Source organism: Ursus arctos, unplaced genomic scaffold, assembly GCF_023065955.2.
Source record: "Ursus arctos isolate Adak ecotype North America unplaced genomic scaffold, UrsArc2.0 scaffold_8, whole genome shotgun sequence".
NCBI lineage: Eukaryota > Metazoa > Chordata > Mammalia > Carnivora > Ursidae > Ursus > Ursus arctos.
Genome location: NW_026623100.1, coordinates 79197089 through 79455885, shown reverse-complemented (window position 1 = coordinate 79455885; position 258797 = coordinate 79197089). Strand labels below are relative to the sequence as shown.

General features: G+C 40.4%; 2 protein-coding genes across 20 annotated transcripts; both read right to left on the bottom strand.

Annotated features, from left to right (window-relative positions):
- Positions 1–20871: 20871 nt before the first annotated feature.
- KIDINS220 (kinase D interacting substrate 220) lies at positions 20872–116372 on the bottom strand. Of its 12 annotated transcripts, none has more exons than XM_044390152.3 (32): positions 116193–116372; positions 109267–109410; positions 101816–101914; positions 100953–101051; positions 96497–96595; positions 95463–95564; positions 92518–92616; positions 90212–90409; positions 88135–88233; positions 86141–86239; positions 84738–84836; positions 81764–81941; positions 78761–78925; positions 77327–77506; positions 76345–76510; positions 73427–73578; positions 72955–73244; positions 72055–72195; positions 71128–71371; positions 70876–70964; positions 69313–69457; positions 65019–65181; positions 44695–44873; positions 43455–43681; positions 40937–41050; positions 40104–40160; positions 35803–35838; positions 34205–34237; positions 29872–30003; positions 27932–28030; positions 26703–26939; positions 20872–23895 (listed from the first exon to the last, which is right to left on the bottom strand). In XM_044390152.3, the coding sequence occupies exons 2-32, from the start codon at positions 109372–109374 to the stop codon at positions 22633–22635; spliced, it is 5391 nt and encodes a 1796-aa protein (XP_044246087.2). In that variant the 5' UTR covers positions 109375–109410; positions 116193–116372; the 3' UTR covers positions 20872–22632. The 12 variants fall into 12 exon arrangements, with proteins under 12 accessions (XP_044246087.2, XP_044246088.2, XP_057165399.1 ...); XM_044390153.3 differs by having other exon boundaries at positions 95463–95561; XM_057309416.1 differs by lacking the exon at positions 35803–35838 and having other exon boundaries at positions 116193–116358.
- An 11773-nt stretch (positions 116373–128145) lies between these two features.
- On the bottom strand, positions 128146–250027 carry MBOAT2 (membrane bound O-acyltransferase domain containing 2). Of its 8 annotated transcripts, none has more exons than XM_044390193.3 (14): positions 217385–217509; positions 201941–202086; positions 198374–198456; positions 196328–196405; positions 164939–165034; positions 154030–154085; positions 152751–152805; positions 147430–147613; positions 143257–143449; positions 142792–142895; positions 139109–139173; positions 137447–137579; positions 135233–135384; positions 128146–133278 (listed from the first exon to the last, which is right to left on the bottom strand). In XM_044390193.3, exons 2-14 carry the CDS (start codon positions 201941–201943, stop codon positions 133053–133055), a joined length of 1428 nt encoding a protein of 475 aa, XP_044246128.1. In that variant the 5' UTR covers positions 201944–202086; positions 217385–217509; the 3' UTR covers positions 128146–133052. The 8 variants fall into 8 exon arrangements, with proteins under 8 accessions (XP_044246128.1, XP_057165252.1, XP_026374318.1 ...); XM_057309269.1 differs by lacking the exon at positions 217385–217509 and adding an exon at positions 206883–206921; XM_026518533.4 differs by lacking the exons at positions 198374–198456; positions 217385–217509 and adding an exon at positions 249877–250026.
- Between the last annotated feature and the right edge of the window lie 8770 nt (positions 250028–258797).

Below are 258797 nucleotides of genomic sequence, written 5' to 3'. Positions count from 1 at the left end.
TGGCAACAGAGGGGAGTGCGTGACAGCAAGGAGGTGACTTGACCTTGAACGTTAGACATGTCTAAATGTCAGACAAGCCCTTAATCAAGCTAATGTGCCACACATACATATGTCCTAAAAACTGAAAAGAACAAGTCCAACAACACGAGAGAAAGAGTTCACTGGTGAAGTAATACAGAGGCCTTTACACACACAAATAGGTCTGTTTCGTTCAGAGTAAGTCAGTACCCGGATACCAGTTCTCACCGAGCAGATTGACGATAGGTCGGAAGTGTCCATACTTTCTGTTGAAAAGACTGCGGGGGGAACAATCTTGTCCATCGTTCATGATAAAATGGTACGACCCCTATGCAGAGGACTCGGACACCAGCTCGCAGAATTATGCATCCATTTACACTCTCACCCAGCTGTCCCAGCCCAGGGATCTATCGCAGTTACACTTGCAAAATACTAAATAATCTACGCTCCCAGTTAATAGATTTGGCATTATTTGTAATAGCAAATGACTGGAAACAACTTAAATGTCCAGCAGTTGGGGCTGGTTGGACAATCTCCAGTATACCCGTGATGCTGCATCGTGATGAGGAAGGGCTCTCCCCGTACACTGGCAGGGGCTTTCCAGGGCATGATGTCGAGTGCAGAGAGCAGAGTGCAGAGCCGTGTATGCAGCAGGCTAACTTCTGTGTCAGGGAAGGTAGGGGGGCGCCTGGGTGGTTCAGCCAGTTAAGCATCCAACTCTTGATTGTGGCTCAGATCATGATCTCAGGGTCGTGAGATCAAGCCCTGTGTCAGGCTCTGTGCTGAGCGTAGAGCCTGCTTAAGACTCCCCCCCCCCCCGCCCCCGTCTCCCTCTCTAAAAATTAAAAGATAAATAAAATTCAATTTAAAAAGCGTTTGTCCTGCCTTCCCAGTATAAGCTGGATGTCAGAAAACCATAAGAGAAAGACAAAATTAGCAAACCACCATTCGCAGCCCCTCACGTCACAATGAACAGAGAACTACATGTGTGATAGCTCGTGTAGCTGCTGCTTCAGGCCGCGGTCCTCGGTGTTTCACGAAATCATTAGGTGGAAGATTGACAGGGGACTTCATAATGACATGGTCAGGCTGTTTATCAGGAAACCTCTGAGTCGGTCGCTACAAATCCAGACGATGGATCGCGAGATGCGTCCCATCATAAGTACACAGCGTCCCTCATGAAATATTTTTAGGAAAACAGTTTTTCTAATAACCCAATTTGAAATAACATAAAGCCTTTGGATCTAACTTCTTGTCTGTGGGACACAGGGCAGAGCCAGGGAAATGGGAAGCGGGCAGAAGTCCAGAATGAGGCTTCGTCCGGACGACGGGCCCGGCTTGGCCGACACATCGGTGGCATTACAGCAGGGAGCGCGGGGAGGACGGGGGAGGAGCACGGGGAGGACGGGGGAGGAGCGCGGGGAGGACGGGGGAAGAGCCGTCCTCAATTAAGACAACATAAGAAACGTAAGAGCCAAATGCGAGGAACGGGTCTTGTTCAGCTTCCTCAACTCTGAACCGGCAGTCTGGGCAACGCAGTTGGAGACGTTTGAAGGAACGCCGGGCATTAGCCGGTGTTACAGAGCCAGCTCTGTGATGTGAAGCTGGGGTGTTGCGTTACAAAGCAGAAGGACCCTGCCTTTTAAGACGCACACTCAAGTATTCACACGTAAGGTGACGTGACATCGAAGATTTGCTCTAAAATACTCCGGAAGAAGGAAAGGGGAGGAAGGCAGCAAAATGCTTCTAGTGCCGCGGCCGAGGGACGGGCACAGGGCTGGCCTCCGTATTTGGAAAGGCTCACGATTGGTAAGTTAGAGAGACAGTCCTTTCTCCAAAGGCTCTGGCTGGCTTGGCATCCTCGTTCCTCCCTCGAGGTTGACCTTGACCTATAGTGCAGATGAACTCTCCTTCCTCACCTGGCTCAGCTGCCTCGGCCCCCACTGAGAAGAGACCCCGCTCTGTGCGCCCAGGGACACCCGAGTCTCACCAACAGGCAGCAAAGAAAATCTCTGCGAGGCCCAGAACTGTCTTCCCGTCCTCTCTCTCCTCCCCATGAGCAGAGAACAGTGTGTGTATTTCCACACTCAGGATTATGCCTTCCTTTTAGAACATGGTCTTCGTTTTAAGTAAGCTTCCGCCTAGAGACAATGCTGTGAGATGTATTTTACACATACCGTCTTCTAAATAAGCTCCATCAGTTCTGGAAGAAAGTTCTCAAAAACTCACACATTCCCTCAAACTTTTATGTCTCAAGAAATCCCACAGAAGCACTGCAAGCAAAGAAAAAAGAAAGGCCATTCTTAATGTTCTAATTTTACCAGAATTTGCCAAAGCCTACCGGGGGGGGGGAAATATTCCAGAAATGCTAACTGAAACTTTAATCCCCTAAAGTAAAATATTTAAAGGAGCAAAAAAAATCTCAAATTTAAATTTAATCTGTACCAGTTGAGTCAATCCAATTTAAAAATGTCTTCACTAGGAAAGAAATTTCTGAACAAGTTTGTCAAGCCCTGGTTTTGCGGCTGACAATGACTGCTGAGAATCATCCCGAAACACGAAGGTAGCCTGGAGTATGATCTCTGCAAAAGCCATTCAATGAAGAAGCAATTGCATATCATCCAGGGACAAGGGATGTGTCCTACTAGTTCTCACCCCGTGTTCCACCGTCTGTGAGAACAAACACTCCCATCTTCGCAAGCTGCTCCTGCTAAATCATGAGACACTTCTTTCCACGGATCGACCTCTGATGAGTCAAAGGGGTTACATTTAGTAAGTCATTTATTCCACAAACATTGATCGGATGCCGCCTGTGTGCCACACATTGGTCTAGGCGCTGCAGACGCAGCAAGCCCGACAGACAAGGGTCCCTGCCCTGGGGAGCCCGCGTTCCAGCAGTGAGACAGAGATCATATACAAGGAAATTCTAGCAAATACCAGGGGGGTAAGTGACATGAAGAAAAATAAAGTAAGGAAAGGCCAGAGGGGCTGCAAGGCGAGCCAGGGATTGTTACTGTCTCTGGGCTCCAAGCCCACCCCACCATCCTCGACTCTGTGGCTTGGAGGCTCTGTGGAAGGGTGGCCTCTGGGTTAGGATGGCCAGTAGCGGGCGAGGGAGGGCAATGGCAGGTGTGGGGCGGCAGGACTGGAGCTGCTCCGGGGACTCCGGGAAGCCACACCCAACACGTCTGCGCCCAGCGTTCCTGCAGCAGATCCTGTTTGCGGCTTCCAACTCCCAGGGACACCGCGGACTCACTCCCCCCCCCCCCACTCCAGCACCAGCGAGCAGCACCTGCTCCTCGTGGGATCTGGGGCCCAGGCCCAGGGCCCCCCTCTGGCTCAGAGACCCCCACACCAGTGAGTGCACCCCTCCTCAGAGCTTCTGAGAGTTCATCATTCCAGCCTCCCAGTTCGTGTCCTCAGCCCAAGGGTGGAAATCCTCCCTACAGTCCCCACCTCTGTGATACCTGAGAGTTCTTTTTTCGCTTTTTCTGTTACCTTATTAGTACTTGATACCTAGGTTAATCGTTTTATTCTCTCTGCTAAAGTTTGGGACCGGACCTTGACAGCTACACTGAACTCCTGTGTCCTCTCCTGCATGACGTGAAATCCACACTTCTCAGAGGAGAGTCGCCACAGGCTCACCAAGTCTCGGATTTAAAATAGAATTTTAGGGCCGCCTGGGTGGCACAGCAGTTAAGCGTCTGCCTTCGGCTCAGGGCGTGATCCCGGCGTTATGGGATCGAGCCCCACATCAGGCTCTTCCGCTATGAGCCTGCTTCTTCCTCTCCCACTCCCCCTGCTTGTGTTCCCTCTCTCGCTGGCTGTCTCTATCTCTGTCGAATAAATAAATAAAATCTTTAAAAATAAAATAAAATAGAATAGAATTTTAGTTACATGTTAGTTCTATATTGCTGCGTAACAAAGTACCCAAAATTTAGTATCTTAACAACAAATATTTATTACCTGCATGGCTTCTGAGGGTCAGGAATCGGGAGTGGCTTACTTGGGTGCTTCTGGCTCAAGGCTTAACCATGCTGGGGGTCAGCTTCAGACTCACTCACATGGTTGCAGCAAGTCTCTGCTCCTCACTGGCTGTTGCCCAAAGGTCTTAAGTTCCTTGACACATGGGCTTCTCCATGAGGCTGTTCGTAACATGGCAGCCGACTTCCCCCATAGTGAGACAGAGAGAGAATGTCAGAAGTGACACACCACCATGGTGGGTCACAGACCAACTCTGGTACACTGGGAGGGACCACAAGGGTGTGGGATGTGGGGGGGGGGGGCACCGGAACTGGGCGATTCCTGACGCCATCTTGGAAGTTGGCTACACAGGCTCTTTTTCCTAGAAATTTTGGGCTTTGGGGTGGGGTGGGATCAGAGCCAGCCTGAGTGTCCCAATTCCTGTGCTGCTGGTGATGATCAAGAGACTTCTGGACCTGGGCAGGAGCTATAATCCATAGGTCCTACAAGTGGGAAATGGCTAACTCCTTATTGCAGGCACCATTTTAGAAGCTCTTTGGAAACATTTGGTGGAAATGGCAGGGATAATTTTGGCTGTGTGACTCCTCCAGGCATATCTTGCTTTGTCACTAAAACTCTCAATTTAGGAATTATGCTGGCATTTTCTCCAGCTGCTGAGATGTCTAGATGTCTAGATGTCAATGGTTTATATGTGTCTTCTTTCTTTATAGCCAATATATTGCAAACTTATTAACCAGACTACAATTAACTTGGCTTTTTAAACCCAAGGAAAAAAGCATATTAGGTAACCACACATCACAGAACATCATAACTCATTAGATCATTCCCCTTTTCCCAAATATTACTCCCAGTTGATTAAACACCCGAACATAAATAGAACCTTGAGCTGAGGCAAATAATACTTCTACTTCCACAATGGCGGGGATAATCTTGGCAAATCTGAAAGATTAGACACATAGATGTAAAACCATACCTTTAGATGTTTTGGACTTGAAATGGTTATTATACTCATACATGGAATGGCAAGATAATAGCCCAGGACAAAATCCAGGAAGTCCTTCCCTCTGCCTGCCCTGCCCGGCTAGTATATGTATGCAGTCTATCTTGGAGGAAATATTTTAATTACTGGAAAGATTACACACAATCGATAGTGTTCCTCAGCCCCACCATAGAAAGTGACATCCTTCAAGTAGTTAAGGAGATAAAAAGATCGAAGTTCTGGAAATGTTGAAAGCGGCTCTTGGGCCATTTCCACACATTTATACATAGGACGGTGGTAGCTCTGGGGTAGCATCTACGAAGATAAAGATAGGCGACTTGAATCCTAAATGTTATGTTGATATGCAATCTGAAAATAGTATATATTGAAGATTTTTTATACACTTCCACATTTTCTGTGTAAGGCCTTTACATTCTTAGTTATAGGCAAAGGCCCAAGTTCTCTGAGATTCCATAGCCAAATCATCAGTGAAATAGAACGAAAGGAAAAAAAAAAAAAACCACACAAACCTCTTGCTGGAAGCCATATGCAAGAGAGAAATGGTGACAGTGTCTGAAAAGAAAGCCATTTCTATTTTTTACATCTTTTTTCACTATAGTAAGGGTGTAAATTTTAACTGACATTTTCCAACTAAGTGGAAATCATTCTGGAGGGACAAGTGGACGTGATGGCACACCAAAAGTACGTTGAAGTCTCCAATGGTGAGGGAACAGCTCTACTTGATTTCAAAGATCTTCAACCAAGACTGTTTCCTGCCGCAGGCTAACCTCGCAGGAGCCTCGTGGAACTCAGAGCTGAGGTCGAGCCCACGGGAGAGCAGCAGGCGGCAGGTGCTTCCCCTGGTGCCACCAGGTGAGCCCCTGCCCTAGCCAGCTGTCAGGACCACCAGAAGCAAGGTGACATGTCCTTTCAGCTCCAGCGTGCTATCTGGAATTCCCCTGCCCCGGAAGAAGAACAGTTCTCTAAAATCAGGCTAGGATGCATGCAGCATATAGCAGAGCTATTTTTCCATCCGTTTTCTGCCACGATGCTATCATAGGGGAGTATTTGCCTTCCTGATCCCCATAGTGATCTGTGGCAGTTTGTATTTTCCAAAAGGCTGCAAAAATATTTCTGGTCCCACATGCTCTGCTAGAGCCTTGCCACTCCAACAACAAAGGGTGGAGTCTGTCTCCCGCCCTAGAACCTGGGCTGGGCTTTGTGAATGCAACGGAAGAGATGCTCTGTGAATTCCAAGGCTAGTTCCTAAAAGGTCATACAACTTGGCCTGGTTCTCTCTCTCTCTCTCTCTCTTTTCCTCAGATTCAGGACATTCACCCTTGGTATGTAGCTGCCATTTTGTGAGGAAGCCCAAGCTGCAGAGAGAGCCCTCATGTAGGTGTTGCCATCAATACCTGCTATCCCAGCTGACATTTCATCTGTCACCCACCAGACATGTGAGTGAGAAAACCCTTGAGAGGCCTCCAGACCCTCCCACCATCTGACCACAATTGCATGCAAGACCCTGAGTGAGAACTGTAAGAGCCCGGTCAACCCCAGAACTGTAAGAAAAATATTACATATATATGATATAACATATAATTGTTGATGTTTATGCCATTCAGTTTGGGGTGATTTCCTGAACAGCTGTTGGAAACCAGCGCATGGGCTGGAAAGGTAGAACATTATGCTATTTAAGAAGGGTGAGCTTTGGGCCCCTGGGTGGTGCAGGTTAAGCGTCTGACTCTTGGTTTTAGCTCAGGTAATGATCTTGGGGTAGTGAGATCAAGCCCCATGTTGGGCACCAAGCTCAGTGAAGAGTTTGCTAAAGTTTCGCTCACCCTCTCCCTTAGGCTTCCCCAGGCTTGCACCCTCTCTCTCTCTTTCTCAAATAAGTAAATAAATCTTGAAAAAAAAAAAAAAGGATAAGCTTCAAATATTCTTGTTCATATAATCTCCTTAAAGAACTTTTAAAAACCATATATCTGCCCATATTTTTTTAAGTTGCTATCTAAAATTTTTGTTATATGTTTGAATGGCTGCAAGATAAAATTTCACACAAAATCATTACATCATTCTCTTAAGTGCATCCACTGGAATAGCCACACAATTTGATAGCCAAGATCATCCATGTTTAAAATACAAGAACCAGGGGCACCTGGATGGCTCTGCTGGTTAAGCATCTGCCTTCAGCTCAGGTCATGATCCCAGGGTCCTGGGATGGAGCCCAGCATCAGGCTCCCTGCTCAGCGAGGAGTCTGCTTCTCCCTCTCCCTCTACCCCTCCACCTGCTCCTCCTCTCCCTCTCCCTCTCTCAAATAAATAAACAAAATCTAAATAAAATAAAATAATAAAGTAAAATGCAAGAACCATTTCTTCTTTCGGAGTCAGAAATTTCAAATCGCTTCTTTTTCTCCCTGACCTAGTGTCTCTAGTCCAAGTCCCCCACAAAGTTTTATTCTAATATATGTTTGCATTTGAAAATTATTTCTCATCCTATTATGCCTTTCTGCAAAAAGAATGTGTATGCACTTACATATTGAAATTATAAGTGTTTTTGTTTCCAGTTACCACAAAACATTCCTCCACACTTAAAAATTTTTATAAACATTAAGATAATATTTTACAGAAAATAAGATGGGTAAAACTGTTTTTCAGTTATTTTAAGTATCCACGGATGAATATTACCATTGTATAGAATGAGCCGGAGTGCAACATGAATTTTAATCCCTGTTTGTATTTGTATAGATTTAAGTGCCAAGAAACCTCACTCACATAAAGAAGTAGATGAAGTTGGAAGCAGTTTTGATAGAGCGATGTCACTGATTCTTTCAACCTCGTCCAAGTCACATGCTAGATTGCATAGCAATTCAGTCTCAAACTTTATATTTAGTATTCTATACCATGACAACTCGGTTACATCTAGCTTCCATTTATTGGTAGCAAAGAACTGGAGATCACTTGGCTCGAACATTTCCTGGGCAAATGTTCTGGGGACTGACAGGAGAAGGAGACGGCTTCAGATGGTGGTGACAGGAAGACACTCAGACACCCTTTCTCATCCACTTTCACCTCTGCCTCTAGGGGGCGACCCTGGGCTTCCCGGGCCTCGAGGGCCTCTGAGGCCCCCTGCACACCAGCTCTCTTCTCTTCAGGGGCCTGCTGGCGATCATGGGATACAGCCTGTGTCTCAGCCTTCTAGACTTGAGTATGTGTTGGACCCGCCCCACTGCTGCCATCCCCCTTCCTGGACTCCTTGTACTTGCCAAGGCTGACAGGTCAGAAAGACCTTCATTTGATCCTTCTCCCATTCTTAACTGGTACTGAAGTCACTATGTAGCAGGAAGTGCAAGTTCTCGGACTGCCCCAAACGGATGTCTTACGCTCTAAAGACGAGCCTTGGCTGGAAATCATTTAGACCGAACAGCATAATTTTTTGAATATGCTCAGTGACACATTTTCTCTATTAGATTTCCAAAAGTCATTTGGAGGAAAGCCCTCAATTAAGCAAGGCTCTTTACAGGACGTTCTATGGAATACTGTCCTGCTCGATGCTCAAGGGAAACAGAGTTTGGGGTTGGATATGTTTGGAAGCGATTGCACACCATTCTCTCTCCTTGGAGTTTCCAAGTATACCTTGAACATTTTAATAAATTATGTAACAAAGAAACACATTTGACTGGATTTTCTAAACTCAACAAAACACAAATCCATTTTTTGGTATAATACTTACTAATATCCTCACATAACCAGCCTTCCACAAACGTTCAAGGGAAAGGCTAAAGTCCGTGACAAATTTGGTGACAGATTTTGGTCAGAAACTGTTCAGCTGGGTCCTGGATGCATGAAGCCAGCAGACCCTGTTCAACTCTCCGCTTTATAAGGCATCCTGTGGACCTTGAGCTTGTGTGCCTGACGGGATGGATGGATTTTTGACCTCCGCTTTGAACCATCCCACAGATGGCAGAGACACACAGCAATGTGCTCTTTATTTGTGATTTTGACATGTGTGCTTTGGGGGATATTGGGAATGTTGTAATTTTCCAGTGCAAACTTTGACATTTTGTTTCTGGGTCACAGAGAAAACACCACCTCTCATCACCAATTACTGTTTTCCTCAAATCTGTGCTATTTTTGTCCAGTTTCCTTTGAAAGACCAGAACAAATGTGAAGCCTTTGCTTTCTCTTCTTGTCATTCAAATTCATGGTACAGATTATTTTTAAAGTCTTACCTTGCGTTCAAGTCGTCCTTCAGGACTCGTGAGTTGCTCTACAAAGTCAACTCTTCTCCCAGCACTTGTCCCATTGGTAGAATCACAGCTCTTAGCTCTTTCATGACCGTGTCACTGACTGTTTACTTGGATGGTCATTGATGTCATCTGTACCCTGTTTAATCTTCAGTGTCACACTCCCGCTTTTGATGTCATTTATGTCCAATCAAATCTCTTTTTATGTATTTACAATTTACATGAAAAATTCACTTCACATGTTCGTTGATGTTCTTCACTCCAACTAATGGTCAATTCTTTTTAGTCCAGTGCGTAGCAATGCATTCCTCTGTCTGTTAAGGCTGCTAGAACAAGATTAGTTTAGACAATGTTGAGTTAGTGCTGCTGCAAGTCGGAACAAGTTGCAACATGCTGGAAAACACTCCGACTCTGATTTTTTAATTTACAAATTAAGGGCGTTAGACTTAAATCTTTTCAGGTCTCTTTGGAGAACTTTATGCTTCTGTATGTTGCTAAGCTCAGGACTCTTCTATTTCCATAAGTAATATGATAGCATTCTTTTTTTTTTTTTAAGATTTTATTTATTTATTAGTCAGAGAGAGAGAGAGAGCATGCGCACAAGCAGGGGGAGGGGCAGGCAGAGGGAGAAGCAGACTCCCCGCTGAGCAAGGAGCCTGATGAGGGACTAGAGCCCAGGACCCTGAGAGAGTGCCCTGAGCTGAAGGCAGACGCTTAACCAACTGAGCCACCCAGGCGCCCCAATATGACAGCATTCTTAATCACCTATCATTCATTAAATTTATGTAAAATTTTGAGATTCAATTATTTTTCAGTTTACTGCAGCTCTTTCCGTAATCAATTCTGTTCACTTGCTGCACACTGATCCAGTTTGACTCTTGTCCCAGTGCCTTGCCTATCTGGTGGTGGCTGCATGCCTGAGGCACAAATGAGCATGCCCTCGGCCTGTGGAAAGTGTCTACGCTTTAAGGGAAACCCCAGACAATTGCATTTCAATAGAGGATATTGTGTCAAGAAGGTACAGCACTCAGCATGTGAGGAAGGGGAGAGCGTGCACCTGAGCACGGACGAAGTGAGGACAAACCCACAAAAATAAGGATCACCTGTGAATTTAGTTTTCTGAAGATCTTTGTAATACTCAGGAAAATCTAGGTAAGTGGATGACTTTAGCTTAGCAATCGACTTGAACAGGAGTAAATTGGGGCCCTAACTTGAAGGGATTTGAGCATCTGTGGAAGGTCACTAGATTGGATACTCGGAGTGGCCGGAGACGCATCACCACTGTTGAGCAGGAAATGATGAACTGTGTGATTTTGGAGGCTTCAGTGGTATATGTGTGCAGATAATGAAGAAGGGAAGAGGTGGGAGGCAGATGGTGGTGGGGGCTAGATGCAAGGTGAAGGGACCCTTAAGGGACAGTCTGGAGAGACACTACAGAGAATAGCTAAGAGCTTGGTGATGGATGGGCTGAGAGGAAGGGAGAGACAGGAGGCAAAGATAACTGATTCTTTTTTTTTTTTTTGAAGACTTTATTTATTCATTCTACAGAGATAGAGACAGCCAGCGAGAGAGGGAACACAAGCAGGGGGAGTGGGAGAGGAAGAAGCAGGCTCCCAGCGGAGGAGCCTGATGTGGGGCTCGATCCCATAACGCCGGGATCACGCCCTGAGCCGAAGGCAGACGCTCAACCGCTGTGCCACCCAGGCGCCCCAAGATAACTGATTCTGAGCCTGAGTAAGGAGATCATTATGGCACCGATGACAAGGAGGAAAACACGGCAGGGAGAGTTGGTTTGGGGGACAGTTCTGTGTTAGACCAGCATGGGAAATAACTGCCCACATCTGGGTGGAGAGTTCCACCAGTGCTGGAGGAAGGGAAGGTCTGGAATTCTAGGGATTGCTGCGCACACACGTGATCTCCGGCCACACCCATCACAAGGCCAATGCCTTGGATCACAGCTATTTTCTCCTTGCATCATTCCGAAATGAAAGGTCCTGGTTTGGGTCTGTTTCCAAACAGCAGTTTCTTGTGCTGTCAGTCCCTGTTGACACTTGCTCCCAGCTCCTGATACGTTTGTTAAGATTTCATGATCGTCACAGCAGTCTAGACATAGACATACCCTGGGGAGGTTTAGAGATTTAATAAACCTAGGAGAGTCTTTGCTGTTTGCACTATTCTTCTGATTACAAAAATATATGTTTTTCCAAATAATTCAAACCCAGAAATTTGTACATAAAAAGTCCAAACTCTTGCACCTGTATACCAGGAGACATATAAAATTCGTTCATACAAACACTGCAATAAAAATTGGAAACAACCCAATATCCAATAAGGTAAATAGGGAAGTTATGAATATTTATGTAATAGAATACTATTCTTCAATGACAATGAATTATAACTATGTACAGCAGTATGGATAAATTCACAGTGTTCAATGAAAAAAGCAAGTCAGGGGTAAATATTAAGCATGATTTTATTTATGTGAGATTAAAATAGCCATATATAAGCAAATAACATACATAAATGCTATGCATGATTTTATTTCTATGAGATCAAAAGCCAGTAAAATTGTTCTAGGAGACATACGTAAGTGGTAAAGTCATAAAGGTAAGCAAGGAGAGGATGCTTCAAGCAAGGGAATGATACTTTGGGCGTACTTCCAGAAGAGACAGAGAAAAGACTTCTAAGATATTGATAGTTTTATTTCTTAAACCTTACTGTGGTTACATTGATATTATTGATATTTGCTTTATTATTGTGGCATATAATAAGAAATATATATACTTGATCTTTGACCCAGGTTCCTGACAGAGCTTCTAAATCCCCTGGAATTTCCTGGGGTAGAGACGCATCTTGTTCTAATGAGACGACTCTCGGTGGGCTCCTGGATGGCTTCAGGATGGGGCTGGTCACCAGAAAGACCAAGCCATGATTAGAAGTGTGGAACTTTCAGCCCCATCCCCCATCCTCCACAGTTGCATGAGGGGCTGGAGATCTACTTCCGGAAGATACAAGTGGCTGCTTTGAAGTTTGAAGAGTGTCTACAGGTCCTAGAGGAAAGATCACCTTGTTTCCAGCGATGCGGGACCACTTGCAAGAGGGGTCCTGGTTGGTGAGCAGGTCAAGGATGAGCCATTTTCTTGACCTAATGCCAAAGCGGAGTCTGGCTGGAAGCCACACCCTATGACCACATCTTCCCTATACTCTGCCAGGCCTCCAGGGGGTGGCAGATAAATCCATTAGCCTGGGCAGAAAGGCTGACCTTCAGTCTCAGGGGCAGAGGCGTGGCCCAGGAGCCCCTCACAGCAGAGTGATGGCGCCAGCGTTGCCGGCAGACGGCAAGTCAGTGGGACCTGAAGAGCAGGCAGCTGGGAGGCGGTTTCTACTCGTTCTGAACACTAGCACTTATGAGGTCTGATAACAAAAAGCTGGTTTCTGCTAGCCAGAAAATGATCCAGAGGAGGAAGATTGTTATGAACTGAATGTTCGTGTTGTCTCAAAATTCACTGGCTGGAATTAGTGCCCTTTTACAAGTCACAGGAGAGCTTGTGAGGACACAAGCCACAGTCGGTGTCTGCAGGCTGGCTCCCTGATCCTGGACTTCCAGCCCCAGAACTGAGACATAAATCCTGTTGTTCCTAAGCCACCAGTCTGTGGTATCTGGTTATAGCAGCCCAAGCTAAGACAAAGATGAAGGAGCTAAAAGTAAGCAGAAGCCAACCATCCTGGGTAGCCCAGAAACACTAGTAATGATACGACCACTTTATAATTTCCCCGTGGGTGAACCCGAGGGGGCTGGGCTGGATGACCACAGCGTTTTCACTCTGAATGCTGAGCGTCTGCAACCTGAGTTCACGTACACCTTAGAGAGGCACATGGATAGCTGGGGATACATTCACTGGCTTTGGTGTCAGACCTGAGTTCAAATTTCTGCTCTAACACATAACAAGAAGACACTGGGCAAGGTTTTTAACTTCTCTCAGCTTTAGTTCCCCTGTTTGTAAGATAGGAGAAATATCCGCCCCTCGACATTATTGCAAAGATCAGAGAACTAATGTGTACAAGGGGCCAACGCATAATAAACTCTGGGGAAGTAGCACCAGTTACCAAGGGAGGAAATCCTCTTTCCTCTATCATTTCTATGTTCACCAGATGAAGAAACTAAGGCAGACAAGTAAATGGCAATCTGATAAATAAGTAGCCGAGCCAGGCCCATCACTCAGGCCTTGCGACTCAGCTCTGTGTTCCTTCACCACTGACGGATTGACCAACTGACCCCCTAATTCAGTGATGGGCTCAATCAAAGCAGCTGTCTGGCAAGGTAAAATTTTACTACATGCACACACATGTGCACGTGCGTGTGTGTGCATCTACACACACAGAAAACTAGTTTAAATATTTCACCTTGGTCGTTTATACCAAATGAACAGAGTTCAGTTCAGGAGCTCCCGTAGGTGGGGACGGTGTAGCCAGACAGGGGACTCATTCTGCGATTCACAAGCATTTGGAGGTCCGGGGTGACCTGCAGGTCGGGGCCGCTCTACACCCAGCATCAAGGCGGCTGTAATTCGGGGGAACAGCGCAGAGGAAGGACATGAGAGCTTCTCTGGGAAACTTGAGATTCATTCAGCTGAGCGTGAAGACTCAGATATGTTTACTATTCCCCATTAATGTTTTCTCTGACGAGGGCATGGAAAACAGAAGCATCACCGACCCATGCAGCGTCCGATGAGGGGTACTGGGGGAAGGGAGGTAGGCAGTGTGGTGCTGATGGGCAAATCAAGAAATTTGGAGGCAGAAAACCAGGCGTGGTGTTTTTGTTCTGTTTACTTGCTGGGCGACTCTGGGGGTAGGGTCGAGGGTGGGATGGGACTCAAAGACCCAAAACTTCAGTTTTCTCAAAAACAAAGATGATAATACTAATAATGCCAATGCTTTAGGGAATAGTTATAAAAATATAATACATGTAAATTTATGTAAAAGTTACAACTTCCTGCATTGCAGTCTCCGCATCTGTAAAGTAGGGATGATAACATGATCTACTTTATCGGCTGGTTAGAATGTAATGAGTTAGCCCATGGGAAGTACGTAAAACAGTATCTATAAGCACTCACATTATTAGGCAGATAATTATACAAAACTAGACTGTCACCCAACCACCATCTCAATGCACTGTCTATCCACTATTATTGATGTGTCTGTTGGCTTCTTGCCATTAGTGACTAGTTGTCATTATGAAATACAAAGAGTCCAGCTTTGCCTATTTTTCCTTCCTTTTCTTAGGAGGCAGTGACCAGAATCATTAAAAAAAAAAAAAACAAAAAACCTCTACTGCAGTAATGATTTTTAAGTAGACATATATTACTTATCTATTTACATTTATTTAGCATTAATTCAGATCAATAATAGGATATAAAGAAAAATACATATAGTGGTATTTAGGATTATAATCTAACACAGCATGTTGATAATAGGTACATAGAAGAGCAAGTGTTCGAAAGCCATATAACAGTAAGAGTGCAAATAAAGTGAATATTTTCAACATAATGTGCAAACTTTAATGTACTGGTCTAATTCATGAATAATAATAAGAAAAAAGACCTTTTTAAAGAAGTCAATAAATTTTTAACCAAAAATCCAACATTGTTCCAAAATAATTAGTAGGAACAAAATATTTGATGCTAAACAATTTTTTCTCTATAAATGTAATTTACATGGCTATAGATTTTTTTTAGATCTTTATCTAAAACAAAACATAAAGCTGTTTGAAAGACCCCAAATCCTATTTTAAAACAATTAGACAATGATGATACAGCAAAGAAAGCTAAAATTAAAATCTATCTTGGAAAATGTAAGAACTGACTCACCCCTAATTAGCTAAAGAACAATAAAGATAAACGTAACGTGAAGAGTGGATGTTCTGGAGCCACACTGCCTGGGCTTGGATCGTGGCTTCACCACTTAGCAGCCGTGTGACCTTGGGAAGTCACTTAATCTCTCTGTCAGTTTCTCATTTGTAAATTGAGAACAATAGTAATTACTTCATGAAGTTATTGTGAAGATTAAATTAGTTAATATGTGTAGAGGTCTTAGAACATTGTCAGGTGCATGTGTGTTCAACAAATGTAAACTATTTTTATTATAATAAATACATAACAATATTTTAAATATCCAAAATGAATACAGGAGGAGTAATAACTGATAACACAAATATTCAGCATAAAATGTTGACTTTCGGAAGTCAGTGCAATATACATCATCACTAGCTCATTGCTATTGTTAAAGGTGTAATCCAGCATGACCATGCAATATATTAAAGTAATATCGTGCTCTATCAATCCAAACAGGACTCCATCAACTGTAGGATGTGTCCTTACTTTAGGAAATGTTAAGGAAAAATGCTGTCGGTTGTCAAGACATTTCAGAAAAGTCAAAACGTGAAAAAATGTGCACCTTGGAACCGAGGAAATACTGGTAGGAAAAAACTGCGAAGTGGACATTAGAGCTAGACTGTAGAAGAGTTCATTTAAAGACAAAATTGTGGACAGGAAGTCCAATTTCCCACTGACTTCTAAGGGCAGGGGCGCTATTTCTCGGACAGGAGTGGTTGCTAACGGGATTTCACGTCTTTGTGAACCAACAGCCCCCGCCCTGGGGCCAGGAGCCTCCCAGCACCAGGCTCTGTCACGTCTCACTACAAGGAAAAGCAACTGAGAGTCACTGTTGCCCCTGTTTCAGGAGGAAGAGATTTCAAAGAATCAATAGCAACAGAGGGAGATTCTGGATGGTCTGAGAGTCTGGATAGAAAAGCATTCTAGGGGAGTTGTGAAACTTCATTTTCCCATTCTTACCTTTCTTAATTCTTCCTGCAGCCTGTTCCACGTCAGAAGTCTGTTAAGATTCTCGGGTGCACAAAAAGAGCCAGTTAATTGGAAACCACCCTGCCCTAAAATCCTTCTTCTAGGTTAGGTGTTCTGATTTTAACAGACTTCCTGACCAGAAGGAAAACTGCATACAAAAGTAAAATTTAAAAGACATGTCAACAAAAAGAAGGAACTGCTGTTAAAGTGGAAAACGAGATGAGTCACGGTGTTTAATCCGCCTTGGGTAATCCACGTCAAGTATCTAAGTAGGAAAGGCTCCTGCATGCTCCCCAGAATGTTTGCTCTTCCTGCAGGGAATGCAGTTCACCTAACACCCCAGGCTCCTCGGCAGCTCAGTGCCCCCACAGGACTCAGGAAGGGCAGTGGGAGGGACATACAGCACCTCCCGGTGTGGCCATGCGCACAGCCGGTGCCCGGTCCTCCACCCTCTCTGCTCTCCTCTGCGTTCACGGAGTGATGGGCCAGAGGACTCTGAAGGCTTGGAGCCTGGTGAAGCCACAGATGAAGGAGCACAGGTCCCCGAGTCTTTATGTCAACTTAGATGACCGTGAACTGTCCCAGGAATAAGAAATAAACTTCAACTGCATTAAGGCAATGAGACTGGGGGGTTGTTAGAGTGGTTAGCCTACCTCACTAAAGAAATTTTCAAGCAACACACAATGGCCCACTCATATATAAAATATTCAGTATAGAATCCCAGAATAACATGCTCATTCTTGGTCAAACTTAGAGTGATCAACCTGAGATAGAGACATGACAGAGAGCAATGAGGGGTGGTCAGTGAAAATAATAACTACTACTACTAGACAAAAGATTGGAAGGCTGAGCTGTAGATAGGGTGAACTTACATACCAGGTTCTCTGAGATGGCCCTGATATCAAAGGTTCTCCTAATAATGATGTATTCCCATGGGGCTCGGAGAAAACATGCTCATGCTAAGTCATACCTGAGAATATTTTCAACGTCCTAAAGTAAAACGTAGAGTGAAGCATTTTAATCTGACTCCACAATTACATTAATTTTGAAGATGGGCATCTCCACAAAGATGGGCATCCCAAACAAAGGGCTTCAAGTGCAGAAGGGGATTACAAACACATCCTGAGGAACACAGGGCCTAGCACTTTAAAAGTGAGAGCGCTTGTCAGAATGGGCTGTGGATATCCTTCCCCGGGAGTTTTTAACAAAGCCTGGTATAAATGTCCTGACAGACTCCCTGAGTCCCAGACAGAAAAGCTTACAGGGGCCAGACAGATAGGAGGGCAGGGATAAAGTGATAGGGAACCGTGGGGGCCTGTAGGGAGTGAGAGCACGAAGCCCCAGTGTTAAGGCATTCCAAGTCGGCATTTTTAAGACAGTGTAGGATCTGTGTGCAGACTCTCCAAGCTTACGGTAGACTTATTCACTCACTTGACAAGTACTGACTCGGGTCCACTGGCTATCTGAAATCCAAGATTTGGTCTAAAAGCTGTCTTGAGGTTCTGTCCCATTCTGCTAAGGAATGCTTTACGGTAAAACAGGATAAATATATGACAACATATTAAAAAAAAAAAAAACCTCGACAAAAAAGAGCGAAAAGAAGTTAAAGGTAGAGGAAGAAAAACACAAAGAACTCAAAAAGAAAATGACTTTTTTAAGAATACAAAGAGTTTAATGTGCATTAACTATAACAATATACAGTCTATGAGTACTCAGAAACATGCTAGCTAAAAACGTGCTAGTGTCGGGAGCTAGAATTTTAAAAATAACAATCTAACTTTTTATCAGATATTTGACCAAGAAGATGCTAGAAGATACGAAATGTCTGGTTATGTGGAGTTCATTGACATGCTTTTTGGTATACATTTGGGCTTTTATCTAGAACTTCATAAACAGAAAACTTCATTAAAACTAATTCAAATTTTACAACTACTAGGAAAGAAAACTGGTAGAGGTGAACAAATCTCTCTTCTCCAGCGACTGGGTAGCAGGATTACTGAGTGGTAGGTAGTATCTTCTTGACCCCCTTAGGTTTGGTGAGGAAGCCGACCGTGAGAAGCTAACCAAATTGTCACGAGAAATGGTCTACGGGCAGGGTACTAAGATCTAGAGCCCTTGTTGCCTTGAAAGAAAACAAGGTAAATATAAGTATAAAATGTATGTTAAAATTAGAAAATGATAATGGGTAATCAAGACGATCTTAGTTATTTCAAACAGCTTCTTAATTTGAATACTACGGAACATGTAATTCTGTATGTCTTAAGAGCAAAAGGTCATTTATTCAAGTTTCAATAATTTGGTTTAATATTTCACATTTTGTTACATCTTGGCAAAACTAAGAAAGGGCTCCTGATGTCAATCACTGGTGTAAATAGCACTACAAAAACCATTGTCAGCCTCAGAAAATTCAGGACTCGGTCAACAAAGGACTGCTGATTACACTCCACAGGCACATTCAGAATACTGTGTGCTCGACAACAATCACACCGCCTTTATCACACAGTATTGTGTAATTCACGTTTCTGCCAACTTTGGTCTGAACTCCAGTGAGATCAAATCATTGACATTTTCATGGACTTTTTAGAGTCATACTACGAAGAGTCTGGAAATAATTGCTCTTCCTTCTCCAGGACCCTTTTATATTCTTATAAATTATTTTCTTAATGCCTCACTGCAACAGGAAATTCAGGGGGGAGCTAATCATACAATCCACCCAAGCCCCATTCAAGAAGTTCTCTGCTCCAAGTTCGAGTCAGGCCAAGTTCAGGAAACCTTTCAGCCACCACAGGGACCTGGGCACAGCCGACTCGGGATGGTGTAAACCAAGACCGCGCTTTACTAGTAATTTTACTTACAAAGCTTTGGTTGTGGAGGTGAGAGTGGTTCATTTCCAGCGACGGTTTTAGATGTTTCTTACTTTGTTTCTTAAAGCAGTAAGAATATAAATTCTCTAACTGGTGAAAATTGTGTCCAACAACCGGCTTAAAACTAGTTGAGTTTGAAAACTAATTTTTTACATACCTTAGTTTAAATTGGATCCTCTGAAGATGTATCTATCTCAAGGGCCACATTTTCTTCCTAGACATGAAAGGGTTTAAAATTATGTAAGATTTTAACTTCTCTTTCTAGTTAATCAGTCTCAACCAAGGATTCTCAACCTTTCTGAAGTGCTGAACCATTAAAAGACCATCCAGTGCAGGCTCACTGTTTTATATAAATTTGTTTTTCAATTAATTTTCGTAATTATGGTCTATGCTTGCAATTATGGGATAGGGAAGGGTAGGAGGCACCACCACCTGGAAATTAAAAATACAATCATTTCAAATAGCCCACCCCCGGCTAGTCACCCCTCACCGGTACCCCCAAGCAAGAAAGTTTCCCCGCCTGCTTCTTCCCTCTGCCAAGTGTCAGCACAGGTCTAGAAGGGCAGGTAGGGAGTAAGGGAGCCTAGATGTTCAGTCTCAAGTGTTTGCCAAAGTTAATTTTATTGCACCTTCCCTTTTACCTGCTTTTCCCTCAATGTCACTCATCCACAGAGTGAAGGGGACGGTGACCTCTAGTTCCCTCTTTTCCAGGTACTTGTGTTGATTTACTCAAGAGTGAGCCAGGAATTCAGGGATTTTTAAACTCTGGGATACTTCTAAATAGGCTGAGAATTCCTGGTATAACCAAAAATTATGTAGTCTTAAAACCTTTTTAGTATTTTAGCCAGAAAAAAGAATTTAATTCCATTCAAACAATATTTTCTAATGGTTAGTATTTGTAAGAAAAAAAAATCATGATTACAAATGTATTTTACTGCAGCACTACAACATGCAAATGATCTTAAGAGTTCTCAAGTTGAGAATTGTAGCAAATAAAATTCTAAAATTACTTGGCTAGGCAATTAGAATTATTGACTGCTATCTAAAACTCACATAAATAAAATATTGCACAAAAACAGATTTTCCCGTCAATTTTGGAAATGTTGGTTCAGTTACGAATGCTTAAATTTCCCAGAACTTGAGAGCTGACCTTACACGTTCAGCACTGTGAAAATTATATCAATTGAGAGATGTCAATAGCTTCCTTCCATTTCCAGTCTCCCCTGAAGGAGGGCTATACTCCTACACACCACTCCACATGTCCAAGGTCAATGACTGGGCTTAATGTTCTGCTACGTAAACAGAACTATCTGTGGCTTCTGATGAAGGCGGAACGGTTCATAAAATATGGTAAAACTCTAAGTGACACAGAATCGAAGCAACTAGCAAGATTAAAGCACCAATTTTCTTTTGAAAGGAAAAAGCAGAGTTTTGTACGTGTGAGGATCAGACTGAGCTATACAGTATAAATAGATAGACACACACGCACACATAGACACACAGATTCAAAGGAATGACGGTATGACTCAATAAGCCATCTGGTCTGTCAATTTCTGTAACAGTATGAGAAGGAAAACTTTTCCATAATGCTCATATAATAACTAAGTCGATATCCTCCCAGGATCTGGACAAGATACTCCTTGCAGCTACAGAAATGCACAGTGGAGAGTTGTGCTGTTGGGCACTAAAGCCGCAGCACAGCACCATTCAGGCATGGGGACCTAGGAGCCATGCTCTCACCAAAGGACTAGTGGGGCAGCTCGGCACACGTCTGCCAGTCGTGTGACTGCTCCATGAACCTGAACATCTTTCACAAACTGTACACACACACAACAAAACAAACACACAAATTACTCTTTTATTTGTAATCAAAATGTGAATCATCATCACTGTAGCGAATAAAAATTCATGAGTCAGAATAACATGCAATTTTTTTTATTGTTTTCTAAATCTATTTGTACACTTAATACTCTAGTATTAACTTCACAAACAGCATAAAGAATGTACGACAATGATAATAAGCTGCATCTACTCACCGGAAAAACAACAAAATATTGCCTCTGAAATAATTACTGATTATACAATATTGTGAACTAAAGCACTATAAATACTAAAATGTTAACATTTCAATATATAATGTCAATAGCATCCTGCCTTTTTTTAATTGGTTAAAAACATTTGTTAAAGTCATGCGAAATAAACACTTTAAGGAAATGTTAGATTATACTCAAAACATCAAGGCAATGAAACCCCAAACAGCAACTATTTAGTGCAATGACTGGTCAACTAAATAATTTATTCAGCGAATTAATAAAAATCTAGTAAGTGAAAACCATCACAAGTGTAACACTAAATTTGGGTAACTGCACATTCTACGATCTCACCATCTACGATCTTATCTGTGACTGAGGATATACTGCCAAAATTAATCCTATATAAATAGGCTATGCTAAAACAATAACAAAAAAATTCAATGCATGATGACAGGGTCCACTTCTAGTCCACTCGATACTTAAATGTGATCATTCTCTTAACCCTACTAACAATAAATGGAGAATCCCACCAGTTTTATCTGCTTTTTACCCTTGCTTTTACATTTTAAAACTTTTTAAAGTATATCCTTTCTTACGGTACCCACCCCCCCCAACCCCAGGGTTAGCATGCTAGCTTTGGAATAGATGAAGTAGACAGATATACTCCACCCTGGTATAGAAGGCAATAATTTAGTTTACCTAATTAAATATTTCCTTGTCATTTGTCAAGTGACACTGACCTTTCTGATGTAATTATTTCCTCATTCTTTTGGTCCATTAATATTTATTAGAGCCTATTATTACCCATGTCTCCCTGATTCTCCCGAGAAAGAATTCATGTTTTTCCCTCTCATTGCTAGGCTAAGAAAAGTTGGGCACACCATTTAAAAGAGTCATAGAAAAGACCAGCGTGGGTTCTCAAGCTGGTGGATGATGCTTACAGCCAGGCCTGGGATTTGGAGGTGAGCTTCCAGGTCCTAGGGAGTTTCTTGGCCCCTCCCCACAGGCCACTCTCCTAGCAGCTCAAAAAGGCCTCTTCACTGGGGCTCTATTTTGAGCACTGTTCATTCATCTTCTTATCAATTTTTAAAGCCCTTATTAAACAATGTGTCTATTATATACAACACTGGGTCTCAATTTATACAGCATTTAGTCTCTGGGCTACTCCATAACCTATAAATTCTTATCTTTTACTCTCTAAGAGCAAAATTTGCTTCTGGCTCATCTAACACCATGTCTTCCTTTGAATATTTGATGAGTGAATGTTGTACAAAAGGGGTCTCTAGCTTTCCATTTTCTTTGGCAAATCACGCCCTTTCTATCTAGTAAGATATTTCTGACCTATCTTTATACTTGGATCTTGTCTCAAAAATTTTTAGGGGGTTGTGTCCCAATGAAAGTTCCAATAACAATAATGAGTTTTTAAGCTTCTAATTACAAAGACAGTGGAGGCTGATTGATCAACCACCCTTTCTTACACTTTCCTCTGTTGTATAGTGAATGTTTCTTTTACCAAAGACCTCCCCATTCATTAATTACTTGTGATTGAAATGTACAAAGATGACATGCATGGATAGATTCACTAAAAAGTCAGGTCAATTCTGTCATAGGGCTATAGTAATACTATTCTGCTTTTGCTTATTTCTCTTAAAGAATGCTTTCTCTTTCCTCTCCAAAGCCTGTACTATCAGAAGAGGCCACTGCGTGGAGCTCTGAAGAATCCTTGGAGAGCCTTGTGTAACTTGAACGTTGGCTTCGCTTATGCGTCATGCTTTTTAGATTTTCATTCTGAATGGCAGTTGGGTTGGAACTGGAACCAGGCCTCAGCATGACTTGGGAAGTCTCCCTCATTCCTTCCATTTCATCAAAATTCTGATTGGATCTGTTAGCTGGTGCACTGTTGTTGTTCAGAGTCACAGTGCTGGGTGTTCGATTCAGGTTGTAGGCTTTCTGACATGCCGGCCAGTTTTCTTCAGGACTACTGGCTATCAGGCTACATTCGGAAGGGCTTTTCTTGTCTTCGGAACAAATGGACATCCGAGCTATAATTGGATCTTGCAGGCCACTCAAGCTATGTGGTATTCCCCGTTTTCCACTGTGGCTATCATCTTCAAGCTCAATGAGATTTGCCTTTTCAAGCTGGGAGTCATCAGCCCCCTCATTGTGAAGAGAGTGATTGGGAGAACTTTCGCTGGATCTCACTCCTGAATCAGATGAGTCCTTTTTGTCAAGGAGGGCATCTGACAAATATTCTTTTGCTTTAATGAAGGTTCTAATTGGCTCAGCACTGTGTTCTGGAGACTTTGATATTCTCTCTACTTTCCCTTCAACTTTCTTATCTTTATCATCTTTGAGCAGAGGAGTATTATCCGATTCTTCTGTCCCAGATTCATCCTCATCACTTGGAAGTTTTTGATAGCGCAGTCCACCTCCCTTAAGCTTCAAATCTGTCTGGAAGAGGCTCGACCTTTCTGAGGACTTCTTGCCTGGGAGAAGCTTACTGCCTGACTGATCAGATTTCTCATCTTCTTCAGTAATAGGATCCAGGGGTGAGGCATCATTAGTGGAAACCCCTGATGAAGAATAATCTATAACATCTCCCCTCTTCATTAAAAATGACTTCCTTCCATCATCTTGCTTTGGTTCACTATCCTTCCCTTTCTCTGGTTCTAGATTAGAATGAATGGAGCCCCCTGATGAACTCTGACCCATATAGTATGTGCTGTGTGGAGAAGATCTGCCACTAATTGTTGTGGAACCTGTGCCCCCTTCTAACTGGGACATCTGAGCAATATATTCTCTATAGGCATCTCTATACTCGGCCTGCACCTTATCAGTAAGCTTTGAAATTTCAATACTGGAATCCTGGGAATTGAGACTCGAAAGACTTGGGGTTCTGCGAGTTTGTGACTGTGAAGACAGAAAAAAATAAATTTAAGAATTCGAATAAGCAAAAAAAAAAAAAGGCATAATAAATATCAACTTAGGAAATATATATGTACACTCAGAATTTTTAAAGTCCTCAAAATACCAAATTCTTTTAAAAGAATTCTACATAACACAGTTTAATAAAAGCTGTGAACTTATGGATAATTTTACTGTTATTAGAAAGCTTTATATCAATTTTAATAAAGTTAGTTTATTATTAATATTTAAAAGTATAATTAAAGATTGTATTAACAAATAATCTTAGCACCTATTTTTACAACTTCGAACTTTTAGCTTTTATTTAAGGCAAAAGTCATCTTTGTTGATAAAATATAAAAATTCCTCTTAGCAAAGACAAAGAAGATTAGAGTTAAGATATATCTCAAAAACAAAATACTCAAGTCTTCAATGTATGTTAAAAAGAACTTTCTCTGATGAGCACTGGTTATTATATGAAAGTGCTGAGTCACTATGTTGTACACCTGAAACTAATATAACACTGTATGCTAACTGGCATTTAAAAAAAAAAAAATTAGGGGCGCCTGGGTGGCACAGCGGTTAAGCTTCTGCCTTCGGCTCAGGGCGTGATCCCGGCGTTATGGGATCGAGCCCCACGTCAGGCTCTTCCGCTATGAGCCTGCTTCTTCCTCTCCCACTCCCCCTGCTTGTGTTCCCTCTCTCGCTGGCTGTCTCTATCTCTGTCAAATAAATAAATAAAATCTTTAAAAAAATAAAAATAAAAAAAAAATAAAAATAAAAAAAAATTAAATAGAAAAAAAATAATTATTCACTAAATATCCTTGAAATTGAAAAAAAGGGGAACCTTTCTCAACTTGTACAACATAAGTTTCTGTCAAATTTCAATTAAGTAAGAAAATGTATTCTAAATACTAATAATAATCATTTAAAAGGAATGAAGTATAGAATGCAATAGAAAAGACAAATGGAAGCCATGAGGCCAACAGTCAGGTCCTAGTAAACAGAGAAATGAAGTGTTTTTAAAAGTTTGATTTTCAATGTGAAGTTTTAGGATTAGAATTGCTTTAGATCTCAGAAAAGCTGATAAAGGAGGAAAGAATACAGATAAGGAAAAAGAGGAGGGAAATGGAAGAAAAAGAACCAAGGAAGGCTAAGAATGGATAAGAGTAAAGGCTGAAGCAAAGAAGCAGAAAATAAGGCCAAGAGTCTTCCTCCCACAGGGAGAAAACAATTCATCTCCTTGAGAAGGTCCCCTGCAAGTGGAGTCAGACTGTACAGAGAGCGCCATCTCCGCTCTCAGATGCAGCGTGTACACACCACTTCGGGGACCCAGGAGGTCTAAACGATTCTCATCAGGGCGTCACAGGACAAATACCAGTGCCTCTCACTCTTGTTCCCACCAGCACGTCCAGTGGGGCTGCCAGAGGCTCCACGATGTGTGAGGTCCCAAGAGATTTAATGGAGAAGCAGATATGGGGTAGGGGGGGGGCCTGGTTGGCTTCTATTGAGCCAGGCATCAAAGAGATTTGCAAAGCAATGCCATTTTCACTAAAGTTTGTCTTGTTTTGGAAGATACTGCCATTTCACATAAAAATGTTACTTACGTTAACACATAAGTGGTTTATTTTTAAATAAATTAATAAGTATTTCTAAAGTTTCTCAGTTTTTATTTCTAATGTAATATACAGATGTAACTTACATAAACAAAAGCTCTGTGGGGTCTTCAATCATTTTTAAAAGTGCAAGGGGACTCTGAGATTACAAGACCGTTGGAGAGCTACTGCATGAACGGGAAGGCTAGGCGTTCCCAGGTCACGGGAGGAAATACCGAGTGTGGAAAAGCAGAGAAGGAGGATTTCTTATGGAATGCTAAAAGGAATCCCAGGGGAAAGAAAGGAAGCATTGCTGCAGAAACACAGGGACAAAAGGGTCAAGTGTGAACTTATCTTCTCATAAAAGAAGGGAATTTTTATCTCAGTCAGTACCCAATTATAAAATAGTCTCCCAACATAAAGAAAAAAGTACCTGGCAATATAAAAAGATAATGACAACAAAAAATGTTTTTAGTACCAAGCCAAACCAAACTGCCTTAAAAATGGTAGACCTACCAGGTGCTGCTTTTCCTCAATACTGCTCTCTGTCAGCACAGTTTCTCCGTAGCTACTTACTGCGTTTCCTCCCTGGCTTGTCTCCTCTCTTTTCTGCATCCTACTCTGTTTGTCCCTAGTTTATTTTTCTTATGCTCTCCTTACTCCTTCTCATGTGTCTCTCACTTTCCACTTTATTCCTGATCCTCCCCCGGCTCCTATCTGCTAAGAACATCCAAAGAAGAAACTCACCCATACCTGATATCAGAAAACAGAAAGAAAAAGAATAACCAAGAATACTGGCTATAGGTACTGAAAACCAGATTATGCTGCTCAAAGGGATAATATATGACAAGTTTCTAATATAGATGTATCTTAGCCACTGATGAATGAACTTAACAAGAAAATAGCAAGTGAAGCCTGAACTCTGCTAACCAGCCTAACCAAAGCAGCCCCGTTCCCATCTCCTCTCTGTACCATTACCCTAGTTTATTGTTTTGACAGTTCTTGCCAATTTCCAAAATGATCTTTTTTTCTTTGTTTTACTCACTGTCCTCTTCAGAAAAATACAGTTCCTTAAGAATAGGGAGCCCTCTGCCTTGTTCACTGAAGTACTCATTAAGTACCTTCCGAGTGACTACATAAATGCACCAACATATTCTCAGTGAATTAAAACCACCCTACTTCTCTTCAGTAATATGAAAAATGACATTTAATAAATACCTGCCAACTTAGATTACTGTGACGTGGGGCACCTTCATCTAGGCCAAGTGTATTCAGTTCTTCAAAGCTGAAGTTCAGTGTGTAGGGAGTTTGATTGGAAAGCTCAGTATGAGGCAATTCGTTGTGTGAAGGGCGATGAGCAGATTCACCATGAGGAACTGGGCCACTGTTGTTTTCACTAAGTAAACGTGGGTCTTCAGGGACCACTTGGTTTTCTGCATTTCTCATTTCTAGTACCTTAATAGAAGAAAAAAAAAATAACATTAACATCCACACTGAGAAATCACATTTTACAAGCTTTAGAAATGATTTTTTAAAAATAAAACATTATAAAGTTATTATAATGTAAATGAAAAAGCAGACTTCTTGTAGTTTCTAATGAACCTGAAATGTATCTGCTTATCTTTCAATTATACTAAAAGAAGTAATGGCAAAACCATCATATAATTTGACCATTATGTTATCATTACTTTAGCTTAAAATTTAACTGGAAAACAAAACAGAATGCAACTGTAGTGTGTCAAAGAGAAACAGAGCTGGACAGTAGCTAATGTGGTGAAAGCAGATTCTAATCAATGCGATGGGGGAAAAGAGACCTCAGGATAGAACTGGCCTCAATCCAGAAAGCAGCATGGATGAGAGGGCATTCATAGCAAGCAGTGGGGTGGGCGTCAGTGGGTAGAAAACTGCTAAGAGGAAACGTCAAGGTTAAGGGGGAGTTCTGGCTGAACCAACTTTACAGGATTCTCGCTGAAGGCAGGCCAGGGTGATCAGATATCATCTGCAGGGTGGTGGGGAATGAGGAGTTTGACTGGGGACCAAGGATGATCCGACAGTGAGGGAGGGAATTGTTTCTAAACTGACTTAACATGATCCTTGCTAAAACTGGGCAATGCAGGCCTGACAAAGACAGACCCCAAAGTCGAGGCCTAGAGGCTCAGGAAGCCTGACTAGAGGCAGTTCAAAGAGAAAGCCTTCATCAGTGAAAGCATGGAGAATCGGCAGGTCACCTCTTCCCCAAATTGCCAAATGAAATGCCCAAAGACAAAGGTTGCCACGTGCTGCTGTGTATATTCTGCGTAACATAATATACAAGGGTTGTACTTAAGTGTAAAATGCCGTTTTTACATGTTTTTTAAAAATACAGAAAAATAGCAGTTTGGATCAGTAATGATTAGCACTTGCTTATACAATATTGTAAATAATTCTATAAATATAAAACATCTTACTGTGCTTCTAAAAAGATGCCAGTCCCCAAAATTCATGCTCATCTCTTTCTTCAGTTCATCAATGTTACACTGAGCTAACACACGGCCGTTTATGTTTGCCTAAATAAAAATAAATGCATGTATAAAGACAAAATAGGAGATATCTGAATTATTGGTGATTAAAAAGCACATTTATATGTAGTACTAAGAATGTCATTACAGACTAGGAAATACTGACCTACACAAGGTTATTACCCTATGTGATAATACAGTAAGCAAACTGACTTTGAACACCAGCCACTCGGGATTTTTCCAAGTGCCTTAAGCACACAAGTAAAACAAATCACTCTTCAGGGACCAACCCAAGAGCTAACCCTCCCAACTACTTCCAAAACTACCTACACCCCGTCATGAGCAATAAACAAAACCGTTAGTTTTTCTCCTCTAATCTCATAAAATATGAACACGAATGCAGCTCCTGGGAGGGGACAAAGGCATCTGTCCTTTTAAGTATGTCAGTCACAAAGTTTTAAGTGAAGTAAGCTCTGACATGTTTATCAGTTATATTAGATAACTTCAGCCATAAAGAATGTCCACCCACTAATTTCCCAATTTATTAAATTCACCAAAAATGACTGTATCACTATTGGGTCTCTGTAATTCTAATTTCCGCCAAAGAAGTACAGATGGAATTTTCTTTATTAATAATAGGTGGCTTGCTGATTTTACAAAATACAAAACCTGGCTTTATTAACTGTGGTAAAATGATGGAATACTTGTGTTTAAAACTGATGGGATGTTCAGTCTCCAGGTTCATTCTGAAGACACGAGTGTACACAGCAGGCCTGTGACAGAGGCCCTGCTGCAGAAATGCAAGGCAGTTCGCCACACTTAAGAGACCAGGCGCTAAGATGGGCCTCGAAAGCCAGGGCTGCCAGTACAGCTGAGTGGGAAGAAGATGCTGTCATAATGGAAACAAAACTGCCAAGGATTCAAGCTGGAGGCTTCACCCTCTCCTGACACCCCAAGCTGCCTGGAGGAGTCAAGTTTGCACCTCGGAAAGGCAGTTCTTGGTGGTTTTGCAAAACAGGGATTAGCGCTAACCAGATCTGTAAGGAAACTGACATAAACATAGTTTATGTTTCCTGAACACAGGTCAAGATTAGTAAAATGGTATCTATACATGCTCATAATGCTTTACAAAACTTTTTAGATCCATTCTTTAAAGTATGTAAACATTAGAGGCTTGTTATTAATGTTTACTTTACTGTAGTTCTCTGCTAGGAAAAGCATAAAAAGCATATTTAGGAGAAATATCTACTATAACAGGGACACAGCCTTGTATAATATGAGAAGCCTTCCCTGAATCCCAGGCATCACTGTCCAACTTCGTGGTAGCTACTAGAACAGTAAGAACAGGACCTAGGAAGAAATAAACTCCTCAAATGTGTTCGTCTTGCAAACCAAACCTATGAGGTTCATCAAATGGGCATGCTCATAAGTCCTATTAAGACATGAAAGTAACAGTTTGGGGGAAAAGAAGTGTGGTTTACTCTGATAATTATGAAGTCACAAATAAATAATACAATCAAAGAAAATAACACATAAAAAGCCTTCAAGTGTTCTATGCTGCGTACTGGAGACATGAGTTATTGCTTCTCTAACTGCGAAGCTCTGTAGAGCTTTGTGCTTCTCATCAAGGCATTTCTACCTAATAGGTCATTTAAAAAATAACATTGTAATACAGCTACTTTATTTTCTTTTATCCATTTATAAACTAAGGAATAACAGGGCAATTTTAGGATACAAAATAATAAGAATCATATTTCCACTTGGAGCTTTCCTATTTCAACAGAGAATCCATCTTTGAGAAGCTAAAAACAGAGTGTTCATTGTCCACGGAGCCCCATCTCCCATGCCCTCAGTCCTGCTTCCAGTCGGGAGGTAAACGTGTACCTCACCTTTTTGATGGTTGCACAATACTGAGGCAGCATACTCTGGTCCAGCCCTTCTATTTGTTTCAGTTTCTCGCACACTGCATCCACATTCATTGAATTCAGTGATATCATTGCTCCTGAGGCTGGGCCTGACCCCTAGACGAGCCATGGAAAAACACATGTGTGAATATCATTTAATGCCAGATGTACGCAGCACATGACAGAGAAACACTCATGGAGTTGCACTGTGAAGTACTCTGATTAATAACAAATTGTCAAACTAAAGTTAAAAACAGCAAATGTGTGTAGTATGGGAAATGCCATAGAGAATAGACTAAGCTACTGGTTTACTTTAATGAGTAGCTTGTATTATAGCAAATACAGCCTGATCACAACAACTTTTCTAAGAAAAGACGAAACATTCTATGAATCAAGCATAGGCTAACTTCTCAAATGTTTACAGCCTGACCATGGAAGAGTAGGGTGCAGCCCTTAAGGAAGGGTTTAAAAAAAGAAAAGGAACAAAGAGGGGAAAATCACTGATGCCTATATTATAAAAATACAAAATGTAAAAATGAAAAAATCTATGAAATAATTTTTTAAATGCCTAAACAGCTTTAACTGTCTCTACATACTACCTTAATAATCTATGACAGCTAAAGTTTTCAGATCTTGATCATATTTCATATCCAAGGAATTTAAAACTTCCCTTTCAGAATCTATACAATAAGCATATAAATATAAAACAACAATATTATTTCTTAACACATGTAAAAGTAAATACAATCCATTAAAATTTGGTCTCATTTAAAAGAAAAATCACAATGACAAATAATCTAGTATTTACTTAGAAGAAAAAAGTTTTCTGAATGTGATGACATACTAAAAACGTATTTCCCCTGTGGTCCATTATATATAGATTGCCTCAATTACAGATGCGGACACTGAAGTCTAAAGAGGTTAAGTTTTGGTTTCAAAGTCACAGAATAAATAGCTGGTTAGTAGAAGATCTGGGCCAGAAACCTAACTTATCAGGTCTTAACAACTTCTTACTTTCCTTTTTGAAAAGTTTAAAGAAACTATAACCACAATGGAGAGAAGACAAACCAACCAGTATAGCAGATAAAGACAACATTCTAAATGATCTGCCCTGTTTGCCATTCAATCTAATCTTAAAATAAGTAAAATGTATCCTATCCTCAAGGATGTGTAAATTTATATTTTCTATCTTTTACCATTATCAGGACAAAAGTACACTATAACACAGCCAAAAGGGCCTAGTAGCCAGTTGTTAAACTTTATTTGTAATGTGAAAGCATAAATGATATGGTCTTGTGAACTGTTAAGTAAATAAATACACAAATAGCATATACACAGCGTACATCTATATTACATATAAATACAACCAGGGAATGAGACCATATTGAACAGGGAGTTGGAGTATTAATTTTATGACAGGGAGTCTCAGCAAGTTAACAAGTATGAGACGGGCCCATAAAAGTTTTGAAATTAATGACTTGGAATATCCTGTACCAAACACGTTTATTCATAGTTTGTTTTATAAAAATTTTAAATATGTCATATATTATATGGTCCGAGGTATAATGCTTCAAAAATACTAACAGCAAAACACTAGTATTTACATAATTTAGTTTTCATGTGTCTATACATAGCTTGATTTTCTGCCTGAATGAGTATAGCCAATATTCAAAGTATAATTCCCCGGTATCTACAAAGGAAATTTAAAATCCTTTGTATGAATTTTTAATAACCATACTTGTTTTATCTTCCTTTCCTTTTAAACAGCTTTACTGAGTTATAATTCACATACCCTACAATTTTCCCTTTTAAAGTGTATGATTCAATGGTTTTTAGTATATTTGCATAGTTGTAAAACCATCACCACGATTCGTTTTACGACATTTTCACGTCCCTAAAATGTGAAAATAACTGTATTTCATTAGCTGTATCCATTAGCAGTCATTCTCCATCCCTCCAACAACCATTCCCAGCTCCTGTCAACCAGGAATCTTTCTGCCTCCAGATCTCCCTATTTTGGCCATTTTATATAAATGGAGCCATACAACATGTGACCTTTTCTGTCTGGCTTCCTTCACTTAGGATAATGTCAAGGTTCATTCATGTGATAGCATGTACTAGCACTTCATTCTTTTTTATTGCTGAATAATATTTATCTTTTAAATTAGCTTTAATACTGTCTTCCAAATATTCTTATTCCTCAACCTGTCTCTTCTCTCTAGATACATTTCTACTTTAGATATTCTTGGTTCAAAAATAACAAATGAATAGTATGATCACCAAAATAAATAATTATCATACTGGATTTTAACTTATTCTATATAGAATGAGTCCATACTATATAAAGAAATAATTGAATAAGTGAAAATAAATATTTGAATAAATGATTGGGGAATAAAAGACAGCTTTTCCTTATAGAGTTGGATTAATAAATATGGAAGGAAACAGAAAATTACCATTAAGAAAACACCACAGTAATAGTGGTTGTACGTAAGATACATCAATGCATACTAAAATTAATGCGCAAAAGTATAAGCAGAAACAGGTTATTTGCAGAATGTCAAAGTATCTCTCCTAAGATGTTTATTCATTACGAAGGAAAAAACAAAACTTCACAGTGTAGAAATCTGGCAGATGCCACCTTAACCAAATGATTAAGGTTAGTACCACCAACAGTTAAGACTACAGCCCAGCACAAACCCTCTAATAGGATGCACTGAGAAGGGGATCGCATCATTCCTGTGGGTCTCTTACCAGAGATATATAACCTCCAAAAGACAAACCCACGTAGAGGGAATGGTCTGCAAAATACCTGACCAGTATTCTTCAAAAGTGGTAATTAAGGTCATAGAAGACAAGGAAGGACAAAAGAATTGTCATGGACCAGAGAACTCTAAGAAGTAATTAGCAAACAGATTGGATCTTGGATCAGAAAAATGACATTAGTGAAAAAACTGGTGAAATTCAAGTAAAGTCTATAGTTAATCAACAGAATTGCACCACTTTAATTTCTGCTCTTGAACAGTATACTACAGTTATGAAAGATGTTAACATTAAGGGAATCCTATTTTTGTACCTTTTCTTTAAGTCTAAAATTATTTTAAAGTAAAAAAGTTTTTTTTTTAATCCCCAAAAAACTCTATTTCTGACTGCGCTAAAAAGGAAAAGTATAATAGACACGGAACAAATTAATTCTGCCAGCTTAGGGGGAAATGTAAACTTTTAGAGTATTTTCTTTCCACCGGGAACCTGGGAACTCAGCAACAGAGACCTGCTGATAGATACTACTCTTGTCCTTTGAAAGGGAAAGCTCTATAAAATTTTACTTTTATGAGTCTTTAAAACTTGCACTTTATCAGTTATTTTAAAACATAATTTCTCAAAAAGCCCCCACAATTTATCATTGGGGATTATGCAGAAAATATATATTCCCTGAATGACTTTTAGAAGCTTTATAAGAAAAGACAGACACACACATGAACATACGATCCCTCTAATTCCATCAAAGTTATATAGTCTGACTCTTGATTAGATTTGATTAGGGCCTTATCAAGATAAAGAGTAAATTATCAATAAATTAAGATATGTTATAATATGCTTCTTTGAGTAGGAGAAATGGTAACTATCTGCCAGGTCTTTTCTAAAGTAATCACATATAATTATTTTGAAACCAAATCAATCTTAGTAACCAAAATAATGATTTTTGGGTGGAAATCTCATCAAAGGAAGGAGAAAGAGTACAAAAGTGATAAGGAAAAAGCATACTTAATAATTCACCAGGTAAATTAATAGAAAACTAATTATATTACTTTGACAAACCAAAGGATGGTAATACTTCCAAGTTTATCATGCATTCTTACTTGAAATATACCTGCTGTAAGTCTAGAACAGATCATTTCAGCAAATATCACAATTTATTTTTTAAAAATTTCTAATGCAGATATTTGAATACAGAAGATGTTAGTTTGTTTAAACGGTTAAATATAAACTTCAAAATGCACACAAATCAGAATTTCTTCAGGGAAAATCAAAGATAACAAAACAGACTAGAATTACCTTTATGTAACTGTATTGTTTTATATTGTAAGTAGATTAAAACTACAGTCTGAAACATTATCATTTTAGTAAATTCATTAAACGAGCTCAGAACTGATTAGCCAGAATGAGTGCCATGCAAAGGTTGAAAGCAGCTATTAAAATAAACCCAAGGCACTGAAATAAGCACAGATTTATCAACAGCCCAGCGTGAAAGTGCCAATGATTGCTTCTAATAGTCTAATAAGAAAAGTGAGTAAGATTTCACCGGAAGTTTCTGTACCTGTCTTTGTTTGTTAAACCCAGAGTCACACGGCTTTAAGGAAGGAATAAAACAGAATGAAGGACACGAGCTTAAGTAAAACATCAAACAGGCACATATAATAAACACAGGCAGCACGCTTGTCATTCCTCAGACGTTCCATAACTTTGAACACACCATCTCTGCAGCAGCACGAAGCAAGGAATGCTCACGTGTGCACGCGCACGCACACACCCACCCACCGACCCCCGCCCACACACAGTAGTTTAATGTCATTAACACGTGCTTGGTAACTTTGTAATGTACTCTCAAAATTCATAGTCTTCCCATTAAATGAATGGAATCACTGGTCATACATTCAACAAGAAAACTGGGTAAATAAAACTTGCTCTGAAAAGTCAGTATTCCTACCACATACCAATGTAAAATTAGTACTTACATATTCTGATTAAAACACTACAACTAAAGTAAACCAACTTAATAAGACTTAAGCACTTGGAATTCACATGATGACTTCATAAAATGAAATATTATCCAATCACACTATACTTAACGGTGAGAAATACACTTTTCAAACTTGGGTTTTGTTTCCTTGGGCATCTGGCACATGATAGACGCACTAAAACACCATCTGAAAAGAAAGGCCTTAACAGCCTTACAGCTTTATGCTGTAATGGTGAAAAATATCTGAATGCCACGTTAACGTAACTGTCTTAGTGATATAGAACTTCTAAAACTCCCATTCAAAGCAGATGCCACTGCTGTTATTTATTTTTCTGTACCCATCAGGTTGGTGGCAAAAATTGTTAAATAGTTAAAATAATCTACAGATGACTGACAATACTGATTCAAAGTTAATTTCCAGCATTATTTTAATAAAGGCCAGGGCTTTCCTAGACTAATGTCAGATGTTCTCCTTTTGACCTACTTAATATTTGCAATACCTAATGGAAACCTTTCTTTCTAATTTACATACCAACCTTTTAAATGGGATTTTCAGAAAGTTACTATGTATCTATGTATTTATCTATATATCTGTGAAGACTTGGAAAAAAACATTAAAAAGAAGTCCTAATGAAATTATAGCTTAGTCTAAGATACCCAAAACATAAAAGAAAGCTATTGCTAACCTGGCTGGAAAATATAACTTATTCTTCAAATTACATGAGAAATAATAATGAGGTCAAGTTGACAGATGAGGCTTAACCTACTTAAGGGCAATCTTAAAACAAAAAACAGAAGTACTAAAAACTGCAATGAATGTGATTTTGTTATTTTTTAACTTCTAATTGTACCCTAGTATCTCAGTGATCTCATTACTGCAGTATATTTCGGTGGAAATCATCAATTTTGTGGCAGTTTATTAATCGCTTAGGGAAAAAGTTTTCTTAAGTTTAAGCCTGGCACGAAGACTTTCAAGCCCAAAGTGAATACAATTTTTCACTATATTATTAAAGTAAAAATAAGTGAATACTTTTCCATACTGTTTAAAAATGCACTTCTAATATACTTTAGAAAGTGTGAAAGACCCTGAGAAAAGCCACTGAGAGGTGGCAGTGAGTACCTGTCTGGATCCTACACTCTAACTAAACAAAACCTAAAGCAAACCCATTCCTTACCCAAGGCATCTTTAACTTTCTCGTCCAATTCTGCTCCTGAACAATGAGAGACAGCTTGATTTGGACATACATTTGCTTGAAAACAGGTTAAAAGTTCTAAGCCAGTGGTGGAAATAAAAATTATCTACAGATGAGCCCCATCTTTTTTTACTTTACTTTTTTTTTTTTTTTTTTTACTTTTTACTTAGCTACTTAGTTACTCTGCCAATCAGATCCAGTTTAATGAAAACCAAGACCTTCCTTTTTAATACCTTTATTAATTCAGCAGTTTTCATTGATCTCTAACAGCACGATGGAAATAAGGATACTGTCATTAACACTGTCTCTGCACTTCTGAAGTTCTTCACAATGACACTGGGTACTAATTCTTTTCATGCCTTTTTTAATATATTTATTCATTTATTGTTCTTTTAAAGATTTTATTTATTTATTTATTTGCTAGAGAGAGAGTGCGCACAAGCAGGGGGAGCAGCAGGCAAGGGAGAAGCGGACTCCCCGCTGAGCGGGAAGCCTGATGTGGCACTCGATCCCAGGACCCTGGGATCATGACCTGAGCCAAAGGCAGATGCTTAACCGACCAAGCCACCCAGGCGTCCAATTTTTCATGCCTTTCCACGTGGTATATAAGTGATCTAAATATAGCTGCCTAAAGGTATCAAGTAAACCCTGTGCACAGAAGGCTGAGAAAGAACGACTTTGGAGCCCAGATAATTCCCTTGGCAGCCTTTGAACCCACAAGCTCAGTATGGGCAGGAGTTTCATCAGTTTTGTTCACTGCTGCATCCCACTAGGATCGTGCCTGGGAGACACTCGATAAATTTATTGAGCCAGTGAGTGATCACACAGGCACCTGTAGAACTCAGTGCTAAATAATTCAAGGACGGATAAGAAGGGAAAGAAATGCTGTATCATTCCTGCTTTTGAAAGACTGCTTTTCAGTGAAATACAGTTTCCACCATGAGCAGCAGACCTTAAATAAAAACCGACTCCGGTACTCATAAGAGCAACTGTGAAAGACCATAACAAAACGCCACTGAGGCGCCCTGCCTGAGACAAGCCCCCCGTCTCCCTATTGGGTCCTCCCCTTCATGGTCATAGAATGCTCAGATGCCACTACTTCCTAGTGGGACCCAGACTGAAAGAAAGCACAGGCACCAAGTAAATTCCCTGGAAAGCTGTCAAAATTTTAAAGTATTTGGAGCATTCAAATAACCCAGAAATCCTTCTAAATTCTAAGAAAGCAAACCAATTGACACCTTTTGGGCCAGAGAAGCATCAACAGATAAAAGGTGGAGTTAATCTACACTGACTGGTGTATTTGTACCCTACTCCTACTACTGAGACAGAGGTAATTTAACACGAAACAGTTTTAGTTTCTGAGTCTTTAAAGCTCCACAAAATCTGGCCTTTGGTGTAGTAATAATAATAATTAAGTCCCTTAAGTATCCTAAGGCTGAGTAATCCTTACATCAGACCTATGTGGTAGGTCTGCTTTTTCCAGATGAGGAAGTTGGGTATCCAAGAGGTTAAGTGATTTGTCCAAGGCAAAGAGCTAACCACCAGGGTCTATTTGACTTAAGATCAAACACCTGGCTAAGGCATGCTTAGTATTAACAGGAGCAAAGAAGGCAGCATGGTCTGAGGAACGGGCTGTGACACGGGCATGTGGTTTCCCGTCCCACATCGGGCACTCCCCTCCTGTGAACCTCAGGCAAGTCTCACAGACCCAGTCCTGAATGTTCTTCTGCACCATGGAGATGAATGAGGGCACAGGTCCTAGTGTTCCTGAGGCAAGTTCAGGGTGGGGCCACACTTGTGCTTTTACTGACTGGTTCTATGAACTAGAGTTCTAGTTAAGATTTCACTTCTGAAAACTTCTCCGCTTTAAAAGTTTGAAAACCACTGGTTCTTTCTAGCTCTAATATTCTGGGGAACATATCTTGGGTCCAATGTCAATTTTCTTCCCCAGTTTTATAAGATTTCGCATATATTTTCTCTATATAAAATTATTTTTTCAAGTTAGCATAGAGTCTTGTGTTTTACATCTTCACTTTTGTGAAATACTTGGACATATCTGTAACTTATCTGGTAAGTCCCAGGCTGGCCTTCACAAGCTATAATCACTACAATGTTCCTTAATGTAAGAAAACCCAGTTGTTTCATTAGGATTTACTTTACAAAGGTTTGTCAGAATTCCCCGTGGTAAAAAAAAGATGGGACCACTTATGTTGAAAATAACAGTTGGTTAACTCTTTATGGTCTTCCTCTGTTGGTGGTGTTCATTTATTTTTACTCATCTCTCTGTGTCTGTAATGACAAGACAATGTATCCAAAAGTGTTTGTGTAGCTCCTGACTTATCTATAAGCAGCTCTTGCCATCAACTGTTGCATACAGGGGGACAGTTGAATGAGCAGATGGACTCAACCCACAGTCCTGTTGTCTCAGAAATATAAAACTTTCTACTACAGGACTGGAAAGCCATATGAGCCACGAAGGGCTGAATAATTTTTATATTAACTACTTCTATGTTGGTTCAGCTATAAAGATCCTAGACAATGTTCCCATGTACAGATACTTCACATTTCCACCACTGCTTTTGATTTGGCTTTGAACTAAGTGTCTATTTTTACTAGTCTTCTACCAAACAAATTTTACATGCTATTGTCATTGTTAATTTCTTAAAAGCAAAGAAAGCTTGGTAAGCACTTATTATTCACTAAGCCAATCACAAAACTATCTTTTAATATTAAAAGAAGAGCAAATAGTACGGTTATTTTACTAAACAAAGGCACTAATATATGCAGGGCACCTTTATTCTTTGTTATTGGCTTTCTAAACACATCACAGGAATTGCATTATTTCCCCTTCCCCAAAAACTCATTTCAAATTTGCTTAATGATCTTTCACTGGTCCCTGAAAGAAACTACGGATATCTTTTAATTACAAGTATTTGTCCACATACTCAAGCATAGGAATAGCTACTATTTTAGCATGTCTGTGTCATTAAGACCATCAAATTCTTCACAGTATCTGATTTTCATCAAAAGTTTGCTAAGGAATTTTAGCTTAGAGAATTCCATTCCATGCATGAATGTATGTATGAAGGGCTCTCTGACTAAACTAAAAGTCATTCTTGCATATAGTGGCAATGATCCATGCATTAAAGACTCCCCCAATGCCCAAATAGAATTATTATGGTTTATTGTGTCTATTATTCCTGGATAATTGGAGTCACTCAAACACTTCAGCTGAAATGTTAATGACTTAAAAAGAATCATCAACTCCTCAATGAAAATACCAAAATGGTTCTCTTTCTCTCTCTTACTAACATTAGCTCAAAGAAAATTCAAGTTAAAAAACTAATGCCTACCCAAATGCATGTTTTAAGTTAGAAGTTACGGATAAGCTCAGGATGTAGTATTTCCCCCATGTTAATTCTAACTGTCATGCCACACACTTCAGCAGAGCTCTAGATTAAATTGATCATGTCCACATGGGCATAACATTCTGTAAATAAATCAACAGACGTTAAAATACAAATTGGGTTCCTAAATTCCACATTGAGTAAATGAAGATTTTAAGGCTCATCACATTAAACATATTTCTTATTAAACACTAAGTCCTGAATAATAAATATACGAAGTGATTTCCTATACAATTTCTTTTTTTTAAAGAAACCCACTTTAAGGTGCTGGCCCAAAAAGCTTTAAATAATTCCTTTTATATAATGAACTACCCCTGCTTATCTAGAAATTTTATTTTAGTAAAAATACAGATAAAGAAAAATAGTGCTACATTCACACTAAGGTTTCATAAACTGTGGACACCCAGATTAAGAATGAGTCACTACAGATGCATTTTGGTTTATACCATTTAGCTTATAATGTCCTTTTGTGGTCTCAAGTGTGATTTTGGATACTTTCAAAAGTATTCCACATGTGCAGTACCAACTGTAGGCTTAAGAAAAATAATCAAAGGTGAAAATATTGCTTAACACTAAGGAACAAATACTGCTCCTGATGGCTGCTAGAAAAATCCTGTCCTTCTTGGACAATAAAGAAAAAAAAAACCATCCCATGTCATTGAAAAAGGGGAAAAACAGTAAGAAATAAAGGGTAAAGTTAAATATCAGCATTTAAATTAATCCATGAACTATAAATTAGTATCAGCTACTCTATACTAGCGGCCATCACAGCACAGATGCAGAGTTAGGGAACTGCTGTCACCACAACTAAGACAGTTGTTACTGCTGCAGAAGCGAGGACAGGCTCATGTTCCCACCACAAGACGACTCCGTTACCCGCAAGGAGTCTGTGGGTGAAGGAAGCCCCTCAGCAGCATCCTCCTTGATAACCTCCTAACAACACAAAACAAGAGTGTGGGTGAAAGGTGAGGGGGGGCAGACTAGGATGATGAATGAACACGATGCTAACATGATCACAGACAACACTGAAACCTGGACGTGATTAGAGTTTCCCTCAGCAACATTTAAATTTGAAATAAAAGTTTAAGTTCTATAGCTTTGACCTTCTAATTTATAAAAATATATTAGCAGGAAATTCCTTTTTTAAATTGTTAAACTAAGCTGACCATCAGGAACACGTAACATTTTTCAATGTATTTTGTTTTGGATTAGATTCAATCATACATGTGAGTAATTCCCTTATCCTATTTAATTTCTGCCATTAGATTAAAATGCTCTTCCAATATATCCTCGAATTTTTATACCATAGGGCTAACATATGTGTGTGTGTGTGTATATATATATACATATATATACACACACACACACACAGATACCATGTATGTATGTTTTTGTAAAAAAATACTAGAAATTAGCAGATGTAAAGGTTTAGTTTTTAAAGTTTTGGTAACAGACACTGCACTATAAGCCAGAAACCCCCACTGTAAACAACTCAACTTATTCACTGAGGCCGCTAGTCATTTTCCTTCCATAGACATCTGCCAGAAATGAAAACAAAATACATTTTATGTTAGTAATAGCTTATGTGTCTTAAAACTATTTATAAAATAAGTTGCATTCTTTTGCTACAGAAAGGAAATAACCAAACTTCTACTGCTGTCTATGTGTCTTATTAGATTAATACTTTAGTTACCCTTTTTTATACTTACTAGGCCATTGCTCTGATCTCTGGGCAAATTCGTTTTTACTGATGGACGTGAGATGAGGTGTTGGGAGCCGCCAGGGTAATACCTTGGCGTGTAAAGGTAGGGGGCAAAGAATGGCTATGGAAAAAACACGTAACAAAAGAAGGGGATAAACAATTACAGAAATCAAAGTGTGATGAGATTTATCAAATGAAACTAACCAATAAAATACAACTCCAAATTTTTAATAATGCAAGTGACAAAACAAAAGAAAAAGAGCCTTACTCATAGTCTGTAAGATATCAAACCCAAATTTAAGACCCAGTATTTAAATGTTCATATTGTTGATTTAATATAAGGTTTTTTAAGCAACTAAAGTTTTACACTTTACAATCTGACAAGAGTTTCTCCTTAACATTTTGACGGGCTTACCATGTGTCAGTTCCTAAGTGATTTATAAGTATTAACTCAAAATCTCTTTAAAAAAAAATAAGCAGAATGGACTCTTAATAGAATACTATTCTTTACAAAAAAAAGATTAGCCCCTTAAGGAAGACCAAAAAAAGTCTCAATATATATATGACAACACCCTAGCATGGATTCCAGGAACATTATTACTCTAAGTTCCTAGAGCTTACTTTATATCCTATACCCTAGAGTGTATCTCCTAAATAAGGTGCATTTTTTTAATGGGGAATCCATTGTTTAGCGAGATTTATAACTACAGCATTTATTTGTAGACGACTTCACATAAACAGGAGATATCAGATTATATGGGCTAAACATAAAGATTAAAACTCATTAAGCTTCATTACACTGAAATAACATCTTCCCCTACCTTTTTACTGCTGCCATTTAAGAAAATTATTCCCCTTTTAACTTTCAGACTAAAAACCACAAATAACTAGAAAAATAACTAGATCTAAAAACATGAGAAAATTTTAAGTGTTTTTAAAATGATAAAATGCTATTAAAGCATTACATCAGCCTACAAGGTATGGTAAATTTAAAAAAAATAAATTTCTTGGTTTCAAAACCTCAACTGTCATCTATTGATCAGTGAGCCATTTTATGTAAAATTACAGCCGATTTTAAGACTGCTAAATAAAACCCTGCATTTCAACACTGTCTACCACACAGCTAAATTTTACAAGGATAGAATACATTATAAACTGCTATTGTTCCACCTTTTTCTCCTTGTCTGAATAAAAGAGTAGAATAACATTCACACGACCTCTATGAATAATGCCCCTAATTACAGTTGAGCTTGAACAACACAGGGGTTAGGAGTGCTGACCACCCCCCCGCCACCGTGTAGTTGAAAATCTGTCAAAATAACTTTTGACTTCGTAAAAACTTAACTACTAATAGCCTACTGGCAACTGGAAGCCTTACTAGCAACATAAACAGTGCACATATTTTGTAGGTTATATGTACTATATGCTGTATTTTTCCAATAAAGTAAGCTAGGGAACAGAAAATATTAAGAAAATCATAAGGAAGAGAAAACACATTTACAGTACTGTATTGTATTTATCTTTAAAAAATGCTGTGTATAAGTGGGCCTACACAGCTCAAACCTGTGTTGTTCAAGGGTCAACTGTACTTATATGGCCAATGTTTCTCAAAAACTGAAAATTTAATTTAAAGTCTGGAATTCCTTCATTGCCACATTTATTCTAAACTTTGCTTTCTTCCTAGCTCACGTGACATTTACTCAGGCTTGCTGTTGGCTTCTGTGAATATTAGTCCCTACGTTTTTCTCAAGTTACACTACAGAGGGAGACAATAAAAATAAGAAACTGTAATGGACTTTAGTGTACAGTTCCAGAAAGTATAATACTAAGGCTCATGCTCCACAAGCCTGTAGGAAATATTAGTGCTTAAGATCAGTAAGATAGGTATAGCTCAGGCCACTAAACTTGATAGGGTCTGTTTACCACCGATCATTGTACTTTCATCTTTTTCAGTAGAAAATGATCGTATTTATACCAAGCAAACAATTATGCATGACTGCAGATAACCTGAAATATAACTAGAAATGGGCTACAGTGCTATTATTTGGCAGTAACATCTGAATCCTATAAGCAGTATCTTCCATCATAATCTCACATTTAAAAGCTGTAACACATATTAAATATAGGTTTACTGAATACTGTAGAAATTTAAGTTTTAAGTTAAATCATTGTTCTAAATGCCAATATAATCATGCAAAATATAACAAATGGAACATTTGTTTATGAACAAATAGAGAAATAGCTCCCTTTGTAGCATAGGACAGTCACTGATGACCCTGTGGAGTTCACTTTCTTATAACAGCAAAAAGCATCTCTAACATTCAAGACTCAATTGAGATCTGAACCCATTAAAGTTAAAAATTCTTTTGATTTTTAAAAAAAATCATGTATTTTAAATTCAAACTTAACATTTTTTCCTATTTTAAAGCTAAAGTACAGTTTCAAAACAATAATAGAATCCATAGCAGAAAACTTCTGATATTTCCCCAAATTCTTAGAATGAAAGATTCCTAGCACTTTCTTACTCTGTTGTAGAACGGATGCTGAGGTCCCGTCATCCCACTGTAATAGCTGCTATGAGGCTGTGGCGACACGACCCCACCTCCAAATGGTCCATTGAAGGAAGTGGAAGAAGAACAGACGGATGGAGGCTGACTGTAGCCTGATGGTGGTCTAGGTGGAGCTTCGTGTAAAGGCAGTGCAGGATACGCAAGTCCTCCGATATTAATCTGGTCTCTCGCAGCACGAACATCTAAAAGATTAAATGGTACCCCATAAGGCAAAAGAAAATGGGACTTTAGTAATTAGTTCAGTTATCGCTTCCACCCTCAGTTATCAGAAACATGGTTTTTTTCACTCTTGTCAAGGATTTCAACCGACTTAAAGGAGACAGGAAATCCTGACTCATAAAATCTTGTCCATAGACATTCTAGTGAGAAAAACCCAACTACTCTGCATAAAAGCTTTTGTCACCATTTGAAAAGTCTCCAACATCTGGATTCTTCTCTTCAGTTACCAGAACAATTTTTTTCTCTGACTTTTTAAGGCATTTGTGCTATTCTAACATGGTTATGATCCATAAAGTGTTACTATTAATAACTCACAGTGATCTAATATTAATAAATACAATGATTGCTAAACTGTGGGTTTGCAAACTATACGATTTATCCTTCTCTGAACAAACAATTCCATAGCCACAAAATACACCTTGATAACAGCCTTATAACTGGTACCTTAAAAAGAATGTAGAAGTAGTTTTAAGCTCTCTCTTCATAAGATAATGTGTTTCAATAAAGGTTTTGTGTGTGTGCATGTGTATACAGTGCTGCTTCAAGAACAAATGAAATTATTCCAAAACTTTAATGTTACTATCCTTGAGTTCCAGTCCACAAATTTAAGTTAAAATTTAGAAAGCAATATAGATATTTTTGCCCTTTGGATAGAGTCCCCTATTAAGATTAGTCACAGAAAAATTACAATGGACTGACATCTTAAAGTGGTGACTACATCTTAAAAGGAATCTGATTCCAAAGAAGTCAGGTGTGTTGGTTGAGAAACATTATAATAAAGTGGTTTAATAAGCAACACTTTCTTAACAGTCTCAAAGATTCCTAATCCTCAATTTCATTAATTGTCCTGTGTAGTGCTTGGTTCAGTATTTCTTGGTTTTTCATGGAGCAAGACAAACTTACACAGCTAAGTTAGAAATGGGAAACATTCTGAAGACTTCAGATAAGACAAATTAAATTTACTACTAATACCCACCTGCAATAATTTCCCGTAGCTTGGGGTCTAGGTTTACAGTACATGGCAAAAAGGTTTTTACATCTCGGGCCACAAGAACTGGGGTCCTTGAAGACAAAAACACTTCAAAGTTTCTTATATCTCCATCTATTTCAAGCAGTGGTTCAACATCTTTAGTTGTTGGAATATTCTTTGATATTCTTCAAACAAGAAACAAATGAAAAAGGTCATTAATGTCACTATTAGAAAGGAAAATTCTAGATGTACCTTAAAATTTATTTATAAAAATAAATAACACATTATACATCTTGTTCTCATTAAAAATGTTCTTAAGAAAAAAGGAAAAAAAATTGGTACACTACAAAATTACTAAGATAACAAGTGTGAGGGCAGAATTATAATGCCTTTGACCAAAGGAAAGACTGGAGCTAGGAAACAGGAAGGAGAGTAGTGTATTCCAGGCACTTCACATGTTGACGAGGACCTCTCAGTGAAAATTAAATGACCTATCATTTTACACACGAGGAGAGTGAGCCTCAGACAAATGAGGCAGCCTGCCTAAAGCCACATAACAGCGCAAGAGAAGCTGACTGGCTCTAAACGCCATGCTTTTTATGGGATACCATGGTTCTTGCCTTTGCAAAGAAGAAATAAACAATAATTTTAAAATAAATTACATAAACCAGAAAAAAGTTAGTATAGGTTTTTCCTTTTTCAAAAAAGGTTTTATTCTCTAATCCTTTACTGCTCAAACCCAGTCCTGGGCTGGTAGCCAAATAGTAAAAGCCATCCGAGGGAAAATCCAGAGAACAAAATCAGCAAACAAGAAAAGAATAGTGTGCTGGTGAGAAGATAAGGACAGCGATTTTGTCTTCGTGAATTTCAGGGAGTCCCTCTTACGGATTCACTCACATATGCACAAAAGGGAAAAGCCCTCCAAAATGGGATTACTTTTTAAAAAATTAGAATGGCATTCAAACTGATTATTAATATAGTTTAAATGATATGAAAACTTGGAGAACGGTTACAAAGAATCTTTTGTGGAAGTGGCCAAAATTTCAGAGCTTAAACAGTTAAAAAGGTAGTTCATCTGTTTCAGGAGTTTAACATAAAATACTAAGAAGAGAAGCTAGAAAGATTTAGATAAAAACACACAGCTGACAAGTCACATGAAACAAATTAACTGAATTTTAATGCCAGCTCTGCTTAAACTTGAATGTGAACAGTGTTCTCAATATGACGAACAATACTGCTGTTCACAAGCCAACAGTCTACTGCTGGTTTCCAGATTGAAGTCTCGATTCTAACCTTTTGAGCTCAATACATTAAGCTCTTCTACTGAAAGAGATATTTATGTAAATGATAATCTTTTGGCAGTGGGCCGTTAAAATCATATGTGTCTTTATTTTTTGGATATTTTTCCAAAGGTTAGTATTTAAAGAATTTAAGTAACTTCACTTTTCAATTAAGAATGAATTTAAATTTCTAGTATTATGAATCATGTGAATTAAAGTTGCCAGCAGTTAAATGGCCCACAGAAAGCATTATAAAACCTCAGGCATCAATGAGCTCCTAGTAAGTTTAAATGCAATTTCTTTCTATGCTACCAATCTAGCAGTACTTGTTAATGCCAACATCAATGTAAGTTAAAAGCATTTTGATTATAAATGACAGTGGTTTATAGAAAGTCCATATTAATTCCTTGGCAGAAATTACACAAGCCATTCAAATCACTTCCATTCAAAATGAGGTCTTAAATTACAGGGAAAAAAACTTCCTATTTTAAATCAAAATATAAACAGATTCAAAAAGCATAATTTATGAAGAAGGCATTATTTATCATACTTTTATCTAAAAGTAGCCACCTAATAATGTCATTATTTAATCATGGGGGGTTAAAAGTAAGATAAATTTTCTTTAAAAACTTAAACAGGGAAAACTCTCAGAATTTTTTACTTTAAAACCAATTTAACCCCTAGTAGACTCAAATATTTTCTATCACAGTGAATGCCCATTTATTAAATAATGTTCTGTGCATTCTGGAAGGAGGTGGAACATACAGACAGAAAACAGCTACTTTTCACTGTAGCTAAGGGGTGAGGAACAAAAGATGGTAAAGTGCACATCTGTGGAAACACAACCAAACACCCTGAACACCTTCGGAGCTAACTACGCTCTCTTGTTCTGTCTTGAACCAGTTAATTCCTGCTCATCCTTCATCTCAGCCCAACTCCCCCTCTTCAAGGAAGTCTTCCCCAAGAGCAGGCCCTCATAGCACATACACTTTCTTGCACACCACATATCACAACTGGAATTTTATAATCATTAATGGAATTATTTTATTAATGTCTACTCCCCCTCTAGACTAGATGTTCCTTTAAAGCTGAAAACGAGTTTGGTTTTGTTCACTATTGTACCTCCTTGAAGATAAGAGTATTGTCTTGAAGCAGAGTATTGTCACATCACTTTTGCTTAATAAATATTTGTAGAGTGAATACACACAAAAAATGCACTGCTCCCAAAGAACTCTATTCTTTCATAATTTTCACTTTAATTACGCTTTCTGATACTGAAAAAAAAATTTATGCTTGGAAAAGTGTAGGTCGATCCACTTTGAGTTAATTTTCGTACATGCTGTGAGATGGGGGTCTAACTTCATTCTTTCGCATGTGGAAATCTAGGTGTCCCAGCACCTTTTGTGGAAGAGACTATTCTTTCCCCCAAGAAATGGACTTGGCACCCTTCTCAAAGCTCAACTGGCCATAGATGTAGGAATTTATTTCTGAACTCTTAATTCTATTCCATTGGTCTATATGCCTATCCTTAGGCCAGTGCCTCATTGTTTTTTACTGTAGTTTTATAGTAAGTTTTGAAATTGAGAAACGTGAGCCCTCCAACTTTATTCTTCTTTTTCAAGATTGTTTTGGATATTTGGGATCCCTTGCAATTTCATATGAATCTGAGGATCAGGTTTCTATTTCTGCAAAAAAGACTATTGGAATTTTGGTAGGGATTGCATTGAATCTGTACATCACTCTGGGTAGTAGTGACATCTTAATATTTAGTCTTCCTGTTAATGAACATAAATTTCCATTTACTGAGTTGGTTTTTTTTTTTTTAGATCTTCTTTAATTTAGCAATTCGTAGTTTTCAATGTACAAGTCTTTAACCTCATTGGTTAAATTCATTCCTGGGCATTTTATTCTTTCAGATGCTATAGTAAAATAGAATTGCCTTCTTAATTTCCTTCCAGATTGTTCACTGCAGGGGTATAGAAACACAACTGATTTTTGTGTTGATCTGTAGCCTGCAACTCTGCTGAATTTATCAGTTCAAGCAGCTTTCTTGTGGATTCCTTGGCATTTTCTACATACAGGATCATGTCATTTGTGATGGGAGATAGTTTTATTTTTTCCTTTCCAATTTGGATCCTTTTACTTGTGTTTCTTGTCTAATTGCACTCACTAGAACTTCCAGTATAATAGTGAACAGCAGTGGTGAGAGTGGGTATCTTAGTCAACTCAGGCTGCTATAACCAAACACCATAGACTGCATAGCTTGAACAACATTTATTTCTCACAGTTCATGGAGTCTGGAAGTCTCAGATCAGAGTGCCACACCAGACAGGTTCTGATAAGAACCCTCTCCCTGGTTTGCAGCTAGCTCTCTGGTCCTTCTTATAAGGACACTAATCATGAGGACTCTACCCTCATGACCTCATCTGAACCTACTTATCTCCCAAAGTCCCCATCTCTAATATGATCACACAGAGAAGGGCTGCAACATATGAATTTTGGAGGGATACATGTAGTCCACAGAGCAGGAATCCTTGTCATGTTCTTAGTGGGGAATCTTGCAGTGTTTCACCACTGAGAATGAAGTTAGCTGTGGGTCTTTTACAAATGTCCTTTTTCATGTTGAAAAAGTTCTTATGTATTCCCAGTTTTCTGAGTGTTAGGACTTTTCTGCACCCACTGAATATTCTCTTGCAATCCTTTTTATTTCTGTATGATTGGTGATAATGTCTCTACTTTCTGATTTTAGTTATTTGTGTCTTCTTTTATTCTTTGCCAGTCTAGTAAAAGGTTTATCAATCTTGTTGATCTTTTTCAAAGAAACAACTTGTGGTTTTGTCAGTTCTCACTACTGTTATTCTATTATCTGTTTTATTTATCTCAGCTTTAATCTTTATGATTTCATTCCTTCCGTTAACTTTGAAATTTTAAAAATGTTTTTTTCCTAGTTCCTCAAGGTCTAAAGTTAGGCTATTTAGGTCTTTCTTTCTTCTTTTTTTTAATGTTGGCGTTTACCGCTGTACATTTGAGCACTGCCTTCGCTGCATCCCTTAAATTTTAATCACCCCTACAATTCTTATAAAAGTACCCTGATAACAATTCATGAGTCACCTTTCATATTATGTTGGAAAGGCCATTAGCTAAGGAGAGTGTCAGAAAAACAGACACTCTCCTTAGCTATAGCTAAAGTAAAGTTATAACAATAACAGCTACAGCTGCCCACATGCAGAGAAGGCTGTGTGAGTGTAGAACAACACTCAATGGAGCAAAGAACTTGTTAGAAGAGAAAACAAAGAGACATCTCCATGCAGTGGTCAGAGCGGATTCTCAAGACAACAGTGCACATGGTGTCAAGTGTTCTCAGTAACACTACTTTTCAAAGCTCACAAAAGTAATCTTTCATTTTAAAGCATCCTGTTCAGTAACTGCACTAGGAAACAACGAAGCACTAGTATAGGTGGCACAGTGAATACATAACCAGGCCAAACCTGCAGGTTTGTTTCTGGTTTCAAGTATTTAATGTGTTTGATTTATGTGCTTAAAGATGGTCCAATTAGGGTTATATAATACAAACCGTAAAAGTACTTGTCTGTTTCCAAATAAACTGTTGGCAAAGCTAAACAATGTGTTCTTTTCCCAGAGAGCTCATTCTACATGTAAAAAAAATTATTTCCCTCTCAATGTGTATATGTCCAAGAAGATGTATATTTCCTACTTGGTCAAAATATTAGGGCCAAAGATTACTTTTTTACACTGGAGGGATATAGTCATGTAATAAAAAATGTTTTTAAATGCTCAATACACAAACTCAGTAGACTATCATTAAGACCACAATGTGCGTATCAGCAGCTGGGCTTCAGCTGGACCTCACGTGGGCGGCACAAGATATGACCTCGGTGGCAGAGATACCACTACATCCAGGACCTGACCTGACACAGCCCCGCTGTTCCCAGTTATGTTCACACTTCTGAATTGTAAGTCAGTGCTGCTGGCCATGTCTTGTTCATATGTTTCAGCTGTTCTTGCTTCTTGCTTTGAGCATGAATAACAAATAGAGTCAGTAACTGAAAAACAAACTAGGACTAGAAATAATAGGAAATTTTTATGACCATAAAAACGTCCTTCTCGGGAATAAGAGTACACTTATTGTGATGAGCACTGAGTAATGTAGAGAGTTGTTACATCACTGTACTGTACACCTGAAACTAATATAACATTGTACATTAATTATACAGGAATTTAAAAAATCTCCTTTATACATTTTTTTTAAAGCACTGAATTATTTTGACACAGAAGCATTCACACTCGAAAAGAAATGCAGCTTAATAATCTCTAGTGGTGATTCAGTTCAATTCAGTGATGAACAACAGTGTGTTCAACTGCTGAAGAAACTTAGTATACCAAAGTCTGGGGTAAAAAGATTCCCTTTGCAGCTATTATATAAACTTACTACATATTTACATGTTAGATATTTTCCATTAAAGCCAGTCATTTCTAGGAATATAATGCTTACAGTGCAACTTGAAATGCAACTTGGATGGATTCTGAAAGGACAGAACAGAGGCAATGGCTTTCCTTAAATCCAGATTTGATCATCTCAGGTAAGTCAGAATAAGGCTGTAATATTTGACCATTAAAATTAAAAGCAATGAGGGGCACCTGGGTGGCTCAGTCAGTTAAGTGTGTGCCTTTGGCTCAGGTCATGGTCTCAGGGTCCTGGAATTGAGCCCCAAAGGCAGACTCCCGACTCAGTGGAGAGTCTGCTCGTCCCTCCTCTTCTCCCCCTCCCCTCCACCCCGTCGTGTGCACTCTCTCTCTCAAATAAATAAATAAAATCTTAAAAAAAAGAAACTTATTAACTGTATGATTTGGGACAAATCATGTAACCTCTTGATTCCAGTTTCCTTATTTCAGAAGGCTGAAGCAGATCTCCCAGATCCTATGCATAGTCCTGTAGATGGTTCCCACACCCTGCATGTGGGAATTGCTTTTTCTTTCAAAGTAATGAAGGAAAAGCACTGGCCTACACAGTCCCTTCCACATCTGAGCTCCCTTGGTTTCTGGTGTAAAAATGACACCTGAAGCATAACTACACTTGGCTTTAAGGTTGCGATTTGGTGGGATGAGAAAGGACCAACAGACAGGAAGGGTAAAATATGAAAGCCCTATCTGCCCAGGCTTTAATGTTGCAATTTAAGGGATGAGAAAGGATCAACAGACAGGAAGGGTAAAATATGAAAGCCCTATCTGCCCAGGCTCACCTACATTACTGTTAAGGCCCTGCCTTCACTCACGTGTGTTGTGGAAAATGTTCTGAGGAACGCATCCCTTTTCTTACACACAATCTAATAGGAAAAATATATTTGAAGGTTATAAAGAGTTGAGAAGAAAATTTTAAAAAGAACTAGCATTTGTGGAATACCTATGCCCTGCCATTCTCTGAGCCAGGTGTTTGATCTAGTTTATCTAATTTCTATCTCCCAGAATTCCATGAGGCACCATTTCAATTTTTTAAATGAGAGAACTGAGGCTCAGAGATGTTAAGCACCCAGCCTGACATTATCTCAGATATAAGTGGCCCAGCTGGAACTTCTCTGGCCTGATTCAAAAGCCTGTGCCTTGTTCCCCGCACTGGTTCCAGTTCAAACTGGGTGCCAGAGACATGGTTCAAAGTTCTTAATTAATGATTTACATAGTTTTAACTCCTTAAAATATTATAAAATAGAACTGTTACATATTAAATTTTAACACATTCAAGAAGACCAACATATAAGCCTATTGTACCAGGTCATCCTGGTTTTTTAATTTTTTGCAGACTTTGAAATAAAGTTTCTCCTCCATCTTCAGGTACATATTTAAATCTTTGATTTTTTAAATCCAGGTTTCTGTCCATAAAATTAGGCAAGCAAGTGCACTACTCTACCCTATGTGCCTGAGTGCAGAGTGTAATAAACAGTTAGACAATCACCATGTTAATTCACAACATGACCCAGGTGATAGGACCTTGTCAGAGAAGCAGCACCCAGCGCACACTTCAACCAAGAAGTGTGTGAGCAACTATAATACTGGCGATTGACCTATGAAGCCAAATTAATTGAAAACATCCTGCCACAGCAAAGCAGGTTTAAAAAACGGTAACACTTGTATCTACTTAGGATTTAGAATTTTTTTTTCTAATTTTATTTATTAGAGAGAGAGAGAACGCACATAAGCAGAAGGAGGGCAGAGGGAGAAGCAGGCCCCTGCTGAGCAGGGAGCCCGATGTGGAGCTTGATCCTAGGACCCTGGGATCATGACCTGAGCCAAAGGCAGACGCTTAAACACTGAGCCACCCACGTGCCCCAGGATTTACAATATTCTTGATATTACATTACCAAAACTATGTAGAGAAACCAAGAGATGTTTAAACCAATGTGAGATTGCAAGGATCATCCACGTTTCAATTTTAATATTTTTCAGCATAGTTCATTTTCCTTACTAACTGAATTTATTAGGAAATGTTATAATTTGAATCAATGAATTTATATTCATTCTGCTTTATTTACTAGGATTGTGCATAAGATTTGATTTGCAAAAAAGTTTCCACTAGGGGGAAAACCCCTGAAAAACAATGTACTAAAGCATGATGCCTACCCAGCTGCTACCACGCAAGTGATCTGATAATAACAGTTCAGATGGTAAAATAACAGTTTCAAGGTAGAGTAATAAGAGAAGACTGCAGCAAAGAGGTTAAGAGAGGCAAAATAATTCACAACTGACTCAATATAAAAATAGCATCTATCATAAAATAGTAAAGACCATTGTTTTTTGTCTTGCTTTTTAAAGATTTTATTCATTTATTTGACAGAGAGAGAGAGAGAGAGACAGTGAGCACAAGTAGGCAGAAAGGCAGGCAGGCTCCCTGCTGAGCAGAGAGCCTGACAAGGCAGGGCTCAATTCTAGGACCCTGGGATCATGACCTGAGCCAAGCCGAAGGCAGACGCTTAACCAACTGAGCCACCCAGATGCCCCAAAGACCACTGTTTTATATCGAGTTTGTACCATGATGTATTAAAAAATATTCTGATTAAAGTAAATGAGATCCAAGTTTCATAGCTGTCAGAGGAACACTAATAGTATTGTGAGGTGCTATCAAGAAGTAAGAGATACTTGTTATTGTTTCCTTTTAGAAATTTTAAAAAACTGTTCTATTAACCATATAGAGGAAGCAAATGTTTTGCAATCAAACTCTGAAAAGCAGGTATAGAGAATGGAGGCTCTGAAATCAAAGCCTGCCTATGAATATGCCTCAGATTAAAGCAAAACCTTTATTAGACAAGCTGTGCCGGAGATTTAATGTTTAATAAGTATAGAACCCAAGACCTACAATGATTAGAATTTAATATTTTTTCATCCAAATACAAATTTTTAAGCAGATCAATTTTAAGCACTCCTCTTTTTCATGTCCACCCTTTTCCCAAAAGCTAACTTAAAAGCATTTTAGGAGGCAAAGGTACTATTTAACTTAATAAAAACTGTGCCATATGATCAGATAACCATTCATTTGCCTATGATCATGATTCTCTCAGTACTAATGAATGTCCGTGAAGCCATTAAAAAAACAAGAATGGAAATTAAACTTTAAAGTTTAAAATACTCATAAACTCAGTGTGTTTCCTTGTTTTTCTGCTACGGAAAAGGAAAAGCAAAATGCATTAGATCTTATTTCTTAGCTGAACATGCTAATAATGTCTCTAATGAAATACTTCCATCTTGTGGACTTCCCGGGTATTGCTAACAAAAGCCGCTTGTAGCTTGGCTTTACAACAGCATCTCCCCTTACCACAGTGTTTCAATTATTTGGCATTTTTGTTGTTTATTCTCACATTTCAAGGAGTCTTAAGAATATTTTGATTTGAAATTCTGAAATCATAAACCTCTGCTGAAGAAAATAATTTCAGGTAAAAACCTGATCTCTGAAAGTCTCTCTCTCTCTATAGAATCTACATATAGAGAGAACATATATGTGTGTGTGTGTGTATATATATATATATATAGACGCTTTCTCCATATATAGACTCTAAATATATATAAATATAGGTTGGTGGCAAATTTGAATTTTTCAATAATCAGAGTTGGGTTTTTTTTAATGTAAACGTGCAAAATACTCTTACTGTATTATAAAACTATACTTTCACAGGTAATATTTTTTGTTTCACATATTAAAACATATACTTTAGAGAAATTAATTTTTCTATTTCTGTGTTTCAAATAACCTTAGCTAATACATTTCAATTTTTCATGTTGGAGTTAGAAACACACAACTTTGGAATATTTAAAATTCTTTCTTTATTCTATATTACCATAAAATTACTGAACATGGCATCATGAGTTTAAATGAGAAAATAATTTAAAAATCAATTTTATCCTATTTAAAGCAAATAAAGGTTATTGAAAAGCTACCTAAAAAAAATTATAGCCACTTAGTGCATGTAAAAATGGTATAAAATTAAACAGACGTACCAGCTGTTTAAGTGCCAAATATCACAACTGATTTTTTTAAGCATTCCCTACAAAACCTACTGCAGTTAGTAGACACAATAAGAACTGAATAAAGCATTTATTTGAGGTTTTACATAACTTGGTAAGAAGTTTGCATTTTTTTAATAGAGAAGATATTCAATTCTCTGGAAAAAATTCTATCTGCCCATTGATACATAATAACATTCCCTTTGACTATAATAAATAATTCTAAATATTTGCAAAATGAATAAAATATACCTGGAAATAATTAATTAGTATAGTTCTGTATTTCTAATGTCTCAGACCTACTGCCTCATTGTGTAGTGACAGACCATCACCTGGCTTCCAGAAATAGGTCTGGGGAAGGTCCAACAGTCATAGTTGTGTGATCTTAGGTAACTGCCACTCTTTGCCTCCCAGAGTTAGTATTAAATAAAATTATCTATGTAAAGTGCTTAATCCAATGTGTGACATATATTGAGGGCTTGAGTAATATTAACTAGTACTTTTATTAGCATGTACCCAGGACATAACAGATTCTGTAAATATTTGCTTAATGAATGAACCCAATGAAAATGTTTAGCATGACAAAAATGGAGTCCAGCTAATTCATAAAGCCTTTTTTTTTTTTTTAAAGATTTTTTATTTATTTATTTGACAGAGATAGAGACAGCCATCGAGAGAGGGAACACAAGCAGGGGGAGTGGGAGAGGAAGAAGCAGGCTCATAGTGGAGGAGCCTGACGTGGGGCTCGATCCCGTAACGCCGGGATCACGCCCTGAGCCGAAGGCAGACGCTTAACCGCTGTGCCACTCAGGCGCCCCTGCCACCCAGGCGCCCCTCATAAAGCCTTTTTAAACAATACTAACATCAGCCTGTAAGTAGGACCTGAAGTGGGAAGGACCTGTCTAAAAATGTGCCAATATGAAGCAATTCCAAACCATGGCATTCATAAAAGGATTATAAATGCAAGAAAACTTAATTAGAAAGTTAGAAATGTAGCTGAACTCAGAGTTCAGGGAAATGTCTATGAAAACATTGCTTTGATTTTAGTATCACCCAACAAAAGGTGGAAACTAGTAGGTGTTAACTGAAATATGTAATCACCATTCAATTGTGTGTGTTGAGAACTTACTAAGCGCCTGACCCAGGGCTACACTGGTATAATAACAAGGAAACATTTTACTCACATTTAGAACCAAAGAACAGGTGTCTGTATGAATAGTATTCTCAAGATAAAATGTGGCTTCTCATTCACCACCTCCCCCCAATCCATGCTTTCCTCAATCCAAATGTCATCATCGTATTTCTTTACTGTTTCAGAAATAATCACCACGGCCTACTCTATACCAAAAATGTCTAGAAGCGAGGAATTCAGCAAGGTTTAAGGAAGTTACAGTCCACAGAGTTAATAGTCTAGTTCAGGAAACAAATATTAAAGAAAGAGCAATGCAAATATTTAAAGAACGGTAATTATGATAAGCACTATGAAGGAAAATACCAGTATCTAATGAACATATCTAGTAAAATCTTGGAGAATGGGGGGGTATGCCTGGTCACAAAAGCTTCTTTAAAAAAAAAAAAAAAAGGCAAGGAGAAGGCATGAGAATGGGCTGGAGACCAGGGCTAGTAGCACTTTTTGGAACTCTAGATAAACCTAATTCCTATATATCAAATTTTGACCAATTATTTCTCTTTATCCTTAGAACCCAAGTTGACACACAATGACTATCATTTCCATCTTATAGTACTCATAAATCAAATTCAATATTACTCTACAAGGAATCCATTAGTTACTCTCTACACCTACCAGTCAATGCAACGGAAACCACCTTTCATTCACTCTCAACTGGGGCTTTAAATGTGGGGACTAGGGGACAAGCCATGCAGCTGGCAAGTCTAAGGGAAAGAAGGCAACTTAAAAAATGACTGAAAAAGTAGGCTTCTAAATCCAACATTTTACTAGAAAATAAAGAATAAAATGATCTTAAAAAACAAGAAACTATTACAACAGGAAAGACATACAGGGAAATTAGTCATATAAATTATTAGATGTTTAGAATAACTAGTTTTCTTCAGTACATTGCAACAAGACTATAGAGGCTATTGTTCACTTCTTAGCTTTTTCACATGTATCTCTATGGGCCATTCTCTACCATTCTTTTCATCTTTACTGTGAGATCCCCAGCTACTTTCTGCACCACTTTTCATTTACCCTGATTTTCCCACCAAGATTCACTCCTATTCCCTTACCAGCACAGGATTCTCAAAATATGCTCCCTTATGTCAACAGAATTCCCTAACTCAGGCCAAGTTACACTTATGCAACCAAATACTAGGCACCTTAGAGCATACAGGGTATGGATACAATTTTTTCAAGACCCTGCAACAGACCTCTTTTTTACTCAGGATAAAAAGCCAAAACCTTCACAATGATCCTCCATGTCCCATCCTCCCTGACCTCACCTACCTCCTCCCCCTTAATGAGTCCTCTCTAGCCACATCAAGTCCCTTGTTGTTGCTATTACTGGTACATTCCAGGTACTCTCTGGTCTTAGGACCTTTGTCCGTACTGTTCCCTCTGCCTAGAAATGCTTTCCCTAGATATCTGCTTGGCTAGTTCTCTCACTTTCTTCAAGTCTTTGCTCTACTTGTCCCTTCTCAACAAGAACTACCCTAAAAGAACTACCCTAAATATAGTATTTACATTATATATATTAAGGGAAAGTGTTTTGGGGAAAAAGATGGAAACAATAATTATATACAAGACAGTAATTTAATAAATATTGAATGGTGATAACACCAACACATACAGAGAAGTCACATCATATCAGAAAGATAAAAATTTCATTAAGATTCTAAACTACGTATAAAAAGCACCAAAACAACATGCATGAAACAGTGTTTGGCAGAAGTATTTCTAGTGTCTCAAAATCTAAATTAGGTGAAATATCCTTAGTACAAACGATATACTTTGTACTACAAAGGAGATGAGACATCTTCACAAATCTAAACTAGCTAGTATCCAGCTTTTCATGCTATTGAAATTCATGACTTAAATCCACATGCAACAGAAATAAACCTGTTTATAATCTGGGTCACATGATGGGGGGAGGGGCAACAAATAATCGCCCGGAATATGAAGGAAAAAGGAAGGAGGTCAATGAGAGCTAAGGGAGGCATGAGATAACTAGAAATGAGCAAATTAAACTTAGGAAAATTTTGGCTAAATATCAAGTAAGAACATCATAAGACATGAGGTTTTATTATGAAAAATGTCAAGTACAGAAATACCACTAACTTGAAAAATTTGAAGATACTGAATTGAGCATAAATGTTACAAGTTAGATGTCTATAGTGCCTATTCAGCAAACAGCTATTTCGGTGAAGTGGAACATGGTTACCATTCTAAGGCCCTCTCAAAACTTACTCAATTGTTTTAAATAATCAAAATAAAGTATGGCATTATCCTTATCACAAAACTATTCTGACCATATCATTCTGATTAAATGACTGCTTGAGTAGTGTCAAAACAGAAATTTAAAACATCATCTTCATGAAAACTCCTTAAATTCATCTTTCAGAAACCTCTATCGTTGCTTAAAATGCTTACAGAAAAATACCAGAAATAAAGTTTTATACTAAAATATTTAAATGGTTGTCTAAAACGTTGTAATAAAAAGTAGACAGAAAATCTTTATCTATAGTTTTTATTTTACTCCCTTTCTTCTTACTAAATGTATGTTAACAAAAAAAACCCCTCAAATGATCTAGACAAAAGCTTTTAGCTCAACACATAATTGCAAGAAAATTACAATAATTGTACCAATTAAAATAATCTTGAATGAACAGTATGTCATCTTAATGTTCCAATGGTTTATAGAGGGATCTACTTAATTAGCTGAAATTGCTTTCCAGTGTTAGTATCAAATGTCATTTGTTAAAAGTTGAACAATTTAGAAAATAATTTAACAAAGCAATTTTACCAAACACCAAGAACCAACATTTTCTTTTTCAGCTGAATAAAGCAAGCAGATGTGTCATCAAGTTGCTATAAAAATAAATGAGGCTTTTTATGGATTAAAAAATAAATTTTACTACTAGCGTTAAAAATACTATTTTCTGATTGTTTTTATCAAATCAGATTTCTTTAATAAAATAAATGAATATCAATTATATACTGCTGCTTTTGTCTGCTGTAAATAAAACTTTTTATTATTCAAATGACAAGCAAAGGAATCAAAGAACTCAACTGTGGTTAACTAGAAACCGTCATCTAAATTATTCTAACATATTCCAATATATGTTCTTTCAATATGCTGATCAAATTGCCTTCCAATAGTTTTTCATTCCAAAGCATCTTAAATCCAATTATTAAGTCAATTTCTTAATGAATACTTGAAGAATCCTATTATATTGTCTTTTTCTCTCTTCCTTAGACTAGCTATAAAATATTCTTTGTAAGTATTTGTAGGCATATAAATCACACTTTTTTCTCAAAAACAACAACAACAACAACAACAAAACAATCTACAGGCACCTGGGTGGCTCAAAGTGTCTGCATTCAGCTCATGTCATGATCCTGGAGTCCTGGGATCAAGGCCCACATCGGGCTCCCTGCTCAGCGGGGAGTCTGCTTCTCCCTCTGCCCTTTACCCTGCTCATGCTCTTGCTCTCTCAAATAAATAAATAAATAAAATCTTCAAAAAAAATCTAAAAATCCCCGTGATTCCAAGCCATTAATGGATGGCAGGCCCAGCAAGTGCTGACGTCTAAAATAATGGATTAATTTAATGGCAAAACAAAGTTCTGATTATCTCATTATATCTCCGATATAGAATATTCTATATTTACTTGAACAAAATAAAATATTCCCCCTACAAAACTTCACTCCAAGTTATTTTTATTAATATGATGAAAAATACTCTATCAATAACATTTATTTGGCAAATGTTCTATTTCATAAATGAGGTGAAAAAATTACCACTGTCTTTAAGCTTAGATGATATATTCTGTTTTGTAAGATAATTTTGATTCATTAAAAATGCAAAATTTTGAACATTTCCTTGAATATTAGGAAGTCATACAGTTTGACAGTCAAGCAATTTTCTATCAGCAAAGAATAGTAGTTTCAGCCTGAGAAGTGTTTACCATCCAGAAAGCAGTGTTTCAGCCCAATGCTGATGAAACTTGTTTTTCATCATCAAAAAAACACACTTTTACTTTCCTCTGATTATTTCAAGTGTGTATGTTTTACCTTCAGTCTGAATGTAAGTTCCTCAACACTCTAGTGTTCATGGACAAAAGATATGTTGTATGAAAGTTACCCTCTAATGCAACTGAGACAGAACCTTAACTGCAGATGAACTGAATAAAGGGCACATAGGGTTCTCTGTAATGTTCTTATTCTTGCAAATTTTGTAAGTTTGAAATTATTTTCAAATGGAAAACAATTTTAATTAAAAAACATGTAAGTCCCTCAAGGGCATAATATACTTGTTATATTTGTCCCTCTATCACCCTACCTCCTGGGCCAGCCCTGCAACACTGGAAAGCATAAAGGACAACCATATAACCCTGGGCCCAGGGTAAAAACTCACACTAAACACACATTGAGTGAAGAAAATTGACTAGAATGGATAAAAAAAAATCAAGGGAAGCCATGGGTCTCTATCCCCTACTCATCTTGGTTTCTTCAAGAAAAGAAGAGGCAAGATTTTAGGAAAACATGCTATGTTCAAATGATAGTATCTAAAATGAGATCAAATTACCCCTCAACCTTTTGTATCTTTCGTCTTCCTGCCACTATCCCAGCAAAGATTAAACAGAAAACTCCAAAACTAGTACTTTCTAATTTAAAGTAATTTAAAGTTTTAAATTTTAAATTTCTAATTTAAAGTTTTAAATTTTAAATTTCTAATTTAAAGTTGGGTACAACAGTAAGTTAAAAGCTCTATTTCACACAAACATGCTCAGCATCTTCTATCTAGTTTAACAACATGCAGGAGTAAGAAATTCTCTGCAAATAAATGGGACACTGTGATTTTTTAAAATCTATGTGATTACACCTGAATAATTTACTAACTCAAGAGTTGCAGATTCTAATCATACCTGACCTCCTTGATGGACTATCCATTTTATTTCCTTCCTGTAGGATCTGAAGTGGCTAACTTGACTTCCTGGCAATTTGTAGATTTCAGTTAACACACTAATGAGTGCTGCCCCTTCTGCATCCATTTGCTTCATACTTTTTAGAGGTACTGATACTGACATCAGAATCAACCAATCAACCAATCAACTGTGGTTTGTGACTCACTCTGCCACCATGAAACCAAACCCTGTTTTTTTTTTAAGCTTTCAATAAAGCTATGTGTATATATACATAATGATTCTCAACTACATGTAGCACATGTGTAAAGGTTAGTAAAATCATGAGTTTACTAAGAAGTACAGTTCTTGGATGCACTTAGTTTAACTATGTCCTTAAGTAAAATATGAGCAAAGCAACAAATAATTATTATTCAATATCTTTACCTTCTTTCTCCCAAGGGAAAAATACTAGTTCCCCAAAAATCTATTTATTTATTTATTTACTCTACCCTATAATACGATCAAAATGATTTCAAAGGTATAACTGCAATCCTATTACCAACAACAAGCTCAAGATTTCTTTGCAGTTAATTTCGTCCTCAGGATATATTCTACTAAGAATAAAGAGTCGGAGTACTAAGCTCAAAGTTGATTGAATTAATTATTTTCTCTATGTGGTTATGTTATCAATTTCCTTTACAGTTAGGATCATTTTTTTTCTGTTTGTATTCAGTAACAGAATTTGCTTTTTTCCATCCTCTTTATGTTGGACTATGACTGCGCGTCCAACCACATGAACATGTGCACAGATGCCTCATCTCCCATCTCTGCATCCACGACAGGCAAGCATTCTCACCAGGTTCTGGTTTACCCTTCCTAGAAGTTTGTTTTCTATTTTTACAAAAAAAGAATACCTATCTATTTTATAAGTGTTCTTATTCCTCCTTCTTTCTTATATAAACACTATGATGTTGTACACTTGTTCACACTTTGCTATTTCCACTTAATATATCCTGGAAATTCCTCCGTATCAATCAGAGTTTTTCTCATTCTTTTCTATAGTTACAAAATATTAGGGTAGATATGCTGAAGTTTATTTAACCAATGTTCCTATACATGTACGCTTAAGTTGCATGGTTTAGTATTTGTGGAGGTGTATATTCAGAGCAAATTTCTGCAAGCGGGATCGCTGGATTGAAAGTAAACAGACATGTGCTTGTTCACTACTGTATCTCCAGCATCCACCAGCACGACACACAAATAGTAAACACATAATACATTTTTGTTGGATTGAACTAAAATATGAATTTTTTTGAGGACTTTAAAAACCTTTTATTCATTTTCATAACTCTCCTGCTTCTGTCTCCTGGGGACTCAGACTTTCACCACTTCCCACCTTCTTCAAAGAACAGGTAGAGGGCCCAGAGCCTGGGGCTTCAAGCACAAAGCCCTTGAAATAAAAAAAGTTGATCAGTGTCTCTGTAATCCTGAGACAGGGTGTACTTCTAAGCAATATTCTCAACTAAAGGAAGGTAAAGAGTCTGACCTCAGTCCTCTTCTGTACCAAAACCACAGACTGACATGGACTATATTTACTCTGTTAAAGGTCAAGGGGTGGGGAGAGGGAAGGAAAACTGAAAAACATAATAACTAATAGGTTATTTTAAATAGGGAAAGCTGATGTTTTTACAAAGGCAAAGAAAAATTGTAGAAAAAAATAATATAGCAATGCCTGCTTAATAGGTTAGTTGCATTAGAGTAAATAAGACAATTTATATTAAACAGCTTATATCTTAAATAGAGTATTATTATCTCATAATATTCCAGAAAGAAATGGAGAAAATAGAAATGTAAAAACTTCAGACACTTCATTTTCATCATAAACTTTCAGTGTCTTAAGTATTGCGGACAAGGCTACAGCTTAAGAAATTTAGATGACACTATGGCGCTGTGAGAGGCCGCACCCTCTGCACGTGAACTCTGGAGCCAGGGACGCAGCTCCACCACTTAGCGGCTGTGAGACATTCAGGAAGTGACTCACCTTCTCTGGGCTTCGATTTTCTCATGTGTAAAATAAGAATAATAACACTTACTGCTTCATAGATTGTGAGAATAAAAGGTGTTTAAAACAAAGTGTTACAGTGACAGGTACTTAAGTAGTTTATGGATTCTGAGAGACCTGGATGGAAAGAGCTCTACTACTTAAGAGCTAAGTGACTTTGGGAAGTGACCTAAACTTTCTGAACCACAATCTTCCTTGTTAATAACATGGAACTGTTCTAATCGCCGAGCTTTCTAAGGCTTCAAGAGAACTAAGGCACCTGGCAGAGAACCTGGTGCTTAGGAAAGAAAGGCTAGAGATACACATGCCAAAAGGAGAAAACACTAATGGTGAGCAATCCCTCCTCCTTAAATGAGGACCCCTGTGAGACTAGCAGCTCTCCCGTTGCCACGATTTCAATTTTCCTGAAGCCAAATGTATTACTCTAGGAACAATACTAATTCAGACACACTCTAAGAATCCCATTTATAGTTCCTAAATGAAGGCTTAGTCTTTTCTCAGACACATTTTTATTTACACACAAATAATAATTTCTCAAGGATAAGTAAAAATGCCAAAGGACTACGTGTCCATGCTAATTAGCACTTTGTGTAAAAACCACACCATGTGAAAAATAAATCTCATATTGGTATGAATTATAATTCAGAAGTTAAAACATTTAAAAAGTTAAATTTTAACTGTTTAGTAATAACTGTGCTCATCTAGCAAACATTCATAACTATACATGTATTATGATGTAAAACTTATTCATGAAATAAAACAATATTTTCTACACAACCAAGAGAAAAACCAATTGTGTATTTTATAAGAAAAAGATAATTTCTAAAATATCAAAGAGCAGATGCAAGTCAGTGCCACTTCTCTACAGCATGTGCTAATTACGTATCACCGCCATCCACTGGAGCACCTATTTGATACAGCCCACAGTTTAAACAACTTTAGTATAAATTAAACAGCAAAACCAAGAAGAGTTCATATCTGTAGACTATTACTACGCCATTCTCTATAATTCTAAAGCTAGTTATTTACCTACCTAAATAAGATACATACATGAAAAATGGGGAGGGACACCAAGGTGGTCCAGTTGGTTAAGCAACCGACTCTTGATTTCAGCTCAGGTCATGATCTCAGGGTCATGAGATCGAGTCCCACATTGGGCTCCGTGCTCAGCATGGAGTCTGCTTGAGATTCCTCTCCCTCTCCCCTCCCCCACTCTCCCTTTCTCTCTCTCTCTAAAGTAAATAAAATCATTAAAAAATATGGGGATTGAAAAATAAGGAAAACTGTATGCTGACAGTACTTTAAGAAAAAATTTTTGTAATCTTAGAAGTTTCAATATATGAACTATACACTAAATGCTTTGTTAGAGTTAGCATTTCATTTATATGTAAAAATAATTGTTTCAGTTATACCAAGTTTTATAAAATTGTATAATTTCTTGGTACTATCTTTTTTCTATGAGATAGTTTATTTAGAGCAGCACTGAACACTTCAAAGGTATTAAGTATTCTGGCAAACAAAAAGGATTATAATTTCATTTGTGAATTTGATAAAAAAATTGTCAACTCTTAAAACTTTATATACTTGGGGCGCCTGGGTGGCACAGAGGTTAAGCATCTGCCTTCGGCTCAGGGCGTGATCCCGGCGTTATGGCATCGAGCCCCAAGTCAGGCTCTTCCGCTATGAGCCTGCTTCTTCCTCTCCCACTCCCCCTGCTTGTGTTCCCTCTCTCGCTGGCTGTCTCTATCTCTGTCGAATAAATAAAATCTTTAAAAAAAAAAAAAAAAACTTTATATACTTGACATTTCACTGAACCTTAACTGCATGTCTTTCAAGAAAAAAATCTAATGAATTTCTTATCAGAAGAAAAATTTATAAGTACTTCAAATGACTGACCTTAAAGGAACAATAAATTCCTTTACTGTTTAATGCAAAGAATGTTTTCCAGCTTATATTGTTCCAAAAACCCTCCAGATACAAAACTGAAAATATCTGCACTAATGATTTATAAAATTTAACCTCCTTAATATTCAATGAAGACACTTAGAATAAAAAAATAAAACGGAAAAAGTAATAACATTTCAAGATTTGCCTTTTGCATGTATAAATACACAAAACTAATCAGGCTATTAAACTTTTTTTTTTTTTTTACCATGTAAGTTACCCTGAAAAGGGAAGACTATATCCAACTAAAGCTGTAAATTTTACATGAGATATTTACCTGTGCTCATACAACTCCAAAATTATAATGGAATTAATAAGAATGGTTAGCTGAATCCAGAAGTATACATTTTATGCATATTCTTTTGTATTCATTTTGCTTTATTTGCATTAACTTTTTTCTGAAAAGTCAACTCAATCTAAGATAAAAGTTAAATATCAAGAGGTCAAAATACCTTTCATAGATGGTTTTTAATGTCATTTGATCTGGAATACCTTCAGTCTCTTCCAAATATAATATGAGCCATGAAGTTCGGTACGGCCACTGCTCAGTAAGGTTGATCCAGCTAGCAAGCCTGTCCCAATTGAAACTAATCTGATTGGCTCTCAGTAATCGTCCTTTAAAAAATATAAAAATATTCTAAAATTAATAGATGTGTAATATTATACTAAGCAAAACATTCAGCATATTGACAAATAATTTAAATATTTAACAGCTGCAACTTAATTTACACTACAAATTCAAACCTACTGTTTATATGGCTTCTATAATCCAAAGAGCTGTACTGGAAAAATTCTAGGGATTAAACACAATTCTGTTTAATTCTAAAGTAATTTTTTGTGTCATTTGCCACTAGTGTTATACACTGCTTTGACCATGTACATGCAGGCAAAAATCTTTCTGACCTACGTGTCAGACAGTCTCAACACTGCCCACAATCAGACAGCAGAACATCAATGCACCCATGATGGACCCCATCCTTTAAAGTACTATCTAAGTTGGTAAGTAAATGATATAGTGCATTAGAAGGTGATTAGTTCTATGGAGTAAATTAATAAAGCAAGGAGTGTCAAAGAAGGAAGTGTAATTTAATTTTATATAAGATAACAAAGGAAGGTCCCGTTGAAAAGCTGACATTTAAGCAAAGACTAAAAAGGAGATGAGAAAGCCCATTTTGCATCTCTTCAAAGAAAGATCATTACAGGCAGAAGCAGAAGCCCTTGGGCAGTAAGGGATGGAAGAGGAGAGTAGTAGAAGATGAGGTCAGAGATAGGGAGAGAAGTAAAGAGAGAGACATCAAAAAGGGCCTTTTAAGAAACTCTAAGAATTTCAGATTTTTATCTTCAGCAAAATGGGAACATAATAGAGTTCTGAGCAGAGAAATAACATGATTGGCTTCTATATTAAAAGGTCACTGTAGCTGCCACATGGAGAATAGACCATAGAGGAAAAAGTTGGAGCAGAGAGATGTCAGGCTACTGCTATAATTAATACAGATGAGACAAAATGATGCAAAGGATAAGGGTAGTATGTTACAAATCATGAAAAGTGGTCAGATTCAGGATATAGTCTGAAAACAGAACTAAAGAATGTACTACAGATGGGAGGCGGTATATGAAAAAAAGATATCAAGGGTTTTTTGCCCAAGGAACTGGAAAAAGAGTTGGATTAACTGAAATAGGAGACCATGAGTGGATTAAGTTTGGGACAGAGGATCACAAGTTCAGTTTTGGACCTGGTATGTATCAAACATCTATTAGACCCCACGAGATATCAAGTAGGCAACTGGAAAGCAACAAAGCTGAAGATATTCATCTGAGAATCTTTTGCATGTAGATGGTATGTAACCCTTTGGGACTAAATGAGATCACCAAAGAGGCTGGTTCAGATCGAAAAGGAAGGAAACAATGACTGCACCAGGGGCATTCCAACACTAAATGGTAAGGGTAGATGAGGTTTTTGTGGTACTTGATTGTTACATGACTTTATATCTTTCTGTCTTTACCAACAGGACAAGAACTTTATCTTGTTTACTGCTTATCTCCACAATACCCAGACTGATATCTGGCATATCTAGACACCACCATATATTTGTCAAATACGTACAAAGATATTGGTAATATGCTAGAACATTTTCATTGTAGAACATAATTTAATAAAGTTTGACACCTTAGAAGGATTTAATTACCAAAAATATTGTACATATATTAGATACAACCTCACTTGCAATTTAGTTCATAGCATGCACCCCAACCTTAGTCTAAAAGCAAATTCTAGTGTAACTATCGTAACAGTGTTAACACTAGTCAATACTACAAAGTACCATTCAATATCATGCAAACAAACATACTTACACACATTATATTTATACATAAGCATTAACATGGTGAAGAGCAGAATTCTATGCATGGAATTCAGTCACGGGGCAATAATCTTCGATTTTATTGTCAATATTTTTATTTAAAATATCATTTGAAAACTAAAACAATAGCAGCATATAAAATCTGAATTTCAACTTTTTTTAAAAGATCTTTTTAATTTATTTGAGAGCGAGAGAGAGAGAGTGTGAGTAAGAGGGCAAGAGCGGGGAAGGGAGCTGCAGACTCCCTGCCAAGCAGGAAGCCTGACTTGGGGCTCGATCCCAGGACGCTGGGATCGTGACCTGAGCCGAAGGCAGACACCTAACTGACTGACCCACCCAGGTACCCCTGAATTTCAACATTTTAAATTATAAGTTAGTTAAGACATCCATGTTCATGGATTGGAAGACTCAATATTGACATTTAAGTCATCTTAAGATTCAATGAAATCTCTGTCAAAATTCCCAATGACAAGTTTTGCAGAAACAGAAAAACCCATCCTAAAATTCATATGGAATCTCATGTGACACTGAATATCCAAAGCAATCCTGAAAAAGAAGAACAAAACCGGAAGACTCACACTTCCTTATTTCAAAACTGACTACAAAGCTACAGAAATCAAAACAGTACAGACTGGCATAAACACAGGCATATAGATCAACAGAATAGCATTGAGAGCCCAGAAATAAATCCTCAGTATATGGTCAAATGATTTTTGACAAGGGTGCCAAGACCATTAGATGGGGAAAGGACAGTCTTTTCAATAAATGGTGCTGGGGAAACTAGAGATCCACTTGCTAAAGAATGACGTTGTATCCCTACCTAACACCATATATAAAAATTAACTCAAAATGGATCAAGTTACCTAAATGTAACTTAAAATAATAAAACATTTAGAAGAAAACATAGGACAAAAACTTCTCAGCATTGGATTTGGCAGTACTTTCTTCCATAAGACACCAAAGGCACACAAACAACAACAAAAAACAAACTGAACTTCATGAAAATTTTAAAATTTTGTACACCAAAAGGCACTATCCATAAAGTAAAAATGCAACCCACAGAATGGGAGAAAATATTTGCAAATCATGTATCCGATAAGGGATTAATATCTACAGTATACAGAGAACTTCTAAAACTCAACAATAAAAAATCCAAACAACCCAATCCAAAAATGAACAAAGGACTTGAATAAATATTTCTCCAGAGAAGATACAGGAATGCCTAATAAGCATATGAAAAGATGTTCAACATCACTAACCATTAGGGAAATGCAAAGCCAATCTACAATAAGATACTACCTCTCACCTACTAGGATGGCTACTATCAAAAAAATAGTAAGGAACAAGTTTTGGCAAGGATGTAGAGAAATTGGAACCTTTGTGCATTGTTGGTGGGAAGGTAAAATGGTGCAGCCATGGAAAACAGAATCAAGGTTTCTCAAAAAATTAAAAATAGAAATACCATGTGACCCAGCAATTCCATTTCTGAGTATATATCCAAAAGAACTGAAAGCATGGTCTTAGAAAATATTAAGATATACTCGTGTTCATAGCAGCATTATTCACAATAGCTAAAACATGGAAGCAACCCACATGTCCGTCAACAGATGAATGGGTAAGCCAAAATGTGGTATAGACATACAATGGACTACTATTCACTCTTTAAAAGGAAGGACAGTCTACATGCTATAAATGGTGAACCTTGAAAGACATTATGTTAAGTGAAATAAGCCAGTCACAAAAAGATAAATACAATATGACTCCACTTATATGAGGTACTTAGCGTAGTAATATTCTATAGAGACAGAAAGTAGAAAAGTGGTTGCAAAGTGCTGAGGGAGGGAAGAAGGGGGAGTTATTAATAACAAGTACAGTTTCAGTTTTACAAGATGAAAAGAATTATGGGGATGGATGGTGGTGGTGGCTGCACAACAGTGTGAATGCATTTAATACCGCCAAACTGTACCCTTAAATATGGTTAAGATAGTATATTTTGTTATGTGTATTTATTTAAGCCAACACAAAAGAAAAAAATCTATTTGAAAACTAAAACAGAATAGCAGTGTACAAAATCTGAATGCCAACATCTTAAATTATAAGTTAACTATACTCACACAAATTAGCATAAAATTATCTTTATATAAAGAGAAAAATTAAAAGATTTTTTAAATCATCACGTTTTAAAAATAACAGTGTATAACTGATGGTTGATTTTCATTGTCAAAACTAATATAGATTTTATTAGATACACTTAATGCAAATAAAAGTGGTGTAAAGCAGTATAAACATTTGAACACAGTACATCCTTTTGTTTCTGAAAGTGAATTGCTTTGCTAATGTGTTCAAGTTTATTATCTACCATAAGATAGTAAGAAACAAAAATTACCTGTCACAGAAACAATATTAAGTAATCTTCTCATGGTCTGAGGACTTATGTCACTGAACCAGTCCTCGGTAACCAGCAGTTTTGTAAGATCAAAGGACATCTGCCGAGTAATGGTCCGCTGCATCTGCCTTCTTCGGTACGTATCCTGAAGGAGTTTAAGAACAATGAGCATGAACCAATACTCCAAGTCTGAGAACTTAAGGCTTTTTTAGAAGTTAATATATGTTTATGACGACAACAAAAATAATCTAAAATTTTAGTCAAACAGGAAGACTATATAATAATAGGCATGATTATTATTATTCCCTGAGGCAGAATCTTTACAGAACAGTTATAAAGTAATATTAGCGGCAACTGCATCAAATGGTGTGGTTTAACTTCAAATGTACTTTGATTTATAGTTGCACAGTTAGAGAAAGCTAAATGCCTTGAAGACTATAAATGAGCAGGATTATGGAAATAGAATTAAAGTCAAACTCTTACAGGAGTTCCATTTTCATAAGGACCCTGAAATAATAAAGCAAATAAACTCTTGTCTAGTTTGAAGGATTCAGCATTTTGATGTTTATTTTTAAATGTGTGACAACTACCCTCACATATGTGTAAGAATTAAAGGTACTCTAGTGGGCAGAGTGGGGTAGAGAATCCCTTCTAATCGGAGGAAGGACAAGCACAATGAAGGCGAGTTCTCATCTGAAGTCGTGGTGGATGGAAGCACAAGGAGCCCAAAAGGCCAGACTACCAAGAGGCAAATTCGAAATGTGAAATTATACCTTCCTCCTAATTTAGTACTATCTATTGTCACTCATATTAATTTCAAAACAACAAAACATCACTGAAGACACATCATATAAAATGTCCCAAATGAAATGGCAGCAAACTAGGAAAAAGAAAACAGTGCCGATGCTAGCCCAAGTTAAGTGGCACTATGATCGTAACTTACCTGCAAGTGGACATCTTCCTGTCTTGTAATACTCCCTTGATCTATATACAAAAGACGGTTCTACGAGTGGGGTAGGACAGGGAAAACATGAGTGTTCGAGGAGAAACCCGAGGTGACTGGGCAGGACACAAAATCACTATGTGGGTGTAAAAGAAAGGGTCACACCTCACAGATATCAGGGAAGGAGGAAGGCCAGAGGAAGAGCATGGCACTCTTCTCACACCACGAGCCTCTTTCCTCCATACGTGTCTGGTGGCAACAGACACCTGGAACGGTACAACCTGACCTGGAATGAATACAGGGGTTCTCAACCCTGGATGACATCACCTGGAGAGCTTTAAAATCTCACTCCCAGAGATTCTGATTCAGCTGCTCTGAGGAAGGGCACCTGGGAACAGGTTAGGAGAGGATGGGGACTACCACACAACTCACAGCTGTTATGGGCTCTAGGCTCACATATTTCCTAAAAAGCCACCTGAAGCCAAAAGGAAATTCAATAATAAAATATATTTGATGAGCTTAATGCAATATTTACAGTAGCACATATTGAAGTAGCATCACATTAGCTTTATTTGAACAACAGCAATACAACACATGGCTCAAAACAAGTGGCATCTTACCCGTCTGTTAAGGGCTGTTTTGCTACCGAGCTTAGTCATCTCTCCAAGGCTGTTTTGTGAAACTCTTCTGTCGGGATCTTCCTGTATCCCTTAAAAAATTTGTCAAGAGAGCACCACTGTATTAAAATTCTGTGGTATATGATATTTAAAGAGAAGTGAAATCCCAACAGTATTTTTCAAGGTAAAAGGTGAGTTACCATAAAACACCATTAACTACTTCAAACCGAGGTACCTGAAGAACTGGATCTTTACCTGCAGTATCTGTGCACGGAATGTCCCCATTTGTTGTTGAAGTCACAAGAAATTTTCTTGCATTGCTTAGTCCACGACTATTAAGAAAAACGGGTAAATGAACTATATTGCGCATATAGTCGTGTCCATTTATATTTGAGTCACGAAGCACACTGTTGAGGTTCTGGTTAATTGCCTTTATAATAATATGTGGATCACTTGCAAAAATGGCAATGAATGGGCCTTTTGAAAACAGAACTCGGACCTGTGGTAGAAAAAACGTGTACTAATGATATAAATTTCAAATTATCCAAAGCAACAAAAAGTCTCTTCCAAATCTGTATTATCTTTTGGTGACTATATTTTTTAAATACTATTTTTTAAAAATATTATTTCATATGAAAACAAATTTCATTAAAGTCTCAATCTGGTTTTTCACCATCTGACAGTGATAAAACTTCCAAAGAAAACAATTAATCCTGTCCTATTTTGAGATATTTATGGTCTACATAAAAGCAAACATCAACACACATAGAAATATTTGTGAATATACATGAGGTGCTGGGCACACTGGTCTCTCTCCACAGCTACACACTATCGCTTTAACATACATTACAGAGAGCCACTGAGGTACCCCTACTTAAATAAAAACTGTGGGTTCCCTACTGTTGCCTCTGATTCTAACCACTATCTGCAAAAGAAAGATGGAGTCACACTATGGACTTCAGAGCTACTCTGTTCATTTTCTCACCTAGCCATTGAGCTAAAATTGTTTAAATCTGTTTGTGAGGACACACATTTACTCCTGTTATACTTCTGCACTTAAAAACAATAGTTGGTTTTATAAAAGAAAAAGTACTACTCAAATTCCATTTGAGAAATTCAAGAAGTCCTTCCTCTCGGCTGCCACATGTGACAATTATAAGTTTCAAGACAGCTAAAACATACAGTGTCCAGCATCTGGAGTACTTTGTCCTGCTCGCAGGCATCTAATCCATCAATGATAACCACCAGCCTTGTCTGATTCTGAGTGAAGCTGTCAATGGTTTTTGCCATCCTGGCCATCAATTCCACTTCACACTTAAGAACCTATGTAAAAGAAAGGACAGAAGCACTGAAGATATGAGAAATTTAAGCACATTTCTTAAAAAGCCTGATAGAAACTCTTCTAATAGGAAGAAAAGAAATCCCAAGTCCTCACTGCCAGTTGTGGTCCCACTTATAACTGCAGTGAGTGCTTCACAATTTAAAAAGTGACTTTACATAAATTAGAGCATTTTACCCTTACAATGAGGTAGCCACAGTCATACCCATTTTAAAAGGACAAACTGGGCTGAGTGACTTATTTTCCAAGATCACATGCTCTGAAAGTCGAAAGACTAGGAATTGAATGCAAATTCAAATGATCTAAACACCACACTACAGTGGGCTCCTGATGGCACATGACGTTGATCAAAGGAAGGGGCTCAGATATTGTATGAAGTCCCTTTTGATTCTAAAAGTATGGTCCTATTTTATATGTTTCAGTGGTTTAATTTGCTTCCTCTACCAGGCTCTAGAGGAGGCTATATTATTAGGCAGGAAACCCATTACTATTAGGTAGGTGATGACCTCTTGAGTAATCTCCTAACACTTAGGAATACCTTATAAAAGTCTATTTTATAAAAACCTGAATTGTTTTAATTTTTCCCACTTCAAACGTACATTCCCACAGGGCAAATCTGGAATAAAACTAAAAACAAATGCAACGCTGTAACATTTACAGAGTCTGCGCCCTAAAGCCCCACCATCAGGATCATGGAAGAGTACTTACGATCAATTACTTTCTAATGATCAGTGAGTGCTTACCTTCATGAATCCTTCACTTTTCAGTTTGTGCAGTTTAGAGGCAGCATTATGGAGGCGTTTCCTTTGAGAATTCAGGAGAGAGTCCAGCACCTGCCACCATGTACGACAGTTCAGCACAAAGGCCAATCCCACTATTGATGCAATTGATATGAGGACAGCATTCACTGTCAGATGTTTTGGGTCAACTCTGAAAATAGCCAGGAGAGTAATTCCAGCAATAATGCAGCCAAAGATAAAAAGGAAGATGACAAAAGATGGCAGGCAACACGTTTTTTTCCATTTCTTTTTGCCTGTAAGACAACAAATGGTTTTACCAATTAGTTACATACCAAGTACCTAGAAGACCCTAACCATGACAGTCACGGCATATGAATTTCTGATGTTTAATCTGTGTTTTCAAGAAGTGCACTGAACATTCATCCCATCCTCATCCCCTACACACAGACACAAAGGAGGAGGAAGGAAGTCCTACCCTGCGTATCTTCAGTCTTAAATACTCGAAAGAGCCTGGTTGCCAAAAAGCCAAACTCTCTCTCACAGGCATCCGAGAGAGTCGCGATCATTTCAGCCATCGATGTTTCTCCACCTACGCTGGACAGCCTGTTGTAATCTGTAAATAAAAACCTTGGGGGAAAAGGGGAATAAAATGTTACTTAGATAGCTAAAGAAAGAAATAATTTCCACATACGTCATCTCTGTATCATGTACCCTACATTTTCTTAAGGTCTCTTTTAAAATATTGTCATTAAAGTTCTGAGGAGGAAAAAGAACTTGTAATCAGGTCCCTTCCACTTCAAAACATTATACATATTTGTGTTAGGAAAAGGCAATAACCAAAGTGAAAAGCATCAGAGTTGTATTGAGTTAATTCTGATGGAAAGCAGTGGGGTGAACCGTGGCGGCAGAGCTGAGGCGCGGCACCGGACACCTGCAGGGCCCTTGGCACAGTGACTGAAAAGAGTCGTGCAGGGAAGTGTGTGAGGCACCAACGAAGAGATCAGAAGACTGACAGAATACTACAGTCATTAAGAATTTAAGGCCATTTCAAAACTCAAGTTTTAGAATGTTTTATTTATAGCTTAAACATTAAGTAAGGATTTAGAAATGAGGTTTAGAAGATTCTTTTCAGGTTGTTCTTTGAGATAACTGAATACTTTGTATCCTGCTCCTCTGAGTGGACAGGATTTCTGCACTTGCTCCCTTTCTCCCCTTCCATCCCTAAATTAAATGCTCATCTCAATCCAGTAGAAAAGCACTGCTTTCAAAATACAATCTAGGATCACACTGTACTCTACTGTATGATCTTGATTTATGCCATTTTAATTGTTCTTTTTTTAAAAATACCATCTCATTAAAATAAATTTTCTGTGAAAATATTTCCCTCAATTATTTTATTCTATTCTGTATGTTTTCTTAAATTTTTCATTTTACATTTGTAAATCCTTCTCCTAATACTTAATCATATATACTAATTATGCAAGTCTTTATCTTTATCTCTTACATTCATAGTTTTTTTTTATGTTTTTTTATTATGTTAGTCACCATACAGTACATCCCTGGTTTTTGATGTAAAGTTCGATGATTCATTAGTTGCATATAACACCCAGTGCACCATGCAATACCTGCCCTCCTTACTACCCATCACCAGCCTATCTCATTCCCCCCAACCCCCTCCCCTCTGAAGCCCTCAGTTCGTTTCTGAGTCCATAGTCTCTCATGCTTCATTCCCCCTTCTGATTACCCCCCCTTTCTTTATCCCTTTCTTCCCCTACCGATCTTCCTAGTTCTTATGTTCCATAGATGAGAGAAACCATATGATAATTGTCTTTCTCTGCTTGACTTATTTCACTTAGCATTATCTCCTCCAGTGCCGTCCATGTTGCAGCAAATGTTGAGAACTCGTTCTTTTTGATAGCTGAGTAATATTCCATTGTATATATGGACCACAACTTCTTAATCCAGTCATCTGTTGAAGGGCATCTCGGCTCCTTCCACGATTTAGCTATTGTGGACAATGCTGCTATGAACATTGGGGTGCATATGGCCCTTCTCTTCACTATGTCTGTATCTTTGGGGTAAATACCCAGTAGTGCAATGGCTGGGTCATAGGGTAGCTCAATTTTTAACTTTTTAAGGGACCTCCACACTGTTTTCTAGAGTGGCTGTACCAACTTGCATTCCCACCAACAGTGTAAGAGGGATCCCCTTTCTCCACATCCTCTCCAGCAATTGTTGTTTCTTGCCTTGTCAATTTTTGCCATTCTAACTGGCGTAAGGTGGTATCTTAGTGTGGTTTTGATTTGAATTTCCCTGATGGCTAATGATTTTGAACATTTTTTCATGTGTCTGTTAGCCATTTGTATGTCATCATTGGAAAAGTGTCTGTTCATATCTTCTGCCCATTTTATGATTTGTTTGTTTCTCACGTATTGAGTTTGAGAAGTTCTTTGTAGATCTTGGATACCAGTCTTTTACCTGTAGTATCATTTGCAAATATATTCTCCCATTCCGTGGGCTGCCTCTTCATTTTTTTGACTGTTTCCTTGGCTGTGCAGAAGCTTTTTATCTTGATGAAGTCCCACAAGTTCATTTTATCTTTTGTTTCTCTTGCCTTTGGAGATGTGTCATGAAAAAGGTTGCTTTGGCCGATGTCGCAGAGGTTGCTGCCTATGTTCTCCTCTAGGATTTTTACATTCATAGTTTTGATGTTCCATCTGGTTTGGCCTATTTACTTTCATCTTAAGTTACACATTTTATCTTGTAATAATTTTAAAATTCTTTATCATTTAGTATGCTTTTAACTATTTTGCTAATTTCTATTGAATTCCTCTTGCTTTCAATTCTGTTTTTCACTTAATGTTCCTCTGGAGCCCTCTACCTTTCCTTTATTCTTGACATAACATGTTTTTCACCTTTTCTGAACTGTTTCCTCATACATTTCCTATTTGACATTAATAATAATTTTAGATAGGCAAGTCGATTTATTTCCACAGGTGAGGAAAGAGTGGCTCAGGGGGCACGCTCAGGAGCCAAAGTTACACGCTAATGCAAGGGTATGCTAGGAGCCCATCCTACATCCTGTGCCCTCTTCAAAGTGTTCCCAAAGGATGGAAAAGGGGGTTGGGGCTGGGGGGGGGGTTCAAATCAAATTTGGTAAATCAAAGTTAACCAGATTTATTTAGGGAGAGTTGTCTCTGATCCTTTTATGTACAAGAGGAAGATATGATGTAAAGTGTTTCTCAAACCTATTTAACCAGTGCAAGTTGTTTTCTTTCTCAAATAAAAAGTTCAGGAAACCAATGCTTTTTTTGGAACGTACACTGAGAAAGCATTATAAACTTTATTTTTGCTTCATCTTATGCAAAACTTCTGTCAAAGGGACCAACTTACCTCACAGGTAAAGCTTTAGTAGTCTGCTCTGGCAGTTCAGGTGGGTTTACAAACATCAGTTTGAGGAGGAGCTCCAAATATCCAATATGTCTTGCCAATCTCGTACTGAGGACCCAGGCCCAATTCCAACTCTCCCCTTCCCTTCGTCCACCAAAGTAAATGACAACTGAAATGCACAGTTTAAAAAAATTACTCAAAACAATCATGACTCAAGCAGCCTCTTTTCTCACATTGTCAAATATCAAGTAACAAGAGGCAGGCTTACATGACTTTCCCTGGTTCCACGCTATTTCCTAACTACTCCTCAAAGAATTCCTTGGCTAATTAACCAACATAGAGAAGGTATGTGGAAAACAGAAAGAAAACTAAAATATGATATAAGAAACACAATCAGAAAGATAATGCCTTAAACAGAAACATATCATTTAGTTCAGACTCAAATGTGAATGATTTTGGGTTTATCACTTTTTGCACCTGTTGAAGTTATCAGTTCCTCCAATAGTGAATCTATTTCCTCTGCTACAACTGAAGATATCTCCTAAGAACAGGACTATAATTTTTTTTACTTCGCTTTTAAGTAAAATAAAGATCACAGGCATGAGCAAAATGCCCAAGCACATGCCACTGATGGCTATGAAGACTTACTTTCAAAAAAGACTTAACTATAGTAAGTCATTAACATACAAAAAAGTGAATATAATAATTCAGAGTTCTACTTCAATATTAACGAGCAGTACACCAGTGTTTAAAGCTACTCCAGCCAGGTTGTGGACACTGTTCCTCTAGGCCAACTTATAAATAGCAAAAAGGTCATGAAAATCTTTTAATTAATTATGAAAATCACTTACAGGAGAAATATAGATAATATTTTATATTTTATAAATATAGATTCATAAATACAAAATATTAAGATAATGTTTTAAATAAAACAAGGAGTCTTAACATTGTCTCTATTTTTTGGAAAAAAAAATCAAAAACTTACTAAAAAATATATATAAGAGAGCCAAGAAGCTCAATGATACTGCTATTCCAAGATTCAGGTCGACCGTAAAAGCAAACAATAAACCAAGCCCTCCACAAAGCAGCAAGGTCAGAAATACTATAAGCCAGGAAAACTGAAAAAGAGGTTCAATCTGTTGTCCTGCAAAAGTCTTCATTTCATCTGAAAGAGAAATAGGAAAAACCTTAATCCTGTTTTAAGAAATACAACTTCTTTTCTTCTCCCCTCCAAGTTTTTATTTAAATTCCAGTCAGTTAACATACAGTGTAATATTAATTTCAGCTGTAGTTTTGGATTCTTCTCCCAAGTTTTTAAGAAATGCAACTTCTAACTCAATTTGAAATTTTCAATATAAACATTTACTGGGTACTTACTAAGTCCCTAGACACAATGTTGCTACTTGACCATTTCAGCCAATGTTCTTTAGATAAACATGCAAACCTCACTCCCTAGGGCACACCCACTCTTGTTCTACCCACTCTCTTGCTTCATGTTGAGGATGCACAAATCCTTTTTCATATATTCCCATTTGTCAAAATTTTGCTATTTATTTTTTGTGGTTTGTATTATATAAGCAACAAGGTATTGTTTCCACATACAAAACTGGAAAACATGACTTTGCTATGTGTCCTCAACCTACACATCACCACCCTTCCTCTGTGGCACTCCTCCTCACCCCTCCTCCAATCACATTTGAGAATCACTGCTCTTAAAGGTGTGTGCTGAGCCCAGATGAGCCCAGAACAAGTCATTCTTTTTACAAAACTTGATAAAAATTTTACAGGCAATACTGAAACCTGTCCTTGAAGAATGAATATGATTTTGCAAATCAAAGGGGTGGTAGGAGGAGCTGTCTAGGAAGTTCCTAACAAAGGGAGCAACTCGGGAAAAGTATCTAGTCTGTTCTTGCAAGAGCCAGCAGCCCTCTGGGACTGCAGCACGGGGCATACACATGAGGCAGTGCTGGAGGGTATGCCATACAAAGTGACAAGTTTAGGAAGGGCGCTGGATATGAGGATTATAAATAGCATATGCAGGGGCACCTGACTGGCTCAGTCAGGGGAGCACACAACTCTTGATCTTGGGGTCCTGAATTCAAGACCCACGCTGGGTGTGGAGCCTACTTAAAATTAATAATAATAATAATAATAATAATAATAATAATAATAATAATAATAGCACATGCAGAAAATCTGCTACCAAGGGGTCTTAAGAATGTTATAACACAACTGGATCTTTGTTTTAGGGAGAGAACTCAAATGACTGTGTGGGGGATCAACTGGATAGAGTAACATATTCAATTTAGTAAACTGTGCAGCATACTCATACATAAAAATCTATTTTGCTTTACTTCAGAAAAAAGCACCAGAGGAAGCCTCGTCATATATACAGACTTTGTGCAAACATGCACTTTACCTTCTAGTTTCTTGAGTAAGAAGGATTTCCCGCTTCCCCACTGTGCATACAGCCCCACACAAATGGGTGGCTGCATGGTAGGCTCGCTGAGAATGTCTGCCAGCGCACTGCTATACAAATCGTAACCAAGCATGTCACCGTCTGTTTCAGTAGGAGACAAGTGTCCTGTAATTATAAACATACCATATCCTTACATCAAAAAGAGACATTACCACTAGAAAGGAACATCAATTCCCAGTTATCAATTGTTTATTTAATTAGAAAAAAAACCTTATATTAAATGGTTACACCTGTGTAAAAATAGGTTATAAGATTCTTAAAGACCATATTTCACTGAACTTAAGATACCTACTTATTATAGGATGCATCATTATTATGTATAACTAAGAAAGAAAAAATATGTTGCCAAACTGTGACACAACGCTCTCTTATCCATCAATGATAAGACACATTCCAATTTCAGAGATGTCAAATGTAGAACAATGTACATTTTAGAATCAATAAAATACGATTAAAACTCAAACTAGTACACAGGAATAAATTTAATAGGTGTAATACCTATATAAAGAAAGCTATTAAATGTTACTGAAGAATAAAATATAGTAATCAGAGAAAAAGAGATATTATATGGCTCCAGGCAGAAAGGTTCAGTGGCTTCGAGACAACAATTCTCACCATATTATCATTAAAGTGATAAACTCCAATCAAAATCCATGTGAATTTTTGAAAAATTGAAAAGCAGAAGAACACATAAGAAGAGCTAAGAAAAAATTTTAAAAGACTACCAGAGAAAGAGTAGTTGTCTTTGGAGAAAAATTAAAATATACTACAAAGCTACAATAATTAAAGCATTGTAGAACCAGCACAAGATATTAGCATAAGTGGCATTTCAAACCAGTGGGCAAGGGAGGAATTAGAAAGTGGTGCTAGAGGGGCAAACCATCCATTTTTAAAAAAACAAAATGAAAACTCTATACATCTTACACCTTAAAAAAATAAGTTTCTGAAACATTAAAAAATTAAATGTAAAAAACCATAAAAATACTAGAAGAAAATACAAGGGAAAAATCTTTTTTAATCTTTGCGTGGAAAAGGCCCTTCTTTTTTTTTTTTAAGTTTTTATTTTATTTATTAGAAATATAGCAAGAGACAGCATGAGTGGGGAGGAGAGGGAGAAGGAGACTCCCCACTGAGCAGGGAGCCTGATGTGGGGCTCGATCCCAGGACCCTGAGATCATGACCTGAGCTGAAGGCAGACGATTAACCGACTGACTCACCCAGGTACCCCGGAAAAGGCCCTTCTTTCTCAATATAATACTAAGGCCAGCACTGCAGGAAAGGACGAACAAATAAATTACAAAGCTGCATAACTTTTAAATGGGGAACTAAAAACACCCATCACCATAAACAAAGCAGCAGCTCGGAGAGGGGTACAACATATAGGATGGACCCAGGATCCATATCCATAACATATAAAGACACTTAAAATCAATTTTAAAAAAAATATCAAAAACTCAAGAGAAAAATGGGCAAAGGATACAAAGAGGAAAATGGCAAAAATACAAATACCCTGTGAACGTATATGAAAAGATCGCAATCTAATAATTTTATAATGCAAATTACATGAGATTTTTTTCTCATATTGATCTGATTAGCAAAGATTAAGGAGGCTGGAGCTCTCCAGGCTTCACAAGGTCATGGGGAGCTGCACTATAGTAACGGGTCTAAGGCAGAAGAAATTGTTACAGCCATTTGGAAAGTCTCCCAAAACTATGAGCATTAACTGACTTACCTATTCTACTTCTGGGCATTTATTCTAAGAAAGAGTCCTAAAAAGAAGAGTTAATGAATACATGTACAAAGATATTTACTGCACCACTAGCTTTTAAATATAGTTCATCATTAAAAACTTTTATAATATGGTATTACCCTATTATTAATTTTTAAAGCTGCATATATAGTATAAAACATTTTTAGAAATGTACAGAAAATCCTGTAGGGTCAAACAGTTACAAATTAAGAGATAGGGGACAATGGAAAATTTGCACTTTCTACAATATTCGTGTCTCCATTTTTGAAATTTATGAGTGTGCACTAATACAATTAGAAAAAATATTTTAAAATACAAGAACCCATAATACAATAGAAACATACTCAAAAACAATCTGTAAGTAAGAAGCTCAGTTGGAAGGTGGTGGGATTCTAGTATCTCCTGTTGGGTTTCTGGGACTTACATATCTCTTTTTTAATTCTGGTAGAAAATTGATCCATATTTCAAAACACATATGTTATATACTCATGTACATTCTTCTCAATCAAAAACTGTTTGAATACAATATTCAAAGCATTATGCCAGATGTTACGGAGGACATAAAGATAAGAAGTAATAGTCCCTGTCCTGAAGAACTTGGAATCTGAAGGGAGAAAATTCTAAAAGAAATAAAAGGCCATATATAATAAGTATATAAAAAAAGAAATGTAAACACAAGTGCGTAAATATTCAAATGAGGCAAAAATTTTTTCTGGTTTAGGCAGATCAGTTAAAATGTCACCGAGAAGGGGACAACTGACAGGAGCCTTGGAGAGAGACAATTTGGACAAGGAACCTTGGTAGAGATGGAGAGGGCAGACCTGTGGCAGGCATAACAAGCAAACATGGAGAACTTTAAGCACTCAGGCCACAGAGAAAACAGAGCACATTTTGATGAAAGCACAAAGAATACCTGGGAGAGTAAGAGGGAAAAGATTTTTAGAAAAGCAGGCTACATTTTTAGAGGTCTTAAAAGCTGATGGCTAACTCTGGACGTACTTCATTTAGATGCTACAGGACAGTGCAGAAGAGCTCTAGACAGGAAGGGATATTTTTCCACAGCAAAATAATAACTCTCTCAACTTCCACAATCTCCAGGTAAGTGATAAATGCAAAACTGCTATTGGCTTCTTAATTTTCCACATAACATTCATTTTTTAAAAGTTCAGTCAGGAACAAAACCCAATACTTACTGGCTCCAAATATTTGAGTTAAAATACTTTTTTGATGGCTACAGTCAATGTTGTAGGGAGTCTCGCCTGCTTTGTTGGGCCTATAAAGTAACCTCCCATCTTTGGGATTTCGTAAAAGAAGTTCTGCCAGTTTCCGACTCCTCCCACGAATAGCAATATGCAAAGGAGTGTCTCCTTTCTGTAAAATAGACAGGAAATTGGAACCTTCATATACTTTACATATAATATATACAGAGTAACAATTTTCAGGTTTCTGTGAAATAATGAAAAATCTGAACTTTTCATATTTTTCATATACAGTGAACAAATAATCTGAATTTTTATTTCTATCTTCTCTGTAATTTTTTTCTCAAGTTCCTCACCTAGCTTTTCTTGGGTTTTATTTCTCCCACAGCCTGCGAGAATGAAGGTCATTCTTCCCTCCTCCCCTCAAGTCACTAAAAGAAAAAGCAATAGGCTTTCTCCTTGCAGCATCTCCTAGGCCATGGATCTACCTTTATCCATCATCCAAATATTTATTGTCCACAATGTCCTCCACTTCCTCAACTACTTTAAATTCTACTGTACAACTTTCTTCTGCATTTGTCTAGAAAGCGTCACAATCCATGCTGCTATCCCATCTAGCATGAGTGATCTCATCTGCTCCCATCCCCTATGCCAACCAGCCACCATCAAATGAAGCCCTTACACTTCTTTCTACACTTCTCTCCTTGGAATCCTTCATATCATATCTATCCATGTCTGGCCAGTACAACCTCTTCTGCCCTCCTCACCTTTTACTTCTCTCTATATCAGCCTACCTTCTTTTATTAGAATCCCCAATCACATTAGTATTCACATTCAACACTAATGAAAACATGTAAAAACAAACCAAAAAAAAAAAAAAAAGAGAGAGACCTTTTCTGCAATGTGTTCTCCCACTTTTTACTTCACAAACACCTCTCTTGAAGACAATGACCTAAAAAGTTAACAAATTAAGTTCTCAGTTCTCATCTACCCTGATCTCTTTAGAACACTAAATGAAAATGACCTGCAATATTCTTCCTATAGCTTCGATGGCACAACCTTATCTTGATTTTGACTTTCCTCTTCTGCTTTGGGTCTACTTCTTCCTTTTCTAGATTATCTTTCCACATCCTAAACACATGGCATAATAACTGTGTATCTTGAGCTCACTCTAGGTAAGGCACTGTGTTGGGTACTCTGGAAGATATAAAGATGGAAGATAAAACAGTCCCTAGCCTTAAACAGCTTACAGTATAACAGGAAGAAATCACATAAACATGCAAATTATAAAACAAAGTAGAATGTGACACGTGCCATAAGAAAAGTAAAGTTCTGTCCTCAGCTTTCATCTTTCTTCCCATTGATGACCTTAGTCACACCCATGCAATTCTTTTTTCTTGGTAACTACGTGCCAAATTCTCATCATGGGCTTGATTTCTTGTCCAAATTCTAGTCCCACACTTCCCAATGCCTACTGGTGTCAGCCTCCTGAATGTCTCATCAGCCCTCAAACAAAACACATCTAAACCAGATTTCATTATTTTATTTCCCCACCTGAACCCCATCTCTTATCCCCAAACCTGTGAGAAGGTAGAAACATCATCTGTGGCATTTTTGCCAGACACGAGGTTTCTGAAAATGCAGGGAAGATGTTAACACAGCCAGTGTGCAGAACTGAGATCAGGGAGAGGCTAGGTGAAAATAGCATTAATCTTCATTCTGAAATGTATCTGTATGAAATCCTCCATGAAAAGCTGGGATCAGGACTTTTACAGGTTTGTATTCCAAATTCTAGCATGACAGCACCTTACCCGTCCTTGCCAGGTATGTGTTGAATGAATGAACAAATGCTCCAAGTACCATATGTGCTTGTCAGCAAGTATGTGCTAACTCAAGCCAAAGCAACACACAAAAGGATACAGAGACAGAGAACTCCAGGAAACTTAATGAGTATGAAACAAATATTTATAAATGCTATGTTACTGAATTAACGAGGCCATGTGGAATCTTACAGGGCACTTAGCCCAGTGGTTTCTTATTGCAAACTAGGAGACCAGGGCCAGAAACGAGTCAATGTCAGAATGAGAAAAACAGGCAATGCAGGAAGTTTTCTATAAAGCTAAATATATTCAACCCGAAAAATCTCTTGATTTTATGTCATTCCTAGTTTTCAATATCAAAGTTTCCTTTCTTTTATATGAAATTATACAAACATGGTAATAATAAGTGGGAAGATTTTTTTTCTTAAACAATGTTTTTTGATAAAAAGCAAATACATATTAATTCTGTGTTTTTTGTTTAATTGTCACATAAATAATAGAAAGATAAACTTCAATCTATTATGGATTAGAAGAGCCCAAACCATATCACACATTTAGATGGAAAAATTTATTTTTCTTACTTCATATATAAATCAATTCACTCTTTTTATGGGAGCAAATCAGTTGGAAGTAGAGAAAGAATTACACTTAAAATGAAAATCAGGAATCAACTCTATATGAAGTATTAAGCAATTGTTAAATTTACCATAGGAAATATGAACATTTCTCTAAGAGGATTATGGAGAGCACATGGCAGAACATTTTATCTCCTATTAGTGAATATTAACGCTAGTCTGCTCTATCTTTTCCAGCCCCTTGGATTCTTTCCTCCTGTTTGTCTGCAACAAGCTCTACATCTGATGACATTCTCCTTGTATGGCGGTCAATGGCAGCTTCCCATAACTAGTATGAGCAACAGAAGGAAAATCTGATGCAGCCTCTTTAATAGCATGCTAAGCCTGCTCACTCCTCAGCACACTATCAGAACAGCCAAGAAGATATCATAGGACCAAAATCCCACACAGACAGCCCCAGCAAGTAATCTCTCCCTCCACAAAATAAAACCAGACTCCCTTGAGTCCAGCAAATATATAGGTCAGTCTACCAACAGTCTTCCAAAAAGTGTTCTCTCTGCACAGATGTTTTACCTTATCTACAGCAGATACTTTAGCTCCTTTATCTAGCAGCAGCTCTACTACTTCAATATTTCTCATCTTGGTAGCCTTTATAAGTGGTGTTTCACCATCCTGTGGGCACAGATAAGAAGGTTTGCTGGATTAATAGCTCTATTCATAAATGTTTAAAGTCACATCAATGCACATGTAAGAATTCAAACATCTGACTCTGGCACAAGACTATACTGAAAATGTTCTCAAGAAAACATAGCTATAAAAACTAACAAGAAAAATGCTTTTCTTTTCCCAACCAATCATTTGTATCAAAATAATTTTATATCATTCAGCCAAGAATGGATATGACCAGCTACTTATCAGCCATTTCTGGCAACACTCCCCTGCCCCTCACTGATTTGGCCATTCCCCAGGTTCTACCATTGACACGTGGGGCAGCCCCTCCAGAGACTACTTCCCATTCATACCAGCTCCCCGCCAACCAACCCACAGCTTGGATAGTCAATGTCCAGGCAAGCCAGAGCCTAGATTTTTCAGAGATCTTTACCACTATCACTTCAGTTCTCTGTGCACCTAAGAACCTGTGTGTAACAGGAAAAACAGTTTGGTACAAGAAGCATGCCTCTGGAAAACCCCAAAAAAGTTCATGATTGCTTTTCAAAATCAAATTAAGGGATACAGGAAGAGACCATAGTTCAGCACTGAATTAGGAGACAGAAACCTGGTCAGAACCCAAAGATTGTCACAGTGGCTGACACATAGGTTTAAAAAAAAAATTATTATCAAGGAGCCACCCACACACCAAAAGGTATCCCAGGAAACTTTCTGCACTAGGGTACTAAAGCTACCATAGTACAGAAAGATGCTGGTCCCAATCTCTAGCAGAGAAAATAGGAGTATCTTATGGGTGACTCCACGATTTTGTTCATTAAGAATTCCTGCCAATTCAATCCAAATACATTCATTCCAAATACATTTTCCCCCACAGAAACCTATTACACGTAAGGCCAAATAGTATCACTAAAGTCTTATATAAGTTTTATATTTTTCACATGATTTGACCAAAATAGACAAAAGTGACTGCTTTGGGGAACCAAGAACCACTCACACTGGTCTTTTTAAGAGGAAATGTGTTCTGCATTCCAAATAAAAGCATAAAAGAATTCTGAAAAAATGACCTGTCCACAATTTATGAATAGCTGATATATTTTCTGAAAGTATTTAATTATGAGAACAAATTACACACTATATTTTCTGTGAAAAAGAACTTCTGAAAGGATGCAAAATTACTCAATTTAATATAGATTATTATCAGTAAAATCAGTATAATTCTAATATCAAACAGAAAACGATTGAAAAAAATAAGCAGTATTAATATTCAGCACTGGGTATTGCTAGGAGAACAGAAATGTCCTTGATACCTTTGTGCATATCTCAGTGTCAGGATTGCACTGTAAGATATCTCTCACCATTGTTGCATTTCCTTTCTCTACAGCCCAATACAAAGCAGTTTTGTTGTCCTATATAACAGAAAAAAATCAACAATCACTTCATTTGAAATACAATATTGGAAACTGCTAGTTGTAAACATAAAACATCATTTTTAACATTTCTGCCAGAAAGCATTAATAGATCTTACCAACAAGCAGGAAATATTATTAACCCTTATTCTATCTTGGATGTACTCTTGAGAAATTCTTTATGAAAGATGCCTAAGAAAACAATACCACTTGATATAGAAAGTAGCAACCCCACATACTTGATAAAGCAAAGTATGCTGTGATCAGATTTCTGGGCCCTACACATTCTTGAACAAGTCAAATACTCTGCAAATATTCTGACCCTTGGCTTTTCATCTGCCCGATCTTTTCGAAAGATAATGCATGAGAATGTACTACACAAACAGAAGGTGAATTGTTTTCACCATGTTTTGCTTTCTTAATCCCCACCCACCCTGCACTCATACACCAATCCTGATCTGATCCTTTAAAATCCCATCTAGTTAAAAAAACAAAATTAGATCCAATAGACCATGAAAGGAGAGCTGGAGAACAAAATAAAGTGACTAAAAGGTAGGAAAACAGGATTGACAGACAAAAAGGAATTAGGTAAACTCTAAATAGGGAAGCCAGTAACCATCTTTTAGTGAAACTATAATTTTAATGCCAAAGACAGTCACTGACTTTCCAGGGCTGCCACACTAAGTCTCCCACACCGAAATTTCCCTGGTGGAGTTCCATCACCTCAACAATGTGCAGTAGCTTCCCAACGTTCCTAGCCTGGCCCTCAGACCTCTCCAGCCCTTTCTAGTTCTGCCTCTGTCCCATGCCACGCTCCCCGCTGGCCCGCGGCCAGCCTGACCTTTTTGCCAGCTAAGGAGTAGTCTTTCCCTTCTCTGTTTTCTTGAATCTCCTCATCCTATCATTCCACTATCCTTGCCTGAAATACCAGCCTTCCTTTTCTCTACCTATCTAAATCTAACTCATCTTTCAAACTTTGCTCAAATTCTACCTTCTCTCAAAAGCCTTCCTTAATGCCTTCTTTTCCCACCTGAAGACTGGTATAGTGGGAAGTTTCACTAGGCAATCAATCAAATACCATCTTATACCAAAAGGCATCACTTTATATGTTTATGTAAAAACACAAAAATAAACGTAAAACAAAGTAAAACCTCCCTAACTAAAATACACATTTCTTACAGGTAAAGGTTTATGTTAAGTTCCTCATGGCATTTGGCATAATATTTATTAGCCTGATTCAAAAATAGATTTGAGTAAAAGCTAAATTCAAGGGAAAACTAAGTAGAAATGTAGGCTGTCCGACAACAAAATGGACTATTAAGTACAGATTTTTTTTAACCTAAAGCTCTTGAAATATTGGATAAATTCACAAGTTTATGGGAGTTTTACCTAATCTTAGTAACCTTTGTAGCTCTGTGAGCTATGACCGCCTTAAGCAAAGTCCATGGGCACTATCGAGGGGTCCTAAGAAAGGCAAGCAGAATGGGGAAGAAGGAGAAGAAAGATAAAACAGCAAGAATGGAAGAACAACACATGGATGAAGAAGACAAAACAGGGAAAATACTAAAGAAAACAAATAAATTGGATACATTCAAAGTATCAGCAACTGTCTCAGTATCATAAACTACTCATTTCAGGACTGAATATATTTATACACTAGGAAGAGAGATGTATTTGAAAAATATGAGCTTCGAACATGCTCTAATGTCATCTAACATGACATCAATAGAGAAATTCTGTAATAATGGCAGTGAAACTTCATATAGGCATCCATTAAATACATTAAGATCTACTAGCTCATCTCCAGAGAAAACTCAGAAGAATGACATTGTCATCAGCCAACATGTACAAGTGACTGTGGGCAAAGATGACAGCAGCACAGGGGTCACACACACCTGTCCTCTAATGTCTATATCAGCATATTTCTGGAGAAGTGCTCGAACAATTTCCACATGACCGCCTCTGACAGCACCAATCAACACAGTATCCCCACTCTAAAAAGAGAAAAAAAAAAAAAAAAAGGTAAACTGATAAGAACAAATAAACACTGTTTTGAAGTTAATCGTACATTAATAGATATTCTTCTGCAAATTTCTTGGGAAAAAGAGTACCTCAAAATAAGAGAAAAATTTTAGTTAACTACCATTAATACCGGACATTAATAGCCCTAGAGTAAGAGGTTATACCTAAAAATGAGGACTCTGAAATTCTACAACAAAAGTTTAGACAGACGAGTTACCAGAAAATAAGCCATACTCTTTGAAGGTGACTGACCTCCCACTACAAATGTACATTAAATTAAATGACACCAGAGCTGTCAATGAACCAAATGAACATTCAGGAATAACATAATACAACACCGTTGGAATAATGCTATATGAAGAAAGCCATGGATTGTAAAAAAGGGAGTTGTAGGGCTAGGGCTTTCAGTGAGTTTATAACCACATTTAAGGGAGAGGGTAGTTCCCAGACTAGTATCCATATTCTAGGCAATCTGGCATTACAAGCCAACAGTGCATACGACTGACTCATTCCCCATGACAAGGATTAGATGAAGTTCATTACCTCATAAAGACAACTCTTGCCCTAAAATTATATTTACCAAACAACAATTATTATTAATTATATCTTCCTACTACTTCAAATGTAAAATGGCTATTTTGGCAATGGGCATAACTTTTTTTTACTCTAAATTACAAATCAGTTGTAGGAATTTGAGTTGGGCAAGTCTATGAGCTGTGGCTCACCTCAATCCTTAGTGGACCTCAATGGGTTATAAATCAAGATGCAAGTCCTTGAGGATTATTGAATTTAGCATCCTGTGTAGTATCTTAACTACTACAATAAAAGCAGAAATAAACCCAAAGCAAACCAATTTTAGTTGAGAATGTTAGCATTAATATGGTGCCAGAGTAGTAAGTTAATACAAGGTTATAAATATCTCATTCCTTACTACGTGCCATGTACCACTCTAGGTATTGGGAAACAAGACAGACAAGTTCTCAGCTCTAGAAAAACTGACAGTCTAGACGAGACAAACAGACAACATACAATAAACACAAATAAAAAATTAGACAAATGGCATGTAAATAAATTAAAATATAGTGATGTCATAGAAAGTGACTGGACAGTGACTTTGGATTGGGTCATTTGAGAAGATCTTCTGAGGAGCTCATATTTAAGCTGAGGTCAGAATGACAAGGAGGAAACAGCCACACAGCGATCATGAAGATCAGCATTCCCAGCACAGCATAGCTGGTGAAGAGGTCCTAACGCAGCAACAAGATCAGTTTGTTCTAGAAAGGAAAAAAGTAGTGGAAGCAACCTATTAAAACTGGGGGAAGGGAAGTAGACAGATACAGTATGTGTTCTGGAGGTAGAGCCAACGGGACCTGCTGAAGAATTAGATGTGGTGGGTGGGGAAGAGAAATCAAGGCTAATGCATAGAACTTGGGGCATTAACAACAGGGTGAATGGTGATGTCATTCACTCAGATGGAGAACACTGAAGGAAAAGCAGGGTTGGGATGAACCAAACAAGACATCTGCTTTGCTGTAACTTTTAAAACCCATCAAACATTCAAGCAGACAGTTCAAGTACAGTTGGAAATGCAAGTGTAGAGTTCTGAGAAAAGATTAGAGCAAGAGGTACAACTTTGAAAATTCTAAGTGTAACTGAAGCCTTGGGAAAATGAATAACACCAGCCATGAGCAACACTACAGTCACAGACATCAAGGACAGTGACAGATTAACAATACATGTGACATTTTCAGTAACAATATTATCTGACAAAGATTAAAAAGAACACCCTTCACAAAGATTGAATACATTTTAACTTCTCAGTTTCAGAGGTAGAAATAAAACTTATCTTTTATTAAAAGGCATACATGAAGAATCCTGAAAGGTGTGAGAAGTTAAGATAATCTTCCATCATGTTACCACTAGAAGAAAAATCTCAAATAGGTAACCTACCCTATCAGGTATGTTCACATATGTTCCAGCATCGAGGAGATCCTGTACAATCTCTGTATGTCCCTCCTTTGATGCAATCATCAAAGCTGTATTTCCATCCTTGTCTGTTAAATTTACATTTGGATTCCTCTTCAAAATTTCCTTTACTGACTGTGTGTAGCCTCCTTTTACTGCCACAATCAGTGCAGTCATTGAATTCTAAAAAACAAAAACCAGCCCAAGAAATCAGTATAATCTAGAAAAAATATGATTTATGCCACAGTTATAAAACTGATGTTTTCCAAAAGGTGGTCTATTATTAACAGTGATATCTGATAAAGAAATGCCAATATAAATAACCAGTCACATACCAAAACCGGCTAGGGAGCCTATTTTCTGTTTTTGAAGATACATTAATTTTCTTGAGTCAACAGGATAGTTACAACATTCAACTCTTCAAATGATAATCTGAAACTGGATTTGCTGACAATAAACAGACCCTCTCACTAATATAATGAGATGAGACGGGATGATTCAAAAGGAAACACATTCTAAATTAAAATAATCCAAAATAAGGTGAACCAGGCTTCAAACAAAGAGTTGTTTACAATAAAAATCTGTAGGAAAACTGAAGTAAAACAATGAATTAATAGCTATAGGATATTTCAGTAAAGTATAATATATTCTTCTGTCTTTCACAGTGATCAAGAAACCACATTTTCAAAAATGATCTCATTTTTATGGTTCTTTTAAAAGCTGCACCTGGGTGGCTCAGATGGTTAAGTGGCCAACTCTTGATTTCAGCTCAGATTATGATCTCAGAGTCCTGGGATCGTGCCCCACATCAGGCTCCACACTCGGCAGGGAGCCTGCCTGTGGATTTTCTCTCTCTCTCTCTCTCCCTCTGCCCCTCCCCCTGCTTGCATGCTCTCTTTCTCTCTCTCTAAATAAAAATAAATCTTAAAAAAAAAATAGAAGCTGCACATCTAATTTATAGCAATACATCACTTAATAGAAGAACCTGACTCATTAACGAAAGAAGTATTTAAGGTTGCTTCCTGAAAAACTGATCTATATTGAGATGTCATATAACTTCCTTATTGAAATATTTCAGTCATTAGATCAGCCTCCCAAACTGAGTCATAATTCTCTCACATATTAAAATAATATAGCCTTTTAAAATCCTGCAAGAATCAAAAATCATAGAAATAAGCCACTTATCCTCTGGATAAACTGTCCAGAAAAAAGGAAAGTGAAAGGTATGAACTTCATGACCGTCTAAGAATCATGCTCAGGGGCACCTGGGTGGCTCAGTTGTTGGGCGTCTGCCTTTGGCCCAAGGCGTGATCCCAGGGTCCTGGGATCGAGCCCCACATCGGGCTCCCTGCTCCGCTGGGAGCCTGCTTCTTCCTTTCCCACTCCCCCTGCTTGTGTTCCCTCTCTCACTGGCTGTCTCTCTCTGTCAAATAAATAAACAAAATCTTAAAAAAAAAAAAAAAAAGAATCATGCTCTTTCTCCACATAGCCACATAGCACTAAAATATTATATACTCTGTAAAGGTCAGCAATTAGTAGCATCTGCCAATATGGAAAATAGGAGGAACTGGTTCGTATTAAGCCAAGTGTGATTTAGAGTCCACTTTTGTTACAATGCAGCCAGAGATTTGGTAGTTTCCCTTCTCAATACTTTATGATTCATCTCATAGAATACTTAATTTTATGAAGAATATTCTATATTATTTCTTGTGCATAAATATCATTTCCTTTAACCATAATCTCACAAGTTCAAGGGAAAAGCCATCCGTTAGGCTTCTCCAGTACCCCCAGCACATTTGGCACAGGGCTGCGCACACAGCAGGTGCTCAATAAGGAATTAATAATTGCTACTAGGTAGGATGTATTGAACCAATTTTTAAGCTTTCTAGGTTTTGACGGCTGATCTCTGACATTTTTAAATCTATTAGAGGAGGAAAATAAGTCACAGCTAAAAATATCCAAAAAATTATATTATTTTGATTGATTTAAAGAATATTTCACTACTGATTCAATCAATAGTAAGATTACTGTAAGATGTTCTTTATAGTTTTAGCCTCCCAAAATTTACATGCATTAGCAACAGATCCTTAAAAGCATATATTTACAGTACACACTATCTAGAACATAATATATTTATCAGGATAGTAGAAAGAAAATGCTTGTTTTTCCTAAGTATCACTTAAGAACTACAGGGAAAATTTTCTAGACATATACTAAGAAAGAATATTCTCTCCCTTAAAACTAAAAACATATCTCTATTACAGGGTTTATTAAACAGAAAAGATACTTACAGCTCCTTCTTGATCAACATCAGCTCCCATGGCCAATAAATGTTTAACACACTCCAAATGACCCTTCCGTGCAGCCCAAACAAGAGGGGTAGTTCCATACTATAAAAAATTAATAATAAATGTAAAATTATTATCAGAGCTGTAGTAAAAGAAACTTTCTCAACACAAATTTTAATAAAAATCATATTGAGTATTCTTAAATTACTGTTTATACAAATTATAATTTTAATCCTGGATAAGCCACATTTTCCCCAGTCTCCTTCTCCTGAAGAGATGATTAACCACTACATGAAACTTAACCAATTTTAACTTCTATAATTAGTGACAATTTTTCCATCATAAAGTCATACAGCCTCTAATTTTCAACAAGCTTTCACTGCTTCCTGTATCTTGTGAAATACAATTTAAAGTCCAACAGTGTGACTACAGGCAAAAATAACAACCAAATGACAAATACAATTCTAAGTACTTTACATGGGTTAACTCATGTAATCCACATCACACAAAAAAGGAGAATTTGAAATATCACTTTTTCACAGAGAGCAAATGAGGCCCTGAGAAATTAATTACAGGTTTAAAGTCACAAAACTATTAAGAGGTAGAAAAAGACCCATGACCCCAACAGGCCTGCTTCAGTCTGTGCTCTTAACCACCACCCGCAAATCAGCCACTAAACTTGATAAAATAAAGTTCCCTAGAAACTGCACTTAAAAGCACCTTCAGCTGGAATGTGATTCAAAAGATTTCAGAGAATGTACATTATGCATAAAAGCAATGCTCTGTCTTTGGGGAGTCTGGCAATCAAAAGACACATGAATACCCACAATGATCTTAAACTACATGAGACTACAGATTGAAATAAACATGTAATAAACACCTACTTTCTATAACGGCTTGTCCAACAAAACTTTCTATGCTGATGGAAATGCTCTATAATTCTGCACTGGCCAATACAGTAGCCACTAGTCTCATATGGCTATTGAGCACTTGAAACGTGGCAAGTACGACTGAGGAACTTTGTTTTTATATTTTCTGTGTTTAGTACAGATACATGGTACTGCACACAGGAGGTACTAAACATTTTCTCAAAATGTCAGAGTGACAGAGTAGTAGCATAATACCTGATTCTGGAGGGACACTGAATGCGAGGTCATATAAAGCATTTCTCAATAGGCCAGAAGGAGAAATTAAAGATTTCACCATCATACTAAAGTGTCAAATCAGAAACATCAACAGAGAGAACCATATCCACTTCGGACATAAAATAAAACCTCACTAGTCTGCATTAAAAGACAGCCAATCTTGATGAGTGCGGTATTGTATGCTAAGTGATGAAGCACTGAATTCTACTCCTGAAACCAACATTGCATTGTATGTTAACTAACTAGAGTTTAAACAAGAATTTGAAAAGAAAAAAAAAAAAATAGAAGACAGCCATTCTGAATTAACGAACAGTCCCAAATAAAATTTTTAAGTGACACGTTGTATTTGCAATAGTCTCTTTACAGTCCTTGTTAACCTATTATTTTAGATAATACTTTTTAAAAATGAGCATAACCTACATAAAGTGTATAAAATACATCAATCTAGGAGGCACCTGGGGCGCCTGGGTGGCACAGTGGTTAAGCGTCTGCCTTCGGCTCAGGGCGTGATCCCTGCGTTATGGGATCGAGCCCCACATCAGGCTCCTCCGCTATGAGCCTGCTTCTTCCTCTCCCACTCCCCCTGCTTGTGTTCCCTCTCTCGCTGGCTGTCTCTATCTCTGTCAAATAAATAAATAAAATCTTTAAAAAAAAAAAAAAAAATCTAGGAGGCACCTGGGTGTCTCAGTTGGTTAATCATTTGACTTTGGCTCAGATCATGATCTCAGGGTCCTAGGATTGAGCCTGGTGGGTCAGGCTCCATGCTCAGCAGGGAGTCTGCTTCTCACTCTTCCTCTGCCCCTCCCTCCACTCTCTCTCACTCTCAAATACAAAATCTAAAAAAATAAATAAAATAAAATACATCTATCTTAAATGTACTACTTGATTTTTCTACATATGTATACACCCATAAAAGCACCATGCAGATTAACATAAGATGATTCCCGACATTGCCATCAGGTTAAGCAATACTGTTTGACTTAAATTTATGCTCAGAATATATTCCAATTATCAAAAATGTCTAATTATTAGCTATTTTCCTATATTTCACTGAACTGTTATTAATTTGAAAAGATTACAGTTGCCCACAATGTGTCAAGTTCTAATTAAATACTTATCAAATGTTTAGGATGAATATTAAGGATTTAAAATTGAATAGAACAAAATTCTGAAAAATTTTCTGAAGCGGATGGCAAATGAGTGTGAAGGATGAACAGAAAGTAAAGCAGACGAGGAGGGGAGAGCTCTCTACACTGAAAGAGCACACGCAAGGCATGGAAGGGCTAAAAACAGATGAATCCAGGAACCCACATCCTCTGGCAGTCTAACAAGCAAGGCAGTGTTAGGGTTCAGATGGCAGGAGAAAGGGCAGAAAGGGAGTCAAGGCCTGTCTTCACACATCATACAAGGGATTGATGTCTTCAGCATTTTAGGCATGAGAGAGAGAGAGAAAACTAAACCTAAATTTTACAAAGATCACTCTGGCAACCATACATAGAAAGCAGCTTAGGACTACAGTTAGGAATAAGAGTTACAATAGAAAATTCAAGTAATGAAAATATAGAATCATCCCTATCTATTTTTCAGAGAATGATGAATGTGATGTAAACAAAACAATGGAGGGACATCCAGTAGGTAATATGTGTAAGGAATCCACCTATGAGGTATCTATCTATATAAAATACATTCATAAATATAAATAGAAGATTCGCCAGCACAGTCTCATGAGATCATATGTAAAAACTTGCACATACTGAGTAGACACAATATGGACTGGAACCTGGAAAGATCCCGCTGACCTACCTTATCGGAGCAGTTGACTTTAGCACCATTTTGCAGTAAAAGATGCACTATATCTGCATGGCCTCTCCCTGCTGCCCAAATGATTGGGTAAACACTGTACTGCTGGGAGACAGGCAGGTGGGGAAGTAGGCAGACGGAGATGAAGAGGAAGGATGCAAGGGAGGGAGGGAAAGAAAAATCTTTTAGGTGGGTATTTACAACACACATTTGCTAAGAATAGTAAATAATAAAGGGAGTAATACAAAGTAATATTTTAAAAAATCAAGTTACAGATCATTCTGCACTTTACAAAAACATATAATACTCATAAGACACAGTAAGCTAATAAAATGCACTCAACCTTAAATACATATATATTTATATATATAATATTTAATAAGTATATATATTTATTTTTACAGATTAATGTATTTAATATGATTATCTAGCCAAGAGGAAAGACTAATAAGAGAAAGGTATAATTCTTCCAATAACTTATATAATCCTATTAACTTGAGTAAGTTTCTCCTTTTTTCAGCTTTACGGAGGTATAACTGACAAATAAAATCGCAAGATATTTAAAGTGTACAACATGATGATCTGACATATGTATACAGTATAAAAGGATGTCCTCCATCAGAAGGATAATCTCTCAATCTGCAGTCTGAGATCAAGTCTCAAGCAGAGTAGTAATGCATGTATTACCATGTAAAGAAATGTACAGAAAAATGGTATGGCTATTTGGTAAACACCCCTTTTCTTTAAATAAGTTTAGATTAAGAATGCATACCCACAGAAAACAGGCAAGATGACTTTGAAATGTTATATAGCTACAATTAACATTTAAGCTCTAAGAGTTGCCTTTTTGTTGGTAAAAGCTGAGAAATAAGCTTAGCTTGAGAAAAAAATTCTCATTGTGATTTGAAATCACATCCTGCATTATTATTTTTAAGAGCTAGATAATTTCTATCCAATATGAAGTCTAAAATCAGCCTTAAGTATTACCTAAAAGAACTTACCACTTATATTACAGTGAAATTTTTGTGAACGCTTACCAAACCAGTGACACTTGGATTGGCACCATGAGAAAGAAGCAACTCTACCACTTCAGTACGGCCTTTGTAACATGCCCACATAAGAGCTGTCCATCCTCCCTAAGGAAAAAAGGATTGGGGGAGAGAAAACTTTTGGTCATCTCCAAGCAAAAAAAAGCCATTAATGAAGTTCTTTCTTTAAATATTTCTATACAAAACCATGGTGTATTAAGGCACTGCTATGTAGTTTTAAATTCCCAAGCTCCCCAAATACACAATAGTATCTGAAATAAGTCAAATCTCTTAATTCCAGACATGATTACTCCAAATTTTCACTATATCATGGAAACTAAAATAGAGAACATTCATGTTAGATTTTTCAAATTTCCAAGATTTATTTTGGTTGTCCAAAAATTTTTTCTTCGAAACACTATGTCCCTAGATATTCCTGTATGAGTCTAGACTTTTTCTAAAGAGGATTTCTAGCAATCATATTCAACCCCCACATTTAAACACATCCTGTAAATCCCATATCATTACAGCACCTCTTGCTAAAAAAGAGAGGATACTGAGGCAGAGATCTGCAGATCACGACTTCCATGAAGTCACGATGACATTCTGTTTTCTAAACTACAAGAGCAATTTTCTTTTCTTTTTTATTTTAAGCAATTTTCTCTTCAGCTATAATGCAATTCAGTAAAAAAGACCAATGTAATCAAATCATACAAAGAAATAAATGTTTTGGTTTTTTTTAAACCAGCATTTAAATCCACATTTGGTTCTGAGAACATAAATCACTTAATCCTTCTGAGTCTCTTTCATCATCACCAAAAAGGAGATTAAAAAAATACTTGCCCCGATCTGAAAAAGGCACAATTGTAGAAAGGGCAAACAGATCAGTGGTGGCCAGCGGCTGAGGAGTGGATGGAGGGGATAATTATAAAGGAGCAGGTGGGGGTACTGTTGAGGTGGTAGAACTGCTCTGTGTAGAACGTGGTGGTGACATAAGACATTACGCACCTGTCAAAACCCACAGAACTGTACACCACAGGAGTGAATTTTACTGTATGCAAATTTTTTAAAAATCAGCCAGAATATGGAAAGAAAAAATTGAATACAGACTGAGCCAAATGAATCTAACTATATTACAAATGAATCACATAATCACATAACTACTTAGAAGCTAACCCTAGGTAACTTCGGAAAGCAATATTTTGACTGAATACTGTAATGTTAAAGACAGAAAGAACTGTACACAAACACTGTATTGGTAAATCTGTTTCTCTCAGAGTATCGATTAGAAATTCTGGAACTGCTTTATTTGTATACTAGAGTTGAACCAGTAAGTAAATATATTGTGTGGATAATAGAGCCAGATTTCTCACCACCAGAGAAGAGTTACAAATTAAGGAAAGGGAAAAGGTTATAATGAATTGGGTTGGCAGTATCAACCTGGTCTCTTTAAAAGAAAAATACATGCACAAATACAGAAATAGATGCATGTATATACAAGAGTTAGTATACAGACATATATTTTCTTCTATGTCTATCCACTGAGAAGGACTACAAGTAGTGATACCCCAGTAACAATAAGCTCACCTAACACCTAAACCAAGATACTGGTTTCTCAATACCATTTTCCAATAAAAGAAACCATGGTTCCTTGGAAAACTGATTGATTCCAGGGCTGATAACCAGGAAAATAAGCCAGGAAAAATACAAGATAAATCTGGGCCTGAAGTATGTGATGCCAGAAAGTAAGAAGTGCTTTAAAAAAAAAAAAAAAAAAAAAAGGCATCCCAAAGGGCAAAAAAGCTCCCAATGGTCAAAGTTGGAACAACCTGAGCAGGAAAGTAAGTACACAACTAGATAACCTAAAGAATAAAATAAATACTCATCAGACTATATATATCTAAAGATAATCTAACTACATACAGATACATAGAGAGAGACATGGAAAGAGAAAGATCTCTTCCTTACAGAAGAATCCAAATTAATCAATGTATAGGGAATGAAGGAAGTAGAAAAATCACCATTATAATACCAAAGATACATTGGTAGATGTTAAAACAAATGAGTGAAAGTTTAATCAAAAGCAGGACATTTGTATAGTTTCAAAGTATCTTCTTCAAAATACTTAGCAATTACAAAAGGGGAAATAGTAATCTTACAGTGAAGAAATCTCGCAGACACTACCTTAACCAAGAGATCAAGGTTAACATCAGTGACAGTTTGCTATCATGTACCTAGAAGTGGTGCACTGAGAAGAGAATACCATCTCTGTGCTATCCTTCCCAACAAAGCACAATCTCAATCTAATCATGAGATACATCAAACAATCTAAATTAAGAGACATCCTAAAAATGCCAGAGGAGGGGCACCTGGGTGGCTCAGCTGGTTAAGCCTCTGCCATCTGCTCAAATGATCATGATCTCAGGGTTCTGGGATCAAGCCCCCAATCCAGTGCCCTGCTCAGCGGGGAGACTGCTTCTCCCTCTCCTTCTGCCCCTCCCCCTGCTCTTATGCACTCACTCCCTCTCCTTCTAATAAAAAAAATTTTTTTAATAAAATAAAATAATAAAAAATAAAAATGCCAGAGGAGTAATCTTCAAAAGGGTCAAGGTCATAAAAGACAAGGAAAGGATGACAATTTATCTAGGTTGAATTATAGAGCTTGGCATTTAGTCAAGTCTTACATACACCAACATTTTAATCTTTAAAATGCCTGCCCAGAATTGTTTTAATATCATGCTCTCCTTTTAATTTGTGTAATGTCTCCCTACGCAACAATCGAGGCGGAAACTATGCCCAAATTTGCAAAATGAAAAGATTAGAACTGAATACCTTTAGTTTAGCGCCCACAAAGGTCCTCTTAAGAAAAAAATCCTTACATTAAAAAAAAAAAAATCCTCACTAGACTTTGAGATGTTATATCCTGGTTCTTCCTGAATCCCAAGACAACCCCTGGCGGTCACTCTCCTCTCCTACACAAGTCCCAGGGACTTTGTCTTCCCTCACAGGTCAGTAGTTACTACCACCCACCCAATCCTGTGAGGTTAGGGTCCCTCAACACTAACTATTCAGGGAGACAAAGCCTTCAGTTTCCCCAGGAAATAAAGAAACATATGGAAAACTAAAAAAGCTTAAGGTCATTTTGTACAAATCTTACTAAATTTGACACATTCATAATGTGTACTTTAGAGTTCCTAACTCCCTATTAAAATATGTGGAAGAGCAATAGAGGAGAAAATCTTTGGAGTAAGGCAGACCTGGGTTCAAAACTCAGCCTGATTGCTTTGGGCAAAGGGCACTTCTTCCAGTTTCAATTTCCTGAACTGTATACATTGAGAACAAAATTAATCCCTAGCCCAGAGGATTGTTCTGAGAAGTCAATTAACCACAGAGAAGCTAAAGCACATAAAGAGACCAGGCATAGAAGAGGTACCTAACATTAATTCATCTGATGAACTGATTTGGTGCCTTTAATAAAATATTGAGAACTAGGTAACTCCACACATTTCCTTTCTACTTTATAAGATGAGAACACCACATTTTACTCTTGCCTGCCATACCAACCCATCCTCTACCTAGGATACTGACATCATGATCTTCTCTCCCTAAACTTTTATAGCAATATACTTTAACTTCTTTTCAGAAATAAGTAGGATATAAACAGTTCTGTATCTTCCTGTAAAAATAAATATACCACCTACTTAAGTCTGAGATTACATTTAAGATCATAGAGGTAAACACACTGTGTAAAATAATAGTAAGTACAAGATGGCAGAATGCTGCAGTTTCTTAAAAACTCAGACTGCCTGCACTTCATAAAGCGTTATCAGCAAAGTGGCACGTGCATTACACATCAAGGCAGATCAATTCCTTTCTCTCTTCCACTGTTAAAATCAACTTTGGAAAAGGCTGAATGTTTTGCAGAATAAATAAGCTAGAAATGATCTCTTTCTTCATCTTTATGTTTTAAGAAGATGACAGGAGCAAATAAGAGCTAAGATAATTAATCATATCTTGTTAAACTTGTAATGTGTATAGATGCCATGTCTGAACACAATTACATTTTTAAAATAAATTTATAAATATTATTCTGAAAGTTATAACTTTAAACAACTGAAAATATTTTTAAAACTATACTGTGCCTCTTAAAGTTCCTCTTAAAGGAAACCGTTCTAAGTTTTAAAACATTGGTATGTTGAAAGCTAATGAGCTGTTTTTAATAATATTTCTGAATTTTAAACTCTGAAATAAACTGAAAATGATGACTAAGAATATTCTAAAACATGGTCATTACATCACCTGGGTTTTCACACATTCTTGAGAGTCGTTTCAATGCCCAGCCCCATATCCTAAAAGCATTATTATAATATAATCTCACACACAAAAATACAATGTTCTAGACAGATCTATTACTGTCAGTAAGATTCCAGCTAATTAAACAACATATCATAACCAGCGTACATACCATATCGCGGTGCTCCAAGTTGACCCCACATTTAAGCAGTTCTTCCACAATATGCACGTGCCCTTCCTTTGATGCTGATATAAGCGCTGTCCAGTTATCCTTAAACACACAGTCACCAATGTTACCATTTCAGAACCAAAAATAACAATGCAAAGTGAGGAAAAATAAATTCAAGTTTACATACCAAATGATCATACCAAATTGACATGATTTGACCCACTCTGAACTACTCTAAAATAACACTGCAGCGCAAGCTGTTAAGAACATATCCGGCATCCCGGCAGTGGTACAAAAGTGCTTTCACAACTGCTTGGTCAGTCTTTTCACTGGACATTTAATCACACACTGTGTTTTTTAAAAACAGAAAAGATGACTATCAAAACCTTAAAGCTAATCCTTGTGGCTGGCAACCATTACTATAAATTGAAATTAAAGAGCCTGTCATCACATTCACAGGCTATTAAACTAAGGCAATCCCATGCGATAAATTTAGAAACTACATGGTAAAGAAAAAACTACTGTCCTTTATTTTTAAATAAAGGCTATAAGTATCCAAGTATATGTGCTCCTATTCAGCCAGTGCCATCTATATTTAAAAAACATGAAGAGCTGTCTTACCTTTCATTTAAAGTAAAAATGTCTTTTTATTTTATTATGTTCAGTTAGCCAGCATATAAAAAAGGTAAAAATTTCTCTCCTGCATCACCCCTTTAAAAAACTGACTTAACATGTTATTAGGCAAAGTTAAGATAGATCTGAAATAACAACTGTAATCTACTAATTTTGAATCACTTCTTAAAAACAAAGAGCAAAGTTAAGGAAAAGAAAAAGACAACAAATAAGTAGATTATTTTAATATATACCAAATCTTCCAGATTGCAATTAGCTCCATTCTTAATTAATTCTTTCACTATTTCCAGATTGCCTTGCTCAGCGGCTATCATCAATGGTGTCTGGCCACACTAGAGAATATAAAAGACACAGAAGGCTTTATGAAATGCCACAGTTAAATAAATCACACTTACATTTTCACAATGGTACGTTAAACATTGTTTACAGAATTTCTCAAATTTAGAAACACCTTTGAAATCTTAAGTTTTCAGTCTGCTAAGAATACAGACGTCAAAGAGAAAATGAAACATTTTTTTAAAGATTTTATTTATTTATTTGCCACAGAGAGAGCACAAGCAGGGGGAGCGGCAGAGGGAGAAGCAGGCTCCCTGCTGAGGAAGGAGCCCGATATGGGACCCGATCCCAGGATCCTGGGATCATGACCTGAGCCAATCACAGACACTTAACTGACTGGGCCACCCAGGAATCCCTGAAACATTTTTTCACTACCGCATTAGTAGTCTGGTTTGGGCACTACAGTTTCATTTAAAATAAGTAAACATGAAGGGGCGCCTGGGTAGCGCAGCGGTTAAGCATCTGCCTTCGGCTCAGGGCGTGATCCCGGCGTTATGGGATCGAGCCCCACATCAGGCTCCTCCACTAAGAGCCTGCTTTTTCCTCTCCCACACCCCCTGCTTGTGTTCCCTCTCACGCTGGCTGTCTCTCTTTGTCAAGTAGATAAATGGAATCTTTAAAAAAAAAAAAAAAAGTAAACATGAATACTAGGCTCTGAAAAGTAATTACCACAATGTATATAAAAATCTTAGCATATCTACGGTAAACAAACTTTCTAACAATACCAGATAGAATATGATATAGAATGTGATTTTAACCGTATATTTAAGATGTTCATCAGGGCAAGAGGGAGGAAAATAAAACAATAAATAAAAACTATATAGGTGCTATATATAATATGTATATAGTTTTTTAAGACCTCCTTAAAACCTTAATTCATTAAACTCAAGTTTCTTCTAATTACACCACAGTTGCCCAGCCTGCATGCCTGGAATGAGCCACAGTAGTAAGATACAGTACTTCCTGAGCTCTGAGACAGTGCAGCAGGGCCCAGGCAGCCAGGTCCTGGGAAGGGTTCCCTCCAGCAGCAAGACTCATCTACCGCAAGTACAATACACACATGGTCATCTTCTGTAAGCGCCGTGGCATGAAACAGATGAGCAGCACTGGGCTAACAGTGACAGTACCAAAGGTGTTAAAACATATTAAGGTATATGGGAAAAAATTTACCCCAAAATTAAGTTTAATTAGACAAATATTTACTTAAGCATCTTCTTACTATGTGTATATCAGTATGGGGGAAAATATCTGTAATTTTTTTAAAATGCTAATATGGCATCGTTCCTCTGCATAAAATCCTCAGTGGTTTTCAATTGTTCTTTTGGACCAGAACCAAAATAGTTACAGTGGCCATGCATCGCAGGACTACCTCAAAACTTATTCTGTGCCATTTCCTCCTCACCAACCTACCCATACGCTCTTTCCCACCTTTGGACCCTCACACAAAGTTTTCCCTCGGTCTCATCCATTTAGTTAACTACCACCCATCCTTCAGCTCTTGGGTCAAACATCAACCCCTCAAGGAAGCCTAATAACCCCCTCTAATTTGCCTTTACTATACTAATCCTTGTTTGTAATTACTTATTTTTGCATGAATAACAAATTATTATTGTCCATTTCTCCTAAAGGCTCTAAACTCCATGAGGGTGAGAAGCATGTCTGTTTTTTTAACTTAATACTGTATTCCCCCCAAAAGGGAGGCAAACCAAGGAAAAGACTCTTAACTACAGAGAACAAACTGTTGGTTACCAGAGGGGAGATGGGTGGGGGATAGGTTAAACAGGTGATTGGGATTAAGGAGTGCACTTGTCATGATGAGCATCAGGTATGGTATGGAAGTGCTGAATCGCTAAATTGTACACCTGAAACTAATATTACACTGTACAAAAAAAATCAACATAAGTGTAGATGCAAAAATAATAATAATAATAATACTGTATCACCAGTGTGAAGGGCAGTGGCTGTCACACAGGTACTCAAGTATTTGTTGAGTAAATGAGTGAGCAAAGGCTCAAAGAATTAAAAAATCTGTCAATGGCAATATACAAAAAAAGCAAGTAATTATAATAACTGACAAAATACAACAGATGCTATTATAAGAATAATACAAGTAAAGAGTTAAACACAAATACTCATTTAAACAAAGTACAAAAGTAAATCGCATTAAATACAGACATTCTTATCTAACAATGAATACTAAATTATATGTCATTCAACCAACGTCATTAGGGAATGAGGTATTACGCACAAATAGGTTTTCCAGGTGAAAACGCTTATCCTTTAAACATTAAATTTGATTATATTTTATGATAACCATTATTTTAAAAAGCAGTGCACACATTACTACTTGTTAAACAGATTATCTTAAACAACATGTTTACAATTGAGTCATAACTACAGACATCAATTATTACACCAAGCTTGCCTCTGTCAGCTCTAACACAAGCTTTCTATAGCATCCTTCCCCCTTCTAATCAACTGAGATAAAAAGTGAGATAACAAAGTCATTAGTCTAATACATAAGTTAAAGCCAATTAATCCTAAATCCATGGCCCTAAGGATATATGAATTTTACATCAGAGTTTTCAGATTAGTAACTCCAGAGACTCAGAAGTTTTCTGTTTACTTTCTGGGGTCACAGTCACACTTCAGATTGTTCACAGAGACAGGTGCTTCTAGAGTATGAGGGAAAAAATAACATAGATGTGCATAAATACCTATAACACAAATAAGAAAGATGATATAAATTTGATTAACTAGAAACAAGCCACACGAAAGACTTGAATAGTCATTTGTTTCTCTTGCAAAAACTATTACTATTAGTTGTCTCTCCAGTATCCAGAGTGACGGGATTTTGTTTAGGGGTAGCAATGTGCTCAGCTAAAAAAACCCACATTGTTCACCCTCACTTGCAGCTGGATATGATCCCATGATACTGCTCTAGCTAAGTCTCCCAGGACAGCTCAGTAATTAGACTAGTTCAGCTCGCATGTCTTTTTCCATCTTCTTGCCCCATACGTAGACAAATGCTGGAGTTGTAGCAAGATGGCTGACATGCAGTCACCAGCACTCAGTGAGGAGTGGAGAGACAGGAAGGAGCCTGGGAAGATACCCTGAAGCTATCATATCAACCTTGGAATGGTTCCTCCAGCTTGTCATCATGTGAGAAAAATAAGACCTTACTTTGATTAAGACACTATTTTAGGAGCTATTACGTGCATTCTCAACTGATACACCTTTTACAGCTACACTAATCAAAAAGATAAATAATTTCTGAAAAAGGTTACTATGAGGTTTTACTGGATTCTCAAAGATAGAAGAAAAGTTACCTTATAAGCTAGGCCTTATAACAAAACATTTACTTATTCTATTAGTTCTTGCTTAACCAATCTTGTAACTACATTTGTGGAGATAGAGTAACTTAGAAACAGCTATGACAACTTTATACTTTCACTTCGAAATGAATCACTAAAGGCCCCTTCCATACCTAATTCCACACATCCCAGTAAACCCCAAGTCCACTGCTTCCCAGAATACATAGAATCACATAACCCCTACTCCACTTATAATAACCTCAAGCCAAAAGACATTAGAGCAAACACTGAACCAATTGAAGTTCCCCCAACAGGTCCCATACTTACCTCAGCTTCCCAGAAGACTACAATGCAAACATATTTCCTACTCAACATCTCTTTGCTCTTCCCAATTCCTAGGTAGTCCTACTTCTATTTATTTAGATGTACCAGATTTCAATAACCATTGCCCTTTAAAGCAAACCTTTGAAGAATGTATACTTCTTCCAATAACTGTAGTGAAACTAAAACATTTTTAAATTCTTCTTTGAAATGTCCCTCCGATTCTATTTCTAAGCACACAACAAAATGCACCCCATGAATTTAAAGTTCCACTTCATTTTCCTAGGAGAATACTGTCCAACCTCAGCACGATAATCTTGTACCAAGAAGAGCTGAGAATAACTTTCTGTTCTTTCCGAGGGGAGGGGAGGGGAGGGGAGGGGAGGGGAGGGGAGAGGAGAGGAGAGGAGAGGAGAGGAGAGGAGAGTTGAGCTGAGCTGAGTTTCACTACTCTACAAAGGGCAAAGATCTATCATCATTGAGAATATTCACAGGCCAAGAGCTACGTAGCTTACAAACAAAGCAGAGAGAAAAGAAGGCAAGAAATTAGCATTTACTGATGGCAGCAATTATATGCTAAACACAGTATGGCAATTTTCCCCACATTATTTTATTTTATTGATGTAATCTTTAGGAGACCTTTTCAAAACTGAGAAACAAAACACATTAACATAAAGTAATTAAATACTTTTAAGGTCAAGAAAGAAGAGAAGAAAATCCACACAACTTTACAAAATTCTATAAAATTTAAATTTTATCAGAAGCTGTAGAAGCAAAATGCCAAAAAAGGCCTTGGGAAAGCTACTTTCTCTCCAACCCTCACACTGAGCCATAACTGAACAATCCAGGCTGTTTCAAATCATTATTTTAAAACTCCAATTTCAATTGATGCAATACTAACCTAGATATAAATACCATTAATATCAGGGGTTGCCTGGTGGCTCATTCAGTTAAGCAGCTGATCTTGATTTCACCTCAGGTCATGGTCTCAGGGTTGTGAGACCAGGCCCCACATCAGGCTCCATGTTCAGTGTGGAGTCTGCTTGAGATTATCCCTCTCCCTCTCCCTCTGTACCTTCCTCCATTTGTGCACTCTCTAAATAAATAAATATTAAAAATTTTAAAAATAAATACCATTAATATCAGTTAAATGCTACCTCATGCATGATATCTAGTGAAGCTCTATACCAAATATGCTTCATTCCTTATGGGAATAAGATTAATATAATTTTGTGCTTATTGATGTGTTATATTTCTTCTTCCAAGTGAAGCTATTTTCTCAGTATTCCCATAGAAAATGTCTATGAAGTAAAATTTAATATTTTTTAAATATCATTTTATTATTCCAAATATGCTAATATACGCTAATAAAATGACTACTTTTGTAAATAACTCTTGATAACAATGAACAATCTCCAATTACAAATTTTCTCTCTTATCTGTTTAGAACAATTATTGACAACGCATAATCACAGAAGAGTTACCTAACCAAAACATATTGTGTTCAATATAGAACACTGAAAATATCAGCATATCATTAGATGAACTTATGCTGAAAACTCAAAGAATCGCAATAGATCATAAACAGATTATAGTTTGAAATAAAACAGAACAGAGTTCAAATCTGGGTTCTACCAGATAATATCTGGGATAGGAAACTAAGGGATTAAGCCATTTACCTGTAAATCAAGATAAGTAACAGCATTATTCTTTATAGATGTTGCTATGCAAATTAAATGAGCTGATTCAATAAAATCATTATTCTAAGGTTATTGCAATAACAAATTTTGTTATAGAATAACAAAATTTTATGTTAAGATTTCCTTATGCCAGTTAACATTTAATGAAATTAGGTCCCCTATGTCAAAAATAATCATAATCATAAAGTAATAACTGCTGATTCCACAACTTTAAAAAATTTACCATATGTGTATATTCATGTTCATAGCAGCACTAGTCACAATAGACAAGAGGAAGAAAAACACCCAAATTTCCATCAATAGATAAACGCATAAGCAAAATTCAATGGAATAGTATTCGGCTTTAAAAAGGAAAGAAATCAGGGTGCCTGGATAGCTCAGTTGGTTAAGCGCGTGCCTTTGGCTCAGGTCATGATCCCAGGGTCCTGGGACCAAGCCCTGCAACAGGCTCCCTGCTCAGCAGGGAGTCTGCTTCTCCCTCTACTTCTGCTCCTCCCCACTGCTCGTTCATTGTTCTATCTCTTTCAAATAAATAAAATAAAATCTTTAAAAAAATAAAATAAAAATAAAAAGGAAAGAAATCTTGTCACATGCTGCATGATCGAACTTTAAGGATATTATGCTAAGTGAAATCAGCTGTCACAAAGACAAATACTATATGATTTCACTTATATGAGGCATTGAGAGTAGTCAAATTCATAGAAACAGAAAGTAGAAGAGTAGTTACCAGGGACTGGTAGAGAGAGAAGGGACTGGAGAGAGTTACCAGGGACTGGAGAGAGAAAGAAATAGGGAGTTGCTATTTTACAGGTATGGAGTTTGAGATCTGAAAAAGTTCTGGAGATATTTCACAACATTGCGCATTAGTTACAGCACTGAACACAAATGAAATGGTTCAGATGATAAATTTTATAAGTTTATCCCCACAACAAAAAAAATAAAACTCTTTACATGTCTACACGCACAGATACATATATGTATCACGCATACAGACATACATATGTATTTATTACTTTTCATCACCTTATCCACTGGCAAAAAAATTACACTACATTGAAAATACAGTTTTAAGAAAGTTTTGGGTTTTTTCCCTTAAGTTTATTTATTTATTTATTTTTAAGTAATCTCTACACCTAATGTGAAGCTCAAATTCACGATCACAAGATCAGTAGTCATATGCTCTTCAAGCTGAGCCAGTCAGGTCACCCTAAAGTTTTATTTTTCTTAAATTCAAAAAAATAAATACAAACTTTGACACTTAAAAAATGCATATAAAAAGGTTTTTAGTCCCTAAAATGCTGTATTGTGATGCTTCATGATAAAATAAAATCAACAATTTCCTTACTTGTATTGTTGAATAGAAATATCTAATAGAAGTTAATGAAAATGGTAAATATATATGTCCTTATCTTATTAAACAAAACACCCGACCTATTTAACTGTTTCTTAAAGACGAAGGCTCTTTAAAATCCCTAAGTGTATGGAATGAATAACTCAGAAAGAGAACTAAGGTTCCATTAAAGAAAATATTTCAAAAATTTTGTCTAGTTAATCTATTTCTAAGATTGGGTCTAGAAGCTCTCTAAAACTCCCTAGAAACACTTCAGACTTAAGTAATCAAACTTCCCAAATACTGATTATTCCATCTAAAAAAAAAAAAAAAAAAGTCAACCATAAATCTAAACTCAATATTCAATCATGTATGTAAGTTCAAATGTATTCCAAAAGTATGGAATTTGAAGTACTTTTAACAATCTTACCAAGCTTAAGAACTTTATATTTCATACTCACCTGTATCCTTAGCACAATGCCTGTACACAGTAGTTGGTGTATATCAACAAATATTTGTGAGAAGAATTTAATTTTAGAAACTTGGTCTTAGGGGGTGCCTGGCTGGCTCAGTCAGTAGAGCATCCAACTCTTGATCCCAGGGTTGTGAGTTCAAGCCCCATACTGGGTGTAAAAAAAAAAAAAAAAAAAAACCAAGAAAAAAAAAAGGAAACTTGGTCTTACCTCATTTCTCTCATCTACATCTTTGCATTTTTCAAGAAGAGCTTTCAGGGCAGGAATGTTTTCTTCTTCTACATAATTTATTACACTCTGTGATATCAGAACTGACATTTTCACAGAAAGCTGTAGTTATCTTTATTCCAATACCTGTTAAAGGCAGATTAGATAAAATACACATAATTTGTGATTAGGAAAAAACTAATTTAGTACTAACTATATTATCATTTTTAACCTTAACCTTATATAAACACACCTCTACTGGCAGGAGTAAAAACAAGGCCCCATAGCTCAGCTGTCAAAATGCCCACCCCTCCTTTCCCAATACTCACATCTCAATCTTAACTCATCTAAATCCCAGATGCATACCCCAAACCATTCTCAGCACCACCCCTAAACAGGAGAAAGTGCTCCACTGCTCCTTCATCTCCCCAAATGGCAGCTCGAGCTCCATTCTTCTATGGAATTATCCATGACTGATCTCATCCTCTACACCCTACATTCTACCTATTGGCAACTCCTTTTGGCTTCAACTATAAAACATCTTTCACATCTAACTACTACTCACCACCTCCATCCCAACCAGCCTGGTCCAAGCCACTGTGAGTTCTCATCTAAATCCCAACTATTCTTCCTACCTCCACTCGCCTTCCCCACAGTCTATCCTCCACAAGGCAACCACAGTGATCTTCTGAAAATATTTAAGTGTGGCCAGAGCTTCTTAAACTATACTATGCATCATAATCACCTAGAGAGCTTGTAAAACCCAGATGCCTGGGCCTTACCCTCAGAGATTCTGATTTGGTAGGTGTGCGTGCAGCCTGAGTCTGCATCTTTAATAAGCTCCCAGAGGATGCCACTGCTTTAGCTGCTGACTGAAGAACCCCACCTGGAGTAGCACTGAGTCAAATTCCATCCATCCTTATTCAAAGCCCTCCAATGGCTTCTCAAAGAACTCAAATCACATGTGTTACCTTGGTCTCAACGACTCTAAGTGACCTCATCTCCTACCACTCCCCCTTACCCATTTCATGGCTTGAACACGCCAAGCGCTGTGCCATCTCAGGGATTCTGTCTGCCTAAATCTCTTCCACCAGAAATGCACATGGCTCCCTCCTTCACTTTCTTCACTCACCTGATTAGGAAATTCTAACCTAACCCTGTGATATAAAATAGTAACAACCTCGCACATCCTCCATAGTGGTCCCCACACTCCCACCACCTTGCCCTGCTTTGCTATCCGTTGCAATTACCACCACTGCAAATATATCATATTGTGTGTTTATTATCCATCTACCACTGATAGAACATAAATTCAAAAAAAGTAGTCATGTTGTTTTACCCAACTGGACATCCAAATGTAAATAAACAAACCTCAGTGCATACCTTGCACAAAATGCATATACTAAAATTGACTTAAATATCCAAAAGCACAAAACTTCTGGAAGATAATATAGACTACTTTGGATTAAGCAAAGACTTCTTTGATATAACACTAAAAGCATGGTCCTCAAAAAAAAGAAAAGCGATAAATCAGAGTTCACCAAAATTAAAAATTCTTGCTCTAAGAGAATAAAGTTACTTGGGACTGGAGACATCTTTTTTCCTTCCATTTTCCCCCTTCTTGAGTAATGTCAGTTACTGGTATCCCATGTTTGTCCCCACATTGAATTTTATAGCACATGACTTATTTCTCGAGTTTCACAGGTTCACAGATGGATAGGAATCATGCCTCAAGATGGACTCTATTCAGAGTCTCGCTCATACCTGATTTAGATGATGAGATTTAGAACTTGAGAGCTGCTGAGATTCAAATGAGATTTTGGACTTTGAGTTAATGCTGTAATGAGCTGAGACTCTGGGGGGCCTTGGGATAGGGTGATGTCTTTTGCATATGGAGTAGAGGTCTATCTCTGGGGACCAGAAGACAGAAACTATTCCACTATATGATTCCATTATATGACATTCTGGAAAAGGAAAACTACATGGACAGAAAAAAGATCAGAGGTTGTCAGTCTAAAGGAGAATGAGGAGGCTACATTGGGGTACAAGGGAATTTGGGGAGTTTTGGAACTATTCTATATTCTGCTTGTGGTGGTAGTTGCATGATTATATACATTTGTCAAAATTCAGAACTGGACAGTAAAAAGGGTAAATAACATTGATGTAAATTGTACTTCAATAATGCCAAAATCCTCAAAAAAAGTTATGTTACTTGATCCAGTAACTTCGCCCCTAGGTATCAATTTTAAAAACACAGGAAACATGGACAAAGATTTTAAATACAACACAATTTTATTCATAAGAACAAGAAACTTAAGAGACGGGAGATTATATAAATGATTATATGTTCACACAGTGGAATAATACACAGTCACCAAATGTTTCAGTGGCAGAAAAAATTAAAAAAAAACAAAAACAAAAACACAACTACATATACAACAGCTCAACTATTGTAAATATATACATTATTAAATACTGAAATGAAACAGATCAAATGGTGATGGCATTAATGTAATTTTTATTTTCTTTAGAAACTTTCCTAGTTTTCCAGAATGTTATACTTTTCCTGAAGTATAACTGACATACAATATCCTATTAATTTCAAGCGTACCTAGTGATCCCCCTAAGTCTGGTTGCCATCCATCACCACACAAAGTTATTACAATATTACTGACTGTACTCCCTATGCTGTACAATCACATCCTTAAGAATATGATACTTCTACCACTGCAAACCAGTAAGAGATTTTTATTAACAGTCGTCACCAATATCCAATGCCTTCATTTGTTCTCACATCTTATAGGGTCAAGTCTACCACAGTAAGGCATCCAGGATCTGCCTCCAACTACTACTCTTCTTTATACCAGCTCCACTCCCTCTCACAGCCCAGCCAAGCTGAAGCACTCAAAGTTGTCCCTGCCTGCATGCTGCTCCACACACAGGACTTTGCTCAATTTACTCCTTCCACTTGGAACACCATCCTCACGTCCACTGTATCAAAGCATCAACCACACTCTCCAGAGTACAACCACTACCATTTGCTGTCTAATGTATTTCCTAACATCTGACATCAGCCAACCAGACTCTCAGAGCCCTAGTTTAGGGCCTTCACCACCTATGCTAATCAAGACTCCTTTGGGTACAAGGGACAAATTTAAACTAGCTTAAGCAAAACAGTACATTTATTTAAGGATACTGATTTATTTCCCATAACCACATTGTGGGAAAGGTGGGTGCCATTGGACTTCAAATGCCAGTAGAATTCTCATTCTCTGTTGACTTAATCTAGTTTCGTTATAGACCAACTTCTTCTACACAAATGGGAATATGGCTGCCAACAGCTATCTAGTCCAAATCAGATAGTTTCTCAAAACAGAGAAAGCAGACTATTCTTTGTTCCCAGATTCAAAAGTCCCAGGTTGGGTCAAGTGCCAACTGGAACCAATTAACTATAGTCACAGGGTTGGGAAGGGGTTACAAGGTCACATAGTATTGGCACTATTTCCAGAAAAGAGAAAACCGTTGTATTGGCACCTGTCCTAAGAATTTCTACTGTACCATCTCTCACCTGGATCAATGTGATAGTCCCCCAACTTATGTCTCCTCTCTCCAGTCTTCCCCCACCTCAATCAAGTTGCCACACTGAAGCAAGAGTGAGCTAAAATACACTTCTTTTAAAATCCTTCTGTTAGTCCCCATAAATTCATGCTGGAAGAACAAAAGATGATGGCTTTGTTACTAGCAAGTTATTCAAGGGACTTGAACCCTCAAAGCCTTTGAAAGCCACTGTAAAGAATCAATTCTGTAATTCCTATGAAGAGCTTTGCTCTGTGCAGAACAGTGAGGACTCATAAACAATTCTGGATAATGACGGTGAAGACCTGTAGATCCTTCACAATCTGGCCCCGTCTTGCCATTCCAGCCTCATCTCTGTCTCCCCTCCCAGCCCCATCCCTCCCACCCTTGACCCAAAGCTGCTTCCCTACTCACATCCACTCTTCCAGGTCCAGGCAGACTAATCTGCTTGCAACCCTTGGCTGTCCCACACTTTCTTTTTTTCTAGGCCTCTGCATTTACTGCCCCCCTCAGCTTAGAAAGCCCACCCATCCACAGATATGCCTGGAGAGTTCCTACTCATCCTTGTGGATTGGCTCTAACATTATCTGCTTCTGAAAGCCTCCACTGACTGGCTGCTTACTGTAAGCTGGGCCAGGGCCCTGATCTCAGACCCTATCCCTGTGGGTATATCTAAATTTTGACTGCTCATATACTATTTTACTCATTCTTGTCCACAACTCTAAACTCCAAATTCTTGAGGCAAGAAACCCACCTTATATCTGGCACAAAACTGGAGCTAAGAAAGAGAAAAGCAGCCCCTGACTGTAAGGAACTGGCCTAGCACGCACAGCTAGACCCTGGTTTTCCCACGTGAAGATAAACATGGACAGCCAAGTGACTACGTAGTGTAACCCAAGAATCAATGAATAGCATGGATGGAATGTGTAAGTAAAAAGTAAGCACTAAGACTGGAAAGTGAGGGTGGTTGGTTAGATCTGTAACTTCTTCAAGGATAAGGTCTGTCTCTCCTTTGTTCTTATATTACCAGAACCTACTACAGGAATATACCAAGTAGAAACATCATCGGTAACTGTCAAATTAACTAACTGCATAGGTGTACTAAACGTGCCTCTTCTGTACGTCTTTGCCTGCTCACAGGCTCTGCTACCCTCAACGGCCCTGTTTTCTACCACCAGCCATTATCAGCGATGGGCACATGATCTGGGACATGTGAATGCTCAAAAACATAAGCCGGGCCAATGAGATTCCTCTCTTTAGAACTGGTAATAAGAAACCAAAGACTCAGTCATTATGGGCCATGTGCCAAATGATACAGTTTTGAGATAACCAGTCAGCAGAGAGAGAACCTAACAGATATGAATAGAGAAGTAAGAGAACAAATGCAGCTCCTGAGAGAGAGGCAGAAGGTGAAGCTGCCTTGGGTCCTGATTTCTTGCTGATTCTCATTAAGTCCTATAAATCTCCTTTTCCCTGAGGTAAAAGAGTAAGTCTTTGTTTCTTGCCTTCTAAACAGCCCTAACATAATGACAGATAAAGCTGAGAAACTGACAGTTTTTGAGCAAAAGCAGGAAGAGGGAGATGGCACACTGGCATGAACCTAGGAAAGTTAATCTCCCAGCAGTGTATGTGGTCCAGGATAGAAAAACACAAAGAATTAGAACTCTGGACACCAGTTAGGGAACCACCAAAACAACCCACAGGAAAGGGGATGAGTGGTGGGAATAAAGAAGAAACGACAGATATGATCTTGAACAATATAAAATCCCCCATATTTGACATTTTAACCTACCAAAATACCCAGAAGAGAGATCCGGATGTAAAAATCAAAGAAACTATGTGACTGCAGATTAAAAAAAAAAAAAAAAAAAAGTCAAGGATGACTAGATGCCAAGCATCGGTGACTGGAGGAGGGTGTACCCATTAACAAAAAAAGGAATTCAGGAGGAAGTCAGGACTTTTCGGGATGATGGTCCCCTCCATCTTCACCACTCTGGCCACGGGGGTGCTTTGGCCAGGCTGAATTTGAGGTGCTCCAAAAAAGCTGCGTTGGTTAATCCACCCAGTATTTGTAAAAACAGATCTGGAAATCATTCACACAAAGAATGCAGACCAAGGATTCTCAAACCTGTGTGCACCAGAGCTACTTGTCAAGTATGTCAAATACAAATATTCCTTGGCTTCTCCCCCAAAGAATCCCAGCCGATAGATCTGGGGTGAGCCCAGAACTGACATTTTAACAAGCACCCCGAAAAGATTCTGGTGAGAGTCTCCATGCGACTAAAGCTAGAGAACAAAGAACACAACCTAGCCGCAGCACTACTCCCCCTTGGCTTTCCATCAGCTCCCGAACGTGCTTTAAACGTTTTTAGAAGTTCAGTCCTCAGTGTTGTCAAAGTGTGGGCAATGATAAAACATCAGAATAACCCCCTGGAATCGAAAGGGGTGATTCCAGAGCCGCACCCCAGGCCAGCTGAACGGGAATTTCTGAGGGTAAGGCTAGGAAAACTACATTTTTAGCCAGCGCCCCTAGCGGCTGGCAGAGATGGTTCCACAAACAGCTATTAGTAAGAAAACAGTCTTCATTGGTTTTAACCTTCCTCTATGTCAAAACAACTTGAAAGAAAAATAATCCAATATTGCTGGCTGACAAATCGTTTCCCTATAAATAAATCATGGAAGCATCGTAATCAACGCCTTGCTGATATTTTGTCAGGCACTTAAAGGCCTGCACAGGACAATGGAGCAATCAAGCCCGATAAGAAAGCAAAGGAAGAAAACTAACCACGTCGCCCTTGGAAGCGCGGGGAAAGAAACCTGGAACACCTGCCTTAACGGCACCAGCTAAGGCGAGTCCCGAGATGCAGGGTGTGCCAGCGGCGGCTGCACAAAAGACAACAGTTTCACTAAGGCCCCCTCCCCCCTCCCCCCTCTCCAGCCAAGCGCCTCTCGGCGGACCGAGACACCGGAGACACCGAGTCCGAGAGCTTCCCAGCGCTCCGGCTGGCGCGGCCTCTCGGGAAAAGCCAGACCTCGAGCTCCCCAGGCGCCCAGCCGCGGGCCCCCACACCCGGCCTCGCCCTCTCCCCGCCCGGCCGCGGCCCTGCCACACGGGGCCTCACCCCCTCCCCCTCCGGCCGCGGCCCCTCCAACACTCAGCCTCGCCCCCTCCCCCCCACCCGCTCCTCACCTGGCCGCGGGCCCCCACACCTGGCCTCGCCCCCTCCTCACCAGGCCGCGGGCCCTCCACACTCGGTCTCGCCTAGCCAGACTCCCGGCCTCTCCCCCTCCCCGCTGGGCCTCGCCCCCACCTCCTCTCCCCGTCATCCCGCGAAGCCGACCATCGCACTGACCGTCTCACAGTCCGGCCTGAGGACCGTGCCCACAGCTCGAACGGAAAGGGCCTGCTTAGCCGCAGGCGCTGTCAGAAGACGGGAAAGGGAGAGACGGCGGCTTCCAGCGCTTCGCCCTCACCCAACCCGGCGGCCATTTTCCTCGCGCTCCGCACACTGACAGGTCACGAGGCCGCGGGCGGCGGGGCGGGGCTGCAGGTGGCCACGCCCCCGGAGGGCTGAGGAGCCCCAAAGCGGCGGGGAGCGGGCGGGCGAGTGGGTGCGGTGCAGGGTCAGAGAATCGCCAGACTCAGCGGCCCTCCGCCCCCTCCCTCTGGCCTCCAAATGGGTGTATTTTTGACAAGTGCCACGGGCAAAACTTTCTTCCTTGTCAGTGTCACTCTTTTTATTATAATTTGTAATCCCTATTCACCATTGTAATCAAAATTTAGGCCGAGAAATAAACCCAATTATAACTTCAGAAGACTTTGCTAATACATTGCAAACTAAGGCCCGCTCAGGTCTCTTCCTCCGGAACCCAGAGGCCAGGTGTCAGCCTGTCCGAGCGCCTGTGGGATCTATCCTGGTCCTCCTGACGGCCCACCGCCTCCCTGCCCAGCTCCCCAGGCCCCTGGGCAGCCCAGGCCATCTGGCCTCCACAACGTCTCTGCTGAAGGTACCTTGGACTTGCTCTGACTTGCCCGAGGCCAAGAGCGACTGACAGCTTTCAACTCACGTCCTACTGTGGACACCTTTCAAGACTCCTTCCTGGAAATGTTCTGCTCCCTGGGCTTCTGTGACTCTCATTCTCCTAGTTACGTTCCCATTTCTCTGGCTGCTGCTCCCAGATTCCACCTCCCTTCGATTGTTGATGTTTCCAGAGTTCAGCACAAAGCTGGACTTTTCACCGTCCACACCCAGTGTGATCACCCTTCCGTACTGCTCGGGTCTGGGGACCCTGCTCCTGCCTCCATCCACGGAGACCTGAGCTGGGAAGTCATTTCATACACCTCTCCCTCCCTCCGCCAAGGTCATCCAGTCAGCCACTCCATCAACCCTGATCTAATGGCTGCAGAAGCTCCCCACCAGGATTATCCCAAGAGCCCCCAACTCTCTCCCTGCCTCTGCTGGTGCCCGGCTAACTGGTTCTCCAGGAGATTGCTGCCTCAGGTCACTTCTTTGATTAAATTCCTCAGCAGCCTTCCATTGCCATAGAATAAACTCCCGGATAGTACTTAGCATGCAGGACTCCTGGGGAACTGGCCCCTGCCACACTTCCTGCCATTCTCTGTCCATTACTCTCCTCCTATCCTGTCCCACCCCCACCTGGAACAGTGGGCCATACTCGGTCTCATCTCTGGTGTTTGCGCAGTGTTGTTTCCTCTCCTAGACGCTCTTCCCTGTGTCTTGTCCAGCTGATTCCAAGGGATGCAACTGAAACGGTCCCCAATTTTGTGTAGCTTCCTGGATGACCTCAAGCAGAGGTGGTCAGTCCATCCACTGTATCCACCGTCCTATACTGTAGTACCTAAGAGGTACTCAGAGAGCTTGTGTTAAAGCATAGTTAACTTGTTAACCTGTCTTCCCCCCACTGTAAGGTTCACTCCGTCCTTATTCCACACTAACTCCCTCACCCTGTTTGGAACCGTGTCTGGCCTTAGCAAGCCAATAAGGAAGAAACCATATGACCTGGGGTACTGCCTTCTTGTCTCATGCATGTCTCACCAACGTCTGATGGAGCCATACTCCTCGTTGGCTTTTTCCAGGAGTTGCCTGATTGATCCATTGGGAAATACTTTTCAATGGTCCCCAACTTTGGCACATCAGTACCATCCGTGGACCTTCTTAAAAACTAAGACCATGCTCGGGGATTTAAAAATATCTCCCCAGCTAATTCCAATGACATACCATTCTCAGACTTGGGTTCGAGTCCCATTGTGTCCAAATCAGTGATTTCAATAGGAACATACTTTTTTCATGTCAAATAATTTTTTGAGGGCCTACACAGGATAGCAGGTGACGTTTTAGTAACCACTGATGGTGAAAGTGACATGGGAATTAGAATTTGTGGTTTCATAGGGATCTCTAGCCCCAGAATGGCAACCTGCAGCTCTAAACATAATCAGTGTCTGAGTAGTCAGCAGGGCATTTCACGGGTTTTCTTGATGAGTGTGTGGACACAAAGAGAAAACGTGGATTGGGTCAAAAGGCACTGAAGATCTCCCTGAAGTGTGTTGACTAGTGAAACGATGACTCAGGGAGATGGGGTTCTTCAATCCTTGCATGCCTTCGCCTGGGGGACACCATTGTGAGAGGAGCTGCCCCCAGGATAATTCCCACCTCGCACCGCTCCCCCCAGCTGCTGCACCCCATAATTTTTGCAAGTGCAGCAGCGCTTCCTGGTTAGTGCAACCGCCCCTCCACAGCAAGGCCAGGGGCTTCTGCCTCAGCTGAGCTCTGCCCACCACGTGTGAGCCATGCTGAGGGTCAGTGAGCCAGCACATCAGAAAGCCTCTCTTGGGGGAAATTGGAATATACAGGAGTAAGCAAGATAGGGGAGGTGGGGCAGGAAGCTGTCATTCTCCGGCTTCGGTGGTCCCACGTCCCTCTGCACTGCAGTGGGGGGGTTCTCATTTAATAGCCTTGCAAATCCCATTCTAGAAGTGGGACATTCAGTCCCAGATGTTGAAAAGACAATTGCCTCTGCTACTTGAACCTCCTCCCCTCCTCCTCCCCCCACATAAAAATCCCTGAAGATACTCCACGTACAAGTTGTTCCTTTAGGAATATTTTTTTTTTAAACAGCCCAGATAAACTCCTGGAAAGAAGCTACTGGAAACAGGCTTTACTCCAGCCCGCATTTTAATGGAGGATGAGAGGAGGGTCAGATTCCAAGGATGGCAGAGTGGGAGGAAAGAGAAGCAATGAAGGAGGGAAAAGATTCACCAAGTAGGGTTCCCCCTCCATCGCAGGTCTGACCTGGGGAAGGAAGAAACTTGAGGAAGGCTTTTAGTATTATACCAGGCCAAGCATTTAATTACCAAAATGAGAATTTTTACTGACTAAAAGTGACTAGATACGATCTAAGACTGAGGAGAAAAGTTATGAAATGATGAGTCCTACTGGAAATTTCATCCAGGGGTGGGAAGCAAGAAGTAGCCAAGGAGGATTTTCAGGTACAGTTCTGAGAACAGTAAAGTTACTTTATAATCCCACAGTAGCCCATTCTCTTCTATCAACATAACGGTTACCTTTAGGAAATTATATCCATTTTGATAATGAATATTTTGATAATGAATAACTCATGCCAAATGCTGTTTATTCCTTTCTTACTCAAGGACTGTAACACTCCTATCTTGCCACAATGTAACTACTGCAAAATAGAAGTGAAACACCTTCTCAGCTTTCTTTCAAACATCTCTCTCTTTCCACTTTCCTTGGTCTTTTTGCGGTTTGTGCAGCTTGCCTAAATCTTTCTGGCAAACCCATCCTAAGGGCTTTCTTGCTTCAGCAGAAACACGTAAATCACTCCAAGAGTCTGGCTTTTCTACTTGTCATGTGCTATTATGTGGAAGGAAAGCTAGGAGTTATCTTTCCATCCCTCACCACTCTCCCCATCAACACTATAATTTTAATCACCCTTTCATCTTTTTTAACAGTATCAGCATATTGGGATGAGGATTTCAGCAGCCCAATTACACGGCTTCAATTTCCTTGTGTATCAGATTTTCCATAGAAATCTTAAGAAGTTATGGGGCTCCTGGGTGGCTCAATCAGTTAAGCATCTGACTCTTGGTTTCCGCTTGGGTCATGATCTTAGGGTCCTGGGATCAAGCCTGTCTCTTGGGCTCTGAGCTCAGTGGGGAGTCTGCTTGTCCCTCTCCCTTCCCCCTTCTATTCCTCCCCCACTCAGGCTCACGTTTTCTCTCTTTTTAAAGTAAATAAATAAATAAATAAATAAAAGTCTTTTTTAAAAAAAGAAATCTAAAGAAGTTACATACTATCTTGCTTTTAAAACAGCTTTCCTCTGATTATAAAAGGAACATGTGTTCATTATGAAGAATTTGGAAAATACAAAAAATTAGTGCCCCTAATCTCAGCACACAGAGTTCTCTAACTTTTTGAACAGATTTGAAACAAAAACTTTATTGACCAAATTATTACTTTAAACATCCATTACTGGAAAGCAGCGGGGTAAAGGCAATGCTCCTGAGATGTCATTTTTTCTGCCTTAATTAATGATGGCGTCACTAACACTTCCCTAGGTACCTTTGCCAACATCCCCCCCGACCAGTTTGATTAGTATGTTCCTTCTGCATTAAAACACACACACACACACCTAGAAGGAAGTTTTCTTCCCCCTAGGATGGCACCAGAAAGAGAAGGATCGTAAGACCCTGTGCTCAGGTGGAGTGTGGGGAGAGAGGGAGAGACAGAGGGGGAGAGCTAAAGGAAAGAAAGTTATAACAGAGTTATCAGTTCACATGAAAAAGACTGAGTTTTAGTTGTTTGCAGCTCAACTAAAGTCAAACAAGGCTACCAGCAGGGCAGACACATTTTCATGTTGCCAACCGAGGAAGTTGACTTAAAGGGACAATAGGAAGAAGGAAAGAGAGACATTTTTTTATTCTTTTTTTTTTTTTTTTAAGATTTATTTATTTATTTATTTGACAGAGAGAGAGAGAGCGAGAGAGCACAAGCAGGGGGAGAGGGAGGCAGAGGGAGAAGGAGAAGCAGACTCTCCGCTGAGCAGGGAGCCCGATGCAGGACCCGGTCCCAGGACCCTTGGATCATGACCCGAGCCGAAGGCAGACACTTAACCCACTGAGCCACCCAGGTGCCCCGGAAAGAGATAAATCAAGGATGCAGTTAATATGCAGATCAAATAAGCTGCATGTTCACTGAACCCCACTGCAACCCATAAAGACAGAAAATAAGTCCTCAAGTTACATTTATACGTGCATGTGAGGCAGTGAGAGAGTAAGTCACATGTACTTGTCTTCCTAATTTATACTGGTGCACAGGCTTTTCCTGAAAGTACTTTTCCTTCAGGGGCACAGGTAGGCCATAAACAGAAAAAATTAATGAAAACTTTGATGAACTTTTATCAAGACTAACAGAAAAGTAGACAACAGGGTGATTCAGAATACATCCAATATAAGGAAACAGCCTGAATGACTATCACCTGACTTTCTGAACCAGTTTGCTCAGGGAGAAACTGACAAACTACGGAATTTTATTCCAACAGTCATATGCTCCTGACATTTTAGTCCATTAGGAATCTGGACCCATAAACCACAGTGTGAGTAGCTATTTTTAGTATATGATGGTGGTGCCCTTTGGTGGAAATTCCTGTACAAACGGCTAAGACAGACCTCGTGCTGCCACGGTGATTGTGTGGGCGTTGCTTTTGTCTAGGGCGTGGTATTTCAATATATTTATGTTTGCCATATCATCTCTATTTTCATCGGTATTGGAAGTGGAAACCTTGCTATCCCCATGCAGCTCAGTACTGCCTCTCTTCCACACCCTCCCCTTTTCCCCAAAACCTGCCACCATCCCTGGAATGTATGTCACATCGTTAGTAAAATACCCCCTACCTCCTTAATGGCTTCCCTTCCACGTTCGCTCTAACAAAAACCGAGATCTCTTGTGAGGTCACGCCTTTCCTTGCAGACCCCTTAAGTGTTAGCTGGTTTCCCTCTCTCGTCACTGGACCCGGAGGTGAGGAAGATGCCCTCCTTCCTTCTCATTGTCACACGCAAAAAATTGTCCCTGCTTCCTTCCTAAGACACTAGAGTTTAGAAGCTCAGGCCATCCCTCCCTTGCTGCGGACACCTGGGTCACTCCCCACTAAAAACTACTGGAACCTGGTTATCGTCACTCTCTCCAACACACGTTCCTTGATGATTTCAACATCGTTACGGAAGAACCTGCCAGCACTCTGGCCTCCCAGGTCCCTGACCTTCCTTCCTAGGAAGATCTTGTCTGCCATTCTAAGTCAGGCTACCAGTAAGCGTGCTTAAGACCTTGTTATCCACCAAAATTTCCATTTCAAACACTCTGCTCTCAACCACCTCTCACGCGTGCGTCTCACTCTCCCTGGGACACAGGCTCCATCCGTCCTGGCAGCACTGTGTGCGTATCCCAGGACCTTGGTCCACGTTCTTACTCATTTCCCTTTCTTGCTTAGACTCTGGTCTGTAATCAGGGCCAGACTGTTGCTACAGTTCGAGCACTGTTCTAAAAGTACAAGGATTCTGATGAATTCTTTTTTTTTTCTTTAAGATTTTTTATTTATTTATTCGACAGAGATAGAGACAGCCAGTGAGAGAGGGAACACAAGCAGGGGGAGTGGGAGAGGAAGAAGCAGGCTCATAGTGGAGGAGCCTGATGTGGGGCTCGATCCCATAACGCCGGGATCACGCCCTGAGCCGAAGGCAGATGCTTAACCGCTGTGCCACCCAGGCGCCCCTCTGATGAATTCTGTATTGTGTGGGACAGCAACAACAAGTATGGTGCATTCGTGATTGTATGCGCTAAATCACTGAAATATATATATTTTTATATGTTATATATAATATACATATATAATAATATATATATGCTTTTTATTTTTAAGTAGTTTTAGATTTATAGAAAATTTGGTAAAGATACTATAGAGTTCCCACATACCCCATGTTTCCCAATTTTTTGGTAAGATTTATTGATTTATTGAGAGAGTGAGAGAGAGCATGAGCAGGGTGGAGGGACAGAGGGAGAAGGAGAGAGGAACTCTAAGCAGACTCCATGCTCAGCTCTGATGCAGGCTCGATCCCACGACCCAGAGATCAGATCCGGAGATCAAGACCTGAGCCAAAACCAAGAGTCAGACGCTTAACTGACTGCCACCCAGGTGCCCCCATTTCCCAAACTGTTAACATCTTATCTTAGACGGTACATTTGTCATAACTTTAACCAATGCTGATACATTATGAACTAAAGCCCACACTTCATTCAGATTTCCTTAGCCTTTCTTATAGCTGAAGGCCCTTTGCAGAATTCCGTACAGGATACATTACATTTAGTCATTATATCTCCTTAGGCTCTCTCGACTGTGATAATTTCTTAGACCTTCCTTATTTTTGATGACCTTGACAGTTTTGGAGAGTACTGGTCAGGTTATTTCATAGAATGTCTCTCCATTGCAATGTGCCTGCTGTTTTTTCTTTTCTTTTTTTAATAAAATTTGGCAGGAGAGAACTTCCTTTTTGGCCAGGTATAGATCTTCCACTTAAAACTTTCCACGTCTAATGATTGAAAGAACTTTCAAATGCTAGCAGGAGAAGCCCAGGAGGCTGGCTTTAGGCAGGCCCAGGCTCATGCCTTGGCCCCAGGGAGAAGTAGCTTGTTGGAATGCTTAGCATTCATCATTATTCCCAGCACATAGTAAAAGCTCATTGAACATTTCCTGACTGGCGACAATGAGGCCATATTCTGATGATGAAACCGGAGTTAGCTAGGCAGGACAGGTATGGAGGCGAATTCTGGGTAAAGCAAATAGCAGGTACAAAGGCTGGGAGGCAGAAGAGAGAGACTGGAGGAAGTATAATTACCCAGCGTGGTTGGAACATAATAAAGGTGAGTACTTAGTCTGTTCAGGTTGTTTAACAAAGTACCATAGACTAGGTGGCTTACAAACAACAGAAACTTATTTCTCACAGTTCTGTAGGTTGGAAGTTTAAGATCAGGGTGCCAGCTTGGGTCAAGTTCGGGTGAGAGGTCCTCTTGCAAGCTGAAGTCTCCCCACGTTTACATTGTGCCCTCCATGGTGAAAGAGACAAGGGAGCTCTCCGGGGTCTCTTTTATAAGGGCCCGAATCCCATTTTGAGGCCCCTACCCTCATGACTAAGCACCTCGCAAAGGCCCCACCTCCTCACACCATCACACTGGAGTTAGGGTTCCAACATAAATTTCATGGGGGACACATTCAGTCCATAGCAGCATACGTACATTGGGAGGGGTGTAAATCAGGAGAGAAAAGCACCAAGAAGGATAAACAGATCATAGATTTTATGCCATACTTACGAGTTTGAGCTTACCAGAAAGGTTTTGGGCAAGTTTCCTTTTTGAAGCAGGAAAATGAAACGTGCTCATTTTGGAAAGACGGCTCAAGGCTGCACATTAGAGAATGGGTTGGACAAAGACATGCCCAGAAGGGTGCAAGGAGAGCACAGTTACGAGCTAGGTGAGAAATTAGGGGGCAGTGGCAGCGGAGAGTCAGTTGTGCAGGAGGTGGGACACGCGGAAGTTGCGGTGGGTAAGGAAGGCTAAGGGTGGTATGTGGGTTTCTGACCTGGGTAACCAAGGAAATATTCATGATATCTAATCAGACAGACACTGTGAGAGGAATCACAAGTTATGGGGTGATGAAACCAGCTGATGAGTTTGGATGTCCTAAACTTGGGGTGCCTGTGATTTTTAGGTGAGGAGGGTAGCATGGACACTGAGGAGGTAGGAGAACAGACAGGTGTGTGAGCGGGGAATCCAGAGTGGTGTCTCTGCAGACAGTGATCACCCAGGTGCAGCAGGAGAAGCGAGGAAGGACAGTTCAGCAGAAGGAGAGAAAAGATCTCAAGAAGACAGTGGTCAACAGAGCCGAATGCTGTGAAAAGCACATGATACAAAAAAGGAAATCTAAGCATCACGATTCAACGACAGAGGTCAGAAATGACCTTATACGGGGTTTAGTCGAGGGGTGGGGTCAGGGAGGGAAGCAGAGGTTCTGTGTTGACTTCTCTTTTAAGAAGCTTTATTGTATAGGCTGTGGATTGTAGGATGGTTTTTCAGTACTTGTCTGTTTGGGGTTTTTTTGGGGGGGTTGTTGTTTTTTGGGTTTTGTTTTTGTTTTTTGGGGGTTTTTTGGATGGGAGCTCAATCCTAAGGCACATTCTTCCTGAGGCGGATGATTCGTGAATTTAAAGGTGTCGAGTGACACACAGGAACTCCGCTTTCTTTAGGGACTGGTGGCCCCTTGGCCAGCAGGAGGGGCCTCATCTTCTCACCAGCTCTCCGTCTCCGGGCGCTGGGCAGCTGCCTTCCCCACTGATGGTATGAATAGCTGGCACTTGAGCTCAGATCTTAGGGTACTCTCATACTCACCCTGCTAAAGGGGATGGCAACCAGTGATGGCATCCCCCTGCCGGACACAGTGCAGATCAGGGCCTGCCTTTCCTTCGGACACTGGGTCTCAGCCTGTGCTAATGGATGCCACTGGTATTGCTCTGAAGGATGTGACAAAAAAAGATAACACAAGCCCAAAACAAAGCATATTTGAAAATAAAAGATATGTAATAATAGAAAAAATTTTAACAGTAAGGAGAAATGCAGTATTTTAATTACATTAACAATCTGAGCTGACATCTGGCAATAGCAACAAGCTGACTAAGCCAACACAAGCCATCTTGCTGTCGACACCTAGAAAAGCTATAGGAAATAGAACACAGAATTATTTCTGAAGTCACACAGCTAAGTTTAAAAGAAAGGCAACCCAATGAAAAGCTGACCGAAAGAGGCTCAAGTAGCAAGTGTTACTTCTGAGGGAGGGAGAAGGGAGAGGGATGCTGGGCTTAGGTGTGATGTGCTTTTTATTAAAAAAAAAAAAAGGCAAATTTTGAATCTAATGTGGTAAAAGCACCAGTTCAATCTGAGCAGTGGGCACATGAGTGTATATTGTAATGGTCTGTAGCGGACGATATGCTTGAAATATTTTGTAAAGTTTTATATTTTTAAAAAATTGTCTAACCTCAATTTTTTCCTATTATTCCTTTTTCTGATTGGAGGGAAGATAAGTTATTGTTGGATAGTTGGCACATAGTGGATCTAAACTTATTTTTTTCTATTTGTGTGTAATACCATAAAATTCTTGACATATGCTTTTCTTCTTCCTCTAATTAATGCCCCTCCCAGATCTTTCTCAGCCGGTGAAACACTTCCCCACAAACCCACGTACCAGCTCCTCCGCACCGCTATCCCGGCCTCTTCCCAAGCTCTCCACCCCCTCCTGATTCCAAAGGCCCTTTGCGCATGCCTTGAATAAAGCACTTACGGTCCTGTAATCTTTATTAGCTTCTCGAAGCTAAGGGCAGTGGTTTATTTTGTAGCTACCCAGCACGTGGGCAGGAACTCATTAAATAATTGAATGAATAGTTCAAGGAAAAAAGACAAAACACATGACAATGTCCATCTATATAAACTAGGGGCTGCTCTCATCTGGCCTTCTGGGGCCTTCCGTACTGTGAAGCAGATTAAGTTACCCACGCCGTCGTGCTTGTCTGGGTAAACACGCGTGAGGGATGCGTCAGCAGGCAGCTCCGGCTCCTGCGTCCCTAGTGCTCTTGCTCATGGCCTGATTTCAGCACAGCCCTGAATCTCAAAATGGGGTCATTAAATCTGCCATCACAGTCTAAGGTCTTCCAGTGAGAAAGTGCCAAGACGGGATTTACTTGGACGTGTTCAGCCGAGCATCTTTGTACGACAGTACAAATTAATACAGGGTTCCTCCACAACAGAGGAGGAAACAGAAGTTTCCTCCATGACAGAGTCTAGAAGAGCTTCTGGAAGCACATTCCACGGGTGAGTTTGAAATCATGGCACAGGAACACAGTGGGACTCCCTGTGCTCTGCTATAGATACCATATATGAATGTAAGGGTTTAGTTTTGTTTTTTAAAGTAAGCTCTGTGCCCAATGTGGGGCTTGAACCCACAACCCCAAGATCAAGAGTCACACATTCTACTGACTGAGCCAGCCAGGTGTCCCTCCTTTAAGGTTGTTTGAATTGCCTTTCAAAGTGTTCATAATGTGACTACAGTTTGCTTTAAATAATTTTTAAGCAGTTAAAGAGTCAGTGACTCCTCAGAATATTATCGTCATAATGAAGAATGCTTCAGGAAAAACAACATCTCACCTCTCATGATGAGACAGGTCTGGTATTCAGTCCTACAGACGGAAGTCAAAGCCTCTGGAATTAGCAAACACACACACGCACACATATTTTTAAACTACAGTTTAATCATTTTTAAAGACACACAAATTAGAAAAGAACATTTATATGTAAGTTAAAAACATCTTTAAAACCCAGCAATAAGCCAGCAGTGCAGCGCTGAGGACACGGATTGGAAATGAGCGGTCATGAAATCCTCATGTCACAGGCTAACTGACACAGGGGCAGTTTAAATTTAGGACCATGCAACAAGAACTAATTTATGAATCTGTTGAAAAATAACACTTCTTTAAAAAAATATTTTGGAATAATAAAAACAAAAAAGCACAGACCACCACGTGCTAGTCTCACCCAGGGAAGGCCGACGAGCGCTGTCAATACCGGCGGCGGGAACTGGGGCCCTCCTCGTGTTCGGGCGACACCGTCCAAGCACTCCTGCAGAGATCACGATGCAGCCCTCACAGGAAGGCAGGAATGCACTCGCACGGCCTCCCTCTGCCCGTGGAAGGGTCTCTCCTGTGTCACCTGAATTATTTGTTTACTTTCATTCCTATTGCTTTATAAGGTGCCCTCCTGGTTCAGAGAGGCAGTCGCGCCCAGGGGACAGAGATGGAGACCGGCTTGGAACATGTTTGAGTGGGATATCGGATTCTTTTCTCCTTGTGACAAAAAGTCAGGGGCAAGTGTACTTTGTGGACAAATCTGCATATACGGAACCAAAAATACTTCAAACTGGGAAGAGGCCTGTCTTATAAGTCTGTCAAATTCTTTACATGTGTTTGTCCTTTAGCAGGAAAGGACAAAAAGAGATATTACCAAATTAATTTCTTGAAGAAGTCAGCCCAAAATAGAGACCGGGCAGGATCCAGTCGTTTACGGCTCCAGTCAAAGGCAGTCAGTCCCTTTTTCCATCTCAAACATGTTCTTAGGAAAATGGTTAGTCATTCTAGTGATGTCACTCTGTATCTTTCAGTTTTTCATTATATTTCCATTTCTTTCTACAGTAGCAAAATCTGATAAAACATGGAGAGTGCCTATGCATCAAGTAAGCTTTAGGCAGTGATTTTGCATGGATCTTAAACTATTCTTTATAGAACCATATAGTCTTGGGGTTGTTTTGTTTTTGCTTTATAAAAGCTTTACGAGAAGATGAGTATAGTTGGTTTTAAAGGCAAGACAGATTAGTCGGCATAAAAGGGTGTCTTCCGGCTCCATTCCAGAAAGTCTTCCCAATCAATGACCTATAGAGCTTGTCAGTTGTTTATGGGGGTTTCCATATTAAAAATCTATTAAAATAAATATTATTTTAAAACATATAAAAACATTAATAAGCAGCCCACCGATTAATATGTAATTGGCTGCATCCTCTGTACGAGAGCCTCGAAAAGCAGCTTAATCATTGATTTTAAGAGCATTCCTACAAAATACCAACGTGGAAAATTTCATTTTAAATTTTCTTCTGTAATGAGAGTTACTATAAATCGATTTGACCACACGGTGGTACAGAAACACACCGTGCAGGCCCTCGACCTGCTGATCTTTCAAAGCCAAGTTTCAGGTGCAACTTAGCATCAGGAGCGCGCACTGTTACACACCCGCTTTTACAAGGACAGCAGCGGAAAGCAGAACTTTCTGCATCTAGATACTTGTAGAAATGATCAGCCATTCATTAAATGTACACCAGGTTCAGAGCAAGAGTTTAATAAGGTCCTTGAGAGCAGTTAAGATTACATTTCACAGTGTTATGTGGAGCTCCGCACCTATGTTAAATCTGATGTATTCAGTTTCAGCCAGGATAGACTCCTGGTGGCTGAATAAAACTCCATAAAATACTGGTTTATACTAAAAACTCCGGACAAATCCTTCATTGACACAATAACGGGCATCATTCCGAAACAATTATTCTCACCAGTAATTTTTTTCTTTCAATTATAATGGTGAACTCTTACAATTAGCTAACAATTTTGAAGTTTATAAAAAGGAAAGAAAAAAGTATAAATGTCCAGAGCTGTTCATGAATATACAAATTAAAACTTACAAGGTATGAATTTTAAAGAGGAAAGATTTTTTTTGTCCTAAATGTAATCTAGTCCTTGAATAAAAAAAGTATATGTTTTGTATTTAATGGCAAACTTTTATGTAATTTCTTTTGCAGTTTAAAATGTGTAACTAAATTAAATGTGCCTTAACTATCTTTGAATGAAATAATATTTGAGAAGTTATACAATAAGGTAAACCCTGTCCAGTAAACTTGGTGGTTTGTACTAACATTTTCTAGCATAGAGCACCTTTGAGTTTCCCTAGCACAACCAACCGAACAAGCAGAGAAAGCAAAAGGAAAACATGCTTCCTTCAATAGAGACTATTTCATTATCGAAGATTCACTTTAGGGCTATTATATTCAGTGGAGATGGTATGCTGCCACACCTTCTGATTTAATGGATGGGAAGGTTTTCCTCTGTTGCCAAGAAAACCTTTTGACAAGTCAGGGCTTTGAGCTTCCGTAATAAAGTAAATGACCACGACAACAGTTGTGATGGTGAATCTGCCCTTGTCCGTGACCCTCACAGATCTTGCTAAAGGCTCCCACTCATTACAGACACAACTGGTCATAAGCTTTTGGAACTGACCCTTTACTAAGGAACTTCCAGCTGGAGGACACGTGATTTGCCCAAATCCTAACTCATTTATAACAGAGCCAGATGAACATCCAGGTCTCCTCCCAGGACAATTAGTGCTTCAATGTGAGTCCCCTTGTCCAGTTTAGAACCATCCTTTTTACTGCACATTTTTCTGAAAACTGGGAACTGAGGAAGAGTCACACATGGCAGGGGTCAATGCCAAAAATACTCTCTAACCAAAAGTGTGGTGGTGGCTGGACATCGTGGAAGCCAAATAAACCTTCTCTATTAGGCTGGACATTTTAGGAGCCAAGTAAATTTCCCCAATTACCCTGAGTTCCAATAAAAATGCTTATTTTAAAAACTGAGAATAACTTACTTTAAAATGGTGATAGCTGAGATACATCAAATTAACTGTTACTGTTTCAAGAAAATGAAACTGAGGGAAGAATAATTATTTTTGTTCATTTTTTTTCCCTGAGTAGTATAATAATGAACCAAGAGGATAAGGATGATGGTCACTGATTTCTCTGGAGTGGTTTCATGACAACCGAAGAGTGGAGAAATAATAGAAATATGTACTGCATCTTGTTCTGTTGGTTTAAAATAGTACAACAAATCACTTAATACTTAACAGTATGTGGAGACAGACCAGTTTTCAAATCTCCTGCCATAAGTAGAAGTGAAGCATTAATCCTTATAATACTCCAAGCAGATATATTCGTCTCACAGAGCACAAAAAGTTTCTTCTTGAGGAGAAAAGTCAAGTTGAAAATTAGAATTATTTCTTTAGTTTTTCTTCTAGATTACACATTTATCATTATAATTTCTCCAAAATTAGAGAAAAGCTATCCAAAAGCCCTTTCATACAAAACAAAACAAAACAAAACAAGACCACCTAGTTGACCCAAGGGGATGAAAATCAGACGAACTGTATAGATAATGTATCATCTTCAGAGCAACTGGAGAATTCTTAGTCATCCTGCTGTCTGCGTGACAACCCTGGGAGTACATTCACTGAGCAAGACACAGGTAACAATGATTCTAGGTTTATAGGCTGAGAAATGACATAGGTAATAGAAATAAATAGTGATTATTTATAAATGGCCAGACGGCCTGAAAAAAAGTTTAATTAAGCTTTCTTGTTTCCACTTATGACATGCCTAGACTTGCCCTTTAAACTCTTAATTTACTTTTTTTAAAATAGTGATCAGATTCTCTGCAGCATTAATTAAACTGAGGAGGCCTTTTGGGGGCAGATACTTTCCATGATTATTCTTTTCTATCCTCTCACGTTACACAGCTAGCTTAATTTTGATGCATGGGAAAATAGAGAACATTTATTTAGTTATCCGTCCTTTTCTGGGAAGTAACAGGGCATGGCTAACCTCAGCAGGTGGAAAAATTTTACCTTTAGAAAAATAAAAACATTTTATATAAACAAAGACTAGGATATTTCTAACTTCTACAAAGATACACTGATACTTTTGCTGATTAAGACCTCAAAAGTTCCAAGTACATCTGCTGTTCCTTTCTCCTTTAAATGAAAAACTACACCGCTTAAGCCAGAGTTGTTCTGACAATAACTTCACTTGCAAACTTACTTGCAACAGAGATTAAAAAAAAAAAAGACTCACCAGAGATAGACAATTTGCATTTCATTAAAAATTTAAGGCAAAAGGAAATAAACTGGACAAATAAACGTGAAGTCCAATAAAAGACGGGTCAAATGAAGGTGGAGTCAAGAAGGCCCTGCACACCCTCCTCTCTCCCAGCCCATGATCCTGGGATTTACTACCTATGGTGAAGCCCTGATGCCAGGCTGGCCTCACATCACAAGACTGGGATTAGACATCTAGTAATTGGAGGTGAGATTAACTGTGGTGAAAACGGCTGACAGGATAAAAGCACATTGTTCTACTTACAGAATCTAAAACTCATTAAAGAGAGTTAAGAGCAAAATTTTAATGTGAGAATTTAAGAGTTTGGAAACTACTTTCTTTTATTCTCTAAAAATGAGGGTCAGACCCAATGACTGTAAGCTTCCATTTCCCTAAGACTTTCCCAATTATGAATTACGCTGTCAAGCATAAGTGATTAGACAGATGGTCACCTTACTCCATGATTTCTCCCTCATCGCCCTCGTGCAATCTACCATGATTATTTTCATAATCCCTCTATAATTCTATATAATTTATGCTTGGTAAGTTTCATTTAAAAGTCCAACATATTAAAAGTCATTACACATTTATGTCTTTACAGAATCACAAAGAACTCAGATAAAGAAAGGGGGAGAGCACGTCTGCTGAGCACCTGTGCCCTGTCCCAGCTGTGCCACGGGCTCCAGCCCCGGTCCACGTGGTGCTTCCTTCATTCATGCCTTCCTTCCTTCCTTTGTCATCTTCTCTTGCTTAGTTTTCTTTCTTTCTTTCTTTCTTTCTTTCTTTCTTTCTTTCTTTCTTTCTTTCTTTCTTTTCTTTCTTTCTTTCTTTCTTTCTTTCTTTCTTTCTTTCTTTCTTTCTTTTCTTTCTAAGAAAATAAGCTTAAAATATCACATTACCAACCTTTAATTATGTTGAAGAAATTCTTCTTTGATGGGCTCTGACTGACACAAAGTCATTAAACTCTTCAGGACAATAAGCTACCCATAATTTGGCATCTGTTACTGCTTACGGTTTACCTATGTACTGTAGTCATTTGAGATACTTTAAGAAAACCCTTCAAATACTGAGATATTTATTGCATTTTTAAAGTGTCCACAATCAGAAATATCCTGTTTCAAATTCCTCCAGGATTCCTTTACAGCACATGACATCAAATATTGAAATAGTGTTCTCACAATATTACACTTGAAAATACCATTTAGAAACAATATTTTAGGAAATAGAGGGTTTAAGGCAAGACATTCATTTGGAAAAGGTAATTTCTCTCAATCATCCAGATTGACACGGTTATTTTTCCACCTTTTCGGTGCCTTGGGATACGCAACATACATTCAGCAACAGGGCACACGCATGACCCTACGGACATCTGCTGAGGTCCTGAGTGCCCATTGAAATAATGGAAATATTTTTATATAAGGCGTGGCCCACAGGGACGTGGCATGGGAGGGGTTATCCACTCCATTCCCAATCTGGTATACAGGAAACTCCCCATCTAGATCCATCCCATTTGCCCCCAACTTCATCTCTTTTCAAACGAACACAAATCCCTCGGAAAGGTGCTAAGATTGGTTTCTGTTAACAGAGACAAAATAGCCATCAGAGTGTTTTCCCCTTCATTGCTTTAATGATGAATGTCTAGAGGCTATTTCTTGATTCTGATTGCAAACATTGTTTGTTGTGGAAAAACTATTCTGTCCCAAAGAATTTTCTCTTTCATCACACTTTTTGGACCGCGACAGCTGCACATTTTCATGTGTAGTCTTTCCTCTTTGAGTTTTTTTCACCGGCAAAAACAATAATACTAAGATACCGGCAACGTGCAGGCAGTAATACCAGGAGCTAAAAGAAAAAGGACAAAGTTTACTGTATTAAATTTTGAGAATGAATCCTTAGCAACTGCATCCTTGTCAAAATGTCACAGGCCCCGCACAGGATGTGCATATTTACTCCGTTAATCGTGCATTCCCGCCGCCTCCCCCTCCCCACGAGCTGAAGCTCTCCAGCTCGGCCAGTGGGTATTTAGAAAGCACCCTATAAACCCAGGCCACTTAAAAGCATGATGCTAGATATCGTACTACACTCCTCTGTAAGGGTCATAAGTCCATGGCTACAGAACAAGAACAAAAAGGTACTTATTCCCAGCTGCAGTGACCTGAAAATAATCTCTCAAATCCACAGAACTGAACACTGAGAGCGAACAAAGAGAACGCAGAGCTAGTAAGGACCTGAAAGCTCTGGCCTCCTCTGCTGTGCGTGGCCCCTAATTAAGTTACAAATATTCCAGTGATGTGAGTAATAGAAAACATTGCTTCTTGATGCTTGCTGTCACATGATAAAGAAAGGCCATGTTATTAAAAATATTATTAGAAGCATCATTCCTGAAATCAAATATAAATCAAATGTGACCCAGGCTGCTTTTAGAGTTGTAAACTCAAGTAATTGTGAACAAAGTACCTGGGATAGAAAATCTAACCAACTGCTCAATCACATTTAAATATACGTAATAATTTCGTGAAAAGGGGAGTTTTAGCTGGAGTCACTTAATGTCCTTCTGTATGAGTACCGCCATATTCAGTGCAACGATTTTTGACCACACGCTTTGCGTTGTCGTTCTAAATGCTAGGGTAATGAAGACTACGAAAGGTGGAATTCTTTTTTTTTTTTTTTTTTTTTTTAAAGATTTTATTTATATTTATGTGACAGAGAGACAGCCAGCGAGAGAGGGAACACAGCAGGGGGAGTGGGAGAGGAAGAAGCAGGCTCATAGCGGAGGAGCCCGATGTGGGACTTGATCCCGGCACGCCGGGATCACGCCCTGAGCAGAAGGCAGACGCTTTAACGACTGCGCTACCCAGGCGCCCCTGAAAGGTGGAATTCTTAATCTCAAAGTTATCACTAATAGAGTGAGAGTGGAATCTGGTGGGTGAGGGAGAGAATAAAGAGAGAAAATACGGAATTCAAAAACAAGAATGTCTATAATACAGAGAAGACCAAGTATCTGTGAAACATAAAAAAAAGAAGGGAACAAATTCATGAAACAGAAGTAATTCATTTTCTTTTGACTAAAGCAATTAAGAGAATTAACAATTCCTTGTAAAGAACAAGGTACACCTTTTTTTTTCTTTTTTTAAATTGCTGTCATATTCTCTATTGTTTATCTTATTTTAAGTTCTCCTATCCTTTCCTTTTCAGAGTTAACCGTCTGACAGCCTCAACTCTCGGTGCACAGACTTTACCGTACTTACTCGTAATTATCAGAAGATATATTTTGCTTCCGCTCCCAGAATATCCCCAGTGACACGTAAGCCTCTGCCTGAACACATAAACTCCTACACCCTGACCCCAGAGCAGGGGTGAGCGAACTCCAGCCTGCGGGCTGCATCTAGCCTGATGTCGCTGTTTTAAAGGGAGGTACAACTGACCTATAATACGGTATTAGCCTCAGGGGTGTACAACGTAATGATTCGATATATGTACATATTGCAAAACGATCGCCGCAGTCAGTCTAGTTAACATACAAGTGTAAAAAGAACAGCCACACTTTCCAGTTAAACCTCTGAGAGGTCCGAGGCGGTGCTCACCCAGCTGATGCTTCTCAGTGTAAATCACACTCATCTGAGGGGTGAGTGGTGTCAATCATTCCACAAAACACTTGAGACTTGTTGGTTTAAGATGAAAAGATAACTACAGAAAGTGAGCTATGGTGCTATTTTTCTATGCTACCCAATAGCAGAGCACTCGCTCTTCAGAACAAAGCGATTCCCGCTGGGGTATTTGTAAGCATGACACTTACCTGTAAAACATGAATGACGGTTTTACAGAAAGAAGTACGAATGGCACAACTGTGTAACTTATTGCTATTTGAGTCATTACCCACGTTACAACATCATACAGTAATTTAAGTTGGGGAGGTTCGATGAAATAATGTCTAAAGTTACTTCTCATCTGAAATAAAGAAACGAAAATATTTGCTTTATCTTTCACATTGTTTGTAAAAGCACACTGACCATATCTACTGTTTCAAGGATGAGGAGTGACTGCAAGTCCCACGCACGGCTGGCGGATGCCTACAACAGGGCCACCCCTGCAGGAGAAGTTGGGGGGGGACGAATATGCATGTGTGTAAAAGATAAGGAGACAGCAAAATGTGGGAATCCGGGTACAGGGCAATGTTTCTGTAAGATCTGAAGTTGTATTAAAAGTTTCTTTAAAAAGTTAAAAATAAAACTCCTAGAGCTCCTTAAATCATATTTGGGAAAGTACAGTATATAAATAAAGTTCTGTCTGTTTTCACTTTTTCTACTGCGATGAAATGAGACAACCTTCCTTTTCTTTAAGCTCTATGTTTATGAAAGACAGATGGGTATCATACACTGAGCTTAGGTCAAACACACTTATCAGAATAAATGGCAACAATGCACATTCTTCTCAAAATAGGTGTTTCTTCATCACCGCTATTTAGACATTTTTTTAGTTTCAAAAGAAGTCAAAACATTTCAGTTTTGAAATGCACAAACTTAACCATCTACTGTGTTCTCTGCTTTTCTTGTCTAACATGTTCCGAAGTGAAATGCGGCCCGCTACGAGGATGCCCCTGGGTTTTTCAGAAGTGACCTGCTGGATGGTTAATGGTGCTCCCACAGAGAGACCATGACTTCTAGTGGCCGGAACGGATCCCGGCACCCACCACGTCTTGCCCGCCTAGCGGCTGCAGCAGCCACCCACCCTCTTCCTTCCATCCACCGATGGGAGATCCATTCTCCTGAAGCATGGCTTTCAGCGTTCCATCCCCCTGCTTAAAAACCTCACTTGGCCCCCAGGTATTCAGACAGAATGAGGATTAGGCCTTTTTCCCAGTCTGGTGTTCAAGTTCTTCTGTCACTGCCCTCCTCCCTCCTTCCCCTGCACTCCTTTGCCCTTCCAGAATTATCCACTCTTTAGGTATTCACGATGTCTCTGCTTCAACCAGATTTACTTGTCATTTCCAAACACACCGGGCACTTTCAAACTTGGTTCTGCTAATGTCATTTCCATGCCTAGAACGTCATGTTCCACCCCCATGACACTTCACTCACTTTTGAAATAATGTTCATCTTCCAAAGCCCAAATCCAACCAAACTTTCCTAATGAGGCCACCTCGGGTGAACCCTACCAAAAGGATTTCTTTCACCTCAAAACAACTATGTTACTTACTATAAAACCCATAGGATGTATCACACATGCCTCGTGGTGTGAACGCACGCACACACAAGTACATACATCGGTACACACACCTTGTGCCCCAATTAGACCACAAATGACCAGAAGGTACGGCCCTTAGTTAATAGTTCTCTGAGATTTCCCTCATATGCACCCCAATGTACGTGAAAACTGAATAAATATCTGCTAGTTTGTTAAACGAAGGCTTCTCACCTGTAGGTGCTCTAAGAAGCCTGTTCAAACACCGTTTCTGTCATGTTACTTTCCTCTGACTGACTTTGGAGGACTGACACTAAATTGTCCTTCTTTGTCCACCCCATGTCACCAACCGAATTTCTCAACTGTTTCCCAAAATATTATTCCAGGTTCCAACCACACAAACACTCTGAAGACTGTCTTGCTTCTAATATGGCACCTACCACCCCAGGAATGGCCCATCCACTCTGTCTACACTGTTCGTACTCCACTCTTCATCTAAAAGAGGACTCAAAGGTGACAGTTTTCAGGAAACATTTCTAAAATAAGCCTACTCTTCTGATCCTCTTTATTTAACTCAGTTTTAGCTCTCATTCAGAAAATTCTGTCAAGACAATGAACACTTTGTGGGTACCTCCCACGTGCCAAGTCTTCTCCTCAAATGAACCAAGTGTGGAGCCCCCCCGGGAGCACTCAACGAACACGCCAGGCACACACCTCACTTCTGGCCGGGGCACCAGACACAAGCCCTGCCTGTAGAGGGGTCCTCAGCCTCCTTCACCAGGGCAAGGGGACTGCCACCGAAGTACGAAATGGAATTCTGGATACTCACAGCTCGCGCTGCCAGTGTCATCACCACTCCTGTTAGAAACGTCAGATAATATCCTGGATACACCCCATGCCAAATGGCAGACAGAATGAACGTCTGGATAGTTGGACTCAAGGAGGCTCGTTCATAACAAACCCTAGAAGCCAGAAAACCACGGAGAGCCAAGAGGAGTGATTAGTTTAGATAGTCCACAGTGACCATTCTTTTCTTACCTGACAGGACAGAGGGTAACCAGGAAAACAGCCACCACTTAACATCAGCAGGAACGTGACCTGTGACCTCAGTGAGGTGACAGCTACCAAATACTGCTATTTTTCTAGGAAAATAAGTTTGATTTTCATCTTTTTATATGTAATAGTTAAAATGAACATTGCCAGTGTTTAGAAATCTACATGATTTTCCAAAAAATCTTTAATATTAAAGATATTTTATTTTACATTATTTTTTAATCTTCTTTAATGACTTTTGTTTAATTAAGAACTTTCAACTGACCTAATAACACTTCTTTCTGGCAAGTCTAGCTGTGCTTAGTCTAAAATTTCTCTGTAATAGGGTAGAGCACTCAGATGAAAATAAGATTTTCCAAAGGTATCAAATTTATTTTTTTTAAGTCATCTCTATGCATGGGGCTCAAACTCACAACCCCGAGATCAAGAGTCACGTGCTCCACTGACTGAACCAGCCAGGTTGCCCCCAAAGGTGTCAAATTTAAAACACAGCAGTAACAAAATCACGCAACAGATTAGCTCAGAGAATCTGCAGCCACTGGGAGCCTGCAAGATACCACCAAGTGACACTATGGTACGGTGGATATTTCGAGGGATAAAGGTACTCAACTTGTCACAAAATAAAAGACATTCCCAAAAAAGACTGCTTGACCCAGAAGAGTACTTAGAGCTGTACCGTCGCAGGGCAAGATTTCATAGAACAGACCCGAGGTAGGGGAACAGGTCTCACTGGGAACAAGGAGGCAGAGTCACTGCAAGTTTCTGTGCGACTTCCTAACTTTGTCTCTTACAGATGTTGCTCTGCTTACAGTGCCTTACCTCCCCCTCGGCCGTGCGACAAACTCCGATCACGGATCCCGGCACCAGCAACTCCCTCTCCCCTCTGTGCCCGAGCCTCGCCTGCTCACGCTCCCTGCCCTTCCTCCTACAGGGAATGGTGCGTGTGGGCAATGCTACTGTGTTTTTAACAAGATCACGGACTCTCTGGCTGCAGGGGCTGGGTCCTTTTGTCGGACTCCTCTTTGTATCCTGTGCCTAACATGCAGAAGCGTCTGTCAAATTGAAATATTTTCACCCTGGAACTGTTCTGGAAAATCTAGGGCATCTGTATGGTGGTTGTGCAGCTACTTTGTTTTTACTTAAGCACATCTCCAGGGAATGAGAGTAGGAGGACACCGGCGATCTCAGACCCCGGAAAGATGCCGGGGAGGGTGGACTGAGAGGCCAGTGAGAGCTGTGCTCACCACTCAGGCCGAAAAGTTCGCACATCTGATGGACTCTCGCTTCGGGAGATGTTAGCAGTGTTTCCTGGTTAATACCAAGGTCACGATGTCACTCAACACACTGTTAATTTAATCAAGACTCTGAACTCAGTGAAGCTTAACTTCAAGCATTAGATGCCACGGCACAGCTAAAGCCTGTTCTTGAAGGAACATACCTTTTGAGCCAAAGAGCTGTCTGAATATTCCAATTATCAAGAAACATCTTGAAACTTGTTGACATCTGAAAAACAAAAGAACTTTTTTCTTTGGCCCACAAAATGATGAAGCTTGAAATATAAGTAATAACATTTTATTGTGCCAAAAATAAGTTACTTGACATTGATGGTAGGGTACTGATTTCTTTCCTTAATACTGTTTTTTTCTGATACGGTAACATCATTGTGTAAGCATAATTTGTTTATTGTAGAGGCCATCTATGACATAAATGGATTTTTACCATTTTCTCCTATATGTTAACAGTTATTGGGGTTGTCATGGAATTATCCCAAAGACATTCCTGATATTTAATGACCTTTCAGTGACCCTTCAATGACTCTTTCACTGGGGACTGGACGTCCCATCAAGCTTCAGTCTCTCAATCCCCTCACCTCCATGCCTCTTCGGCCACCATCTGTGGCCACCAGGAACCTTGGCCCCCCCCGGAACTACTACCATCTTCCCAGCTTTCCAGCCTCTCCATGCAAGCCTCTCCCATAAAAGCTTCCCCTTGACCTCAGAAGGAACTTCTGGTCCCCCACCTCTCCTTCTTCCCTCAGTAACTATCTCCTCCTTGCATCTTCACTTCCTTCCCACCATTTAGAGGCCATGGTCCATTATTTACTACTCTCAACAAAATCCTTGATGTCTTTCCTTCTTTTTCCTTTTAACTCACCTCCCTGTCAAAATCCCAGCCCCAGATCAACCTTACTTTCCACCTTCCCTACATAACCTCTGAATCCAAGTGCAGAATATCAGGCAACACTTGAGACTTCTCCCCTAAATCCATCCTTCTTGATATCAGTTGAGCCCTCAACCTACCAAGCAATCCTTGATTCCCAAGACAGTGTATTCTCCTCTTCCTGAAAACAGCTATTGCATTGAACCATTTTCAACTCTCTCTCTCTTTTTTTTTTTTTTTTTGGTAAGCCAAAAGCAGGTAAATATCAGCAATTTCATGAGATCCCAACTAATACTTCAAAAGTTCCTCACTTTCTTATCTCTGGTCCTATCACCTCCTCCCATCTTCCCTCTCCCCCTCCCAACAGGTAATTTTGCCTCTAACTTTAGTGAGATGATAGAAACCATCAGACTTCAAATTCTCACATCAAAACTGCAAAGTCAGCTGCCTCCACACTTTCCTTCCTCCATCCCTGGTTCCTCCTCCACGCGGTCAGTCCTTGCACCTGTCTGCTTATCTCCCCTCTCTCCATCTTCTTAGGGACCTCATGTGTCCATCAGCCTCTCTCTCCCTCTACCATATTTTCACACTGTCTTCAAATAATCTAACTGGAAAACATGTACCAATCTCTCCATTTTAAAACAAAATTAAACAAAACAAAAATCCCTCCTTCAATCACCTCTTCCCCTCAGCTATGGCCTTATCGCTACCTTCCTTCCCTGTACAGGTAATAAATGCCTAAGTGTTGTATAATCTTGCTTTTATGCCTATCCCTCCCTGGAAACTGTTACCAAAATCATCAATAAATTCCCACGTTGTTACAGCTGACGGCACTCCTGAGTCCTCCTCTTACTGCACATCTCAGCAGCGTTTAACACTGGTCACCACTCCCTCCTTCCAAAAAACTAACTCCTTTATTCTTCACTTTCTGTTGTACCATGCGTTCTCAACAAGGGTGATATTGCTCCCAAGATGATAAAAACTGGTCCTTGGGGGTAAAAAAGTCTTACTCTTTTCATGTGTGATTTAGCACGTTTACATATAGCACATACACCGATATACAGTATACGTGGTATTAAATTTCATGGGGGCTGGATTAGGGAAAACATGTCTCAAAGTCTCTGTAGGGTAGCAATAATGAACAGGAAGTTAGAAACACTGCCATATATTCATCACTCAAGTTCCATAATTATCAGCTTTTCCTTCCCCTTCCCCATTTTATTACTGACAGTGTTAAGAGAATTTCAAAGCAAATACCAGACATCTTATTTCACCCATAAATAGTTCAGAATTTATTGGACTTTTATAAAACCAAGATCAGACCTAATCACCTAAGACACCTGTTGTGTTCAAATATCACTGATTGTTTAAAAACGTGTTTTTCCGGTTGGTCTGTTCAATCAGGATCCAAACACGGTGCACACAGTGCGTCTGGCTAAAGCCTCTTTTAACCTGTAACAGTCCCTCTCTGCCCCCCCGCCCATGTCATTTATTTATTGGGAAAAATTGGGTCATTTGCTTTGTAGAATTTCGCACTTCTGGATCTGGTGTTTAACTTACTTCTCCATACTCTACACGCCCTCTAAATTTAGCAAGGTCGAGAGACCTAATCAGGTTTAACTATCTCAGCAAGTACTTGAGAGATGTGCTGTATTTCTTATGACATCACATCCACAGGTGCTTAATGACGACTGTCTCACTCTGAGTGAGGAAACTTCAGGAATGCTCAGGTGCACTGGTGGGTCCCGCCGGACCATTCATCCGTCAACCTTTCACCTAAAGTTCTGATAGTTTCTATTGTTGGAATCATTCTCTCAGGCTGGCAAACCGATGTCCCTTTTGGTTTTCCTCTTCTCTCTCTGGCGTCTCCTCCTGACCTGCCCTCCTCTACCCAGTCTGCAAGCACAGGTGCTCGGGGAGGGGGTGTTCTCATCTCTTCTTGGTCTCTCAGTGCTCTCTCACGGCTACTCTCATGGTTTCTCCCAAAACTTGAAATGCTACACGCCGGAAGTTCCCCAGTTAGGATCTCCAGCTCAGGTGTTGTGGCTACTTAGTTAAGTCTGAAATCTGAACACACAGTGTCTTTCCTTTCAAACCTGTGCCTGTTCTTTGTTCCTTCTCCCAGTGAAAGGCATCACTGTAAAACTGGTCCCGATTCATAACTCATTCTCTCTTGCTGATGCTGATGTAACACTGAGTTCTGCTGAGTCTCTGAAACAGTGCTCCCAGGTGTTTATGTCTCTCCAGCCTCACGGGCATGACCCTGATTCAGGTCACCATCACCTTGGATTAACACAACACCCTCCAAACAGACCACTCTATCCCACGAGGGCAACTCATTCTACCTGATGCAGCCAGATCCCTCCAAACCACAGCTGTGATCACCTCACTTGCCTGCATAAAACCCATTCACAATACTCCATCGCTCTTATAAGAGCTCCAAACTCTTAATACGGCCTCTGAAAGTATCTGAGCCCGCCTTCGATTTCTGCAGGCTCACCTGTCACTGCTCCCTACGTTGTGAGCTACACGCCATTTCTCACCCCCTCATGTGGCTCCTCCTCTCCTTAGAGTGCCTGGCACCCTCCTCCTTATCTTTTAGGACTCAGCTTAAGACATTACTTCCTTCGGGACCCCCTCCCTGAGCTATCTCATCTGAGTTGGAGCCTATCTTGTAGCACACACACCCCCTACACCTCTCTGATCACAACCTATCCTTCTGTGCCCCTTTGGCCCCCTCTCTAGATTACGGCTCCACGAGGGTCCAGATCATACCAATCTTACTCACTGGATCCCCAGTGTCGTGCACATGCTGATGGCCGATAAATACTGGTTCAATGGAAGAATGAGTATTATTAATAAAAAACCTTCAGTACCACTCTTGGGACATCACATCATAACCCATAAAGGTATGGTACGTAAAATATCACACGGTAACTAACTTGTTAATGACTGACTAACCTCTATTTGTTGAATTCTCAAATTGGAAATCAGGTCCCAACGAGCTGTTCCATTTTCATCATATCCTCTGAAACCAAAGCCTGCAGCATTATTAATAGCATCAGCTGCAGTAAACAAAATGAAAAGACAGTATTAAGAATACATGTAACAACCTACCATGTTCTCCCAGGAGGTATATGTTATCATACACTAGGATCTTTTAAACAGTAGATTTTTCATTCTCATTTTTATCTGATATTATAATAAAATGGGCCTTGATCCAGTTTTTAGGATATGCTAACCGTTTCTAGGATATTCCCTTGTATTTAGGATATGAACTGTAAAGTTTGTTTCTTCTGGCAGAGGACTCTCATTTTTCGAACTGGTCTTTAACTACATATCCTCAAGAGGGCGCTCTCCCCGCTGGCTACAGAGTAAGATTCACTTCAGCACCTTAACAGTTAAGTCTATTCTCGTGCGACTCACCTAACGTCCACGCAAAGTAGTATTTGGGTCTGGCAGCTAAAAGAGAGATATAGAGATAGACGACTTTTGTTGGCCATGAAGCTGTAGCTTGAAAATGCTCATCAATGTTATACTCCACAGGTAATGTTTTGGAGATGGTCAGGTGAAAGAATAAGGAAAGTCCACAGACTAAGAGCTTCTGAATGACTGCGACCTGAAAGAATAAGACAAGATTTCATAACCTTAGGGGCGCCTGGGTGGCTCAGTCGTTAAGCGTCTGCCTTCGGCTCAGGGTGTGATCCCGGCGTTCTGGGATCGAGCCCCACATCAGGCTCCTCCCCTGGAAGCCTGCTTCTTCCTCTCCCACTCCCCCTGCTTGTGTTCCCTCTCTCGCTGGCTGTCTCTATCTCTGTCAAATAAATAAATAAAATTTAAAAAAAAAAAGATTTCATAACCTTAATCTGCATCCCTTTTAATTCATCTGACATACTACTACCAGATTACTCTTCCTGAATGCAGCATGAACTAACTCTCCTGGTCAAAAATCATAAAGAACGCTGCGCTCAGCATTGTAAGCCCCCAGGGTCTCACGGTAGGAACATGTATGTCCAGGCTTCTTTCTAACTATTCCCTCTGGATTAGGGCTCAAGTCACACTAGAAACCTCAGTTTGTGTTTTCAAAGCCTTAGTTAAAAAAAAATACCTGAAAGCAAACACAGGTGTGTAGGTGTGAATACACAAAATATTCATTCACATGAGTAACTTTTGGGTGTGGATTTCATATTATACACACACACACACACACGGCTTATCTTTCCATTGTGATTTTCCCTATATTTTCCAAATGCTATGTGTATTTCATGGACATTGTTTTTACAATAAACAATTAAATGCATCTCTTTAAATCTGAAAGCTCTCTAATGCAATTTTTATCACAAATGATAAAACCAAAAGAACTATACACCCAAGAAAACAAAAAGATTTGCATAAAAGACTCTGGTGGGAGAAACAAAAAAAAGGCCATTCTTTCCTATATTCCAGTAAGGTTAAATCACCTTAAAAGAATCCAACTCATGGTGCTTTTGTATTTTTAGTAGGCCAGAATATTTCTATCTGACTCAATGTAGGGGAGATTATAGCACCTGCCAAGGGAAGGGAACGGGTGGAAGAAAGGAAAGGTTGCATCCAGGTAATGGAACATAACAAAATACTTGGACTTTGAGTGTCCTGCATAGTAATAAAACAATATTAAAATTAACTGATCTGCAAATGAATATTCATATTTTCACACTTTCTCTAACAGTGCTGAAAGAAGGGCTCAAAGGCAAGTGTCAAAGCACATGTCAGATTCACTTCATTTCTGAAAAAGCTGCATTTGCTCTCAGGCCGCTCGGTAGGAGGTATTCGAGCACTCGAGGACTTTTTGCTGCAGCCCTCCTTCTCATTTTCCTCCACGTGTTTTAAAGCTTTCTCCAGTATGGTAAGGCTACCTTTTCTTTACCCCTCCCCAAAATATCTAAGCTTTACATTTGAGAAGAACAGGTAATTAGAGAAAAATTTTAATTATAAAGAAAGTGAGATGAGACAAATGGCCTCACATATTAACCTAAAAACTGGTTGTATCATCTTGGAGACACAATGAGCAATGTTGTGGCCATTAGACTAGACACACAAGTTTCCAAGTCTCAGTTTAAAAACAAAAATTAAAGTAGCACACACCTGATCTCAACTACCGGGTGCCCACACATCCATGAGAATCCCCACAAAGGCTTGGGCAATGTGGGATCAGGTAGCTCAGAAGGCAGGAGGGGGGCCTAAACCTGGGAGGCCAGGTGTGACCCCTGGTTCCCACATCCTCCCTGCTTAGTAAGTGGGCACTCGTCCACCATGCCAGCGGGAGACCAGAAATTAACTCTCAGAGAAGCCGAACCAGAGAAGATCTAGGCTTAGGGACATGGGTCCAGAGTAGGGGGCTGGGTAAGTGCCAGAATGAAAACGTGGAGACTCTGGAGGAAGTCTGCATCCTGAGAGGTGGGATCCTCAGCCCTTGTGCCCGGCCAGCTCCAGAAACCAGCAGTCAAGTCTGTATCTACCTCGTAAGATGGCAGAAGACTGGAGGATCCTTTACTAAGAAGGTAAGCAGCTCCAGAGAAAAGTCCTGCAGACGTCTTGGCAGAGATGGACAAGTGTCCCCCAGGAGCCACCCTCCCCTTCTTGCACAATGATGGAATTTTTATTTGGGCACATCTAGCTGAAGACCACACGTGACAGCCCCTCACAGCTGGGTGCGGCCACACGGCCCATGCGTGTTAGCTCAAGTACCGAAGCCACTGGCTACCTGACTGTCCTCCTTCGGATCCTAAGGGTCCACACAGTCCACTGATGTACAAAGAGCTTCCAAATGCCTTTCAGTGATTTGTAAATAACTATCGCTCTGTGTGAACTTCACACATATGGTATTTAAACTAAAAATATAGTGAACCAGTGAAATAATAGATTAAGAGTATTTGCCATTGCCAACGACCTCTGATTTATAATGTCTACAACCCAAAAGAGGAAAAGTGACATTTTATAAGAGGAATCCCATAAAAATTCAGTGAGGTGACAGACTATATACATTTGTTTTATTCTCTGTTGGGATTGATTGACTGCTACTCAGAAGTTTACACCACTTGAAATTTTTCAAATATTTTACGACATTATGTCCAGTACACCTTGATTCCTAGCTTTTAATCCTCTTTCCAGTATTCCAGAGTAAGATTCTGGAATATCGAAGCTATCTATATTAATAATCCTTTCCTTCTCCTGTGGCAGTGAGACCTCTAAGGGGTTAAGTGGTCAGCCTGGAGACACCAAGTAGTCAATGGAAGAGATCTGAATGTACTCGATTTCAAGTCTGAAATTCAAGCCCATATGATATGGCATTTATAAATTAACATTTAACCAGTAATAGAAAGTATGAAGACAAAAGCACAGAGAGTCACATGGCAGAAAAGAGATAAAATAAGAGCTTTTGTGAATGCGTGCACATTTCCTCACTCACGCTTCATTTTACGATAACTTAGAAAGGAAGGTGATCCTTCGCTCCAAGCCCCACATTCAGAAAAAACCTACTAGCCCCCTTTTTTGTCTCACAGACTTTTTATCACCCTATTTCTCATGGGACTTTTAGATTCGACCAGATCAAATCCATAGAAATTCCACCTACGCAAAGCCTCGGAGCCTTTCTCGATAAGGGAACATCTATCCCAGCAGTTCAAACGAAATAAAGCTTATGTTCAGTTGCGAGGCAATCTAGCACGGACTTCGTAGTCAGACTGCCTGGGTCTGAATTCCAGTTCTCCTGCTGCCAACCTGGGACATGTCGGTCAAATCACGTAGGCCTGGTTTCCTCATCTGCTAAGAGGTGAGAGTAACAGCACCTACCTTATGTTGTGAGCGCTGAGACAGTAACTGTGAGCTGTCCCCAGCAGGGCTGGGCACACGTGGGAAGTGCTCTCCAAGGGTTAGCTAACTTTTTTATTGTGGGAAGTCGGGAAAACTTTTATGGACAGGGTGATATTTGACATAGGCCTTTAAAGAGGAGTAAGATTTCAGCTGGCGATGACCAGGGGAGAGGGAAGTCAGGAGAGGAGAAGAGAACACTTTGAATTAGCTGGAACATGAAGTGTAGGGAAGGAAGAAGCCTAGGAAATTAGGTTGGGTCAGTTCTGTGCAAACGACTTTCTTATAAAATACTCAATAACCATAAAGCATCATTTTCACTCAGGTACTCGGCACTGTTGCTGCTGCTGTTTGTTTTTTTTTTTTTTTTTAAGATTTTATTTATTTATTTGAGGGAGAGGAGGGGGATAGAGGGAGCACGAGCAGGGGGAGGGGCAGAGGGAGAAGCAGACGCCCCATGGAGCAGGGAGGATGCGGGGCTCCATCGCAGGACCCTGGGATCCTGACCTGAGCTGGAGCAGACACTTCACCGACAGAGCCACCTGGGCGCCCCCCAGCACCGCTTAAGTAACCTTAGCTTTGCTCTTTGGTGATGACTGTACCGCTACTAGCCGCACTGTGATGCGTCATTTATTTTGAAAATCGTTTCAAGGTCACAGTAAGTTCAAACCTTGAAGACATTAGCGTCTTGAAACAAACAACACTACGCGACACACGCTGTCGAGGCTCCTGTCGGCCCCAGGAGCTTACGTTGGGAGACGGCTCTGCGCTCTCGCACGGCAGGTCGTCTTGCCCACTGGCGCCTGGCGGTGCCCTGCGGTGCGCCCGGCCCTCGATGAAGGTGATGTAGTCTCTGTAGGAGCAGAGCGGCCCGGCCAGGATGCCCATGAAGTTGCAGGTGTAGCTCAGGTACTCCAGGAGGCTCGGCATGCGCCTGCGGGCAAAACACACGGCTCCTGAGGCTCCGCCGGGAACCCTCGGCGCCCACCTCGCTGCTCTTCCCGTTTCCTTCGCAGAACAAGCCTTGATTTTCATCTGCATTCGTATGTTGGGAATTCAAAAGTGAGGACGCGGGAACGCTCAGGAGCATCTCTGGGTAAGAGCGCTTCCACCCAGACCTTCGTGCGCAGCTACAAGGGCTGCTCCTGAATTTCTCCACCGTAAAACAAACCCGAGCCGGACAAGGGACGGCATAAAGAATCATCCCCTACCAGTTCGTCATTCACTCGCCCAACAAATCACGTGAGCACCGACTACGTGCCCACACGCTCCAGGGTCAGAGAGGCTGCAGTGAACAAAGAGCAACATTCTGCACTCACAGAGCTCACATAACAGATGCGGAGAGCAGATAATTGAAAAACATGTATGAAATATTTTCAGACGTGCTAAGTACTACAAAGATAAAAGGTTATTATTATTATTAATTAACAAGCCAAAGGACTCTTATAAGGCAACAGCTGAGCAGAGATGGGAAGGCAGTGAGAGAGGGAGCTGTGTGGGTAACTGGGACAAGGATTCTGGGCAGAAGGAACAGTGAGTGCGAAACCCCTGAGATGGGGCATGTCCAACAGCAGGGAGGCCAGTGTTGCTGAACCAGGGAAAGAGGAGAAAAATCGGAGAGAACTGAGGTAAGATCCTCTAGGGCTGCCTTATAAGCCATGGTAGGAACTTTGGCCCTTATTCTGAATGCAGTGAAAAAGAACAGTAGGGTTTTCAAAAGACCTATGTTTCCAAAGAATCCCTCTGGCCCCTGAGTGTGGACAGGACAAGGGTGGACGTCGGAAGGCCAGCCGGGAAGTCACTGAGATCTCCAGGCAGGAGGTGACAGTGGCTGGGAGCAGTGGGGGCGGCAGCCCCCGCTACCGCTGGTAGGGCTGGGGGTTTGCCCACAGACTGGATGTGGGTCCGAGAGAGAAAGGAATGAAGGATGCCTTGCAACATTTGTCATTCAACTGCTTTGAGGTCTGTCCAGATGGCACATGGCATCTAAAGTTTATGGAGCTTTCTAGTTCTAAATGCAGGGAACGGGGTAAAAAATACTTAAAACACAGGAACCTATGTAGACCGTATACATTATCATATAGATGAATTAGCAGTCTATGTCTTTATTTTCTTTCTTTTTTTTTTTTAGAGAGAGAGAGAGCACATGCGCACAAGCATGCGAGACAGACAGTGGGGGAGGGGCAGGGAGGGAGAGAATCTTAAATAGGCTCCACACCGAGCACAGGGCCCGCGGTGGGTCTCAAACTCACGACCCTGAGATCATGACCTGAGCCAAAATCAACAGTCAGACACTTAACTGACTGAGCTACCCAGGTGCCCCTTATTTATTTTCTACCAGCAGTTCCATTTACTAAGTTGGCTTCCCACTGAGAACTATAAACTCTCATAAATAGAACAACTCCACCTGAGGATGGGAAGCAGGCTTCTGGAAGATGTTACGATCCTTCCTTCCTCTCTGAGAAGTGGTTTCCTTAAAAAGCACAAACCTTCTCTGTGGCCGAGAGAAGCTGACAGACCCCCTCATATGTATCTTTATAAAAACAATAAAAAAGAAAACAGTGCTTCCTGTCCATCTGATACTAGCTACATCACCACTTAGCCAAAACTTCTTTTTTTAGATTTTTCCAGAATTATTCTTCTACATTTAAAAGCACTTTGGGCCTTACATATTTTCTCCTGAAGGCTCAAAATTGAGGAGAGAAAAATGTTGCTGGCAGATTTTCTCTTGCATTTTTTTCCGTAATGCTGAAACAGAATGCATTCTCACTGCCTCAGACGCTGGGGTAAGTGCCTCCCATCAGAGCCACAACAGAACTTCTGTGCTCCTGTGACAGAGCCCCACCTCAACACCAATTATTTCAAGCCCCCAAACAATGTCAGGTTATCAAGGCACAGCCCAGTCCTACCAAGTCAAACTATGTATCACAATTTGCAAGGACAGGAGATAACTCTGAACCATGAAATTCGCTGAAGTAATTTCTGGCTCAACTGTCCTATCAAGTGACAAGTCATTTTAGGTACTAAGTAGATAATTATAATGTTTGTTATTAAAATGAGAACCAAGTACAACTGTAATGCTTCATTTATGACATTAAGTGAAAGAATCATCCGTTCATTCCATAAATATTCATTTGGGATCAACTCCTCACTGTCCTAGGTTTGAGCTTCTCACTCTCAGCGTTACGGACTTTTTTGGGACAATACTCCTCTGTCGTAGGGGGCTGTCCTGGGCACTGGAGGACTCTTAGCAGCATCCTGGCCTCCACCCACTAGAGGTCAGCAGCACCTCCCCCCTCCACTGTGACAACCAGAAATGTCTCCTGGGGGGAGGGGGCACAAACACCATCAGTGGTGAGCTGCTACTGAGGTGATGAGGACAGAATGATAAATGGGCCAAAGTTCTATCCTCACAGAGTTTACATTAGGAAGATAGAGAGAGGGACGATCAAAATAAATATATAACTGCAGACTGATATGTGTTGTGAAGAAAAGTCAAGCAGGGCCAAGAGACAGAGAGTGACGGCAGGAAAGGGGGTTTCTGACAAGGAGGTCTGTGTAGTTAGGAGCAGGAGAGCTACTAGCCCTTGTCAGGCCTTGTACCTGGTGGTCCTAAGTGGTTAGTCTGCTCCCAGTTAACTACAGGAGGAGCCACCGTGGGGTTTCCTTCAGAGGAGGGGTAGAATATAATCCAACACACATTACAAAGACCTCCCTCCGGCTGCCGAGTGGAAGGTAGACCAGGAGGGAAGGAGGACAGGAATCTGAGCCCCGCTGGGGAGGCTGTTCCAGGAGACCAAGGAGAGAGCGAGGGTCCGGCTGGGGTGATCTCAGTGGGAATGGTGAGAAGCCAGTCACATCAGGGATGGTCAGATGTCAGGGTCACATGAGAGACAGGTCTCCAAGGAAGAGTGAACTTGCCGGTGAAGTGGATTTGCAGTAAGAACACGTGAGTTTGCCCAAGTTTTTGCCATAAGGCACTAGTGACAAATGGTGCCAGTGTGAACTAAGTGGGTAGTGGGCTGGGGAGAGGGAAGAGGGAGCCAGAACTCAGGAGTTCTATTTGGAACATGTTCTGAGACGTCTACACAGATCCACGCTGGGATGCTGAAATGGCAGTTGGTTACAAGGCCGGAGCTCAGGAGACAGGTGTTATGGGAGGGCAGTTACGAGACCTCAAATATGCGGACAGTATTTACGGGCCATGGACTGCATGTGATCCCCAGAGAAGACGGAGATGTCTAAGGGTGTGCCTCGGAGCCCATGAATATTTAGTGGTGAGCCTCGGAGGGGCAGGATTCAGCAAAGAAGACAGAAGGAAACAGCCAGGGAGGCAGGAAGAAAACCAGGAGGATGGTGTCCCGGAAGACGAGAGAGGAAGGAATCTCGGGGTCCGAGTGGTCCGCTGGGTCGGACCGTGCTGGGATGCTGAGCTGCACGCAAACCGAGGCTGACCATTACACCCATCGAGATTAAGGGTCCCCTTGAAGCATGCTGTCAGACCAGAGGTGGGCACAAACCCAACCACGGGGGTGCTGAGGAGGGAATGGGGGTGCGGAAGGGAGACAGTGACACACATCTTTCACAGAGCTTTGCTCTAAAGGCTGCAGAGTAATGGGCAGGGAGCTCGAAGGGAAAGTGAGGTATAGGTGTGTCTCCTCTCAGTTAGCGGGAAAAGACGGAGAAATGCTGAATGACCATGAAAGGGTTGGGACAGCTGAAGAAGAAAACCCTTGCGTTAAAGAGAAGCAGCTGGATTCAGTGAGAAGCTGGAGTCAGACTGGATGACGGACAGTGATACTTGGTATGGGACTGAAAGTGGAGTATTTTGTTACAGATACAGGCAGTCTGGTAGCAAAATGAGGTAGAGCTGCCTTTCTTTTGTCCAAGAAACAAACTCTGCTACCATCCTAAGTGAGTGCAGGGAGGGAGCGCTGGACATCTGAGGAAGGAGAACCAGGAGCAGACAGGACGGATGCAGCCGAACTCCTGGCAACACTAAGATCCTGATTTTAAATTTGCAGTAACCCACTCAAAACAGGTCCAATCAGCAGCGAATGTTTTTCCACTCTGCTTTCTTCTGCTGTTTAGACAGGCGGAGAGTCAAATTTAATAAGGTTTGGGGTTTTGCCAGGTAGGTATGTGCGAGGGAAAGGCAGGAACGGGGGCTGAGTGTCTCCTGATGAGAGGTTATAGGGATGGGCAAAGGACGCCTAAAGATCACAGTACCCAGATCGAAGTAATCTCTCACCGACTAAGTATAGTCAAGTGTATATTTACTGATATGTAAGTACTGACTGCACAGAACATCAACACAGAATAATTTTAAAGATGGGGAACATAAGGAGATTCCCAAGACATGGTTCCTAAAGTGAACACTCAGGGTGGGGTCTATCTACTGCCACAAACTTGACCTCATGCTTCTGACAGCCATGCATCTATTAGTTCTAGATTTACAGAAAACAACGGGCTTCCTCGGAATTTTTCTTTAGGTAAAATGAGTATTTGCTCTCTTATTATATTAGATTCAGATAGAGCCTTCCAAGAAATTAAGCTATTCCTTAGATTAGTCAACACAGCACTATCATAAATAAGTAGAAACCTACCCAGAAGGAATTCCTCAAATAATAGCAAGACGATCTTACTGGTTCTTCATTATTTCAAAACATGGCATCTACGTGCTGTATTAACGTATCTTAGCCCAGTACCTGCCATCAAGTTATCGATCTATAAATGGAAGTGGCGTTTATCACTCATTACTATATGGCAGACATGAAGACTGTCTTCAGGGAACTCAGAAAATCATAGAAGAGACAGAAAATTTAGTGATATCCGCATGGTACAAAAGAGGAGCATACTGTAGGCTGATATATCCAAGGTACCATGGGAGCCTTAGAGGGGACAGGTAGCCTAGCAAGATTCAGTGGCAGGTCGGTGTGTGGAGGGAGGAAGTTTGGTTTTCCGGAAGTCAGTACCTCCAGTAGGATGAGTCAGCCTTAGCCATGAGAGTAAAGTGCATTCCAGGCAGAGACCGCATGAACCATGGCAGGACACAATAAGAGGGCACGTACCTTACAGCTAAACCTCTCTGTGATGAAGTCAGTTCTTCATCCTTTCGAAACATCCCTGAAAAATAAAAACAGATACTTTTACCAGTTATGGTTTCCTCCAAGGAAAGAATGGCGTTTTCCCCCATTCACACTTTCACCACTTTTTGCATTGAAAATTCAAGCTATAATCCCAATTTTGGAATAACTGGTTCCTTTCTTTCTCACTGCAATATAGGTTCAATCATGTCAAAGGACCACCACGTAACCCAACATGTCTAGGTCTGTAGGAGATAAATAGCACACATTGGGGCACAAATCCGACTCTTCTCTAGAGGAAATTATTATTAACTTAAACATGCCCAAATGCTAGCATATTTTATAGCAAACACTATGACTTTCAAAAGGGGGCATTAAGATGTTTCTGTTATTAGATGATTTAAATGACTCATCAGTATTATGGGCTAGAAGCTCAACATAAAGCAAGGAATGATTTCGTTATCTCTCTCGAAGGAATGAAAACCATACTCATATACCTTTTCCACCCGTTTCTTTACCTCTCTCCCCAAAGAGGAGGATATGATTTACGATTACACATCAACTTACCAGATTCTAAGCCAAATTTAAAGACCAAAGGAGGACAAAATTAAGAGGAAAACAATATACTTAAAAATTATTTGTAGGTCTTCCGTAGCAGGGGGAACAGGATGGGTGATCTATACAGGGGGACTAAAAGCCCGGTGCAAGAAGGTCCCTAGGCCGCTACGAATGATGGGTCTGAAGGGGATGCTTCTCCAGTCTGTGAAGAAACCAGAGTCAAACTCGTGACTCACAGCCCAGACTGTCAGCATTTCCTATGGCAAGGTGTCCATTCACTGAAGATATAAAATACGAATATATAAATATTTATGCTAAAAAAATGTCACTGTGTGTATGTATTATATATTAAGGGATAAAGGACACGGGGAAAACATTCGAATACTAATAAAACCGTAACATGGAGATAAATCAGGGACTAGTAACAGCTGTGCTGTCTATTTCCTCTATATTTTAAATTGCCACTAATTTGGGTCCAATGACAGGATCCCATTCTTTTACTCCGTTTTTGTCACTGGATCAAGTGTAAAATTGAGATGAAACACTGCAGAAAAATAAATACACTTCAATGAACCTACTCAGAGTTAAAGATTCCCCTCTCTGACCTCCTCGAATACAGAGCAGAAAGTTAGGGTCATAGCTCAGGTGAAAGTACATTTGAACAGGATTTCTTTCAGTGACGAAGAATTAATTTCTAAATTCTTACCATCATGAATTTCATAAGCCAAACTAGTGATCTTCTGGGTAATTATCATCATTGGGCTGTGACAAAATAAAAAACAAGTATTTAAAAGCAGAAACTTAAAATAATATTTATCATATATGAAAAAGAGTTTATTCTGCTTACACAACTACAAAATGCTGGCATTTTTTTAACATACAAAAGACCTCAGAGGGATTTCAAAGAGCTGGTCCAGGGGCTGCTGTGTTTGGGGAAGGTATAGGGGCTGCGGGATCAAGGCCTTCTCCCTTGCTTTAAAAAAGCAGGAAGGAAGGAAGAGAGGGAGGGAGGGAAGAAAAGAAAGGACAAGAGAAGGGAAGAGAAGGAGGCAGGCAGAGAGAGAGAGAGAGAAACGCCACTCCTGCTCCACGGAGACCCCGTGAGCAGCGCCACCCACCGCCCCCTCACTCCGCGCTGGAACATGCGGCCAGAGGAAGGAGCACCCAGGCATCAGGCGTGGCCCCGGTTTCCTGAGTTTGACTTTTCAACACACCATGCTGCTTTTTGCCTCAGCTGACCTAAAGGTGGAAAGTAAGTTGGGAAAAGGGGAATAGGTAGAAAATTAAAAGAGGTTGGGTGAGAAATGTAGAACAGAACAGGAGGGATGGGGGAGGAAGAAAGAGGACAGTGTCCGTCTCGCTGGTCTGGGACCCCGGGGTGAAGGGCCTGTGAGGGCCATCCTAGGGACAGCACAAAAGCGCCCTTTAAAGAGGGCTCTAAGTCATGTCACAATTAAGAAAATGGAAATCTTTTCTCCATATTTTATAATCTTTAATTGAATGGATAACTTGGAAAGGAAAGATAAATAAATCCACATCAGAAAGCCACCAGGATACACGTTTATCCTTTATTACAGACATTCATATTACAGAACAATTAACCACAAGGTATTTATTTATATTTCTGGACTTTCACTAAAACCAGGAAACCCTGTTCTGCCTACAGGTAGGGTGTGAGCTCTACCTGCTTGGAAATCGCACGGCCTCCATGGCACAGCCAAGGCCTTCAGGACAGGCCAGCCATGCTGCCAGTGAGTGGCAGGAGGAAGCTCAGACCCCACCATGGAGACCCCGTGTTCTTCCACCTTCCCCACTGCACAGAACATGAGTGGTCAGTGTCCATTTCACCTCTGGCCAAACCTGAGCATCCTTCAACACGTAAAGAAAGGAGGATGCCGTCAGGGGCAATGAGACACACAGACCCAGGCCCCTGAGAACCCACAGCTCATTCTCCTCAGCCAGCAGGCAAGATCTCTCTCTCTCTCTCTCTCTCTCTCTCTCTCTCTCACACACACACACACACACACACACACACACACACACACACACACACAAAACCTGTCAGATGACAACTGCTCTCAAACTCAGTGCATAAGGGAGGAGATTCCCCTTGGGTTCCCTTAGAAGTCAGTTCTTCCTTTTACACCAGTCTCTCTCAGGAAATGATCCCTCAGCCCACCTGTCCCCCAGGCTGCCGTGTCAGCTTGCAGGATGTTTCATGTGAGGTTTGTAAAAATAATGATTCCCACTTCCCTGGGGGCAGAGAATCACTTTTCTCATCTTGTCTCATTCGCTTCATAGTTTAGCTCACCAAAGAATTACAAAATACTCTTCTGTTCTAAATTCTAACTTTTTTTCCTCAAAACATAATAAAAACGACTGATCAAATAATGAAGTTTATCGACTCAGTGACATACTAAACTGTTAGGTACATATATCTAAGATGTTCCAAAAATGCAAATATGTGCTGACTGCATGCCCTCCTTGTGCCCCGGGCATCCCGGCAGCCCAGGCAGTTCCTACACTACCAGGTGTGCAGGCCGCCGGTTGGCTCCTGGAAGTGACTGGGCTGGGAGAACGGGTCGTGTGAGGCTGTGCTGTTCCATCCGAGAATCACGCTTCCTAACAGGGATGGAAAGAATGCAGGGAGCAGAGCTGAATGCTCCAGAGTCTTTCCAAATGTGGCTCTGCCCCCTTAGACCACTCTTTCTGGAACTGTTTTGCAAGGACAGCTCCTTCTTCAAGTCCCAGCTGAGAAGTCACTTGGTACTAGAGACCCACGGGACAGTTCTACCTCACATAGCCCCCCAGCCATGATGCCCACACCTGCCCTTCATTTAACCTTAGCTTGTTTGCTTCCTTCCAAGTATTTCCAGGTTCATGGGTGTTTTCGTTTATCCAATTACAGTGGCTGTTTTAAAATCTGTCTTTCCTTTCTAGAAAGTCCATGAAGGAAGGAACCAACAGTCCTCTTCACCACTGAATCCCCAGTGCCTCGCTCAAGATAATGGGCTAAATAAATATTTAAAAAATGCAAATAAATGGACTCTTCTAAGTGTCCAGTCAAGACCTCTTACTCCTTCTACAGGCTGATCAAACTCCCTCCCTCTTGTCCATTCTCATCTGTGCTTGAAAGCATTTTCCATACTGTTTCGTAATTTTTTTGTTTACTTTCCTATCACCACAAAAGTCGTGGGCTACTGAACACCAGGAACACTGCCTTATTTATCTCTGTACCTTCGATACTCGGCACATACATGGGCTCAGAGAACCAACTGGTTTGCAAGAACATCTCAACATCTTTTTGTTTCCTTTACTGGTGATCATTAGCCCTGAATATTCCCTTTGGTTTTAAATGGCTGGCGGTTCTGCTGCCTCTGGTCCAATCTGTCATGGGGTGGGGGCAAGGGGTGGCAAATGTGAGAGTAAAATGCTAGAAGGCAGAATTACTACGGAGAGACTCTGAAGGAGTAAGTTACAAATGAAAGTAAGACAGTACTAAAGTGAAAGGTTCAGCAAGGCACGAACAGATTAATGAGAGCTCAGAAAAGGAAACCAGAGGGAAAATGGACAGATGAGTCCAATACAGGCATGTGCACAACCAGGAAACAACAGAGTGATGGGGAAAGAGAACCAACCTCACCTCACTACAGCTGAGCCCGGGGTGCAAAGAAAACACTTCTAAATTAAGACAACTCCACTGTTCTCAAAGAGAGTACCTGCAGTGGGTCTTCTTAACAGTGCACTTCGTTCATAAGCACTTGTTTCGGTGACTCAGACATTATTTCACTTACACCTTTACTGGCATTTTAACTACCTATTGACTTTGCATCTGGCGGAGCCTCCCATAGCTAATCAGTTCCCAGGTCCTACAAAGTCTGAGATCACGGGATGTGAATCAGAAGGCCCTCTGGCTTCCCCCAGGGTGGAATCTGAGGGATGGAGGAGGAAGGGGAGGCGGATGGCTTCTGAACCTTCCCCGAGTGAGCTCTGGGCTGCGGACAGAGCCACCTGTAACTTCTACATGACGACGTCACTGTATTTGGGTGGGACGACATGTATTCACTTCTGCTGGCACTCGGCTAGGAATGTGGGAAAATATGGAATCTGTTCAAAATAAATACTTCAACTGATGAAATAGTTTCAGGTATTTTTAAAAAGCCCCATCTGATGTAAAGAACTAAAAGCTCTACACTTCTTAAAACTTAAAAAAAAGGATGCAAAGTTAAAAATCATTTATATGCATTTTTTCGTCTCTACAAATAATGAGAATAACAGAATTCAACTATAGTTAATAGTTGAATTATTAGAAAATGAATACTGGGTGATGGTAATTATTAAGGAGGGCACGTGATGTGATGAGCACTGCGTGTTATACACAACTAATGAATCATTGAACACTACATCAAAAACTAATGATGTACTATATGTTGGCTAATTGAATGTAATAAAAAAAAGAAAATGAATGCTAAAAAGAATAGTCACTTTCTTAATTGCCCATCATCTATAGGAGACGGGATCTCTAAAGACATCTGCATACGAATGCAACAAAGCAACAGCAAGCACCTGCCAGGTCAAAGGTCGTTTGCCACCAGGGTTCAAGTCACCTGACAACAGAGAGGACGAACTGTCAATTCTCCCCTAGTCATCTTTTTCCTCCGCAAACAGTAAAACCCCCTGCAGCCAAACAAGACCAACATACCGAGTGCCAAAGAAAATGCGGGGAGATGTGATGGAAAGGGCACGGGTCTCTGAGCCACGTTCATTCATTCACCTTACTCCCTCATTCAAAAACAGGTGTTCAACAAGCACCTACAATAAACCAGATGCTGGAGACACAACCGTGCACAAGACGAAGGTCTCGCTGCCACGGACCTCACAATGGACGGAACAGAGAGATAAGAAAGGAATAAACGGGTAAATGCATCGTCTGCCAGATGCTGCCTAGTGCAGAGCACAGGAATGGAGCAGGGCAGGGGAAGAGGGAGTGCTGCCACAGGGGTGATAACCCGCCTCACCCTGAAGGTGACATTTCAAGTGAGAACAAAGCAGAGAGCAGTTCGTGGAGGTAAGAATGTCTAGGAAGGCAGAAAAGCAGTTCAACGGCCCTCAGGCAGAATGTGACTGGCCCTGGGGAGACCGGACTGGAGCACGTGCGGTGGGAGGGGACAGGGACAGAAGCTGGAGACAGGCAGGGGCAGAGGTCAGACCCAGACGGCTTTTGCAGGGGCAAGTGAGGACGGGCTCCAAACCGAGTGACGCAGAATTGGAGGGTTTTTGGCATGAAGTCACCTGGTTTTAAATGGATGTATTCCGGTTCTGGGCTGAAAAAGACTGGGGAGCCATGGTGGGATAAACAGGCCAGGAGAGGATGGTGGGATAAGTAGGCAGGAGAGGGTGACAGCACGTGCAGTCTGATGTGGAGCCCAGCTGTCATCAGAAGGTAAAGACAACAGCATCTGATGACGATCTGACAATGGATTTGATGCAGGGTTTCAGCTCCAAGACCGCCAACGTTTCTGACCAGAGCAACTACCTAGAAGCACGGGGACAGCTGAGAAGGACACAGGAGGGTCAGGGAGGGGAGTCGGGGAGTCTGTTTCGGGCACATTCAGCTCGAGGTGCCTCCTGGACCCCCAGGTGGAGGTGTGGGTGGGGACCAGGCAGCCGGCCACAGGACTCAGAAAAGTCCACACAAATCCTGCCCCCCCCACCTGCGATCCCTTGTGGGAGACTGGGAAGCCACTTCACTTTTCCCCCCACGTTATTATCTAAAAAATCGAGATAATGATGCCACTATGTAGATTAAAGTAGCAATAGGACAAATACCTCGAACAGTATCTGAGACACAGCAAATGTCTGCTAAGAGCTTCCTTTAATAAATACTAGAATTGCTACCAGGCATCAGGCACTAAAGGGACAGGATAATTAGCTGTAAAGTGTGGTCTCCGGAGAGAGGCTTTCTCACGAAAACAGGAGATAAACAGGTATGTGAATAACTATAGAAAAAAGTGTTACAAGCCAAACGAGATATTTGAAGGAATGAGTGCAGAGATGAGAGAAACTTCAAACCGAGGGGAAAACCTAGAGTCGGAGGCAGGTCCCCTGGCCTGTATAAGATGCGTGGATGGCTAGCCCGAGAGGGCTCCCCAAGCAGAGGGAACAGGCTGGGCAACTGTCCAGAGGGGAGAGCAGGGCCACATGGCTGCAGCGTCGGACGGCGAGGAAGACAGGCGCACTAGGCTGAGGGGCAGGGCTGGGCACAGTCTGCGGGGGGCTCAGAACCTTTAGAAAACGGCAGACTTCCGATAAAGGTCATTATAGCATGTGAGCGGACAGAAGAGTGGAAAAGCTTTGGGGGAGGGGTGGAAACCAAGCCTTAGAGTAGCCTGTTTGCTCTTGGTAACTTGACCTACGTCAGTAGCAGCCAGACAGAAGGTTTCCTCTCACCAAATGTAGGTCAAGGTGTGGGAGACACTCCCTCGGGATGAAACAGGATCAACAGAATATTAAGGTTCAGCAGTTGAATAATTTACATCCATCCCACTTACAACACAGTTAGTGGATGCTCTGTGACAGGACGGTGATGAGAGCAGAGGGCCTTCTAGAACTCAGCACGGAACACAAAGAGACATCTACAATTAGACTCTCGATTTGAGCAAGGCTTTCCTAAAGGAGTGCACACAGGGCGCCCAGCTGGCTCAGTGGGTTGAGTGTTGAGTGTCTGACTCATTGCTTTCAGTTATCTTGGGGTCGTGAGATCGAGCCCCATGTCGGGCTCCGCACTGGGCTTGGAACCTGCTGAAGATTCTCTCTCTCCCTCTGTTTCTGCCTGCCCCCAAATAAAAACAAAACTAAAAAAAGACTGCATGTGTCAATCACACCTGTAGCTTTTAGACCAAGTCTGTCCCTTATGCTGGATGGGACTGTCACCTACAAAAGTACTTAGCACCTAGTAAAATGTATAGCACATGCTCAGTAAATCCTAGCTGAAGGAACGCACAGGAGTAAGCAGTAATAAAATGTTTGCTGAGCAGCTGATACTATGCGGTTAGCTCTAAAACATATCCTTAATTTGAATGGAAGATTATGTCTTGTACATCTCTTTTGGTGGATGCATTAAGCTATCCCTTCAGCACGACAAAAACCGACATACTCCAATCAGAACTCATTATCTCCCTACCAAAAAAATCTGTTCTTGCTTCCATCCACAAGTTACTCATCTACAAAGAAGGCAAGCATTTACCTTTCTTCTGTCTCAATACCATTTACTGAATAATCGAGAAGGGCTTTCCCCACCGGATCTATCATCCCATCACTTCCACTCTGTACCTTCATTTCTCAGATCCCATGGGTCTGTTTCTCTCCCCGGGCTTCATGGCTTTGTCTATTCCCGTGTCAGTCCTGTAATATTTAAGTGACTGCTACCTGACAAACAGTAGCGTGTTTCATACTGAAATTGCTACTCTCAAGCACTTACGCTTCTAGAGAAACTTTTCAGTTCATCTCATTTCCCTCAAAACCCCACCCTGAACTGCATTACACCCACAGATTAACTTGAGAGGAACTTCCCTCTTTATAATACTGAATTTTACCATCTGAATAACAAGATGTTTCTCCAGTTAGCGTTCTCTTATATCCTAAAAGAAAGTTTTATAGTTTTCTAAACAGAGGTCCTGTGCATTTCTTTTTACAGGTATTCCTAGACATATCATAGTTTTTAACTGCTTGTGAAACTAGGATTCTTTCTCTATTATATTTGCTAACTGGTTATTGCTGATATAAAGGGAAGCTATTTAATTATTTTATCCTTCTCCTGTATCTATTTTCTGAGGCTAGCACAGAAGTCAAGACTTCAGTAGCTTTTCAACCTTTCTGCGAAAAGAAACTTCTGTTAAGTAGTGAGTCCCTTAGGGGCACCTGGGTGGCTCAGTTGGTTAAGCGTCTGCCTTCGGATCAGGTCCTTATCTCAGGGTCCTGGAATCCAGGCCCGCATCAGGCTCCCTGCTCAGTATGGAGCCTGCTTCTCCCTCTGCCCGCCCCCCCCCCCCGCCCCCGCTTGTGCTCTCTCTCAAATAAATAAATAAACTCTTTTTAAAAAAAGAAGTGAGTCCCTTTTATCTGATCAACATTTTAAACATATCCTGATCTTATGCTTAACTACACACACACACACACACACACACACACACACACACACAGAGTCATACGCACACACAATATCAGTTTCCTGTGCCTCATGCAAGTAAGATTGTCCGGGACAAAAGAGCTCCCATGTGATTCCTCAGCAAGAGCCTGGCTTCACTTCCCATGCTGCCAGCTTCAGGGCAGCAGGAGCGCTTAGGACAAAGGATGGTTCACTGTATTCAACTCTACCTTCCGCAGACAGTCAACATTTTGGGTATTTACCCTAATTAGGATCAAGTTATGATCTTTTCTGCTCATGTGTTAAACACACTGAAGATTTCTAAACGCCTAAATATTTCATTAGGGGAAGAGTCTGCCTCTAGATGGCTTCTTTTCTATCTTGTGTCCAATTAAAAAAAAAGAGAGAGAGAGAGAAAAAAGAGTCCTTCAACTTCTGCCAGATGGCCTCCTTCAGCTAATTTGTCTCTGCCTAATCTTTATCAGTTTACTGCTGGTGGTCAAATGTTTCTCCTAATGGAGAAACATTACACATTAAACTGGGACTTTTATATCAGGCTGTCCATCTTTACATGCTATGTTGTTTTTCTTCCACATACTTAAACGTTTTAAATTATATTTAAATATTGAAATGAAATTTTAAATTTCAGCAAAATACTTAAAGCCATGTCATATAAAGCTATTTTTAAACATGCATTTTGCTCTTACTGCAAACTACCCTCTAATTTGTGGGCCACGTAAGTAGTCTTTTCCGGTAGGATGTGAACAGCAGAGGAGAGGAGGCATGCCCTCCCTTTGCTCATCAACAGCGCCTCCGTCAACGTAATCAAGAGGATTCCAGAGATGCTAGAAGAGGTGAAGCCCTGAGAAAGAAGCTTCCGTAACTGACTATGAGAAGCAAAGGCTCGCCCCTTAGAGGACTGCCACGTGACTGAGAAATAAACATTTACGATGCTGAGCCACTGAAATTGTATTGTAGTTTTAACAGCAGTTAGCCTATCCTCAGCTAGAGAGTAGTAGTAAACAAGAGTTTAGAATGTCAGGTAAGAGAAATAAGAAAGGTAACAGCTAAGATCAAACCAAAGGAGGGGTGGTGAGGGCCCAGCAAACACTGCGTCATGCAAATCCGTACTCATGCCAGCCACACTCATGACCTCAATTAGCAACGTTAGATTACTTTTTAAATCTGGCAGTTTAAATATATAAGCAGCATAATATTTTTTAAATGAAGTAGTATGTGGAATTCCAAAATATAAGCTAGAGACACAGAGCAGTTGGGGCTGAAGTAAGACCGGAGGGCAGAGCCTCGCCTGCTTACCGCCCCGGTACGTGCCTACAGTATCCGAGCACTCCAGAAGGCAGTTTGAAAATTCATGATTTTACACTATTAACTTCCAGTGGCTATTCCAGTGGCTAATGTTAACGTTTCTGTTATCAGCATGCATAAACTGAATTCGTCAAGAATGTTCTTCTTGTTTCTATTTCATACTAAAGGCTTAATTCATTTCTAAATTCATTGTAACGCAAACACTAAAGCTATGAATTTATCTCTTAGACTGAACAGCTTCGCCCACATTGCTCAGGTTTTTCCGCATTGTGTTTGTTATTCTCCCCCCGCCCTTCTCACTGTGTTTTCTTTCTTCTTTACTGAGGTATTACTATTATTATTGATTCAGTAAGTGTCTATTTAATGCCACTGTGTGCTAACCACTAAGGATACCCCGATGAACAAGACCAGTAGGGTAACTGCTCCCAGGAAACTCAAACTAAGTGATCTTGACTCTTGTAAGCATTCACAACCAGTTCCTACTTTCATTATACCCTAACGACAACATGCGACCTGGCTTACATCTTCAAATTCCGGAGATTTTCAGTGGCCCAACATATTCACTGATTCTGCCCATTAGCTCTTTTCCTGCAAGAATAATATTCTATTATTTATAAGCTAGATCGCCTGCATCTATTCTCCTTTTCTGAATTTCAGGTATATTTCTCTATTCTACTCAATATATCGCTAATTTAACAGTTTTTTTTAGTGTATTTAATCAGTTCATTTTGGCTTGGTTTTGTATGTTCTTTTGCATGCAACCTTCTTTCATCCAAATCTATTTTTTAGATCACTTTTTAAAAAGTAAAATCTACTTGAATCCCATTAAGGAGAAAAGAAACTTCATCTTCTAAAATTCTCTTGTTTCATAGCAGTAATTTTTCTCTAAGCTCATACACCTTTGGTCCATTTCTAATGTTGAAATAACTGTTTTCTATAGATGCTATGATATACTTTACTTTTTCTACTTTGCTAATCCTTAGCAGAGGTCCCTTTATAAAGATGGTGAGCACGTTGGTCCTTGGGGACTTGGACTACATTTATCTTGGAGCAGACATTTAATCAGTTTTGTCACAGGACAAAGAGTACCATGGAGGAACTATCTTCCTTTTGAAGGAACAAAAAGGGAGAAGTTATTTTCACAACTCAGTTGAATACTAGACATAAGAATTTGGTACATTCCGGGGCGCCTGGGTGGCATAGCGGTTAAGCGTCTGCCTTCGGCTCAGGGCGTGATCCCAGCGTTATGGGATCGAGCCTCACATCAGGCTCCTCTGCAAGGAGCCTGCTTCTTCCTCTCCCACTCCCCCTGCTTGTGTTCCCTCTCACGCTGGCTGTCTCTATCTCTGTCGAATAAATAAATAAAATCTTAAAAAAAAAAAAAGAATTTGGTACATTCCATAAAAGTGAAATGTATACAAGTAAAATACACACTCAAGTGTCTTCTCTAGGAAATTCAGAAGTCTCAAGGGGTATTAAGAAGCAAGAAGAAGTGACCAGATCTTATACAGAAGCTGGTGAATGACTATACAAAAGAGGCTCAGGAGAACAAAGAAAGAAACAGAGAGTCAAGGACAGACTCCAAGGGGCTGGTTTTCAATAGTTACAACTAATGGCAGAAATTTCCATAAAATTAGAGAATGCTTCCAATATCAGAATGCCATATGAAAAGTTTAATTGCTACATATTTAGAAATTGTATATAAGCTAACTTAAAAGAACAGGTTATTTTTGTGACTTATACAGCACCATAAAAGACTTTACAAGGAAAACATCTAAATTTGGGGCACCTGGGTTGGCTCCGTCAGTTAAGTGTCCAACTCTTGATTTCAGCTCAGGTCATGATCTCAGGGTCATGAGATCGAGCCCCATGTCAGGCTCCTCACTCAGTGGGGAGTCTGCTGGATATTCTCTCTCTCTCTCTCTCTCTGCCTCTGCCCCACCCCTGCTTGCACTCGTGCTCTCTCTCTTTCTCAAATAAATAATCTTTAAAAAAAAACACATCTAAATTCATTAAAGAATTTTCAACTTAAACATCTGTCAATCACTTTTCATTTGAATTACTAAATGCAACTGTATGTTGTCCTTTCACCAACATGTTAGAATACATAAAACAGGCTACTGAGTCAAAGTGTTAATCTTACCCTGAAAAATCAGCAGAGTATTGTCCATAATCAAAGATATAGACTCTAGTAATTTGGCACACTGTGAGGTATCCCAAAGCAAACACAAAACAATATCTGTAAAACAAAAATGCACTACATTAGTGAAAATAAAAGATTCATTTTGTTAAAGAATACATTTTAAATTTATTAACCATATGATTCAAAATTTAAATGGTTCAAAAATTAAATATTTCTAGATCTATTTCACAAATAGCTTTCTTCAATAAACTGTAAAAACTCTTTACTAGTATCTACTTTAGTTTACTTTTGTAAATTTTGTAGCATCTTCAATGGTAGATGCATCTAATTACTGCTTTTATTAATTTTTTCCTTTTGAAAGACCTCCACGAACCAAATTATATATTTGGAAGTCATATTCACACGTATAAAACTGTGAGTATTGGTATTTCTTCCATTTACTCCTCCTTCTTTTTAGAAAACACAATTTGACCCAAAAATATTCGGCTAAATTACACACTAAACAAATTCTTAATAGGATTTTAAAAACTTGTTCTCAACAGTCTAAAATCATTCATCCTTAGTGTGGATCAGGTGGCATTTACTCACACTTTATAGGCGTGAACATTTAGTGATTTTTCACATTCTCAGTGTGCTTGGGACAGAGTTACAATAATTAAACACATAATATGGAAGAGATTTCATATCAATATGAAGAGAAGAGAAACAGATTCTAGAACACATAACACTGCATAGGATGAAAGCTGCAAAGCAAATGAGCAGGGAGAGATTATCATCTAAGTAGTTAACAATATAATTCTAGACGGAACTACTGTACAAGGGAAAAAACAGAACACACAGGAAATGTGGATAAACATCCAAACATTCTCAAATTGGGGAAGGACTTTCTGAACATTGATCATATAGAAGAAATCAATAGGAAAAATCCAACATAGGGGCACCTGGGTGGCTCTGTGGGTTAAGCGTCTGCCTTTGGCTCAGGTCATGATCCCAGGGTCCTGGGACCAAGTCCCATGCTGGGCTCCCTGCTCATGCGGAGCCTGCTTCTCCCTCTCCTTCTGCTCTCCACCCCCCCTCAGCTCATGCTCATTTTCTCTCTCTCAAATAAATAAATAAAATCTTAAAAAAAAAAATTGCAGCCTCTTCCAATTGAGCCAGCCAGGTGCCCCTACCTGAATTTAAAGTGACATTTTTAATTAAAGATTGTTTATTGAAATGGTATTATAAGTAATTGCATATCAAAAAAACTATATTAAGTTGTCCCTCTCCTCCCCACCTGTGTGCTTTCTGTCACTGTTTCTCTCTCAAATAAATAAATCTTAAAAAGAAAAAAGATTCTCTCTCTCCCACCTCTCTCCCTCTCCAAAAAAAAAAAAAAAAAAATATATATATATATATATATATATATATATATATATATATATATATATATATATATATAATTTGGTTAAGTTAAAATCTTAAGTTTCCTGTGTAGGCAACTCAGGTGGTTTTATGAAAGAAATCTTTTAAACTTGGGGCACCTGGGTGGTTCAGTCGGTTGAGCATCTGACTCTTGATTTTGGCTCAGGTCATGATCTCAAGGTCCTGGGATCGAGCCCCATGTCAGGCTACATGCTCAGCAGGGAGTCTGCTTGAGGATTCTCTCTCCCTTTCCCTCTACCCCTCCCCTGACTCACACACACACACTCTCTCTCTCTCTCAAATAAACGAATATTTTTTTTAAAGACATTTTTTAAACTATAGTCAAATAAGTAATTTTGATCCACTTAATTTATTCCTGAGGGGGGAAAAAAGGAGGTTAGCTTCCTAATTCAAATGTTTTACAATGCTAACATACTCCCAACAACTATATCTGACAAAATAACACACATGCATACTCACACGTAGAGTGCTGACAAATCAAACTTAATTTCCAAAAATCATGTGGCTGATTTTGTTTCCCAAGGATGACCACAACAATATCTCCCATTTCATATACTCTTCTATAACCCGACCTTCTGCTTCCCCCATTACAAACAAGAGTCTATTTCTCTATCCACTTTGAATCTGGGTTGGCCTTCCAGCTCTCTGACCAGTAGATTATGGCAGAAGTAACACTTTGCTAGTTTCAGGCATAGCCCATAATTAGCCTGGCACCTTCTACTTCTTGCCTATTGGGAGTTGTTGTCATGAGAGAAGTGTGACTATCCTGAGACCACCACACAGAGAGGCTCTGGAGGATGATACACTGTGTAGGAGAGAGAGTGAGAAGACAGACACCAAATCGTAAGATATGTGAGTGAAGAAGCTGATGCTTATCCAAAACAGATGATCTATCCAGTTGAACCTTTCCTGAATTCCTGACCCACAAAATCATTAGCAAAATAACACACCTATTTGTTTTAGGCCACCACAGTTTTGTGAAGTGGTAGACTCAGAACAGAAGTTGGTAAGTGAAAACAGGGAGCTACCATAATAAAAATCTGGAGCGCAGAGCGCGGGCTTGAGGACTGGGTGCAGGTGGGAAGTGTAAAGGCCTTAAGGAGATTGCTAGTGAAGATCTGAAACGCAGTCAGGAAATTGTAATTGGAAGCTACAGAAATTGGCTAAACACTGCTCCTCACTCCGACGTGGAAAACAGAACACATACCACTGAAAGTGCCAACGGGTTCCTTCTAGATGCATACAAGGTGTGTATATAGAGAAATGAACTAAAAATGGGCAGTATTTAGGATTTTAGCAGAATTTAGAAAAAAATAGGGCTCAGGACAGTCTTTCCAGTCACAAAATATTCTCAAAGTAATCACAGTAAAGAGGAAGTCAGGAGTACTCTTTAATGATACCTCAGAAAGAGGTAAAGGCACATCTTTAGAGAACCTCTCAGAAAAAACAACGGTTTCCAAGAACCTCAAGGTTATGCCTCATAGACTCCCTGCTAGACAAGAACGTTTTCAAGAACCTGGAGGATGTTGTCCGACAGCACTTTCAGACCACAGTAAAAGGAGACGGTCTAAAAGAGGTCTGTGGGAGTGGCTTCTGTCTAATGCAGGAGATTTACAGAGACCTAGGAAGCCCACATGAGTCTTTGAGAGAGTTATACGTGACTGGACAGAAAGGCAGAAACAGTTCAAAATGAAGAGATCTTTCTGTCCCCAATTATCTACAGGTAGGTAGCGGGCTAAGAAAGCTGTTCAACTGCAAAATCTGGCCATTTCTTGTATAAAAGGAAGGACAGCTCAGTGTGTGGAGAAAGAGCCACAGAGACCAACTCACAGGGACGAGATGGGGCACCACGCAAGGAATGGGAAACAGGTGTCCATCTGGACTTCGCAATTGCTATGGACCAGAGATTGCTAAGAGACTTGCACTCCTCTCCTTTTTTAACAGAAGCATCTACTATAATCCTCTCACTGTTCACCGGTTGTATACTGGGTACTGGGTGGAGGGGGACAAAAACCTGCCCCATTAGTGCACTGGTCCTCGCGTGAACAAGAGCTGTATTTGAGGAACCACACTGAAGAAGCCTCATCCACTGCAGACCTGACTTAGATGACCAGATGGAGGGGTCAAGCTTGATGGCATAAGGAGGTGACACTCTGGGGGCCTTGGGAGGAAGTGAGAATACTTTTTATGCAAGATGTATGTAAATTGTGGGGGCCGAAGAACTGTCTCCAAAGTTTGCTGCCCCAGTAAAAACCCTATTGCTCATGTAGCTCCGAACAGCAAGAGATGGAATATGGTCCTCTTCCCTTGGAAGGGCTGGACCTAGGAACTTGGTTTACCCATAGAATATAATGGAAATGACTTCCTGAAACTTCAAGGCCTGGTCATAAGAAGTCTGGCAGCTTCCTCCATTTCATTCTTGATATGCTTGTCCTTAGCATAGTCTGAGACAGCCATCACACGTGAGCATACCAAGCCCGCATGGAGAGGTAACAGTCCCAGCTGATCTCCCAGACGACAGCCAACTTCGACACCAGAAGGGAACTGCCTTGGATGTCAAGCAGTCAAGCTTTCAAATGACGGCAGTTCCAGCCAACATGTAATAGCACCCACATAAGTCCTCGAGCAAAGTTTGTCCAGCCAAGTCTAGCCAACACACAGAACCATGAAAAACAGTAATAAACTGTTGTGAAGCCACAGAATTTGGGTGGTTTGTCATGCTGCAAAAGATAACTGAAGTAATTCCTTAGTAAGAGTTTAGCACACTACAACTAACAGTAATTTAAAATAAAATACCTTGGTCAGGTAGGGCTTATTTGGTAAACGCAGGTATGATTCCATATAAGGGGATTAGTAATATCTACCATCATAGTGATGAGTCAAAGGGAAAAACAGCTACAGTCAATACAGAGAACACCATTTAATAAAATTTAACAATGTTTCCATGTAAGAATTAGAAATCTCAGCAAACTTAGAGAAAAGGATGCTTTCTTAACGTAAAAAAAAATATTGTCGAAACATTCAGTACTTTGTCAGCCCTGAGACACTACTAATTCCTCGGGAAAAGCGTATGGAAGTTTCTGAAGTGGGAAAGGAGGAGGATATGTGTTAGTATAGATGAACTTAACTGTAGACTTATTTTGAAAATCCAAACAACATAAAGTCCACCCTTCTCAAATTAATCTCTAAATTTAACATCATAATCCCAAATAAAATCCTAACAATACTCTCAGTGGAACCTGATCGGCTGATGTTCAAGGTCTTCTGGAAAACTAAACAAACATATGATGAGGAGGACTTGTCCGATCCCAGCAGATAAAAGAACATGTCACAGTGATTTATAATGTAGTACTGTTTCATAAACAGATCAAACGATTAACCAAACAGAGAAGAAAGTTCAAAAAAGAGACTCATCCAACTGGAAGTTTTTGTTTATTATAAAGCTGGCATATGAAATTAGCGGGAAAAGGATGAATGAGGTAAACAAGGTTAAAAAGCTCTTTCAGAAATAAAAACAGCTTCCTGGTTCATACTACACACACACATACAAAAATCCAGATTAATGTAAAAAAACCAGGACAATAAAAAGTACCAAAATAAAATACAAAGGAATACCCTCAAAATTCTGGCATGGGAAAATCTTCATAAGTACAACAAAAATCATAAATGCCATGAAGTTAAAGTCTGACAAATATTTACTATATAAACATTGGAAATTTCTATAGAACAGATGACAGAAAATTAAATAAGCAACAGAAATTATTTACTACATATAGTAGGTTAATACCTTTAATAAAAAGTTCCACAAATCAATAAGGATTAAGAAATCAAATGAAAATGGATGAAAATGTAAATGAGTAAATAACAGAGTTTAAAAAATTATAAAGTCAGTCCATTTAGAAAAATAAATGAGGAGTACCTGGCTGGCTCAGCTGGAAGAGAGGATGACTCTTTTTTTTTTTTTTTTTTTTAAGATTTTATTTATTTATTTGACAGAGCAAGAGACAGCCAGCGAGAGAGGGAACACAAGCAGGGGAAATGGGAGAGGGAGAAGAAGCAGGCTTCAGCGGAGGAGCCTGATGTGGGGCTCGATCCCAGGACTCTGGGATCACACCCTGAGCCGAAAGCAGATGCCCAACGACAGAGCCACCCAGGTGCCCTGAGAGGATGACTCTTGATCTCAGGGTCATGGGTTCGAGCCCCATGTTGGGTGTAGAGATTACTAAAAAAATAAAATATTAAACTTAAAAAAAAAAAGAAAAAAGAGATTCAAGATAAGGAATGATCAGAAAATCCCAATAATAATAAAAAAAATGCATATGAGAATTAGGGGCATCTGGGTGGTTCAGTTGGTTAAGGGTCCAACTCTTGGTTTCAGCTCCGGTCATGATCTCAGGTTGTGAGATCGAGTCCCACATTGGGCTCCGCGCTGGATGTGGAGCCTGCTTGGGATTCTGTTTCTCTCCCTCTGCCCCTTCCCCACCCATGTTCCCCCCACCCAGTCAAGCATTATAAATAAATAAATAATGAATGATAAATGAATGAATGAATAAAGAAATTGATAATACTTGTCCAATATCACTGGCAAAAGTTTAAAAATAGGCAATACCCAGTTTGGGTAGGGAAAATAGGCATTCTCAAATGTGGTTGGTGGGGATGAGATTTTAAACAGCCTTTTTTTTGGTGAGTGATTTTGCAGTATACATCAGAATTTGTACATACTCTTTGAGCTGCCAATTTCACTTTCTGGAGTCTATCCTAAAAAACAAAAATACTTACATATATTTACAAGGATCTACACGTAGATACTCACTAAAGCATTGTATGTTAATGATAAACAGAAAACCAACTAAATGTCTCCAATACGGTATTAGTTAAAACAAACGGAAATAATAAAATAAATAGAAAGCCCCGCTATGGAGTTCAGCAATAGTGAATAAGGAGATATCTATATGCACACAAAATGAAAGTCAGTTAAGCAGAAAAAGTGAACTAAAGAATAATCCCATTTTAGGTACTAAAAACCCCTGCACAAATGTATCTACATATTATACACACAACTGTGTGTATATAAACATATACTGACATATCATGGGGAAAGTTCTAGAACAAAACTGTAGTAGACACTCTAGGTTGACTCCCACCATGTGCATTTCTGTCTCCATTGTCCCCTGCTTTCCTCTACTCTAGAGACCAAAAGGCTAAACAGTCAATGCCCAGCCTCTCTTGCAGCTTGAGGTGGCATGATACACAGATCTTGTCTGTGACATGCATGCAGAAATCTGCTGAGGTTCCTGGAAAAGATTTAGATTTGTGTTGTCCAATATGGTCTCCATTGGCAAGAGTGTTCTAGATCTGGCTCATACCAGCTCATGAAAGCTGTTAGTTGAAGAATTTTTGTAAACTGGTTGTTAAACACAGCCAGTATTAAAAATTAAATGCGAACATCAAACTAAATAAATAGTATTACAAAAGCATTAAATATGCAAAACTCATCGCTTCTCAATTCCTTCTTATCATCTGGTGTCTTCTGTGCTCTTGGGCTATTCGTACATCCTGCATCTGCATGACCGAAATACTCCGGAACGGTGAGCTACTCAGCGTTTCTTCCCAACCCCCATTCAGGAACTTCAAGCTAGTTGTTTCAAGGCTACCAGGATAGAAGCATTTACACTATAAAAATTGGCAAAACTATAAACCTTCTTGATCATTTAAACCAAGGATCAACAAACTAAAGGCTGTAGACCAAACTTCCCTGACTGCCAGATTTTGTAAATAACATTTTACTTGGCCACGCCCAGGCCCGTTTGTTTACGTGTCTGTGGCGGCTTCTGCCTTACAATAGCACAGCTACAACAGCAACTGTAATGATCCTGGAGCCCTGAAATATTTATGGGCAAGTTGACTCACCTGAGTTAGAATTAAAATGCTGAACACAAAGGTAGGGGGAAAAACAACGAAGAAAATGCTAGTAATGCACATTAAACTTTTAAAAGGTTGTCATGACTACAGCCATTGTATTGTGAACAAGAAAGAAAGAGGAAATCATCTCCCGTGATGCAAAACCTACTACTGAGACAGCAGAGAAGTTGCTCACACATGGCCAGAGGAGTGAAGTTCCAACATACATCTTCCTTGTCTGAGTTTCATCTTATTCACGGACACAAACAGAAATATCAACCAACATCCATTTAGAAATGCCTTCGTTTATCCATGATATAAGCAACTTTATTACTGAACTGGCTGGTAACCAAACATTTATTTGTAGTCGAGTTTGTCAAATTATGGAGGAAGTGCAACTACAGGTGAGCCTTGTAAGAGTTTGGCAAGAATCAATGAAAGCATTCTGTAAGAACCAACTGGCTCTTCTTACAATTAACAATGGAGAGTACTGTATATTTTATTATTTGTAAATTATGTACTATCTATCCACTATATTAGTAAAATTTATAATAAGTTTGCATATGTATACTTATGCATCTTGCTTACCCACAAAGCCCATTAGTCGCTAACATTTCCCAGCGTACCACTGACTAGCCACATGTGCTTATGGAGTACTTGAAATGCAGCTAGTCTAAAATGAGATGTGTTACAGCTGCAAAATACACTCTGCTTTTTGAAGCCTTCACAAAGAATTTAAGATCTTTCATTAATAATTTTTATACAGACTATATTTTGAAATGATAATATTTTAAATATACTGGGCAAAATAAAATATATTCTTTTTTCCTTTTTAAACTGTGAGTGTTGGAAAATTGAGAATTACATCTGCGGCTCACAATGTATTTCTAATGTATAGTGCCAGATAGTTTTCCTAAAAACAAAAAAGGGGAGAGACAGCTGGTGTGGCTTTTCACACTTTTGAATTCTTTCTGCCCAGAAAACAGATCTAATGGTTGTTGTAGCAACCATCTTGCATCCATGAGGTGGCAAACAGTCTCAGCACAAGAGAGCAAGAGAAGAATCCTGCTTCTTTAATGACACAATGAGCTGCTGCATTGGCTCTAAACAACCGAATCCAGCAAGAATCCCAGGTGGTGAATTTTTCCCCTATTATCTGCAACTGAAATGCATTCCGAACTGAAGGCAAAGCACATTAAACTTTAGTTGTTTTCTTCGGAGTCAGATCGCAGGGCAGGGTGACTGGGCAAGCCTTTGACTTCTCGCACTCACACTTCAGCAGAGGGAAGCAGACATAGGAACCAGTATGCATGTGCATGGTATTACACCACGAGGGCTATGCTCAAGGTATGAGTTTCACTGAGTGCCTTCAAACAGAAAAATATACATGCAAAAACTCCAAGGAGTTTTGGACCAAGATGTAAATAATGGCCTCAACACTTTTTATTATTCCTACCTGACAGTGTAAGAGTTACTTAAAAAAGGCAGACACACAGGGGTCCTGACACTCTAACTCAATCAACTGTGATCTTGTCCCTCTTGCAAGGTTTTATGCCTGGTTTATGGGCAGGCATAAAATTAAGGTCTGGTCAATGAAACTTGACATAGAGCTTCTGGAAAGGCTTTGCTCCTTCTTGAAGTATGACCCTTGCTAGTGTCGTGTCTGTAAGTGACAGCAGCCAGCCTTAGCTTAGAAAAGGAGTTAGTCTATGGACAAAGTCAATACGCTAGGATGGCAAAATAGAAAAGTTAAGTAGAGCTTTTTGATGCCCTCATTAAGACTGGGTTGCTGAATTAGCCAAAATGAGCTGCCTTGCCTCATGACCTCTTGCTTTGAGAGGTAAATCTTTCTATACTGTCCACACCACTATACCACCATGAGCTGGGATTTCTGCTCTTTGCAGCCAAAAGCATCCTGATATAATTATTACTCATAACAAAATTAAAGCAATAGCATTTAAAGAGTTCTAGAACAGAACATTTTCTTTTTGTTAAAATATAAATGTTGAATTACTGCCTCATTTCAAAAAGAGAAATCACATTTAAATATTTATTCATTTAGATATCAGCTACAGACTGGAGACTGTTCAGGAAAAAACAGAGAGCTCAGAAATGCTGAGGGGAAATGAAAAAGAATTCTCCCCGAAGGAGGAAACCAGGTAACATCACCAAAAGTTTCAAAATCCTAATGGGAGCAAAGACAAAATCGAACAAATGAGTAATTGTTTTAACGTGCTGAAATCAAATAAAGCTGTTCACTTTCCAAGGTGCATGAGCTCAGATGACCTTGGTTATTGGTCAGCTGCAGAAAAGGCTTGCACATCTGTACTCTAACTTACCGTCTTCTCCTTATTTTGCCTTTCCCTCTGTCTATATTTTCCCAGACTCTGTTTGCTTATACTTAGGTCTTGAAATCAGGTACTTAAGTTGTGAAACCTTGGAATTTTGCTCTTCTCTTTCAAACACACTGTTGGCTAGTCTGTAGTCTTTGCATTTCTATATAATATTTGAAACAACTCGAAAAATACACGGAACACTATAAAACAAAATGCATATAAGCAAACAGGGTCTTGGAGAGTATACACAGAGGGAGAAGGCAAAATAAGGAGAAAGTCAAGCCAGTATTCTGATGTGTAAGTCTTGTGCAAAGTTAGTCACGTGGGTCAACAAGCAGTGTAGAGTCCAGAAATAAAGCCACACATATAGACGAGTCGCAGTCTAATACAGAAAAGATGGTATTTGCAATCAACAATGCTGGGACAAATGTCTATACGTATAGAAAAAAAGTTAATTTCAGGCTTTAACTCATAACATACAAAAACTAGCTCAGAATGGATCTGTGATCAAAGCCTAAACAATAAAACTATAAAACTTCTAAAAGAAAATGTTCACAATCTTAGGGCAGATGAAGATTTCTTGGAAAAGGCACAAAAAACTCTAAACTATAAAGTAAAAAATTGATAAACTGACTTCTCAAAATTTCAAAGCTCTGTTCCTCAAAAATCACCACCAAGGTACACTTATCATGACGAGCACGGAGTAACGTATGAAGTGTTGAATCACTAAATTGTCCACGTCAGATTCATAATCACACTGTATGTTAACTATACAGGAATGAAAATTAAAAACTTAATTTAAAAAATCACCACTAAGAAAATGAAAAGGCAAGTCACAAATGAGGAGAAAATACTCATAATTCATAAAACTGACAAAAGACATATCCAAATGTAAAAAGAATGAATTGTAAAATAATAGTAAAGTTCGAGCCAGAAGATTTGAACAGACATGTACCAAAAGGTGTCCAATTGGTCAATTAGCCCAAGAAGAAATGCTTGACACTGTTAATCATGAGAAATCGAAATTAAAATCATAGTGATGTACCACTAAACACCCATTAGAATGACTACAATTGAAAAGTATGATAAAACCAAGTGTGCTTGAGACTGTAAAGTGACAGGTGTCCTCATACTTCACCAGTGGGAATGAAAATTCACATAACTACTCTGGAAAAGTTTGGCAGTTTCTTATATAATTAAATATACTTTCACCCTGTGTCCCAAAAATTCTTCTGCTGCACACATGCAGGAGAAATGAAAACATATATCCGTTGAAGACTTGTACCAAACACTTGTACAAAAATGTTTTGGAAGTTTTACTCATAATAGCCCCAATTTTGAAACAATCCAAATGTCCATTAATAAACAGGTGAAAGATAAATTATGGTACATACATTCTACACAATGGAAAGCCACTCAGCAACAAAAGGGACAATCTGTTGATAAACACAATGACATGGATGAATTTTAAAACATTAAGCTGAGTTAGAAAAGGGGGAGCAGACACAAAAGATTACACACTATAGAGTTCCATTTATACAGAATTCTAAAACAGGCAAAACTAATCTCTAGTGACAGGAAGCAGATCACTGGTTGCAGGAGACGGAGCCAGACTGATTACACAGGGAAAGGAAGAAACTTTGGGGAATGAGTAAAAATGTTGTCTATCTTGATTTGGGTGGTGGTTACACAGTTTATGCAGTTGTCCAATGTTAACTATACTGGAACTGAACTGAACTGGTGGTTTTGTTTTAGGTAAATTACACCTAAAGTTGATTAAAACTTAGTTTGGAAACAAACACATTGAATACGATCTCCTTTGTGTATTCCTCCTCATCCTGGGGTCCCAGGGTTTGGTTTTCTTCTCCAATGGCACTGATTTCCAAGAGGATGTCACCCTGCCCCCTGATTTCCATGCCCTCTGTACACTGACTGCTCCCAGATTCTCAAGCTCCAGCCTAGATATGCCTCCTAATCTCAAACAACCAACAAGCTACTCAACATCACCAGGTGTTGCTTAGTAAGTAAGCATCTGGAACCTAACATGTTCCAAGTAGAAATTCTGATCCCACCAAGACCACCTTTTCCCTAGTTTTCTCCATCCTGGTAAACGGCACCTTCTCTCATGCAGTTGTTTTGCCCAAAAAACTGAAGTCCTTTTTGATGTATCTTTGTGATTCCCACCCCCATACTGCAGATCTCCAAATCCAACTTCATATCGTATATCACTAGGACTCATATCCACACCCAAATCTATCTACAAATATACACTGGATTGAGTAATTCCCCCTGGGAGCAGATCTGGGCCTGGACTGCTGTAATAGCATCTGACTAGTTGTCTTTCCCCTACTCCCTCCGTAGTCTGTTCTAAACACTGCATCCAGAGTGCTCAAGACTCCCCAACAGCTGCCCATCACACCCAGAACAAAATCCAAGTTTCCTCAAGAACTTTTGTTAACCCAGGATCTCATTTGTTTAAAAAAACTAAAACTCTTTTCTTTGGTTCTACTGGATGAATGATACACATTTACATACACTTTTCTTTTGATTACAACCAAGGAGTAACTACTATTGAAGACTGATAACATTAGGATGACTGATTCTAGAGAAACCTGGCAACATTCAAAGCACCCTTCACATGTGTGCACGGGCAGATCACAGAAATTCCAGCAATTCAGGGGAAGGACAGGTTAGTTACCATCAGTGTTGTCTGAAATTGGTCATGATTTTGAACTGGTACTATTTTTGCATTAATTAATTTGGTGAGATAGGGCTCCATTTCACTTTAAAAATAATTTTATTCTTGTAAAATTGTTGCTAAACCATCCTTGGTCCAGTTGGTTCCTCTCCCTCTGTCTCCTTGGTACTGCTGGGTGGAAACACAGTGCTGACTGCAGTAAGCTCAGGTTAAAACTAGTGGGTCACAAAAGCCTTTAAGTCCAGGATCAAGTTTTATTCAAACTGGTATCTCCAAACCGTACCTCTACTTGCTGGCATATAATCCTGAAGCCCATAGGTTATCATGTAATTTTTAAATGAGACTCCACTCAGCTTAAACACCTATAAATAAATAATTCTCCAAGCCTACATATTAAATCCATTTCTCTCAAAACCTATCTCCAAATTTCTATCCACAATTATGTATTTCCACTTCCAGAATATACCATTTCAAATTAAATAACTACAATTCACCCAATCTAGCTAGTCTTTTTATTTTTTATCTAAACAGCAATAAACATAAGCTGAGAACTAAAAATTAAACATTGGTGAGGGGCATTAGATTTAACTCTAAAGATGGCACTAATGAGAAATGCAGACTGAAAAGTAATAAACAATTTATAGGAGCAGAGCCTTGGAAAGATCATTTCTTAAAAATTATTTGTATTTTCTATTTAAAAACATTACGATTAATTGAGTTTGTCTGTTTTCATTTAGTGGTTTTTACGTGGAAGGCGACCTGAAGAATTGTTTCTCTAGGCAACGGCATCTGAAAGTCAGGTCAACATCCTGAAGGGGGCTCACCTCTTCTTTCGTCTCTATTTCTATGAAAGTCATACGTGCACAGAGTTTCAAACTCACAGGGTACGACGTGGACAGAGCTGTGCGCAGGCCCACACACCCCCTCTCCTGGACCGATCCCTGGACGGGCAGGGTGGTCAGGCCCCTCAACAGCACCGTCCCCTGCGTCCCCTGGGGCTTCAGCTCTTCCAACAACTCCGTCTCTGACTTTATGGCTCTGATGGCTTCCTACCACTTCAGTGGAGTTTCAGGTAAGTGTGTGCATTTAATCTGCTACAAACAACTGGCAGTTGCAAAGTTTCATCTTAAAACCATTATCAAAATGTCAGGTTTCTAAAATCTTTTTGATAATTTCCCAAATTTTATTCTAATAATCTAGCTATACATTTAATGGACTTTTAATAAGTGGGATACGGTTCTCATTTTTTTTACTCTGCACACAATAACACATTGTAAGATACACTGTTTCTGCTCAAGTATTACAATTAACGGTTTAATTTATCCTCAAGCAACAGGTGATAAATCAACTAGCCATGTGGTCTCTCTAAGAACTAAGTTTGAAAGCTCTTTCCACTATTACATTTATAAACACACCCTCTTAAAGATACACAATAACCATTCTTCACATTTTAAGATCATGTCTTATCTTTTCCTAGAGTTGGTTGTTAAAGACGTCATTTTGACTCAATACCCGCGCCTTTTATAGAGGAATAGAAAGAACGGAAAGGTACAAGTTCTCCAGAGATGTTGTCGCAATGTCTGACAGCCAATCATGAGTAACAGTGCTGGGTACGGTAGGATTAGCTCTAAACGCCAGTCACTTCTGTCTCAATGTATCCATGGTGCTCCATGTAGAATAGCTTTACCACACTTTGTAAAAACTGGTTTCTTAGCTGTCCACATCCTTCACGACACTGAGCTCCTCAAGGAGCCTGACAAAGAGAAGACATTCTCTTCAGTTCTGTTGGGTGGGACACGTGCTTACAAGTGAATGGTACTGAGAAGACGAATATAGGGTATAATAGAATTAGTGTGACAAGATCACCACAGGCCAGAGAGGGAGTGGAAGACTCCTCCCAGGATGACAATGTCTATGTCAGCCCCAAACACAGAAGAGCGACAGAGAAGATGGTGCTTCCCAGTTGAGTGTGTAGAGCCAAGAGTCAGTATACCGTTCCATGGCCAGAGTGATACCTGTCTAGCAAAAACTGGGAAAAACAACAGGAAATAAGCTTAGTTGGTAAAACAAAGTTCAAAGTATTCTGAAGGGCATGGATTTCTTCAATATGAATATTCTGGGTATTCTCCTGTAGGCATTCCGAGGTTTTTGAGCAAAGAAGTAATAGGATGAAATAGTTACTTGGAGAATAATAAAGACTAATCGATGTATATGATGGATTGTAAGAAAAAGGAAGTCTGGAAGTCATAAGAACGGTCAAACAGCCCAAGGAAAGAAGTCCCTGGCTAAGGGAGAGAATGTGAAAGAAAGCGCTATGGATTTCCAAGGAAAAGTAAAAAGAACTCCAACTATTTTTTTTTTAAGATTTTATTTATTTCACAGAGAGGAAAGAGCAAGCAAGCATGAGCAGGGGGAGAGGCAGAGGGAGAAGCAGACTCCCTACTGAGCAGGGAGCCCAACTTGGGACTCGATCCCAGGACCTTGAGATCATGACCCGAGCCGAAGGCAGACGCTTAACTGACTGAGCCACCCAGGCACCCCGAACTCCAACTTTCTATAACTTTTTCTGCTTAAAGAAAGTGAGAAGCAAAGGTCAAGTTTTTAAATCAGGGTGTCTCAAGAAAACACAGAAGTTGATTCCGGAGCAAAGAATGACCCAGGTCGGAATGCTGTCTTGACCTCTTACTGGCTGTGACTTGGAGAAAAGTTGCTTGAACAAAGCCTCAGCCTTCTCTTATGTATTAACAATTTTCCCCCTGGAAGATTTCAGTTAATTTTAAGGCTTGAAAGCTTTCACTGCCATCACCAGACCCGTCTGACTGCCAACCCGACACCGCCGTGAGCGTCTAATAAAGCCTCTCCAGCTGAGTTGAGGTGGAGAGCCAGCATGTTCTCCTCCAGCTGGTATGTGACACCCAACACCATCCCGCTGGCGGCTCAAGCCTCCAGAAGCCGATTCCTCCCTTTCCTTCATGCACCACAGCCAATCCTCCATCCAGTCCTGCCTCTACTCCTGTGGGTCTGCCTCTCTCTCCCCACGTACCTTCCAGGTCTGCAGCTACCAACAAGTCTTGTCTGGTTTCCCAGTCCCTCTGGTAGCTCCTGCTACACATTCCCTGGGACGATGCCATCTACCCAGCAGCTGGAGCCGTAGTCTGACAAGGTATGTCCCTCTGCCCACTGTACTACAACTGCAGTCTGGCCCAGCCGCCTGAGTTCCGGGAGGCTTGGCATTGGTCTTTGTCCTAGGGCACGAAGCAGGTACTCAGATATTCGAGTACTTGTTGACTAGAGCCCCATATTCCCGATTTTTAAATTGGGTTGTCTTAGTATTGCGTGGTAAAAGTTTTTTATATATTCTGGATGAAGTCCTGAATCACATATATGTGTTGCAATTATTATCTCCCAGTGGCTTGCTTTTTATTGTTTTAAAAGTGTCTTTTGAAGGGGCGCCTGGGTGGCGCAGTCATTAAGCGTCTGCCTTCGGCTCAGGGTGTGATCCCGGTGTTATGGGATCGAGCCCCACATCAGGCTCCTCCGCTATGAGCCTGCTTCTTCCTCTCCCACTCCCCTGCTTGTGTTCCCTCTCTCGCTGGCTGTCTCTATCTCTGTCAAATAAATAAATAAAATCTTAAAAAAAAATAAAAGTGTCTTTTGAAGAATAAAAGGTTTTCATTCTGATGAAGTACAATTAGTCAATTTTTTGTGGGGGCCATTTTTTGAGGGTCATACCTAAAAAGTCTTTGCTTAACCCGAAGTCATAAAGAGCTCCTATATTTTCTTCTAAAGTTTTATAGTGTTAGGTGCCATGTTTAGGTCTATGATACATTCTGAGTGACTTTTTATGTATGGTGTGAGGTAAAGGTCTACTTTTACTTCTTCATGAATTCAATTGTCCGGGCATCATCCCTGGAAAAAGACCATCCTTTCCCAAATGAATGGCCATGGCACTTTTGCTGAAAATCAACTGACCATAAAAAAATAAAGGGTTTGTTTCTAGACTCCCAATTTTGTTTCAGTGAGATACATGCCCATCCTTATACTATTATCACAACATCTTTATTACTCTGCCATAGTGTCCAACTAACTTTGTTTTCTTTTTCAAAAAATATTTTTGTTATTCAAGGTCCTTTGTATTTTCATATATATTTTATGATCAGCCTTTTAATTTCTATTTAAAACACTTTCCTAAATTTTTGTGAGAGACTATATTACATCTGTGAATCAGTGTGGGGAGAACTGCCATCTTAACAATACAAACCTTCCAACCCATGATTATGAAGTATCTCTCCATTTAATCTTTTTTTTTTTTTTTTAAGTAAGCTCTACACCCAACATGGGGCTTGAACCCACGACTCCATGATCAAGAGTCTCGTGTTCTTCCGATGGAGCCGGCCAGGCAGCCCCATTTAATCTCCTTTAATTTCTCTCAGAGATGTCTTACAGTTTCCAAGTGTAGTTGCAGATCTTTTATTAAATTATTCCAAGGATTTTATTTCTTTCGATGCTACTATGAACAGAATTGCTTTTGTATTTTCATTTTTGGACTATTCAGGATATATGTAACATATAATATATATATATAATTGATTGTGTCTCCTGATCTTGTAGCCCTGCAACTTTGCCAAACTCATGTATTAGCTCTGCAGTGTTTTTACAGCCGCTCCAGCACTTGCTCGGTTTCTGTTTGCAAGATACGTCTTATCCATTCTTATTTCCAAGCTGTTGGTGTCTTCTCTTCTAAAGAATGTGTCTTGCAGATAGCATACGATTAGGTCATTTTTTTTTTAAATCCAGTCTGCCTTTCGATTCACATTTAACGTAATTACCAATGTGGTTAGATTTACATCTGCCATTTTGCTGTTTGATTCAGGTGTGTCTGAGGTCTTTTTTTGTTCCTCCTTTACTGCCTCATTCCGCATTAAAGAATGTTGGTAGCATATTGTTTTAATCCTATGTTGGTTTTTTTCACTATACATTTTTTAGTTACTTTCTCAGTGATGACTCTAGGGACTACAGTATGTATCTTACCTTATCACACTCTTTTTCAGATTAATGGTGACTTAATTCTGATAAAATACAGCAAGTTTGCTCCAGTACTGCTCCATTTCCTTCCTCGTCCTTTTTACTATTATCACATATATGGCACCTATACATGCTATACTCCTAATAATACAGTGTTATAATTGTTGCTTCAGATAGCCCTTTAGATAATGAAGAAAACTTATATGTACACCATCTTTTATCTTCTCCGCCCACATTTACCATTTCTGGAGATCTTCACTTCCTCCTGTGGATTCCAGTTACTGTCTGTTATATAACCTTTCAACCCAAACAACTTCCTTTAGAATTTCTTGTAAGGCAGGTCTTTGTGTATCTGGGAATGTCTTTATTTCACCTTCATTTTTGAGGGATAATTTTGCTGGTTATAGAACTTGTGGTTGAAAATTTTTTCTTTCGGCATGTAGACTATGTCATTCTAATTCCTTCTGGCCTCCACTGTTTCCGGTAATAACCACACTCTTCCTCCGTAGACAATGAGAGGCTTCTCTCCTGCTGCTGCTTTCAAGATGGCCTCATTCTGTCTTTCAACAGTGTGACTACAGCATACCTTAGTGAAGATCTGTTTGTTTATCCTACTTGAGCTTTGCTGAGCTTCTTGGGTCTGCAGATTCGTGTTTTTCATCAAATTTGGGATACTGATGGACATTATTTCTTCAAATGCTTCTCCTCTGGGAGCACTGACTACACACGTGTTGGAGTGTGTGATGTCGCCCCACAGGACTCCCCAGCGGTTTGCTGTTCTCCAGTATGTTTGGGATTTCTTCTACCGGCTAATATCTACTGATCCACCTCTAAGGTTACAGATTCTTTCTTTGGCCATCACAAACCACTATGTAGTGCGTCTACTACACTTTTCATTTCAGTTATTAACGTTTCAACTCTAGGACTTTCATTAGGTTCTTATGAATAATCCTATGTCTTTACTGATATTCCCTATTTGTTGACTCATGGTCATCATATCTCATTTCTTTGAACACATTTATAATAGCTGCTCTGAAATCTTTGGTAAATTCAACATCTGGATCTGTTTAGACGCAGTTTCAGTTGACTGCCTTTTCCCTGTTTGTCCTAATTTTTGGTTTAAAACTGGACATATTAAATAATACACTAACTCAATTTTTATTGTTCTTCTTTTCCTTGAGCATTGTTGTGCTGTTTTTGTTTTTTAGCTTGGACTTAATCTGCTCTTTCTCACCCATGGTATGTAGCAGCTGACGTCTCTGCTCAGTTTTTTAAATACCTGGATTTTATTTTTCAGTCTCGCTCTAGGGGTCACCCCTGTGTCTGCACAGCTCAGTGGTCAGCTGGGGCTTACAGAGCATGTGTTCAAACACCATCAGCCAGTAAGGCACTGCCATCTGTCCACGTATCTACATGTGGGTTAGAGAACTCATTCACAGTCCAGCCCTTGTCAGGTCTGTCCCAGCTTGTACTCTCCCCCAGGCCCTCTCAGGCCTCCCTGTGCCTGGATGCAGCCTCCAAGCAGCCAGTGTTGCATGGAAATCTTCTCAAGTCCCTTTGTGGCTCTCTTATTCCCAGTATCTCCCGATTCGATGCATGCCCCATATCTACAGGACAGCAGAGCTGGAGGCATTCTCTGCTCATCACTGTGCGAGTTTTCTGCTCTCAAAACTGAGTCAGCTGTTTCTGGTATCAAAGCTGTTGTGTCCATGGGCAGCCCTGCACTAACAGGATTCCTCTGCCAAGGAGTGAGGACTGGAGGAAACCCCAGGCAAGAATACTATCAGTTCCCACTATTCTTTCTCCAAGTTTAGCAGTTTCTTTTAATGAATAAATGCTTCTCAAAATGTTGTTTGCCTCTGGTCAATTTCCAGAGCCCTAAAATGGTTTTGACAAGTTTATCCAGTTTTATAGCTGTATTGGTGGGGGGGAGAAAATTTGTCACCCTCTTCATTCCTCCATCACTGGAAGGTCCATCAGAACATGTTTTGGTAGGCTAGCACAGAAGTGTTATATGTGTGAGAGGTAAATTAAACTTCCAACATAGACCCAGAAAATAAGAAACTCACCTGTAGCTAGTGAAGTCTCGATGCCAAGAGAAGATTGCCAGACCTCTCTAGAAAGAGTGAACCGAGTTCTGTCAATGGGAAATCATCTCTATATTTACTACTCTTACAGAAGAATTTTTAAATCACTAAAACACCACCTGCTTTACCAGCAGAAGGCAGCCATGCCACCTTCACGTAAGATTCGGAGGTCCCTCGTCTTTTTGTTGTCACTCTAGGACACCGCTGTCCTCTGTATGGTCAAGTAACCATGCTCTCAGGATCCCCGCTTTAAGCTTTCTCCCTGAATACAGAATCTGGTATTTGTTTGGTGACCAGAACACACTCTTGATTCCTTTCTAGAGACCTGCAGGTAATCTTATGTTCCTTAAGAAAATGCCACTGTCCCTGGGAAGTCGGGGTTTGCTGAGTGATCTACCCTGCCTTTCGGACCAGGTGTTCCCTCAGCCAGAACAAAGAGATGGCACTGAGTTACAAATCTAATAAAAGTCACGAGGGAGTCCGTGTGTTCTTTTATGAAGCCTTCTTCACAGAAAAAAATGGAAAGGAGCTTCGCTGTATTCACTGGGCCAGATACAAATAGTGACACTGACACATGAAGTGACTCCACTCTTTCCTGTTCTCACTGTGTTTACAGATGACTGTAATGCACCAAACCACCCAGCTATTGTTCAGCCTTTAAAAAAAAAAAAAATCCAACTTTTGCTCCCACACCTGGTTCAGTAACATAATGAAGTCACTTACTGTTCTTCTCAAATTTGACTCAAATGTACAAATAAAACTGGGTTTTGGCTGTTGACATCAAGCAAGATTATTTTCTCTTTCAAAATATAGACTTTTATCGTTTACATTGACATTTAAGACCTTTGGGTTCTAGTTCAAAATATCGTCTGGTTCGTAGTTTCCCACCTCAGCCTCTCCCAGTAAGTCAATCAATTTGCATAAACTTAAAGCTTTTAATAACATCAAGAACTACATCTGGCAGACAATGTAATGACAGAATCTTGGGAGCAACTGAGAAAGACAATTATCCACAAAAAAACACATCCAGATTTCAGCCTGTTCTCATTGCTACTAAAACCAGGACTCTGAAAAAAAGAATGTTTGGAAAAGGCTTCTCATCACCCGTACCAGTTCTCAATTCAAAGATCTTGGGCCTCTACCAAGCAGAAGATTAGGAACCTGTCACTCTCTGTCTCTCAGGGGCTGCATTTTAATATAGAGTCCTGACCTCCCTCTCCACCCACACAAAAGACCACTCATCTTTCTTCTATTAAACTTCAGAGTGAAAAAATTTATGAGGAAAGCAGGGGGAAAAGTGATTCAATTAATTCTTCAAAGCTCTTAAAAGCAAAAGAAAGACTGTCAATTACAGTTTGCCATCATCCATATTTTGTCTCATCATGCCAAAGATCTAAGAAGTGGGACTAGGACGAAGACACCCCCAGAGCTGAACAAAAGCTGAGCTGGTCAGGGCTTCTCAGAAATTGGGACCTGGAAGAAGAGGAACATACTTCGGTCTGCCTTCTGGTTGTGGGTTTGAGAAAATGGTCAGCTCGTGAGCAGAGGCCAACCAGCTGTGTTCAGATACACATTCCAATCACTAATGCTATCTGGCCAGATTCTGAGGACATAAAATCAAATACAGCACAGTCCCTGTCCTCTCAGGCTCCAAGTCCAGTATGGGGGGCGAGCACGTACCGGGTAACACATGCCTGGCACCCGCCCTGCACCATCCAAGGGGCTCTGCATACTGTATCTCGGTGAATCTGATACTCTTGTACTTTCACATGTTAACATCTCTGAAATCGAGAATGCTCTCCCAACTGACACCAAGGAATCCTCGTTAGTATTAGATAAAATAATGGCATATCTTACAATCAGTGGCATTTTACACTTAATGAAATACAGTATACCTCATCTTTGCTACAGTCCTATGAGGTAGGAACTATTATTATTCCTAATGTACGAATGAGGAAACAGAGGATAGAGAGGCTAAATAACTCGGTGCACCTGGGTGGCTCAGTCAGTTAAGCATCAGACTCTTGATTTCACCTCAGGTCATGATCTCGGGGTCGTGGAATCGAGGCCTATGTCGGGCTCCATGCTCAGTGGGGAGTCTGCTTGAGATTCTCTCTCTCTCCTCCTCCCCCCCGCCTTGCGCTTGTTCTCTCTGAAATAAATAAATCTTAAAAAAGAAAGAGAGAAGCTAAGTAACTGTGTGTGACCGGGCTACCAAGCAGATGAGCAGGACAGGGCGGTGTGGCCCTCTAGCCGGCATCTCCACACAGCGTTGCCCCGCCTGTGAACAGATTTGTCCAGCACAGCACACTGTGTGACATACAGCAGCCATACAAGGTGAGGGTGACTGCTTTAGCAGGAAGGGGAGGAGGGGGAAGGGCTTCAGCCCAGAGGTCACACCCTGCAGGGCCAGCAGGAATGCATGCTGGGGTGGGGGGCTCCTGGCAAACACAAAGGAACTAAGTGTAAAACAGCGGAGTGTGTGTTCAGAACTACAAATGGCTCATTATGGCCGGGCTGTCAGAGTTGAGGAGCGAGAGCTGTAACCAAGAGTGGAAAGCAAGGCAGGGCAAAGGCACAAAGGCGCTGCCAAGCTGCCAAGCTGCAGGGAGCCAACGCACAGTCCAAAGCAGAAGAGAGCCACGGTCAGGCAGACATTTTAGAAGCTCCTCGGGGCAGCAGAGCAGAGGCCAGACGAGAGGGTAGGGCCCCCGGCCGGCAGGCTCCCGGGCACGCCAGGTGCACGGCTGCAGAGCAGGAGTGGGCCTGAGGCATCGGCAGGGAAGGAACAGCAGCAGCTAACGAGGGCTCACAACATGGCAGCTGCTGTTTGAAATGCCTTACAAATGTCTAAACTTCAAAACAACCCAAGAGGAACGAGAAGCACCGAGAGTGCCTCGTGACGGCTAGACGGAGGGGACAAGGCAGCTGCAAGGATTCGTTCCCATACCTGCCTTGGCTGCTCCGCTGGAGGATGTGCCCAGAGAGAGCATCAGCAAGGAAGCAGAGAGCTGAGGCCCGACATGTGTTTGATTCTACCATGTGGGCTGGGTGTGGAAACGAACAGGACAAGGGAGGGGGCGGCGTCCTTCTCTGTCTGGGAAGGAGCACCTGGAGACAGCCAGTCACATCCCCTCCTTGCCGGGCTTGTTCCCCTCCTCCTCTTCCTCCTACTCCTAACACCTTACCCTGCATCTTTAAGGATGATCTCCCGAGGATTATCTTCATCTCCCTCCCAGAACTTTTCATTATGAACTTATGCTGTATGCTAAGTGTGAGAGGACAGAGATAAGGTGAATGGACTTAAAGGTCACTGAAATTTAGACTAATCTTTGAAAAGAATGGGAAACAAAACCGAAAAACATCCATCCATTAAAATAATGTGCAAGAACACTACAGATTTAGGTGAAATAAGAAATCAGACATCCGTAGCAGCCCCGTGTGGCTCTCTCTCCAACACCTGGCTGCCCGAGTACATTAAAGATCTGTGTCCACCCCAGGTTGGACGTTTGCCTGGTGGTGTGTGGAATGATGAAGAGGTTATGAGAAAGGCGGAGATAAACAGAAAGCGAGGTCAGGGAGACACTAACCAGGAGAACCAGGGACGGTGGAGTGGAGACGGCATTGCCTCCAGCATGGTTTCTGGGCTCTGGACACATGTGTCTGCCATTTACCACCAGCCAGGCAGGCGGCCCATTGCGGACGGAGCTAGGGGGAGCAAGGGAGTACGTAAGCATAGAGACAGAAGGCTGTTCTCTCTGAGGGTTCCAGAACTTACAGATTTCAGAAGCAGAGTGGTACCAGGCAAGTGGACAGCGAGAACACAAACATAAAGGACACCAGCTAGGAGCTCAGATGGCTTCGATGACAGAGGCTGGGTGAGAGCTTCACAAAGCCCATACAGGAAGCATGAAAGAATTCTAAAGAGGCAGCTCTCAGATTCTTCGGTCTCAGGATCCTGTACCCATTAAAAATTGAGGAAACCAAAAAAGCATAACCCGTATAAACAAGAGCCACTGATCTTTACCATAGAGGAATAAAACTGAGAATTTTAAAAATATTTAATTCAAAAATAATGATAAACCTAGTACATGCCAATATAACAACACTTTTGGGAAAAATATATTTTCTAAGTATATTTTTTAAAAAGTTAATGAGAAGAAGGGCAATGTTTTAGACTGTGCAAGTCTCCTTAACGTCTGACGTAACAGAAGATCGCTGAATTCACAAATGCTCTAACGTGATATCACACAGCATGTAACCTCTGGAGAAAGCCCCATTGTCTACCCGTGAGAGAATGAAAATGAAAAAGGCAAATAATGTCTAAATGTCATTATGGAAATATTTTGACCTTTTCACCTCCTAGAAGGATCTCAGGGACTCCCAGGGGTCTCTGGACCACACTTTGCAAGCTGTGATCGAGAGGAGGGCAGACCATGGTGTTTGGGAGAGACGAAGAACAGAGCAGCCAGACAAGCCCCCAAACGGGAAAAGCCGGGAGGGGAGGCAGGAGACCGTCTGCCTCATGTCAGCAGACATAAACAGTAAATCAGACATCAAATTCTGCCAGCACTCCTTTTGTTTCACTGCTTGGTGAAGGTGGAGGGTTCAATGTATGAGAATCATGATCTCATTCCCCTAAATTCTTATATAACCTCCCTTTGCTCCCTAGAGGTGAGAATTACTGCTATAGAAAACATATTTTTTTAATAATAATTTTTTATTATGTTATGTTAGTCACATACAGTACATCCTTAGTTTTTGATGTAAAGTTCCATGATTCATTAGTTGCGTATAACACCCAGTGCACCATGCAATACGTGCCCTCCTTAATACCCATCACCAGCCTATATGTTCTGTTAGGTATCGGGGGTGAGAAGAATGATTTACTTATAGAAGCCGTCAAATGAAGAACAGGTAAACTAAGAAACTCACTCCAGAGGGGCGCCTGGGTGGCACAGTCGGTTGAACATCCGACTCTTGGTTTTGGCTCAGGTCATGCATGATCTCAGGGTCATGAGATCGAGCCCCACGTCCGACTCTGCACTCAGCAGGGAGTCTGCTTGAGATTCTCTCTCTCCCTCTCCCTAAGCCCCTCTCCTCCTTCTCTCTCACATAAAAATATATCTTAAAAAAAAAAAAACTAACCCAAGAATTAGAATTACAAGTTTTAACTTCTCAATATAGTGTTCAAACGAAGATTAATTTATATTACTTGCATGCACACCAAATAACAATGAAGGAAAACAACCCCGAAATAAAAGGGGTGGGATACAGTTTCCGACAGAAAATCCACACATTGATGCAGCTGGGGAGGAGCTGAGGTTAGTGGCTGGGTGCATGGGCTCTGGTGTTGAACGGGTTTGGTTTCAAACTCAGCCTGCTAAGGACTAGTTGTATAGACCTGGGGCAGGGGTGTGGCTCAACTGTGAAGCTGAGAGGACAGTCTTCCAGCACAGGGCGGTCACGATGAGCACATGGGAATTCACTTCAGCACTGAATGTGTAATCTGACTTAGAACTTGGATTTAATAAATGTTAGCTATTAGTGGTAATTTAGCTATTACCAGTAATTTATTAATGATTAATGTTCTGTTGTCCTTCAGGGAGTTTACCCTATTCACTTCTTCACTTTTATCCTTCTCTTTCGTTGGATTTTATTTTCAATCCTTTAAGTCTGTTTTCTAAACATTTTAATGCTCTCATGTTTAAGAAAAAAGCTTTGCATAGTAATTTAAGTGACAGCTTTCTAATCACTGGAATTTTAAAAGGAAACTATTCCAACAATAGGAGTTCCATACAAGACTTTCCAAAACTCTGAAAGGCAAATAGAGTACCTAGCTCATCCCGAAACTGTCATGCTAAGGGCACATTCTCTGTAATACCCACACGATTAATTTCTGGGCCAGAAAAAGATGTGTAATCCCATCTCTTTCCACTCTTCATTAAGTTTAAGCAAAAGCTCAGTTTTCACTGTGAAAACACAGATGCCTGGTTTCCCCACTGTCATACCCTTTTACCAAAATGGCCGTGTCCTGGGTCATCAGGTAGGTCCTCTATTACCCTCTGTCTATCTTCCCATAACTGCTCTAAATATGAATTATTTAGTAAGCTACAACAAGTAGGAGAAGGTCAGTACTTTTTTCCCCCACACAAATTAATTTAACTAAAGGTATTTAAAAATTCTATTTTTCATCATTTGACATTAAAACAGCATTTTAGAATCTATATTTATTATGTATTTCAGTAAATATCGACCTGAAGTACAGCACTTATAAAAGTCTGAACAAGTTTACAGAATGGGAGAGGTTTTAGAGATTAAAATCACGTCATTCAGATATTTATGTAAAGGTTAAAGCAGTTTTAAAAGACCCCAACCCTTCATTCTAACAAAGACTAAGAAAAAGCCAGTCGTGATACAATGTCTCAATGGTGCTTCTTATTCTTTCAAAAAATAACTAGGATTTGTATACTGTCTGGTAAACAGGTGAACATCTTTCATTTTTCCAACCAAAAAACAACAACAAATCTTTATTTTTTTTTTTTGTTCATATATTTTATTTTATTTTATTTTATTTTTTTTTATTAATAATGATTTTTTATTATATTATGTTAGTCACCATACAGTACATCCCCGGTTTTCGATGTAAGGCTCGATGATTCATTAGTTGTGTATAACACCCAGTGCACCATGCAATATGTGCCCTCCTTACTACCCATCACCGGTCTATCCCATTCCCCCACCCCCCTCCCCTCTGTAGCCCTCAGTTTGTTTCTCATAGTCCATAGTCTCTCATGTTTCATTCCCCCTTCTGATTACCCCCCCTTTCTTTATCCCTTTCTTCCCCTACTGATCATTCTAGTTCTTATGTTCCATAGATGAGAGAAATCATATGATAGTTGTCTTTCTCTGCTTGACTTATTTCACTAAGCATTATCTCCTCCAGTGCCGTCCATGAACAACAAATCTTTAAAGGAAGGTTGGTAAATAACCAAACAACATACATGAATTTCACAGACTTCCAGGCCTGAACTGACCTCTGGGACCTACGTAGGGAATGGCACCGAGAAGCCCTCCAGCATTCAAATGCCAAAGTCAGAGTCCAAAGCCGTCTCTAAATCAAGCTGCTTCTAACACTGTGAAGACAGAACTCACACATGTGAACAGAGTTACTGTGAGACACCCCACAGGTACTTCCATCCGTTAGCAAGCCCTAATCTTCCCAAACCATTTCCGCACTTCTTACTCAAAAGTTAAGCAAACAGTCACGAAGATTTTATTCTCACAAAACTTCGACAAGGACCGCATATTTTATGTAAGTGGCATGTGTTATGACATATAACTGAGTGATTTTGCTCATCATCCTAACAGATGGTTATGTGAGTTTTTAATTTTTCTTTCAACTTTCTGGCAAGGATGAAGGTCTTAATGTGAAAGTAAAATTAGTTTCCAGAAGTACCTAAAACCAGAAGATGAGTCCTTATACTTTTCCAATGAAAAGCACTGTTATGTTTAATTATCACAACTATCCAGTTATGTTTGATAATATATGAATTGTTACCTCCAAAACAAGAAGGATATTCATTTAATTGGGTAATATCTCTAAAACTCTCTTTTGTTTTCTAAGTGATTCATTTGGAGTATTAGCTGTTAATCTGACATTTTTAGACAGACCTGATGTGGCAGAACCCTGTTACACAAGTAACCTGTACAAACTTCTCTTCACTCCAGCACATTCCGATGAACAGCATCACCCGAAGTAATGCCTTTATTGACCCAGGGATGTGTGTCAGTCTTATCAGCATCCCTACATTAATATAATCCCCCTACTTTGTATAAAAACCCTTGCTTAATCCTACGGGGAAAAAAAAGCTTCCCTCATTTGCTCAAGGATGACTTAACCCTCCTTAACAGAGAGATCCAGTATACAAATAGAAATAAAATTTAGAATTCAAACACCGCCAAAAGAGATACTATAATTGACTGAATGGTAAAAAGGAAACTGAATCACGCCCTTTCCGGACTTCAGGATTTAATGGAATGACACTATGTGTCCTCCAGACTTTTCGGAAATCCAGCGGAACCTAGACATCCTATTACCTATCACCGAGTAACAGTTTTCCTCTCTATGAGAACTATGAATATTTAAAAACCTTAGGTCCTAAGCACAATATGCCACAAGGCCACGGCATCTTTTCGGATAAAGGTATCTGCCTCTTCGTCCTAAGGAAGAGTAATGAACACATACAAACCTCTGCCTTTGTTGGGGACCCTGTTGGCTCTCATTACTTCTTCTCAATCAGTTTAGGACATTTCTTTTTCAATGACACATGCTCATAATCATCATGCTTAATGCTTAGAAGTAATCTAATGCAAAGGTAAAAGGCCTGGGCCCTGGGTAAAGGCAGACACACATGGTTCCAATCCCAGATCCATCACTTACTAGGCTCTGTTTCCCTGTTCGATGGGTCGCCCACGCTACCTCCAAAGGCTATTGCTAGGATAAGGGCCAATGCATGGGCTTTCACAGTGACTGACACACAATGATTACTGAAGCATAAACTATTATACAAATAAGATCACATAAAAAATAGATTTTAGAACTACTGTTTTCCAACTGAAATTCAACTTCTGGCACAGCCATACCGAAAGGACCTGTACCCTTATCCCCAACCACCATAAAGCTTTCAAACATGGTCCACAGAGAGCATAAGAGAAAAAAGTCTAAGAGTCCAGTTTCCTTCCTGCCACATTTTATTCCCTCTCATGGGAGCATGAGATTGTTCTCAGTGAAGTTAATATTTTCCCCACAGAGTTCCCGCTGAGCCACTACCCGCTGCTAATTAACTTCATGAGGACAAATTTTCAAGTGACTTGAGGCTTCTGCCTGCCAGATGGCATTTCCGAGATCATCATTCCTTCCTAGTAGAGTTCAGGCAGTTCCCAATGCCATTTTTGTCTAGGAATCCATATTGTAGGAGTCTCATGAGAGCCGGCAGATAATAGGTGGACATGACCTGTGCTACCCGCTCCTCGGAGTCCTCCTGGATGGAGATCAAGGCCAGGTCAGCCTCAGCTGCCTCTTCTTGCCCCAGCCCCACCCCAACTCCCAGGGCTGCGGCTCTACGGGACCAACAAGGAGGAAGTGAGCTGGAAACACCACCAGAGTGCAAGTCAACCCATCACGCACGCCATTCAAGGCCTAGCGCAGGAATGAATATAATGTTTGGAAATACCAAACTAAAAAACATCAAAAAAAAAGGCTCAAGAGCAAAACAAAATACTCATTCAGAACAGAAAAGATGACCTCACCTACTGAGAGTTTCTATCATCTATACACTCAACCATGGGATTAAAAAATAAAAGATCCCTGCCAAGGAGTTTAGGTCCTGGGAAGAAGAAAAGATGAATTATAGTGCAGGGCAGTCAGGGTGATGGCCCAGCTCTGACTTGACATCAGGAGGGGAAAAAAAAAAAATCACCAAAATACGTGTAACTAAGAATGACTTCTGAAAACATCTCATCCAGATTTTGAACACCTCTTCTTCTAGCCAAACCCTATATGCAAACAAAAGCTTACTCGGACACCCCGAGTATGAAGCAGGTAGGCACATGCTCCTTAGCGGAGTCACTGGTTTAATCCAATTTAGGCCCAAAAAGGTTAATTGACTTGGCCAAGGTCCCAAAGCTAATGAAAATTTAGCAGAGTTTGAATTCAAACCCATATCCCCAGGACTCCAAACCTGTACTCATCTAGTCAACCACTAAGGCCACCGGGTGAAACGCAGAGTTTGCATTCCATCTTTTCCCATGACCTAGCCTGCTATTCAATTTCAAACATCAATAAAGGCGGCATCTGAGGAAAGCATGTGTTAATATTTCTCAATTCTTAAAAATATATGTTAGCATAATTTCTACTTAACATCAAATATCTGTACTCCGTTCCCAACTGTTTTATTCTACTGGACATACAGTAAATGGCCGATACACATAGAGCCTGGGTTTTACTACCTTCCCGGCTTGTCGCTCCCTCCTTTATGCTTCCCCAGCCCTGAGCCTATTCTTCTTTTCTAACACTCATCACAGTGTGACCGGTAGTTTGACAATAAGACAGAGCACGTCCTTATACCCATCACTGGATCCCAGCATCAGCTAACAGATATCTGTTGTGTGACTGACTGTCTTAATATCTCCAACCCAACAATGCATTTCAGAGGGTGAGGACCACATCTCCATGATCTTCAAGTTTCTGGAAACACTGTGGCATACAAGATATGTTTGTTCAAGTCGGAGGAGAGGCGAGGCAATAGAATGGTAAGTTTATTTTATTTTATTGTTTTAAGATTTTATTGATTTATTTGACAGAGAGAGAGACAGCCAGCGAGAGAGGGAACACAAGCAGGGGGAGTGGGAGAGGAAGAAGCAGGCTCCCATCAGAGGAGCCTGATGCGGGGCTCGATCCCAGAAAGGTGGGATCACGCCCTGAGCCGAAGGCAGACACTTGATGACTGAGCCACCCAGGCGCCCCAGAATGGTAAGTTTAAAACTACTTTCCTACCTCCTGACAACATAACGCCATCCACAGCCTGGAAGCCCATTAGACAGGTATGGTTTTACTGGATATATCTACACCTTTTACATTTTTCCTTTAGGTCATCTGTTTTGTTGAAAATTACTTGCCAATTTATAATGAAAATACTTCAGCTTAACTTCTCTAGGCTAAGGGGATTTTCTACTCTTTCTGTTTTAACCACCCCACATTTCTGTTGTTTGAATTTTAAATAATGGCAGTTCCTTTGTGCTGTGTTCCAGAAGTCTGAGAATTTTTAGAACTCAAAACAAGGTTTCCCATAGAAAAGTCAGAAAACAAAAAACTGACGTGAAGGGTGCTTAGGTTCCCACGCCCGTCTACAAAAGCTTGTTTTGCACATCGGAACAGCACAGAGCCCAGCCACACTGTGCTGCCTTCTCCAGGGAAAACGCTTTCCTAACTCCAGGAGGATGCCCAAAACACATTTCTACTCCCCTTCCTCTTCTACAGCCTACACCCATCCTCCCATTCCCATCCTTTCTGCCCCCCCCTTCCACTCTCCCTGGGGACCGAGATGAAGTAAAGCCCAGCACAGATGTCCAGGTTCAAGAATGAGGTCTGGGACTTTGCTGCAGGTTGAAGAGGATACAGGGCTACCGTAACGGCAGCCCTGAGATGGAGCTCAGGGGCTCTAACAGAGGCAGAGGCTGGGGCCCCGAAGCAAGAGCTTCAGGAGACGACCGGGAAAGGTCTTGCTGTCATGCAGGAATCATAGTACCACTCACCCATTCACTCACTCGTTCATTCATTCATTCAACAGATGCTTCCTCAGAACTCGTAGGTACCACACTATATTCAGAAAACAGACATGACATGACTGTGCTGTTTTGCCTCCCAAGGGACATGTGAAACTATCTGGAAACGTTCACGGTTGTCACAACTTGGAGAGGGCAGGGGAGGAGGCACTACTCGCTCCTCGTGGGTGGAGGCCAGGGACGCCACTCAGCACCCTACAGTGCACAGGGCAGCCCCCACATCACAGAATTATCTAGCCTGAGATGTCAACAGTGCCGAGGCTGAGAAAGCCTGTTCTTAGTCCAATTGGAAGATCTTGAGTATAGAAAAGAATTTTTCATGCCCTTCAGTATATGTGAATAAATCACCAGATCTTCTTGGTACAGCGCTGAGTTTATGTCATTGGCAAGGGTAAGAGGTGCATGAGGCCTGTCAAGGCTGAAATTTGAGTTCTACTGAGTAATTTATGACAGCTCTTCTTGAGAAAATTATCACAATTTAGAATAATTTTTAATGTAACAGCATTGTATTTTGATCTAATTCTATTACAGGGAAATACATATTGATATGGGAATAAAGAGGAACACTTACTTGTGCATGTTCTCCACTCCTATTATGATCATGATACAGTAGGAAATTCCACTTTGTACAAGAAAATGTAAGGCATACCTATAAAAAGTAAGAGTGCTGTTAGAAGAGGGGTACCCATTCACAGTCATCAAGATGAGACCACTGAGGCCACAAAGTGCTTACGTATCACATAGAACATCTTCAGATAAAAAGTAAGGAATCTAACTTTCTCAGCCTAGAATTCTGTGAACACCCTAGAGGGGGTCCCATATCACAAGCCCCAGAGAAGCTGGAAAAATAAAATGGAGCCCCATAAAGGCACCCTCAGTGCCCTGGCTTTCCCCGTCTCCTAGCTACATGAAAGTGCTGTGGGGTTATGCAGCTCAAGGATTACAGCTTTTTCCATAACTCAAGGCACAATGAGGAAAAGGAGTAATAAATCTGGATTTCAGAATAGTCCTGAGAGAACATTAGTTGTTTTCCCAAATACCTAAAATTATTTCTCACAAAGCAACAGAAAGTACCAAATAACAGTGCTGACTGAAAACCAGGTACCCCCAAATCTATTCCGAAAGCATGATGGCTCAAATCAAATGACCTTCTACCTCTTCGTTTGCAGTCATCCATCTGTAAAACATTCCGGCTGAAGTAGCACAGAATTTCCTCGTGTTCTAATGCGGAAATCCACCATTAAATGAGAGAACTAATTTATCCATTCATTTCACAAAATTCAGGCAAACACGATTAGGATTTCTGGTTTTAAACTCAATCCAAACCATCCCTAAGATTATGCATACATGGGCACACAGACACAAACTCACAATTTCCTTTCCCCTTTGATGGCATGAGTAATTTATGAAAAAAATTTCAAACCATTGTACACAATTTAAAATATAAATAAGGATCTTAATCTGTGATTAAAATTACTTTTTAAGCTAATCATTATAGAATAATAGGCATCTCCAATGTGGGAAAGTTACTCAAACTTTTGAATAAATTTTTCCACAGAAATATTATAAATAAGACAGAGGTGCCAAGGCAGGCCAGGCCCACAGAAGAAACTTATTTAACCCACTGAACACAGGATGTCACTCCGTCTGTCTGTCTCCCCCTCTTATCTAACACACACATAACACACACGGAAACAATGTTGGCCTGGAATACTACTAGAACTAGAAAGTCATGAGAAAGCAGAAAAACATGTATGAGTATAAACTGAAACAGAAGGAAGCTTAAAAAACATGATTAAAACACACACTTTTCTAATTAATTATCCACCTCCTATTTGTCGCCAGCATTAACAATTCACTAACGGAGTTAATGGGGAAATGCTGAAGAGGATTGCTACGTACTTTTAAGGGTTTGTTAATTGAGAGTAGAACTCATTAAACATACTGGTCTTCAAACTATTTTTTTGAGGACTCTTGGGGAAATACCTTTTTCCTTTTATATGAGTAAATTTCCAGGGAACTTGAGGGGTATACAACAACTCTAGAAGCTAAGAGTTTTACTTCTCAAATGGTGCCACGGTTCCTTCTAGACTCCCCGGTGCCACCGTTCAGACAATGTGCTCGGCAATCTTGCGGGGTGCAACATCACACTTTGCCAGCCTCCTGCTGACCCGCCTTTGTCCCTGTGACAGTACGAGTTTGCCCACATGGAGCAGATCTGCATTCTCCTCTGCGTCATCGACCGCCACGACAAGCCTCGAGGTGCTTTTCCACTCATTTATGGCACTGGTGACTTTCTTCGCAACCCCCCACATGCAGCCACTTCACTTGCTCTCATTAGTAAAAGGAGCATAATAAATACAGAGGAGCCACGTAGTATTTTCCAGGCTTAAGAGAGAATCCGTGCAGGGTGTTGGCTGGGGTGTCTGGCACACAGTAAGCACTCAACTATTAAGTATTATTAGTGAAGTAGAAACTCAAGATAAGAGGTATCCTAAAGGTCTATAATCCAACCCTCATCGTTTTAGAGTTGAGGAAACTAAGTCCAAAAGTCACATATCTCGTTAGTACCCTAACTGACATTAAAACTCAAGTGATTTCCTTCTGGGCAACTCACCGACCAGCTGACTCTTCAAGGGGCGGGGCGGGACCCGAAGACAGCGCATCCCGGCTTGGCATCCCGCCTCTCAAGCCGCCTGACTTTGAGAACAAAGTAATCCTTTATCTCAAAACTTCGGGGTTTTTTTAGATAACACATCTTATTTTGAATTTCAAATCACAGTAAACACAGGTATAAATCGTATGTTTAGAAAAAAGAACACAAGTTTAAAAAAGGTTGAGAAACACCTCCCCGCTTGTTCAACGGATCTGTGCGGGGGGTGTGTGTGTGCTTTCTGGCAGACACTGTCCTGGGCACCAAAACAAGGAGTCAGTGGGACACAGTCTCTGTCAGCAGAGAGCTTGCAGTCTAGAGGCGAAGACACACGAGTAACAGACTATGTTAATACTGTGTGACAAGCACTAAAAAAGAGATTGCATAAACAGAAAATTCCCAATCTGGACTGCCAACTGGATGGTGGTAATGACAGATGATAATAATGACAATGGTCTTGACCCTGCGTGACTTTGCAGGTTCACAGTGAGCTGGTTATGGTGCTAAGCTCCTCTCTGTCCTATTACATCTCTCAGTTCTCACCATGATCACTGACTGCCTTTCACAGACAAGGAAGGTGAAGCCAAAAGGGTTGGAACGACGTGTCCAGAGGAACAGAGCTACCTGCCCAAGGCTCCCAGAGCAGAATCCAGGTCTGACTTCAGAGTCCAAGCTCTACGCCACTAGCCTTCATGGTCATCGAAGAGAGTTAGATAAATAATTAAAACTATAAGCAAATTCTCAGTTAAAATAAACCTGCAGATGATAGTAAAAGAAAGAAAGAAAGAAAGAAAGAAAGAAAGAAAGAAAGAAAGAAAGAAAGGCCGAGACCAAATAGAAGTAGGTAAAATGATCAATTCCATTTACAGTGTACTAACATATGCCTTCCGAAAGTGAAGTTGTCAAAATCAATAGCAGACATGACTGACTTGGAGCCTAAAAAACCGAAGTGCTAAACTGCAAATTGAAAGGATACTCTACTTTCCCTACTCACTCCAATTAGCAAAGACTTATTTAGACCCGGAACAGAGAAGACAAAAAAAATTTCTCTTCCCAAAACGTTTCTTCTTCAAGAAAAACAAAACAAAAGACCGGAGAACCCTATTTTTAAAAATCCTGGTGATCACATATGATTTGAAGTACTAAGGATTACATGAGGTCAGGTTCCTCCTGGCACTGTGTATAAAGCATCTGAGAAGGCTTCTCAGCAAGAAAACACCTCCTCCGTACAGAGCCCTGAGGAGAGAGAACACGTTCACCTTCACAGTGCTCTGTGTGGCACAACCCCTAAAGATACTTCTTCTATTCCAATTTTCTCTGTCTACACTGACCACAACATGAATGGTGTCCCTGGACTTGGCCTCTCTGAACTATAAGCCTTCCCCAACCCCCCTTTAAAATGTGTCCCCCAGGGGCACCTGGGTGGTTCAGTCAGTTAAACACCCAACTCTTTATTTTGGCTCAGGTCATGAACTTAGGGTCCTGGGATCCAGTCCCATGTTGGGCTCCCCGCTTAGCAGGCTGTCTATCCGAGGATTCTCTCTCTCTCTCCCTATGCCCTTTCCCCTGGTCACATGAGTGCACACACTCTCTCTCTCAAATAAATCAACATTTTAAAAATATATTAAAAAATAAAAAATAGGGCGCCTGGGTGGCTCAGTCGGTTAAGCGTCTGCCTTTGGCTCAGCTCATGATCCCAGGGTTCTGGGATTGAGCCCCACGTCAGGCTCCCTGCTCAACGTGAAGTCTGATTCTCCCTCTCCCTCTGCTCCTCCCCCTGGCTTGTGCTCTCTCACACTCTATCTCAAATGAATGAATAAAAAAATGTGGGGCGCCTGGGTGGCTTACTCGTTAAGCATCTGCCTTCGGCTCAGGGCGTGATCCCAGAGTCCTGGGATTGAGCCCCACATCAGGCTCCCTGCTCCACTGGGAGCCTGCTTCTTCCTCTCCCACTCCCCTGCTTGTGTTCCCTCTCTCTCTGGCTGTTTCTCTCTCTGTCAAATAAATAAATAAAATCTTTTAAAATAAATAAATAAATAAATCTTTAAAATAAATAATAAATAAATATATAAATAAATAAATGAAATGTATCCACCAAATACTGGAGCATTTAAGGGTGAAATATGTAGACTGGGATATAATCCTAATTAATTCAGAAAAATAACTGGGGAATAAATAAGAATGGTGGAATTTTAAAAACGGTTGAAGCTGGGTAATGGGTATATAAGGGTTCGTTTTTCTCTGTATGTCTGCATTTGAAAAGTTGCATAATAAAAAAAGTATGTATATGTACACACACACATACTCACTACCCCCAGATGACTTATAAGGAATTTAAAGAGAATCACCTGAGGAAACCAGGAAAACTCTGATGCTACAGATCTGTCATCACAAGGAAGCGGAAAAGCCCACACGTGGGCACTGAGAGATCAGCTCCAAGTCTCAGGACCAGATACCCTTCCACAGGCAGCGCCCATCAGAGGACTGGCCACATGGTAATATGGGAGAGGCTGAATAAATGATCCCTGATTGATTTTTCATTAGTTGCTAGGAAACATTTGCAAACGCTAGAGCCACAAATTAGATTAAGAAACACCAGTATATTCCAACTCTCACAAGAATCAAAAATAACATCCTCACACAAACACAGGGACATCATCGAAGTCCCGCAGGTCCTACAGCCCACGGCGGGGACTACTAAGTCACAGAGCCAGTGAGTGCATTCCCCCGTCTCAGGGAATTTTCATCTCAAACCAGAGTCCACGGAGGGCACACCTACAAAGCCTTAGCGGTGAGGGTGTTAACACTACCGTCAATGAGCAAGCAGCATAAGCTCTCACTTAAAGAGGAAAGTGCAGAAGAAATCACAAAGAAGCCCTTCCACCGAGAGTCTCTGCTGCTTGGCAAGACTGTGTGCTCTTCTCCTGATTTGCTTCTGTCACCCGACCAGTCACCTGCAGCAAACAGGGAGGAAGCTGTTTCTGTATCTAAAGCTTGCCGGGAAGCCCTGACAATTGAGAAGGGAGCTAACTGAAGGTAACACACACATCTGAAGGGTCATAAATAAAAGCTTTCTATCCTAAAGAATTCTTCCCCACCAAAAACAAACAAAAAAACCTATTTTTACTAATGGAAGAATCTAAAAAAATGGTAATAGAGTTCCATCACTGAGCTGTACCAGACTCTTAAAAACCACTTTCACGGGAAGAAAATACTATTTTAAGTGGCTTATTTGTCTTGGCATAAAAGATGTGCAAAATAGGTGAAGAGAACCACTCAGGACAGAAGGAAATGTTTGTATGTCTTTTTTCTTCATCTGTCCTATTTCATACACATTATAAATAGTAAATTGCCCTTGGGCCCAAACTGAAGAGACAGAGCCCACTCTCCACGCTTTATTTTTTCCTATTAAAACTAAAACTATGAAACTTTACACGTAAAGAACAAAACCCACATAATGTATCTTTGTACACCCTCAATCACAAAGATGTCCAAAGTCTTCATTTAAATATAATCAAAATAATTACTTACCATCCAAAGCAAAAAAGTGCAAGATAAAGGCCCAAAAGGGTAGCAACGACATGTCTTATAAAAGAGCTAGTTTTGCTTGAACGTAGATAAGTTCGAAACCAAATGGCTGCTAGCAAGGCAAAGAGTTGGCACACTACAAAGTTGACCTGTAAAGAAAAATTAAAATTTCATATTAGCAACACAGACTTGAATCTTCCATTTGATGTCACATTTAAATTCTCAGGACAAACACACCAAAGCTATATCAAACAGAGATCTTCCAAGTTTACAAGAGAAACAAAAACAAAAGCAAAACTCGGGGCCTCAGCAGGTGACAGCTCCAGGTTCTAAGAGACGGGCGGGTGCACGCTGCCTGTGCTACAGGGCCAGGTGGCACCCCGCATGGAAAGGTCTGGAGGGGCACCTGGGAGACCCTGAAGGACATGAGGGTGCAGACACAGAAACAGCACAGGGTACCCTGTGGTTTAAGGGAAGGAAAAAACGTGTCTTAATGGCACAGGCATCCCTCTATTAGAAAAGAACGGCTCTGAGTTTCTCCAAAAATCCCCTGGATCGAGATCCGGTCAGCATCCCCGAGGGTCTGGTGGAAGGCATCCTCTTCCACGAGCAGTTCCGCAGCCACTCATGGCGGAGGGCTGAGGGCATCAACGGACAGCGGGGGGCTAGCACCACCACTTAGGAAAGCGGGGACCAGCCGCCTCAGCTCTGGGGGATCTCAAGGACTGGTGCAGGAGGCGAATGAATGAATGACAACAGCGCAAGGAACCTTCCCTCAGAAAGCAATGAGAAAACACATTCACTCTCAAGTCCACCCATGTCAGTTTCTCATATTCTCCGTAACTCGCAGTGACACTGCTTGTGACTGTGGGAATGAGGCGCAGGCTGACAACGGCGCTGCGGCTCTTCTCTCCCCTAGCACTTCTCCCCAGGCAAAACAGGGCATAACAGGCTAAGAAGAAGAACCTCTTGGTATTTAAAGACATGAGAAAAATCTCCATTTCTTTCTTATGAAATATATTCTCTTAGACTATTAAGGAAAATAGGTCTTAAAATCTAAAAACAAGAAAAAATCCACTTGACATGAGGAACTCGCAAAAAAACACAAAACAACAACAAAATCACTGTTTCAGGCACCTCAGTTATGAACAAATCACACTCTACATGTAGGGGCCGCCACAGACCCACAGGGACATCTCTGCCTAAAGGCACACACAACTACGTGCTTTCTCTTGCATTACAAGCAGAAAAACAGTTGAACATTGTTGTACTTTGTCTAAGAGGCCATTGTTCTTTGAAACAGTCAGACTCAATACAAGCAAATTGTCATTCCAACAGGTTCTAAGCACTTTTTCCCTCCCAAAGGGTCCTAACAATATTTTCTTAAGCAAAAAGTAAATACATCGGAAAAATGGATATTTTCAATATAAATACTACTCACATCTGCAAAGCTTTTTACAGTTTAAAAACTTCCTTTCAAATACCCTTGAGTTCACCAAAAACGTCTACAGTATCTCCTATGGGCATTTTTTGTCATTTGTTTGTTTAAAATGCCCTTTCCTTGGGGCGCCTGGGTGGCACAGCGGTTAAGCGTCTGCCTTCGGCTCAGGGCGTGATCCTGGCGTTCTGAGATCGAGCCCCACATCAGGCTCCTCCGCTATGAGCCTGCTTCTTCCTCTCCCACTCCCCCTGCTTGTGTTCCCTCTCTCGCTGGCTGTCTCTATCTCTGTCGAATAAATAAATAAAATCTTTAAAAAAAAAAAATGCCCTTTCCCTAATTTTCCAACACTATTGGTACTTACACCTTGAGGATTATCAGGACATGTGGGTTGTTTTGTTTTGTTTTTTATATTAACTTTTGGGTTTACCCCCGAAGATTTTGATTCGGTGTCTAGAATAAGGCCTGAGCTCATTTTCTTTCTCTGTAAGATGACAATGTTGAAATGGGTAGTTATAAAGATAAAACATTTTGTCAATGGCCCAAGATGCTTCTCTGATAATTATCACACTTTGTTTTATATTAGACACTAATGAAAAGAGAAACTGAGGAGAGAGAGAAGGAGAAAGACAGGGAGAAACTCCTCCGATGGTTGTGGATATCAGCTATGATTGGGAAATCCTGTCACCTGCCCTGTGACATTCATCCCTCTATGGTCTTTCCTTTGGTGCAGTGCTATTAAAAGCACATTCTCATATAACCTTTAAAAAGATGTTTAATAATTGAGTTGAAGTTCCTTGTGTACCTATTTTCTTTTTTCATTAGATTCTAAAGTTATCCACGGCTAGCTCTGGGACTTGTGCATTTTTGGGTTTCCTAATGCTTTGCCCATAGTAGATGATTGTAATGGAAGAAAAAGCACGTAGTTGTGTGTGCCTTTAGGCAGAGATGTCTCTGTGGGTCTGAGCAAGAAAGAAAGAAGACACCTACAATGTCTGGATATCCATCATGTCCTCGGTACGACACTGGTTATCTCATTTAATCCTCAGAACAAGGTGCCATTTCCCCATTTTACGCAGGTCCCCATATTCAAATCCAAGTCCGACTGGTTCTAGGCTGTTCAGCATCTGCTTCTCTACTTAAAGAGAATGTCTGAAGGTCAAACTTGATTGCTACAGGCAAGACTTTTAGAAATGACGCTATCTGCAAAACACTGCCATCCTATTTAACGAAACATCGACAACTGGCCACGTCCCATTGCTAATAAACGCAGTCAAAAAGATCCTATGTGGAGTTCATGTACATTTGTTCTGACTTGTTAAGGGTCAACCCTTTCCACAAGCTTTCTTTTAGACAGAAAGAAATTTAGACTAAGAAGACTTAATGTTCTTTTTTCAAAGCTGTTTTGTTGAAAATATACACACATGACCTGATATGTCTTCAAAGAAACTGCCCCCAGTAATTTGGGGGTTGGGGGGGGGGAGGACAGGCAGGGTGCAGGAAAGGAGAAAGAAGTAAGATTGGGAAACCTTAGCTAAGTTAAGCCTTACTGGTAACATACCTCACTTTATACAAAAGAAGCCTTTTTATGAAAAGCTGCACAAAAAAGTCCTTATCAAAGCAACAGTTGCAGACATATCAGAGGATGCTCTTTAAGGAGCACGTTTTGCATGAGCTCAGAAGAGAAGTACTTTCTTCAACACCAAATGACGTGGCTTGATCTCACAATTAAGTTAGTGTCTAGGCACTCAGGTTAAAAGCCTACTACTAATTTATGACACTCCAAAGTAACAGCAACAAGGTTAATTATTTTTTAAGGACATTCAAAGAAATACTTAATATCCCAAAATAAATTTCTAAGCGCATTTAGAGAGAGAAGGGTCCAAGATAGTGACATAGGAGGCTCTTGAATTCACCTCTTCTGAAGGACACACCACACCTCAGAGTCCACAGCTACACACAGAGCGATCTGTAACTATGGGAACGCTGGATGGTAACTGTCTTACTGTGGTGATCATTTCACAATACGCCCATACACCAAATCATTATGTTGTACTCCTTCAACTCATACAATCACATACATCACTAATAGCTTGATAAAACCAGGAGAAAAGCATTTAGGTAGTTTAAAAGCTATTTCAAAGATACAGACATTATGAAAGAAAAGACTGGTAGATTTTACCATATAAAGATTTTTAAATTATGTATGGCAAAACGCAAAAAAAAAAAAAAAAAAAAAAGTCAAAAGACAGAGGAAAAGTGGGAAAGTATTTGCAGAACACATGACAGGAAAAAAAGTCATTTACTTGATATACAAAGAACTTTTACATATCCAAGAAAACCGAACTACTCAACAGAAAATTAAGCAAAAAGCACGAACATTTACGAATGTCAGTGTCCAGTAAAGATGTGAAAAGTCTTCTGTCTCAATCCCAAGTAACGCCGTGCAGATGAAGCCGTCAGGGAGGCTCGAAGCCCGAGCGCGGCTGCGGGCCGGGGAAGCTGGCGCTCTTCACTGCCGGCACGCTCTCACTCCGTGCGGCTCTCTAAAAAAGTTTGACGACTGTCCTCCAAACTCAGAATGTACGACTTTTGACTCAGAAGTTCAACGTCTACAACGTGATCCCAGACAAAGTGGCACAAACGCACCCAGGTGGTATTACAAGAGGGCTCACCGTGGCACGGTTTGAAACAGACACGAGCAGCGTCCACGGACAGGACACTACTGAACAGATGGTGTAGGGCCAGCTACAGGAAAGAAGCCTTTCCCATCAGTAGAAAGGAAGCTGCTCAATTATGTGAATAGGGTAAAGGACTCTTCTTTGGGAAAGACTAAAATCACACCCCATTCCGTTAGCTCTGCTGCTAACGCCTGACTGCATTTTTACTGTGGGCCAGGGGTAAGTACGACCTGTCAGGTCTCCACCTGACCAGCGGTCACTTGCTGTGCCCTTGAAGTCCATCGCCAGGGCCTGCTCAGGCCCCACTTCCACGGGCTGCTCCCAGTGAGTGGGTGTGTCAGGAAAAGAAGGCAGGCCCATTTCTAGGACTCTGGAGACTGGCTTTGCAGACCCCTCCACAGGGCTCAGACCTGCAGGTGACTGGCTCTCCCACCTTCTTCCAGGCCCTTCCAGCTTTTGTCCTAAACACTTCCGCAGGTACATCTCCTCTAACTGCTCCTCGAGGACCCAAACTAACAACCACTCTAAGCTCTTTACAGTCATCGACTTACTCCTCACACAAACCTCGAAGATGTGCTCTACTCTGTTTTAGAGATGAACAAACCAAGAAACCAATGGACCGTCTCCTACACTTAAAAACAAATTCCAGATGAATTAACGGTGCACACTCAGCCGTGGTGGTCATTCATGCTGTTCACCTACAGCTGCTTCTCCTCTCCTGGGCAGAGGGAAGAAGGAATTTCCCGACTCCCTGTCATGACGAGCCGTGGCCAGTGAGCTGCGAGCAGAGTGATGTGTGTCATTCCTCGATTACCAGAATACGAACCTTCGGAGTTGTCCCCCGTCTGCAATGTTCCAGAAACGATGAGCAAAGCCCCCCTGCCAACACATAATTAGACAAGTAGCAAGACAGACCTTTGTTGTTCTAAGCCTGTGAGATTTAGAGATAGTTTGTCACCACTGCATAATCTAGTTTATCCTGACTTGCTATGATAACTGAAATTATGTATGTCCTAGACAAGAATGTAAGAGATTATATAAGCTTATTGAGTAAATAACATAATAAATAATATTAATTTTACATAATGAATAGCTTTGCTACATAAAAGTTAAGGACTTCTACACATCAAAAGAATACTAAAATAATGTTGTAAGTAACAGTCTAGAAGAAAAAAATGAGATACATGACAAAGGGTTTTAATATTCAAAAAGTAAACAACTAAGAATCAATAGGAAAAAAACATAATTAAAAAATGGGAAGCAGCACCTGGGGGGGCTCAGTCAGTGAAGCATCTGCCTTCGGCTCAGGTCACAATCTCATGGCCCTGGGATCGAGCCCCACGTCAGGCTCTGCCCTCAAGAGCGGAGTCTGCTTGTCCCTCTCCCTCTGCTCCTCCCTGCTCCAACCCTGCGTCCCGGCTCACTCTCTACCTCTAAAATAAATAAATAAAATCTTTTTTAAAAAGGGAAAAGAAATAATTCTCAGAAAGAAACTAAGAATTAAATTTGATTTTTAAAATATGGTTAGGTGGCTCAGTCAGTGAAGCATCTGCCTTTGGCCCAGGTCATGATCTCAGGGTCCAGGGATCAAGCCCCATGTCAGGCTCCCTGCTCCACAGGGAGTCTGCTTCTCCCTCTGCCCCTCCTCCCACTTGTTCTCTCAATCTCTCTCTCTCTCTCAAATAAATAAATAAAATCTTTAAAAAAATTTTTTTTAAAATAAAATGTGGTTAAAAAAATGCATAGTCCGTATGTTTTGATGTGGAAGATCACCAAGATAGTCTAGGAAGTGAAAAGCACAAGCTGCAGAACAGGAGAAAAATCCAAACTATGTATACATTCATTCATTATATATATATATTTACTGTACTAATTATGAACCCATTATGCGCCCACAATGTGCTAGACATTAGCATGGTCTCCATGTAGTCTATTCATGAATGCCACACAACCCTAATTGTCGGTGCTCAACAAACAGCAGGTGTGCTCCAGGCATAGGCCGTGAGCTTTACAGGCCGACTTCACGTAACGCTCAGGACCATCCTGTGGATGCAGGCCTGTGCTGCTCACCACACACTGTTCTGCTTCCCTGTGCACGTGCACAGAACTCGGCATGAACTGTCAAACTGGTCACTCCTAAGAGGGAGGTCACAGAGAAGAAGTGGACTTGAAATACCCCAGTATTTCCAATGCTGGATGTACAGTGAAGCCCCCTACGCAAACCCTCTGATTCTATTCCCTCCATTTCCCCCACAAGGAATAACTACTGGCCTTAAGTTGTAGTACTCTCATAAATATTTTCATACTTCTACCACCTGGGTAATTTACGTATCGTGTTGCTTCAAATGCCTACAATTTTTTTTAAAAGATTTTATTTATCTGAGAGAGAGAGAGAGCACATGAGCCAGGGGGAGGAGCAGAGGGAGGGGAAGAAGCAGACTCCCTACTGAGCAGAGAGCCCAACATGGGGCTCGATCCCAGGACCTGGAGATCATGACCTGAGCCGAAGGCAGACGCTTCACCAACTGAGCTGCCCAGGTGCCCCTCCAATGTTTTAAATTTTATGAAATGGTTAAAGACTCAAAGGGTCTGTATCTTTCTCGCACTTAAGATTACGCTACTGACATTCTAGTTCCACTGCCCCGCATTCTCGACGATAGCTGCCGTCAGACTTGTAATTTTTGCCAAGCTAACGGATGTAAAATGTTATCTCATTTTTTCTCTTGGCTTTCCCCTGATTACTAGTAACCAGTAAAAATGAAATAGCATTTTTCATGTTTATTGGACATTCAGTTTCCTCTTTTGTATCCTTCGCTACATTTCTGTTGGGTTGTCTTCTGACTTTTTAAAAAAGAATTGTTTATATATTTGAAATGGATCTTTGCAAATAACTTCTCTTGGCTTATGGCTTGCCTTTTATCTTTGTTTATGGTGTCTTTTTCAGTAGAAATTTTCTTTATGATTTATGTGCTCTTCAGTTTGTTTTTTGTTTTGGAGTATGGCTGACACACAATGTTACATTAGTTTCAGGGGTACAACACTGATTCCACTACCCTTCGCCCACCCTCCTACCCCATCTCTAGCCTTTGTTTTCTGCACTACACATACAACTGTATTTATTTCATGAATACATGGACAAGTACCCATCTATTTTGGGAGTTAGTTTAAAAAACAAACAGAAAAAAGTTCAAGCGTGATCATAGCACTGAATGAGATCAGACCCATTATTCTGAATTTTCTACTTAAGGCATTAAAACATTTATCTGTGTCTACTTCGTACTTAAACCAAATATCTTAGTGCTCCCAGCACTACCATTTTCTGATTCTGTATAATAAGTGTGACCACGTTTCACACAACCTAAGTTATCCTCACAATATTCATGGGAGATAAATGTTATCTCTACTTTAAAGGAAACACCAAGCATGGAAGATTTGGGATCCAGACCTTGTGGCTTTTTCTTTTAGTTTCTTTTAGTTCCAAAGTTGAACCTGACTACCATTTTCTCATTTTTACTAAGGGTGCTTACACTTTACCTAACGTGTAGCTAAGAAAATGTTATGCTTCAAATTTCCTCCCTCTCCTGGAACACGAGGAGGGGATTTCAGAGGTGTTCAAGATGCATATTAAGCTACACACTCATCATTGTGCAATTTTCTGACCAAATCTGTGCTGTCAAATAGGAGATCACCAGCCACATGTGACTATGAGCACTTACATGTGGTTACTCAGAACTGAGATATCAAATACACACCAGACTCCACTGATACAGCAGAAAAAGAATGTAAAATCACCTCATGAATAATTCTTATATTGATTACATATTGAAATATTTTGAACATACTAAGTTAAAAAATATTTTATGAGCATTAATTTCACCTGTTCCTTTTACTTTTTTAGTGTGTCTACTAGAAAACTTAAAATTATATATATGGTTAACATTTCGGGTCACATTGTATTTTTATTGGACAGCCACAGGCAAATTTGATATACTTTTTTAATTTAAATTCCAGCACAGTTAACATACGGTATCATATTAGTTTCTGGCATACGATACAGTGCTACAACAATTCCATACATTGCTCAGCACTCATCACGGTTAAGTGCACCCCTAACCCCTTTTGCCTATTTCACCCACCCCCTTCCACCTCCCCTCTGGTAACTCTCAGTTTGTTCTCTATAGTCAAGAGTCTGTTTTTTGGTTTGTCTTTTTCTTTGTTCATTTGTTTCTTCAATTCCATATATGAGTGAAATCATATGGTATGTCTTTCTCTGACTTACGTCACTTAGCATTATACTCTCTAGACCCATTCATGTTGTTGAAATGGCAAGATTTCATTCTTTCTTATGGCTGAGTAATATTCCATTGTATAGATACACCACATCTTCTTTATCCATTCATCAGTTGATGGATACCTGGGCTGTTTCACAGGTTTGGCTATTATAAATAATACTGCAATAAACACAGGAGTGCACGTATCTTTTCAAATTAATATTTTTGTATTCTTTCAGTAAATACCCCATCGTAGTACAGTTCTATTTTTAACTTCCTGAGGAACCTCAATACTGTTTTCCAAAGTCGCTGCACCAGTTTGCATTCCCACCAACAGAGCAGGAGGGTTCCCCTTTCTCCACATCCTTGCCAACATTTGTTGCTCCTGATATACTTTATTTTAAAAGCTTAAAAATGATCCCCTTCCTGTGAAAAAACGTATAAACTGCCACACATGCCCAAGACATTTTGTCAATTATCACTATATCAGAACTCAGCATTCTATAAGCCAACAATTGACTTATTTTAGAGTAAAAAGAGAATTAAAAAAAAAAAGTTTAGAGTAAAAAAACCTGAAACTTGGGCAACTCAAGAGGAGTACAATCCTCAACATATTAACAAAAGTGGCCCCAAAATATCACTTGCTACCTCCGTATCTCTTATCAAGGGAATACAAAATACGTTTAAATGTTACTTTTCTATACTATTAATGGCTTTTAGATAGTACATTTACATTCTCAGCCAGTGTCTTGCAAAGTAAACAGCCAGGCTTTGGGAGACCCCACACTGCTGGGGTGGGGAATGAGGCATGCAGCCTTGTAGCCAAGGAGAAAAGGGTTCTCAAGGCCCCACAGACAGAACAACCTTTAGCATCCTTGGCACTGTGCTCAAACCTACCTGTGTAAGTCCAGCTGTGCAATCATCACCCAGACAGCTAGTCAGAAATGGATTTTTGGATACTTGCCCTAAAAGTTTCATTCCCCAAGCCTAAACCAGGACCTGAATTTTTTTTTAATTTCCCAGGCAAAACTTGTGTGCAGCTATGTTTGGGAAACAGTCCTGATCAACCAACTTCAAATCCAAGTATATATGATGGGCCCCAAAGACAAGGCATAAAAACACTTTTTAAATCTTTAGGAAATAATACAAATTAAACCCATATAAAATACCATTAAATACCCACCAGATTTGCCAAAATTTAAGTCTGACAACACCAAGCACAGACTAGTGTGTGGACAATGGGACCTCATACAATGCTAACACAGCTACTTTGGAAAACAATTACATTCTCTTACAGGACTGAAAATATTCATACCCTATGACTCAGCCACTTCACTACTTAGAGGTATAATATGGAGACCAGGAGACATGTACAAGAATATTCAAAACAGTGTGATTCACAATAGCCAAAAGCTAGAAAAAACCCAATGCCCATTAACAGTAAAATGGCCAGGGGCGCCTGGGTGGCTCAGGCGGTGGAGTGTCCCACTCTTGATTTCAGCTCAGGTCGTGATCTCAGGGTCATGAGATCCAGCCTTAAGTCGGGCTCCGTGCTGGAGCTGGGTGAGGAGCCTGCTTCAGATTCTTTTCTCTCCCTCCACCCCTGCTCCTCCCCTTCCCCCCAATTCTCTCCCTCTCTCTTAAAACAAAACAAAACAAAACAAAACAAAACAAAACAAAAAAACACCACACAGTAAAATGGCTAAATTGTGGTCTATTTATACAATAGGAAACTACACAGAACAATGAAAATGAAAGAATTACAGATTTTTTCACAACATATGGATTAAATTCAACACACAATGCTGTACCAAAGAGAAACCATACGTCTCTTGAATCATTCAGAGGAATACAAACAACATAAAAACATATATTCATAAAAAGTTCCAAGAAACAAGCAACAACCCACATTGTTTGGGGATGCCTACACGAGCAGTAAAGCTATAAAGAAGAACATGAAATGATTACCACTGAAGTGATAACTACGGAGGAAGGGATCAGGTTACAATGAGGAACATACATGGTGGTAATGTTCTATTTCTTTCCCGCGATGGTTACAGAGATACTGACTTTTTAATTGTTAAACTTAATGTATTAGCTCTGCTAACATTAGGTGCTGTAATAAACAGACACACAAAAATATGCAATGGCTCCAACAAAACTGGGGCTCGTGTAACAGCCTGAAACGGATACTCCTGGCCGGTGGGCAGCCTCCCTCGGCAGCTGATTCAGGGGTCCCTGTTCCCTCCGTTCTCGGGTGCCATCATCCAGGATCTCATCATTGCTTCATCCAGCCACGGGAAGGGAAACACGAGAGCTTGCGAAAGGCACACTTGTTTCTAAAGAGCCCTAGCCTGAAAATGGGACACAGATCGCTGTGGGCAGAGCTGCTTACAGAGCCCCAGCACACTGCAGGGCCGCCCGGGCCATGTGCTCGGGCTGCGAGCCAGGACAGGGAGCACACTGACTCCTGCTGAAGAGTTCAGCGGTCTCCGCCGCGTTTCTGCTCTGTTTCATACACCTTCCTACACGGGTGTTACATTTCACAAATAAAAAAGTAAAATGAAAAACTATAGCTCTCTCTGTCCAAGTAGTCATGAGTCTGCCCCCAAAAGAAATTCAAAATGTCATTCGACATATGCAATTAAACTAGGAAGGCAAGGCATGAAATTGATGGTATTAAATTGTGATGTGCATATCTATACCTTATGTTTATTATGAATGCTGAAATCCATAAAAATCTTAAAATTATAAGTGTCCCAAAACACCAGCCAGTCCAGCCCCCAGTCCATAGAGTGTTTCCCTCAGAAACTGCCTGGAGATGGTCGGTCATCCATCTTCTGACTTCCAGAGACAGGACACTCACTACTTCGCAAGCCAGTTTGTTCCATTGTGGGAAACCACTAAATTTTCAAAAGCTCTTCCTGACAGAGATCTAAACTCTTCCGCTGAGAAGTCCTCCTTGCATCTGCTGGCCTGCCCCCACCCAGGTCAAGTGAAGCGTCCCTCTGTGGCCCACAGCACCTACACGCACTCCGTGGCTTGTCTATCACATACGCTTCTCCACGTACATCCCACACTCCTCCGGTGGGGCACAGAATCTGGTACACAGTAAACAAACTTTTGTTTTTAAGGAATTGGCCTATTTTGTGTCACACAAAATAAGCCTAATTAGCTTTCCACAAGGATAACCCCTTCGAAGATGCACAAATTCCTTTCCACAGTAAGCCACGGAAACTTAACAAATGCTCTTTGGAGAACAGCATTCCAGACTTTTTACCAACTCTGTCCAGTTCATTTATGCACTACTCAAATAAAGAAAACCAGGTATTTCTCTGTTTTTGATATAACAATTTCTGAATCCTACAACACCAATATACAGCTTTCTTAAAGTCACAGTCTGACACTTTGTCAACTAAATTTCAGAAGACAAAATACTGCTTAGGATTTTATCACTTGCTCTGACACCCACCAGAAATGTTAAAAGTCATTAAAAAGAATTCCAAATAAAAAGTTCTAAGGAAATATAAGTGGGAAAAAAAGACTGAAGAAACATAAAGTTTAGCTTAGTTCAATATTTTCTTTGGAGAACAGGTTAAGTAGAGAATTTCGTCATTTCCAATGCATCCATTCTCAGGGAGTGGGGAAATAGAAGTTTCTATGCACTCTCAACACTAATGGCTTTTCAATGTTCAAATTAAAGTCAAGAATTATGTAATATCTCAACAGTACTGCCATATAAAATGTCTCAAAACAAACTTTAATAGACTCTTCTTTTTCTTTATAAATCTTAGCTAATAACCTTATTAGTCCTAAGTATTAAATACCATTCCTGCTCACAAATTATTGTTCTCAGACTGAAAAACTGTCACACAACCTCAGTTTTCCAAATTGTTAACTGAAATAGTCTATCAGAAAACGTAAAAACAAAACGTGCTGGCTTTTGGTATAGCAAAAGAACGCCAGGTCCAATGTCACTTAACAGACTACATCATGACAACACAGTGAAGAGGAGGAAACAGTTCAATATAGACTAAGGAACAAAGCATCCCACTCACTAATTTAAAATACCTAAAATTTTCTAATGATTGGGGGATCAGGAACAATTAAAAAAAAATAACTGCCCAACAAAAGCTTTCTGCTCGAGGTTTAAATGTCCCTCTGAATACACCAGTATAATTCCCGCCTGTAGTATGGTTGGTTTTAATTCTTCGGCTGTTCTGAAAAGCTAAGCAGAGCGTCAGAACCAACGGCAGGAAGATGATAAGGCAAAACAGAATGAAGCCATGTAACGAGCATTGGAGTCCAACTGTGTTAACTTGTTTAGTATCTCTTAACTTCAGCTTAGAAACCAACATCTTCATACAGACAAATAACAACCAGCTAGAAGATCTAATGGAAGGAAAAAACCCAGGTACAACAGCAACCTGAAATATTAAGTAACTAAAAATCTTAAAAAGAAACGGACAGTATCTACATGAAGCAAATTTTAAAATGCTATATAGAGGAAGAGATCCAAAAACGCCTTCACTAGAAAGGGCAGCCATTCCTGGATGGGAAGACTTTAGTGTCATAAAAAATGTTCATAGCTCCCTAATGTCAATCATTACATTTAAGTCCAACACAATAAAAATGTCAATAGACTTTTTAGAAAAGAAAAAGCTGATCTTAAAATATAGAAATATAAACAAGTGAAACAGCCCAGGAAATTTATAATGAGAGCAGACTTCCCCTATCAGTGAGGGAAGCAAATTGAAAAACTAGAATGAGGACTAGATGAAGAGAAAGATCGATAAAACAGAACTGTAAGTCCAGAGATAGATTCAAACACATCACAGTCATGTAGAATATGATAAAGGTAACATTTTATAATGTTCTGGGGCAAAAACCAATAGAAAAAAATTAGAAGCAATTCTATTACATAAATATAAAAAAGTTCGCTAGCTGCCAAACACCATAAGCCAAGTAAAAAGATAAACAACAAACCTGAAAGGAATACTTAGAAATCGTACCATAAAAAGCTACTTTCCTCAATATATATATAAAGCTCCTACAAATCAATAATCATACAAGTAACAAGTGTGCCTGGCTGGCTCAGTTGGTGGAGCCTGCAATTCTTGATCTTGGGGTTGTAAGTTCAAGCCCCACATTGGGTGCAGAGATTACTTAAAATAAAATCTCGAAAAAAAAGTAATAAAATAATAGAAAAATGGGTAGATATATGCATGGTCAGTTCTCATTCACAGGGAAGAAAAAATGCCCAAACTCAAAAAAAGAGAAATGGAAATTAAAATCAGAATAAAGTAACATTTCACCTGAGTAAAACAAACTTCAAAAGCACTCAGTATTGTCAAGTGCATAAGGAAAAAGGAACTCTAAAACACTGCTGGTGGCAGTGTATACTAACAGAATGCTGATGGAGAACAATTTGGCACTGTGGGAGAGGATGCATTTAATATTATGTATATGCACTGCATCATTCTATAATAGGAAAAATCGGAAAAGACAGAGACTAGTGAAAGTATGGTACATTAAGTCAATGAAATGCTAAACAGCCATCAAAAAGAATAAGGCAACCCCGTAAGTACTAAGATGAAATGATCTAGATTTCCTAGAACAGCAGACCTTCCCCCTTGCCAAGAAAACGCTGATTTGGTTCAGTTACCAGGCAGCCGCTTGCCTCAAGAAAATCTAGACCCTTCCCTAGTGCCAGGAGGTGAATAGTGACTGGTCTCAGACAGTCACCGCCAACAACTAGTTCAGGGCATGGACATGTGCTGCAGTTCTGGTCCGAGAAATGGAGCTGAGGACTGTCGGCAAAGTTTTCTTCACACGTAAAAACGGACACAACAGAGATATGTGGGTTTGCCCATGGACTTTGCGACTTACATGAGACCCATGGAATGGGAAAGGCTCCTGGGAGTTAGATGAGGCACTGCCTAAGAGAAATAAATAGGGAAGCAGAAGAAAAAGAACAAAGAAGAAGGCCTTGATGACATCATTAAGCTGCTGAGTTAACTGATCCTGGAAGCATGCTATCCCTCGGTTTCCACAAGGTCACAAACATGCCCTTGGGAATATCGCTGGAAGGATACCCCAGTAACTGGTAACAGTGATTGCCCTTCAGGGTAGAGGATAGAGGTATAGGGGTAAAGGGAGACTTTTCATCATATATCCATGTCTACTTTTTTATTTTGCACTATGGTCATTTATTATCTACCCCCAAATAATTAAAATTTTTAAAAGTGATACATGTTTGTGGGGTGCCTGGGTGCCAGTCAGTTGAGCACCCGACTCTTGGTTTCAGCTCAGGTCATGATCTCAGGGTCATGAGATCAAGCCCCGCATTCAGCTCTGCACTTAGCACAGAGCCTGCTTGAGATTGTCTCTCCCTCTGCCCTCGTGCTCATGCATGCTCACTCTCTCTCTCAAATAAATAAATCTTTTTTAAAAAAGTGATACATGTTTGCTTTCAAATTTCCAAACAAAAAAACCTGAGCACCAAGATTTAACATCACAATTATCTCATCTCCCTACGCTGCCTCTGCATTGCTGGTTTCATCCCACTAAATGTCAAGTCATGGCAGCCCGGTCTTAAAGGATATAAGCATTTCAAACATGTTTAGGTCACTGCCATAGATGAACAACTCTTTCAACAAGCATAAAGTAAACTGAACTCCACTACTGTCAGAACCAACTGTGGTGAGGTAACACAAAACTCTTAATTCAAGAACTACCACCTCCCCATAATTAGTAAAAATAAATTCAAACCAAAACTTGGGAAAACTGGTCTTTATAAACCACCATAAAAATCTATAGATTACCCAATAACATTCTTCACAAAACTCAAATTGGACACATAAACTGAATTCTTTCCTGTATCCCCTTCTATCTCCTGCTTCTACCAAACCTGCCCCTTCCCTTTTGGGGCTTCAACTTAGTTAAATGGGATCGCTTTCACCCATCACCTCAACTAGAAACTGTGGAACATTTACTCATATTTTGGGGGCTTCCGAAACACTTTTTAAATCACTCCTATACAGCACTTGACACTTACTGGCCTATTAGTTCTGACTTTCCTCTAGACTGTGCTTCTCAAGGCTTGAGAACAAATTCTGTTCGTCTACGCATTCCCATCCATCCTCGAATGGAGTGTCTGGCTCCATGTGTGCTTCTAATTTACTGAAATAAAAAGTAGGGGGGAGAAGTCATGCCTCAGAGTTTGCTTAAAAAGAAGGAAAGCAGACTATTTAGAACATAACAGCTCATATTTATCTTCCATCTTTGTGAGAGGCTTAACGCTCTTAATATTAATTGCTACAATTAGAAACTTCACAACCAGGAATTTAAAAATAAATATAGAAGCATAAAGATGAATTCTATTCACCATTCAACAAACACTTACCGTTCAGGTACAACGGACAACACAGACATGGTACTTCCTGTGCTCACAAACTCTACCGGCAGCAAGAAGACACGCAAACGGACGACAGGGATGGCTGCAGAGCAGGATGGTAGGTTGAGGGCTGGGACCAGAAGAACACAAAGTAGAGGGACTGTATCCTAGCTCCTGAATTATACGGCAACAGCCTCAATTATACGGCAACTCCCACATCAACAAAACACACTGGGAGTAGCCAGCAGAGAACCCTGCTCTCCCAGGACAGGCGCATACCTAGATACGATATTCTCTCCTCTTCCTTCCCAGACAATGGCACAGGGAACCGCAAGGCAGGAGCCAGAGCTCTCTTAACCTCCTGCTCCATGGTGAATCCAACATCATTAAAAACAGCCAGACTCCCAGGGGTTTATTAACTGACAGATCCTGAAGCATATTCTCAGATCACCCACAGAAACCAAAAAGCAGTAAGCTCTTCTAAATGCACAGAAGCAGAAAGCAAGTGATTTCATCAAGACCTCACAAAGGTTAAAAGTACCTATCTTCTACCTTCCAGATTAAGGAGAGCTTATCTCCTTTAATTTCACTCTTAGCTGTCTATGTAAAACTCCTAGGAACTAATTAAGAATTTATTTATACTTGCCTATGAAATTAAAGGTGCTAGATTAACTGCATCCACAGCTGCTAAATTACGAAGCTCAAGTAAAGGCAATCTGCTGAAACAAATTTAATCCAGATAAAAATAAATAAACTCAACACACACACATCCCAAAATACCACATGAGCACAGACACAACGAAAGGGTTAGTCTGCCTAACATCCACAACACTTGTCAAACTTACTGACATATGACTAAACAAGTTGCTAGTCGGTGAATAGGATAAAGGGGATAAATATAAGAACAAGGAACTACTGCCCCTTTTATTAAGAGCTTTGGTGCATGTGTGTGCATGTGTGTGTGGGGGGGGTACACCTCAATATTTGTCTCTTCCATGGTCACAAATAATACTAGCAAATCAGAAGACTTGCAAAGGGAAAAAGATGAGTCTAAATTGACAATGACTGGATAAACAAATCATACTGTATCCATACAATAGGATATTGCTTAGCAATAAAAAGGAATGAATTATTCCAAGACACACACGAGATAGAAAAAAATCTCAAAATAATTATACCAATTGAGAAAAGTAAAAAAAGTAAAAAAAGTAAAAAAAAGTAAAAAAAAAAAAAACAAGAGGACTGCAGTACAATTCTATTTATATACATTTCTGATAGATGGAAACTATTCTATAATGACTAAATGCAGATCAGTGGTTGCTTGGGGTTGAGGAGGGGGAGAAGCAAGAGGCAGGTGTTAGTTACTAAGGGGCACAAGAGAGACTCAGGGGTGATGGATACGAGCATTATCCTTACTGTGGTGACATGTGATGGACGGATACATATGTCAAAACATCCAACCTTACACTTTAAATATGTATAGTTTATTGTGTGTCCATTATACCTCAAAACAACGGTTTAAGGGGCACCTGAGGTGCAGTTGGTTGAGTGTCCGACTCTTGACTTCGGCTCAGGTCATGATCTCAGCATCCTGGGATCAAGTCCCATGTCAGGCTTCCGCTCAGCATGAGTCTGCTTGAAATTCACTCGCCCTCTGCACCTCCCCCAGCGCAAGTTCATGCGTACGCATTCTTTTTCTCTCTCTCAAATAAACAAAATCTTCACAAAAAAAGCTGTTTAAAATTTAAATAAAAATCAATTCACACTGACAATCATGGGGGTTTCTGTGAAAACGTCACAGCGTGAGTGAGATCACCTTGACTTTTAGAAGGATATGTCATTTCAGTTATGTATCACACTTGGGGACAAATGACAGACAGCAGTTTTGGAACAAATATAGATAGGGAACACCTATAGGCTCGTATTTCCTCCCTGTTCATCACTTTCCTGGTTTAAAAATGTAGACCCATTTTAGTGAAAGTTCTTCAAGTTTCTCACAAATAGTCTCTGTGACTCAATAAATGCCGGGCTTCAGAAAGGGAGCTTAAAGGCCACCCAGTCCCACTTCCTCAGTTTAAAGTAGACTGAAGATCCACCCTCCTTTGGGGAGTTCACCTCTGTTCGCTGACACCTGACTTTGTAATCTTAGTCGGGACCTCTCCGCTAGGCTTCAGACTCATTTATTCAACTGCCCACTACACCACCTTGCCTGAAATTCTAATAACTCACGGTGGCCCAAAAGGGAACTCTTGATCCCCCACCACCACCATCTCCCTCAAATTTACACATCTCAGTAAATGCACCGTCACAAATTCAGTTGCTCAACCAAATCAACCCGTGACTACTACTAATTTCTTTGCTTCCACATCGAATCCATTCCTAAATCTTTTCAGTTCTCTCTCCAAGTCATACCAGCCATGCGTCTCGTCTCCATCTCCACTGCCGTCCCACACCCCTCCCCTAGATACCTACAAGTTCTCCCTATTCCTATTCCATCTCTTGCCTCTATGCGTCAGCCACCACACAGCAGCCAGTCACATGATCACATCAGTCCCCAGCTTCAAAATAAGCTAGCAGACTGCCCATCATCATTAAAATAAACTAGTCTTTACTCTGCCCTCAAGAACCAGGCCCCCTCCGTAGCCTCATCGACCACTATTTCTCACTGACGGCCTTTAAACCATACTGACCTCCCAATACACCAAACTCATTTCCACCTCAAGGCCAAGGTCCCCCAACCCCACACCTGGAACACAGAAACTTCACCATTCACAGCTAAACTCAAGTGGTGCCTGGGTGGCTCAGTACGTTGGGCGTCTGACTTGGGCTCAGGTCATGATCTCAGGGTGCTGGAGTTGAGCCCCTCCTGGAGCACCTCATTGGGAGCCCCCTGTGCTCAGTGGGGAGTCTGCTTCTCCCTCTCCCTCTGCCCCTCCTCCTGCTCATGCTCTCTCTCTCCCTCTCAAATAGATTTGTTCGCTTATTTATTATATTTGCTAATAAAATTTATCAATTTAAATTATTCATTCATTCCTGCTATCTATCAGAAGCATTAGCCCAAATAAGAATAATGATTCTTTCCTAATTTACCTTGAAAGCATTCATATCCAGGGACTTAGATACTACAGGGTAAAAAGGACCCACCCAAAAAACAAAGTCAATTTCAATGCTCCTATTAAATTTACAAGGCTTTGAATTATGCAAAAAACTCATTGTTCTCCCAGGCTGCCTCATTAGCATCAGATTTCACTTTAGTACAATATCAACTTACACATATGTTGATTTGATTTTGAAATTATAGTACCTCCCACTAAAAATAGTATACTTTTCAATAAGGATCATGTCAATATAAAAAGTGTTAACTTTTAATGATTAGCTTGACCTCTGAGGCACTGCCTTTGGGATAATTAGCCATTAAGCACTTATACATTATCCAAATGAGCCAATGTAATAAGCATTTTTTATTTTTCACTTATTTTTTTTAGAACTCTTAAAGGTTTCAGACATTGCTATAAAAAAATCACAAGTGATCATGTCTCTTGATGTCATACATTATAAATTATTCTATAGTAAATCTTTAAAAATAATCCCTAGAATGTGCATTTCATGAGAACAGAGATTTTCTCTATTTTGTTTACTGGATCCCCTAGCACCTATTCCTGGCACACGACCAGCACAAAACAAACATGTTGTTAAATACTTGCAAACTCACATTTGTTTTCATCATTTTCAGATCACCATATCATTCCAAATTTACATATAATCTCTTCTTCCTATTGCTTGATGTCATTTTAATATTAAGCATGAGCTAAAAAGTAATTCTTTGATATAATCCCAACAAATATTTGATTTCCAAATCATGTGGTGACATGTGGTGAGTTGATCACAAGAGATCGACACCTATCTTCTTACGCAGAGTATGCAAAAGAGGCAAGACTCCATGTGGTTGTGAGACACTGACTCCACTACCAAAGTCCTCACAAGAGCTTCTGCTCTCAGGCTAGGGAGGAAACCACAGCTGGAAGACCATCTGTACATCCCAATTTATCAAATATTTACACCAACTCCGAGGTGAATGTTAAGTAGCTCCATACAGCTGATAAAGAAAGTCAACATAATTAAGTCGTCAAAGGCAGCAATTATGAATCATAGAAAAGCTGCTGAGTTTTGAGGTGTGTCACTAGTAATTTATTACTAATGAAAGTTAAAATAGTCAAGTTTGTGAACAATTTACTTTAATAAAGTTTATCCCCAAAACATTACTCTTGCCCTCACATTTCTAAGAAAACAGAAGCAGAGACGCAACTGGTTTGCTGGGAAGTGCATGTGACACATTGTACAGAACTGGGAATGTGTCTCATATGAATGTCACCTAGCATATCATAGCGGGCCGACAACTGTGAATCTAAAGTAAGCAGCACATTACTACCTAATGAACTATAAATACAAATCCTTGCTCCAGCCATAACCAAGTAACCTCCGGCATTTATAACCTCTTTATGTCACAGTTTCTTAATAGGAAAGTAAGAATAACCTGTATCTACATTCATGGATTATGAAATTGACAAAGAAAAACGCACCGACGTTATACAGACTCCCTTCCTTCACCCAACATGGTCTGCCTGCCTGACCAGCTGGACTGGGGCAGAGCAGGCTCAGACCCCGCAAGGGGAGCTCCACTTGGATGCAGCATATCTGAAATAATCAAATTCATAGAAACGGAAAGTAGAATAGTAGTTACCAGGGGCTGGGGGAGGGAGAGACGGAGAGTTGTTGTTAAATGGGTATACAGTTCCCCTCTCGCAAGATGAAAACGTTCTGGAGATCTGCCGTAAAACAATGTGGACAGACTTAACACTACTAAACCATACAGTCAAAAATAGTTAAAGTGGCAAATTTTATACATTTACATATGCTATATGTTATCACAATTTTAAAAATTTTTAAGTTATCTTAAGAAATAAATAATCAAGGGGCACCTGTGTGGCTCAGTCGGTTAAGCATCCAGCTCTTGGTTTTGGCCCAGGTCATGATCTCAGAGTCATGAGATCAAGCCCCCACATCCGTACTGGGCATGGAGGCTGCTTAAGATTCTCTTTCTCCCTCTCCCTCTGCCCCTCCCCACCTCTATAAATAAAAATAGTAAATTTTTTAAAAAGAGAGAATCAAGAACTTCATCAAAAGACATCATAAAGAAAATGAAAAATCACACTACAAACTGGAAGAATATATTTTACAACACATAAAACAGATAAAGAAGTCAAATCCAAAACAGAGAGAGAACCTCTAAAACCATTAGGAAAAAGATAAACTACCTAATTTTTATAAAAGGTAAAAGAAAGAGCATTTCACAGAAGAGAAATGGCCAGGAGCTATATGAAAAAATATTAACCTTATTGTGTTCAGAAAAAATGAAACTTAAAATCACAAAATATCTTTTTATGCCCAAAAGAATGGCCCAAGTGTTTCACCCTGATAACCAGGTGCTAGGTGCTAATGAGGATATGGAACAAGAGAATTTTAATATGCTGTTGGTGGGGGTGTATATTGGTATCACCACTCTGGAAACAGTTTGGCATTATTTAATAAAGTTGAAGATACATTCTCCATGATCATTAATTCCACCCAAGGTAGATAAACCTTAGAGAAATTCTTGCATATGTGACAAGAAGACATGAACAAGAACTTCACTACAGCCTTATTTATAAATAGTAAAAAAACCAGAAACCACCCAAATGGCTTTGGTTGGGAGAGAACACAAATAAGTTATATCATATTCACACTCCACAGAAGTGGGAACAAAAGAACTGCAGCTAAGCTACCAAAAGAAATGTATCTGGAAAACATAATTTTGATTTAAAAAGCAAGACTCAGGGGTGCCCAGGTGGGTCAGTCCGTTAAGCGTCCCACTCTTGATTTCAGCTCAGATCATGATCTCAGGGTCCTGAGGTCCAGCTCCACATTGGGCTTGTGGCATCTGCTTGCCCCTCTCCCTCTGCTCGTCCCTTGCTCACTCGCTCTCTCTCTCTCTCAAATAAATAAAATCTTAAAAATAACTAAAATAAAAGGCAAGACTCAGAAGAAAACACGCAGTGTAAACCATTTAAATAAAAGTCAAAAGTCAAAACTGAGCAAAACGAAACACCATGCTGTTTAAAGGTACACACGTTCATGGCTAATGCTACTAAAAGGAAATGATAAATCCCAAATTCTGGAAGTTACTCCTTTTTTGAATGAGTTCTGAGAGGGGCACCCAGGGAGGTTGAAAAGGTCCCCCTGAACTTGTAAGTATGGGTGAGGATTTCATCATCCTCTAATAACATGCTGGTTGTTTCTAATCCCCTGCAAACCTAATTTTTAAAATCAACTCCCCAGAAAAGGGAGGATGTACTAGGACAAAAAGCTCTAAAACTAAGTAAAGAACTTGGGGGATGGAAAGGGAAAGGAGAGAACTGTAAATCTCCCAATATTATTAACTTGCTTTCTAAGTAATAACCTACCAACCTCCACAGAGCAACCTAAACTTGATGACATTTGTGGCACTGGTCACATGTCATGTAGCTTTACTGCATAACTGCCAAATGTCTTTTAAAATTCCTGTTACGGTACCAAACAGTATAAATCCTTCAGCCTGCCTATATTCACCATCACAAGCACAGGATTCAAGACAGGAAAGCCAGTTGCCCCCCTGGCCACAGAAGAGAGCAGAGAAGGGGCAGGAAGAGCAGGGAAAGGCTCCCCGGGGCAGCATTCTGCCTCAAGGAGATGAAGGCTGGCAGCTCCATGAAAATGCAGTAGCTCAGAGCCCTCCCACTCCTGACGGGCATTCCTCTAAGAAAGAAAATGTAATACACTGGTACACTGGCTGTCTTTGAGGCCCCAAAATATATGTACACAGTTCCTCAGGGAAAAAACTAAAATTTCCAGTGTCTTTTCCTGATAGCTTATAACATCCAAATCAGATTCTGAGTTTTCCACTGCTCCACTGGCTGTATTAGCTGGGACCTGAAGTCGGACACAGAGAGCCGTTGATGCTGACTGAAAGATCACCTGTTTTCTTCTTTTTATTCACAATGCTCTCAGAAAGGATGTGTTTGTTTGATTTTAATTTTTCTCATCATTCTAATCAAATAACCACAGGCTCTTTATTCTATCAAACCAAATTCTTAGTCTGAAAGCACAATGGAATTCTTTAATTGAATCCCAAGTCCTCCCCGATCCTGAACTCCAGACTCAGTCAATGGTCTACTCAACATTTCTACTTCAAAGTCTAGCAGACAACTCCAAATTGACACAGCCAAAGGAAAATCCTTCATATCTATCCCTCCCCACGCTCCAAAGCCACTCTCTTCCCTCCTCCCTCATTTGCCCAGGTGCTTAGGCCAAAAATCTAGGAGCAGGTGTCATCCCACGCTTCTCTCTCCAGTGTACCTCAGATCCATCAGCAAGCACCACCAGCCCCGCCCCCCAGCACTGTGCTGCCCTGCCCCACCCCCAGCACACTGCACCCCCCAGCATGCCCCCATGTGTGGGCTGCTAGGAATGACTTCTTTCAATGAGTATAATGTGGAAGTGGGGGTAAAAAAGAAAATTGAATGGAGAACCCAGACAAACAGTGCCTTAGCCTTGTGATCAAAACTATACCAACAGTGATAAGTCAAGTTGAAAGTTCGCACACTTGATGGGAAGTGATGAAAACCACCATGCAACTCCATGGTCTTCCAACACCCACAAGCCCAGACTAATCATGAGAAAAACATGAGACAAATCCCACTTGAGGGGCATGCTACAAAACGACCAACACGCCTCAAAGCTGTCAGGTCATCCAAACCATGGGAAGTCTGGGAAATCATCCCAGTCTAGTGGGTCGTAAGGAAACGTGACAACTAAACGTAACACGGGAAATTCTACATAGGATCCTGGATCACAAAAGGACCTTGTTATGAACTGGATATATGTATTCCCCCAAATTAACACATTGAAGCTCTAATCCCCAATGTGATGGTATTTGGAGATGGAGCCTTTGGAGTTAGTGAAGTTTAGATGAGGTCATGAGGGTGGGGACCTCATCATGGGATTAGTGCCCTGATCAGAAGAGGTATCAGAGAGCTCTCTCTCTCTCTTTTACTTCCCACTCTGCATCCCTCCACTCCCCAAACACGCATGCACCAAGGAAAGGCCATGTGAACACACAGCAAAAAGGTAGCCACCTGCGAGCCAGGAGAGAGGCCTCACCAGAGCCCCACCATGCTGGCACTCCGGACTCAGACATTAGCCTCCAGAACCCTGAGAAATAAGTGTCTGTTGTTAAAGCCACTCTGTCTGTGGTATTTTGTCATGGCAGCCCAAGTAATAAAGTAAAGCTAAGGAAATCCAAATAAAGCATGGAATTTCGTTAATAACAATGTACTGATATCAGTTCACCAGTTGTGATAAAGGGCCATACTAATATATTAACAACAGGAAAAAGTAGATGTGGGTATATGGGAACTTTCTGTACTATCTTCACAACTCTCTGCAAATTTAAAGCTGTCCAAAAATAAGTTTAAGGAAAAAGAAACTCAAATGGCTTCCTATCCTATCAAGACCATTGCCAAATTCCTGCCAATCTTTTTTTTTTTTTTTAACTGCATGGTATCATTTATATGTTCAATAGGAAAAAAAAAAAAAAAGCCAAGCTCATAGAAACAGTAAAATAGTGGTTGCCAGAGGCTGGCAGGGGATGGGGTCTGCCAATCTCTTTCAACTCATCACCTAGCACTCTGGTCTACCAAGCTCACTTTCATGAGGGCTAGGTACCAGGGATATGGGTTACATTGGTGTATATGCATTTGTCAAATAGATCAAACTATACACTTCTGATCTGTGCATTTCACTGTGTGTAAGTTATACTTCAACGAACATTTCAAACAACACAACTGATGAAATGAGAAATTTGATAACATAAAAATTACCCCTGAACTTGGTACCTTAAAACAAATAACATTTCTTTTGCTCTCAAAGCTGCAATTTGAGCATAGTTGGACAGGGAGAGCTCATCCCTGCTCTACCTGGCATCAGCCAAGAACTGATATTCTCTAAAGGCTCACTCACTCGCATGTCAGATCATTGGTGCTTGCCACCTGAGACCTTTGCTGGGGCTGTAGGTTGAAACAGCTACACCTGGCCTCCCCGTGAGCCCTCGGCTTCCTCACTACATGGCGACTGGATTCCAGACGCACACTCTGAGAAAGAGAGAAATAGAGACAGAAACAGAGCCACACATACTGGTGGAAGCTGTGGCCTTTTAATGACCTAACCCTGGAAATCACCTAGTATCACTCCCACCGTATTCTGTTAGTTGGAGCAGTCATAAACCTGTCCAGGATTAAGGGGAAAGGAAACAAATTCCATCCTTGATAAGAAGTGACAAGTACTGGAAACCATGCTGTGACCATTTTTGGAAAGTAAAATTTACCACAGGTTGAAACACAAAGTTAAAGGAAGTCTCCAAAAGCTACTGAATAGCAAGAGAGAATATATAGACTTAATTCATCCAAGACGTCACCATCTAACAAATGAGAATTCCACAAAGAAAACAACAAAAAGAGAAGAAAGAAGTTATCTAAGAAACAATTCCAGAGGATTTCCCACAGTTAAAGAACATGAGTCATCAAACTGAAAGAACTTACCAAGAATCGACACTGAGATAATGTGAAATTTAAGAAAAATTTAAGAAATCCTGTGAATCTTCAAGGGGAAAAAAATCAGGTCAACTCCATAGTTAAGAGAACCAGGCTAGCATCAGACTTCTCATCATCAGTACCATAGGCTGAAAACAACAACACAATGCCTTAAGAGTGATAAGGGAAAGTTATTTTCAACCTAAAGTTCCATGAAGATACTTTCAAATACATAAGGACTCGGAAAGCTAACTTTCCACGTGCTCTTTCTCAGGAAGTCAGTTGGAGATGTGCTTCAGCAAAATAAAAGTCTAAACCAAGAAAGATGGCACAGGATTAAAGAAGTAATGAATCTGGCTCATTTATGCAGTCAAAAGAGGCTGCAGAATGACAACGTTGCAGTAGGCCAATACAGCAATCAATCCAGATTAGAGACGGCAAGTAGAAGACTCCAGAAGACAACTAACCAAGGCGAGGAAAATAAATTCTCAAAGTGTCGATGTTATTCTTAAGGATTTGGAATTCAAAATTTAACTTAGCAATATACTTTCCAAATTTCTATAATGGGCTATATTATTAATTTTAATAACTAAAAGTTTTATATAAAGAAAATTTTAAATTAGCAAATTTAAAGCTATTAAGAAAAAAGATTTTTAATTTAAAATTTAAATTGACTGTTTCTCTGCCTAAAACTAAGTCTTTGGAATTTTTTTTCCTCCCGAAAGAGAAAAATCTTACACTCCCCAACCCACAAAACAAAGGAACTTTCTGTTTAGCTGCCAATGAAAATTACCAGTTTTTAAGGGTTCCACTCTGTGTCCTAGAAGAAGTAATCTTCAAAACATACCTAATTCTAAAAAAGTGAGATTTTATTGCTTTCTAGCTGGTAAATCCACACAAAAGCCATTTCCATCATGTACTTTCATTTTGGCAGTAACCACCTTGGGGCACCTGGGTGGCTCTGTCGGTTGAGCATCTGACTCTTAATTTCAGTTCAGATCATGATCTCAGGGATCAGGGATCATCCCCGCATCAGGCTCTACGCTCAGCAGAAGGTCTGCTCTCTCCCTCTCCCTCTGCCCCTCCCCCTACTCAAACTCTCTGTGTGTCTCTCTCTGGAATAAATAAATCTTAAAAAAAAAAAAAAAGTAACCACCTGTTGAAAGCACTATGTGTCCATGTGCACACTGCAGTGAGAACCACCCAGTACAAACATCACCGGATCCAGGCTCTAGAGCCCCACTGCAGCAGCTGGAAGGGCCTGGAAGCCCAGGGACAGCTGCACCAAGGCCATCTATCCCAACGAGAGCGAGCTGTGTGGTGCTGTTGGGAGGAGCAAGGGAGTGAAGGTAAGATCTGAGAAGGAACTAGCATGCACCCAGCACAGAGGGGGCACCCAGGAAGCGGAAGCTCTGTCATACAATGTGCCCATATTCTGAAAGTGTGACTAGTAATCACTGCCATTTGCCGAGCAGCTACAATGTACGAAGGTGTCTTGTAGCCTCCATTACCTGAATAATGCTCTCCGTAACCTGCGAAATAGTTACTAATATCCCCACTTTTAAAATGAGGAAATGGAAGCTCAGAAAGTTCAAGTAACGTGCCAAAGTCCGAGAGCAGGGGAGCCAGATTCAAGCTGAGGCCCAAACCAAAGATCACTCTCAGTCTACTCTGCCCCCAATGTGCATATGACTAATTTACAACAGTTTGGGGAAAGACTGATGAAAAAAAAAATCATCATTTTCCAATATACCAAGGCTAATTCTGGACCATGAGACTTAAACCGCCAGTAAAGTTCTAGGTCTTGTGATCCAGGGGCTCAGGTGAAACCTCCCTCACCTGGTAAAGCAGAACGATCCCTGGGCTGGTATCCCTCCTCATGGCCATCTGTATCTTGACCCCACACCTGATTTTGAGACCCTGTCTTAAGTATTCGCCAGATGACATTTTAGTGTGCAAGTGCAATCGTGACTGGAAAAGACCAGGGAAGCGCCAGGGTGAAGACAGAGGTAGGCTGCTTCTGCCGGAGTTATTACAGGTAATGCTCTCCACCCCGGAAGGGAGCGCCAGCATCATTATAACTTGTGTCTTGTCACCCGGCATAATCAGAACAATGTGTGACAATGCTGAGGGGCCTCAGAGACTGCAAAAACAGAAGCAACGCTGAGGACAACAAGGAGCTCTGATTCAAGGACGCCTAACAGAGCAGACAGATGGGAGAACTAACAACTGTCGGGTAATGTTATCTGCCATTGACCAGAACTTACTGTCTCCTTCAATTTTATCAACACACATACACGTTCCCCTATGGTATTCACTGACTGTTCACATTGAGATATAACCAAAAAACACTATATTTTTTCAGTGTTAATTTCTCCTACTTTGTCTTTACTTTTTAATTAGAAAACATATTCTAATACTAACATTTGCAAATTATCCATCACTCTGCAGGAGCCTAACTTCTTTACCACTAACCATTCACGAGAAGAAAAGAAACACAGTAAAACCTAGACAAAATGAAATATTCAGGGTCTGTGTTATTTTGCTTATCTGGGTTCTTCAATGAAACAGGTATTGTTTTAACTACTATCGTTAAAAACCTTAAATATATATGTATTAGTCCACTTTCCTTTCTTAGTGTTCACTTTTTCCTATCTCCTCCTTGGCTTAAAAAGAATTTAAAGCAGATTCCTTTTTTTCTAATACCCATATGCTTTCACTATGCCATTCTTCTCAAATATCTAGTCACTGACAGCTACAAACCAACAAAAAATCATCTAGCACTGGAGATTCAAGAGATGATGAAGAGTTTCTTCTCCCAAGAGCTTACAATCTAGTCCAGTAAGCACACAGAAAAAAAAAAAAAAAAGATTATAGTCCAGTATGATAACTGCCATGATAAACACAGGTGTTACAACACTAATAGCGGCTAATAGTGATTCAGCACTTCCTATGTTCCAAACTCTACACAGAGAAAAGACCTTATGAAAGTCCCCACCACACTATGTACACTTGTTGGGGGGACCCTCTGTTCCCCAAGTGTCATGTTTCTCCTAGTAATGAGCCTTACTCTTTCCCATCAGAGGAGGAGGGATTCACTCAACCTTCTGGGCTCTTTTTCTTTCTTTTTTTTTTTTTTAAAGATTTATTTATTTGTCAGAGAAAGCACAAGCAGGGGGTGTAGTAGACAGAGGGACAAGAAGGCTCCCCTGCTGAGCAGGGAGCCCAATGTGGGGGGTTGATCCCAGGACCCTGGGATCATGACCTGAGCCGCAGGCAGACGCTTAACCAACTGAACCACCCAGGCTCCCCTCTTCTGGGCTTTCTTTAAAGCTGCCAGCCTACAGCCTGCTTCCCTATGTGGGAAGTTTACTGGGGAAGCTGTGTTTCTTCTGGGGGGAACGTGCAGACCCCCAGCTCTGCCTACGCTGGGGAAGCTAAACTTACTCCCAGGACTAAAGCACTGGGAAGTCACCACCTCCAATCCAGCTTCTGTCAGTAAGGCCGACAATCCAATCCATGTCTATCTGACTCTTGTAAATCTCTCTTTCTCTGGTCTAAATTTGGCAAGAGGGGGTTATTAATGACTAAATCCTAAAACTCCAACATTACCATTATCTCCATTTTACATACAAGGGAACGGAGGCATCCCTAGTTTAGAGGTTAAATGACCAGTCCCAGGTTTCCTACCTAAATACCAACACTACCACCATTTCACACCACTGCCTCTCAACAGAAAAAAAACACGTTTCAGAATTGATAATGAATTAATCTTAAAGGAAAATGACAAAAAGGAAATAGAAGTTAATGCTAAGACAGGTCATCTGTTCCATCATTTGCTGCTGATAAATTATATTTGGCTAGCTTTAGGAAACAAATCCTAAAAAATACATATAATCATCAGGCTCATAGTTCATCATTAATACAAGAGACAAATATTTATTGAGCACCTGCTATGTGCCAGACCCCACCCCAGACACCAGTGGAAAAAAACAGTCTCTATTCTCATGGAGATTACATTTTAGTAAGAGAAAAAGACAATAAACAGATGAATATACAATGTCAAAATGTATGAAATAATGTAAGGTCAATATTTTTAAAAATATAACAAAGAGGAAAATGACAGGAGGTTATTTTTAAAGATTTTACTTATTTGTTTTTAGAGAGAGAGAGAGAGAGAGCATGAGTGGGGGAGGAGAAGAGGGAGAGAGAGAGAGAGAGAAGAATCTCGAGCAGACTCCCCACTGAGCACAGAGCCCAGTGCAGGACTCACTCTCACAACCCTGAGATCACGACCTGAGCAGAAATCAAGAGTCAGATGCTTAACAAAATGAGGCACCCAGGTACCTCAAAATGACAGGAGTTTCTATTTTCAAATAGGGAGAACAGAGAAGGCCTCCTTTAGAAGGCCTTGAGCAGAAAGCTACTTTAAGTGAGGGAGTAAGCTATACCGATATCTTGAGCAGGAATATTAAGTGCAAAGGCCCTGAGGCAGGAATATGCTTCAAATATTCAAAGAACTGGAGAACGCCAGTGTAGATGACAAAGAAAGGAGAAAAAACTGTAGGAAATTAGGTCTGACAAGTTGGTGGGGCCCAATTATGGCAGGACTTGGGATTCTAGTCTCTGTAAGAAGAGAATTCCCCAGGGGGCCCTGAGCAGGAACAGGACCTAAGACTTAGTACTAAATGTCTATCTTCACTTTCTTTACAATACATTTCCTAAAGTAATGCAACAATTTTTTGCTGCTTCTTCACGTGCAGGCAGAGAATCAAGGAAGAGGGGAGTCTCCCTATTATTCTCAGAAACATGAGGCAGGACTCACTAAAAGGAGGACAAAGGAAAAATGGACGTGTCTGCTCAGTTAACCATGGCACCTCATTAGAGGTGGCTCAGGATGACCTCTGAGCATAAGGCAGGCAGATACCCAGCCTGCAGCGTCCCTTGACCATACCATCCAATCCATAACTGGTACGTTTCCTTTTCACATCGAAGTCTAACTCAACACCACACAAACCGGAGTAAGAAACGAGCCTGGAATAAGAACGTGTAAACAAATACCATGAATACGTTTAAGCATGATACTGAAATTCTAGAAATGCTCTTGAGTAACTGATTTGTTCCAAAGACAAAAAAAACTGCTGGTAGACTTCCAAATGGTTTGGAGGCTTAAAAATTAATTTAGTATCACTTTTCAAAAAATTGGAAGTATCATCCTAAACTTGTAGGCCATGCAAATACCTGACACATGCCTGCAGAGGTAGGCACACCCACTGGAGGGACGCGGGAAATGTAGTCCTTGCACCAAAAATCTTGCCCAGTCTAGTCAAGGAAACAACCTAGTAAACCAATACCTCTAAACACAGTGCACAGAAGAACACCTCACTCAGTGCCAGCCAGAGGCAAGGGATACAAGGAGGCCACCTGCCATCTGTGGTAGGGCCTCTTCTCAATCCCGTCAACCAACTGCCTAAGGCAGCGGGAGTGGGGGAAGCATGTCCACAGCTGTGAGCAGACACTCACCCAAGCTGGGCAGCACTGGCAACCTGCCTACACATAAAACATTTCTGTACAGAAGAACAAGACCAGGTAACTTTTTTTTTTTTTTAATAGGCTCGAACTCATGACGGTGAGATCAAGACCTGAGCCGAGAGCAGGAGTCGGACGCTTAACCAACTGAGCCGCCCAGGCGCCCCTAGACGAGTTACTTCTAAATGATGTAAGTCTAAAGAAATTTTCAAAAGTGAAAACATGATTAAAAATATTAAAGGAGAAAATAAACTGTGATAATTAAGAGAGAAAGGAAAAGTTCTCACAATTGTTTTAAAAAAACAGTAATTTTGCCTATTGCCTCAGACCTAAGAAACCTCTTATCCTAAGGAAATAAGCAGGTATATATACCAAATGTATATATAAGGAAATTTATTGCAAAATGATAACAAAAGATTATATACAGCCTGAGGAATAAACTATATACATTCAAATGTTGGGACATTATATGGGTTCTGAAAAGCAATTTAATAAACTTGGAATGATTCTCAAAATGTTAAGTAAAAATAAAAGGTTACAAAAATTTAATATTTGGTATGTACCCAATTTTGTTTAAACACACACACACACACACACACACACACACACGAGTCAGCAATAGTCTGAGTTGAAGAATAATGTGTGATTTTCCAATTTTCATCTCTATACTATCTTATAAATTTTATACAATGAATTATGTATTACTTTTTATTTTATTTTTTTAAAGATTTTATTTATTCATTTGACAGAAAGAGAGACAGCCAGCGAGAGAGGGAACACAAGCAGGGGGAGTGGGAGAGGAAGAACCAGGCTCCCAGCGGAGGAGCCCGACGTGGGGCTCGATCCCAGGATGCCAGGATCACGCCCTGAGCCGAAGGCAGACGCCCAACGACTGAGCCACCCTATGTATTACTTTTTAAATCAGATAGAAAATATACAAACTAAGTTCAGTTGCCTATTAGGGTAAATAATACATCATTGGTCAAAACACAAATGAAAGAAAAAATGCATAAATATCAAATGAATTTATATGTAATATAAGAAGAGCCAGCTCCCAAAGGACAACAACAACAAAAATATGAAACACCTAATTTCACCCACTTTTCAAGTTACAGATAAACTGAAGTTTGGTTTTGCCCTATGACTCAGTCCAAAACCTCTGTTCTGCTTTGGTCTGGGTCTTGGTCTGTAAAAGACCAAAAGGCCTGATGCCTATTTCCTGGTATCCTTGAATTTCTCACTTATCTCAATTTTATCTCCTGAGATAACCTAACCTGTCATTATTTCTGAGCAGCAAAGTAACACCAATATTACAAACAATGCGTGTCATTCATATTTATTCTTCATGATGAATATTAACTTTCAAATATATGTAGTTAAGCATTATACATTTAACTTGGAGTAAACTCACCTTATAGGATTTATATATTACTATTCTATCAGGTAAAATATAACTACATGTTTCTTACCACCAGAGTAAAATGCTGTTATAATTAATGAGTACAAAAGCTATTAGTTATTTACTTCCATTTAAGTCATGAAAAATGACCTTTTTTAATGAAAATGCTCTATTTGGGAATTCTACACATCTTGTAAGAATGAATTAAAAACAGAATAATCAGCTCTGCCATCTCAATTTCACACGCAGAAAAACTCTAAACTCACTCACAATAACAACCAAAATGAATTATACATACACAATAAAAATACATCAGAACTGTGAAGAAAAAGAAGGCATAAAAGAGAACTAGGGTATCCAAAACATGTTTTGTTTCTCGCTAATTAAACCTCAAGTCAACAGTCTTCATAAGAATGTTTAAGAAGAGAATTCCTATTGTTGTGAATCTACGGAGGGAAACAAATGTTTGCAGAAATAATCAGAAGACATCGTCAATCATTTTCAGGAGTTGAAGACAAATTCTCAAGATTTGCCTCGATAATATTCAGCTTTAACTCAATGTTGATTTTGACCACTCAGCCATCAGACATTTGACCAAAAATGTGATTTGATGGACCCCTATTTAAACACAGTCTTAGAGGACACTTTTCCAGCATTTCGTCCATGTTCTTCAGGTATGCTCTTTTCTTCACACCTGAACAGAAATCAGCCAGCTGTGCACAATGAGGCCACGGTCTAAAGCAGTGGCATTTGGGGCATGCCCAATGGTTTCTATCATTGTCTCACATGTATCATATATGAGAACAGGCTCTATTACTCCATCGGTGATTTTATTTTTTAGTACGTATTAGTAAACAATAGAAGCAAAAAGCAACAACCCTGCAAACAAGTATCCCAACAATGCCATACTCCGAAGACGGCCACACTCAGGATGCGGGGCACCCACCCCAGGAGAGCTACAGGTGTGCGCCCGTAAGCCCATGCATTCCAGATTGGAAGATCTGAAGGGTACTGATGCCTAATTTACTAAAGTGCACTTGCTCATAAACCAGCCACGTAAAGAAAGAACGGAATGTCTCCAATGACCTGAAAGGTGACCATGAAGAAATGGGCTTGAACGGAGCATTTCTGGATTATTTCAGGAAGCTTACGGGCCCCAGGATGACAAGCTCCCTCACGCTACAGCTATCCAGCAATGGAACTGACTGCCCAAATAGAGGGAGTAAGCTCTCCATCACCGAAGCGTCAGGTGGAAGCAGATGGCCCTGCATCGGAGACTTCCCAGCGACGACTGTATCCCCCATGAGCGGTGCTCAGCAGAGGCGCCTTGGCGGCCGGCGCTCACGGGTGCCTGCTCTGTGGGACATATACAGCGAGGCTCACGCAACTCACGGGGCTTGTGACGCTCCGTGCAGAACCACAGCCTGAACCCAAGCTGACTCCAGCACCTATGATCTTAACCACTGGAGTCAGTGCATGAAGCATGTTTGCTTTTTCATCGGCGACATCAGGCCCTGCCCATCCCCTCTCTCTCTGCTGTGCGAGGCCTCACACAACGCCTGGCCAGCAATCAGTATTTACTGAAGGAGTGAGCCTGCCCTGCTTTCCTTCGAGAACAGTTTCCTCAACTGCACGTTGCACAGCCTCTCTGGGAAGCCAGGAAAATTCATCGTTCAAGATTTTGTCTCTAACGTTACCTTGCGTGACCAGTTCAAACCCAAGTTACAGCTGTTTTTCCCTAGATGACTCCAGAGTGGGATGGAGCCTGCCCTGCTCTCCCACAGTAACAGAACTGTAGCTGGACATGGCTGCCCAGGTAGGCCACATTTACCAGCCCCCAGCAGCCCCTCCCAACCATCTCCTTGCTGTGATCTGTGGCCATGTGACAAAGCTCTAGCAAAAGGGATGTGAGTCACAGCAGTATGTATATGCCCTTCTGGCCCACAACTGTGACCACACAGCTCTTTCCCCCGGGACCCTCCAAGTTCCCAAAGTACGGTCGCCAGGGCAACAGCAGTAACATCACCTGTGAACTCACCACTCTTGCAAATTATCAGGCCCCATCCCAGACCCACTGAATGAGAAACCCTGTTCCTGGGGCCCAGCAGTCACTTTACTTGCACTTCAGCAAGTGCAGCAGGAGATCCTTATGCCACCCCAAGCTTAAGTACCACGGCCGTAAGGACACCAGCCTCAACCAGGATGACGGCAAGGCCCCAGGTGGAAGAACAGTGTGTTGAAAGGAGCACAGGTGTTTGTATGACCAGGTGTTGCATAACCCTCCACCAGTCTAGACCATTTGCACCAAAACTGTTACATGAGAAAAAGAAACTATCTTAAAGTCATTGGCTTGTTGTTGGGATTCTCTGTTGTGGCAGCCTTACCCACACTAATGCCAACGTCTCTCCTCTGACACTCCTGTACTATAAACGTCTGTCTTTCTCTTCCTGCTACATGAGAAGCTCAAGAGGCAGAACCACTTCTTACCCATCTTCACATCCAGGACCTAATAAACCCTTGGCCTATACCTCATACTCAGTAAACCACGATACCTACTTATCCCTCTCTCTTTTTACTACCAAAATGGTGATTCCTAACACCTAAAGTGATACCATAACCAGCAACTTTCTTTTTTTTTTTTTTTTTTAGATTTTATTATTTGAGAGAGAGAGAGAGCATGCGCGTGCACAGAGGGAGAGGGAGAGGGAGAAGCAGACTCCACACCAAGCAGGGAGCCCGATGTGGGGCTCGATGTGGGGTTCAATCCTAGGACCCTGACGACATGACCGGAGCCGAAAGCAAAGGCTTAACCAACTAAGCCACCCAGGTGCCCCAGCAACTTTCCTTTTTTAAAAAATGTTCTAAAAGTCGGGGCACCTAGGTGGCTCAGTCAGTTAAGCGTCTGCCCTCAGCTCCGGTCATGATCTCAGGGTCTTGGGATCAAAGCCCCATTGAGCCCCTCATCAGGCTCTCTGCTCGGCAGGGAGTCTGCTTCTCCTTCTCCCCGCCCCTGCTTGTGCTCTATCTCTCTTCTCTGTCAAAAAAAAATAAATCTTAAAAAAAAATGTTCTGAAAGTACCAACATTCACTGCAGACTACAACCCTACAACAATTGACAAATTTCCATACTCATTCTCAGAGGACACCAATTTGTCAAAGGCCTGTCTTCGACATGACTACTACCTAGTCTACTTGATTCCCAGTTTCAGAGAAGGCTCTGGATTTTGGTCACAGTCCACCTTCCCGGGATAGGACTTTGAGTAATACACAACGCATTTGGCTTTCCTCTGTGCCTCGCCCTGTCGCACACTGTTTGTTGTCCAACACAGAGATGGCTAATCTTGCTAATCCGTGTCACCAACCTATGTTGGTGTGCCAAGGCACATTGACCTACAGGGCCGTTCTTCATTTTACAAGAGATAAACCTTCAGTATCATACACTTACTTAATCTAGAATTAGGGATAAAATATGGAAATGCAGTTTAACATGTTCATTATTTTCTAGAGGCCCTTAATTTCCATAAAATTGATACAAAAAAGAAAACAATCCAAGACCAGCTTTGGGCATTATTCCAATTTATTTTGTCTTTGCTGAAATGGTCCCAACATCCTTTTGTCTTTAATATTCTGAGGATTTTTTTTTAATCTACTCAAGTGTTGGTTACCAAAGTTACTTTATAAATTACTTTATAGTCCTATGTGGTAAACTCTGAGTCTGTGCCAAAAACCCTCTCAGAACAGCGTATTTCTCCATTAATTTATATTTCCTGTACTCTAAAAAAGAAACCACTTCAGAATGGAATCCTTCCAATCCATACTGAACATTGTAACAAATACACACTTTGACAATATCCAAAATTCTCTTTCAATTTTGACTGGTTTATCAGAATTTCCATTCAAATCCAATGGAAGGCTGAAGCTCAATTTCATGATGTCAAATACACCAAGACTTTCTCTTACTATGTGATTTAACAATATTTTACAAGAACATAAGGAAAAGACACACTAGTCTAACACTATAGGAAAGGTACAAAAACCAGCTCATAGCAGCATTCTCGTCTTAGACGAAGGACCCCTTAACTATCTCCAAAGATACTAAGGAGCAGCAAGGGAAGCTTCACCCTGCCCTCTACCTTCATCTTCTCGGCTCTCCTCAGACACCCAGTCTTCGTCATTTCTATTCTTGGTAAGCAGCTAACATGAACAGCTGTGACAGTCCTAGTATTAGGAAAGGCACGCTAAGACTCACAGTGAAGCAACTGTAGATAAAACTTAAAACTCCAAAGCCTGAATAGTTATCACAAGACAAAATACTCTGGCCAAAATTCAATGCACACTCCAAAAAAAAACTGAAAAACTGGTAGGGGCTTATAAAGCAATCAAGACCTTTTCAAATATTATTTTATTTTCTATTTGCTAGACTTTTTTTTTTTAAATGTTACAGCCCATAAAACAGCCTGGACAACTTAGATCAATTAATCACTGTAACATGGGATCTGCAAAAAGAATGACAGTTGTGTGAGATTCCAACCTTCCCTCTTGAAAGGGATATTAACTTTCTGGGATGCCTGGGTGGTGCAGTTCGTTGGGCATCTGACCCTTGGTTTCTGCTCAGGTTGTGGCCTCACGGTTGTGGGATCGAGCCCCACATCGGTCTCTGCACTCAGCGCGGGGTTGGCTTTGGATTCTTTCTCCCTCTCCCTGCCCCTCCCTGCTTGCTCACCCTCTCTAAAATAAATGGATAAAATCTTTGAAAAATAAAAAATAAATAAAAGGATATTAACTTTTAGGATTATTTCTAAGATCTGACCCACTCCCAAGGGAAAGAACTAGTCAGGGAAAACTTAATTTGAAATTCTGCTGGCCAATTTAAGGATGAAATTAGCAAGTGATGAAATCTAAGAATTACTTCTTCAACTACTGCATGACAGAGTTTCCCAGCCTTCTCTAGTCCTGAGTGCCGGCTATGGCTATTATTTGGTCTATTTTTGTTCCGGGGCAATAAACTTCAGAGCAGACTGAACACTGTCCACTATAACAGAAACTGCTACCTACTTCTTAATGGCCAATAAGCTAAATCTGGCCTACACGTGCTGTTCGAGCTCAAAAAAAAGAAAACTTAAGGATGTTTTGGCCAAAATATTAAAAATCATATTTTCACAAAAATCTAGCATTCCAGCTTCCCTTGAAAAATCAGCTTTGGTAACCATCAGCAAAAGTGAGTGAGGGCTTTCCTTTTAGAGTGGGCTTGGGCTTTCCAGATGGCCATGCTGTCCACGCCTCATAAAAGGGCTGCAACTACATTGACATTCATTTATATTCCTTGACTGGTGTCCTCTAGACATCTGAATTTGGAATTTATGTTGGCATTACTACTTCACCTAACCTGTGACCTGGTCAGCTAAACGGCACCCTCCAATAAACAAAAATTCCCAGGGTTTACTCATAAAATTAAATGCTGGTCTTGAGCAATTCTCCTTTTACACAACTAATTTCTAGAATTTCATTGCAGGTCTTTACATTTATCTTTGAAATTTAATATTGTTGAATTAAATGCATTCAATTCAATCACTATTGAGCACCTACTGGACGAGTGGTTTTGCAAAATGGCAGAGCCTTTCTCTCCATTCAGTTTTAACAAGGTAAGTATCCATCTGAAACTAATGATACACTATATGCTAACTGAATTCAAGTAAAATAAGTTAAAAAAAGAAAAAAAAATCACCTAATTATCTTTCATGTACATAGATCTACATATAATTTAGTTTCAAAAAGAAAAGGATTGGGGGGGGCACCTGGGAGGCTCAGATAAGGTTAAGCGTCTGCCTTCAGCTCAGGTCAGGATCCCGGAGTCTTGGGATCAAGCCCTGTGTGGGGTTCCCTGTTCAGGGGGGAGTCTGCTTCTCCCTCTGCCCCTCCCCCCTTGTACTCTCACTCTCTTCCAAATAAATAAAATCTTCTTTAAAAAACTGTTTAAATAAAAAGAATTCAGAATTTGTTTGTATAAGCAGAGAGCTATTTATTTTAATATACATGTAACTAACTTAAATATATCTAAACTTATGTATTATCACTAAGTCCGCCCTTCCACAAACACCTAGTTTGGCACAGAAATCCTCTAAAAACTAAGAACGTTTCTATGGGATTATGGATTAAAACAGAGAATATGCTACATTTTTGTCCAATGCCTAGATAGGAGCAAGGCGAGCTGGTCAGAGGCCTGGGCCTTCTCAGAAGAGTGCGGTCCATCCGGCTGGCAGCTGGGGGGGTCCCCTAACTTCCCCACTCCGCGAGGACACTGGCTGCCAGAGAGGATCCAGTGTTGACACCTGCTGCTGGCCAGGCTTCCTTGGATTGGCTGGTTCCAAGCCATGGGGGAGATATCGCAAAGAAGCCCTTCTGGAAGGGCCCAACTGAAAGGGGAGAGGGCGTGGCACCAAAAGCGGCAGCCCTTTGTTCTTCATGAATACAGACAATTATGCACTCTGAAGGCTTCTTTATTCTGAATCTCTTGATAACAATGCTGATAAAGCTTCTCTTTTCAATCACCCCCAATCACCCCTTATCACCAGACACTGTAATCATATGGCTGAGAATACTGGTACCTCTCATGGTTATCTTCATTTCCTTTGAATAATCATCACAGTCCTCCAAAATTCTTCAATGCTTTACCAGTCGCCTGTTAAATAACCCTCTTGAAGAAAATAAAGTCAGCCGGAAGGGTTCTAACTGACGGATGGGCCGCACAGTCTTCAGTGAGCCGCACAATGCGGGCCCGGGACGCTCAGGGCTACACGGCTGCCAGGAGGGGCAGTAGCGACCCGCTGGAGGACACCAAGTCACGGGGGGACCTGAACCCAATTTGGGGAGCTCCTAGCCAGCTGGGCTGCAAAGACAAGGAAGCGCCTCATCCAGGGAAAGGCCACGACTGATTTCCCACCACGGTGGTCGGCCTTCTAGCCAGAGGGTGTAGGCGGCAATCACAGTGAAGCCATGAGGTGATCCCAGGAAAAAGATCCGAGTAACTGGAGCCCAACTGCCCAGGCCCTCCACCCGCTCGCTCAGAAGCTCCGCTGGTGACTCCCTCAGCCAGGACCCTCCTCCCCATGCCAGTCACCAGCTCCTCCTCCTAGCTGTTGTTCTGAAAGTCTGAAAATCACTGCACGGGACTGCAGCCACTTTCTTCTTTGTATCCGCATGTCCAGCACACTGCCTGGCACATACCGGCCGCTCAGATACGTGCTACGTGGACGGCTGAAAGCGCACTCGTAGTCGGGCGAGCCTGAGGGATGGGCTTAGGTCTCGTACAACACTGCGTTCGCCACAAGCCCTGGAAAAGTACCTCCGTAGTCAGTGACACCCAACACTGAACGTCCGCTGTGTGCACTGTGAGCACGACCTCCTCGATGCCAACCACACCCATGGGGCAGGGCCCACTGCTGCCACATTTTATAGACCAGGCCACTGCCGCCTGCAAACCATCGGTTGATGCTAAGGCCACACAGCTCATAAGCAATGATCATTGGTGCCCGCTGTGCTCTTCCCCACAGAAGTCCCACGGACTCCAAGCACAGTCTAGGCCGTCACTGGTCCTAACCACAACGGATACAAACATGAGTACGAGGAGGCCCCTATTCTTAAGCAACTGATAGCCCAGCAGGGAGAGGTGTAAAATAAGCAAATAAAATAAAATAATTTGTTTAAAGTTGCTACAGGTGCTATCAGAGCAGGTTAAAGCAGGAGGGGGCAGGAGCCCCTGCTTGGGAGGCCAAATCACCCAGAAACCAAAGGGTTATTCTCCCACCACTGCTTCCTAGAGCTGGAAGGATACTCACATTTGAAAAGTGGCCAGAGGAAAGGGGAAAGACCCCAAGATGTGCCCATTAACTCCTGCCTAAGAAAAACACACCTGCAGGGCGCCTGGGTGGCACAGCGGTTAAGCGTCTGCCTTCAGCTCAGGGTGTGATCCTGGCGTTATGGGATCGAGCCCCACATCAGGCTCTTCTGCTATGAGCCTGCTTCTTTCTCTCCCACTCCCCCTGCTTGTGTTCCCTCTCTCTCTCTGGCTATCTCTGTCGAATAAATAAATAAAATCTTTAAAAAAGAAAAGAAAAAAAAAAAAAGAAAAACACACCTGGAGGATAGTGGGCTTTCGCTCCACAGGCAGGGAGGGGCTGGTGGGAGTGCAGAGCCAAGGAGAGAACTTGAGCAGGACGACTTCAGACAGAAGCAGCTCACTCCAAGGCAGGGAGTTAAATGAGGGAAAAAGTATTGGAGGGAGCATCAAGTGAGTGAGTCCACAGGCACTGCCAATGGCAGCAGAGCGGGATCTAAACTCCAGCTCCACCAATTCTACACACGTGGCCTTTGGCATTATACTGCTCTGGTCTGGGAATGATAAAAAAGGAGCTAGCAGCCACACTTAAGAGGTTCTAGGCCTATCCTTTGGGGGCCAATGGTTCTCAAAGGAGGCTTGCGGTAGGAATCGGGGGGAGCAGCACCTCTCACGGGGCAGGTCTCACATTCAGGAACGACCCCACGTTGTGACTCCTGACACTGTCTACATGTGAGGTTATACACACAGTCACTAGAGATAAATGACAGGATTGAAGGGAGACGTGGACATCATTCAACAAAAAACTTGTCCCATTTCAGGGCCATACTGCCTAGAGTACACTATGGATTTTATTTTTCCAAATCTTGTGATCATACTGCTAACAGCACCATTATACTGCATTATATTTTAGGGGTTACCCGCTAAATGATTAAATACAAATGTTTAAGAAATACATCACATTTTTATATCCTTTCAGTCATATGGAGGCCCTTAAAAAGCTAACTCTGACGGAGGCAGGCATAGGGAGTAAGAAGGAGCCTGATCAAAAACACAGGTTCCCCGGCCCTCATTGAGGAGGTCCTGGGTAGACACCGAGACTCTATATTTTTAACAACAATCCCAAGTGATTTTTGATACAAGCGATCTCAGGGCCGCACTTGAAAAAGCACTGCATCAGGCAGCACGGGAGCCGCGAGGAGTCTTACCCAGGGAAGTCGCTGACGAGGAGTGCATCTCTTAAAGTCTGCCGTTGGATTTGGCAGTCAGTGTTGGAGCAGAAGCCGGATTACAATGGCTGTAAGAGTGAACAGGTACTAGGAACATGGAAACAGCAAGAACCAACTATTCTTTCAAAGTGTACGACTGAGAAGAGACAGAATGATACGTGCGCTGAGGGGACTGACAAAGGGTGTTTTTGTGTTCAGCAGGTAGAGAAATGAGTAATATTGTAAAATACTTATTAGTAATCACATTGTTGTGGATATTTAAATGCCCTCCAGATCCACCCTCCACTTCAACTCTGTGCCCCCAAAGCATCTATTGCCCTCTGAAGGAGATAACAGCAGGAGACGGAGGAGCGGAGGGTCGCAGGGGTATTCATCTCTCCCATCCTCCCCTCTCAAGTTCAGGGCGGGAGGCCACAGTGCCTCTGGGAGCAGCCCCCAGGGCTTCCCCTTGGGGTTCCGCTCCTTCCCTCTCCTTGTCTCTCTAGGCCTAGTGAAGCTGGTACTGGGGGACTGTACTCTTCCGTGCTGATTTCCCTACACCTGCCCTTACCTCAGTAAACAGTTCTTAGGGTCTCCTTGGTTACCTAGTTCAATCTGGCTCGCATCACAACCCTGCCTGATACATATAACACTAAGCAGAATAAATGCCAGAAGAGTATGCTTTTCCAAAATGCTTTTGTGGTTCAAATAAGAAATCAGTCACTTCAGATGGGATTCAGAAAAAGATTTATATGCAAGGTGTACTGGACGCAGAATTGGAAGAATGGACAGGATTTGGATAAGCCCCGGAAGAAGAAGGGGAGTGCCATTAGCACCGAACTGTTCTGATCGCTGGAATCCTGACTCTGTCTCTTCACACATCAGCTAGCCCCCCACCTTCTCTACACCCTACAAACCAATGCATGACTTCAGGCTTCCCCCATGTCATCCATAAAATCATTAAGTGATCACTCTTCTGAGGACTGTGTTTATAGCTTGCTTATTTTAAAGAAATCTTGTCAAGTTGCATCATGATGGAACCCCACCTGTTAACGGACTGCAGTCAAGAGCTGTGTGTGTTAGTTGTTTTGATTATTTCCCTGGAAAGTCAGCCCTGACGGACCACAGTCAACAGAGATCAGGGTCATCTGTACTTACCGAGGCAGTGCCAACACAGGGAGCCCGAAAGCAGGGGGACAAAGAACTTTTGAAGCTGTGAAGCAGCAGAAAAGCCACTTCTGACTCCAAATTCAAAACTAAATTTTAATCTTAATTTACTCACTGCGTAGGCATAGGACTGAACCTCCACCTCATATTTCCCTTCCTAAAACGGAAGTCCTAAAGATTAAAAACAGAATCCATACACACAGATGTTCTCTTGCATACACTTCACAACCTGTGGAGAGGAAAGGTCGATCACACACATATACGAGGAGCCAGGCGCTTACACAGACTGTGTGTTTTAATCTTCACAATAATCTACAAGGAAGTGTTGTTTATTATTTATTTTACAGATGAGGAGACTGTTTGGCAAACAGTTATTTGCCAAAGGGCCCGGGGCCGGCTGAGTCTGGCTGCGGACCCAGTCATGCCTTTCCCCCCGCAGTACCACCTCCTACAGATGAGGGGACAGATTCGGGGAAACCAACGTTAACTGCAATGTCCAGGGCATGTGGTTATTTCGCTTAGCTGCTTCCGGTTAAATAGAACGGTTTCAATTCTTCCTGTTGAAAACTTCTTCAAAATTTATTAGTCCATCTTCCTCCCTTAAGTTTTTATTTATATTCCCTCCAACTCGGTCCAGAAAGAATTTGGGGCAGCCTCTTCAGTTAATGAAACAAACACAGAATCATGGAATTTTAAAACTAAGCACAACACACATTTTACACAGAAGGAAACTCATTTATGTAAAGTGACATATCTAAAATTAGTTAACTGACAGGGCCTAAAATACAGACTCAAGATTCCTAGTTCCATATGCCTTCCTTATTAAAAGGAATCTTCCACAGCAGATTGTCTCAGTATTTTCTGGGTTCTCGTGATGAAGACTGATGCTCATTATGGGTGTAAAAGTAGACAGGACAGACAAATGAGTTAAATATTTATGTCCTAAACCTAAAGCATTCAAATGGCAGCTTTAAAATAAAATTAATCCTTGATTTGCTTGTTTTGTTGTTATTCACCTTCTTCCCCCTAAAAGTCATATTCTGAAAAAGGCCCAAAACTGAAAACTTCACTTATTTCTTCGTCTGTAAAATGGGGTTTGTTGTAGCACAGAACTGTAGGAGGATTAAATAAGCTAATGTTCCAAACTACTCATTTCCCAAACATATTACTTCACTTCGTTGGATGCCTACATCATACAAAATGTCAATCAACAAACTGACCCAAAGGAACCAGGATTTAGAAGCCTCCATCCACACTTCCTTCTCTCTTAGAGACACACACGGTTTTCCCTATTCCAACCATTACCACCAGCACTTCAGTGCTTGGGAAGTTCTTTACCTCCATTCTCTCCCCCCAAAATACACTGGCAACCCAGATCTACAACAGTTATCAACCAAAATTATTTGCCACATGTTAAGACTATAAATTAAAATTGACCTTTCACTCAAATGGTTAATACCATGACACCTATACCACATATATATATATATATATATATATATATATATATGACTAAAATATGTCAGACCTTGGATCTCATCTGACTTCACAAGGTATTGTGAGGCTCAATTAAATCCTACAAAGTGGTGAAAGAGGTCTGTAAGCTGTAAGGTGTTACCCACCATAATTATTACCTGACTTTGCAGGATTAGCCACAACAGGTCATCCTCCTTCCCCCACCCATCTTTTTCTCCCTCCTCCAAACCTTTCAAAATATCCTGAGTCTCCCTCTTGCCCTCTCTCCCCACCCAAACTGTTCCATCCATCATCTCTAAAATGATGACCCTGTCCCCAAACAGGACTTTTTGATGAGGCCAACTGGCTGCCAAGAATACCAACCCGGATACCCCGTCGCTGGGGGAATTCACTCCAGTTTCATAGTATAACCGCATCATGGGAAATAAGGACAGAAAATGGTAAAAGGGAAAGAAGGAAAGAATTAAGTGGAGGAGGAAGAGGACGGCAGAGCAGCCTCGGTCGGGTAACTCAGAGAGTTATTAGGTCAATCAAATGTATGAGTACATACGATATGATGAGATTTTTAAAAACCCACTCTAAAAAATAGGTTGATCTGGGACATGTAATTATTCTCACTTTGGGGTCTTTTAAAAATTCACCACACCAGCAGCTAATAAAGAACACAATTATATTCAATGACATCTGATGGCTTCTCCACTGCACGTTTGGCCCTTGTCTTGGCCCAGCTCCCCCTCAGTCCAAATCCTCCTCAAAACCCGCTGTCCATCTACCCCTACATGATGACCACCCTAGAAATAAAGTCACCTGGAATGCAAGGCCTAGAAAGGGGAAATATGAGATGCTTAAAGCATCATTTACCCTCACTCTATACTGGAGTTAATATATATATTTTTTTAATTGAAGGCATACTGAACAAATACTAAGGTCACTCTGCAATTCTCAGTTAGGATTAACCAACCCAGGAGTCTAAGGCAAGATCTTCTGCTCCTTTTCCTTGCCTGGCCTTACTGCAAAACATTGCTCCTTTCTCTCACTCTCTCTCTCTCTCTTTTTTTTTTTTTAAGATTTTATTTATTTGACAGAGAGAGAGACAGCCAGCGAGAGAGGGAACACAAGCAGGAGGAGTGGGAGAGGAAGAAGTAGGCTCCTAGCAGAGCAGGGAGCCCCATGCAGGGCTTGATCCCAGGACCCCGAGATCACACCCTGAGCCTAAGGCAGACGCCTAACGACTAAGCCATCCAGGCACCCTTGCTCCTTTCTCTCTTAACTTATACCCTGCAATACACATTCGTATATTCCACAAAGACCAGTATTTTCTCTCATTTCATAAATTCTATGTTCACTCTTGTCCAAGAGTTAAACTATTTCTCTGGCCCTAAGGTACTTTTCTTCCTCTGACATTCAACAACTGCTTTTGTAATTTCCTAAATTTTCGAAACACTGTTAAGTAGCACATACCAAATTAACATACTAACAAGTTATATTTTTACACTTTTCATTTCCTGATTTGTCTTTTTCCTGTTGAATCACACTATTTGATTACAAGTAATTCTTAACGCTTCCTCTCAACTTGGACTCAATTATTTACATGCTACAAAAATTAATTTCTATTTTGATCAATTTTAAAGTAATGATTAAATGCTCTTTATCCATCCAATTTACAACATGAGTTTTGAGTTCTTGCAAGAGTTTTCTCTGCAAAAAAGTCAATTTTTCAGTGCTTCAAAGAAACAGTTTATTATCACTATAAAAAGTTAAGGCGTATGTGGTAATTAATCCAAATTTTTAAGATTTGTTTGGAGAAGAGGAAACAACTCAAAATACAAACAGCTGCAAAAACTCAGAGCAGTCCCAAGAGAATGAAGGTTGTCCAAGATACCAAATCAAGACCTACAGATAATGAAGAAGTCAAAATTTCAAGTACTGTCACCTTCCCTTGAGATTCCTGTTTATGTCAGTACTGAGAAGAACTTGCTCTGGATTACTGAGATGTTTACATAAGTTCACTAATATTAAATCACTTTAAAAAGTTACAAGCATTATATAAATTAAAAGGTATTAGCATAGCAAAAAAAAAAATTCATCATGGCGGACAGAGAGAGAAAGAATACACCTGTTCCCTAAAATTAATGAAAAGTCATATGGTGACAGATGGTAACTACACTTATCTGGTGAGCCCTGTGTAATGTACAGAATTGTCCAATCACTGTGTTGTACACGTGAAACTAATGTAACACTCTATGTCAACTATATTTCAACTAAAAAGAAAAAGTCTGAGGCCTATCTCCCTTGTTCCTCATCATCAAAAAAATTTTTAAACAGATACCTACCCTGCATTTGCTGATATCCTGGAAACAACCTACTTTAAGTCAGGGGTGTAATACACTATACTGTAGTTCAGTTTGGAAAAGTGAGAATCCTCCACAGGGCTGAGAAAATTAAAAAAAAAAAAATCCTACGTTCTGATCAGTTTTTTAATAAACAGAAGAGACTACCTTCTTAGAGTACATGATTAATTTCACTACTGGTACTTTATTAGTACAATATGCATTCTAACTGTTGCTCAAGATTTATAGGGGATAGGTATTTTACCATGAATCAAAAATTATGACTGAAATAGAAGTAAGGGATTCAGATCCAAACAGAAAGTAGAATTTTTTTACATACTCAGGCACACTTCAGTCTTTAAAAAAACAAAAAACAAAAAGCCAGTAAAGCACAAAGCAAGTTAATGTCATAATGTCAGGCACAAGAGCGGTTTCCCATCTTGCTGCTATGAAACCTGGCCTGGACACAGAGGAAGCCTGCCTTATAAATGAAATCTATGATGACATCAAATGACAGCAACACTCAAGAAAAGGACAGTGAACCAGGATCCCTTGTAAAGTGCAAACACTTCTAGATCGAGCACACCTGAAATAATTTTAAGCAAAAATTCAGTTAATTACCTCTAGCCTGGGGCTAGAGCAATTATCTATCTCCACCGCCTCCTTCCCCAGCAACTACCCTAAATGTCACTCGGAGAAAATACTTCCAAACTTTTTCTGAATAAAAATGGCGCTGCTTTTCCCATCACAATACTGTTTATTTCTCAACAATCCTTAGGCCTTTCACACTCAACTGGCCTCATCTAAATACCTCGCCTTCCCTAAACAGTGTCCTATGTTTTTTTGAGGGGTGGGAGAAAGGGGTAAGGCGTCTTCTTCCAACTACAAGGTTGCAACTTTCTAAGCTAGAAACCCTGGGATTATTATCTCACTTTGACTTTTCTTCCTAACCTCTGCCTTCCCCGCAAACTGTTGCCTCTCTGTTCAAAAAGCCATACTTCAATGCAAACTGTCCCACAGTGCAGGTCGTAGCGTCCTAAGCTGGCCTCCCCACGCCACGCTCGCGTGTCTAGTGCACTCTCCACTGAGGTACATCCATCCTGCTTCCCCGTGGGGCATTCGGTGCCACGCGCGCAGGGCACAGACACTGGGCTTCCCCAAAGCACAGCCTTTCTACACCGTCTATACCCGTACCCACACGCACTGCAAGTGGCTTCGGGACTCCGGATCGCCGAGTGCCTGGCGCACGCACGACCCGGGTCGGGGATCTGCCGTGGCGGGCAGCAGGGCCAGGCATGCACGCGCGCACGTCGGTGCCCGGAGCCCCCCCGGGTTGCACGGGCACGGCCGGGATGGGGGCTGGGTGGGCACGCCGGGGAGCGGCGGCTGGCGGAGATGGCTCGCGGACAATAACAGGCGGGTCGCCCTCTCCCCTCAAGGGGCGGCCCTCGCCGCAGCCGGTGCCCCGAGTCCCGGCTCCCGCGCGGATGGCACACGGCCGGAGAGGGGGCGGCGAGGGCGCGACGCCAGCAGGGCCGCCTCGGGTACCTGGTCGATGGGCAGCTGCACGGCGTTGCTGAGGGGCTGCAGCAGGGTGGAGCCCGTGGTGCTGGTGGTGGCCATGGCCGGCCTGGCGCTCCGCCCGCCGCGCTCCGGCCGCCCGCGCCGCTCGCCCGCGCGCCGTGCCGGGCGACGCCGAGGATGGGGATGCAGCCGGCGCGCCTGCCCCCTGGCCGCCCGCGGTGTGAGCGGCGCGGGGCGGGGCCAGGGAGGGGCCGGGGGCGGTGACCAGCTCGGCCCTCCCCCGGTGCCCCCGCCCTCGCCCGCGCGCCTCCGCCCGCGCCCGCGCCCGCGCCCCCGGCCGCCCGCGACCGCGACCGCCCCGCCCCCTGACTTCCAGCAGCTTCCAGCGCCCCCTCCCCACCTCGCGCGCCCTCGCGCCAGACAGCCCTGACGCCCAATCGCGGCGCGGCGCCTCGACGCCCGCAGCCAATCAGAGGGCACTGGTCGCGCCGCGCCCCACCCCTATCTCAGGCCTCGGCAAGGGGCCGAGGGGGCGCCGTGCTGCGGCAAGGGCCGGTCGGCGGGCGTCCCTGTGCGGTGCGGGTGTGGGGATTTCGCCCTGTCACCCCTTTCTTCGTCCTTCCCGACAGTCGGCAGACAGCCACCCTTCTCTAGGAGGAACCCTGGACAACAAAGGGGAACGGGGTGGCCGCCAGACAAAGGGGCGACATCTGGGTCGCCGTCGAGCCAGCACTTGGGGGAAGCTGGGGACAAAGCCGGGAAGCTGGGAGGAGGAGGGCCACAAACCAAAAACGTGCCCTGGACAAGATGTCCCTTTGTCTTCTGTGGAAAGCCCAAACTTGAAGCCAGTCCCAGTCGTGTGTGCCTCTCAGTCGCTCCCAAGTCCCCAAGGCCCTCCAGGGGTGAGAGACCCGTTGCAGCTGGACCCGGGGCGGGAGACCGTTCTCACCTGAACCAATCTTGGTGGCCAGCTGACGACACGCCTGACTCCGAAGGAACGGGCGTCTGAGCATCACCCCACAGACACCTGCTCCCCCAGTCCCCACTGGTGTGCTGTTTCCACACACCTTTGCTAGGCCTGCTGGTCAGTGTGTGATGGGATGTCTGATCTATTTGCCCAGACTTCATAAAAGTGAACCATGTGAGTTCCTTGAAAATGCAAGTGTCAACTTTTGTTTAGGAGACTTCCAAAGGATTCCTAGAGAATATCAGGAAAGCACAAAATGCAATGATTTAAGCGTCTGAATATTTTGGTAGAACAGCTAGTGGTTAATGAGAGTTCAACCACAGGTTAAATACAGCTTTGAATGCTTTAGAGGTATCAATGTCCACAACAAACCATGGCACGTAAGTACTATTAGGACCCTCAAATCGAGTTGGGTCACACACAAGTTCAGTAAGTTCCCAAAAGAGCACAGCTAATAAAGAGCAGAGAAAGGATTGAGATCCAAGTAATCTACTTTCGGAGTTTATCTTTTAAACACAAGGCCCTCTTCTTCCTCACCCTTAAACCCAGTTCAGAAATTGTCAACTATCAGGTGCTTCATTTACGAGATTACTACCTAGAGTCTTGGGTGACGAGACAGCACAGATAGGAATATATGTGCTCTGTAAATCCCCTGGACCTCAGTTGTCTCTCTGAAAAGGAGGCAGTTGAACGAATAGGTTCAATGCCTTCCTGCGTGACATTCTTTGGTTGTTGAGTTAGCTTAATCCTAACAACCAAACTGATTAAAGGACAGAAGGAAAAAGCAAAATGCCAGGACCTTCATTCTCCTTGGGGTAGTGTTCCAATGGGAGTTGTAATCAATTAGAGAACAGGCCTGTTCAGTGGGCTGCTCATTAAAATATATTATACCAATAACCTGGAGCTCTCTATTAATACAATGTTAGAAAATATTCTTTTCCTTTTTTCCACTGTGGGGAATCGTAGAGAAAGCATACAGGTGTCTGAGCATACAAACTGATGGAAAAATTAAAATACCATTTAAAAAACTCAAAAGGTGGGTGTTCGGAACATATTGCAACCTAAATAAAGTAGCATAGAGATACGGTCTCAGGTCTAGAACAAATAATATCTACAAAAAGGAGTTTCTTTAGACTGAATTTTTATCTTACTAGGATACGACACACCTCTATTTGGGGTGACCACGTATCTACAATAGGAAGTATTTTAGCCATCTGGAAAATTTGGCCGTGTCAGCGTTGTAAGGCTATAGGTAAAATATAGTGTAATAGTAATACTTAGATTTTGGAGTCAGACCTAGGTTTTCAGCTGTGTCTGCCTTTGATTAGCTGCAAAATTTTGGGCTACTTTACCTCTCTAAGCCTCAGACTCCTCGTGTATAAAAATGAGGATAATAATAGCACCAAAACCATGGGTTATGAGATTAGAAAAGCTTACCTAAATGAAGAACTCATAGCTGTGCCTGGTGTATGATAAAACTTAAGAAATATTAATTACCACCCAAGAAATGTAATTCTGAAATTGGAAACTATTTTTCTCATGTTAAAAATACTCTACCTTCATGTTTTTAATGAAGAAACTGAGGCCCCTATTTTGAGCTAATAAGTCAGTAATGATAGCAAAAAAGTTGATGCAGGCCTTCTGCCCAGTATCTGCTAACTAGGCTGCAAGCTCTTAAACTGTGATGAAGGGGGAAAGAATTGAACTAATTATATATGATGTCTCACTATCCTACCTCAGATAACATCCATCCTGTAAGAGTGATTCTCACATTCTTAATTCTTAAAAAGAAAAAAAATTTATTGAGTACTTGCTATGTTCATGAACGTGGTGGGTTGCTATAATCAAAAGAACAGTCATATACAAAACAGAGAATGAAGTGCTATAGGAAAAGTACCAGATAAGGTCATTTTTCTAATGTTAACACATCCAGGAGAAAGAAACCTGACTGGAAGTCAAAAGACCCAAGTTTTAGTCCTGACTGTTCCACTAAATAACTGTGAACTTGAGAAATCTGCTTAACTTTTCTATGCCTTAAGTTTCTCATTGTTAAACTGGATAATACAACTTCGTCCTGCCTTACAGGAGTGTTCCGACTATGAACGTGAAATTGACAATAGACTAAATTATTTTTAAGATAGTAGTAGTATTAGTGTTAGAAATAATAATTTGTAGGGAAAAGGTTTCGATAGAGCAACCACCTTTTAACAAGAGTTACTTAGACCAAATTGTAAGAGCACTGAGCAGAGTTCACGTATAATAAAAGGACTGTCTACCTTGCTCTCCCCTCCTAAAATGGCTATGGTAATTAAAGATTGCTAAAATGAAAGGTATTTTTAACTTTGAATAAACCACTCAGAAGAAATGAATAATCTGCCAAGCTGCTTTTGTTTCATAAAAATGGTATGTGTCATGAAAGGAGAGTTCTTAGGCAGTTATTCTGCCTAGTCTGTGCTCTTATATCTTAGGATAACTTGGAGGATGAAGGACTTTGGACCATACACATAATAAAAGCCCCAGTTAACTGACTGGCAGCTTCGAGCGCGTACAAGCTAACCCTAACAGACCAAAAAATGAAATTCAGAAAGTCACCCTTTAAGACCTAACATGCTTCAACTAGGACATCACAAAGTACACTGAACAAGAGGTAACACAGGAAACCCTAAAGGTAGGAGATCCGCACTGAAGTCCTGGCTCAGCTGATTTCTGCCTCTGCCACTTACGAGGCCTATAACAACGAATTAATTGCTTCAGTTTCGTTCATGTGTACACATTAGGAGATTTAGAAACTAAATTTCACGGGTGCCTTCTTTGTCTAAAATTATGTGATTCCTGGGGCGCCTGGGTGGCTCAGTTGGCTAAGCGTCTGACTTCGGCTCAGGTCACGATCCCAGAGTACTGGGATTGAGCCCCACGTCCGGCTTCCGGCTCAGGGGGATCCTGCTTCTCTCCTTCCTCCACACTCCTGCTCTCTCTCGCTTTCTCTGTCTCTCTCTCTCTCTCAAATAAATAAAATCTTTAAAAAAAATTATACGATTCCCAGGAATTTCTAGATTTTTTTCTGTCTCCCTGAGCCTACATTCAGTCTAGGTTTATTTGACTAAGAGCTGCAAACAAAACTATTACTCATCAGTTTGAGAACTGCATTGCTTTCCAGTTGCTGTGCTGGTTTCAGAACTACCTCTAATTTATTTTATCTCTAATCAAACTTTCTCCTCCAAAATGTCTGTGATTTTCAGTGACCCGTGATGACTTCTGTGTTCTATCTGTGCATCTTGGGGAAACATTCCATTTTCCTCATAGATTTATTCAGCTTTTTCAGCTTTAGATGAACAAGTCAAGTCTCCATAAAAAAGACAGCCCCTTAGTGCTTATTTATTATGCCATCTGAAACCCTTTGATCCCTAGGTATTTAAAAACAGTGTACAAACTCTCATGCTTCCACACGTTTGCGTAATGGCATTTGTGTCTAAATTATGAAACACGTTAAATGAAGTCACGATACCCACCCCAGATTTCATCATAATTACCATCACCTTCAGGAATACTGACCACATCCACTTGGAGTACTACACTGGATAAGAAGGCCTCATTTTCTCAGTTCTGCTTACTATTTCAGGTTATTTCCGTTTAACTCTAATTGTAAGAGGAGTTCCTTTCCTTAGATATATTGACATATCACTGCTCTTCTGAATAGTCTAGTCTGACTATTTGAGAGGAGTTGTACCCTCCTTTTCTGTTGCCAGCTCTGCCTTGGGTGATTCCAGCCCACCACGTTCTGTGTAGTCCCCCAGAGGCCTAACACTTTGAGCAAATTTCCCTCTTCGTGGGTAAATGTGTCAAAGAACATATTGTGTTGTAGGTATTTTCTGCTCAAACCCTTCCTCCTTTCCTGTCATTTTTCAGATGCTGGGTTTTGCTTCACAGATTACAACACTAATGCTAGAGTCCTAAGCAGTAAAGAATCAGGAATGAGAATCATGTCTACATATAAAGTCTGTGGTTACCACATCTGACCTAGTTCCCTTGTCAAAGGACTTGCTCGCCTGGACAGATGACTTCTGGTTAAACATAAGGTGCATATGCTAAGGAGTGGTCTGTAAGCAGATAGTGGCCTGGTTTTGATTTCATCAAATTATCTTTTAATTTATTTTCCATTTGAAAGCTGACAGCTGTTCTCTCTTATTTGTGTTCTTGTATGTAAATTCTGATCTGTGCTTTAAATACTTGTATACCAAAAGTCTATTAAAATCACAACACATTAGGGGTGCCTGGGTGACTCAGTCGGTTAAGCCTCCGACTTTTGATTTCGGCTCAGGTCATGATCTCAGGGTTGTGAGATGGAGCCCTGCATCAGCTCTGCCCTCACCTGGGAGTCTCCTTCTCTCCCTCGCTCTCTGCCTCCCACCTCCCACGACCCCCACCCCGCTCGCTCTCGTGCACACACTTTCTCTCTCTCTCTCTCTCTCTCATTCTCCCTAAAATAAATAACTCTTTAAAAAATAAATAAAATAAAATCACAAGACCTTAAAATAAAGTCGAAATCTGGGGTGCCTGGCTAGCTCAGTTGGTAGAGCATGTGACTCTTGATCTTGGGGTGGTAAGTTCGAGCCCTATGTTGGACATAGAGTTTACTTAAAAAACAAAATAAAATTGGGCTATAATTGACAAGATATTAGAAAAAATCAAGTGGAAATCTGTAATGAAAGAGGTACCAAATGTTCCCAAGGTAGCTTAAACCAATTATACTATTAGATTTATAAATAATGAGTTGTCACTTCCAAAATGAGAATGTAGATCAGGTGAAAATACTACCAGTGGAAGTTCTTTTTAGATTCTTCATTTGAAATATTACCTCTAATTTTGGGGAGGCTTTGGGAGGGTAGGCTTACAGAAAGTACAGGTAAAGAAGGTGGGCATTGGAACCAGATTTCTTGAATTTGAAGCCTACTTGTTATTTATTGTTTTGGGCAAGTTATTTAGCCTCCTTGGGCCTCAATCTTCCCATCTATAAAATGGGAATAATAATGATTTATGCCATTCAAATCACATGATGCTTTTTATGCTGTAAACTCTCAATAAACATTAGCCATCATCATCATCATCCTCACCATTGTTATTACGGAAGTCTCAGGTCTCACAGTATACGGTCACATTTACGAGGGAGCCATAGACCAAGTAGAAGTGTAGATTAACAACAAAAAGTTTAGTCGGCTCATCCCTCCAAATTGAGAGGGAAAACAAAACCACTGAGGACTAAAGTTTAGAGTAAAAAGAGAACATTAATTTATTTTAAAATTTTTTAAATTGTTTTAAGTTCTAATTAGTTAACATACAGTGTTTTACTAATTTCAGGTGTACAATACAGTGATTCAACACTTCCAAGCATCACCTGGTGCTCATCACAATAAGTGCCCTCCTTAATCCCCATCATCTATTTAACCCATTCCCCCACTCACCTCCCCTCTGGTGACCATCAGTTTGTTGTCTATACTTTAGTGTTTCTTGGTTTGCTTCTCTCTTTCTTTTTTTCCCCTTGCTCATTTGTTTTGTTTCTTAAATTCCACATATGAGTGAAATCATATGGTATTTGTCTTTCTCCAACTTATGCAAATGGCAAGATTTTTTCTTATTTATGGCTGAGTAATATTCCATTATATATATATATAGATAGATAGATAGATATAGATATAGATATATAGATAGATATATAGATATATATAGATATAGATAGATATATATAGATATATATAGATATCTCACATCTTCTTTATCCATTCAGCAGTCAGTGGACTCTTGGTCTGTTTCCATAATTTGGCTATTGTAGGTAGTGCTGCTATAAACATCAGGGTGCATGTATCCCTTCTAATTAGTGTTTTTGTATTTTGGGGTAAATCCCCAGTAGTGCAATTACTGGATCACTCGGTAGTTCTATTTTTAACTTTTTGAGGAATCTTCATACTGTTCTCCAGAGCAGGTACATCAGTTTGCATTCCTACCAATGTAAGAGGGTTTCCCTTTCTCCCCATCCTTGCAAACACCTATTGTTTCTTGTGTTGTTGATTTTATCCATTCTGGCAGGTGTGAGGTGGTATCTCATTGTAGTTTTGATGTGTGTTTCCCTGATGATCAGTGATGTTGAGCATCTTTTCATGTGTCTGTTGGCCATCTGTATGTCTTCTTTGGAAAAATGTTTTTTCATGTCTTCTACTCATTTTTAAATTGGGTTATTCATTTTTTGGGTATTGAGTCTTATAAGTTCTTTATATATTTTGGATACTAACCCTTTATCAGATATGTCATTTACAAGTATCTTCTCCCATTCTGTAGGTTGCCTTTTAGTTTTGCTGATAGTTTCCTTTGATGTGCAGAAGCTTTTTGCTTTGATGTAGCCTCAATAGTTTATTTTTGCTTGTGTTTCCTGTGCCTCAGGAGATATATCTAGAAAGAAGTTGCTATGGCCAATGTCAAAGAAGTTACTGCTGTGTTCTCTCTTTATGGTTTCAGGCTCACATTTTGGTCTTTAATCCATTTTGAATTTATTTTTGTGTATGGTGTAAGAAAGCGGTCCAGTTTCATTCTTTTGCATGTGGCTGTCCCGTTTTCCCAACACCATTTGTTGAAGAAACAGTATTTGTTTCATTGGATATTCTTTCCTGCTTTGTGGAAGATTAGTTGACTACAGAGCTGAGGGTTCATTTCTGGGTTTTCCATTCTGTTTCACTGATCTATGTGTCCATTTTTGTGCCACTACCATACTGTTTTGATTACTACAGCTTTGTAATATAACTCAAATTGTGATGCCTCCAGCTTTGCTTTGCTTTTTCAAGATTGCTTTGGCTATTTGGGGTCTTTTATGGTTCCATACAAATTTTAGGATTGTTGAGAACATTAATTTAAATTATTGATCACAGTCTTGGCCTACCTCACCTGAAAGCATTAACAGAGCTTTATTTTCACAGAAATAGATAAGATGACAACTAGATTTAAACTTTATCTTCTTCATAAATGCTAGAATATACTGTGGTAAATTAGATTATTTTGTTTTTTAACTCTCAGTATCTATTCCAAGCCTTTACAACCTACACAATAGAAAAAAATGAAGAAAAAGACACACAGCAATTAATATAAGGATTTCATGGAGCACTGAGCAAATGAATGTTTAATTTATAATTCGGAGTATTACTTTGTGAAACATTTAAAAATTATTACTCTGGGGGCACCTGGGTGGCTTAGTCAGTTAAGCATCTGACTCTTGATTTTGGCTCAGTTCGTGATCTCAGAGTTGTGAGATCCATCCCCATATTGGACTCCATGCTGAGTGTGGAGCCTGATTAAGATTCTCTCTCTCCCTCTCCCTCTGCCCCAACCCTTACTCTCTCTAAAAAAGAAAAAAAAATTATTACTTTGAATGATGATGTTGAAAATTCCAGGTGCCATTACACTTCATCCTTCAGTATAGTATTTCTTTAAATACTGTGTCTCTGAATCCACAAATGCTTATCTTTTTTTGGTCAGCATCCAACTGGTAACCAATGAAATGATCTTATATTATTCTAGGACAGGAGCCAGGAACTTATTGCATAAAGCTACTCTATTCCTCTTTGTGTAAAATATATTCAGCTTCTGGTCCCTGGATACTTATCTGAGAGAGCACTTAAAATTTTTCCCCCTGGAGTTGCTTGAGTGTCACTGAGAAATAAATTGAAAGAAAAATAAAGCCAACTCCAATATGTCTGACACAACCCAACAAGCTGATGTGTCTCAATGGCTTCCACAGAACTACCCTTACCAGAATCACTGAGGATGCTTGTTTTAAGTCCAGATTTTGGGACAATACCAAAGACACAGGGAATCAGAATTTGAAGAAGGAGAAGGAGAGAGGGGGAGGGAGAGGATTTAAAGGTCAGGACCCTGGAATCTGCATTTTACCAGTGTCCATAGGTAATTCCTAAGCACACACTGAAGAACCATTGCT

Excerpts from the sequence above, each read along its gene's own strand:
- KIDINS220 (XM_044390152.3), bottom strand. The coding sequence starts at position 109,374 with ATGTCAGTTCTGATATCACAGAGTGTAATAAATTATGTAGAAGAAGAA. Across the intron at positions 78,926-81,763 it reads AACTCAAATATTTGGAGCCA|GACACTTGTCTCCTACTGAA; the intron begins GTAAGTATTGGG and ends TTATAATTACAG. Across the intron at positions 72,196-72,954 it reads AAAGTGAAGGATTCATGAAG|GTTCTTAAGTGTGAAGTGGA; the intron begins GTAAGCACTCAC and ends TCTTTTACATAG.
- MBOAT2 (XM_026518533.4), bottom strand. The coding sequence starts at position 249,951 with ATGGCCACCACCAGCACCACGGGCTCCACCCTGCTGCAGCCCCTCAGC. Across the intron at positions 142,896-143,256 it reads CTACTTTGCGTGGACGTTAG|CTGATGCTATTAATAATGCT; the intron begins GTGAGTCGCACG and ends TGTTTACTGCAG. Across the intron at positions 133,279-135,232 it reads CCGTCATTCATGTTTTACAG|CTCCTGGTATTACTGCCTGC; the intron begins GTAAGTGTCATG and ends TTTTTCTTTTAG.